This window comes from Anser anser (genome assembly GCF_964211835.1).
Source record: "Anser anser genome assembly, chromosome: 6".
NCBI classification, from domain to species: domain Eukaryota; kingdom Metazoa; phylum Chordata; class Aves; order Anseriformes; family Anatidae; genus Anser; species Anser anser.
In genome coordinates this window covers 9,119,624-9,407,981 of record NC_139726.1, presented here as the reverse complement: position 1 = coordinate 9,407,981, position 288,358 = coordinate 9,119,624, and the positions used below count along the sequence as shown (strand labels likewise).

Genomic DNA, 288,358 nt, shown 5'->3' with positions numbered 1-288,358 from the left:
TTGACCACGGAACAGAAAGGACCACAGACAAAAAAATAATGTAAAAGTTGGAATGAAAGTATATAGGACAGCTTTTGCATTTTCTGCTAAAGTGCTGTAAATCGTCCTTCGGCAATGTTAAAATAAGAGATGACATTATCTTCTCCACAACTTTAAATATACCTTCCATAAGGGTGTTTGAGAAAACTTGTGGATGTATAATTAATTCAACTAATGTGTGTAATGGCAAAAATGTTTCCTAACCATATAATGCACAGACATTCACAAAATCTGTGTCTTGATGATTACGCCATCTAGAAAGCTAAAGCAAAATGCCAATAGATTTTTCCTGAGTTTTTCTCTCTCCATTTCTTTTTACTGTTTTCAAGTATGGCAAGTAAATTATGCTTCTATTTTCTGCTACAGTCAGAGGCTGTCTCCTCACAGCTGGAGAGCCCATCTCCTCTCAGCTCGTGACCAAGCACTATCAAAATGGGGAAATTTTCAGGGAATTGGGAATGAACGGATAAGAAATTTGTCTCTTCTTTAATTTACTGCATTTGATATTTGATATAGCATTTACTTGTTTTTGCTTGTGTTGTCCTCCATTCTCCTTTCTCTCTGGCTTCGTTTTCTTCTATGCTTGGATATGGACTTCCTTTAAGATCGTGTTTTGAACTCCTTGCTCAGTTCTTCCAAGACGGAGAACTGGGGCACAGCGATTATTAGTTATTGCTGTTGGTTTGTATGGCTGGTTCCACCAAGCTGGTGCAAAGGAAAGTGTGCAGAATCCCCACCATAAAATGGCTGGTAAGTAGGTGTACAAAGCGAGATGAATAAAGTCACAAAAACAAGGGAGTAGAATGGGACATAAAGGATTGGAGAAGGTTTTCAGGGTGGAATTTGGCTAAATGTAATTGAGAACCTTGAGGAAAAAAGTGGATTTTGAGAAAAAACCTATAGAGTGAAGACTCTGTCCCTTTGGTGGCTCAGTCCCACAGACCTGAGTAGGCTTTTGATCTGGCTGGGGAGGAGCAGAAGTTTTTTGATGATGACAACTGAGAGAACTTGGGATAGCAGCAAGGAAACACAAATGGGTGGTTAATTGTGTGACCTACAGGGAGCACTGCAAGACATTAATGGGTATAAAGAGGCCATATTTCCATAAATGACCATTAGTCTTCTGCAAATGTTCCTTGAAATGTAAAGGAATGATTTTCTCTCTCCAATTAATCATCCTGGAAATTCTCCTTCGTGTAATCTTGAAAACACCGGAGAGGACTTAGTATCAGCAAATGTTGCCAGATGTACAAAATGGCAGAGTAATGTGTTGTATAAAATGATTTTGGGTGGCAGAAACTGGAGAGCAAGCCAAGAATATTGCACCAACATCTGAGCTTTTCTATGAGAGGCGTTGCCAGCCTCAGGAGGGAGCAATGGATAATTTATAGGTTAACATTTTCTTTTTATGTGAATAGCATTTTTTCTCATTTATAGTTAATTAGGTTAAGCATGCATGGGGAGCGAGGGAGGAAAGACTTTCAGAGAGAATCTAAACGATTAGTAATTTGAATGAAGTAAAAGAATCTGCTAAAAGATGTAGCTCTGGAATTAAATATGTTGCTATAACAAGTGTAAGTATCAGATAGGAATTTTAAAGGTTCTTAGATTAATTATAGCAGCAGCATAAAAAGAGGTAGAGCGTATTTACAGATTTGGCACGTGGATTCTTTTCACAAGCAGCTGCCGCTTTGTTTTACTAGAGGAGTAGAAGTTATTTGTCCCACCATTTCACAGATGTTTGCATCTTTTGCACACATTTCTTGCCTCAGAGATTTCGGCTCACCTATGGGATCAGTCAAGGTAAGCTACAAAGTAAAAGGAACATTGACTTAACCACTACATTTCTTTAAATCTTTTGCTCTGGATAAGATTCTCTTGATGCTTCCTGGTTAGCTGAACTTTTTTATTTATTTATTTATTTATTTATTTTGTCCATCTATTTACAGCGAGCAGCACAGTTTATGTTCCTCCTTGGCAGCACTGAACCATGGGCTCTGTCCTGTCCTGTGGCCTCATGTGCCAGGCACAGCATGTGATCCAGCCATCCCCTTCCAGCACATCCATGAGACAAAATTTTACAACACAAAGGATGTTTCTGAAAAATTAGCTAAAAATACATTTCCAGCTGGAATGCCTTCTACTGTACAATTTTTTGAAAGCTCTCAGAACAGTTTTTAACTAATTTTTACTTTCCTTTGCAGATTACCGTTAAGCACTGGGTGCAGTTTTCTGAAGTATGTAAGTTTAAATTTGCTTACTTTATCTGAGGGGTCTGTTGTACAAGGTCTCCCAGCTGAAGAGTGTGCAATGCTTCAGAAAATCAGGCAGAACTTGGAGTTAGATACTAAATATAGATTTAACAGTTTATCCCCTGACACCCAAATAATTCAAGAAGTGAACAATTTATGATCTCAAGAATTGAATGATTATTTATACTGGAAAACACTTCCATTTTTATTGCACATGAGCAGTTCCACATGGAGAGTTATTCAAAGTAGTCAAATGTTTGTGCTATGCCCATAGAAGTCAGTTTCTTTTTCTAGACATGGATCTTTAAAATAGCCTAAAGGAATTGAATGCTGAGCACCAGAGAAAGTCAGGCAGAGATATGCGCCTAATTCCCTTACTCGTTTCAGAAAATCCCAATGTTTATTGGCTTACCCCAGCTGCAAGTTAAGCCCAAGTGAGGCTGAGGGTTGTGCAACGGCGGCACAATCTGCAGCCATCTCTGCTGGGTGGCTCAAAGGAAGACTTCCCGGTTTGTTCAGATTTACTCTGTCCACATGCTTTTGTATTTTAAAAATAAAAGAAAATAGAGTGGGTGCAGATTGTGTGTGGCTGCTTGGATGTGGTCGGGGAGAGGCTGACCCCAACACAGGAGCAGAGCCAAGCTGAGCCCATTACCAAACCCAAGCCACAGGACCTGGATCCGGAGAGAGCAGAGCAAACGAGCGCAGCCCCAAATTGCACTGTGCTGACACAACAGCCTCGCAGGAGCTCTTCCAGGTTCCTCTGCCATGACACGTGTGGTGCAACAAGTTTAAATGCCTGGCCTAAGGTCATGCAGGAGCAGAGGCGGTGTGAGGGCAGAGGCATCTGACTCAGAGCCCAGCCGCCTTCTGAACCACAGCCCTGCTGCTAGGCCGAGGGGGTGCTTTCACACACGCAGGGAGACAAGTCAGAGAAAACAAGTTGATCCAAGCTCATATAGTGAGCTCAGATAAATATGTTTTTATCTGAGCCATGTTTATATATATGTTTTTATATGCAGCCAGAGTTGAGGACTGGAGCCCAGAACTTGGAACTGTTCACAGTGAACTGCACCCGTGCCTCTGGTGGCTCCTGCAAGGCCTTCTCGTCCCCAGCAGCCTGCAAAGCAGAAATGACCTACGGAATGACTGTCAAAATTAGCTAATTAACACTTGGCTGCCTTCAGTGGAACAGAAGCGAAGTCTGCTCTGTCCAGGGGCTATAGACTGCTCTTGCAGGGTAGGATTTAATTGTACAAGGCCTCGTCTCTTGTTGATGTGATCACTGGGGGAAATTTTGACCCACCCTATAGCACATGTATTTGCCTCAGCAGCCCCACTGAGCAAAGATTTGACTGGTGCAGCGAGAGGTGAGTTCAGGCATTTTGGGCATCATCCAGCTCCCACAGAGCAGCTCAAAGAAGAATCTATGCAGAGCTGTGCTGAAACACCAAGCGAGGTCATTGCTGCCTGCAGGGCAGCCATGGAAGACCTGGACGAGCAGCGTGAGCTTGGCTGTGGCTAATTGCTGCACCTCCAGAGCATGTCCACAGCTCTCCATGAAGTCATTCCAGCACAGGTAGGAAGCTGATATGACCTGTCCCTCTGAACACGTGCCGGTTCCCACACATGCATGGCAGGAAAGGCCACAGCAGGAGGATCCAGGCAGAGAGCCACGAGACTATTCATTTCCTAATATTCCTTTGGTTCAGGGAGCTGGGCTCGTTCACAGGGGGGCAGCTGTGGTCTCTGTTCCTTTCAAGACCAGAAACATGCCATTATCATGTGAAACACTTCCCCTTGGGCCAGCTGGTTTCCCCATCTCTGGGAAGGGCTCCTTCCTTTGCAGCACCTCCTCACCACCCCTGTAGGTGACTGTCAGCTGGTGGGAGGTGCTGGGCCACAGAGCCGTCCTGCCTGGAGAGCTGCGTAGCTCTGCACAGCTTCTGCTGTGTCCTGGTGGCATCAGTCCTGGAGTCTGTGCTAATGGAAGCACCAAGGCTTGGCTCATAGAAATGTTCCTCCAGAAACAGTGGTTTCTCTGGAAGAAAGTGATAATGTTTTAAAAATGTAAGAAGGACAGCATTTTTGATGCAAACACTTGCTGTCAAGATGGATAACGAGATATCTGCTGTTCATTTCCTTCTTTTTTGGGTGGGAGGCAAAGAAGGAGAATTGGACTTTATGCCGAACGGGTGGCTGTGGGCAGCGGGTGCTATTCAGTCATTTGCGAGCAGCTTGCAGACATTGGGAGTAAAGGTTCGTTACATCTCTAATTTTTTTCTTCCTTTGGGCAGGTGGCCTAACAGCCCAGCAGCTGATCCTACTTTTTAAATTTAATTTTAATTGAATGCACTGCTAGAGATGCCTTAAATTGACTCTTTTTGTTTAAATTTCCTAAGGGAGTTTGCCCCAAGACCTCTATCCTAGTGATAACTTATTCTGGCCAATGGACCAGTGTGTATTTATTGTATATCTCTCTGTCCCTTCTCTGGCTTCTGCTACCGTGAACACTGCAGTTGCTGATGACTAGAAAATTACTCAAGTGTGAACTGTTTCACTGTCTCTTTCCTCATTAGGCTAGTGAGAAAATGTATCTACGACTCTGTCACACACAGCCCTCATTAGGTGTGCAGCACATTGAGATCATTGCCTTTTTTAAAGATGGCTGCAGGAAAATGGCTGTGTAGTTTGATGCTACTCAGTAATAAGTGGAAGCAGCAAAACTAGGGCTCACTGCACTCTCCTCTGAAATAATTGCATTGTTTGCAGAGCCTGATCAATGGAATGAGCTGCTGCTGCTGGGGAAGTCAGCTGGCAGTACGCAATCCCATTTCTCACTAAGCAGAGGGGGCAGAAGATGCTCAGGGTTAGAGTAACTCACTGTGCAAAAGAGATTTAGGACAAGAACACTACCCATTTTTGGCATCCACTTTTCCTTTTACCTGTTAAACTGGCAAAGGCAGTGTATTTTCTTTTGTGTGTCAGTAACAGCAAATTCAGGTCTATAAGGCATAGCTGTAGCTGGTGGCAATGAGGGACCGGTGTGTTGTAAGCCTAGTTCCTACCTCGGAGCCATTAGCCAAAGGAGCACTAATCAATATGCACCTGTTTTAGCCATTGCCAGAAGGCTGACTTTAGACAGTATCACTGCCAAATGTTCATGCTGAGTTTCTGCTAGAAAAGATGCGCTAAATGGCTGCATGCCCTCTTACTAGTGCTTTCTTTTTAGCTTACTTTTCCTAAGCAAAGTGAATAGTGCCACAACCTTCCACTTTATCTCCCTTGAAATCAGTCCATTAACTCCTATATGCTCTAGAAAGATAGGTAACTCTTCACTCCAGGATTTCTTTATCTGAAAAGGAAAAAAAAAAAAAAAAGAGCAGCAGTAGCTACTGATGAACTGCAACATGCATCAACCACCAGAGTAGCTACATAATCCTATGTGCAATAGGGCTAAAGTGTTGGATGGGATCATTGTGTTGGCAGGAACTGCTGCTCGCCTCACATGGAAGTGTACTCCTGAAAATTAGAGTACAGCTGAACCATTTATAAATAGATTAAAAATACATTTATAATGTGTTTTTACTGTGATCCCGAAGACCTGAAAGGCAATTTGCACAAAACCTTCTATACTGAATCTTGGTAGCAATGTGTAGGGCAGTGTTTGGTTGCGACATGCACTCCCCAGGCTGATGATCCACCTCTGTCCTGCCATGTCAATGTTTGTTCATTAGCATTGACGTAGAGGACCAGTGACGTACTGGAGTTGATTAGGTTCATAGCAGGTGTACATCCCCCGAGGAAAGATGATGAAAAAAACATAGGCCCTTTTTGCTTATTTAAAGTTGATATCAAACTCCACATTAAATTGGATATCAAGTACTTGGCTTGCTCTGCATATATTCTCTTCAATTCCATATACATATGAGTCTTCTCATTATCTATGCTTACAAAGTCAAAGGCAATTAGCCCAGAAATTGCTAGACATGCAGAGAAAGTAATGTTTAAATTTTCATTTCTCATAAAGTTCCTATTTCCTATCTTCATTTAAGCGGAACTGTAATTTCTTTTGAAAAAGACAAATGTAAAAAGAAAGTCCCTCACGGGACTGGAGGCTGAGGAGGACCGTTATCATGAAACAGAGTATTTCCTTCCTAGGCTGGTGATTCAGACATTGTTTGAGAGGCTGAGTCCATACAGGCAGGTAGAAAGTGGGCCCTGACCTACAGGCCCTGGGTCGGGACTGCCAGGCTGGTGCGGCCTAGCTCAGGTATTTTTGTTCTTTCTTTTCCCTGGGCGGCTCAAGCTTGGGCTGTGGGCAGCACTGGGTATTTCTATGAGGGAGCCTGGCTTGTCTGCTCAATCATCAGCCTGCAATGTCTCTACAGAGCACTGACAAACCGTGCCCGGCCTGGCTCTGCAGCAGGCTAGCATGAAGTGGTGCTACAGACAGCAAGGTAGGTGTAGGAGCTAAAATTTTCCTCCAAGCCTAGCTTTGGAGCTACCTATCCATGAGCACCTGTGTTCAGCAAGGTGCTGAGTGGATGCTAAGGAACACGTGAGTTCAAGAAAAGGTTCCAACTTGTGTTTAAAATGTGATCCAGGTGTAGCCTATGTGAAATGAGCCATTCCAGTGCCAAAGGAATAGGTGTCCTCACACGAAGAGTTGGAAGACCAAGAAGGGTTGGCCCTCAACATCCAATGACCTAGCAGCCATAGGATAGGAGCCAATGTCTTTGTCCCTTTCTGTCGGATACGAACCTCTCTGGTCAATATGAGAGCTGGAGTTGTGACTGCAGTGACTGGTAAGGGGGAGAGCTCTGGGCACCTCTCTCCAGCTCTCATTTCCATCCCTGAAGACCAGACCTATACCCTACACCTCAAACCTGACAGTGCTCCACAGGGCTCGTCCCAGCTTACCAGTCTGAATAACAGGTTCCCACTCTGTGTTAACTTCATAATTGCCTTCAATTTTATGTTAGCAATTAGTTTGCCTTTCCACACATAACTCAGCTTCAGACACACCAACTTTTCAGGAAAAAAAAATCATTTACAGCAATATTACTTAGTTCATCCAGCTTGCTGGTTGTGTCTTATTAATGCCTAGGTACAAAAGACTGTTTTTTTCCTTCATTCTGACAGGGATTCTTGGAGTCTCAATGACCAATTAGTATAAAATAGCTGTCCTGGGGAGACAGAATTAATAAAATAAAAATCCAAGCCCAAACTTGTGAATCTTCAATGTCTGGAATTTTGCATATTTTTTTATTCATTAAAAGATGCATTAGTAACTAACAATCTTCCCCAAAATACATGTCAGCTATTAAATAAAAGACTAATAGCTTTTCCTTAAAGGTTTCACAAGTTAATTTAAATGATTTTTTCAAGTAGAAGAATAATGTCGTATTCCAGGAGATCAAAGACTATCCTGTTTCACATACGATGCTTCAATATTTGATTCTTCTCCTTTCTCCCAATCCCCCCCTTTTTTATTCATTCATTTATTTATTTATTTGTAGAACAGCATTTTCATAAAGAGGTACCATTTTTGAGAGCATAATTATCACTGGAGTTCCCATTTGGACCTTCAAAAGACTGTTGGCAGCATCATTTCATCTTCTTTTTGTTGGAGCTTGTGTAACGTGAAAAGTATGCAATACGTTCCGCAGTAGGAAAAAAAAATAAGAGAATGCATGAAGACATTACATGTAACGTGGCCCAAACTGGTATTTCACTAATGTGTGTATAACCTTCTTTATAGAACCATATCTTAACCAGGCTTAATTGTTATTGATTAGTTCTGCCCACTGTTCCAATATCAGTCGTTATTGAAATAATCTCCATATCCCTCATTAAACGTGCATCTGTTTCCATGGGAATGCATTTTTAAATAAGAAATGCTCTTTGAATATTATTGGTTTTACTGGTTGTTCAGGCACTTGGTACTGTGGTCGCCCAATCTGTCATAGTTAATCAACTCTCATCTCTTAACACTGGCTGCAGTTATCAATGAGTTGAGGATTAATATTCTGGGCGAAGCAGATGATAAATCATTTGTATATAATTAGTGTACAGCAAGGTTACAGCTGACATGAATTTTTATCTTAATTATGAGAGAAATTTGTTCCATTAATTTAATTTAGTTTGCATGAGTGGCTAGACACCTAACAAAGTTAATCTTACACCTGTCATTACAACATTAAGGAGAGTCTCATTTTCAAGCTGTAGACACAGATACTCTGGCATATAAGGATAATGTTGCTCATTCTGATGTGAAAATAGATGATCGTAGACAGAAGATATAGAGCCTACTCTTTTTAAAGTCTTCCCAGAGGATTTATGTGAGAATATTACAGAGATTCAAATCCTGTTGCCACTGTACTGAGTAGACTAATTTTTCTTCAGTCTCCCTTCTGTACTTCCTCATGAAAAAAGCTTGCAGTACTTACAAACAAAGGAAGACATTTTTGTCTTATTTTTATAGATATGTATTTTAATTACTTTGACTATGTACATACAGTTAACAGAAGGCATGTGACAATGCCATACACTTGTATGACATGATATCTGCATTAATAGCAATGGATGAGGAAATATGCGCTGCCTGCAATCCAGCCTTCATATTTATGTGAAAAAGAATTATTCATAACTTCATCTTCTACACAAATGGCAATTATGCAGGCATTTCTGAGGTTTCAGCACATTGAGTAAACCTAAATTCTGTGTTAATTATCCAAGCAATTATCAAGTCTGATAAATCATACATGATTGATAGATAAGGTGGGGCTGTTTGGGTAACAGGATATGGTGTTAGTTATTTTGCTGATAATTAACCAAGCACCTAAATGAAAGAAGACCATTTGTGGCATCCCTTATAAAAATGTTTATCTGTATAGATTTGTTGATTATAGTTATTTTATTCTGGTAGGATGACTTTGGAAAAAGAAAAGCCAATACCTGAGTCTTTTTACAGCTAATGAGATGAGACTGAATACAGTGGAGACAGGAATATAACTGAAAATTGCATTCTGTGCTAGCTCAAGTCCAAATACATATTTGTAATACAAGCCAGTCTCCTTCACATTTGCAGCATAAAAATAACCCTTGAACAGAAACATTAATTGAACAGTAACTCAGATTAATGTTTTGTAATATTAGTTCACAATTATTACTCCCAGCTAGGGTCAAGAAGTATATAGTTGGATATTCACAAAGAAATGACTGATTTAAAAACAAAGAGCTCTAATGGAATTCAATAGTGCTTTTCAGTCATTCCAGTTGGCATCTCTATTACCTGAAATGATTCACAGTCCATTATGGGAGCTTCCATGCTAATAGAATGTCTATCTTCTGTAATACAGACACATCAGGGCACTAACTGAGAATCTGTCACAATGAATTTCATCTAGATTTCACTTCATCTCTTCATGGACTGTAAAATTTGCTCTTGTACAATGCCTAAATTTACTGTGGGTAATTGAGAGAGATCTTATAGATGCAGCACATGGTAAAAAGAGGCTTTCCAAAGATCTATTGTAAATTGTGCAGATTTGGTTCAGTTGGGAAAAGATTATGAAGTGCTGAACATCAGTCTTTGCTAATTAAATGTTTTTGGTGAGCTGTGAAAATATTGTGAATGGATCACAGTGAATAGGAAAGTGGAAAAAGGCAGCCTGCTTAAAATGTCTCTCTTGTAGCTGGAACGGCAATGAAAAAGCTTTTGAAATATAAGAAACCCAAAAAAGAGGAAGGCAAATGAGTAAAAGTAGGCCCCATTACCCCTCGCAAGACTTATGGATCATATCAAGTAGACCTATGATATTTTTTATCTGCCTTGTGTTTACATAGTGTAAAGTGGGATATTACCCACTTAATCTGACTTCCTCTAGTCCTTTAGAAAATCATCCTTAAACAGTGCAGGTAACTCCATTTTATTTTTGTACCCGAGATTACTCATCCTAACTAAAAATGTTGCTGTTAAGTTCTATGCATGGACCGTTGATAAAAAATTAAAATAACGTTTAATGCGTGGATCATTTTTTTTCCCAGCTGAATACTTACTGCTCTGCTCATGAAATAGATATACCGGGCATTTTCAACCTTTTTTTTTTTTTTTATAATTTTACTTGTTCCTGTTAAAAGCTAAATGAAATTATTGGTCTCCTTACCAATCACAGACTTTAATATTTGTTGGCCAATTACAATTGTGATATATTCTATAGCTTTTTTCCTAAGCCACAAACTGAATAATAGCATCATGCTCCACTGCAACTGAAGTGATCTCAGCCTTTACATTAGGAGAAAATCAGAATGGTATGACTGCAGTTCATTACTGAAATAGGTAACTGATGAACTGAAAAGACAAAGGGCATTGTTAAATGAAATGTCATTATTAGAGCTGCTCATGTTTAACAAATGTACTGTAAGTTAATTCAGTGGTGTTTTCTCCAAAGTTCTCTAGAGGAGGTTCACTATTCATGTTTATGTTCTTTACACGTTCAACATATTTTTATTTTCCTCAAGGAAACAGTGCTAACTAAGCCTTAAATAAACACCAGTTAAACTGTTGGAAAAAAAAAAAAAGTTTCATCAACTTTTATCTCCATGAAGGTTTCCCTCCAGAGCTCACCAAGTGATATCTGAAAGACAAGACTTTTAAAATGTTTTTAAACGTTTATTGATATCTTGTTTGAATAAATGCCTTGTTTTCCTTGAAGGATATTGGAAGGTAAATTCTGAGTTTCATGAGAAAAAGGTTTAGCCTTTAGGCTCCAATTCAGCAAATGACTATGCAACAAAGCACTTTGGCACGTGTTTAATGTCAGGACCTGAAGTATCTGTTTTAATATGTTGCTGAATTGGGGCTTTAAAACAAAAGCAGAATCTTGGACCTCATATTTTAAGAGCTGTGTAAAAGTGGTGTTCTGATATTAAAGAAAAAACATATCATACTTTCAGCATCTGTGGGAAACTGTTTGCGTTGCCCCAGAGGTGATAAAAATAATTTATGGACCCCAGTATTTTTCACAACAAGGAAATGACCTCAGCTTTGGCAATCTGAGGTAGTTAGTGAAGCTTTTCTGCTACATTTATGGATATACTTGAGCTACATATTCTTTGACCTGTATTTTAGATTTATTGGCAGATACATAAGTCACAGTAAATAACCTAAAAAGCAATTGATGCTCTGTGCGTTTTGTGCATAGACTGATTGACAGATTAAGAGTGCTGCTGCTTCTCAAGTGATTGAAACTTGTGCCCTTGCTTGCTATAAATTTGTCTACTGGGGTGTTATGCACATTTTTTTTTAAACAAAAATTCTAATATAACTGGAAGATTAAAAGCATATTCAGACTATGGTATGTGTAAATATGAACTTGAAAAGAAAATATGTAGTTATGCATGCTACGATAAGGGCAATGAAACTCTGAGAGCAGCCCTGAAGCCCTCTCTTCTCCAAGCAGTCCCACTGGCTTGATTTCCTCTCTTAGGAACAGAGCTACGGAGTCCTGCTCTGTGTTGCAGAGCATTAATGGCCCGAAAGAGGGGCACAAGAAGGGATCCTCTCCTGCTACCACGGCATTTATGTACAGCTCATCACTGTCAATAGCTGAGGACTTCAGCCAAAACTTGTTAATGTCTCAAACAGGTTTTGAAACGAAGATCTGGGCCTTGACTTCCCTATCCTCCTTGAGCGTCTTGCATAACCGTACAGGGCTGTGTAATCCCCGTGGTGTGGGATGGAGGAAGCGTCGTGTTGGGTTTCCCTAGGTGGATCAAGCAATAAGCAGTAAGTAAGGGAGATAAATATTGCATATGATGGTCTAGCATCTTCTCGGAAAGCACAGACCCTGCTAGCATGATCTTTCATGATACTGCTATGGGCTAACACGTTAAAGACATTAAGTAGGCATCCCTAGTATCTGTCCAACCCTTTTTCACTTTAGGCAAGGAATTTAAAAGTTGCAGTCAAACATCTCTCCTGACATCTCCATCCTTTGCCTGCTGGAAGCTGGAAAACAAACATCCCCTTCTACCATCCTTCTGCCAGAAGTGAGATTAATTGAAAGTGTGAAGCAGGGCTGAAAAAGTTTTTATCTTAATCATTTTGTTGTTGGGGTTTTAAACCAAGTTATTATTAACCCTTTCATGCAGCTTTCGTGTGGTGAAAAAAATGGCATTATAAAAGTTGTAAAGCAACCCATGGTGATATATCCTCATTCCCTCAAATGTAGCACAAGATACTAAATAAATAATAAGAAAGAATAAAAGTTTACTCACTTGCAATTGAGCTTCATCCTCATCTGTGCAGATATACATAGATTTTAAATACAGATTTAAGGAAGTAAAGATAGCAGAGTCTGTATGTTCTACTGTTTTTCTGACCAAAACCATCACAAACATAATAAATATGACTTGGATTACGAACAGCAATGAATGAATTAATATTTTCTGCTACCCCGATGTACCTAAGCCATCCCACGGGTGATCTGTGCACTGGAAACGAACCTTGCAGGCTCTGACTAGGCACGGAGCTCTCATCTCTCTGCAGCAACACAAGCCTGCAGGAAAACCACAGGGGCTCGGTCACTGCCACCCATTTGTTGAACTTCGCTGCCATCTGCTGGTTCACTGGGTAACCTGTCCCAGGGCCGGGAAATGGCCGAGGTGGTGCCACATCACCTCCAAGGCTTCAGTGCCCTGCAAAGGACATGAGGGAAGTATTTGCCCATATGGTTTATGACCCATGGGACACCAAGCTACTGCTACCGCTCTCAGGAGGTCAGGAGATGCTGTGTGACCACCGAAGTGTTAAAATGGGCAGTGAAGATTAAATCAGAAACAATCCTGGTACAGACTAACTGCGTGATGCCATCCTCTGCACGCTCGTACCCCACCCAGGGCAGCTTTTCACCCCAGCCACGTCTCGTCAAGGCTCCAGCAACACCAAGCTAAGTAATGGCATCGCTCCCTCTGCTCATTTCCTCTTCTGCATCTTCCTCCCACAAGGGGAAGCCTTCCTCAGGGTCCTTTTCCATTGCCCTATCTGCCCTCAAATAGATCCTGAAAATCCCATCTTTTCCAACTAAAAAGAACCTAGAAGAAGAGCTTGAAAAGTAACCAGTAACTCTGATGTCTCATTGTGTGCAATGGAAACACGGCCAGTTTATCAGGCAGAGAGGACCAGCCCAGATGGATCATCAACTCATGTCATTCAGCGTGTCAAGTAGTTCCTTCCAGCCCAATTATCACCTGATGCTGGCATTTTCGCTGTATTTAACAAACAGAAGTATCCTCAGGGATAATTGGGTGCATTCAGAAATAAAATTAAAAAGAAAAAGAAAGAGGACTGCATGCAAAGACTATGAATTCATACAATAGAGTTGTATTACGGAAAACATGTGAAGAGTACAAAATATTTTATCACTGCTGAGTGCAGTTAGAGATAGTAGGAGGTCTGTAAATGCAAATGACAATTCTTTGGCTTGATTCAGTACAAAGCAACAGAAATCTTTACTTTGACCTCTGCAGGCTTTGCGTGAGACTGTCAGTAAAACTGCTGTGCAAGCTAAAGAGATTCTTGAAGATTAACCTAAATATTGTGTTTAGATAGTTAATCTGATGGCCTTGAAAGTTAAATGATGATATTACATTTACTACAAATAGCTTAGTTTTCCTCTGCAGTGTCAAGGATATGCTCTTGTCAGAAGCAGGTTACTCCTCTAGTATTAACTCTTTCCCCATGGCAACACCTCCAACTCCTTGCTTTTCTGATTTTTTTTTAATTACTATAAAGCTTGATAATCAATACAGCTGCAGAAAAAGCAAGATACAGTCTATCTCCCCTTATGCCTTAGCAATAAAATTGCAGTTCCATCCCGATCTCAGAATATCAGTTGCTATCAGAGCTAAGTTATGAACTACAAGGCATTCAAAAAATGTAGCTCGATTTTCAGATACTCTGTTAAGTGCAGAGCTGGCAGTTAGAGAAATCTTATTTTGCCTTATAAATGGGGTGAATTTGATAGGGAATTCAGTGAAAAAGCATCGGAAAGAACACCAGCACAACAGTTTCCAAGTGCAACAACAACCTTTGGGGCGACCAGACTTGCATGAGAGTTCTCCAACGCTGGGTTACCTCTAGCACCAGCGGGTGTTCTGGTGGACAGACTCAGGTCCCCAGCCCTTCTTAAAAAGCTCTGGATGAGGCATGGAACAAAATACTCATCTTCCACCTCTTAAATGAAAATTAAATGAAAAACTTTATAAAGAACGTGGTCTGGAGCTGAACAAAGTCACAGGCTAGAGATTCTTTCTTTCTTTCTTACTTCTCCATAAAGTGTTTGAAATAATAGTTCTGACTCCAACCCTTTCACAACTCATTTCTTCTTCTCTATGGCTTCTCCTACATGAAGAGCCAAGCTTTTGCACAGAGAACCAGCATATATGCAGGCAGCCTTTCCCTCTTCCAGAAGCTCTTCAGAACTGTCCTAACACTGGAAATTCTGCCTCTGCTGGCAAGTCCGTGGCTCATCACTGGCATTTCTGACACTGCACAGCATGACAGCCCCTGTTTGCCATCTTATTTTGGAACCCCATTTCACTTCTTACCAAAAGCAGAGTTGTTTGCTCTCTCTCTTACAGCTCAGCACAAACCTATTTTCTGTGAGCATCTCAACACTCTGACCCTCGCTAGGAACAGCTGCAACTTTTCTCCTCCTTGTGCTGACTTCACCTCTCGCTGCTCTACAGCATGCTGCCTCACTTCATATACACCTCCAGAAATAAAGGCAGGCGAGTCTTGATGCGATGTTCTGATACAGCATATGCAGCTCATTTCAGCCTATGCAAAGGGAGACTATAGCAGAAGGACTGACTACAAGGGAGAAAGCTATAGAAGAGATTGACAATAAAGAAAATGCATTGCCAGATTTTTCTTTAAATGTGCAGTAGAAAGGGAGCTGGGAGAGAACCTAGCCAGAAGAGATGAAGACAGCAGTGTCCTTAAGCTCAGTAGAACAATTTAACAAATTTAAAATTTTATCAATTTTTAACAAAATTTTAACTAAAGAACAAACTAAGACAGTCGCTTCTGCTCCATGCTGATCATGCTGAACTGCCAGCTTGCAGCAAGGCTCGGTGCTGCCTGCTCAGCTTCCCACCAGCCCCAGGCTTCCCACGGTGAAAGGAAATAATTCCTGCTGGATCCATCTGCAGGAACGGGTGGCTTCTTAGGATGGGATTCTACTTTACAGAAGGTCTGAAAAACAGCATCACTGTGTCTCTGCAGTTACAGTAGTACTGGCCAGGGGTACGGTGCAAAAGGAGCATGACTAAGCTCTACGAGCAGTTCCAAGAGACAGAAAGCTGGAAGAGGTGATTACATTCCCTACACAGAGGCTGATTTAGGAGATAAGAGGTAGTTGCACATCTACTTCTTATACTAAGCAAAAGTAGCACGGATCCTAAGTAAGAGGGCAGCAGTAACGGGAAGCAGAGCTTGCTGGAGGCAGCTTTTAATGCTTGCTTTGTGAATGAGCCATGTTTTGAATTGCCATTTGGAGCAGACTAGACTGGACAGCCTCCAACATAGCCCAACTGTTAGTGTGTCTGTAGGAATGTTTTTCCGAGTTGCGAAGTCACGGAAGTTACAAGGCATCCCCTTCCATCTGTTTCTAGTAGTCACTGATAAGAGGGCATGCTTTGGGGATGCACAGTATAACTCCAAACATATTACCTCCAGCTTTTCAAACTCACAAGAATATGAACTGCTGGAGACAGCAGAGAAATTGCTAGGAGAATTCTACAACAAAAAAGACCTCATTAACTTTGAACTACAAAAAAAAAAAAAAAAGAAAGAAAAAAGAAAAATCCAACACATTCACTGGAGTCAACCAAACTGCTGCTTATGAGTTGACTGATAAGAAAAACGCTAACAATCTTAGAGGTAAATCTTTGTCCTAAGTGGCCCTGCTTAAAAGATGTGAGGCTGTGTAATAAGGCATTGCCAGTTCTCCCTATTTTTGTTATGGGCTCTGCAATATTCAGTGTTTGTCTAAAGCCTGGAATCAAGAGATTAGGTGAACGCCTCTGTTTTAATTAAGAAACAAACAAGAAAGGTTTTCTTAATTTTGTCATTGCTGGAAAAAAAATGGGGGGGGGGGGAGAAAAAGAAGAAAGAAAAAAAAGCTCTCCAAGGGCTCAAAAGCCAAAAAGCAGGCAGAAAAACCCTCATATTGATATATAATTTAGATATATTAAATCACCTGATTAAAGTCAATTACGTTATTTATGAGATTGAATTTAAGTCAATTACATTATTTATGGAGATTGAATTTTTAACGTTCGTTGTTTAGTAACACTGACGATGCCATATCCATGAGGCATCAGGTTTCTTTATTAAAAAAAACCATCCTTTAATCAGCAGCAAAACAGCTTCAGAGAGATCCACGCTCAAGCCAGCTGATTCCTTTCTGATATCACTGGTGAAGGAAAAATAGCAGGTAGCACCGATAGCTGCTGCTACCCGTATGCCTGCGACTAAGCAGGAGAGAATAAGGAGCATGCATCCACGGCTGTTTCCAAATCGACCTGCCCCATGACTGCCATTAGATGCACAGCAGGATGGCAATGCCGCCTGTGGCATGTAGAAAAGGAAATAACCTTGTGTGGAAACTTGCAGAGCTGTTGAAGAGGGACCTTCCCCTTCTGGCATGTGACCGTTGGCGAGACTGAATCACAAATATCTGAGCTAAAAGGAAGAACTTCTGCCGAAGCTGACCCTCAGTTGCAAGCAGTGCGTGCCTTTCTGGCTGCAGTACGCACGTGGTCTTGCCATTAGGTGGGACTGTGAATGAGCATAGGCTGCTTACTCTCTCTGCACGAGACAGCTTCTTCCAAGCTTCAGAGACAGTTGAACGTAATGAACTTTCACGGTTAAGGGAACCCTACTAGGTGGGTTTTTAGCAACTGAGCTAGAACCTGGGTCTTCTGGGCTCGGCGCTCTCTTGCTTTCTATTTTTGAATTTTGTCCTCTAAGAAGTCTTAGAGCCCTTGTATGAATTGGCAGCTAAGGCTTTTGGAGCTGTAACGTTTTTCTTCCCCACCCTTTTGGAAACTGATGGACCTGATCTATAACTCATTTTTTAATAAAATGATTTATCTCCAACTCATCCACTGCTCCAATCTTCTTCAGTATTCCTCCCCGCACAAAACAGTAGGCTTACCAGTTGGGTGTCTCTGCCACAGCCTGATCAACACCGAAACAAGGCTGATATTTTTAGGAGTCATCACAGGCTGGAGATTCATCATCCCACTGATGTGAGGTGGTGGGAGGAAGCAAGGCGTATCACTTCTCTTTCAGGATAACCGCCATATGCTATACACAGACTTCCTCAGACACGCGGCACAGTTTTATGCCAGGTGACATTCTGATGATAATCTTTACACTTTGGAGTGGATAATGCTTTACCATCTTATTAAGTGAACAATTAGATTAATATTATGTGGATCAGGATTATGTGATAAATTAAAAAATAACTTGGTAATTATGTGAGCATGAATTTTTCATGAATTATATGCTTAGCACTCCTGCGTAACAGTTAAGAATTTCCATGGTTTCTACATTCTTGACTTTTATCTAATTTTTGGCAAGGTTCCCTAATCTTCAGGGGGTTTGTACAGCTTTTGAAGTATGAGAGAGTTAGGCTGCACAAACCAAAGCCTTATAAAACCAGTTCTTCGCAGGCTAAAATTCCAGAAGGTGTTTTCTAAGCTTAGCATAATTACTAATTGCTTTTATTGATTTCTAACTAAATTCACTTTAATTTGCCCCTGAACTTAAAGGAAATGGGGGTGATCATCACTGTGAAAAAGAATCTATTTAGAAAAAAAAAAAATGTATTTGTTAACTTTCAGGTTCAGTTTGTGCTGAAATTAGCTATGATTTGCAAATGATAGTCAGGTTACGATCCATGCTTTTTCCCTACCTCTGAATATCTAGAATGGCAAAAGTTAATTCATTTTTCATAATAATCACTTCTGTGGAAACAGAAAATCTTTGTAAAGACAGTTAAGCCAAGCTTCTTGAATACTGAAGGAAAAAAAAATGCTTGGATCACACACAGAAAATCCTTGAAATGTCTGGTGCAATAAAACTTGGTACCGCATTTCATGGGGCCTATAAAATCTGCTCCAAAGCCACCTAAAAAATGGCTCAGAACAACTCAGAGAACGCTTGATTTAAATTATGAGAACTTCTTGTGATTTAATGGACAGAAGAGATACGGTCACCATCAGCTTAGATTTTTTTAGCACGCTCAATCTTGTACTCCTTATGCGTAATTGAATAATGTACTAAAGCATATTAAAGCACCCCGAGACAGGGGTGCCCGAGGCTTTGGAAAGCCCGAGGCTTTCCAAAATACTGGCTCTAACCGAACACCACAAATATTTCCCAATAGCAGAAGAGCATGGTGTTGTGCCTGGTGTCACCAGATGGTGCTCTTCCACCATTTGTCAAAGTGTTTGCCTTCGCGTAAGCAAGTTTCGACTCTTAAAAATATGTTGTTCTAAAGTCAGTTTTGGATTGTGCCAGAATCTGCTTGGAAGTAGTTGGAAGACGGGGGCAATGGAGTCAAGGTAGCCAAGTCTGCTTTTCATTTAGGGCTTAGTTGCTGTCAGTATAAAATTCCTAAAAGATATTAAAAATGTCTTTTAGGCTAAAATTCCTAATGTTAGGAATTCCTAAATTTAGGAATAATTTAGGAATTCCTAAATTTAGGAATAAAATTCCTAAAAGACATTCAGGCTAAAATTCCTAAAAGACATTAGACTATTAGTGTCACAATGAGGTAATAGTATCAGAAGATGGAAGATTTGTTAACATTTTTGATCCATTTTTTTCACCAGAAAAGGTTGTTTTCAAAGTCAGTAAATTGAAATAATTCTCAATACAATGATTGTAGTTCACATCAAAGGAAAAGTCCTATTTACTTGAATAAAGCAGGAATCAGGTAAGAAGTGGGACTGTCTTTGTTTGGCACCTCACAAGCCTTTCTGCTCAGCCTTCAGCCTATTTTTGTTTTTGCTTAACTCTGTTCAAGGCTGCACTTCAAGTGCTTGCCTAGCATCTCTACTCTTCTGTCTTTTCTACTGCTACATCACTGATATTTTCTCTTGCTCCGCTTACTACTTCTCTCTTTTCAATTGTCTTTCACAAAAACTGACGTGGAAAAAGAAAAGCTGGAGAAACTCCTCCACCTTAGTCTTTCTCTTGGCAGAGATGTGCACCTGTGAGGTCTGTTACTGTTCCAGATTATCTGTCTGCACAGGGGAACTAAATTGCTCATTCTTATAACTATTTTAAGGGAAGGATGTGCCATACTATCATGACACATAGAAGGTAAAGTCTAAATCCATATATTTTGCCTAAAAAAAAGCAAAGGTGAAAATATACAACTCTCTGCCCCTTTGTAAAGATTTGTCCGAGACAGTCTGTGATCCAGCAACCTCTGTTCTTTTGTTTGAACAACAAATAAATCTTAAGGCTTGATTCTATTTGGAAAAGTTTTACCTGTTAAAAGCATAAGTTCTGCTTTTTCTTTTCCAACAATTCCAAATCAGATTTGCTCAGTCTAAATATAAAAATGAAACAAAACATTTCTCCCCAGTGCTAGCTTCACAGACACAGCTGTGATCTGACCGAAATTTAATATCCTGGCCCAAAACGAGGGCTGCGTGACGCAGTTACAGTGCAATTGTTCTCATTTGCTTTGTACTTTCTCAGGTAAGGACTCCATGACTCAGACTTAATTAGCTGTTCTGTGGATGATACACGAGTCAGAAAAAGCCCACTGCACTCTCCCATAGATGCATTTCTCCCAACAATAACAGCTACAGATGTCCTGAGACTTTCAAAAGAGAAGATGTGTAACAGCATTGTCCTGAACAGGCTTCACTATGGATAATTGCTCCGTGTTGGTCTGCACTGTGCATCTCCTTGCCTGGACTTTGCAATTTGTACCCATGTAGAAACAGAGCTGTCCCCGTGGTACCCATCCTCCCCATGAGCCAGAAAAGCCCCTGTGCCATCACAACTCTGGAGAGCAGGGCAGAGAGGAAGGTGAAAGGTTGAAACCAGATCATTTTCTGCTTTTCAGTGCAGCTTTTCTGCCTGTCTGCATGTGTTCTGGGCTTCTAGCAGGAAACTCCATAAATATCCATTGTTAACTCCAATTTCTTCTTGGCAGCTCCTACTCCACAGTCAAAAATGTCCCGGATGAGAACCACAATTGTTGTTTGAAGGATGTTGTATTGACAGTTTTTAGGTCTTTATTATAAATAATGCCAGCCTAATTAACGTCAGAGGAAAGAGATTATTAAGGCCAGAAGAGGCTTCTGAGTACGTTTCTCTCCCTTGTGCCACTATGAAAACTATGCCTCTATTTACCAGTTATGAAAACAAACTACTTTTGGTCTCCATGAAGATGTTGTCCATGGAAGGGGACTCCTTGGTAGCCTGATATTCAAAGTGAGCCCAGTAGGCACTCTCAAAATGAAGTTTCTTATCAAGTTTCTCCAAAATCGAAGAACCCAAAATGACCAATCATTCAAATATTCTGACCATAGCCTTTGAGTGGTGTGACCAAAATCATGTTACTGCAAAAGAGAAGTCTGGTAAAAACTTTCCTATTAATCAGGTCTTCATGCTATTATCTTATTCTCCAGCCAGAACACTATGAGAGAGGTTTCACAGATGAAACTGTAAAGAGCATCAGCCACCAATTTTGCCAACTGTAGCCTACATAGACCTTGAAGGAGCTGGTTTTTTGTTTTGTTGTTTTTGTTTTGTATTTGGTTTTTTTTTTTTTTCTTATCAGAACATCAAGATTTTCACCATTGGACTGTCTTGACCTCTACAAATTCCGCAGGCCATAGTTTTTCCTGTTCCACCTACTTAAAAACCAAACTGTTGCATGGCCCTTTGCTAACTACTGTCACCAAGAAGACGACAGTGAACAGGAGCTTCTTCCGTTTTCTCATCCATTACTTTCATCTTTTTTTTTTTGCTTATATTTGCCTTGGATTTGCTTGGGATAAACTAGCAGCTTAGTAAGTGAGATAAAAAATGTTCATGTTAATTTTGCCAATCTTAATGAAAGAGTATTAAAAATGACACTCATCATTTTCAAGAAAAAATTCTTGCTGTCTCCCTCTATGTTTTAAACTATTAAATGCTGGGAATAGGAATTATTCAGAGGAGAGACTGAACAGGATCTTGGTTAAACTGCACCTTCTAAATGTCACCAACGGATGCGATAGTAGGCATGTTTAAAACATCACTATTTAATGTCAACTGTGATTGCTGAAAGGGCACCATACTTTACAAAACATATCAGCTTGTCTGATGGGATGCAATGGTCTGCTGCAGCTTCTAACGCAATGGCTACTGTAACAGGTCTGTGACTTTTTCATTTCACAGTGCACAGCATCTCACTGCCACAGATGATAATTGGGAATTTGCAGTTGCCTACCGAATGGCCCCTCACGCCTATTACACTTAAGCAATAGATGAAGGGGGACTGAACAACTACAAGGAGTTGGGCTACAACCAAGACAACAAAGAAGAAAAAGACAGTAAATGCATATAGGGGAAGACACTGCTGCGGTGCCTGGCAGTCTTGCTAATTCCAGAAATCTAGATGAAAACCTTCATGGCAGGAATCATTTCATTGTGGATTGGGATGAGCTGCCAGGCACCAACATGGGCTCCAAACAGAGCTCACCCAAGAACAGAGCCACAGAAAACAGGGCAAAAATTGATACTGGCATCAGAAGGCTTGGGTTCAGTCCCCCACAGTTGCCTTCAGCTTCTCCTGAAATTAGGTACACAACTGAGAAGATGCAATCATGATATTATTGAGGTCCATAGTCCAGGGAAATGACTTGGATCCTTTCTATTTACTCCAAGATATGTCCATGACAGTTTATTTATGTCATATATAAAAGAACATATTACCCCATCCAAAGGACCCTATACCAAAGGACCATTATGCAGGGAGTTATACTTATTTTATCGTATTTATCTATCATGCAGAACTTACAAAAAAAAAAAAAAAGTCTTAGAGACCATTGGAAAATTACCTAAGCCTATCTGACTATTTATCTAACTTCACCTGCCTAAGGACGAGTGGAGCCCTTGCTGTCGCTGTCACTACTCCACCTCATCTTTTAATTCTTGCTATGACAAAAAGCAAATATGTGCTGAAAGATACAGTGAAACCTGATTGCTACATTCAGTGGTGACCAAGTCTGTTACTGTCAGAAGTCCAGGCTGAACAGCAAAATAAATTTTGTAGTTATAAAAAGTGAGGAAAATCTTTAGTTCAGCTTCATGGGGTCAAGATGAATGAAACTGAAAAATCAAGGCAGTATTGTTCAAAGCAGCTGCACCAAGAGCCAGAATGTGGCTGACCTTCACAGATCAAAATAGAGCAGGGAAGGGGAAAACTACGACTAAAACTGAACCTCCTACATATTTGCAAGTACAAAATCTAGAGATCTGAGGGAAGGGAGGTTTTCTTTTTTACATTGTATGCCTCTTGGGACTTTTTTAAGACCTAATTGGTATTTAGAAGATTGATTATCTGAATGTCATAGGGGACAATGACTCTGAATAATCAGGTGGATTTGCATCACAATTAGGTATCGGAAAGCAAAGCTGCTGTAGACTATTTTATTGAGTTTCAAGTAATCAAAGTTGAGTTGTAATGACAATGGAGATGCATTTTTGTATTTTCATGCCTAGCCATATATCAGGTGTAGGAAAATTTCAGCCTTCACTGCAAAGGTGAAAAATGTTTCCAGTCCTCATGATCACATAAACAAAGAGCAAATTAAAAGAAGTAAGTATATCATTTTAATCAGCTTTGTGATGTTGGGTATCAATGCATGAGTTTTAAAGTCTATAGGATTTAGTTAGCCATCTGCCTCCTTTTCTTTACTGTGCTTCAAAAAGCCAACAAAACAGTAAGTTTTCCAGAGTAGGTTTGATTCCTCCCTTGTCTGATACGCAGTTAGTACTTAAGCCTCTAGTTCATACTGTCTTCTGGTTTTTATTTATCCTTTCCCTTTAACGTGCTTCTTTGGAAAGGAATTTTGTGACAGTACCATGGCTCAGGAATCTTGTTTCTAAGTTGATGCTTCTTTTCAGTAGTTGTACTACAACCTGTGTAGGCCAATGCCTCCAAAGGTCCCGTCCACCCCAAACACTGCTTCTGTTCAACTCTTCTTGTCCCTCTGCTTTGTTTCAATCTTTCTCTCCATGACAAGCAAATTAGAACCTTACAGTTCTCTGTGAGTAGAAAGCAGACAAAAAGCAGAAAGCATGTATTGCTCTGGTGAGCATGTTAGCCTCTGGGGCTGCAAAACAGTTTTCTGCAACTCTAATTAAGACATGGCCTGTGGTTATACCAGGACGCAGACTGAGCCAGTCTGGCATATTTTCGCTTTTATTATTATTGTTTTGATCACTCTGTCACAGAAGCAGTCAGTATGGACTTGCTTGTGTATGCTCTGCTGCCCTCCAACGGATGGAAAAGATGCTCTCGCATGGCTTTTCTTGTTACTTCACCTCCCTGAGATGTCTCTAGTTGCAGCCTAATACAGGGTTTATTTCTGATGATGCTCTGTGTATGGCAAAGAGCCTAGAAACTGAACGCCTGGCGTAAATTTGAAGAGAGATCGCCATCAGGTATTTCTGAAGCCGTAGTCAACAAGAGAAGCTACGCTGCCTCCAAGCTGTGGATTAGTTTATTTCTGGGCTGTTATCACCCTGCAAATCCTTGTGTATCCACCTAACTTTACTCATGAGTCCAAAGTGCGGGCTGGGTGTTAGGAACTGGTGTCTGACGGCAGCTTTCCAGCCCCTGGCCTTGCCAATGCGCTCAGTGCCACCGCTGGGTGACAGGAGGCCTGCCTTGGGCAGATCTAGTGCTTGCAGATCCACTTGTGAGCTTGTGGTTTCCGTCCACTGGATCTGCCAGCGGAATATGACAGAGGAATATGTATTGCAGTGGAATATCCAGCTGCCTTCCTAGTGGTCCGAACCCACGCGCGGGCCCCAGATGAGCCCCATGCTCTTTGGACAGTCACTGCAGAGGCAGCACCAACCTAAGGGGGGTTCCTGAGGGGGAAGACCCATCCGCAGGCCAGAAAATATGTATTTATAACAGCCCGCCGCGGCTGTTACTTCACAGACCACTACCAGGCTACACATGAGGGGTGGAACCGCCTAGCAGGGCACGAGGCGTCTCTCGGATCACACCTCTCAGCAAGCTGCCAGACCGCCTCCTTTCAAAAATAAGAATTGAGGGGGAAAGACAAAATAAATAAATAAATAAAAAGAATAAATTCGATTCAAACAGCGGTGCCAGGGACGTGAGGGGATCACCTCAGCCCGCCGGGGGCACGGGGGCACCCAGGGGTGCCCCCAGGGGCGCTGCGGGCGGGGGCGGGGGCGGGGCGGCGCCGCGGCGGTTGCGCTCCGAGCGGTCACATGAGGCGCCGGGGAGCCGCGCAGCCCCCGCCCTCTTCCCCCCCCCCCCCCCCACATTCCCCCCCCTCGGCCGCGAATGGCACGGCCCGGATGCGCTTGCACGCAAGGAGGGTGCGGGCGAACCATTGAGCGGGGGCGGGGGGACCCGGCAGCTGCCGGCTGGGAACACCCCCTGCTCTCGGGTGTTTGAGGGGGGGGGTGGGGGGGGAGGAGAGAGGACGTGACAGGCGGAGCGGCCGGACACCGGAGGGCCATGGTCGGCCCCCGGGGACAGGAGAGCCAGGGCCCCCAGCAGGTACCGTAGCAGCACCCCTTCGGCCCTTGCCCCGCCGCTGTGGGGCCGGCACCGGCAGCGGGTGGGCCCGGCCCCGCGCCCTCCCTGCCCCTGACCCCATGAGGGGGTGCCGGGGAGGGGGTCTGGGCGTGCCGGGCTGCGCCCCGTGGGGGGCTTGGCAGGCTTTAACGGGCTCCGTGGGAAGGCGTAGCGGCCCCCTTGGGGTTATTTTTCCCCCTTTCGTTTCCCTCAGAGGGTAAATGGGAGGGGGGGGGGGGGGGGCTGTGAGGTGGGAGCCCCCCAGCACCGTTGGCTAGCGCTGGCCTTGGGCTGAGAGCTTGGGTGCGCTGCGCCTGTGGTAAGGCACGAATATTCTGGTAGCTGGGGGGATTCATCCTATATCGTGGTGAAAAACCACTTCACAAGAGTGTGCTGATAAAGCTTTAGGGCATTGGAACTATTCAGACTACCCGTCTGGAAAAAAAAATAAACTAGTTTAGTTTTTGTTACAGCCTTCCTTTGCGTTTGCTTAAAATTGCATTACTTGAAAGGTGGAAATCCGCAAAAAATTATCTACCTGTTTTTGTAAAAATATTACAGAAGTGCTAATGTGACTGTTCTGTTTTGTGAACCCTGAAATTGAAAGAGATGTGCAAAACAGAGAATAAATGAACTGTCTTATGGCCACAGGAGCAAAAACTATCAAGTGTGAGGCAAGCTGTGGACCCGGAGTTTGAACAGCAAAGGCAGATTAAAGTATTTAAATGTGTGGAGAAAAAAAAAAGTGATGTTTAATCCGTGCAGAAATGCATTACGTATTTAATGTTTTTCAGTTTAATGACGGAATTGTTAATGGAAGTCTAGGGTTTCCCTGATATGTCTCTGGTGTTAGGATAAAGCCTGGGAAACATTCACTGGAAGAATGGAAGAGAAATACTGAATTAGTGTTGTATTGTTCATTTGTCAGGTTGAAACAAGAGAAGATGAGGAACAAAACATCAAGTTGACTGAAATTTTGGAACTGTTGGTGGCTGCTGGGTATTTCCGAGCAAGAATCAAAGGGTTATCACCCTTTGACAAGGTAAGACCAATGCAGTACTTTTTAAAAATCTTTTTTTTTTTTTAAGTATATGTGGGTTACATTTTTTTCCAAGTTAGTTTAGCAATTCTAGTTGATTTTTTTTATTTTTATTTTTTTTTAAAGACACTTGCAATGCAAGAGGCTTTCCTATGTAAATGATTCTGCAAATGAGCCCCTTTGAGACAGGTCTCCTCTGTCTTGTAAAACATTTTTATGCAGCAAGGCCTGTTTTAAAAGAGACAATTGTAAGAGCAAGCAAATTGCTGATGTGCTTTTCTATGCATATTATGGCTTAAGTTAGAGTCGTATACAGGGAACTTTGCTCCTCTCTGAACTGCAGTTAAAATTGCTAGAAAATATTTGGAGATAGCAACAATGCTTTTTACAAAGAAGTATTCATTAATTAGAAATGAGGAAGGATTTGGCTCGAGAGGCTTTGTGAAAGAATGGAATAGCTCACTTAGTGAGGTTATTTTGGGGCTGTTTTTATGTGTCTTTAGAATGTCACGTATGTCAACCTTTCATTGTCCTAGACAGGAAGTATGTGATACCAACAGGGAGTGGAGTTCAGGCTGAAAAGAGATTTCTGAATTGTTCTAGTGCTGACTTGGTGAGAAATTCCTGAACCAAGGTTTGACCACGCAGAACTATGGCACAGTCTTTAAATGGACACTTCTGTTTTCTGCTGTTCCTTCCAAAGTAGCACAGCCCTGCTTTGCAGTACGGTTTTAGTTTCCACAACCTGCGTGGGTTTACTGACCTTGGCTGTTAAGGAGACTGTGCACACAGCCATAAAGTAGTTTCAAGGAGACTGCCTTAGGATGGGATGTTGTTGCACTTATGTCTAGAAGTGGAAGCATCAGGTTTATACTTGCCTAAATATAATTGCAAAGCTACCATTTCATGACAATGCTCAACCTTTACAAAATGAGTGTTGCTATTGAAAAGGAGCTGGCTGCTAATATAAAAAGGGTACTGATTAACTGTTTTAGACTGGAATGTGAGAGGTCTATAGGGTATTGCAAGGTTTTCTAATACCCAAATTTGGTGTGTGACATGAAGTTATTTCACATTTAATCCCTTCTTTATGCTCATTGTCTTTGCATATATTTAGGTTATCTTGCATATGTTTTTGTAAGGTTGTCATTAAATGTTCAAGTAGTTTATGTAAAGTTGATGAGATGGCTCAGGAGTTTAAATATGCTTAAGGATCTCTAGGAATAGGGTCTGAAACAGATTTCTATAGAGTTAGACATTTCCATTACAATGTTTACACTGTGCTTAGCAGTTGGTGTTGCAAACGTCAGCAAGCAAAGAATAACAGTAACAACAGTATTGTTAAATATATGAATGCAGAAATTAAGATCCTTTATAAAATTTTGGTGTGGAATTATTGTATTGTATTACGTGTGTACATAAATATTTATCCCATAACTATTTTAAAACTAATATCTAAGGCTAATAGAGTAATTTAGGGCATCATTAATTGTTCTGGCCTTTTTCCACGCCTTTTGTACATGGATATTGTAAGTAGAAGTTGATATATGCTTTCTATCCATATGAATTTCAGTCTGTATATAAGAGTAGTGAGGATGGAGAAATTACGAAGCTGTAGTTTCTAAAATAAATAAAGCCTTTAAGATATGTTTGTTTTTACCTCTTCAGATTGAAGTGGAACTAACCATGCTTTTGATCCTTTGGTAGGTTGTAGGTGGCATGACATGGTGTATCACTACTTGCAACTTTGATATCGACGTTGATTTATTGTTTCAGGAAAACTCTACTATTGGTCAAAAAATGTAAGTTGTTGAAATGACAAAAGTGGTATTTTTTTCTTCTTAGACAAGGAGAAGGGATGGGGGAGAATTACCTGATATTTACCTGTTTATAACAGAGTTTTTCCTGCTTCTCAAGATCATCCTTTTTCAAAACAGTCTGTGGGTTTCTGGATTGCTCAGACTGTAGTTCCATGAGCTGCAAAACCAGAAGGAAGCTTATTCCAAAAAAGGCAGTTACCCCCTCTGCGATGCCATGTCTGTGCATCCCTACTAAGCAGTGAAAGCATTTATGTGGCTGCACGACGAACTGGATTGGGAACTGATCCAGCTTAAAACCTACCAAAAAAAAAAGGAAAATAGTTGTAACATGAATCAGTTCCTGGCTCCAGTTCTCTGTGCAGCTGCACAGATGCTTGTGCTGGCACAAGAGGATGATGCAGAAGCCAAAACAAAGGGCAGAGAGAGACCACGCTGCTGGAAACTGGGGAATGCAACATTAGAAGACCTTCCTTGAGTTCTGTGTCTGCTGTGTTGCTGTGTAAATAACCTTTGGTTCTTCTTTCTGGTTCTGGGTTGGAATTGGAGGCATCAGCAAACGGAATCTAAATTGCTGCCAAAACAGTTACCTACTGTGATGATGACCTGATGAGACCATTTTGGTTTTATGTCATTTCTTATGCATGGAACTTAATTGTAAGCCAACCAATTCCTGTATTAGGGATCATTTATGCTGAGAAAGGGAATAATTCTAAACGCCGTAATTTTTTTTTGTGTTTCTGTGATGAGCCATAATTAAAGTTTGCAGGAAGTAAGAATAGCCTGTCAAATTACAGTTGCATGAAGAGACCTATTTGCTCAACATATTTGGAAAGAACATTTTCCTGTGCTGTTTTCTCAAAAGTCATTTAGCATTGGCAAGGCTTTAACACATTTTAAAATAACGATTTGTTGGTTTTCCGTTAAATTTAGAAATACTCAAATCATCATAGCTAACTACATAAAGCATTGGTAAAAACACAAAATTAAATTTAGACTGAATGAAGATGGTGGTAGTGTGGTTTTGGTTTTAACTGCCAAGAAAATGTTTCTTATCTTTAAGAACAGCTGAATAGGAAATAATTAAGTTGTTCTGAAAATGTTCTTTTATCTCTCTAGCTGACTGTATGTAAAACTGGTGAAACAAAAAACAGGCTCATCTCCCAGAACAGCAAAAATGATTTATTTATATTCAAAGTCACACGAGTATAGTCAATTGTGATGGTCTGTAATGTTTAAATGAATGGTGGGTCAGTGCTTCTGTGATCTCAAGATAAGGAAAACTTGTGTTTTCTCAGTATTGTTCTGAAAACATTTTGATAGTGTCTTACTAAATTGCTGTGTCAACTATTAGAAATGTTGAAATAAGCATGGAAACAAATTAGGAGATCTTGCATCTGTTGGATTAAGTAACTTTTTAAAACTACGTTTGCTGAGCATTTAATTACACCACTGAGAGACAGTGCTGTTTCTGTGTAGTAGAATAGTAGTGTGGCGCCATAGTGGAAACTGTCTTAGAACTGAGTTCTGTCAGATTCTCACGTCTCTTAAGTTTTCAGGCTCCATTCCCAGGCTCTGGTCTCTCTTATCCCTCTCACTGCCCATTTATTCTTTCAGAGTACCAGTTATCCACTGGGGCAGCGCAGAATATCACTGAGGTCAATACTGGACCACTTAATTATTTTCCTTCTTGGAAAAATAATTCTAATTTTTGCAAGTACAGTGTTCATACTCAGTGCTGACACCTGTTTTTAAAATGTGCTTGACAGTAGGCAACGAAAAAAAAGTCTTGCTCTAAAATAAGGGATTCTGTAGAAGGCGAATGGTGTTCTTGTAGATGAATGAGTAACCCTTTCATTTTATCAGCTCGTACCTGAACTGTAGGATGTGATGGTTGCTAGCAAATTTGGTTTTATTCACTTCAAACCAGAACCATATGAAGTATACTATGTGCTTAACTATTAGATGCAACACACATTTATACTCATAAAATTTCGGTAGTGGCATTGAGATATTTTGGCAGTTTTATTAAGCAGGCTTTTAAGCCCTTAAAAGTGCATATCTTAGTCTTTCTTTGAGCGCCTGTCTTAAAGTTAGTGTTTCATCATGCATGCATATATTATATCTACAAACACCTTTTCATTCCATCTGAGATGATGAGGGTTTTAATTAGCTCTTTATGGACTGATAATAAATAGCACAATGTAAAAGCTATTCTGTAAATGCATTTGATTGCTTTTCACAGCTGTGTACAATGGAAGCCACTAGAGGGAACCTTCTAACTGCTAATTGTGTTTGCAAAAATCATTTGAGATTTACAAAAGAAGAATGAAGCATAAATACATTTGTGGTTTTGTTTTGTTTTTATAATAGTGCCTTAACTGAAAAAATTGTGTCAGTATTGCCAAAAATGAAGTGTCCTCATCGTTTGGAACCACATCAGATCCAGGGACTGGATTTCATTCACATATTTCCTGTTGTACAGGTAATAGTCAATATTTTGCTGAGAAAGGCCCTAGCATTTGCATAAAGATATTAACAAAGATTTATGTTATTGTTTGTCTCTTTACTTAATTTTGGAGTAAATAATGACAGATGTACTTTAAATGAATGCTTTTGAAGAACTGAGTGGCACTGTAGATGATCCATGTTTAAGAAAAACACAAACTCTAAATTCTTTGAAATGGACTCATTCTGCCTCTTGCAGAACTTGTCTGCTTAAAGAAACTGAAATTTAAGCTTGTTTCAGAACCTGGTAATCTATTTTGTCAGACTGGGAAATAGAAGAAGTATCTTACAGCCTATCTTTTAAGTTTACTGAGTGAGTTATGCAGGTAGTGACACAAACAGCAGGATGTCAATAAGATGAAAGCCAGCTGGGGTTGTTTCTTTAAACATAATTAAGCATTTCTTTTCTTCCCCTGTTGGTATCTCTTGAAGACTGGGTAGAAAAATAAATTTCTGACATGTGATCCTATTACTGTGTATTTGTTGAGCAATACTAACCGACTGCATGCATGCTCACAGTTCTTCATTTTATTAAGGTTGAAGCTAACATGTGATATGTTGCGCTTATGTGGTATCTAAAGAATCCTTGGTATGCTGTTATCGTTCTTCAGATTTTGCTTTTCATCTGCACACAAGAATGTAGCCCTGATAAATAGGGAAGGTGAAGACAGGTCAGCAAGCTTTCTCATTAAGTATCTCTTTTCCTCTTTCCTGTGAAAGAGTGTAGCAAGGAAGAATTTAATCAAATTCTACTTTGTAAGAAGTGGGGAAAACTTCCTGTTGTCTCTTTCTTGTTATCTTGTAGTGGGAGGCTCTGGAGGAAAACCACACTTAGCTGTCTTTCCCACAAAAAAAAAAGTGTGGTGTATGCTACTGTAATAAAGCTTTCAAGCTGTGCTCATGCTGCCTAAAGTGGGAAGTTTGTGTATTGTCAACGTGAGTTTTTGCTTCTAAATTTGTAACTTTCTACCAAAAGAACCCTACCCTAGATTCATTTTTTGCCCTGGTTAGTTTAAAATAATAATAAATGGCTACATTTATCATATGTAAGACTTAACTCATAGGAAAAATAATTCCTGTCCTAAAGTGAAAACAAACTATTTCTCCTGTTGTAAAAACGTAGCTTCAGGAATTCTTTTCTCTGACCTGCTTTGTCAAAAATTCTGATTAGAGATACTACCTCTGAAAAGGAAAATACATGGTTTTGAAGCAGGAGGGAAGACAGCTTCTGGATTTCTGTGATAGCAGTGATTCTCAGTCTTCATAGCTGGCCAGTAGGCAGTATATCTAATCCATGCCTGGTGAAGAAGAGTTTCTTGATGACCTAAGTTGTTGTTTTTTTCATGTGTAGAGGATCTTTTTCAGGAAACATGGCTTTCCCTCAGGTTCCTGTATTCTAGAAGACTGTATAAGATCTATAATAGGCCTACTACACCATGGTGTGTAGGAATTCTGTGTTTGATAATGACATTTGACTCGATGCCATGTTAAATTCAAGATTCTGCTTACTGTCTAAATTGCAAGTCAGTCCCCAGATGATACAGAAGCTTTTTCCTTAGCTCAGCTCTGTGTCCCAAAAGGTCTTCCACTGCGCAAGTTAGTCCAGTGAACTTGATGACAGGAATTTAGCTGAATCCTTCTCTACAAGAGGAATTGAGGTTGAGCTGGCTCACTGCCACGGACTGTAGCTAAATAAACAAAAAATAGACTTTAAAAATGGGAACCCAGTGAGCAGGTATGGTGCTGTTCTTCCTGCTAACTTTTCTCTGCAGACATAAGCAAAGTTATGTACAAAATCTTGTGTTGGGATGTGTTTTGTAATTAATAGCCTGTGTTTTCAGCTCCCTCGTTTTCAGTGTAGTCCCCTGGCTTTCCAGGGATTCACGGTTGTAGCACAGAAAACTGTTGCTGGCTCAAACTTGGATCCCAAGCATGATCTGATCTCTGATATGACCTGCTGCACAGGCTGTCAACAGCCCACAAGATTTGTCTCCTCCAACATTATTTAAAGTGTACTTGAGTCTCCTGTGGCTTTTTGTGTGGTCTTATAAATGTCTGAAGAAATGTTTTTTCTTACACAGGCATGTGGTTCTTCTTGAATGCTTCATAGGCTTAAAGATGCATCTTTTCACGGTGTTGCTGTAGTTTGTGGAAAAAATATTAATATCTGTAACAGGGAAATTTGATAGAAATGAGCATAGCCTAGTTGTAATGGCTTCTGCCTGGGGTACAACCAATATTACTGGGATGAGGTCATGTCCTAAGTGGTGTCCTGTGCCATGGACTGATGATACACGACAGGTTCCGTGTTGGTTTCTGGCATGGGGAGCCGATAACATTTTCTGTTCAGCTTGCAATTGTGTCAAAATCCAGCCCGTCTGCCCCCATTCCAACTGTTAAAGATGAATGCTGTGAACAGTTGAAGCTTTCTTTGTAGGAGGATGCCCAAGGACTGCAAAAAGGCCATGTGGACTATTTAGCTGTTTGTTTGAAAGTATGCTCCCAAGGACGGCATCTTTGGAGTAAAGAGGGGTTTTCCTGCTTGCATGCAGAGTGTAATCATATTTTTGTATGCATGCTATAAATCTAATACTTTCTGGAATCAAGGGATATATTGCATTTTCAGTATGGCCTGTGCAGTACAAAGATAGTATTGATGGCTTGTGTAGCACAGCAGAGTTTTGAGTTTAAGTATAGAATTCTAGGCAGAAAAACTTAGAGCCTATAGCTGAGGCCTTGGTCTGGTGAGTTTTGAGGTGTGCTGGCTTTTCCGTGGTGTAGATAAAAACGAAAAGCCAGAAAACTAAAGTTTTGACATTTAAAGATGCAGGCTAAAAGAATAATGTTTGAAGTGGTCCATGTCCATTTGTGTTTCACAGTTGCTCATCATTTTCTTTTTTTATAATAAATCTAGTCGACATACAAATATTTGGATTGTAGAAATCCATATAGGCAAAATGCTAATGAGCTTTGCATGTAGTTGTAAAGATTTCATATGTTTTGTTTATGAATTGAGTACTATGAATTCCTACTAGCTGAAGTTTGCAATAATTTTTTTCCATACTTATTATAAGAAATATATTGGTATATCAAAGCAATTCAGTATAGGGGAAGTTGTAGTGCAGGCTAAATATAGGAGAAATCATGCAAGAGCATAACTAATTCTGTAATATACTACTTACAAATAGCTATTCAGAAAAGTTGTTTTTGGAGTACCAGGCCCTGTTCCAAAAAGTGTTTAAGGGAAGGCAGTTTTGATCTTTAGACTGTTGAATCCCACTGTAGTATGAACTCCATGGATTTTTGAGGTTTGCATGGTTCAATGTATTTCAGCAGGATGAAGAATGTTTGTTTTATAGACAAAATTCTGAATGTAAGGATAGCCTTGTGACTTCTTGGAATTTCTTACTAGGTATGTGATTTCTTCTTTTGTTATCTTTTTAGCCCATCAAAGAATAGCAAGCATGAAACTTATAGAAAGGCTAGTTCTGGATCGTTTTGTTAGGAGTAGGTCTATCAGTTACCATGCTTAAACATAAATGTTCGTTTGTGTGCTTAACATGTGCTTTTAGCTTTTATCATGTATTAAAAGCAATTATGAAGCAATTTGCTGGTCGCTGCTGTTGTTTTTCTTCCTCTTTCCACTGACTAAAAACTTCTTTTTCAGTGGCTGGTAAAACGTGCAATAGAAACAAGGGAGGAAATGGGAGACTATATCCGGTCTTACTCTATATCACAGTTTCAAAAAACACACAGACTTCCAGAGGTAAGGTCAAAGCTAGTTCTTTTTTCTATTACAGTGTGTCAAATGCATAGGTACAGTGTCAGCTTCACAGCTCTGAAAGCCAGCATGGATGTACCAGAGTTGTTTAGACTACGCTGATATACATCAGGCTGTGGGGTTTTGCCTTTGCTATCCCTTTGTTAATGGGTCCTAGAGGAATCCATGTACAGATTCAGCTGGGGAAAAAAAAATTAAAACTTCGTTGTGGCAGAAATTTATAGGTGTTAGTTAACTTTTGCTTAGTATTTGCCCTAATTTTTCAGCAATATTTGTTAATTCTCTGTCAATGTTGCTTGCCAGGTAGCTTGCTCCTGGAGTGCATATAGAGCCATGCAGTGTATCCAGGCTAACTGTATGACTAGAGCTACGCTGCCTGAAATACGTTCTGAAACACGTGGCATGCTGTAGAGAAGCTGATCTATCTAAACGAGTATTGTTATGTTGTGAATGCTGTGCATAGGTATAATGCCACTTATGACTTAGGTGGTATTTTAATGTGCTCAAAGTCAGCTCTTTGTCTCCATGGATCCAAAGAACAAATCTGTTCTTGAAAACTAGATGCCTGAAAAACTGAACTTGGGAAAGACAGAAGGGGCACTTTTGTGAAAAAAGTGGTACTTTTCTCTCTTCAAAATATGATTGCCAGAGGAGTCAGAGCTGCAGTTTTATCCAGAAGTGCAAAGAGGAACCTTTGAGGTGTTTGAGATATCTTGGTCAAATTTCTTCTGCTTGTGCCAACAGTCAAATGCTGCCAGCTTTGAAGTTACATGCTTAGAACAGTGATGTGATCCTTTCCTCTTCTGTTGAAACTCTTCCTGTTCTGCAGTACTGATACAGAGCTTTCTTGGGCCAGGGGGAGAGCTGGAGTGAGCTTGGATCTCTGCATATAGTGCAGAGCCATCAGTTCTGTTTGTGCATATCCTGAGGAAGTTCCATACTTAGAAACAAATCTTTTGGTTCTGGGTTTTAATTCTTTAATATCATTAAAGGTAGATATCCCTAGTGTTGGGAATGACAGCAGAGTTTTATTAGTTTGAGTGCTGTGGGTTTTTTGTTTTTTGTTTGATTGTTTTTTCTTGATTGTTATTAATGCTTGGGAACTAAAATGATAGGGGAAACTTCTTTCTTTCACACTAAGCTTGTCCCAGCTTTTTTTTTTTTTTTTTTTGTAGTGTGGTAATGGTTGGAGGTTCCAGTAGTGGGCTGGGATTGCATTTTTGTCAGGTACTATATAAACAAAGAACAGAAAGACTGCTGATCTGGATATGGTTTTAAAGACCTACTTACCTATCTGATGAGAGAAGCAAATACTTTTCTGTTGCAGGAAATCACTAGTGTTTCACCAAACTATTGGTCAGCTCAGTTAGAAAGCATTTGACAAATTTGCTAAACTCGTTGCAAAAGTTGAGAATTAGTCTCATTTTTTTGTATTTTTAATCACCTCTTACATTTTGCAGGATGATGAATTTATGCAAAGAAAAGAGAAGGCCGTCAAAACAGTTACTGATATCTTTGTAAGTATATTATTTTTTATGATCAAGAAGCAAGCAATTTTAGTAATGAAATCACTTTGCTGAGGAATAGAAGTGGTTTTAGGGCTCAGATTTATGTCCTAATAAGTTGTTTTTTAAAGTATATTCTATCCTGTTAATGTGTTTATTCAGGAGAAGCTGTCTGAAAAGGAGGAATGCAATCTATTAGCAGCACACAGTTACCTAGTAAATGTCAGCTCTGTTCAAGTGTCTTGTCCAAAGTCCCATGGTTCTTGGTAGGGTTTTCTTTACATGTCTACCAGCATGTTTTCTAAAATTGCTTTTCAGAGCTCAGAGAATGACACAGCAAAGGTGAAATAGGTTCAGGTATGCCAAATTGGGTGTTTCTTTGTTAACTGAAGAGAGTGAGTTCCCTTATCTGGTATGCTACGGCTGTTACTTTGAAATTCATAGATCGTGGCCCTGGAATCAGCTGTGTATGTGTCCACTTCTGCAGCCAGGGGAATAATTCCATAGTCAGGGTCCAAGAATGGGACAGATAATGGAAGTCAAGGATGACAAGGTACAGCCTGGTTTGATACTATTTTATACTGCTCAGCTGGCTTGTCTGAATCTCTCTGAATAGCTCTCCTGGCTTTGAGCATGCTGGCTGCTCTCCCCAGTTTGGATCTATCTGCAGAGTTGATGAAGATGTGTTCTGTCTTTTCCTCTGGATTACAGGTCTCTAGTATTTAGGTATATCTTCATGGTAGAAAAAATTTTGACATTTGTTCATCATTGCTCAGGGTATCAGACAAGCACCTTTTCACTAAATATATGCGCTCTGTCAGGATTATAGCCTCTACTGCTGGCACCTGATCTTCTTATCAGAAGATTAATTCATGAGATCTTTTAAGGTGTCAACACATGAGTGCAGTCTATAGGAAAATGCACAGGGAATTTTAAGGGGAGAAAGCATGCAAGCTTTCCTATCTGTCCATAGGAACTGGAAGAAAGGGTATAAGCTCAAGACTCTTTTGCAGGTCACCTTTAAATCACTGTGCATTGGAATTGGAAGAGAAATCAACTCTCCTAAAGGAGAGAACCAGCAAGAGTGAAAGATTAGTCTGTTGTATGAATTCATTATTAGACCTGGGGTCTAAGGACCTACCTTTTCTCAAGGGGACAATACAATGAGATTTATGGTCATAACCAGGTCTAAAGGTTAGAAAAGGGAATATTAAATGTCAGTAATGCTTACTGGGATAAGAAGTACTGCTACTGAAAGGTGAATATCTAGTAAACAGATTCTCTGGTTTTGCTCAAGTACTCAGTTATCTAATACCAAGACTAAAGTTCATGGTATGATGTCTATTCTTTATATAGCACAAGTATAGTATACAATACCACCATAAAAACTAGAATTATTTTTGTGATTTCTACTGCTTTTCTGTCGGTGTTGAAGTACGTGTTATGGGAGATTCTTAATCATAAAAAGCATGTTCATTGTGATGGGCAAAAATGTAACAAGATTTAATAACTAGAAACAAAGATGACTGAAATTCAGATTGGAAATGAGGTATAAATTGTAGAGAATAACTGGCAAAGTCCAGATAAACTTGTCAAGAAATACTATTTTCACTTGTTCAAAATCTCTACTTTGGGATTACATGTCTTGCTGAAACAGCTTTCAATCTTTTTTAAAGGTTATGGTTCAAGAATTGCTTGTTGAAAATCATAGTTCGTGTTGTGTAAGAAATCATATCAAGCAAAAAATGATCTTTCATTTTCCTTTACAGTCTTTGCAACTTTTTGCATTGAATCTTTTGTCTTGTGTGAATATAGTTAATAGTTTGAAGTTAAGCATATATAGGAAAAGCACAAGCTTTTCATTGATTTCAGCATTTGTTTTAGTAATGTATTTGTTTTAACCATTTTAAGCCTAGCCATCAAAGGACTTTAAGTTATTTCAATGTAAAACAAACCAAAGGGAGCGGACCATTCCTTTTTGCTGTTGGCTCTTTGGTGATGATGATGATGATGTGATGAGCTGATGTGAATTCCCTCTCAGGAAAAAAGGATGAGAGAAAATGTCAATCTAATTGATTTGGGATGTGAACTTTTTTTCTGGTGTTTTGACATCAAATGGAATCATAAAATTATCTCTGACGTCATAGGTTCTTGGTTAATGTCCCTCTCCACCCACCATGCCTTTGCTAGCAGGATGGTACTGAATACTACAGTTCGAGTAACTTAAAAATCTTTGGTCTGGCAACAGGAAAGATGCATTTCAGGTTCACTGCACCCTAATCTGTTGTAAAACAAAATTAATTCCAGTTAAAGTCAATGTTGTCTTAGTTCCAATTTTTAATTTTGGGAAAGCTAAGGATCCCCTGATTTATTTATTTATTTATTTAGTCCGTGCTTGGGCTGGAATATTTTTTCTATTGTTGGTAAAGAGGCTTTTAAACTGTATAATTGATCTATATGGAAAGAGGAAGAAAAAAGTTACTACTTCAATGTAGTAACATATTTCATATGCCATACTTACAGTGCTGTAACAGTTGTGTCCCTGTTAACAGTCTAACAGGATAATACCTCTGACCTTTTGTTTCCACTTTGTTTTTAAATTAAAAGTAGCTCTGTCAGCACAAAACAGTTTTCACAAATCCTTGTTTTGTTTGACGGGTTGTTGTCCAGCTATAGCATCACATTGGGATAATGTGAGACAGAAACACTTTAGTATCAGACTTAAGATATTTTTCTTCTTTAAATTGCAATGCGATTAAGGAGATAATAAACATGATTTTTTTAAACTATTAAATAACTGTTTATAGTTGTTTTTTAAACATGGAAAGACAGATCCTGTAACAAAGTCTTTAGAAATAAATTTAGTAAGATTTTATTGTGTATTTCCAAAAATGATGAAGTCAAGGATGTTTATTTTAGTAAATATATTGAGTTGGAAAGCAACCAGTGGTATATATCAGTCTAGATAGCAATGCCACACTTACTTAAAAATAAATTCTTTCTACAAGCTCTGAATTCATTTACTGTCTTACAGGAGGTTTACAAACCCCAGAGAAAATACAAGCGTCAGAAAGGAGCTGAAGAACTGCTAGATGAAGAATCAAAGGTTCATGCTACGCTTTTGGAATATGGCAGGTGAAAGATTTCATTTGATTGCCTGAGTGTTTTGTATTATGTCTCTTTAGAAGTATTCCATATAAAAATTGGTGTGGTGGTTTCTTTAATACTACTTGAGAATCATATTGTTTCAGATTTACTCTAGTTTGGTTTCAGACTTTGTTTACTCATCCTGTAAATTCCCTGGGAACTGGAGAGTCATCTTATATATGTGTACAATGCCTGATACAGTGGGAACCCACTTTCTGACTTTGTCCCTTTAGCAGGTTATGTTTATTGAACATACTTGTTCTTTGCTCCATAAAAATAGCTTATGCAATGATGGCAATACTACTGTTTTTACAACACAAAACAATACAACTCATGTCAAATTTTTAACCTCCAAAAAAAAAGTAGAAAAGTTTGAGTATATCTTTTAAGATTTGAATACTGTGCTTCAGAAAGACGTTGCAGGTTCATTTAAAAAAAAAAAAAGTGACTGGTTTTCTGGGCCATAGAGATTACACTAAGAATATCATAAGGCCTTTCCTGAGTTCATGAGCTAATAGCTCAGGATTAATTTCCAAATGGAAAGAGCATCACTTCTTCCTTCCAGTAACTTTACATGACAGTATTTTAGGCAAAGTCTAGATTTGCAGATCATAATGGAAGAGCAGATTGAGTTTGAAAATATTCTGCAAATACGCTGCACTACCTGCTTATTTAGTTTATTTGAAACATTCCAAAACTAACCTGAACCTGGCTTCATATATATATATATTTTTAATAATCCAGTTTTTAGTGCATTTTTATGTTAAAAACTGATGGAAATTTAATTTATTTGTGGAAGCTGGAAACAGTAATTCTTTCCTGTTGTTTTAGGAGATACGGATTTAGCAGGCAAGCAGGAAAAACAGAACAGGTAAAAAAAAAAAAATAGATCCAGTTGGGAGTGAGTGGGTGGGTAGGTGGGTGTCTGTGTGTTAATGGCATATCCTGTCTGCTACATGAGTGATGAGTATCTTTTAGCTAAGTGTTCCATGGTGTGGTAATTGAAGGAGGGGAGTGGTGGTGTTGTGTTGTACTTTTCTTTTGAAAGAATCACACTGCTCAGTAAAAACTTTTGCAGCCATTTATTGCATACAGGTCATTTAATGTGAAAGAGAAACGTAATACCATGCCGTAAATAAATAGTGGTGCCTTGTGAAAAGTAGGATCCTTTTCTATGCTTTTGATGACAATGGAATCATAAGCTATCTTAGTCAGAGTATTTGCAGTGTTATTATTTCAGTGTAGATACTACTTTAGGTACAAGTTTTTATTATAGACAGAGATGATGAAGAAATGCATCAATTATGTCATGGACTCAGCAGTAAATTGAGCATGTTAAGGTTGCCCTTATTCATTATCTCAACATTCCACATACAAATTTAGCATTTACAATTTATACATTGAGATGTTTCCAAATCTCAGCATACCTCTTTTTCCCTCAAAGTAACTGCCAGGCTGCAGTAATGTTTTATAGAGTTCATTTTGTTTGTTCATCAACTTGACTGTCTTTGAAATGTTATATATTGCAGCCATCATGTTTGTTGTGTGAATTGAGTCACCAGTAAGGCAGAACTAGAATATGAAATAGATTAGTGAGGCAATGGAGAGACCTAGAAATTGAGTTGGTCTGTCACCAATTCTTGTTATTTTAGTGGTATAAATTCCTGTGATTAAATTAGGCAATTCTATGCTTTTTTTTTAAGTTGCATGTTTATCATGCAAATGTTAAGTTATTAAAAATATATATTTTGGTCAAAAATTACAGCTTTACCCTCTATAGCAGACATTTTGGTTTAGACAATTGCCTTGTCGAATTGGTAGTTTCCAGAAGAATATGGAATAAGAGATCTTTGCCCTGGAAGTGTCTGTAGCAAGCCAGAGATGCTCTATCAAAGACCTTCTGAATGCTTTTGAAATCAGTGAGGGATGGCATGAAATGGAGTGTGGGGATGTTCTGGTAGCTGAAATATTTTTATAAAAGCAGATCAGTTATGTTCCATTTTTTCCTTCATGTCTGTATTAGTACTTTACATTACATGGACTGGATATAATAGTTTCTTAATTTCTCTTTAAAAGGCTGAAGATAAAAAAATTGTGGTACCTTCAGGGCTTGCAGCATCAGGAAAAGCTGAGCCTTGTGATGAAGATGACCTTCAAGCTGCTGAAGAGGTGTGCCATGTACTGAAGTAGGCATGGATGTAACTAGCTTGGGTGGAGGGCAACAGTTATCTGTGCCCCTCCTTCCTCTGTTGGGAGGAAAAATTAGGTGCTTAGCTGAAGGGAGAGTTGCTTTCCAGAAGAGTATGGAACTTGAAATCAATGTACAGGAGTTAAATATTTATCGATATTCGATACAAAAAAAAAAAAAAAACTTCAGTTTTGGAATTTGAGCATTTTTAGGAGGTCAGTTTTTGGCTTGATACTGGGTTCTGAATACCGTGAGTTAGACTGTACTTTTGTAAAGAATTTTCCTTTATTCGGTAACTTCATTGACCTCTGAATTAACGGGACAGTAAGTCTATGAAAGTTACGTTCATTAAAATGCATGTTACGCAATGTTAGTTGTATACATATGCCACTGTCACTAGGCAGAAATAAATAAGATATTTTTATGTATAATACCTCATATTTTGTCCTAGCTTCGCATTAAAACTCTGATGACTGGAATGGCTGCAATGGCAACAGAAGAGGTAAGCATCTAAAACTGATACAGCTTTGTTTAAATCGTTGTTAGTTATGTTTTAGTGGTCACTGTTCAGATTCATCATCATCAGTGTTTCCTACTTCATCAGGCTCTGTAGTACATTAATATGTGGTTATAGGGGCGATTTTTGTCCAATGTAAAAGTTTTCTATGTTCCTGTTAACATTAGAGTTTGAGGAAATTGCCATATAAAAAAAGCACAGGCAGTTCAAAAACTCCAAATGTTTTTTTTATTTCTTTTACTTTGATACCCTTGCAGGGCAAATTGACAGCAAGCACGGTAGGACAGATAGTTGGACTCCAATCAGATGAGATCAAGCAAATAGTGTCAGAATACGCTGAAAAGGTAAGTGTTATGTGGTTATGATTTACCAAATAGTGTTTGATAATTAATTTATTTAAGCTTCTAAATTAATTGCTATGATTCTCCTAAAACAACACTGTTCCATATATTGTGTGCATGACAGCACAGTCAGGATTCAGGGAAGTGTTTTAATTAGACTTAAATATGCACAAGCTTTTGGCATGAGAGTGCATATTCTGTTATTGCATATATGAGTAGTTTGGCTGTTAAGCACCTGCTTAAACTTGCTCATGAATAAAGAAAGGCCTGAGCTGATACCTATTGAAACCAGAGGCCTGAATGCATTTGAAAATGTTAAACGTTAAGTGCAGGAATAGGGTTCTGCGGGACTGCTCAGAGAAAAATCTATGCCTACTCCACTCAGATTGTTAGACACTGGAATCTTACTTGCACTGGGCACCGTTCATCAGTCATATACTAGGTCTCTCATTCTGAATCTGGTATTAACAAAAAACAAATCTTTGCTCTTATAAGTCAAGGCGATTAACCGTGTATATTAGCTCCATTCATTGTGTTCAGCAGTGATTGTTTTCTTTACAGTAATGTGAGGAAGAATTCTGGCTCTTAGAGCAATTAATACATATAATACATCACTGCCAGTTATGAGTTATAGGTCACTCTTATTTGTCCAATAGTCTTCTCATATTTCTTCCTTTTTGTTGACACTTATGAGGTATGGAGCTTTCCCATTTGGGAGATAAACCCTATAACTCAACAGAGTCTATAGCAAATTCTTGGCCTTTCTTTATTATAAAGGATTGGAAGAACAGAAGCCCAGGGGTCATATTTCAATGTTACATTTCTTCTGTTCTGAGAGAAGGCAGCAAGACCTTGACTATTACAGTAGAACAATGATTAATACTCTGGGAAGTAAGAACTGATTCAAGTCAAACCAAAAATATATCGCTTTTCAGATCTACTGGATATGATGGAAAAGAAATGTTGTGTATGTGTGTATGCATACACCAGGAAAAGAGAATTAAAGATGTTATCAAACAGCTTATTAAAGCATCAACAATGTTTGGATATGGTTCTAATAGTTTTAACCCCTTCTAAGTATTCCTAGTCTGAAGAGAAAGGTGGTTCTTATTTGTCAATCAGAATCTTAATAGGTTTCACAGGCCCATTTTCAGTGCAGAAAGCTGGCAAACAAAATTCTAGATCTGATTTTGCCATATGCAAGGACTGTGCTTACAAGATGGTGTTTTTGCTGAAGATCAATGTGTAGTTTTCTGCATTTCCCATCCTTTCTGCTGCTCTGTTAACTTGCTTGGTTAATTGTAAGGAAAGCTTCTAGTGTTGTTCCTCGTTTTCTAAAAAAAGAACGTCTTGGCAGAAAATTGTTAACATGGTTTTTATTTGCCTATCCATCACCAGCTTTTTAAGGACAGTCATTCAAAGTAGCTTGGATTTTTACTGTGCTAGAAGGATACTTGCAAATTCTCAGAGGAAGAATCCCCACACATAACAGAAGGTTTTGCTAGGAGTAGAATTGGATGAAGAGCTTGTTGCTTGCTAAAATGAGATGACTATAACTAGAGAAATGCTGTCTGAAAACTACACCTTTCAAAATGCTTGAAGAAGAAACTTTTTCAGAAGTGTTTTAAATGGTGTTTGCAAATTGCTCTCATATCATGAAGAGTTGACTTGGAATATTTCTGGACTTTTAGATTTGTATTTGACATTACTACACACCCTACACATTGGGTTGGTGTAGCATAAGATAAGCATTTCAACCATTTAGTGTGGTTAAAGTTAATTGTTCAAGGAAGATACTAAATGTGCTATTTATTAATTTCTTGGTTTGCAGAAACCCTGGAAGGTAGGGTGAGATTCTGTGATTTTTAATGTGGGTTCCTGAGACTCAGGAACGTGTCAAGGAAAAATGATGGCAAATTACATTGGAATGACTGCTAAGGATTTAAGTGGAACTTGACTGAAAACAGATTTGAACTGTTAAAAGAGTTGAAGATTGCTTTTGTTTTCCCAATGGGCTTCAGACAGTTTCAAATTGAGGCAACTATGGTGGAGTTCAGTCTCCTCTGAAGTGTATTTAGTGATAGGAGGTGGTTGAAAGTGAAGAGATAAAGTTTACTGCTACAACATTTATATCTTCATACAGAGACTCAATATTTTTTTCCTTTAAGAAGCAGGCTGTGACAGTCATTATTACTAGCCATTTATTTTGGCTGGCAGTTTATGAGCTGCAAATAGATTAGCAATACTGATGAATATAAAATAACGTAATTAATATTGAGTTTTAACATACAAAATTTTGTCTTGCAAAGTGAGTTTCTGAATAATATTTGACTTGTTTATTTTAATTCACTAATTCTTTTGGGGGCAGTTGGAAGGAACCTGGGAGGAGTGCAAAAGTGAACCTATACCTACCTGCCAGTGGGTGGGGATACCACACGTTGACTGAAAAGTTGGAGGATGTATCTGTTCAGTCCTTTTTGTCACATGCAATTGCAATTCTTTTGAGATACAGCAGCAAATTGATAATCTTGAACAGGCAGAGACACTAATGCTTTCTTAAGTAATGTCAGCTACTGGGACAGTCTAGTAAGAGGCCAGGTAACAACAAACAATGTCAAAAGCAAAGTAGTTTCTATAAGGTGTGCTTTCTTCCTTCTGTGCTGAAAGTTTTGTTTTCTCCCCTAGTTGCAAATCAGTTCCGCAGTAACTGCAATGCTGTAGTGTTGCTGCAGAGCAAATCCTTTTTAATTTTCATACCAGAAAGGTTTTTCTGCAGAAACCTCTGTATGTGGTGGTTATTTCCCGGTTTCAAAAAGCAAGCTTAGCAGCCCACTTCTTGAGGCATGGCCTTTTCTTAATAAATCATCAAGAATGGTGGTGTGGAAACACATTTTTCTTTTATGTTCCCAAGAGGTTACATATGAGGCAGAAAATACTTTTAACAATGTACTTAAAGCAGGCATGTTTTAATGATGTCATTTTAAAAGCGAAGGAAGGAGAAGAAAAGAAAAGGAAGGAGAATCTTGACACTACTGTAGGAACATTATGGGCGCATTGCGAATGTAGCTCCCATAGTAACCGATAAATTGCATCAGTAACACATGCTCTTTTGAGTTTTAAAGATCAAACCAGGGTTGATTGCCATATTTTTTCAAGAGCATGGAGCACAGGGCAAGAACAGAGGTAGAATTTGATGAGGAACTGGGCACTCTTTGTTTCTCACGTATTCAAGAGGAAAAAAAAAATGTTAGGACAATAAGAATGTGAATTGCCTGAAGAAGTAGAAGTTTGCAGAGACAGCAAAAACTGTTTTGACAGTGCTTCCTAAAAGAAAGGGAGCTTTAGGGTTTGGCTGTTCTTTGGGATTTATTAACAAAAATATAAAATGTTTTGTCTTTTTATATTCTTATATATTAGTTTTGTTTTATAAGGCCTACACCGAAATGCAAGAAGTTAGAAATACTTGAATAGATTGAACGTTATCAGCCTGAAACAAAAGATTAGAAGATTATGACTATGAAATAATTATAATATGCCCTACAGATTTTTTTTAAAAAGAGATAAAAAGAACAATTGTTTTTTGAACATCCCATCAGATCCAGTACTTCTACACACCTTTCCAAAATAAATGGACATGTTAAAACTCTGTCATGGAAGCAAGTCTAGCATTTGTCAGTTTCTGTACTGAAAAGCATTTTGCTACAGAAAAGCAATTTAGCATAAGCTAATGTTATGATAGGCATTCTGCTTCCTTCATTGTGTGCACATTTCAAAAAGGAGAAGTAGTAAATTTATAGGGTTCAGTGCAGGTTTAGAATATCATTTGCCACTACAGAGTGCCAGTTTTTAGCTTGTGATCTGTGAAGCCCCTGATACTTCATAGACTACTACAGATCTTTATGCAAGAAATTAAGCAAGCTAGTTTACCTTTTACAGTAAAATTAAATTTGTTATATAGAACTTTGCACTGTCACAGAAAAAATAGTGGTGTCTACAATCAAAAAAGTAAAAAAAAAAAAAAAAATCAATAATGAAGTAGAATGTTTTTTTCTGTTGTCTGAAGCCACTTGAAGACTAACATGGAAACCAACAGGAAAAGCAATACTAACTGTATTAGCAAAACGTGTAAGATACATGTTGTGGTTCACTTTTAGTGTTGTAACTGAGGAGTGTGGAGGAGTATTAAGGAAAGTGAAGTAGATCACTTCCTTCAGCAGTAGGTGTTTTTAATGTCAGTATTTAATCTTGCAATGTTTTACGTCATTCCTGCCTAGTAGGCACTAGCTGAGAAGGGTGCAGTGTTGGTGTCTACTCTGCCAAGTTAAGGACTTACCCTTTCTTCATGATTGGCCTGCTCCAAGACGGGCATCAAAGGAGATTTTAGTTTGTCTTCTGCCAATCATAACACAAGTAAATTTTTCACTTCAAGTTGAGAAGAAGATAACATTTATGCCAAGTGTATTATATTGCCTTCTGTGGATGAGGTGTTCTGTTGTTTTTTCTCTTGTCTTCAGAAGACCCCTCTGCCTTTCCTATACTTGTAATAGAAGCTTTGATGCTATGTCTTGAAGCCTCCACACGAGGCACCAGTATTTAGTCTCTCTGCTGCAGTTCGTGTTTGATGTATTGACTTTTACTGTGCACTGTTGTCAACAAGCTGTCATGAAAGCTTTGAGATCTTCAGCACAAGTTCATATGGATTAATATATTATTAATAATAACTATTTTACTATATTAATAATATATTAATTGCTCTTTAATCTACTGCAAATACACAATTTCTATTACAGATGTTATTCATGGTAAAGTATGTTTCTGGCAGCTTTCCCTTCAAAATTCAGAGAGAACAGGAGAGTGGATCCAGATTGTTGTCTTAATTATGTATTTGTGAGACACTTTCTTGGCAATGCAAGCACTTTTAAAGACTAGTGGCCATTGCACAGAAACACATAAAAATAAAAGCGTAGAGAGGTAAATGTAATTACCACGTTGCAATTATGTCAATCAGCATACTGCATGTAAACCAGTATTTCAGAATCTAAAGACACAAATGTTTAAGGCTTTTAAGAGTTATGGATTTACGTGTTGAGGTATGACATTGATATCTCCAATTGAAGAAGTTCAGTAAATATTACTTAAGCAATAAGATTGCTTCAGTTTAAAGGGGGGGGGGGTAGGCTGCTAGGCTGCTTTCTTTCTTTTTTTAAGAACCCTACTAGGTTTAACTGTATTGCTGACAAAACAATTAATTTGACGTGGTATGCTGTAGTATTTTCAATGAGTCTCATGGCACTTGACTATCTTACCTTACTGATACTTCTGGGATATAATTTATTTGTTTGGCTCATTTCTTATCTTGATGCAAGACAGATTGGTGAGTCGTTCTTTCTGTTGGGTAGTGGGACACAGCCCTTGATAAGGAAATATCACAAGTGTGTCCCAGTTTGGCGTTTCCTTAGCTACTGTAGAAGTAAAAAGTAATGGTTTGAGTTTCAACAGGCTTTACTACTCTTTATTTTAGCAGTCTGAGCTTTCTGCTGAGGAGCGTCCTGAAAGGCTTGGAGCTGCCCAACAGCACAGAAGGAAGGTAGCATCTCTGAATAAGCAGATCTTGCAGAAAACCAAACTCCTGGAAGAGGTAAGTATTATGTGTGTAACAAAGAAAACATTGATAAATGTGGTTGATCACCAAGTTTATGCCACCCAGAAAAGATTTGCAAGCTGTCTTCTCTACCAGCAATTTGTCATGTTCAACATCCATTTCAGCATCTCTGAACATCTTGCTTGCACATTTATTACTAAGACAATGTGCCTGGTTTCATATTAAAAAAATGAATAACCCTGTGAGGGAGAGGGGCTAGTTGATCAAAAGAAGTTTTTAGTTTTGTTTGGGTTTTGTATTGTTTTGTACACCTCTTTTGGAGATGCTCTGTGTGTTTTTTCTGCATTTGACTTGATAGCTATGATGTTGAAACTGAAAACAGTCCACTGAAGAAACAAGTTAGGAAACTGCTCTTAAATATGTTTCATGCTTCTTTAGGCTGATGGGTTTTTCACTCTGTATGCCCCATCTGTCAAAACCAGTATTTTTTTAATAGTAAATAGCACTAAAATTATTATTTGCACTATAAGTTGAACGTAGGTGATGTTTGTCACAATTCCTCTTCATTCTAGAGTGACAGGTTAGAAAGTATTATGCTATATTTATTGCGATATACTGAAATTTATTACGGGTTTTTTACTTGAATTTGTATTATTTCAACACAGTAATATGAATTTTCCATGTCTATTTCAAATACAACTTTGGTACCTGGTCAAAATGATGACTTAATGCTAGGTATTGTCAGTATTTTAATACTTAAATGCACGCTGAAGTGTCAACCTTTCAAAACTATAACATGGCCTTATGAACAGTTAAATTCTAGCTTAATTCCATTATAGGTCTATATAGGTTTATTTTTCTGTTTGTTTCTTTTTTTTCCTCACTGAAATAGGAACATAAATTACAGAGTGTGATCTTAAGGCATTTCAGAAGTGGGGAAAGTAGAAGGATATTCACTGTACCCTAAATCATTACCTTAGAGTGGAGGCAGATACAAGCACTTTGAGCTTGCCGGTTGCAGACCTGTTCCAAATTGAAAGCTGTGCTGTCATGACTGGCAACAGTTCGGTACTGCCCTGTGATAAAAGGGCATGTTCACTTGGGTTTAAGGATATTCCAGTACAGTTCTAGAGATTTGGAGTGGATGTTGGCTTGTGTCCATCAGCCCACATCCATCTGCAGTTTTTCTGCAGACAGCAGACGTACTTGAGGAATGCTCAGTTTGAATGTAGGATACTGGAACAGCGCACCACAGCTCTTGTCCTTTGCCCTTGCACTGTGAGAGCTGTTCGTGTTCTTGGAGACAATTAGCTCAAGGTGAATTTGGGGAAGGATCACCTAGGTATGTTCACATTGTAGCATTGGAGAACTGCAACAGCTAGCTCAGGTTTAAAAAACAAATTTTGATATTGCACTAGCACACTGACCTCCAGCCATGCTGTTTGTTTGATTTTTTTTTTATTATTTTTTTTTGCCTAGTTGAACAGTAGGAGAGGCTGGTATATGAGCTTAGCAGTTGTAATTGGCTTTTGCAGTGGGGTGAGATAGAAGAAGTTAAAATCAGTGACAGTCAAGACCTCCTTTTAAAAGGTATTTGTGAAATTCTGTCTTCAGTACTGCCAGTATTAAGTAATTTCTGGCAAGAGTTCTCATATCAAGTGGTTCTTTAATCTTTGTCTATTTTCATGAGATGTGGACTTCAGGTTTAAATTACTTTCTTTTTTAGCTAGTTAGAATTCAGTCTGTTGGTGATTTATTTGTGAAAAATACAGAAATACTAATGCAAAAAGTCTTATAAATTTGTCTGTGGAGAGGGATGATTAGAGTGAGTCACAGCTCCGTGTGGTGAATGGCAAACTCAGCCATCAGGAAAAGAGGAAAAGAAGAGGATCAGAAAGTGAAATGTGCATTTCTTTACTTGCAGTGCTTCTCTTCTCTAACCCCCGTCCTGTTTTTATTGTTAATATTTGCAGTGTTACCTTAAAATATATGGACTTTCGGGAGGGATATTTATGTAAAATTAACCTCTAAACTATTTGACAAGTGAAAGAGCCAGTGGCATTTTGGTAATAATATATATCAGGAAGGTCAGGTGGAAAGTATTTGCTGCTATTAATTAAATGTTCAGAGTTCTTGCAATAAGATATACTCACCTGATGAGAAAAGCCCCTGTTTGTGATGGCTTGCCTATCATTTAACAGACAACCATTATTAGCATCTCAAATATTGCTGTTCTCCATTACAGGTGTAATTAGCGTGAACATAGAATTTAACTCTCTTCTTTCTCTTTGTAATAGTTGCAAGCTAAATGTGCTGATCTGCAGACAAAATGTACTGAAGCAAAAAAGACATTAACCGAGGTAATCTCTTTGTTTGTCTGGGCGCTGATTCTAGCTGGATCATTTTTGAGATAATTCTTTTGAGACGTTATGTGTAGAGGGATGTATTAAATGCTGAAGATGACTGACAACTTTTCTATGTTAAGAAAGTTTTGAGGTTGTGAATAGGGTTATGATTTTTTTGTCTTATCGCCCAGTAGCTTTTCTGGTCCAAAAGAAAAACTCACACACTCTAGAATGGGAGGAAGTGGCTTTACTACGAAAAGAAAATAATGTTTATAGTGGCAACAGAGTGTATGAGTCAGTAAAAATGATTGCGTGAAGTGTAATGTTAATCTATTGGATTACTTCATGGAGTTATTTTTGGATTTAGTTATTTCTGCATGTGAAGACTGCTTTTTGACATTTTATTGCTTTTAATTCTTAGATTGTTGCTCTGCTTTTTTTTATGACGATGCTTCTACATAACTCTAGATCCGAAATATCGTGAATAATAGGATTTTTTTGGTTGGTTGGTTGTCTTTTTTCTTTCAGTGGGAAGGATTACAGACATAGTAAAGGGATTGAACTAAACATTATGGTCTGAAAGAGAAAGTTGTATCTGATTTTACTGTCTGATCTCGTATGTCAACTGTGGAACCCTCTTCCAGTTGTGAAATGTCATTATGACTGGATTTTGTTCTTCATAAGTCCCTGCAGTCCTGCTCAAATTCAGCGCTTAGATCTTTATGTTCTGTGCCTTGTATTACCAGCATTTTGGTTGTACTCATGGGTTGCTGGATGGCATGGTTACTGCCTTACCCCATGCTCCAACGGAATATAGAATAGTTAAGATGAGCATATTGAAGTCACTTGGCACAATGTAGGGGACAATCATGTTTTTTATTTTAAAAGTGTATCTTACAGAATTATTATTTATAACCCTTAGGTCAAGAGTTATAGTGAAAAGCTGGACAAGGAATTGGCGGCTTTAGAAACTATAGAATCCCAAGCAGATTCTAGGTAAGTGTTTTTCCTTCTTTTGTGGCATTTGAAGTTCTGAAAAATGATGGTTTTAAAACCAAGTAATTGAATATTTCTAGCTTTTTTCAGCCTAAACAAATAATTAGAATTTAAACAAGTACATTTTCCGGCTTCCTTCCAAAAACAGCAAAAGATTGTCTTATTATTAAGTCTGAGTGAAAAGTGTCAATACGTAGCTGAAAATAAACGTGGATGCTTAAATATAATACAAGCAAAAGAATACTATACACAATTGAAATGTATATGAGGCCTTCCTGTTCTTATTTTCTTTATATTTGAAGTCTTCATCTTGCATAAATTATGGTACTCTTTCAAAACTTCCACAACAATGAGGCGAGAGCATTGCAAAATCATCAAAATATTTAGGGTAACACCATGTTTTATTTTGACCATATCACAGAATCACAGAATCGTCTAGGTTGGAAGAGACCTTCAAGATCACCCAGTCCAACCTCTGACCTAACACTAACAAGTCATAGTAATATTTGGATTTATAATTTACATGGATTTTATTGGAAAAGTGTATAGAACTAAGCTTATTCCTGTATCTTTTAGTTCTCAATCTGTTTAATTTAAAAACTAAAAAACTAATGCAGTTTGCTGGATCTTCAAATTTAGCATATTACAGAATCTGCGAGCACTGGTGGCCATGAATGAGAACCTCAAAAGTCAGGAGCAAGAATTCAAAGCACATTGTAGGGTAAGTTTTGATTTTTTTATATAATGCTTCTTTACCAAGCTTTAAATGTATGCTTATACTTCTTCCTGCTTTGTCCTTTCTTCCCCTCCCTGCCATTTACTGCTTTTTACAGGTTCATATTAAATACTGCCACTAGTTTGATTTTTTGCAGAATTATGGACAGTTGCCCAATTCTGCAGTGTATCATATCTACAACGAGGCTGTCAACCAAGAAGGTTGGAACTGAACTAACCAGAAGGACTCGCTCCCTGCTATGAGGCAGGGAGCTACAAGGAAGGCAGGCAGGGCATCTGAAGTAGTGTGGCCTTCAATGTTTTGTTTTGCCAGGGGTCTTTGTTAAAAGGCAGTTTCTAGATAAAACGCCAGATCAGCCCTGTACTGTGGCTCTTCCTGTTCCCTTCCCTGTTCTGCCACATCTGGAGATGTGGCAACAGGGATTACAAATAGATAATAATATTACAATAAATCTAAGTTTGAGATCAGGCTGTACTAGATACCATCTGTGCTATTCACAGCCTGAAACACGTTCTGTCGTCTTGGACGAGCAGTGACCTGAGAAGCACAGTGCACAAGAGGAAGGCGTCTTGAAAGTCCCTAGCTTTGGAGCAAACCACCGGAAGAGACAGAGATTGAGATAAATCTATTACAGTTTTCAGAGTAGAGTTTCAGTTTTACTGCTTAATTACAGTGTTTTGCTGCCATGTTTACTGCTGTGTTTATGGGCTGCTTAGAAATATGATCAGAGAGAATTGTTTCCTTCTCTTCTGTTTAAACAGTGTTAGATCAAATTTAATGGAATGAAAAAAAGTAAAAAGACACACTGCCTGTGGCAGATACTGAGTATAGAAACCTCATTTTCCCCAAACATACCGTTTTGGAAAGCTGTAAAGGATCCTGATGGAAACGACCTTACAACTAACTTTGTTCATTCATTAGTGTGATTACCACGTGTTGTGGTTCTGTGTCATGCTATTGCTATTGTAATATTTCTTTACTTCCTTAGTTTCTCATTTTCTATGTCACTCATTAGTTGTTTCAGCTGGCTCTAGTATATTTGTAAGTCAGAAATAAATCTGTTCTTTTGTTTGATAAAAGCAGGCATTCAATTTTATGCAATGAGTAATAATGGGTGCCTTACCCCTGGGCAAGGAATGCTGTTTAATCTTACAAATTCTAAAATAAAATATGTTGTCAGTGCCAAATTTTTGTTACAGGTCTATGGCATCAAGCCTCCTGCCATCCCCTTTTAGGAGAGGTCTCAATTAAAAGCAACATAAGTTCCTCTCTTTTTTTTTTTATTTTGTAGGAAGAAATGGAGCGTCTTCAACAAAATATTGAGAATCTGAAAGCTGAGGCAGCGGAAAGTGGGGAGGAAGAGGTAAACATCAAATGTGTTAATGGTTTATTTTCAGTTTGTGTTTTAAAATGCTGGTTTAGGTCCTTCTGACTTTGGCACATTCTGGTAAGAAAATCTGTTGCAATCTCTGAAAAATTCTATTTTCTATCACTGGTAAAGCCAGTGTGGCTAATAAACAGAGAAGTGCAGTAGACTGAAAATCACTGTAGTATTCTTTATTCTTTTTGCTAGAACCCATGGGGCTAACTCATAGATGCTTTCATCCCCTTTCATTTCATCTTTGTAGCAGCAGGGAAGAATCTCAACATGTTAAGAGTTGTGCATATATTTGACAAAAACAAGTCTTCCTCAGAAAGCATGTTTGTTTTGGTTGTCTTTTTTTTCCTTAAAAGTGGATTTATTTGAGGGCTGGAGGCACAGGTTTTTAGTGGCTCAGTGCATTGTATGCAGTGAGCAGCTGTCTGAAGCTAGGTTTTAGTGCAAGGGCATCCAGACCGAAGGCAGTGAATAACAAATGAACAGAAAACGAAGAGTTTCACTCGCTTGTATTTTCAGTGAGTAAACGTTTGGTGTATTTGTGTGTCTAAAATGAGGTAGATTACAAGTTCCATGATGCTGCTGTCCTTCTGAACACAGTGTGTAAAAATGAAAACATAAACCTCAGTTGTAAGTTTCTAAAGAAGGAAAAAAAAGAATCTTTAAAACTGCAATCCAGAAAATGTAGGACACACATCTCAGAGGGTTTATGTTCTGTCCTGGGGCTTGTTTATCCTTAACCCTGCCAATGAATCAAAGTATAAACATTTGGACAAGTGCAAAGAATCTTTTGATAGGTGTCTTCATTTTGTGTGACTGTAGCAAAGCAGTGGGGAAACACTATCAACAAATCTTAAAAACTAAAATATCAGTATTAAAATTATCAAAACACACTTGTTTACAGTAAAAAGTCGTCATTTTTTTAAATGCAGATTATGAATCATCTTTAAAAAAAGCAAATGGTTGTGTTTTAGTGGGAGCCATTAAATGGAAGATACAAATATAGAAAACAAACCAATCTGCACATTTTTGTAATTGTGCTCTCATTTGTTGCTGTAATACACAGTTGTTTTGGGTTCTCAAATTCTAGGAGCCGAATAAGCTTATAGACCAGCAGTACAAAACTGAGAAAGATAAACTTCAAAAGATCCGGCTATTATTGGTAAGTCTTCATAAATTGGACAAAATTACTTGTGTTTTTCTTACCTTGTCACTTCTAATACCTCTCTTCTTGTTGTTTTAATTAAAAAAAAATCACAAATCAGTTACAAAATAATATTGAGCCTCAGCCAATACTTTTTTAAAAAACTGATTATTTAGTAACAAAGTATTGCTGGGGGGGCTTCATCCTTTTTAAGAAAAGAACGAGAAGAGGCTTTGTTTTCTCCCCTCCTAACTTTCTATTCAGGCACGAAGAAACAGAGAAATAGCGATTTTACAGCGCAAGATTGATGAAGTACCCAGCCGAGCTGAGCTAACACAATATCAGAAGAGATTTATTGAACTTTACAGTCAGGGTATGTATATCAAGCAGGAACATTCTGCTGAAAGCTAAAGCCCTGGAAGGAGGGTAATTGCATTTTAAGCTTATGGAGTGTAAAACAGCGCTTGCTAATTCTGAGGAGTTTAAGGGTCGTTTGATATTCACATTATACAACCTATTTTCAAGGTTTTATAAGCTGGCTATAAGAATTCTCCTGTGGGTGAAACTTGATACATGAGGTCTTGGGAGTAAATTCTGGCTGCAACAGGTTCAGTCGTATAGTTAAATGACCAATGATTTTAGAAATTCCTTAATCTATTTACAGACGAGGTTGCTATAAATTTAAGTCATGCTTCATTAATTGCTCTTAACATTAGATAGTTTGGTTCAGAATCAGATGTCAACAAAAATAATGCCAAGTAAAGACAAGAACTTCAAAGAAAACAAGGCATTGTTTATTTCATTTTTGATTTATAAATATTCTGCAATATCTTGTTAGGATCAGAGTACGAGTTATCTTCAACTTCTTTTAAGATAAGTTATAAAAAGTGGGCATTTGCTTGGTTGACTGTTTGGATAGCGATGTGTTTGCTGCGCATGGTATGGAGCATGCAAACTGAATAAAATTTTGAAGTTGTTCTATCAAACTGACAATGGACCGGCATACCTACTGGTGTGTATTTAGTGTAGCCTGTATAATGGCATAAGCTAAAACATATTTCTCTGTAGAAGAACTAGCTAGTATTTTAAAGATACTTTGCATTTATTATATACAGGTGCGAACCAAGCTCTTGAAGGTTGAGCAGTTCTAAAATTGTTATCTAACTTTGATTCATATCCATTGTTTTTAAGTCATCTCTAGTTGTATAGTCACATGCTATATTCCTGTGTGCATTATCTAGCTCAGTGCATGGAATAGGTGTGCTTCTTTAGTGAGTGCAAATCCAGTTCTTTTCTCCCCTTGCCCCCCATTTGCTTTTTATGTGCTATGCAGTTTATTTAATCAAGTCCAGCATCTACCTGCTCAGAAGATGGAGGCTTCGTTTATATATGAAGGACAGGAAGATTAAGGAGATTTGTGGAACCTTGGGTGCAGATTTAAGAGGCTTTGAATCTTACAGGACTGTTTTCTGTAGTGCAAAATATGTGCGGTAACTTAGGATAACACTGGGCTTGGTCTCCTGGCCAGGAACCTGTACTGCTCAGGCTAAGCTTCTGGAAATTTGAGCTGAAAATCTCTTGCAAGTCTTTCTGTGAACTGTGGCATAGTTTTTTAGAGTTCTTGCATTTGACCAGATTCAGGAGATCTTCAGAGTAGACAAAAACTGTTTTTTGGACTTCTGGGTCCAAGGCTTGGTGTGGACAAAACAATCTTCAGAGGTGCTTTCTGACTTCAGTGGTCCTGTACTGAAATGCTTTTAAGTTCCAATATTCCCTTTCTTAAACTGTATAAACCAGAGTGAAATCATCCTCATGTATATCTGACTTACTCATGAGCTCTGGAATAATTTTCATTAAATCATTTGATCTTTATAAACATGTACTTTTTTTCAGTTCAGGATTCTAGGCTGCTTAATATAATCATGGTAACTTTTGCCAGCTGTCCTTCTCAATTGAACTTTTTCCCTTGAGAATCAAAAGTGTTTTAGATTTCCTTAGTCACTGAAGAACTAAAGAATAGACTTCAGAGACTTGAGTATCAATCATCATCTTGTGGACCCAAAGGGGAAAGAGTGTCTGAGCCTTACCTTCTGCACTGAGCTGTGACCAGCATCTGCTATAATCTCCTAAAATAGATGGCATTATTGGAAAAGAAATGTTTTTTTTAATTCTATCAGCATGCATATGTTGTAAGAAGAGAAAGGAGGCTTTCAAACAGTAAAACCTTTCTTGTGCATTGTGTACTTTTGTACCTTGAAAGATACAGTTTAATGCACTCCTTTTTTCCATGCAATGCTGTCAGATTATCCATTCCCTTTCTGTGCCCCTGCACTCCCCCTGCCCACCAATGTGCCAGCTAGGCCAGGGCAACTGTTAGCAGCACAGCAGCCTCCGTGGTGTGAGGTTAAAGTTCACGAAGGAAGGGTGAACAGGTAGTGGTAAGGAAGCACAGCTGATAGTGCCAGTGTGCGTTCGTGAAACGGACTGTCAGCAGCTGGGCTGTAATTTAGACACTGAGCTGTGTTGTTCTGGAGCCCAGTTATCATAAAATCTGATAGCTGTGAATGCTGCTGAAGATTTACATGCAGAGGGAATATTCTTCCGGAATGTATTATAGACTGTGTTCCGTTATTGATAATTGTATATTATAAAAAGCCTACAAAGTATTTTTACAGGTTCCATTTCACCCCATTTATTATTCTACCCTTTTTTTTCTTTGCAGTCTCAGCAACTCACAAAGAAACAAAACAGTTCTTTACTCTTTATAATACACTGGATGATAAGAAAGTATATTTGGAAAAGGAGGTAAGAGAATGTTACTATTGTTTTCTAAATATTCAGTCTGTGGAGAAGATAGGGAAAGCTAAGTAAAAACTACTTACTCAGCCATGTCAGAGCAGGGCCAGCAGTCTTTGAGAGTAAAATTGAGACAATGAGTTCATAAGAACATTTCTAATGTTGAGGTGGAAGTGGTCTGTGTTGTAAAAAGTGCTGTTGTTAATACAGCATGTTTAATCTGCTTACTGTGCTCACAAAACACGAGTAACATTTGATTAGCAAATATCTTTGTCACAGGACCAAATTACCCTGTTTCTCTCTTCTTGGTTAACCTAACCAACCCATCTCCAGTAACTCTGGAAAGTAAATTCCACCTGCTGGCTTGCAGCATCGTTTGGTTCTCAGTGTCTCAGTGAAAGGTTTCTGCTCATATGGTTGTTGGTTTCAATCATAGTTTTTAAAATACTTCTTAAAAACATAGTTTTTAAATGTTTTTAAAATCATTTTTTTATTATGTCTTTGATTTTTGGGGTTTATCCACTAGCTTTACTGTTCTGCGTTGTAACACAAGTGTTACTGTGCAGTAGTTGTGCTGTGCTACCTCTTATTACTTGAATGTTTTGTGGTATAAACTGCGTAATTGCATTATTAAAAACAAACTTTCAAGGCAGGGATGTGGGTTTGGCAAGTGTTGATGAATCATGCAGTGATTTCTTTGAGTAACAGGCATTTTTAAGCTTCACAGCTTCTTTGGAATCTGCTCAGAATTTGTTTGAATTTTTCATAGTGAGGTCGTGAACAACTGTGGCTGCTGCCATGTATCACCTATTGCTCTCTCATTTATATCAAAGATCTTGGATTTAAGGGAAGTCAGTTTAGCTTTCTGTGGCAGTGGGGCAAATGCTTCTGTTTGCAATGCTTAGGTTTGTTTAGTAAAGAATGCTTAAAAGTACTCATCAAAAGGAGAAACTGCTCGGAAGGTTTAACCGCAGGAGACTTGTGAGAAGTACTGAAAGCCGAAGGGATCGCATTAATTGCTGCTGCTTTGTGAATTTTAGTGCCCTCAGCAATGTTTAGAAAGCAAGAAAAAAATGCATGGTTTAATCTGCACAGTGAGTTTATACCAAGAGCAACAAAATACTTCACTAATGTTACAAATTCTTATGTCTGTACTGTTTAAGTGCAATGTTAGTATCTTCGTAACAGTAGCTATGCAAGTGAAATGCTGTTCTCTACTTCTTAGAAGTTCATCTTTAAACAGACTGTGAAATATGTAGAGGTGAAGTGTGTAACGATGCATGGCTTTATGGAAGCCAGTAAAACTGACCAGCACAAAGAATACAGTGCAGAAATTTACCTGTTCTGCACTGCTTGGTTAGGCTGTGTGGTATTAGATGTGGCTGTGTGGTGAGCCTGACCGGCTCCAGTCTCTAAAGCAAAAGGTTTTCTATTAGTTTTTATTTTTTAAGACATTTAACCGAAACTGTTTTACTTTGACACTGCAACTAGGACTAAGTATGCTACTTTAATATAGCTATAACATATGCTTGTGCACCATCACAGTTGAACACTGGACAACTACCTGTAAGCTTCAACACATTTAAACAGCTCTTTTACTTCATTGCTTTAGTTTAGAAAGCTGTCCTGCACGAATATGTGATTCTGTAATATTCTCAGTGGTATAACTGGGCATCAGTAAAACTAAAAATCTCAATTTTGATCCAAGACTTGCTGCTGCCTTCTGTGGTTCCTCCACTAGGACAGATGTCACTTACAAAGACGGATTGTGGTTCCTTTTTCAAAAAGAACCTCAGGATTTCATACAGCTGACTGCTTGTCAGGGAAGCCTTGATACCAGTCCATTTTTAGATCTGAATTTCATGTTATTGTCTGTGAAAACTCAGAGTAACATCAGAAAGGACAAATGTATATTTTCTTTTTTTTTTTTAATTCACAGGTTAATTTACTAAATTCTATTCATGACAACTTTCATCAGTAAGTAATGATCGTTTTTCTCTTGATAGTTGCAGTGGGTGGTGTGGTTGTTTGGGAAAAATGGGAGGGGGCATGAGTTAGTGTAAAAATTTGTTAGAATATTTTATTAACTTAAACGGTTTAATAAAATAGTTTATTAATTCTGTTTAAGCCAATGTTTGGGGAATCACAGACTTGAAATTACTTAACTTTTATAGTCAACATATGTTTTTAATATCTGGCTGTTCAGTTGCAGTTGTGGAAAGAAATCATTCAGTCATAATTTTCCTGGCATTAATTGAAGTATTTTTCTTCATTTTGTGAGTTTGTGGTTATTACATTACGTACAAAACATTAGGCTCGAACATATTTCAGACATGTTTATTATACACTAACTCTGTATTTAAAGGTTTTGATGAAGTGTGAAGTCTTTAGGTAAAATCATGGTTCCCTTGGAAGTTTAAGGTCGAATATCAGTCTGTGATGCAGCCAGCATTTGTTCCTCTGTGTTTTGGTTTTTTTTTTTGACTTTGGGGGCGGGTGGGGGAACTCCATTGTGATTTTTTTTGTCACAACAGTACAGTGCAATAGAGTCATGGGGGAGGATATGGCCTCATAAGTTATAAACATTTTTTTCTGTTATATCTCTTTATAATTCTGTTGTGAAATTGTTGTGAAATTGTTTTTTTCTTATAGAGTAATTAATGATCTCTGTAATACTATACACCTGTGCCTTTTTGTGTTTGGTCAGAAGTTTTGAGCTTTGTGATGTTTTTTCCTATTATCCGAAATTCTAATTACAACTAAAACAACAACAAAAAATCCACACCAGCACAAAAAAATAAATAAATTAGGTGTTTCAAATGTTATCCTTTGCAGCTTTGCAGCAGGGATCATAGATCTGTTTTGCTCGGTGATAAGATTTTTGATATTCTGTCCAGTCATTAGAAACCAATTCTTTAATTGACAGCTGTGTTTTGGATTGTTTTTATTGATGGTTGGGTGTGGGGTGGCATTTTCTTTATTTTGTTTTCCTTAATCTGTTCAGAAGTGTTTTGGGGCCTGTAACATATCTTGGCCTCTTCCTGTTAGGGCATAAATTATTATCTTTTTTAGAATATTTACTGTTCTAGTCCTCTACTCACCTTCTTTATATTCTAATCAGCTGCCTTTATTATAAGTTTGTGCTCTTGGTTAGTTAATAGTAGTTCATTATTTATTACAACACATAAGAGAAAGGAACAGATGCAAGCTGTCAAGGAAGATGTTTGCGATGAGCTCTGTAGTCTGTTCCCATCTCTTTGATGGGTTATACCAGCTGAAGATCTGCACTGTACTTGAAATCATTGATTAAAAAGATGAGTTTTTTACAAAGGATATTAAGCAATGTGAGTACTTGGACATGGGTAAATACGCAAGGTAATTGTAGATGAGACGCATTGTCCCACATCCCTATCAGTTATTATCTTTTTTTCTTTCCAGAGCAATGGCATCTTCTGGTTCTCGTGAGCAGTTCTTACGGCAGATGGAACAGATTGTGGAAGGCATTAAACAGAATCGAATGAAGGTCAGAGACTCTTCTCACTTTCTCTTCTAGAACCTGGGAATTATTTCAGAAAAGCCTCTTGGTTAATAACTATGAATGCAGGAATTCACTGTATGAGGTGCAAATTAAGGAAGCAACTAACAAGTATTGTCTCTTTCACATCCATAACAAACTGTTCACCACTAAAATGGTAATGGACAGAGTAGAAGAGAGATAGGAATCTTGTACCCTTGAACTTTGTTACTGGCAGTGTAGTGACTTAGCTCTTTGAAACAGCTGGTTCAAATATCTCGCTGATATCCCTGAAGCTGATAAGAATTTTTTTCCATTTGGACTGCATAAGCCCAGCCAGGCCTATGTCAGACCCACTTTCTGGATTTAACCTGATTTAGAAAAGACTAGGTGTTGCTGCTGAATACACAGCCTCAGTGGAATTGTGCTAAGTGGGCTTGGGGCAATGCATGCACCCAAAGCAAGCATGAGGTTCAACAGCTACTCCAGCTGAAGCCGTCCATGGATTTATTTGCATACAATGGGGTAGTTTTAAGTACCTGGTAATAGCAGTTACTAATTTGTAATTATTGTGGTGTTCTACTTTCTATTCATATGGAAATAGATTTATATACCATTAAGGGGCTTTGAGACGGTTTATTCTGTAGAGCCAGGAGATTCTTGGTAGTGGATTATAGTTGTTCATTTGAGTTGAAATGGAAGTATGGTGCACTTCAAATCAACATATACTAGAGTGTGTACTGAAAAAGCGGTCTTTCCAGGTAAAAGGCTGTTTTATCCTAATAGCTAAGCAGAAACTTCAGATATAAAATGCAATAATTGTGTGTATATAGAAAAAAATAGGATGGAATGCAACTCAAGCTGTCATAAAGCCCTCTGCACTACCAAACTCGTAAAAACATTGACTATAGACTATCGTGTTGGAGAACATTGTTTTCAAAGAGGACAAAGGACAGCGGAATAGTGATGATGCTGTTGTATGTATGGGTCATCTTTCTGTTACGAAGGCTGACATAACGAGTGAGTCAAAGTCAAACTGAGATTATGAAAAGACTTCGGAACAGTCCAATTCCAACGAGTGTAGATGAGCTTGAAGATAATTACACTTTTTTTGGAAGAGTGACATTCTCTTAACTGCTGTAGCAAGCAACTGCAGGAAATTGAAACTGCCTAGGAGTTCACTGTTTTGAGGAGTTCATTGTTTTGTTTTCTGTCTTGACCTCCATTATGCAGACAGAAATGAATAACAGCACAATAGGTCAAAGGAGTGAAAGCAGACCAAGAGCTCTGTGTTGTTCTTCGGGTTCTTAAAAATGAACTCTTAAATCTTCGAAGTCCATTAAAATCAATTGTTTCTCACGCTTTATGTGCATATGTGTGCATTCCTTATACAGGAAGTGACCTTTTATCCTTCCTATATACTTACAGATGGAAAAGAAGAAGCAAGAAAACAAAATGCGAAGAGATCAGTTGAATGATGAATACTTGGAGCTTCTAGAGAAACAGAGGCTTTACTTTAAAACAGTGAAAGAATTTAAAGAGGTAAGAATGTTTTGGGTTTTTTTGCTAATGTAAGCTGATGAGTATTTGAACTGATAGAGTTGCTTAAGAAGTTCTGCTTAGATACACTGATTGTTTTCAAGTGTGTTATACACCTTGCTTACGTTTAGGAGCAAAGGAGCAAATTTCTAAATACATGGATTTGTCTAGAACTTTAAAAAACAAAAAAAAAAAAAAAAACAAAAAACAAAAAAAAACAAAACCTGCATTTCTCTACTTTACCTGAAGAGTTAAATCACAAAAAGTTAGTTGTCTGAGGAAGCTGCCAATCTCATTTTGAGGAGGAGCTTTGTAGTACTACCTAGAAATGAGCAGCATTCGTGTTGTGGGAATGGCTGAATAGCTCTCTCCTCATTAGCAGAACTGTGAACTTTCTCTTTTTTTGTAAGGCTCATGATGTAGTTCATTGCTGTATTTCTACTCGATGAGAATTTAGAAGGCAACAAATGGGTCTGCAACAGCAAATGCTTTCATTAGGTATTGGGGGCAGGCAGCACCTGACTTGCTGGTACATTAGAGACAGTTCTAGCAACTACCTGGAGACAAGGTGGGATTTCTGGTGGAACATCTGCCTGACTGACTGCTCTCACTGACATCAGTGGCAGCAGAGGCAAATCCAAGTTGTTTCATTTCTCAAGAGTGAATTTGAATAGCTAGTTTAATTAATCCACTAATAGTATTCCTAAAAGTAAGAATGGATTTAGGTTTATTAATGCCATGACAGCTAATAAGTGCTATTTTACTTTCTTAAACTTACAGTATATAACATGTATCTTTTGGATGAGGTTTTAGGCCTTTGAGGCACCACAATAATGGGAAGGAAGGAAGGCAAATTGGTGGAATTGAGTTTATGTCCCTCCTACTTAGGAGTAGACAGTGGAAGCAATTCAAATAGTTTATGCCATCTTGAAACAGACATGCAGGATTGCTCTTTGACACTTGTTGCTTAAAAATTCCATAAAACTGGGGTAAGACACAGAAGCCCAGTATTCAGGTAAGAAAACTGACTACATAGTAACTTAAGAGCTTTGTTAAAGCCTGTCAGCGGATGAAGGAGTGGGTTTGCATGTTTGTGTTGCTTCTGTTTTTCTGCACTTCATTTAAAAAAAAAAAAAGTCAATTCAAGATTTTAAGGCTTCTAAACATGTGTAGGCTTTAATGTCCAGTGACCCATTTTGGCTTGACTTAGGCATTTACTTGTGCACAAGTGTTCCTTACAATGCTTATTGCACCATGTTAACGATGTCTCTTGGTGTGATTCTTCATGTGATTCTTTAAGTTTTATTCTGAAAAATTCCTTTGTCACTGATCAGCAAGCACCACTCCATGTTACATGGGAAGTACTAGTTTGTTACTGAGTAAGCTGTATATTCAGGTCTCCAAGTGGAATCCTGGAGATCTCCAGGATCCTCCTCGAGATCTGTGAGCAGCAGCTAGGTATGTGTGAGTAAGGGAGGGAATCCAGAATCTTTGTAGTCCTAAATACTTTTAGGGACCAGCCTTGTTTTCTAACCCCTGTCAAAGGACTGATTAATACTTCATTGATTTAGCCTTGCCTGAGTTTATCATAATGTGCTTCTGTTAATCACTGTCTCCATGATAATAAATGAAAGTAGTGCTGCCAGGCGAAATTGTTATTGGCTTCAGGAGTTTGGGGGGAAAGAAGACTTTCTGGTTTATTTTGAGAACTCCTTCCTTATTTTGAGGCTCCTTCCTGTTCTGGATGGTACACTCTGGGAGATTGACAGACTGTTCAGCTACTTTTCTGACAGAATTTTGCATCCTCTTTGTAGAAGTTAGGTGGATTTTTTTTAAACAATAAATAAGCCATTTGGCTTCCTTGCCTTGTGAGACACCTTCAATCTTGCTATCCTTAAAAATAAATAGTGGTTGTGGTGTTGAAAACTGATGGTATGTACCTATGTAAATATATTTCTTGACTTGGAGTTATTCCGTAAAAACTGACTTTTTTTTGCAAACTGTCTTGTGAATTTTTAGATCACTTAAAAGTAATCTCAGTTTCAGATTTATTCAATTTATAAATAAATAGGTGGATATGCTTTAACTACTTGTAACCATTTTAGACCAATGGTCAAGCAGCATTCCTTTTGGTGTGTATGTTGTAAAGTTTAACGAATGTCCTATTGGAATACGTTTATGGATGAATCAGAATTATCTTCCTTACTCATTCCAGGCTACTCTGGATTTTGGAGATCTTTCAAAATTAGAGAGTTTGGTTTACTGATGTGAAGATCTAAGTAATAGAGTTGAGAGCTACTACCTAACTTGTTTCCTTTCTGTTAACAGGAATGTCGTAAGAATGAAATGCTGCTCTCCAAGCTGAAAGCTAGCTCCTCCTGAACGTCTCCAGCTGGTGAAGTTTTATACATGATTGTTCAGTCCATACATCAAATCTTTTTTGTGAAGTGACGGTTAAAAATGCAATTGTAGATATATATATATATATACATAAAAAAATATATATATACAAAAAATATATATATACAGACACAGCTGTAAAGTCTGGGTTTCTTTTCAGCATGTACTCTTTTACATTCCTTCATCAAACGGCCATGTTACTCATTATTGCCTCCACTACACAGTAAAGAGTTAATGCAGTACAGCAAAATAGAAATTATTTATTTGTTTGTTTTTCACAGAAAGAACAATTAAGATGGTTTTTATTTGGGTTTTAACACTGAAGTACATCAAAACTCTGGAATAAGTAGATATGGACTGTTTAATATGTCCGGTACCATAAGATGAGCACTGCAGGATGCAATAGCTTGTAAATTTTGGCCAAAAATAAGCATAAAAAATGGTTCTTGAAACTCTTCACCAGCTAATAACTCCATATTACTTTAATTTACACTCCTAGCTATAGATAAAATTCCAAAGGATAAAAATCAGTTTCTAATGGTTGACAAAAGAAAATGGAAACTTACCTTGGATAATTCCTCATGTAAAACTATAGATCTATATTTTTATAAAGTCTAGCTGTTGTATAAATTTCTTTGAAATTCCATTTTTATATTTAGAGTATGTGCTTGTTAAATTAATAGATCCAGGAAAAAAAAAACCCTAATCCCTAGGACCATCGCATTATCCCTAGCTGGGATGAAAATCAAAGTCTGTGTCAGCTGTAACATAGGAAGATAAAGATTCAGACTTTCTACTCAAATGAACTGATGTTCACCTTTGAAGACAACAACCTATCTACCCTGCTGAAGATTTGTCCTTGAAAGTTTAGAAACTTTGTGGAACACTTTCTGAAACACTTTTATATCTGTATATACAGTATTTTATAATTCAAGCAGTTGCTTTTTGTACTTAACATCGGGATTTTGGACTGACTTAATGTACATCACATATTTTGTTCAGGAAAAGGAAAACCACATTCTTCTTCCCCAATAACATTTACACTGCTGTTAGATTACTTTCTATGGCAGCACATACAAAATAAAAAGATGTTTAGAATCCACTGACCTTCTGCTATTGTTTTTGAGGTGGCACTTTAGGCCATGTTAAAGGGCAGCTTTAGAAGCCTTAATATGCTTTTGAATTACAAGTGCATTAAAAGATGAATTCTGTAAATGTAGTATTTTGATATTCAGTCTTAGAAATGCTTTCATGTGTCACATAGCATTCAGTAACACTTCTGTTTTCTCTTGCTGCTCTTGTTAAGCTTGATGTTTCAGTATTTGGGACAAACTGTCAAACCTGCTGTATGCCAAGGAGATCCGTGGAAGGGTTAGATGTGTCTTGCACAGGCATCTGTTCACTACACAGAATTCTCGGTGGAGATGGTACACGTTCATCACACTGCGCTACCTGATTCCATGCCTTTTGAGGACAGGGGAAGGTTTGATAGTTGTATGTGATCTCATGCAGAGTCTGTAGTGTTAAATGGAGAAATGTATGGATTTGTTAAGATCTGCGTAAGGAGATTGTTGACGTTCTGTCTGGGTAAAATGTGGTGAGCTACCCCAACCGTGGTAGGCTAGATTCAATGTGTTGTGCCTTCTCATAAAAGAGACTCTGTTTTTGTGACAACCAGAAACACTTTTCCTGTTCCTTCAGTACAAATAAAAAGAACCTTTGCACTGAGCCAGTTTGTACCTTACTCCCCCCCACTAGTTAGTGACTGAATACGTGCAGGCTGCTTCTCTTCATATGTATCTGAAAAATCTAGGCAAAATTAAATACCGGAGTACCTGAGGAAGGAAATCTGGATTGAGTGCTACTTGCAGACATTCTCTAGTTGGCTTTGATAGCAGTAGACATCATAAATGACGTCTACACACTTTGCCCTCTATAAAAACCTGTAATTATTCTTCTAATTTGTACATTGGAGGTAGCATTTCTTCTGATACTTGAGTAGAAATCAAGAAGTAGTATAAGAAAATGGGCACTTCTTCGAACAGCCAACTTGGTTCTTCCTCCTGTTCAATATGATGCCTGTCAGGCTAACTACTTGATCATTCTGTCCCCAGCCACTTTTACTGTAGAGGAACAAGTGTACATCATGCTATGACTACTCGTGGGAAGGTGATTTTTGGGAACAGTATCCACGATGCTCTAGCACTATAAATATGACAATCCTGCTAAACAGAACCAAACAAATTAATTTTGGATTCCACTGTAAATGACGACAGCTATTTTTCAAAGTGAAAGGCAGTATCAGGAGGTAACTCTTAAGTGGAATTTTCAAAGACAGGAGGACAGTTCTTAAGCAGTTATGTTTTCATTTAAAAATGTTCATTTTCTCATTTGCTGCTCATTTTCATCTTCCAAAGCTTTTGGATTTCTGTACAATCTGTGGATTGATGCCGAGAGCACAAAAAACCTGAGGCCTTAATTTATACAGCACTGCAGGATTCAGAGCCTTGCTGCAGGGTGCAGCAATGAACTTTCTGCTGAGCAATAGTCCCACTGAGTTCTAGGAACAGATTCAGCATCAGGAAATAAAATTAAAATTAGTAGTCCACTGTGTATGGGCAGAGATAACTGGTGTATTTCAAATGGGCAACTGGTATTTGGGGAAATGACCCAATGTTGAAGCACTGTCAAATGATTACTTCCTAGAATAGCTTTTTCTTTTCCTTTTTTTTCCCCCCTTCTCTCTATTTGCATGTTCACGATCCTGTATCATTTACCTTAATGCACGTGGGAGTTGTATCTTCTGTATATTCTTTGGTCTGTCTTGAAGCTAAGGGTAACAACACAGCGGTAATGTGAGCTCTGAACTCTAATGCTTGAACTGCCGGAAGGAGGAATGCCTCCATGCTTCATTCTACTTTCTTCTTTTTTCAATTAGAATAAAGTTCCAAGTTTTAGTAGTGAGAGTAATTAATCACGGAAATAAAGTACCAAGGGAGGTAGAAAATTACGCACTGTTCCAGCTTTTTTAATCAAGGTTGATGACTATCCAAGAGAGATGCTCCTACTGTACCAGGTTACTAGGTTTGGTACGTAAATCCGTGGGTGAAACCTGGTCCTTGCTGTGCGGGTGGTCAGGGGCTGGCAGTGCCTGCTCTGCTATCAAACAGGAGGCAGCAGGCTCAGCTCTGACGCTGTGCAACGTGGTTCTCCTCCTCCTGCCCCCCGAGCCCAGCTTCTGTGTGATTGAAATCCAGGATTTCACATCCTGAATATGTGTTGCTGCTCTTCTAAATATAGGCGTGCACAGAGCCAGTGTGGGAAGCTGATTTTTAAGAGCTTTCTAAAACTGCACTGTAGTGAAATGTTTCTCATCTCTGGATATGAAGCCAGGTTGCTTTCAGTGGCAGCATGTCACCGTGTAACAAGTCACTGCTGTCACAGATGCTTGGGTGGGCAGAGCACAAAACTAGCTATCCTGAGAACTCACAGTGAACCTATAAAGCCTAAAATTCACCTCTTAAGGAAGCTAAATTAATTTTTGACAAGGTGAAGAGTTCCAGTGCATGCTCCATCAGTAGCCCTGCTACTATCCGTTCTCAAGCAAGCTGAGACAGCCCTGCTGCATCTCCAGCCTTTGCAACAGCATCGGTGCAAGCAGACAAGAATTGCACAGTAGTCTTCTGGCCTCACGGTGCTGGCTCAAGTTCCAGATGCCAAGCCATGGTGAAGCCTCCAAACCTTAGTTTGAACACTAGCTATTCCTTTTGTAGGCTAATTGAGATTCACAAGGGAAAGGCTTATTTAAGTTGGCAATTATGAAGCTGAGCAAGTATCTAACTTGCTGCTGGGACTCTGTTGCAGTGAAGAGCTGCCATGCTAGAAACATTCAGAAACACTCAGCATCCTCCCTCAGGGAAGGGGAGGAAGTAAAACCCATTAGAGTGGCAAATGTGGAGAGACAGATTGAGTAGTATGCGTGGGTATCTGTTTCTCATCTTTTTGTTATTGTTGGGATGGGAAAATTAGATGTTGGGCAAACAATTTAAGGCTTGATTCTAAGTCGTTTAGGATTTTTTTGGAGTCACTCGAACCTGATGGCATCAATACCTATCTCACAGGAGGAGAAAGTTGATTAAAAATGGCAAATAGTGGAATTCTCTCAGTTAGGGTGATGAGTACAACACTTATGATGCCAGGACTCTGGACAGGGCAGCGCAGACATTCCTAGTTTGTCACCTACCTCTGAACAGCGTTACACTTGGCCCTAAACCTTCACGTAACCCTGGGGGACATAACTGACCTTTACTTCACCAGGACTTCCTGCTGAGAGCTGCTGCTTGCAAGAGAACACAGCCCTTCGGTTATGCTAGGGTGTGGTTTGGGGCTGCTTAGTCACCCCTCTTAATTTCACATAAATTAAGCGATGGGTGGAACGCAGGATGTTTATTCCCTCCTTTCCAAACAAATCTCAAGAACGAAGCCAGCATCCTGCCTGCATCTCAAACATTTCAGTGTTGCTCCCTTAGCAGCCCCCTTGGTGTCTTTGCTAAGCTGAGCAGGCTGCAGGACGGCACCTGTGTTTGCCTGGCTGGGATCACTCTGGTTGGCTTTGGCAGTCACGGTATTAGACACAAACAGCGCTTTGCTTGCAGACTTTAGCCCACATTGCTTCAAAGAAAAGAAGGGAGATGTTCACCACTTCTTTCTTTGCCAAACCCTGGGGCAGCATATATGTATTTCCAAAAGACAACTGCCAAGTGTCAGTAGGTTTCTATCCAACCATCTTCCAGCTTCTTCTTCACTGTTGCTAAATCCCCTTAAGTAGCTCTTGTGCTTGAAAACTGCATGTATCACAGGCACATCTCCTTCGAGAAATCTCTGCATTATGCAATAAAGGAATCATTTCCTCCTCCGTGTCCCCTTTTATCTCTGCTTTACAAAAAGGTTCTTGAAGGCATTGTTGTAATTTTTGTTAAATGCTGTATAAATGAGAGGATTAAAGAAAGAATTGGAGTAGCCAAGCCAAAGAAAGATGCTTTTCCAGACGGGTGGGATGTTGCAGGAACAGAGGGGACTTATTAATTCTGTGATGAAGAAAGGGATCCAGCACAGCACAAAAACGCCAATTAAGATGCCAACCATCAAAGCTGCCTTTTTCTCTTTCTGTTCCCTCCATGTTTCTCCATCTGTCTGGAAAGTGATAGCTGCATGACGAGCTGTAAACACCATCTGTGGTTCTTGCGAAGCTTCCTTCACCTCAAAACAAAAGCAAACACAGATTCTTACCAAGACGATTTGTTTGAGCGAAGTATTATTTTTAAATGACAGTACGACATCTGCGCACCTACCACAAAAGGCCGCAACTCATTCCTTCCGCGTTAAAAGAAAGAAAATGTCCCCGAATGCCAAAAGTACCAGATTTCTCATTATGTTGGAAAAGCTGCTGAGAGTGACTGACAAACCAAGGTCAGCAAGGAGTCACCGATGCCGCGTGTGTTGCAGACATCATTTTGCAGTTTATCTTACTGGATTCCTCGATACCTACCAGGAAATCAGGTTATTAGGGTTGCCTAACAAAGGGAGGTACCTCCTGCGCAGCCCTAAACTACGCTCTCCTGTGGTGTTACGTGATCTTTACGGTTTCTCAAGGCCTGAACAGTAAATGAATTACATTGCATGGCTTGTATCAACTGTAAGATAAACTTCTTTTCTTCAACCTAACTGCCTGGAGGCAGAGCTCAAAACCCCATCCCTGGGGGGTGCTGGAGCACGGCAACACCACTTACTTGTTCTTCAGAAGGCAGAACACACCCAAAAAAATCTCAGCTAAACCTGCAGGAAAAAATTCTATCAGAACCTTTTTAACAACAGAATGGGACTTCAGTTAAAGGCAAGTTATACGAAATGCATGCGATTTTTGGAAAATGCCAGCATTAATCACCCCCATCCACCCAATCATAAATACCTGAAATAAAAATGATTACTTTGGGAATATTCCAGTGGAAAGCAAACCCATCAGCCAGAGTCCCTTAAGGAGGGCAGAACTCAGGCACCTTCTCCTCCTCGACAGAGGCCCTCTCCCCACAGGCGCGTCCCCCTCCTGCCGAGGCACCGAGCCCTGCCCCACAGCAGCCGGGGCTGGTCGCAGTGCCCACACTGCGTCTGGCCAGGGGAACAAAGCACGCACCTGAAATGATGCAGCCTCAGGCACCGTGCCGCCGTTTTGAATTGGCATTTAAAATACTCCAGAAGTAATCGATGTATTCTGATTTAAAGAAGGAAAAAAAGCTTTGCTGGAGAAGCAGTATTTTCAGGTCCTCGCTTTTCCTCTTCTCTCACCTGCCCGTTTCACCCACATGGACTTGGTGTGCTCACAAAACGTCCGTCGCTGCCTGAAGAGCACCATTTCAATCGGCCTTCTGTCCGTGCTCCAGCTCCCACAGAAGTACGCATGAGAGGGGAAACCTCAGCTCCCCCTGGGTGCCTCCCGCCTCCTCCTCTCTCGGTGAGGGCCACACACCACCTGCGCAGCGAGCCCGGCACAGAGCTCCCAGGGGCGGTGAGACTGGCCACCAGCTTCTGACCACAGGTCACCAGCATGCAGGAGCCTGCCCAGAAAATGGAAGTGACGGTACACTGACCATCTGAGTGTCTGTGAGCTCAAAGCTCTTCTGAGCACTACAGTTTTAAGGACAGAGCAATACCACGAACGGTTCAAGGGTGCAACCTGAGGCCCCAGAAGTTGCCCACATGCCCATAACTCATGAGAACCACAAGAACTTGACCCGGCTCCAAAGGTGGCCCTGGGTTCAATCAGCCCCATATTCCACACGCACGGGCTGCCTCCGTGCAAGCTTTGTAAGGGCTGGAGGGCTGCTATTAGCATGGGCAGAGCGACTCGGAGGGGGAAGCGCTGGCGAGAGCTAGGCAATCACTCTTCAAGATGGATATCCCTGTCGTCGCCCTCCGACATGAGACGTGGCTGCAGAATGCAAGAGCGGCAGATTATGGGCGCAGGCAAATAATGGAGGGAAATGAAAATCACATCTGTCCTGACAATTAAAATGGGACACCCCTCACGTGGCAACGATCACATCGTTTGTCTGCAGAAGGACTTGCTCCGCACGTCCTTAATCACGCTCTGTAAAAAGGGATGGATGGATGACACCAGGGCAGATTTGTGACAAGCAGCCCTGAAAGATCACCTCTTAGCCCTGAGGAATAGCTGCAGAGCTACGCCGCTTGGGGAGAGCCACACAAAGGACCTTGTCGCTAGCACAGGGCACGGTTTGGTACCATATTTAACCTTCAACCCTTACTCAGAAGACAGAGTTCACAGCATCCCATCATCAAACCAGAGCCTTTTCTTTTCGATACTTCAGATTTTAGAAGGTTTGTGGCTGAACTGCGGAGTTTACTAGCAGAGGTTCTTCTATCCCTTAATTTCACTTGGGAGAAAATTGATTAATTTATTTTGACACATGATGCCACAGTCCTCAGATATTTTTCCTTCGAGCAGGCATTTACACCCTTATCCAGCTCCTACTGAAACAGAGGAATTTCTGCAAGCTCCTCTGCTTGTTAGATCAGATCTCTGAATACTAAACAGCAAGTGAAAACAGATCATGTTATTTTTTGTAAGTTACAGAACAGCAGTTTCCTTATATTTACATAATTTCAACTTTCTCTGTTTTCATAGGTACATTTTCAATTTTTTTTTTTATTAACTAGTTCTGCTTGGGACTTTGGAATAATGTTGTAATAGAGCAGTCTGTTGCCTTAGGAAAAATAATGGGCTCTCTCATAGAGCCTTCTGTTCAGTAAGTAAATTGGGTAAATATCCCTGGCAGGCTGGAGATATATTGCTTCAATTTTCCGTAAGAAATCCTTTGAAAGGATTTAATAACACAAAATGTTATTGAAAATGTAACTAGTATCCCTGCTCAGCAAGGCCCTTCAGCCAGTGCCTGCAACAGGAATTACAAACGTGTTTGAACCTTGGACGCTGCAGAAAGCTCACCTCTGCGTGCCCGGCGTACTGCAAAGCGGGGAAATCCCAGCCTTTCACAATCATTTCAAGTCGTTTGATTTTTATTGCTCTCTGTCTGATGTGCTGCAGACCTGACTCACCTTTCCGTCCCGGTTGGTGCAAGCTTCTCCTCGCTGCAAGTCCCAGTCCCCACAAGCGTGTTGTCAAAGCTGTTTGCTATACGCCAACCCACACGGAGTACATGGAAGGTAAAGCAGTCTGCTGTAGGCAAACGCTGCAGAGCTGGCAGGGGAACCACGCTAAAGGATCCCCCTCGTGCAGGCATGCGATAATCCATTGCGATTTAGCATTGCCCGAACAAGGGCACACCCAAAGAGATTATGTAGCTGCTTTCCAGCCTTGCCAGCTGTCCTTTCCTCAACAAAACACAGCTCTGACTACAGCAAAGCTGCGGTGTCCAGTGCCAATCCTGGAGGCTTTGCATGACTCCCAATTCCTAACGTAAGTCGCAATACTTGACCATTATCTCTGTGCCATATGGAACAAAGGAAAAGCCCACCATAACACCTTTCACCCCATTTTGGGCCTATTGATGATCAGTAGCCAACAGGCTGTGACAGGGGAACAGGTCGCCACAGAGTACACCACAAAGACACCTCAGTTCACACCAGGGATATGAGCACCTCTGCAGGGTGCTGAGCACCCCTCTCACTCAGCAGCTGGCAGCCCGCTATGCCTTGGGCACAGGTCTCCTCCCCTCCACCCAGACTCCTCTCCCACAGCTGCGAGTCAGGAAAAATAGCTGGCATGAAAGCACTGCTACTCTGAGGCCAGAATTAGCTCCTGAATTTGTGAAATCAGCTATTTCCAGGACAACAGGCTCTGAGAAGGGAAGAGAGGGCCACTCTCCAGTGAGAGTGCCATAAAGAGATTTCAAGGAAGGAAAAGAGCTCTCGTGTATGCATTCTCCTTCTACACTAAAGACACAAAGGAATCGCCGCCAAAAGGAGGTTGGTTTGGGTTTCAGAACTCATTCTGCACATTCATCAGCAGTTCCAGCTCGGTGCCGCTTCTGGTGTTTGTCCCCAGTACCTCACTGCTGCTGAATGGGCACACGCAGCTCTCTGCGGAAACACACAGTCAGTTCCTGTGTTCCCAGCAGTGTTATAAAGAACACGCCACCAAGGAGCTTCTGGAGAAATCTCTTGATTTAAGATGTTCCTTATAGCTTTAATGACTGTTATTACTGGTCCTTCATGGCAGGTATCGTGTATGTTTGTACTGCACCTTGAGGGTGTGCAAGAACTTCTGATTTAAACAACAGTAAAGAAACCTTTTGGAACTTCGGAACCACTGTGATAGTCCTGATATATACCAATCAAATCTAGCTTATTCCCACAAATTCAGAGTTTTGCCTTTTACGGTGTGGTTCAGCACAGAACAAGATCATTACTGCCTCAGTGCAACTTTGGTGTACTTCTTGCTCTTTCAACAAGAGCACGAGAAACTAAAATGCACAACAAAAGATCAAAACACAAGAACATCTACACTTTTTTGGATGTTCCACCAATATTATAAATAGCACATTTGATAGGGATAAGAATGCCTGCTTTCTCTCATGGGAATTTTTTTCTGCCATCAGCAGGAATAGCTTTGTGTCTCCCAGGAAAATCCCAGCTATTCCACTTTGCTTCCTGCCTCATCTTTTTCCTACCAGACATCTGCTGCCCCTCTTCTGCAAAGCTCCACTTGTTTTCTGTCCCTTCTCTTCTACAGCCAGAGGCAGAAATAAGAAATCGATGTCCTGTGACCCCTTCAGAGAAGAAGAACTTTCTCTCGCTCCTGTATCGTCCTGACCGTCTCCGTGGGCTGCAGAGGCTGGACTGGCCAAGGTGCAGAACAACGCTGCAGCTCCTCGAGCACTAGGACCTTGCTCACATCCCATCAAAGCAGTGGGAAGGACTCCTGCAAAACTGATTAGCTTTGGGAAGACAACAACGACACATCACCAGAACTTAATTTCTAACTCCTTACACTGAAATTTAATCCTGACCCTGTAATTTTTACGTTTAAGCAACCCTGGCTTGCAGATTCTGCCGTCCTTGTTTTTGCAAAACTGACGCTACAAGTGACTCAATTGATTTGAAAGGGCATTATCCATCAGCTTCTGCTGTCTTTCAAGTTGTCTCATTTATTTCAATTGGACTGTTTACAGGGAGAATTATTACCTACTGTCAACCAGGTAGGACAGAGTATAGCTGTCAGCGACAGCGTGTCACTGCTTTTTTCACACAAGGTTCATTCACATCAGTATTGACTGCAGAATTCACTTTTTAAGGAATTTCATAAGTAAACAAATAGTTATGAAAGCACCAGCCCACTTTAGGCTCCCAATTCTGCTTTATTTGTTTGTTTGTTTCAAGAGAAAGTAAGAAAAAAGTTCTCGTTTTCAAAGGGGGAAGAGAACAGCACTATACTGTATTATATTAAAACAAGAAGCACCTCAGCTACTTCATGTCCATCTCCCTCAATTTTTTCCAAATACTTTCTAAAGTGTTTTTTTAAAAACTCAGGTAAAATTTTAACCACAAAGTGACAAAGAATCATACCCTAGGTATGCCACCCCTCAGCTTGGAGAGGACTGTCCCCTCTCCACGTGCTTATGTCCACGTACAAACCACTTCAGCACCTGGCTCTGTTAGTGGAAAAGCAGTGTTTAAAAACGTCCCCATATCATCGTAATGATATTTTATTCAGAAAAAGAATGGTGAAAGACGGGAGAGAGAGCAGAGACATTAGAGGAGAAAGAAATGGAAAAATAAAGTGAGCTGTTGGGCAATATAGGAGAAGTGGAACAGAATTAGCCCCATCAGAGGGCAAGGGCTGATGCTGACAGCCAGATCACTCCCAGATACGGAGAGGGATAGCCAGATCCCCTCACTAGGTTTGCACTTCCCCTGGAAATGTTATCTTTTTTAGCACATTAAAAATTTATTTATTTATTTATTTAATTTTTCCAAAGGAACAGTAGTGAAGCATCTGAAGATTCTTCTCCAGAATTCCCTGGGGGACTGCTATTGTTCGGTGGGCATGACAGACCCTGCTCCTATGTGCTTAAATGGGATTGGGATAAAAATCAGTAAGTCTCAGCCTCTTAACTTAGGAAACCGAGAAGAAATGCATCCTGAATGCCAGCTCCCTCAATCCACAGGTTAATTTAATGAACATGTGCAGCAGGGCGTCAGAGTAAAGGTTTGCACGTGAATCACAAGTCTTTTTATTTAAGTCTGCAAACGAAGCTGATGGGACAATGGGGAAGGCTGGCAGTATACACCAACTGCAGATTCAAGAGGCACGCTTATAAAAGAACTTAATGTCAATCACTGCAAATATAAGATGAAGAATTGCTGGCTTGAGCACTTGCTGAGATTGTAATAATAGCTATACTGGCAAACGCCTCAAAAATGGGTATTCAGCTCCCACTGACAGGAGCTCTTTTGTCAGTACAGCTTCTACCAGCTCTCAGACACTACCTCAGCGAACAGCACTTACCTGCCAGCCGAGCTGGGCCATGCACGGGCCTTTGCTGACAGAGCTGTGACAATTAGGAGCCAGACTTTGCCGTCGTAAAACTGACTTGCCAACAAAGTGCCTACATACAGACTAAAACTTGAGCAATAATGCCTCAGCCCAATTAACTTTCCATACTTTTAGATTACCGTTAGTCCCGTATGAGCATGTGTGTATGTAAAACATAGAGCATATAAAAACCCTACAAATACTTAGTTAGATTTTGTGTTTTGAAAGACTGTAGATTAACTCCAAGCAATACGTTCATCACACTTAGAACAACTTGGAAAGAAATGTGGTGCAAACAAGAGGATGGAGGCTGTAGGAAAAGAAAGGATGCCACTAGAAGAGACATTCCATCTTTTCTAACACTTTTTCTGTGTTTGTATAGAAGACAGCTTCAAAAATCAATTTATATTATAAACATCTTCAAGACATCAGGACACAAATATGCAAGTATGACCACATATAACTGCCAGGGCTGTCATCTCTTGCTAGAAACCCCAGACTTTTATTTATGGCCATAATAACATGTTGCCTACCATGACTCAAAATCAAATTTAGAGGGATTTAGTGGATGAGTGAGGATTGGCCCCAGCTGCATAGAAAATGCTCCATGTCTCTTTATATAGATCTAACAGCCACATACTCATCTTTTGTTATTGAGAGAGAACTGGACTCAGTAAGCACAACATGCAAACACAAAAACATACCTTAACAAATCAGTTCCACTGTTTGGAGCAAGAGTATGGGTATGTGACAGTAAGTGGAGAGCTAGCAGTAAGCACTGCTGAGCACACTTGGCATGGGTGACAACATCATCACGCAAAGACCCTGACTTAATGGGACACAAGGGGCCTTCCTCAACCCTTCCTCAGGGATGCAGCTTTCCCTTCAGTTAGTCATATCCCTGAAACAAACGAGACCTCCCACAGGTCTAGGGCTTTGCAGGGTTACCAGGAATACCCTGCTCTGGTACTATGCAGCAAGCACTATGTTCCCACTATACAAGGTAAAACAGCCCAAGTACATAAATAAAGTGTTGAATATAATCTGCTTACTAAAATCCCTTCAGATACTGATAGACCCTACAGAGATCCTACATAAAGTCTGTATCGGCAGAAAAATGTGCATGCATTGATTCTGTATGTGACCTAAGGATTTGTTTATGTCTTTGTTTACCCTGACTACACTGTAAAAAGATAAAGAGAAAAACAAAACAATAAGGAATGGAAAATTCAAACTAAAGGGACATTTTTTAAATGGGTCTCAAGACTTGCAGTGAATGCACCTGTCACATATTCTCACAACACATGTAAGAAAAAAACAAGAATAAAACTCTTGGAGCAGAGTAGCACTTTTTGACTGGCTAATTACAGCTCAGGTCCAGACCATAACTGAGCTAAATCCATGAGAGCCCCGGGGCACGTCTCAGTCCTCTCGCTGTGCTGAAACCACCGACGGGTGCAGAGGTGAAGCAGGAGCACAGGCGGCAGGGGGAGGCAGTGCAGGGTCTCCTCCCCATCCCTCACCCTTACCTGGGCAGCCTCGGGCAGGGGCACCACGGCGTTCCTCCTGCGGCCCCCGATGCGGAACTTGGCCGCCTTGTAGATCTTCCAGTAGACGAAGAGGACCACGCAGAGGGGCAGGTAGAAAGCCCCGCCGGTGGAGACGATGGTGTAGGAGGGCTCCTGGCTGACCTGGCAGCGCTCCTGCTCGGGGCTGTAGCTCTCCCCCCAGCCAAAGAGGGGGGCGAGGGAGATGGCAGCTGAGAGCGCCCAGGTGAGAGCGATCATGACGTTGGAGATGCGGCGGCGAGTGAGCAGTGTGTACTCCAGGTGGCGGGTGATGGACCAGTAGCGGTCCAGGGCGATGGCGGTCACATTCCAGATGCTGGCCGTGCAGCACAGCACGTCAAAGCAGACCCACACGAGGCACAGCTCCCGGCCCAGCCGCCACCGCCGCCCGGCCGACAGCTCCTTCACCAAGCTCAGCGGCATCACCAGGGCCGCCACCAGCACGTCCGACACCGCCGTGGAGGCCACAAGGTTGTGGGGCACCCGGTGGAAAGCCTTCACCCGCAGGATGGTCGCCAGCACCAGCAGGTTCCAGAGGAAGGTGGCGATGGTCAGGAGCACCAGCAAGGACAGGATGAGGACGGTGAAGATGGAGAAGGGCTCCCTGCCCCTCCACGAGCTGCCACCCACCAGCGCGGAGGCAGCTGAGGAGGTGTTGGCGTCCATGTTGGACGACGAGGCGTTGGCGCCCATGTTGGCTTGACACTGGCCCCGGGGGGCGCAGGGACTCAGGGGCTCCGCCATACCCGGACTTTCAGCCCTTCCCTGCCCTCCTCTTCCCTCCCAGCACCTCTCTCCCCCTTCCCAGCGCCAGCTCTCCCCTCAACGGTCCCCCTTCGGGTGTTGTCGCCGCCCGCTCCCCCGAGACTGCGGCGGCGCCGGGCACCCGCGACCGCCCGCTCCCCGGGCTCCCCGCTCCCATAGCGGGCGGCTGCGGTTCGGCCGACGGGGCTCGGCGGGGCCGCTGCGAGGGGCAGGCACGGGGAGGCGGCACCACGGCTCCCGTCCCGCCCCAGAGGCCGCCCTGGGGCCCGGAGGCGCCGCCTTCGCCGGTTTTTGAGCGGAGCCGCCCGCCCGCTTCTCCCCGCAGCCCCCTCAGGCGGCCGGGCTCTCCTCGCGGCCCCGCCCGCCATGTTCTCTTCGGCGCCCCCGCCGGGAAGGCTGGTGTCGGTTTCGGTGCTGAACGTGTGCTATTTCTAGGCTGTGGCACCTAAACAAGATTTTTTTTTTGCAAAGGGACCGGGAACATCTCCCGTTTTTCTGCCTCGCAGCAAGTTCAGGGCACGAAGGGCGCGCACCAAGTCTCCGAAAACGCGCCCTTCTCCCGGCCGTTTCGAGGAACTACCCTCAAAATTGCTGTGTTTCAAAAATAATTTTAAGCCTGTCCTGCAACATCTTTTAAAGTCTGTAATGGACGTTAAGAGGGCAATATGCATCAAGGAGAGATGGCAAGGAGCTTCGCTGCTTCCTGAGCGATAAATGGTAACAACTGGTGTGACAGGATCATATACCAACTTGGGTATATTACATTTATGCTGTGATTGAGGCATTTTATTTATGGTCTTTGTGAGGTATGCTATATTCCAGCTTGCTTTCTCTCCTAGGGTCCTTTACAACCCATAACTGGCCTTACCACCCTGTTTCCCCATAGTTTGTGGCCAGGATGATTTCAGTGGGAGTTACTGGGTGAAACACAGCCTCTTTCCAGTCACTAAGTTACTCGGTGCTCTCAAGAGCTCTCCAAAGGTATCTGAAGTTTTTCACGGCCAAAACAAGCAAACGGGATGAGAGAGGGTCAGTGAAGTTTTGTTTCCTTGCACATAGGAGACACAGCTTTAATCATGGGCTGAAGCAGGACACTGGGACTGGGAGGACTGTTAGCTCCCATCTGAGGTAGAGAAGGAATATTTTCTGGGTCGGGGCTATGAATAGTCCTGTCTAAATGAACGCTGCTGAAATCAATGCTCTCCCCTTGCAGTCACTCTCACTGACGAAACAGGACTATCTGACAGAAGAGAAACCTCTCCCAGCACCACAAAGTTACCCACAGCAAGCAAGGTCTAGCTTGGCTTGCTCAGGATGCCCAGCCTTGAAAGTTGGCGCAACAATGAAAAATTACAGAAATGAAAGACAATGACTGTAATCAGAAAAAACAGGCTGTTTTGTTTGGTTAACTTCCAGGTCCACTTCATTTGCCAGATAAACAACAAAAAAAGCAAGCAAATCCTTCCCCAGGTTCTTCACATAAACATGAATTTAGTTGGTCTTTCCTTTAGTAATTCTAGCAAATGTTCTAATGTAAGCCGGCAGCAAAGAGAAAACTATCTGTATTATTTAACAGCTTTTATAATTAGGAGAAAAGGACTTCTGTGTGCTAAATACCTTATTTTGCTACCTGAATTTTCCCCTCTATCCAATAGGCAGAATCTGACAGAGCTTCTCAAAGAAAGCTGTTTACACTACTGCTGCAAGTAAAGCCTAGAGCAGCACCTGAAACAATTAAACGTTGGTGAAAATTTGTCAGGGCTGGCAGACAGCATGTGACTGCTTCACAGCTACCTTCCCATGCTTTATCTTTGTATTGTTCCTTTCTAATTTGTGTCTCTTTTTGTTAATTAATGCTGCTTTTAAAATGCCAGCTGAACAATTATCAGACAACATGTTATTCCTTTTAAAAAGACACTCAGACCTAAAAGCAATAAGGGAAACAAGCAGATAAAAAGGCCTTTTAAATTCTGAATTTTTCAACAATTGCCAGACCAATTCTGTGAACTTAATAAAGGAATTTATGAATCTTATCACAGTTTGAATGTCTCAGCTATTAAAGAAAGAGGGAAAACAAGCAAACCCAGGCTAACTGCAGTAGTTTAATGTTTGGGGGCCCAAACAGGACAAGATATGATTTCATGTTGGTTCCTGCTCCTGCAGGAAATGAAGTTCTCTTTTTCTTATGTTACTTAATGTGTGGTTTGTGGCCATCATTAAAGCAGACCAGATGATTTCAAAATCTTTCATAGAAGCCATTTCTCACCCTCCTCTACTCTTATTATGTGTGTAGGTCATGTGCCACAAATGGATAGTCACTTTCCAGTCCACACATCAAATGCATTGAAATCTCCCACTTTTTCTTTCAATTTGGCTGAAATAATCTAGTCCTATAATACGGGGGCTTGAAGAAAGTCTGAAAAGGATTTATTTTTTCTTGATAATTACCCCACTGCTGTCTTGTCCTGTGGATGCAAAGGCTTAGCATTCCTCAAAGATTGCTATGGCAACACATTGCAGTGTCTCAGGAACAGGGTATATTTTGAGAAAGAGAAGGGGGAATTTTAAAAAATGAAGAGACTGCAGGTATTCATGTATTGTAAATAAGAGAAAAGAAAGTAAATGTTACATAAAAGAGTAAGAATAAAAAAAAAATCAAGAAGGAAAAAAATCAAACTCTAAAACCGACAGTCTTCTACTGAAACAACAGGAGCATCTACTTTAGTTTTCTGTACAGTTACAGCATTACGAGTTGCTATCATGTCAAAGTGCAATGAAAACAATGAATATCCTTTGTTTCATTCACTGAAACTTTTCAGCGACTGATACTTTTCAGAAGCCACAACCTGCACCTTCATAGTTTCTTCTCTCAGCCAAGAGTGGTACTGTGTATGCTCAGAAGATATATTACCAGCTGTTTCATTGTTCTTGAATAAATAAACAAATAAATATGCAGCTAAAGACTTGGAGCTAGATAATGGAACTAAGAGTAAATACAAAATATCTTTCCATCTGAATGTTTGGAGCTTTGTAGGCTGAGAAGTTTAAGGGATACAAAACACAAAAGGGTGGAAAATGGTTTTTTGTTTATAGTAGAAGTACTTTACATCTTCCTTTGCAATGTTTCTCACCTTTCCCTGGTGTCCTGAGAATTGCTTAGAGAGCAAAGGACTTGTGGCTGAGGTGAGCAAAATAACAAGTTACAAAAATTTTCCCAGTCCTTATCACTTTACCAAATACCATCTGCAAAGTTCACACTTCTGACTGCTGACATTGAAATGAATCTTGTCTGATAAAATTTTGTCATAATTATTTTTTTCTGTCAGTTTGAGTGTTCTTCATATAGATTAATCCTCTCTGCACCCTCATAATTCCTGTCCAAGCTCCCTTTTGTACAGTTGTACTAAAGAAAACTGACTTCATTATAGAAAACTCTCTATTTTCTAGCACTTTTAAGGACACCGTGCTGCTTAAGAACAGATCTGGAGGATGATGATTCATCCAGATAACAGAATTTCAACTTATATGAGCTGATGAGCCAGTTTTCATATTCCCGTTTGCTGTATTTTTATAGCAAATATATGACTTAAATATAGTTTACATTTTTTTTCAGAAGTTTGCTTTTATCTTTTAGAAATAGAAGCAGATTATTTTTAGACTGTTTTAAAGGGATTACACTGAACTTTACTGTTTTGACTCATTTTCTTATTTAGATACAAGAGTCCTGTAAGAGCTTCTAGCAGATGCAGTTTTATTCTGGCCTGTGTTTTCTCTTGGTTCTTTAATAGAAAACAAGCCTCCTTCATAAAGCACTCTTCAGAAAACTCAGCTATAAAAATCCTACAATAATTTGATAAATATCTGCAAAAATTGGAAAAACAACTCCCTAATAGTCCTTTGATAGCTGGTTCCAAATTTGTATGATAGAAAACATGATAAAAGAGAATTTAAATGTCACACAAATGCTAGACAGTATTGATTTTCTTAGTAATAACGTCTAAGACATTAGACGTTATTTTCTTAGTAATAATGTCTTAAAATAATTTCCATTCAAATATCACTTTTATGAAACCTAAAAGGATGCAAGTCACTAAGCATGAGGTTTTTAAACACGAGGACTATTCTGCAGAGATCTGTATACCTGCATGAATGAAGTTTGCTACAGGGGATTTTGCACGTATATTCTTGTGACAGACCATGAATCCTATCACAGATAAAGCCAACACATGAATGTGAAGATTATATAGTAGCACATTAGCTGACATTACGCTTTCCACCTGTTATAACAACCACACTAAAAACAAACAAAACACCCCACCCCACCAAGCCAACAAAACTCAACTAGTAATCTATGATTAAGTCTAATTTGCTTGACCTTGACTGTTGGCTCCAGCAAGAATATTTTGCTATTATTTTGGCCATGTAGAAGACATGGACTTTCCATTTGTGGATTTTATGTTTTTAAGTGTCAGGTTTAAAGTTATTTCAGAGCCATCCATTGACTTCTATTTTAATTGGCATCTGATAAAGTCAAGGTGCCTTTTTGATTCTTATTCTGACAAACTCTAAACCTGCGTTGAAAATCTTTTCATATTTGCCTTTTTAATTATCCCTCATGGCAAAACAAAAGGGCCTTCAAATGGCGATGTAAGAAGTCCTGGGCTCCCTCCTCTTCAGCTTCTGAGTGCACTGAGAGCAGGAGCAGCCGTCACTGGTGGTGGGGGTGCGGAGCACACAGGCATTTGCCAGCAGGGACCCGTTAGTTAAGCTAGTCAGCCTGTTTTCTCTTCCCATACAGAAAGGTTTTTATTAATTAGAAATGACAATGTATCAAGAACACTTATCGAGGCTTATAAGGAAGACTCATTGGCTCCTACAAATGCACATGATCTGTTAACGCCTATGAGTGAACATATAGTTTTAGTTGTGCAGAGTAACACATTTAATATATTCTTGTGACTCAACGTTCAACGGCAATTGCAACCACTCTCAGAAGAGCTCAGAAAGCCCGGCACAGCTAAACTTCTTCAGATGACAGCAAAAATAAAGAAGAGCTGTTGCAAAAAAAAAAAAAAAAAAAAAAAACTATACACGATTGTGCAGGGACTACAATTTTCTTTTTTAATTCTGACCAAGGGGGAAAAATAGCAGACAATTACATTTTTCAGTGTTGTAGCTTACAAAAGTGTTTGGGAAGATGGACTGCTATCGTAGAGCAGGCTCAGATATTTTTTGAAGGGTGAATGCAGTTCTTAAGCTGGATGACACTGATATAACAAAGTGAGTGCGTGTCTAGACAGCACCCTGAATTTCCATTTGTCTTCCCTTTTCTTAATGACATCCATCCTCTAACTCTTCTCACAACTCCATATCAAAAGTTTATTATGGTGGCTAAGAGAAAAAAAAGGTAATCTCTTCTCCACGTGGCTGTGCAATAAAGAGATATGACACAAGCAACATTATAGTATTTATGACTTTGATGCAAGCCAGCAAATTTTTTAGAAGCAAAGAGCATTTTGGTTCAAGAGGTTGGATTGCTATTGTCACGGCTCAACATTTTCTATAAATCTAGAGCAAACAAAAGCTTTGGGAACAGTTGCATGAATTCTCCTGTCAAGATAAGAAGCTAAAATACTGGAGAAGCAAGCTAGTAGACAGAAGTCAAGAGTAGAGACAAATTTTATTCTGCATATCTAGCCAGTTGATTCTAGGCTTTTTTCAGCATTGTTATTTTAGTTTGGGGGGGAAAAAAAAAAGCAAACAAAAAACCTTCTAAGAACTAATAATATGCTATTTTCTAACATTCAAAAATATTATTTTTGAAACAGGTATGGTCTTAACTTTTCATCTTTCTCACGAGAGCTTGCTTCCCATAAGCCTTACATTACTAGCTTGAAAACCAATCATTGGGATATCTAAACCATTGGTAGCTCTGACACATGAAACAATAAGGCCAATTACTGCCAAGATGTAAACACATTTCTTATTTACAGCAAGTAGATACCCAGTTCATGTATTCTTGCTCTACACTGTCAATAAACATGTCCTCTACATACAACATTCACCCTGAAAAATTTGATGGCAACATGTTCAGTCTGGTTTTGTGCTTGTCTGTAAGTCGGCAGCATTATGGCATAGGAAACTTGTATTGTGACAAGATTTTTCATGATTATGAGCAGTAGCTTGGCAATGGAATTCTCCTTTATGGGTCTGTTCTGGGAACTGTCAAAAAAAAAATCTTCCACTTCAAGCAGGACAGTTTTGATCACCCCTTTAAGTGGTTTAAAGAGTCCAATTTCTTTGTCAAGGTTCTCAGAGAAAGAAGGCAATTTCTCAAGGCATACAATATTAGTCCCCAACCTATCAGTCATTGTTATGAGACAAGCCTTGAGAGTCTGATGGCTAAGGTCTATTAACTGCTCACAAGATTGATAACAGGCTAAGTTGCAAAGGAAACGGTAGATTTCCAATCAGTTTGACAATCTTTTAAACTTCTTGCAATACCATAGCGGAATAGATGTTGCCTGATACACAGATACTTCATCAGAAAGTGTTTTTCATTTATGATTCCTTAAACAAAGCAAAAGGCAACTGTGCATTTGCACAAGCCAGGAAGCTGAAGCTCTTCTCTTTCAATACTAACTAGGTCTCAGCTGAGGAATTTTTCACCTGCTTAATCGGAAAATTACAGTGTGAAACAGCCGACTATGTAGTTACTTCAGTCTGTGCAGCTATTACACATTGAAAATGCATAAATAATTTTTTTTTTTTTTAGGGTAAGCTACAGCAATACCATCTAGTATTTTCATCTCCCAGTTGAGATTATTTCAAAGATTTCTACAAAGCAAAAATACCTGGGAGGAGCTGGACAATGTTGTGCGAAACCTCTATTTTTAATGTCAGACTTCAGAAACTGACAGTGCCTCAACTCTTCCAAAGAAAAAGGTAGGTGGAGCTAGAAGTTGTCTAGCTGCCTGGAAAGCAGACAGCCTTCTGCTCCCGGATCGAGTAGGAATGACAGAAAAAAGCAGTTCTCTGCAAAGCAGATTTTTGCGTACATCGAGAAGCGGCAGGAATGCTGACGTGCTTTAAGCCCAGCCAGCTGTCTGTGCAAGCACTCGGTCAGACAGGCAGTCACTGCTCTGACACCCAACTCGCTGTGCCCATTATCCCAGCTTTTTTCTGTTCCAAACTGATACTCCGTACTTCTTCAACATTGAGTGCTTGTGCGCTGATCTTTACAGTGGTTTACTGCAGTTTTGCTTACAACTCTTCCCAGGTAATTAAGGTGGCAGTTCATCTAACGAGTCCTTTAATAACGAGTTATTTCATTGTAAGGCAAGTTAATTCCCAGACTGCAGCTGCACAGACTGCAGGTGCAGACAGAACCCTTTAACCGTATGATGCTGTACATCTCAGATAATGTGCTATTAAGAAATAGACATGAGAGCTATTTTGACATCTGTTAGTTATAAATGTGTAAGCAAACCCAGAATCAAAGATTAGATCTCAATGAGTCAGGCATCACACAACCAATTAGTATCGCTTATCCTACACAGCAGATTCTGCTTTTTCATTATAACCCTGGAAGCATGAAACATTCAAATCATATTAACAGGAATCTACTTCAATATTTTGACACAGTAGAAGTCCCTAGTATCCAACCAATATTAATTAAGAGCCTTGAAAAGCTGTCCAGTAGTGCTAAAAGTGAGCTGTTTCATAAAAAAGAAGAAAGGCAACGCTATGTTCTGGATGCTGTAAGCACCCACAACAGAAGGGTCACACTGTTTTTCTCCCCCAGATTATTGGGTTTCTCTAAGGGTAAAAAGAGAGACCACCAGTTTTTCTGCAATACTTCAATGCACACATTAGCTTATTTCAAATCTGACATACTGCCTCAAAAGACCTAAGGGTAACAGTTGTTTACATTGGAATAACTACAGTTGCTTTTATATTCTTAAGTAGTCGTGGTTTACGTTCTGGATGATACAGAATAAAAGAAAATAAAAGTTGTTTATAAATCACATGGGGCCCTGATTTCTGGATTCTATGACATCTTATTCCTTTCCTGCATTAATGGGTGTACATTCCTGAAATATTACCCCCCCTCCCCCCCAAATTATCTACTTCTACAGTGGTAGAGACCTGAAAATAACATATGTAATATAATTACTCTACTTTCCTGCACCTTGTGCTTTTTTTTTTCACTTATTGTCCATGCTTGTTCTGTTTGCAACATGTATTCGGTCCTCTTCCATTTCTCCCTCAAAACATCCTTTTAGGATATTTATACACCCTTTAAATTTTTTTACTTGGGCACAAGCAATTTTACTGTTCATCACCTAAATCCTGTGGAAGTATCTTTGCCTCATTGCATGAACTTTATGGAGCATTAAAAAAAAAAAAAAGACTGAAATTCCCACACCTTTATCTGGGATGAGTCCTTCTAATCAAGCAACCTGCTTTTCTTATTTTTCTTTGCCTATTCTTAAGAGAATACACTAAACATTACCAGACAGGTGAATTGAGATTTCAACAGACCATGAAGAAAAACCAAACATTTCACTAGAATGTTACCATTTAATCACAACATTAAGAGAAACACTTCTAAGCACGTCTCTGATGTAGTATATGATTTTTTTTTTTTTTAAAATATTGGACATTCGGTATGTTATACAGATACCATGACTTAAAATAGTTACAAGCTCAGTCATAATTTGATTCAAAGGACATGTTCTGTTCTGACGGAATCTTCCTATATTCTCCTGGATAGTTGATGGACAAAGAGTTCTGTACCACTAAAACTGCAGTGATTCTTGTGAACGAAAATCCTTTAATTTTTTTTTATACTGTAAAAGTTTTATCCAGAGACCTATGAACTCTTCTGCATTTCTGAGCATACTGAAGTCTCTTGTAACACAAGTCATCTCATGCTGCAATCTGTCCCGCATTCTATCTACTCCAACAATTTCCAGCTGTGCATGTAAAAAGGGTAAATATAAAGCAAATTTTTCTATAAAAAGCTGAAAATATATTTTTTAAATAAATCTGCAGTATTAACTTGAAATAATTACAAGCATGGCAAAATTAGCAGGCTACATGTCTTTATTCTCCTTTCCAAAGAGTCTTCCTGAAATGAAAGATGTTTTTATAAACAAATTTCCCTAAAAACTCCAACAGAGCAGTTTAAAATTGAAGTAACTGTCGGACAGTTTTGGTGAAGGCAGTCTATTCCAATGGAACAAGCCATTTTAATGAATGCAGGATTAACGAGAAAACTGCCGTTTGTCTGATTTCTTGTTAATATGCTTGAAGATTTTAGCTTTATGGACGTTCTTTGATTTCTGGTAACCAAATCCTCCACCTCCGCCTCTTTTCTGTAGCCTTCTGCCTTGGTTGCTGTTCACATCTGGAATTTTGTGGGTTAAAGAATTTAAAAAAAAATAATTTGAAATGTTACTTACTAAGGAGAGAAAAAAGTAACAGCATTATATAAAAAGTTGAGTTGCAGAACTACAGATGGAACTGAAGCTTTGTGCCTGTCATTCTAATGAATGCTTTTATTCCTTCAGCTGTACAATTAATTTGACCAGAGTACCACTGCTTCAACTTCCACCCACTGGCAGCTTTGACAAGAGGGCCCTTGCCCCTCTATTTCAGTATTACATGATTAAACTTAACTACACACCTTTCAATGAAAATGAGGGTGCATGAAGGACAACAGCACCCTGGAAGATGTATGCAACAGTCCAGCACCTGCTAACCTGCAGCAACTGAAGCACATACATGCACTAAAACAGATGTTTGTAAACACTCAGAAAAAATTGCCGTTTAGGATTTTCTTTGATAAACCATTTTTGAACATGATACATGCATGTGATTAACAGCAAAGCCAAAACAAAACAAAAACCAGAATTTGAAGTAGCATAGGTACTATAGCATAGCAGGAATTCAGCTTTGAAACACTGCAGTAAAAGGATACTGAGGTCAACGAATGGAGGGACTTTAAAACCAAACGAAAGGCTGACTTTGTTAAGATCCAGGTTATTGACATTATATATCTGCTTCAGAGAATGGGAGTCATAAGCTCTAATGTAGGCTTTGTATGCTTCCTGGGCTGACTTGTGAAGAAAGTAGTTCTTCTCAATCAGTTTCTCCAGCTGGTGAGGAGGAAAGAAAAACAGAAGGCATGAAATTATGGCTGTAACAACTGTATAAATTATGTGCAAGCAAATTATTTACTGCGCAAGCTGCAGTGACATTCACTACTCACTTCAGTAAGACTGCACTGTGATATGTGCGTGCACTCTGCTGTTACACTGCTTTTATAAACAGAACAACAAAAAAGTCTGAGGTTGAATTACACTATGAAGCCTGTCTCATTTGACTTCTAGCATACATTAATTTGGCATACTAATATTAAGTTACATTAGGTGTCATTATTTCCTAATTATTCTAACAACAATCCTCTTTCTGTAAGGCCTGTCGTCAATACTTCTTGTATTGCTATTTCAAGTTTAATTTATTACAAAGAAACTTTACAGAGCTCTTATGAAAAGAATGACTCACAGAACTAAACAATAATAAAAATTCTTATCTACGGAACTATCTATGCTATTCTCTTCAACTTTGTGCTCCATTGCTATTTTTGTAGCACTGCAGCACAAAACAGATTTGGCTGACGCTAGGCTTTATTACCATCAAGGAGGTTAAAAATATACTTGGAATATATACACTAGCATTTCTAGGTGTTGGTACTGGATTTCTTACATGCTGAAGGCTGAGCACATCATCTTAGAAGACATAAGATATTCCGAATTAATCTGAACATGCACAACCATTCAATGAAAGCCACTGAAACATCATGTTTAGTACATTGGACAAGAACATTCTATTCAAGAGCTGAAAGCATATTTAAATCATTATGATTTTGCAATATAACATGAAAAAACAATCCTTACAAGCACATTCACATGATGTAATGATAACAATTTAGTACTGGATATTAAAATCCATATTTGATTTCACAACATTTTCTATCTATAATATCATACAGGGACAATATGACAGGAGGATTTACTACAGAATACTCACCTACAGGAACTCTTCTGAACATGCACACAGATTTTTAAATTTTTGTTACGATAGACTATATCATTATCTGTATAAATTGTTATTATACTAATGTTCAGAGTACCTTTAGTAAGCCGTTTCATACCTGAGATTGGATATCTGAAATCTTTGACCAAGAAAATTCGAATTCACTGAGTGGTACCTTTAACAAACAAACAAGAAAAGTATCTACATTATGTATGTATTACTGTACAAACAATCAATGTGTTTAAGACCTAAAACAAACAGGATAAGACCTGTCAGATAACAGAAGACTTATGATTATCTATTAAGAGATATAGCTAAAGTATTAAAAAATAACTGTGAAGTTCAAGGACATCTTTGTGAGTGAAAAGATTACCTGCACATATTTTAGGTTTTTGACATTTTTTTTCAAAGCAATAATCACACTATTACTACCCCTTATCATAGATACATTCATAAAGTGCCTTTGCACCAATGTATCAGTATTATCACATCCTTTCAACTAACATAAAGACCCTCATCATGACACTTTTACCACTTTAGCTTTTGCTTTAGAAGCTACATCACTTTAATTACAAGTGGCAAAATTCTGGACTGTACACAACCCCCCATAGAAAGGGACTAAGAAACTAGGAGCAGTTCTACCATATTAAAAGGGTTACACTTGAAAGCCGGCTATCTTTATTTTGAAATTGAAAAATTGATTCTTTCAAAAGAAAAATAAAAACTGCACTGGCCAAGCTCCCAGTATCTTTCCATGATGGGTCATAAGAAGTTTATTAAATAACACAAGCTACCCAGTTGCAAAGCAACTATAAATATACTCAGTAGTTACCTTCGAGTCTAAGGTCAGCAGCACAAAGTCAGATGTTCAGTTAAATATTTTCTAAGCAACAGAACAGTTCTTGTTTAAAAGTTAAAATGTTTCATTAATCATTACAGTTTTTGCCTTTGAAATCTCGGTTGCACTATGAAATCATAAAAAAAAAAAAAACTCTACAGAAATTTACCCTGGCTTGTTTCAGGTAACGAAGAAAGCCCAGCTCTTCCGGTCGTAAAATGAGCAGAGCATGTCCTCTACCATTTATACCTCTGGCCGTTCTACCAACGCGATGAATATACTCCTTTTTTGCAGAGAATAAGGAAACAGTAAGTCCAATCAGTCTTTCAAGCATTTAATAACACAGTTTCACAGAAAAACACTTAACATTAATATACTGTAGCGCATCATCAATTATGTTTTAAGAACATACACTGACACATGGATAAGGCAAGCTAAGCGTTGATGATGCAAAGCACAATTAGGTTGAGACAGAAACCCCTGACTAGAGGTATCTTACCTTTTATTGAGGGAAAAAGAACTGTAGTGTCCTGTAACTGAAAATTTTACTTTGCTTTTGATATATTTGCTCTATATATTTGTCAAGACTTTCTAGATCTGAGTTGTTCTTGTTTGCACTGGACATTTATTCTAATGAGAATTCTAATTTTTAAATAAAAATCAATTTTCCATTGAAAAAGCTGTCGGGAGACTCAAGGACGCATATATATACCTCATACTCCTAACAGATGTTTTGCTTTTTAGCTGATTAGATTTTAAATTACATTAGTAGAATAAAGAGTAATGTTTTACAAAACTGCTCTTAAAAAGGTAACAAAGGTCTCAGCTAGGTGCAGCATCATCTCCTACGATCTGCTAGAGTAAGTGGAAGAAATCAGCTTCTAGATGCTAACATGGCTGAATCCTGACCTCTGTTGAGCAGAAGATTCAGGTTTCTCTGCTACATATGTAGCTAGGAATTGAAAGTTTTTTTTTTTATTTCCTTAACTTACTTTTGGATCATCTGGAGGGTCATACTGGACAATCCAGTCCACTTCAGGAATATCCAGTCCTCTGGCAGCTACGTCAGTGCACAACAGAATTCCAGATTCTGCATTACAGAACTGGAAAAATGTCGTAGTACGTTTTGTCTGTTTCTGCTTGCCCTAAACAACAACAACCAAAATATCATAATAAACCCACACACATTAGGGATGAAATGTCAACTATAAAAAGTTTACCAGCTTGAAAGCTTAAATGTCATTTCCCATATTGTATCACCAAAAAAAACCCAACCAAAAATGGCATCTTTCTATCTTACGGACTTACACAGACCAGGCAGGTTAAAAAGCAATGCTACCACAGCAAATAGCAGAGGTCTGCATGAAATAGATTCTCTCAGAGCTAATGTTTCTAAGGCATTAAAAACCCACTCGCATAAACATTACTTTCACAAGCACTGCATAAATGCCTGAAAATGTTCAGAAAAAGGGTATTTGCAAACCTAGGAGTATATTAGATTACAAGTTAAAACAAAACCAAACCCATACTTGTAATAGCTCTATTGAAGTACAGGAAAAAAAAATCCTCCCCCCCCCCCCCCCCCCGCCGAAAAAAAACAAAACAAGCAGCATAGTTGCAGTCAGTTACAATTATTTCATAAACTTTCACTCAATACTCTCACAATTTTGTTTTTTAGATAAAAACTGAAGATACTCATTTAAAGTGCTAGAATTGGTATGTTAAAGCCAAATATCACCCTGGCCTTATGGGAAAAAAAATAAAAACAGACATTCCAAAGATCTGAGTATTTGGATTCCTCTGATAATAGCTTTGCTCTAAAAATTGAGTTTTGGTTCTTGTGAAAGGCAGCGTCTCGGAGAGAAACAGAAAAGCAGTCTACATACAGAGGATAAATTAGTATCAGTATTCAAACCTCATTTAGAAAACAGTAAGATTGCAGTGCTCTTACTACACTGTTTTTACTTTATCTCATTCCTCTGCAAACTAATCGAGATCAGCACAGTTTGTTAGCAGAGTATGTTTATTATAAACTGAAATGAAATAAATAAGGTAAATGAAAGATCCGTAACAACTTACAGGTGTTATCAGATTAATTAAAAATGAAATCTATGTATAAAATACTTACATGAATGGCCATAACAGGCAGATCAATGTAGTTGAGTAATTCATAGTGGTACTTCACTGACATACATGAAGAAAAAAATACCATTAGTTTCTTCTTCCGGTTCTTCTTAAGGAATGTGAAGAGCAAAAGGAATCTTTTTTCAGACGGACATACCACATATCCCTGGAAATTATTTAAATATTGTCAAAGTTGTATGGAACACATTTTATCTTTACTAATAGAATTAAATCAGGGGACTGTTATCTTGCAAAACACATGTACCAAATAGTTAATTTTCCAGCTATACAGTTAGAAACCACTTGATTTATTTCCTGTCCCTCACCGTGTTATATGAAACTCCTAAAGTAGAGTTGATTGCAAGAAACTTACTCTGCTGATTTGAAATAATTCTCTAATGGAGAAGTATTTTTTAACTAGTTCTAAAGTGTAACTAACTGTATTATTATTCAATGAACTTTTTTTAATCATCTTTCCTGCAAACATTGACTAGACACACAAAACTTACAGCTAGCAGAGTGAATAAAGCCCTTTACGCAACTGATAGCTTTTGCCCAGTAAGATGTTAAACACTCTCTAAGACAGTATTTATACAATCCACTTAAAAACATATAGGGCGGTGTACGTTCACAGATGGGTGATACCCCTTTTAGTAAGGTGTGTTTTACCTGTTCAAGACCATCAACTGTTGCTGTCTCCTTGTTATCATCAACCCCAACATACAGTGGCTCTTTCTTCAGAGAGATCTTTGCCAAATCTTCAACCTTTCTGGTTTGTGTAGCGGAAAAAAGCATTGTCTGTCTGCGCTCTGAAAGTATTTTAAAAGAAAGCCTAATTTTTAAAAGGAGAACGCAAATAGCAAGGCCTTAAAGTCTTTAGCTACAAACTTCCCTGAGCAAGTCTTCTTTTTTTGCTTAACTTCTAAAGCAGGTTTTGTTGCATTATGCATTGTATATTTTATTTACTTAGTCTGTTACCATCTGCAAAACGAAATATTCTTTCTCTGGGAGCAATGTTAATTAGCAATTGCACTTGAATTTAGAGACAAAACAACAATTCAGATAGACACTTACCTTGTAATTCTAACTATAGATTGATTTCATTTTTATGGGTATTAAAATATTTTTGTTTTCCAAAACATGCTGCATACTCTTTATTTACTACTTCCATGCTTTTTACTGAATTTTGATAATTAAAGGGAGAACCTTGGTGACTCTGAGATTGTGTTTTATGTATCAATTGCAAGGAATAACTAAATCAAAGTAAAATAAAGCAAATTTTAAGGTAAATACTGAAATAAACTTCTACTGTTCTTGGAAATATGAATAAAAGATCCAACTGCAAGCCGGAAGACCTTTTTCCTTATATTTAAGTTTTATAAGGAAATAATAAATTGTAGGTAATAAAACAGGCGAAGAAAGATGAATGAGATCCTGTAGGTGTTGAACTAAAAGGATCTTATACGAACAGAATTATATTCCTGAAGTGCATAAGAAAACTCTGTCCTTTAGATAAATGATGCTAAATAAAATAACACGTACTAGCTATCAAGAAAAAAGACAGAGTAAGACAATCACTCTGAGGTACATCCACAGAACTATAAAAATTAATGACTTCTTTTACAATAATTGAGTCATAAAGACGACAAAATGTTAGCCAAGTAATTTCCAAGAAAGACTTTTTTTCTTACTTGGTAGAAGTTTTATGATCTGTTTCATTTCTTCTTCAAATCCAACCTCTAAGATACGATCCGCCTCATCAATTACCAAACACTGTAAGTTCTTGTACATGAAACCTGGAGTGTTCTAGAAGATTAACAAATTGAGAGTCAGACAGGGAGAAGTATTTTATTATGTTTTATTAAGTATTAGGCATCGGTATTTTACCTACCTGCATATGATCCAGAAGTCTTCCTGGCGTTGCTACAATGATGTTGATTCCATTCCCAAGTTTCTGTGCTTCTGCTGATCTGTTACTGCCCCCCATTATCAGACCATAGGTGTGAACGTGATGATTCATAAGTTCTTTAAGAACTCCATAGGTTTGCATCGCAAGCTCTCGAGTAGGTGAAAGAATAATAACACCTGTTCCTAAAACAGACATCAACCAAACAAGAATAAGTTAGGAAACTCGCCCAATCCCCCTTGCAGTCAAATCAACAAGTGGGATTCAACCATGAAACGAAGAAAAAGCTTACCATTTCTGGGCATGAATTTTAACTTGTAGATGAGCTCTACTGCAGGAATGAGAAATGCAAGTGTTTTGCCGCTGCCTGTTTTTGCTGCTGCTAAAATATCCCTGCATAAAACAAAAATCACAAAAAGAAGCGTTTAGTTAAACCTACAGAGAAAACAGCAATCCAATTCTGGATGATGTTGACAATGTAAAAACGTAACAGAGCTTAAAGGAAGCCAGTATAGTTCATACTAAGAAGTCTGTGGCAGATCTGGTCCACAGCAATTGGTCTCTGCCTCCAGAGACTGTGTGACACACTGTACCAAGAGGCCAATGAAAACAGACTTCCCTGCTTCCAAAGCCAAACGCAAAGCAAGTTCCATGAACTTACCTCAGTATCTGTTCACAGATAACAGATACACTTTGTTAACTTGTATTAACATTTACAAAGAAAATATTAAAAAAAATATGAGAATATATTTATAAAAAAATTTAGCTGTAAGAAGTCACATCTCAGGTACTTATCTTGCTAGCAAAATTTCCACATTTGTTGTCAACAGAGTTATTAAAAATACATTTCTTACCTGCCTTCCAGAAGAGGTTTAATACTTTTATGCTGAATTTCTGTCATGTGAGTAAAGCCCATGTCATTTATGCCCTTCAATGTATTCTCACTGACAAGACCATCAAGGGAAGTAAAAGAATTGTCTTCAAAGCCACCTGAATAGAAGGGAAAACAAATTTCAAACTTATTTCTTCAATTCTATCCATCCCAAGACTACCCAGTTAGAATTGATGTTAAAAGGATTATTTCTTATTCCTTCCTACCACAAAATCCTAAGACGTTGACAAAATACTCTGTATTAACAAGTCCCTAGGAATAATGCAGACAGCTGTTAATAGTATATACGAGTGCACTTCCTCTCATTCTGATTTATTAGCCATACACCTCCATTTCACTGACTTTTTCTTCCATAATGAAATGTGTGCGTGTATGTTATAAAACTGATTTTCACTAGTAATTTTAAGACCAACAGAAGTGTAGATATAATGCAAATTTCAAAGAACAGTAACTGAAAAAGAGCTCTACAGTGTTTAATATCACGCTACCTGTATTCAAACATATAACTTTTATTGCAAATCTGAAAACTGCAACTTGCTCTAGAAGAAAGCTTAAGAACTTGGGATTTTTGTACATCTATGAAAAATAAGGACACAAGATACCTGTTAAACCTAGTGGTAGACTAGGTACTTCATCCTCTTCCTCCTCCTCTTCCACTTTTCTCTCTCCAGAATCCTTCCCGTCTTCATCTTCTGCCTCCACAGACTTGTCTTCCTCAGTTTTTGCTTTTTTAGTTTCTGTACCTAGGGTGTTATTTTTACAGAAAACTCTTTAATTGCTGTTAGGAATATGAAAAACATTCACCATTAAAAGCTGAGCCACAGACTTACTTCCTTTAGCCTGTAAATCACTGCTATGAATGTCATGAGGGGTCATGAGAAGGGGTGGCAAAGTTTCTATGAAGCTTTCTGATGCAGATAGCAACACATTTCATTCAAGTTCCTTGCACACAATCCACTTTGCATTGTAAAACAAAGCAGCTTAGAGTATACCATATGATTTTTTTCTGGGGAAATGACATACCTTGAACAAGTTACAAAATTATTTTCTATTTTTAACTTAGACACCAAGTTTCCAACGTCATTTGTGCTCAGGTCATGTGAAACTTAACATCTCTGTTCCATTTTAGGTACTTGAATTCTCAGAGAACTGCATGAATACAGCACGTTATTTGTACAACCATGACAAGCGTCACAACGATCTAACAGATAAGGGATGAAGTTTCAAATATAAGTGTATATATACATATATATATATTCTAGCAATACTTACAGGATGCAATTTTTGGAGGTAGTTATTCAGTATATTTTAGTTTCATTCATAATACACAGATGTTGCCAAATGCCGGACAGAATGATAAAAAGGATGTACTGGCTGCACGTTCAAGCACAGAAATCGTCCATACGTCAAAGCTCTACTTTGAGAGCCTAACCAGTAAAATATCAAAACTTAACATTACAAAGCATAATCCTATGGAACAATTAAGTTGGTTGCTACCGGTTTAGTATATATTAGAGTTCAGATATTATAGTTAGAATAAATAATTAAATCACTTAGAGAATGTAAGCCTCAAAAGAGTATTTAGATATCAATGCAGTACATAAACAAAATGTAATACGGACCTGTTCTCTACTCTTATTCACTGTGTAACAGCTAGCTTCCCATTAAAAGTATTTTGATGCACATACAGAATTCTGTCTTTGCAAAAAGAAAAATCACAGGGTATCAGCTATTGCACTCTTTTGCTTGATGTTTACAGAGTAAAAATTTGGAAGGAAGATATTAATTTCAGATTAGGTTGTTAAAACCCTAAGATCCTTTTCCCAGTTATCCAATTGCTTTAGGATCATTTCTTGAAAAGCGTATAAAGAGTAGTCCTTCTACTCATTAGTGTACTTGTATCCCTAAAATATCATTATAATGCGAATACGTTTTCCAGAAATCACTAGAAACACTGAGTGATAACCACCTCTTTCACCAGCATGATCTCGAGAAACACAAATACTGGTAGGGCTGTTAGGTCTGTGCGTAGGGGAAATCGCCACCAGAAACACACGACCCAGCAGCATGTGCTCTTCTGTGCTGGCAGCGACCAGGGCAGGGCCCAGAGCTGCAGCAGCTGGGCACAGACAGTAACAGCTCCCAAGTATATGCAGAGACCCCCCAGATCTTCAGCTACTTTCTTCTACTTGAACAAATACACCACGGAAGACCTCCAGGGCTCTAAAACGTGCACCAGTCCAAACCAGGGCACTTCTCACAGCCAACATACCCTCTCTGAAGGGGCACAAAACCGAAAGGCGGCTTTTTTTTTGTTGTTGGGGAATGTCTCAGTGCTTCGGCCGGGCAAATGCATCCCAGCGTACCGGGGAAGACAACGTACCGTTCTCGGGAGCAGCCGCCGCCTTCCTCTTCTTCTTTTTCTTCCTCTTCGCCCCGGCACCCTCCGGGCACGGCGCCGCCGCCTCGGGGGCTTCTGCCTCGGGGGTCGCCGCCTCGGGAGCTTCCTCCGCCGCCTCCTCTTCCTCCTCCGGGGGGCTCAGCGAAGCCGCCGGAGGCTCTGAGAGGACAAAGGAAACAAGCTGTGAGCGGCGGAGCAAGGCCGGCGGCCGGAGAGATGCTCCACGGTCCCGTCCCGGTCCCGGTCCCCGCCGTACCTGCCCGCTCGGCCGCCCGTAGCTTGAGGTTGCGCTGCCGCAGCTTGAGGTTGCGCTTGTGGATCTTCTTGCGGAGCAGCCGCATGGGCAGGTTGCCCGCGGCCACCGACACCGACATGGCGGCCACACGTGGGGACGTCGGCCCGGCACGGCCCGGCCTCGCCTCGCCCGGCCCGGCCCCGCGCTGCCTGACGGGCGGCCCGCAGCGGCACCCAGCGCCTCGGCGGAGGCAGCGCCGCGCTCCCTGGGCCCGCCTCCTCCTCCTCTTCCTCCTCCTCTTCCTCCTCCTCTTCCTCCTCCTTTTCCTCGCCGGCCGTTACCCCTGAGAGGTTCCACACCTCCCTACCAGCCCCTCAAGTTCTAGTGCTGGGCAATTCGGCCTTCATCCCTTGTAGCGTCCCCCTCCTTCTGCCTCCCCATCCTCTCCCAAAGCGGGGTGAGCCCCTGACATCTGTGCTGTTGACAACACCCTTCGCATCTTTCGTGACCAGCAGATGGCACAAATAGCACAGGAATTTACAGCGGATTGCTTTGGTTTCTCAAGCCAGTGACGGCTACGGTCTTAGAAATCTGAACGGCTGCAAGCTGTGTAATGCTCAGCCTGCAATAACTTGCTGTAAAGCAGATTAAGCTGCAGAATTATTACTCTACTAATTTCGAAGTGTTTATTGCATATAACGTCTTCTTTTAAAGTTACTGCTGTTAGAGATGAAACAAAACTCACTCTTCATCATCTGTAATTGTTATCTTGATGTCTTCATATGGATGACCAGGATGACTATTACTATTATCATTATTGTGCCAGAACTTCACCAGTTGATACATAGCATTTTAAAAATTATTTTATTTATTAACAATGTACCTGCATTCAAATTACTAATAGTCACTAGATGTTCACAAGAGAAACATGACAGATGGCCACTTTTCTTCAGTGTGAACGCCTTGCTCCAGAAATATGAGCCATTATCTGAGAAATTTTAGAAAGGAAGGTGTTATAAAGGCATGAGGAAGACACAGACTTAGAGAAATTATAAGGCATTTGCAATTCAAAAAAATATTGTTTATGAAAAGCTTGTGAAAGGAGGAGGAAGTGTGACCAGGGAAGAAAAATTAATCTAAGCAGGCATTGCTGGAGCAAGAAAAGATGTCCCTGATTCTATGTGATGTCTAGCAACACTGAATGAAGACCAAGCCAAAATGAAATTGTAACACTTTTACATTTTATACTTGAAACTGGAACCTTGCAGGTGAATAAAAACCGAATAACAAAACCATGATTTATTTATTTATTTATTTATTTATTTATTAAGCAGAAGCTGAAAACAATATGTCCGCTTGGCTAATTCTTTCACTAGGTCACTTTTCTTCCCAGGTACAAAGATGAACAGCTTCAACAAGAGGAACTGAAGAGTAAACTGGACTTCAGTATACCCCATATTAAAATATTTTTACTGTTTTAATCCATATCTCATTTAATTTCCTTCTGAACTCTTGGTATTTCATACCTGCAAGTAGTTGCCATAGTTATAGGGCAGGATGCATCGCACCTCGCTTGCAGCAAATTTCACAGGTGTTCACTGTTGGGACATTCTGGACAGTTTGAAAAGTATGCTCTGTAGCTTGGTTTTTGAGATGTTGTACTTAAAGTTGTGGCACTGAAACTCTGAAGCAGGAAAGGTGACCATGTCCATACTTTAACGGACTGGATAACGGGTCTGGCTGCTGGCTTATTCGACTGACAGAATAACTCATCTCCCTCAGTTGTGTTTTGAAAATAATGGAACCATCCTCAGCAAGAAAGGCTTTTGATTCAAAACTCCAGGGGAAGTCAGTTCAAGGTTGAGTTTTAAGCAGGTAAAAATTTCTTGCTGAAAGTCATGTAATTTAAGTTCTGGATATATATTTCCATCTTTTCTCCCTGTCTACATAATATTTTATCTACAAAATATACTGTTAATTACCTACAGGCTTGTTCTTCCTAGTCTGTACTGATTTATAGTTTTGTGGTTAGATTTACTATTGGGATGCACTTTTAACCCAGGCAGTGTTCATTGCTGGAATATGCTTGTTGTGCAGATAGAGTGAATTAAAAACCTGGGCAGGAGAGAGCTGACACTAATACTTACACTGAGGGCAGAGAACATGATGTCCTTCAGGCATTGCATGGTCCACATGTTCATATCTCAACCAGTACTGCCAGGATCATCACCATTTAGCTTCCACCTGCACCATTGCACCTCCAGATCTGCCAAGAATTGGGACCTGAAAACCCTGGTATGGTAAAACCCTGCATAAAGAACTCACCTCAGTGAGTGTCCACGTTGGGTCCCAGCTGGCTTGGCAAGTCTTTGTGACTTAGTGTGGCACGAGGCCCAAGGTATGTTAGATCCCGCCGAGCTATTGACTTTGCACCAGTCATGTGACAACACGATTTTACTGCTTTTCAATAAAAGCATGGAGCACAAGGATAACTTCGATGCATTTGCAGAGAAACGATGATCTTTCATCTGTGTAAACAGATGTCAGTGCATTACGTATGGAAATTTGGAAATTAGGACCCATTAGGTTGCTAAGTATCATGTGCTCCAACATAGCTTTGTCTCAGCATCTTGTAAAAGATGTTGCTTAGAGTTTGCAAAGTGTACTTAGCTGGAGATTTCAAAACACGTTTTATGAGCTCCTTTTTGTTTTTGTTCTTTTTCTTCAAGCAGGAACTGCAGAAAGTCACAAAAAAGAGCGTCAGAAAGCAATAATGATAATTTATTCATGGCAGGTCCAGACAATATTTTAAACCACTAACTCATCTCAATATTTTTTCTCTGAAGTTTGGCATTTCTTAGATTTTATATGAATTTCCTGTGGCACATAAGTCTCATTTCTGTCCAATAGGTTCATTTGTAGTTGCTTGACTTGTTGGGCAATCGTTACTAACAATAGGATTTTCTCAAGTCATTATTGAGTTGCTGTCAAAATATCTCAAATTTTCTACACGTGATGTTGCAGGCAGATTTGTAGGGAATCATGTTTGGGTTAGCTAAGCTTTATGGAGCTGAAGAAGTCCATATTAGAAACTCTAGATTTTTCTCTGAAGATAAATGTCTTTAATACCCTAATGTGCTGCCGATGGCACTATTTTATCCCCCAGAATAAATTCATCATGAAAGCCAAAATCGAAATCTTTTCTCCCACTTACCATTAATTTATTTATGTTGATTAGCAATGCAGCATGAAAGTGATCATTGATTTCAGTTGCATAAGTTCAGATACATAGTGATAATTTATCAAAATCTCATACAGAAAAGATAATGAAACAAAAATGCATAGTCATTTTTGGATACTTCAAGTTGTGTTACATTGCTGAGTTAAGGCTGACAGGCTTGATTTTCAAAATGTAGAATTGCTGAAAAAAATTTTTTTTTTGTGTGTCTTAGGTTGGGTATGGAAAAAAAAACAACAAACCATCAACAATGTCATTGGTGAATGTCTGCACCGTTGAGTTATAAATGTTGAACTAAAAAAATAATACTTTTATTGCTTGTAGCCACAAACTAGAAGACCTTTCAGAACCATATTTTCATTTTTACAGATTATAGTGTTCCCCGTTTGATTAAATTTATTTGTCAGTCTAATACATTCTGGACAGGCATTGGGTTTAAAATCAAGTATCATATAGACAGGTACCTCTTTTTATTTTTTTAGCAAGTGTGTCTAAGTTATGCAAAAAAGATCTGTACATGTATGCAAGTGTGTTTGCAGAAATAATCAAATTTCCCACTTACTTGAGAGAGACAATTCTAATACCTGGACTTTGGAAGAGAAAGATTACCTACCTGAACTGATGTAAGTGGTGTAGATATAGATATATAAGGACATAGATATATAAAGACATATTGCATTGAGAATAGATGGCTTCATTTACAGAACATTGATGTCAACTTGACAATTGCTGGTTAGAAATTTCTGGTGCACACCGTATTTCCATATGGTATCGTTGAGTAGCATTGAATCTGTGAGGGAATTTAAAGTACGCCTTTGAGTTTAAGATAGAAAATTAGAGTATCTGTGTTTGTAAAATGCAGACTGGGCTATCATAATCACCATCTTTTTCTCGAAGGTTTTTAGTTTAATACTGCTTCCAAATAATGTCTCCCTCATGGGTCATATGGAGTTATTGTCTCAGTTTTAACTATCATCACCACACTTTGTCCAGCATATGGAAAACAACTAGATTCAAACCAAATCTGTGATTTTTTCAGAAAATTTCTCATTTTCCCCATATTTTACAACTTGAGCTATTCTGTGTACCAATTGTAATGCAGACTGACACGTCTCTGAATGCATTTCAAATCAAAACCAGTGCAGACCTGCAGCCGGAATGAAAAATGGAGAGGGGTTGAACTGTATTTTATAGAACGCCTTGTACATTTTACATAGTTCTTGTGGATTTTCTGGAACGTAAAACTGCTCAAGTGTTTCTGAGAAGCAGTTTAATATTTCAAAGTGTTAGACCATCACGATTGCTGTTATTAGTTCATTAAAAGGAAGACAATATTATAGAGTTGGAGTAACATGGATCATGCAAGGATAAGGAACTGAAATAATTTTAATTGTTCTAATGAATAACCCCTTCTTTTATTCACATAGAGGAACAATGTGTAATCTCACCCTTGCAGGCTTCAGCATGGCTGGCTATGAAATCCTGCTGTCTCACATGATCTGAATAGCAGGAGTCCAGGTTACTGCACTAGTCTGGGCTCTTCCTGAAGCAATACACCCAACAGATAACAATGACCATCTTCACATCCACCCACTTGACCATTCAGTGCTGGAAACCCACAAAATCAATTGTGAGTTGCAAGGAAAAAAGGGGTTCTCTGAGAAACTTGCTGCTCCACCTTCAAGTGGGCAGTCCTCTGTCCCAGATCTATCCCAGATCTTTGGTTTGACTATTTATGGTTAAAAAGAATTTCTAGTCAATAACAGTGGCTGAAAAAGTTCAGGATTAAGGCACTGTGACAAGACACATAACACTAGGAATATTTTGAAGGAACTTCAAACGTCAGGTCGCCACAGAATGCGTAATTCCTAAATAAGGCGTCTTCTGGGGAGGAAGTTCTATGGTGCACAACATATCCTAAGCCACAGTTGGGATCTCAAGCTGTCATCTCAGCTTGACTGGCTCATCAAGTTGGAAGTATGCAGAAAAATGTTAAACAATGCGTTCCACACTTTTTAGCCCTAATGTCTAATCTGTGGTGGTTTACAAAGGAGTTTTTGTGCTGGCAGGAATATGTTAAAGTGGCTTTGTGGCAAGGCAATGTATTTTTGGAAGTTGTCTTGCACTTTTATACATCTGCAACCTCCTCCCTTCATCGAGAGGAGACATTATGAAGTTTGAAGTTACAAATCTCTTCTGCAGAATATGAGCCCCACAAAGTAAAGGTAGTTGTTCATCTTGGAGGGGATACGTTTGAATCCAAAACTCATCTTTAGGACAGAAGCAAGACATTAAGCTCTTTATGTTAACAGGAGCATGAGTTTTTCTGCCTAGAAGACGATTCAACAGAGGTCCACCAACTTAAAGAGAATTTATCTTCCTCCCCACCTGCACAAACCAGTGTCTCAGCTATCAGGGGTAAGCGTCCTTCTGTGTCAGGAAGATGATGTAGTGGGTACACACCCCGTGCCACCCTGTGGTTTTACCTACATGACCATGGAGAGGACATGGGAACATGGGATGGAAAATCAACCTCGACACTAGAGGCACGGGTACGTGAGTTGCAAGGAAAAACTATTAGGAAAAAGGGGTTCTCTGAGAAACTTGCTGCTCCAACTTCCAGTGGACAGTCCAGGTCTGTCCCAGATCTGTCTCAAAATCAATTCCCTGTTCTTGCAACCACATTGTCAGCTGGTCTCAGGTGCTTTTTATTTACAGATAGTGCCCAGCTGTGTGTATTTGTTCCTATCTACAACTACATCGTTGACTCTGCTGCTGTCCAGGTGATCAGCTAATTGTGTGAGATCACCTTAATTAAACTGAAGTGAGCTAGACTATGTGATGTTTCTGGGTAAAAATTTTTCAGTGTTTAGCAAATGCTACTATGCATTAAATGTTGTAATTCTTCCTTGCGCTAACAGGGATTATACATTGGCTTCTCAGAAATTTAAGCTAATGTCAGTATTTTGGACCTCATCTCTGAAATACATCATCACTAGGGCCCAAATTCTCTAAAATATTGCTTACCTCTCTCTGAAATGAAGAAAACAGTTGGAATCATAGAATTCCAGAATGGCCAATATTGGAAGGCACCTCTGGCAATCGCCTTTTCCAACTCACCTGATCAAGCAGGGTCAGCTAGAGCAGATTGCTTTGGACTCCATCAAGTCAGGTTTCTAGTACCTCCAGTCAGGTTTCTAGTATCTTCAAAGACGGAGACTCCACAACCTGTCTGGACAACCTGTACTAGAGCTTGACCACTCTCTCAGTGAAGAAGCTTTTCTTCTTTGTTTACATGGAACTTGCTGTTTTTTGATTTGTGCCCTCTGCCTCTTGTTCTGTCACTGGGTACCACTGAGAAGAATCTGACTTCATCATCTTTACTCCCTCCCATCAGGAATTTACACACTCTGAATCTTTTATTTTCCAGCCGGAACAGCCCCAGCTTTCTCACTTTCTCAGATTCTCCTTGTATGCCAGATGCCCAAATCGCTTAATCCTCTTTGTGGCTGTTTGTTGAACTCGCTCTGCCATGTCCACGTCCTTCTTGTACCGGGAAGCCCTGATCTATACATGCTTCATATGTGACTCACCAGTGCTGAGTAGAGGGAAAGATCACCTGCCTTTTTGTTGTCACAGTGGGACTTTCTGTTATAACTGTATAATTCACTTTTTTGCTGAGAAAACTTTGCCATTTCCAAGATGAATATATAGTAATTTTATATTTAACACCTACACACTGTGAACCAAAAACCCAAACCAAAACACAATACTCTCAGAAAACAAGGTGATGTACACATTTTTACTCTCACAGACGCAAGGAGAGAGCAAATAGTACATAATAATGCAAGTGCAGTGCACAATTTGTTCTATGTTAATGGCAGCCAGGAGGATACCATGAAGATAACTGCAGTGTAAAAGCATGTGTGGTGTGCAGGTGAATAGTTTTAGATTCTATTTTATTCTGTCAATGTACAACAAGGTGTTTCTGACATTTATAATTCAAAATTACGCAGTGTATTTGGGGTACTCAGAACATACCTGCTTTTTTTTTTTTTTTTTTTTTTAACGGATGAAATAATCATAATAGAATCATAGAATAGTTTGGGTTGGAAGGGACCTTAAAGCTCATCCAGTTCCACACCCCTGCCATGGACCCCTTTAAGTCCCATTTAAAGCCCCCTTTAAATACTGGAAGGCTGCTCTAAGGACTTTCTGGAGCCTTCTCTTCTCTAGGCTAAGTAGCCCCAACTTTCTCAGCCTTTTTTTTTTTCACAGGAGAGGTGCTGCAGCCCTCTGATCATCCTTGTGGCCCTCTTCTGGATCCACTCCAACAAGTCCATGTCTTTCTTATGGTGGGGGCCCAGAGCTGAACACAGTACTCCAGGTGGGGTCCCCATCCCACCAAGTTTCCATGATGGCAATCTAATCAAAGTTTTCGAGCTGGGCAGTGGCTACAAGCTCCTCCTATTTGTTACTCATGCTGCGTGCATTTATACAGAGGCACTTAATTTGGGCCTTGAACTGTCTAACCTTTTTTGACAGAACATTTTTGGAGGGCTGGAAGGTGTTCCTCACTACTTGGGTAGGTGCAGTCTTCCAGCCTGTTGCTCAGAAGTGTGTGAGTGTTGTGAGTTAGGACCCTATAAGCTGGGCAAGTCTATAGATGTCTGTTTTAACCATTCTTCCATCCATGTTAAGTGTTGATAAGTAGCCTGTTTTGTGACAGTGCAAAATAATATTTGCATTTTTCTTTGCATAATTTTTTTGCATAATTTTGCATTTTTGTAAGTAACCACTTTTATTAAGATAGCATTTAGATTCGTGATAGTTCTTCTGTGTGAAGATCCATTTTTTAATATTTTCTGTTTTAGAAAAAAACTAATTGAAGGCTTTTCAAAATACTCCAAAGGCAACAAGCAAGGTCAAGTGATTTATTAACAAATTAATCAAACTCCAGTTCTAGCAGCTAGCTTATAACTTACGGTATGACAGGTTCATAATCTTTAAAATGATTATTTTCTCAGGTATTAAATACTTCCCTTTTACATTGTCCTTATTAATGTAAAGAACCCTAGCAAAAATATTACTGTCTCCTTTTTAGAAGGATTGTGCCTTGTATATTGCCTTTTCCTTTACAAGTCTTCATTTAAAATAATTCTATTCAAATAATACTAAGTCACAATTAAATTCAGAAAGAATGAGAGATCTGAGAAAATAAGTGAAATACTTATGGTCAGCTAAGATTTTTAGCAGCTACTTTGAAGATAAAATTTGAATGAGAGGGATGGAGGTTTGAACATTCTGGGTGCACGGCAGCTGGATGGAGGCAGGTCTGTGGCATTTTGTGGATGCAATGAACACAAGATGTCACCCTAGCTGTGAGATAGCTCCAACACAAAAATGACATTAGCTGAAGAGGAAAGGGAATGAAGCAGTGAAGTTATTATTTATTATTATTATTATTTTACAAGTTGACCATTGTGATTCTTCATTTAAAAAGATAGTAAGTTGGTAAAATCATTCAACTAATACAAAACACTGTTTCAGAACAAAAAAAAATTCTACAGATTGCTGAATATTTCTAATTCAATGCTATTATGCTACTTATGACTTTTTTTTTAGTTGTTGTCTTAAAGTAGGTTCTAGAAATTTGAAGACAGAAATGGCTTCATTGAATAGTAGCCCTACGTTTGTGGTACCTGTTAGTGAAAAAGATAATGGAGAACAGAGTGCAATATTTCTCTGAGTTATTTTCAGACTGATTCATGTTCATACATGTACCTAGAAGTCGAAAAGCTTGTAGAAGGATGCAATGGCAAGTCTTTAAAACCAATGTTAGCTACTTTTACTTATAAGACCCTTTCAGAATGCCATTTAAAGGAGTTCTAATGTTCCTGAGAATGAGAATAGTTAATTAATAGTCTATTATGTAGTATTGCACTTTTGGATTGAACCTCAGTGGTAGCTAGAACAGCCAGCACTCCATAAGAGAATGCTTGTATTATGGGACTCACAGCTTTTATGGTTCAAGCCTTTATAAACTGTGTCAAGCTGTGATAGTTATAATTATTGCACACGTTGGCTTAACCTATGTAGTGTAGTCATAATGCATTAGCCTTTCCAGCTTTCTCTTGCCTGCTCTTTATTACCTGTGACATTTTCCCTTAAAGGTTCAGAGCAAGCGTGACTTTATGATCAGCTGTAAGCTTTAACTAAACCAATTCATTTTTCTGGAGAAGACTGTTGTGGAAGAAACCAGGAGATGGCAGTCTTTCTTAACGGATCAGAGTTAAATGATACTGGTGATTACAGTTTCTGTCCTTGTGCCCCAGAGAAGGCAAAAATGTGAATTGAAATGAAGAGCCACACTTCTTGCCTTGCCAGCACAGCCAAGTCATTGCATGCTTGACCCCTCTGGAATCTTCCAGAGCCTTTCTTTTCAGGTGTCAGATTTTCAACAATCAAATAAATCTGGACACATTTATGGTCTTTCCAGTCTTTGGACTGGCCTTAGTGCAGTCAGGGGACCAAAATGGTTTTAACTGGCTGAAGGGCTTTTAGTCTTTGTGCCTGTAACCTGACTAGAACCAGCGCCACATCAACTGGGACATCCTGCACAGTGGGATGTCAACATATAGAGGTAGATGATTGTATAGTCTTACTAGAGGAGTAATCAGATTCTTTTGAGCTGCTGTCAGCAAATATAAACCAGTACTTCTTACCTTTCTGTTTTTCTGTAGAGTAAGCACCAGGGACTCTATGGCAGGGAAGCACAAAAGTGGCTTAAATCAACACTTTGTCCTCATTGTCTCAGTCCTTCTCAAAGCTTAGGAAAACATCATCTGCCTTCCGGTATTTACTGGATCTAAGCAGCAGTACTGAATTTAATTCTAGCAAACTATTAATTTTATATCTCCATAGTCATCATTGTTATTCAGCTCTGAGAGTGACTGTTGTCATATTTTCCCTCAAATTGCAGCAAGGTGCATGGAAATAACAAATGTATGGAGAGAAAGAGCACATTTTTCATGACAATATCAGGCTTAAAAATTGTTTGGACTGATATTGTCTGTCCTCTGTTGGAGCAAATTCTTGCTTTGTACCTTACAACCATTTCAAACTGTTTCACCACTCACTGATTAATAGCAATAGTAACAAGAATAAAAACTTTTATGCAATGCTGGATAAGGTATGGAGATGTGGAAGACAATGTTTTTAAATAATCCAGTTGCTATCTGAGTTTATCACAGGTCCAAGCAGAGGGGGAAAAGAATATATTGTTCCAAATGTCCAACCATATTCTTACTCTTCACATTTGTCAGTATTCTTATTTATTTATGATTTAGTGGTAACAGACCTCATTGTAATGCTTGTGTGCAGAGGTCCTCAACCTTTTTTCTACAGCTCACCATGTTCAGTCTGATGCATGTTACTCTGCCAGAAATGTTCAAAGGCATAATGTCTAAGGCATAATAAATAATAATTATTAAATCATGGAGTTGTGCAAAGAGAGGTGCTCTATCTTTATTTACTAATGGTACAGGTCATTTACTAAGCATGCAAAAGCACATCAGATACTGGAATTCTGTTGAATGGAATTAACAGGGCTTTATTAGAAGATATGTCTTAGTAAAGGAAGCAAGCACATGTTGATTGAAACAGTGCTCAGCCGTGGCCAACAGTCAAGTTTCTACATTCCCCCCTACTCCGACAGGTTAAAATATTCTTGAGTAAATTGGCAGGTATAAAGTAACAATATTAATAACATACTGCAAATTTTTGCAGAGGTTCAGTTATGGGACTGGAACTCAGAAAATAGGTGTAGAACTTATGCATGCTTATCTGTAGTAAAAACCAATCTTTGCCTCAGCTCTCTCAAAGAGCCTGTCCTACCTCAGCCCTCTCTACAGACACCAGGAAGGAATCCTGGTATTCATCTTGCTGTGTGACATTTTGGGGGTATATGTCTTCATTTCTTTCCTAGGGGATACAGAGTGGGGGAAAAAAAGTTTTTAAGGTAAGACTGGGTGAAATGGAAAGGCTTTTTATTTTGTTTTATTTTCAGAATGACATAGTTTCTATGTGATCCTCATTCTTTGGATTAATGGTGTGTTTCAGTCTTTCCCATCCATGTCCATCACGAATGAATATTAGCAAAGGAGGAAAAAAGGAGGCAGCAGATCTGTACAGGAAAGCTCCAAGCAGAGAGCAAATGTACTCACTCTATAGTGTTTAAAAGGGCAATTTAGGGCTTTAAATGAAGCCTGAAATACTTCTTTCCTGAATGACAGAAAACATTAATGTGTAATTATGTAATTTCACACAAGAAAGCAAGAAAAACAAGAGAGGCCTAACTGATTCAGGTGGCAAAGTGCCAAAAAAAAAAAAAAGGAAAAGAAAGGAAAAGAAAAGAAAAAAAAAAAAACTTGAGCTGGGATTTATACAATTCAAGAAAAGTAAAAAAAAAAAAAAAGATTCACATGCAGACCTTTATCATAAAACATACATATATTTTGCAGATCTTGATGAATGAAGCAGATCTCTTTGTGACTTCTTAGGCTTTAAAGCTTAACGCCACAGCTAGCATAAGCATTCAGAGAATGTTTTCTGCTTAGATAGCAAATGTGGAACACAATTTCTGTTGTATAAATTCTCTTTCAAGTGCAGCAGAAGGAAGTGTTTGATTAAAAAAAGTGATAGTTCACTTCAACAAGAAGATTTAGTTTTACTGCGCCACTAAGAGTCATCATGTCCTTCTAAAAGAGCGCGTTGCCTCACAGACCCTGACAGTACTGGGACAGTGCTTCGCTGATGCCAAAATGCCATGTCTCACATCCAAGCACGTGCCACATTTCAGTTACCACCTTGTACGTGTTCTGTATCCTCAAAGATAAACCTGTGTTTTCTCAAACATCCTGATTTGCAGCCTGAAATTAATGGCTCCTTGTCGATCATCTCACATCGAAGACAATAAACATCTCTGCTGGTGGATGGTGCTCATGAAGAACAGTGGAGACATCTATGGCATAAAGTCAACTGTATTCCCTGTGCATAGAGGCTGCCTCGTCCAAGCCCATATCTCACATGGGTTTGGGCAACGTAGTCTCTGAGATAAGCTGGGTGCCAGATCTCAGCTCCCTCAGTCCTTCTCTCTGAATTTCATGGGCGTGTTACAGGACTCTGGCGCAATAAAGTCAGGACAAACCATCTGGCAGAGTGCTTTGTTGGACTTTCTGTTGAGCCATGGGGTTGTGCCTCGTGCAGGTGAGGTGGTGAGGCTGTAAGTACTGGAAGGGATATTTCAGAAGCCCAGTAAGGATGGTGTAGGTGGAGCCGCGTGTCCGGCCATCGAGCAGAGCACACTGCGTAGCCAGGGCTGTCCAGAGCTGGGGCAGTAGGGCTGGGCAAACCCACACCAGAATGACTATAGGGTACGTCCTCTCAGACTAGCATAGATGTTGTCTCTGAATTCTTGATTATGGAGTCTTAAACCGTGCTCGACACAGAAAATCATTTTTCATGGATGAGTTTCACCGTGAGATTCATATTTTCATATTTCTTTTTCAGCTGAGCTACAACACTTTACTCAATCTGCAAATCTCTCCCTGAATATTTATATGTTTCCTCTGTAATTATGTCCTTAGGAACACAAGGAAACAACTGGAAAGAAAATGTGTCTCTTTAAAAAGGCTTTTAGCAACATGTAAATAAATATGGTAACTAAATTTAACCTGATTTTTGAAGACCACATACAAGACACTGTAAATTTCAATAGGTTCACTGAGGTCTCTTAACTGTTGATTTATTTTCTTCTTCAGCTATTTTAAGGATGGATTTTTCCTTACCTGCCACTTAGTTTCCTAGAAAAAAGACCCGATCACGGCTGTTCCTGTTTAAGGAGGAAAACTCAATATTTTGCAACTGAATATGTCTCTTGATCCTCCACTTATTTAAAATAAAACTTGCTATGCTGGCAGCTCAGATTTAGGATGTGCAGACTTTGGCCTCCTCAGAATACATATGCCCAGTGAAAGTAACATTTTTAGTTGTATTCTGCACTGATGGTCTAGTCATACTCTCACACTGGCTGATGCTGTAGAGCTTTTGGTCGCTGTGAGACTTTCTCTGGAGTTTGAGTGCTCTGGATAAGCAAAAGTAAGTTCTGTGACACAGAATTAGTGTTAGTAACATTTTTATTTTTTCTGACAGAAGAAGATAAAGCATTGAATAAGTCTGTCCCTGTAGGTGATGCTGGGAGACAATGAGAGATATAAAAAATCAAATTCCCCAGCCAGCCTGATATTAGTGTAGAATAGTTGCTTCCTCCAGGAAAGCCAAACCTCAGCTCCACCATGCATTTCTACACATGTACATCTTTCACACCTTTATAATTTCTAGGTAGCTGAATACCTTCCAGAAGGATAAATAAAGTAATTAAAAATATTTTAATTACATTTAATGATATATTTGGAATTACAGTTCCTATCATCATGTTATCTTTCCATTAAACAGCGCAGCATTAGCAGAGACACAGATCTGTGATGCAGCATCTGTGGATTTGTTAAGCTCTCTTTCATTAATAATTTCTTGTTTGCATTGGTTTCAAGACAGATTATTTGATTCTTCTCACGTTTTCAAAGCCATTTGTACACGATTTTAAGTGTGGATGATTTGAAAGCTCACAGTGTCCCTACCTGACTTCTGTGATTTTGCCTTTTTATATTGCAGTGATGGTCTTGAAGGAAGAACTGATCCTACTTAAAAAAAAAAAGCCTCTATCTTGTTATACTACTCTTCATGGGAAAATGTTTATAATTGCAACATATAATTTGCTACTATTCTCAGACAGCTTTAGTGGTATAAGCAGTATTCGGGGCATGTTTGAGAGAAACGCTGTTATTAATAAAGAACAGACTGGTGAGCTGCTATGAACTGTGTAAAGATTAAGATTTTCTTATACTGGTTGAGTGGAAATAGAATTCTTGGTAAAATATTTCAGGATACAAATCCAGTAATGGTACAATTAAAAAAAAAAAAAGTCCAATTACATGCATAAGTGCAGATATCTGACTTTTCCTCTCAAAGATTTGCCCCCAAAGTTATAAAATAAGAATAATTACTCCTAGCAAAATTTTCTGATCATTTATGCTACCTGGATTTTCTGAAGTACATTTTCAGCTCATGGATTATATGTGCGTATCTCATTATCACTAATGAGAATTTCAAAGCAGCATATAATTTTACTGTGCTATTTAGTCTGACTTGTATTACACCTGTCAGTCTGACTTCCACCTGCTATTTCATTAATATTTAAATGTTAATATTTAAAGGTCAAACTTAGCCTGCAGTGATATTAAAATATATTATTCATTGTCATCTGACTTGGGGAGAACTTCTTTGGGATAGCGTTCACTAGATAGGGAAAAAGGCAATCACTAATACTTCGTTGCCTTTTTTATGCATTTTTTTCTCCTCCCTCCAGTAGAAAATAGGCAGTTTCCATTTGAAAGACAGAAGAGAGAAACTTGTGAAGGAATGAAGTATAATTCATACTGTAGTCAGTGGGAGTGAGCTGTCACTCTTCTCTGCACCTGAGGAATCTTCCACTGAAGCAGTCACAGAACTGAAAGTGTTCACTGGAAAATAAAGCAAAACTGTCTTTCCACTAGAATTTCTCAATGCTAGATGTATCTATCAAGCTCAGTCCAGACCTAATACAGGTCAGTGAAAGGTGTAGTGTGATCACAGGATCCAGACTAAAACCCACTCGTGCAGTGCTGGGTTCTTGAAATAAACATGGAGCACATTTCAACAGTATGGCACTCTTGAATAAAAAGAGATGTTACATGTTAAGTACAGTGGTGTGGTAAAGAGAGTGCCCCAATTTAAATAGCTTTTGTAAAGGTTTATATTTTGTACCCACAAATATTTAGGTGTGTTAGTAGCTGAACTGGGTACTGTATAAGGGATTGTGCACTTCAAGCAAAACTGGATTATCCCAGAAACTGCTCATCTGTGTAAATATTTGTAACGCCAGAACTTAAGGTTAGAAGGTCAGGTTTGCAAATAATTATGAATACAGAATGTAAATTCCATCAACCAATGTTATTTCACTTGAGACCATGCTAGTGCTAACATTCTTCCATGACTAAATCATCCTGAAAATACCATGGAAATTATAAAGCTTTTGTTTACTTGCTATGCTGCAGAAGGTAGCCTGGTCCTGCAGAGAAAATGGAAGATGTCCTACAAAGAGTGAAGTGGATCTGCATAGATAATTTTCAGTAAGTCAAAGTTGTTTCTCTCGTGGATTTAAGAGAGTCTGCCATGCAAACACCTAAGAGGAAGATAAAATTAGAGCTGTGTATATGAAGTGTACGTAAATGTTGCCCATACCACACATTTGCTTGGAGTTCGTTCAATATTTGCCTATGTGCAAACAAAAGGATCCTAGGAAAGACCTAGTAGATGCTATGGCTTATTGACATCAGCTGTGTGACACTGCTGCAAGAGCAAACAGGATATGGGCAGCAGCCATGTTAAACGCAGCATATCTGTCCCATCCATGCTGTGTGTTTGGATGTATTTGAAGAATGCGGAGGATCCAGCCTTTCTTGTCTCAGTAAGATTCTTGTCTCACAAGATTGTCTTGTCTCAATATACATAAAGGGTTTATGCAGTCCTAAACCCAAATGTATCCACATAGTGTGGACACAGTCGTAGTTTGGACTGAGCAAAAGTTTGATCAAATGTTGATTTTATATACATACCTCTGGTGCTGGCAAGCAATGCAAATTGACATGTTTTATCCTAAAAGAATATTAAGCAACAGGGGAACTAGGCAAAGTGTCTAATCTCTATAATGGATGTGAAAAGAAGCATGTTTGTTGATGTCAGTTGGAATAAGATCAGTCTGCAGGTGCCTAACAGTTTAAATAATCCTGAGCTGATATTCCTAAATCTGTACTTATAGTTGTTCACCACTGTTTAATGCCAGGTTGTGTGCTTTTTTTTTTTTTTATCTACATATTGTACCATTTGAAAGTATATTGGTCTTTCATAGGCAACCTAGAGACCATAGTCTTTGAGTCTTTGAGGTTGACTGCTAATGTATGACTTTGAGGTGATAAATTAAAATAAATCTTATTCTTTTATCCAGGATTTTACCTAGCTCAAACATCTTAGAACAGAATTTTCCATATCTGTACCTTGAGTCAGTGATTCTAGCTTCTGCTATCAGACATAAAAATAGAAAAATGTAAATGCATATACTTTTCATAGGAGAGATTGTCATCTGCTATACAGCTGTTTATCTGAAACATAATCATTCTTATGAACCTAGAGCTACCTTCTTGTAAAGGTCTGATGTGAAGTTATTACTAATTTTGTGACTCTCCTCAGTTTAATGTCATTAATCAACATGATTTTCCCACCTCAGCTGGTGCTGTATAATAAATGCCCTTGCTGTATCTCTAAATGACTCTTAAAACACAGAACAACAGTAGGAAAATAGTTGCAGATACATTGAAAGAATTGTTTAAAGTGGGATGTGATATAAGTAGCTGATCTCTTATCACTTTTGGCATATCATAAAAGAAGAAAAAATATTTTTATTAGGGTAAGTGAATCTTCCTAAATTCAATAGTTGAACAGTTCCTCTGGGATGTGTGTATGGAAAACAACAAAAAAATGATTTTCTGCTGTCATAGAAACCACCCTGAATGAGGAGGTTGTAAATAAAAAGAGCACCCTCTGGCTTCATATTATGTTGAATATGTATTCCTTTTTAAATACAAAAAATGATGCTTAGTTTCTCAAACAGGTAGTTTGGTGATCCTATTTTGGATTTGGCTGTATTTTCATGAACAAGTTTAGGAAGTAATTTTTGACTAAGAATTGAAAAATGTGCAGAACCTAAAGAGGCTGCATAGGCAGCCATAGACTTTTACCTCATCACAGAGTGTGTTGGATAGAACATGCCTCTTGGCATGGTGGAGCCGGGAGATGCTCACCTCTTCCCTTGCTGTACTGTCACCCTCCGTACACCCCATCAGGTCTAGAGGGAAGAAACTGATACAGACATTTTTCTGTAGCTCAGATCTGACCAATAAAAAACCCACCCATGACTCATGCTTTCCAAAGCAAGGAGCTAGATGGTGCTTTGATTGATAAGTGTCCATCTGACAGCAACATTTGCCTAGAAAAGAAGTAAGTTTTATTAAAGCGTTACAGGATGAATGCTCCAAGATTAAGGCACATGCTATTGCTATCAGCATAGAAATTTTGGCACATATCAACTGACTGGTTTGGAAAAGATAGTATACTGGTATATTTTAGCAAATATCAAGTTCAAAATCACAGAAAATGTATTTCTGTTCACTTTATTGTTGAATCTCAGTGTGATCCTGCTCTAACTTTATTTCTAGAGGCAACTTTAAAAAATACTAGTTTTAGAGAGGAAACTGTATGCCAACCAGTCATACTTCTGTGAACTGGAATAACAGCTAGTGGCACTTTTGCACATCACGTGTGCCATTCATATATCTGCTTTTGGTGCAATATAAAATTGCACATTGCAGATTGGAACTACACTGACCTTTTTATCCTTGACACTGTGGTGATTCTTCCAGCGAGATAAGACTGGGCTGTTTTTCTACCACTGCCTGCTACTAGCTCTGCACTGATGTCCATCTAGTTGCTGTGACTCTCTAGAATAAGAAGCCAAAATGTTTATTTTACTATCTGTGAAAGGTAACTAAAAGACAAGACTGGGTCAATGCATTCTAGAGACCAGCAGGGATATTCCTATTGGTGTTTTCTTGTGACCCACAGGAGTCCAGCTACACCACTGTAACACAGAGACGATGGCAAAAACACTCTTAGGAAGGATCCTACACTGTCATTTTTCTGATGTCAATCGTACAGCACTGCCACAAGGACAAACAAGTACGTGAAAGCAGCCACTTCGCAGCCTAGTTAGGTCTATGTGTTTAACATACATAATGGAAAAGCAGTCAGTCACCCACAGACAGGGTAATGCTGGTGGCTGATTATCAGTAGGTACAGATACTGTGTCTTTTGCAAGAAATGTATTAGTATTTGCAGTCAAGTCAGGGCACGACTAGGAACATTCTGTGTGGAAGTCTGCTGTTCATTTCGGTAGGGTCTGGGTCAGCCCTCAAGGCTGTACAAAGGGCATGCTGAAGCTGGGTATCCATGCTGTAAAAGTAAGTATTTCATCATAGTCCTGTCTTTCTTGCCATTGCTAGTTTCATTCTAGTACATGCTGTATTTTCTTTCTTCTCCAACTGGTCCCTGTGTTCTTCCTTAAAAATATGTACCTCTACCTTAAATTGCATTTGTAGATCAAAAGGTACCCCTGTAAGGGTAGCCTCTTCCTTCTCAACAAGGCTGCTCTCAGAGAATAATACTCACCGACTGGTGTGACAAGAGACAGTTTTGAATGATTTTTTTTTTTTTACTGTATTAGCAGAGTGCCTGTGAGGTTTGCTCAGCCAGTACCACAAAGAAAAACACTTCTTTCCTTTTCTCTCTTCAGCATTAGACCCATTTGCTAAGTCACAGCTGTGCAAATACACTGACAGTGAAGGTGTTACACAGGTGAAACTGGGCACCTCTTCTGACCTAACAGCCTTCCCCCTTGATGATAATCTTGTACAAGAAATAAAGAACCAGTGTAAGGCTTAGATCTCACTGTCTTTCTAGATAGAAAGAATATTCTTTCACAGAAAGAAATGGTTTAGTTCAAATAAGAATTAAATGAAGTGTCTGGAACTTTTTCAGGTGCTAATGGCTGTGGTGTGGTGTAGGTTGTAGAAGCCAGGATAGGCAGGTGTTCCAGGGCGCCTTTCAGGCAAGACGCTATGGGATGATGGAAAGACATCACATGTGGGATTTGGGGTGAGAGAAAGAGGGGGTGGACAGGGACAGCACGGACAACATATCTTCTTGGTAGATGCTTGTTCGACCAAGGGGCTGAGAGTCCTTCAGGGCTCAGTACCTTCCAAATCCAGAAGTGGCTTAGGGCAAATGCAACCAGACCTGCATGGAAGGAGGCTGTATGATTAGCAGGTGTGTTCGCAGAACAACTGAAAAATTAACCCTGGAAATGTAAACTGTAGAGCCAGGTAAAACTTACATAAAGCTATGTCACTTATAGTTCTTCCCACTTCAAAGTAATGCTTGTCTAGATTAACAATCTTATTCAGAGCAATGCAGTTCATTAAGAAATTACTGAGATTGCTAAATTAGATATTTTGAGGCTGAAATATGCCAGATTTATGGTTGGTCATACAGTGTTAACTATATGCCTGGTGTTTTAAATATAATATCCTACATTAGTTCTCAACAGGGTTCTTGCCTTAGTGCACAGAAGGGACTTACAAAGGGAAGGGAATCATGGCAACTGATCTGGCTTTGACTAATTGCTGCATGCTTGCCTTCGTTCCTAATAGCTCCCATTTATCTTAGTTTCTATTGCATATAAAGGATACTTAACATCAATCCAGTGATAACAGTCTGTGCTTCCACCTGAAGATTTCAGGTCCTTTATAAATGGGACCTTACATTTGCAAGCCTTCAGAAAATTAAATACTTCATTTTACAGAGACATACACAAATATGATATGATTTTGGCAGATCCATAGGCATCGTAGGTTCAAGGCAGAGATATAACCTAGATATATGGGCTCCTGACCTTCAATTTTAATAACAAATCTCTTTCTCTTGTCTTATGCCTATTTTTTATTTTTAATTTCCAATACAAATGGGAATCAGAAATTTACGATCACTTTCGATAGATCTGCTGCAAACTGCTGGGATTCTATTTTATGACATTTTTAAAATTTCAGACTTGGTGTCTGGGGAAAAAAAAAGAAACAGGCATTTAGAGACAGCTATAGATCTGTCTACATATTGCTAAGTGATGAGGTTTGAAAGTGAAGTCTGTTGATACATCCAGCAATGTTACCAGAGAGGAGTTTTAGGTGGAATGGACTTTTCTTTTCATGGTAACACTATCTGAAACTGCAAGTGAAACTTTATCTAAACCTATATCTTAACCTGTAAATTCATTACAGTTTCTTCAGTTCTGCTTCCTACTTCATTGCATGCACTTGTCATAAATCCTAATGAAGAAATTGTTTTGTTACTTCCCCCTACCTTGCACAATTTTTGTGTGAGTCTGTGGAGATGAAACCAGAATTGTGAAAGCATTTTCCCCCAAGAGCCAGTGTAGGTAGTCAGTGTGAAACTCAGGATGATGAGAATTGTAGAAGGGCATGGGAAGATGGGGTGATTGTCCCTCCCGGGGACCATGCATTTACACAGTCCAAGCCCTATGCTTAGCAAGGTGGATTTTTGCTTGAAAATGCTAACCTGACAGTAAAGGCATAACTAAGAATTTGTTTGGCCCAAGTTGAAATAGCAAAAGTAGTGACTTTAGGGTGAAAAAAAACCAAACAAACACAGTCCTCTAACAAACTATAGGTTTGTGGAATTTGAAACAATTTTAATAACAAGCATACTAAACATTTTTTTTTTTTTAATGTGACGTGTACACCACTGTTGGAAGGTGTGATTGCAGCATGGGAAATCAAGTCTGTTTCCTGTAGCTGGAATGAATACCGATAGCAGCAGTGTTGTAGCAGCACAGGCTTCAGTGTGAGCTGCCTGTGTCTGTCACAAACTCCGGGTGGATCTTTGGTGGATCTTTGCAGATAAAGAATGTCAGCTGGTATGTGCTGGAGTTGGTCCAATGTTCCTCATGGTAATTAACACCAAAAAAAAAGATCTGGGCCTGAAGTGCTGTTAAGACCTCAGATACCCTATTCGTTCTTTATTTGGGTAAAATTGGTATTGTCTCAGGAACATAGAGAAAGAAGAAGAGAATAATAGTAGATGTTGTTCTGGCTGTAATGGAGGCCTGTTTACAGAGTGAATGATTTGTCTACTTGTCTGTGTGGAATGAGGCTGCCAAAATTCCTGCCAAAATATAACTAAAAATAAATATAATCATACTAATGTCCTTGCTACATACTACGCCAATTTCTTTGCATGAAGTCTGGCAGAGGGTATCCATTAGCATTGAAATCTACTGTGCAATTTAAGAAATAATATTTATCTTAATTCTTATTTCTTTTTATCTTATCTCCCTCCCCCATTCTGTCTCTTCCCTGCTGCAGTACGATGTAGTGCTAGTGAACACTGATGAGACCAAATAAAGTCTAATCCCAGACACTCATTACTGACCAATTAAGTTGACACCATAGCAGCATTTAACACTTCTGACTGGGAGAAAATCTGTGGAGAAGGCTGATCATGATATTGAATTCTCAAGGGAGAATATAGTTTTGTTCTTTAAAGTGTTTATTCAAGTCTAACTTGATTTTATTCTCTCTTCACCATGTTCATCTCACAAAAGCAGTCTTTCTGTGCTCAGTAATCTCAACCTGTTTTCTTAAGGTGAACATACACAGAGAAGCCAAGACCTTTTTTCAGTATGTAGGGAGATTTATTTTTCCTATTTCCTAATGTTTCTGTTACAGCAGTGTCTGTGAGCCTCAGATGAAATGCTCCTTACTGCAAAGAAGTATATAGCTGAGAAAATCAGATTCAGAAGGGAAATAAAGGCAGAGAAGTACCACAATGGGAGGTGGTGTTTTGAAATTCAGTGCTCATGCTATTTGAATTAACGTACTCTAGATTTAGGTAAGATTATTCATTACAGAATTACTGTTGAGATCCGTACTAAAGCTAAGGGTAAATAACAGAGGGTCAGTCATTGCTATGAAGCAGCAAATGACAGGCTATAAGCAAGTGCCTGTGCGTGAAACATCTCTTCTTCAATAAAAAATATAGAAGTATTAGAGGAGAAAAGAGGTGATCCTTGTCTCTGAGAAACAAGTCCTTGGACTTACAAGTTGTGAGTATAATCAATAATGTGTAAGTACTGATATCTTTGAATTATGAAAGGTTTAAAATATATAAAATATGAATTACAATTTCTTTGTGCATTACCAAAGAGGCTGGGCTCTTTCATAAATACATTACTTTGGTAATAGCAATGACAGCCATTTTTCCAGTTACTTCCATCTAATAATGGCACCTTGACAGCAGGAGCAGCCACAGTAATGCACTGCAATATAAAGTATACTTTAAAACCATTTCCCTCACTGCAGCTGCCAAACACAGCATCAGATATGTCCTGCTTAGTAGTATACATACATTATTTTAGATGACTTATTAGACATCTCACAATTTTGCTGAATTGCTGCACTGACATATTTTAGACAATTAACCAAAATGCTAAATTCACAGAATCCCTGAATAGTTGAGGTTGGAAGGGACTTCCAGAAATCATTTGTTTCACCCCCTCTTCTGAAGGCAGGGTCAGCTAGAGGAGGATGCTCAGGAACCTGTTCAGTCTGCTTCTGAATAGCTCCAAAGATGGAGATTCTACAACCTCTCTGGGAAACTTGTTCCAGAGTATGACACCCTTCTCAGTGAAAAATCTTTTACTTACGTTTACATGGAATTTGCCATTTTTCAATTTGTGCCCATTGACCCTTCTTCCTCCAGGCTTTCCCAATGATCTCATGGTTATGGGATTGCCGATGAAGATCAAGGTGGAGAAGTCATTGAGTTCCTCAGCCATTTCCATGTCCTTTGTTACAAGGGACATGTTTTTGCATTACAAGATCAAACTTGTAATGCAAAAATATTTTAATATGAGAAGTCATCACAGCACCACTATGGGAGACTGCACAGAGATGCTTCTGTATGTTTGATCTCTGCTTTCATACCTGTCTCTCACTGATAAATGTCTTTCATTTTCTGATACAACAGTTATTTGACACAAGTATACTCTGCCCAAAATCTCAAGTATTGCAATCCAGCCTGTCAAGATAATCCAAAATGTAATCGCCTGTTCTGGAAGTGCAAGAATGCATGTTGTAGTGCTCCCTATTTTTTTCTTCCTAGTAATTGTGGTGAGTTCCTCTGCAGTTGTAAGCACCTCTGAGTTTAGTAGCACATTTCATTATCAGAAATTCAGTCTTAGAATCAAAACCAAATCATTTATTATGGATAGTTACCATTAAAGAAGATATATGCATACTGCCTTGTGGTGTTGTGCTGCGTACATTCTAGTGAAAAGAATTTTGTTGAACCACTTATCAGAATGAGATGAACATATGCACTAAGTTTCATGATAACTTCTGTAGAGCTCCCCCAAATTAGGTGAATAGGCAAAATTTAAACAAAATTTCTACCTGTGTGCTCTGCTGGGAGGCAAACTTTATCAACCAGATGATCTGTATCTATGTTCTTATTTTTATGTTTTTATATTTTCCTTTTTATTTACTTTTAAAAGAAAGCTGAAATGGTATATTTGATACTATGGTGCAAAATGCTTCTGTTGCTCCTGAATCAAAGCTACATATAGCTCTGGCTGAGGCTTGTGATAAACAGCCTTTAACTTGATCTGTATGCTCTACTCACTCACCAGTTCTATGGCAGACAGCTGTTTTGCTTCACATCAGGTTTCTGACTAGTTCTGTAAGAAATCTATGGCAAATGATTTGCAGGGCTTTCTTTCTAGGTCAGCAGTTTGCAAACAGTCTTTCAAAACTCAATTAAAATGTCCCATTTTCTCATTGGCATGAGGATAATAAATGGAAGAATTTCAAGGCTTAATATGTCTCTCCTTCAGAAATACTTCAGATTACACAACTGTGAACAGAGGTGCTTTATCAGAGATTAATTTGCTCAGATCTCCTCCACAACTGAAAATTGTTAACAAGAAGTCGATTACTGTTGTGGGGAAGTAACCTAGGAAATAAAGGCTATTGCTGGCTTTTCGCTGAAGGAATCACTTAAAGTAATAGTATCAGTTAAAGGCAGTTGATGTTGTTTTAGGAGTTTCTACTAGTGTAACAACAATCTCTTCTGATGCAGCATCAGGTAAAAGTAGATCTGCAATATGTGCTGCTCTTGAAGTTGTTTCTGTGTCTTGTGCTATATCTTATGTGCGCTGTCGACAGCTGAGATCCAAAATGGGAGAGTGATGGTGTTTGTCTGCCTCTCACCAAAGCTTCTTAATGGTGAGGTGCTGTCTGGATGCACACAAGTGAGATACTGCTATCACTTCTGCCAGTCTTATTTTGCCCTGCTCAACAATTTACTCCTTTGGACATGACGTAAGGTGAGGTGCTTCCCCTCTCCTCCTCGTCCCGTAGCAGTTGCGGGCCATATTTCAGCTCATAGGAAGTGTGAGTCCCTGGTAGTCTGTACAGCTGAATTATGTGTTCTCACCTGCTCACAGCAGTTCTGCCAGTAGCCATGGCTTTATCCAGGTAGAATTATATCGAGGTAGAATTATATCACTATGTAGAGCTAATTCTGGCCCAAGCACTAAACGTGCGGGCATAGAAGTTTAGTCCAGAGCTTGATCTCAATTAGGCACCATGTCTTTTGGCACACAAACTGTGTTTTTGTTGAAGAAAAGTTAAGTTTGTTCCAAGCAGAAAAACAGTGTTGTTTAATGGATTCCCCCCTGCAAAATATGGGACTGCTTCCTGTTTATCCCAGCTCTTCTCACCCATATATCAGCAGTTTTCACATGGCCTTCCCTAGATTTGATCCATCTCACCTCAGGGTGGTTGTGCACAGTCTCCCACCAGTTTCCCCTGGCTTATTTCCTCCATCAGAGGAATTGTCATGCTCATCACTTCTTGCTGCTCCTTCTGAACTTTAATTAGCTCTGCCCTAGGGGCATATGAGCTCTACTTTGACAAAAGTGGGTTTGCTTGCTAGGCTAAGTGCAAATTTTGTGAGGCTTTCACAGGACCTATCTCGAATAGCTTATCTTTGCATTGAGCTCCCTCATCTATAATGAATACATTTCAGAGATGAATCTGTGCTATAAAATTTTCGTATGAGGTTGAGTTCTTCCATAAAAATATTTATCAAGTTCTGCTCACCTTGACCATAGCAGCTAATTCCTTTGTTCAATTATTCACAGTCCTGCAAAGGACAGTGCTCTAATCTATCTGGGCTAACAGAACTCAGGACTAATACCTCTTAAGTCTGGATCCAAAGTTCAAATAGCAACTTAATCACAAAATGGGCGGAATATGCCAGTGACTTAGTATTTGGAGTGTCTGTTCAGAGTAATTTGAAGCTTTTTTTTTTTTTTAATTTATGGATATACTTGGAGGCCTTACTTTGTTTACTTGAAGAAGAAAAAGAGGAGTCAATACTGCCTCAGAATTGCATTTAAATATATGAAACTTTGGTGAAGGTATATTAATGACTTGACTTTTTACTGTGTTCTCAGTCTCTGCAGCTTTTGTTAGCTTTAGAGAGACTTGCAATCACCTGGACTTCAAACCACAATTTGTTCAACTTACTTGACTCACCTGTGACAGAGCTGGGAGAATGAGTCCTAGTTTTCATTAATGCCTAGTGATTTTGAATACATCAAGGTTTTAATTGCCAGAAAACTCATAAGAACCCTTTTCTTTGACTCCCTTTCCTCCACACCCCTTGTCTTAAAAACATTGCCAAAGATCTTCCTTTGAAAAGTCAGGTTCCTTTATTTCCAGGTTTCAGATTAAAGCTGAAAATGCTAAGTTCTGAAAAGCACTTGCCACTCACAAAGGTCCTGGCAATAACTCCTTTCATCTGATTTCATCTCTAACATCTATCACAATTCACTCTGCCACTTCTGTGAATCTGATTCTAGTGTTTTCACCCCATCCTGTTAAATTGAGAAGAACATTTCTATTGATTCGGAAAACACAAGGATTAAGCTCTAGCATGTGCTTTGCTCCGTTGTGCCAGGGAGAGCCTTATAACCAATTTATAGCATGTGCAGCTTCAGCTTACTGAGAACAGTTCCAATATCTAACTGTCTGTTTACATCAAGGTTGACATCCTGAGGCAGGTAGTTATTTTAGATTTTTGTAAGTGATGTGATCTTTCTGGGAATTAAAATTTTTCTTTATTTGTTTCTGTTGAGTCTGAATTAGTAAAAAAACATTCAATTCAAAAGCATCTCTCTGGCTTACCTAGGCTGGGTTCAGCTGACAAAGATGCCTCCTTTTGCCACAGAGGTAGAAAAGAGACAAAAGGTCATCTAGCTGACCCTCTTCTTGGGCACTCTCTGTGCTTAGAGAGCTTGTGCTTACATTATTTGATGTTCCGTCCATTGAAACAGCGTGATGTTTAAAGAGATGCTGTCAAGCTGAAAGGATTAAAAGCAGTCGCTGCCATTGTGTTTGTTTATTAGACTGAGACTGCTTGCTGTGTTGTCTTTCAACCCCAAGTTTCTACAGGCCTGGTAATTAAATAGGCAAGACATTGGTTTTGTTCATTATGACTACGTTTGTTAGGCTGTGCTAAATGACTTTACCTGTTTGGTTATACTTAGCAATATGTACTTAATCCAAGCAAAAATTAAACAAAGATAATTCCTTGAGGTGAAGGTAAAACGAGGCTTTGGTGCCCATAGGCACCAAATCATATTGTTCTGTTTGCAAACATCTTGAAAAAAGAGATCTGAAATTGTGAACCACCAGCTGTCATTCTCTGACTTGGCCACAGGTTGTCCATTATTGATGCAGAGGACTCAGAAGGTGCTCTTCCACGCTTGTTCCTTATGGGGTCTAGACTCCCGAGTCCCATAGCAATAGGAACTGGAGCACCAGATAGCCCAGGCCATGTAGATGAGGTTTGGCAGTCAGCAGAAGCATGAGTGAAGCTGAGATCGAAAAGGACTAACCATGCAGGAGCCACATCTGGCCCTTGTCATAGAGCTTGTTCTCTTGGGCCCAAAAGCTGCTAGTTTTCCTTGTCTTTTCTTTGCTGTAAATTCAGTTTGGAAAAAAAGAGACTAATCTCAGTTTTGAAATCGCTTTAGTTCTTTGCTTCTTCTATACATTACGCGAGGAGAAGAAAATGGGAAAATGATCAGAAAAGTTGCCTGCATATATTTTAATAATAACTTTAACATAAAAAAAGAAAAATTAATAATTTTGTTCTAGCATTTCATCTCCATTCAGACAATACAGAGGTTACTGCAGAGCTCATGCCTTTGATTTCTTTACTTTGCCTTGTGTACCAACCAATTCTTGTTAAATATTTATGGACAAGATTAAAGACTTTATAAAACTTAGCAGCTGGCAGCTGTCCTCGCCTAAAGGATAATACAGAGTTTTCATTTTAATTGGATAACTATGTGACCGAAATATGCAAACCCCGAGGGAAATACAAGAATTGAAATGTGTAAAGTATTTTTTTAAAGAAAATATTCTTTTACATTCCATACTCTCTTTTTCCTTTAGTAGCTTTTATCTGAAGGTGAAATTGTCATTTCTTTTTCATTTCCCTCTTCTGAACTTTTATTTAAAGATTTTTTTTTCTTTTCGTTTGCTGGAGTTAAACTTTTCAGATGGGGTTTCTTCATGAATTCACATGCCTGCATTCTTCCTTCCTCCTCTCCCTACGTTATTTCAGGTTTTTGTGTTCTTAATTACTGCTATTTCTATGTGAGTGGGAATCTTCTTATTCTACTCTTTAAAGATTAGACTATGAACACAGTCTCATAGGTTAAGGTCTTCCTTATTAGCTGCCTATACACACATTTCTTCTTCTCCTACTGTATATCAATACTTTATATACATGTTACCATCCAGCTAACAGAGAGAACAGCTGAAGCTGAGCAAAAGCTCGGGATCATAGTTCAATCCTTTTTCTCTCTGAAACATTTGCTTCTGACTTTCTAGCACTGTTTTCCCCACCTTCTTAAACTATGTTGTGGCTACTGAAAACAACGAAGCTGTGGCTATCTTTCCATGAATGTCTGCATGAAGTGGGGTAAGAAAGCAACAAATGTTGCTTCCTTCACTCATTCAGCACCTCACATTATACGGACCCGTACAGTGAAATAATACCGTTGCTGACCCCTTATGTTTTCCCTGCAGGTGCTCATGTTTTCATTCTTAAACTTGTTAAGATTGAAGCAATTTTCTTTAATACTGTTCCTTCAGATATTTTCACGTGTGTATTAGCTGGACTATATAATCTAGTCGTCACGTGAATTGTCAAGGCAATCAAAACACTTCTAAGAATACTTTTAGGATCACATGTATTCATTTGTTTTGTCCGGACTAATGTTTGCCTGACTGGGCATGTAATATTATGCTCAGTGTAGCTCAGCTTTGCAGATGAGTTGCAGTGGCTTTAAAATTACTGCTAACCACTTATGATCTAAGTTAAAGCAGGCATCTACTGTCTTCATCAAAAAGCTTGGGGGAAGCTAGACATTTCCTAGCAGAGCTTAGCAGGTTAAGAGGAGAGATCACAGGGACACAATGTCTTTTTATTATTTTTTATTATTATTTTTTATTATTATTTTTTATTATTATTTTTATTATTATTTTTATTATTATTTTTATTATTATTTTTATTATTATTTTTATTATTATTTTTATTATTATTTTTATTATTATTTTTATTATTATTATTTTTATTATTATTTTTTATTATTATTTATTTATTATTATTATTTTTATTATTATTTTTATTATTATTTTTATTATTATTTTTATTATTATTTTTATTTTTTATTTTTTATTTTTTATTTTTTATTTTTTATTTTTTATTTTTTATTTTTTATTTCCCAAGCAGAAGAATGGTGGAGAAGGGCTATAGAAGGTGACAGAGGTCAATGGAGAGACATCTCCTTCTGTTTGAGGATCACAGCCTTGTTCCTGGAATAGCACTACAAAAGCTGAGTGGAGGTCCTTCAAAATCCATTTTACCTTCTGTTTAGCCAGTAGTTGTCTGGTTAGAAAGCTGAGCACCTCCAGTGACACCTCTGCTCTCTGAAGAGGCATGGTCTCCTAGCCTGTAAGATACTGGTAGAGCTAGGATTGGAGAAGGAGGTCACCAACAGCAGCAGGTGTAAGTTTACACTGAGTGGCAAAATTAAAGATTCAGAGAACCAGAAAGAAAAAGTGATGCTGATCTCTAGCTCAGTGTTGGTTCTTTTGAAGAAAGATAGGAAGCTAGATTCTAGTGGTTGTTCCTATGTAAAAAGTTTAGGAGTCTGTGAACTGGCAGTGACTGGTGATTCTGAGGACTGTAATTTGGATTTACATTGCTCAAAATGAAATTAGACAGAACTTTGGAATCAAAGTCTTTCTTCAGATAAGTTTTAAAATGATTTGCCAAAGATCACAGGTGAAGTACCTGTCAGAGGAGAAAACCCCAAACTGGCTTCATAAATTATAAATTGACATGTCCATATAGGCCCTGGTTTTTTTTTTTAACCTCCTGTGTTACTGATCCTTATATTAACCTCCATTTAATTTCTCTTATCCCTATTGGCACTTCAAAGCATTGACATTTTAGATATGACACATAAATGCATTGTTAAGATGACCTGCAAAAAGCTGGAGGCTATGGATTTACACAGGAACAGCTGGACCTAAGTGCATTTTTGTGTGCTTGTCACCTTCCAGGGACAAGCAAAGGGTAAGCTGGTTTTCTTTTTTTTGTTAAAGGATGTAATTACTTCCTAGGCCTACTTCATAAAACTACGTGGTTGTCTAGCCTTTGTTAAGAATTGAGTACTTATTGGAATATTATAATGAAGAAACATCTAATGAAAATGACCTTTTAAATTTTTTTCATCTCATTGTAGCAGATAAAGAAAATCAACAGGTGATAACATACTAATTATAATACATTTATTATATAATTTATTATAATGAATATCTCCCATAGTTTGATTTGCTTTAAATAGGCCCTTACCAGAAGACACAAAAGAAATCAACTGATCTTTTTGAAGTTATATAAAAATTTTTAAAATACTCTTACCCAGTCTTTCATTATTAATGTATCTTGTTTCCATTCTTAAGTCTTGGACTGTATTTTGGAATGCCAAAATTCTTAGTTAGAAATAGGGTCTTCAGTAGCTGTAAAAACAGCTAGGTCAGTGTTAATATATAGCAGAAAACACTGGTCAAAGTGCACCGGATAATTCTTATATGCCATACACATTTCAAAGATGAGTACTGACATAAAGGTTTATTGACATGCTGGGATTTTCTCTTTTCTTTCAATAGCAGAAATTTTAAATATTCAGAGAAGTACTTTCGTTCCTTTTCTGTCATTGCAGCATACAGGCCAATAATTTCCACTTCCACACGTGTTTGTTTTAACCCTCTGTGATTAACTTTCATTCTGGTAGAAAATACATGGAGATCCAGGCATAGAAACCTTTGGTTTAGCTCCTTCTTTAAGGATTTCACACCAGCCATTTTGCGTAGGGACAACTGGAACATACATAGAACGACATTGTCCAAAAGATTAGATGCATGAATTAGCTGCACTAATTCTTTTGCACTTTATATAGTTTCTGTGACAGAAACTCTAATATCTCAAATTACTTTAAAAGCATTTCATCTTACTGTTTCCTTACTTTGTGACTCAAATGCCACTGAGGAGCATACTTATCTTCTGTTTTTATTTTTATTTTTTTTTTTTGATGCAATTTCTGGAATTAAACAAACACATTGCAAGAAAAAAGAAGATATATTATCCCCACGCTATCTTAATCTCATAATCATGCTAGTGCTATGAGTAATGTCATCCAGCATGAGTCAGTACCATGTGTCTGGTACCATATTTACTCCTCTAATCTGCTTTCTGTGACAGACACATAGATAGGATAAGGGAATTCTTCCCATAGAAGTGAGTTTTCCATTAGCTCTTCTGGTTGGTGTTTGGGATGTATGATCATTTACGGTTTGAGTCCCATCTCTTTTCATGTGATGGAAAATGTTTATTGTATATAGCAGCTGAAACCTCTTAGAGGCTGGACATCTAATCTAGATGTGACAAAGTGATGAGAAAAGTCTGTTTATTAGAAATGAATCCAAATACCATCTTGCAGCAGTTATGACATCCCATTCTGCTTTTGTTCTGACTTTCAGAGCTTACTTCATGAGCTATGTGTCTATGTGTGAGATTGCAGGGGTCCAAGGCATTTAATCAGGCAAAACTCCTTCCTATATCATTTTGGGAGAATCCTTCACTGGACTGCATGGGTTAGAGGAGTGAGCTTCTCAAAGATATCTCAGGCATTAGTTGTGAAGATAAAAGTTGGCTCATGCTTGTAACTCTTGTTTTCCCCTTTATGTCAAGTAATGCTTTTAGAAGAATTTTAAACAGAAGAAGAGAGAAAATGCTGAAAAATATTATTAAAACTGAAGAGATTAAAGTATTAAGTTTTTTTTTTTGTATTTGTTCTTCAGCAAGCAGAATCTCTATATTAAACTCGTGTATTGCACGGTGGGCTGTAAGACATTAGTGGGCTGAAAATATCACTGTAGTTAAACTCTGCAGAAGAATATATATATATATATATATTTGCTAGAGTATGCTTGAGAAAGGTGTACTTTAAAAGGTTTCTGATGAACACAGCTGGTAATTCACAGAAGCTAAACAATCCAAAGGGATTCACATTTGTGGGTTGTTTAGGGAGGAAAAGCTGTTAAGTGATGCTGATTACCTGCAGTTCCTCTTGACTCGGCCTCTCTGAGAATAGATTCTTCATATCTCTGGTTCAGAAGGGCATCAGTCTTATCCTGAGGGATGTCTTAGTTCCCATCCTGTACTCATTACTAACTCAGCAGCTTGTAGGACTCAGTGCCAGTGCTGGCCTGTCAAAATCCAATAATAGGTAGTGCTCACCTTCTACACTGCCATTGCCTTTAAGCTGGCACCTGTATCTGCACATCTAGGTCTTGGTTGAACCCCACCTTTAGCAAATTGGACCATTAGTCTCAGAGATCTTTGACAATATTCAGAACTGAAAGAATTCACTGATAAATAGCTTTTTCACAAGTTCTTGGGCCAGGCTGAGTACAAACAGCTTTTCAGAGACTGGTTGCTAGACATGAATTGTCATCTCTGAGGATACCTCTTCACAGTTAGGCTGTACTTGAAAGTACATGAGGAAACCAGATTGAGGACTGTTGCAAACAACTCTGGGTTTAAGTTGAATGGTAGAGTGAACTTGAGAAGAAAAATGACAACACTGATTGGGGATGGGTTAAATGCAACAGCGAATGACAACCCCTCATCACAGGGAATTGAGAAAGATGTCCTTTGATGTGGCCAAAGGAAGAAGTAATGAAGTATATGGCACAGGAAGAGAAAGAAACTCTCTGGAAAAAAAAAGAGTTGCAGGAATGAGGCTGTCAGAGATAGCAGAAACGTAACAAAGTGTCGTAGTGTAAGGAGAAAAACTGTAAGGAAAAGCAGAACAGAGAGACAAAAAGGCATCAATGAGACTGCAAAACACCCACATCCTGGGGAACCCTCTTTTATCTTCTATAAAGTTCTCTGCTTGCAAGAAAGCTCCTCAGTGCTTACGGGAGTGGCATAGAAGTTTAATAGACAGTAAGAATGAAATTGATAATAAAGTGGTCAGAAGGGAAGAACAGAAGGAGCTTACCAAATTATTCTTTAGTCATCAAAATCCCTACAAATGTACTTTATTTTCCCATAACTTTCAACGTTTTTTTTTTTTTTCCCTATTTATATTTAGGATTTAAGTATTAGGCAAGCTTAGCATATTTATCTTTTCCTGTTCACTCTTTCAGATGAAAACGCAGGACTTTCGCTCCTTTCCAAGGCTTTGCCACTGAACCTCCTTTAGTGCTTAAGCAAACTTGGAAAAGGCCCACAGAAAGTAATTACTTTTCTATTCTCACTCTTCTTCCTTCCCCTACCCTGACATTTCAATAGGTTTTTATCACTGAATATTCAGATTGAAAATGAAAAAAAAGCAATTAGAAGAAATATAGCATGTTTACTTTGGTCACTGCAGCCCTACTTATCTGCAGGCTTTGGCCCAAGCGTTAGAAGCCCAATATCTGCCTTCTGACAGTTTCCAAAGTTCCTTTATGCACAATAGCACAGCATGGGAAAATTTCTGAAATAAGCAAGGAGCTATGACTAAAGACCCTCCTAAGGCATTAGTAGTGCCTTGAAAAGCAAGCTCAAGATGAAACATGCAGTTGCTCACAGCTGGAATAACAACACTTAAAGTGTATAGTAGGAATTTAATCAACACTTATTTTTTGGCAGAATACATGTTTGTAGGACAGCTCTATTTTTGTTGGTCACTGCTTCCTAAGCAATGTTTTATGATGATGATTATTTTTTTTTAATGTGCAGTAGAAAATGTTCTAGGTGCTTTTCAGTTTGAAAGGAAGATGCAGTGTTAGTATCAAAGGCAATACCAGTAAAAATAAACCTGAGCAGACAGAATGCCATATCCATTTTAGGCTTTGATCTTCTGGACAGGAGTTTTACCTCAGAAAGTTTTTATTCTGAAAGATAAAATTGGACAAAGAAGTAACAGGCAGGCTATTCATACCATGGGTGGTGAAAGGCAGAAGCAGAAAACCTTTTGATGGACAAGAATTAAGAGTTGCACGTGCCTTTAGCATCCCCAAAAGATCTGTGAGGAAGAATGTGGGATTTAAGGGACAATTTTATTTTCTATTATCTCTCATTTAGTGGTGGGGAATGTGCTGGGAGTCACATGCCCAGTTCATGAATATTACCATCTGTATTTCTCAGTTGTGCAATCCAGTGGGATAGCAGAGATTGAAAGTGCATTTCACCTTCTCCTCACTATCTTCCTCTGTTAGGATTAAGCAGAGGGCAGTGGGACTTGCTTTCCCCTCCTCATGTCTCCTGGGGAAGGAAGGATCTGAGGAAGGCCACAGCATAACATGGTTGTGGGGGCCTTATCCCCCATTTTACAATTTTGCATCCACCTAGAGTTAGACCATTATCTGGCATAAACTGAATAAGGCTCCAGCAGACCAGATGCAAGTTAGCTTCTTGAATTTAAACACACTGAATAACCCATTGGCTAGTAAGCAAGAAAGATAGCTTTTGCAAAGAAAATAGCTTTTTAAAGCAGTATCTTTGCCAGATGCTGGTTTCCTAGCAGGATTCATCCCTTTTTTTTCTACTTGTTTGTGGTAGACTGAAATTGTTGGCTAGGTATTGAGCAATCCATTGAGAGCTTTGAAGTTCACAAGGTGATATTCATACTTCTCCAGCATCCTTTCATCCTTTCCAGGGAAATATATATATGTATGTATATATATATATATATATTTCCCTCGGTAGTTTCTTAATGATGCTTTGCTTCCTCCTTGCTCTCTCCAGCAGTCCAGGCTGAGAGTCAATGGAAAGACCAATGATCTTGTGTCGTGGGTTTTCTGAGAAACAAGAACAAAATTTATTGCCAGGTGGGGGAAACAGAACAGGAGAAAGCCAAGGCAAATCATGAAATAACTTGTTGTGCTCTAAAATAATCCTAATCTGTGAGTTGGAAAGATAAAGAAGATAAATTACATTCTGAAAGGATTTAGTATTCCTGTAAATTTATAAAAGAGCCCAGCTGAATTCATATATTTTGTCAGGTTGTCTATTCACTTTCAACATATGCTTTTTCTTGCACACAGATGTAACCATCTTCCTAACTAATGATCACTGACTAGATGGCCTTGTACGGCCTTGCTGAAGATTCTGCTGCTAGACAAAATTGCTCTTGGCACCTGCACTGGCTATTCGTTTGGGTAGGTCTGTGCATGACATGTTCTAAGGTGTTGAGGCACTTTATATTTTACAAACATCCAGTGGGATGTTAATACTAGTCTGGACAAAGCACTGTTTGTGGGATCTGACGGGATTAACAGACCATCTCCCTCTCTATAAAGCTGGCAGAGCTGTGGCCTGCATACCATGCCATCACAGCTCCTCTTCCATCCCATCGGGATTGTCTGCCTGCAGGGCTTGGTCCCAGCCTGAAAGAGTTAGCAAGGTTGTTGAACTACTGTCAGTTATCACATCCCCAGGTAGTTAGGGGACAGGCAGGGATGTGGTTATAGATTTTGTTTGCTGGCTAGAGAGCTGGCAGCTTGGCAGGAGAGGAATTCAACATTGGGATCAGATAGCTGTAAACTGCCTGTCGGGAGGACAAAGTAGAAAGGGACTATGACTCTGATGAGGTGTGGATTATAACACTACCTGTTATTTGGGGTTGTGCTAAATAACAAGATGCAGCTGCATGAAGGCAAATGAGTAAATGTATTGCTCAAATTGTGTGTTAGATTATGTATCCTCACACAGTCTCTTTAAAATCATTGGCATAGGGGTGTCAGAAGACTTTGATTTAGCCCAGCAGCAAGACAAGGTTGCAGCTGAATGATATCTTTCCTTCCTGAGTATTTTTCTGTTCTTTTGCAGCAAATAAACCAGCAAAGTTAAGCAGGCTGGAGCTAATGAGAGGCCACTGGAAAGCAGTATGTGAATAATGTAAATGTCTTACTATGATAAGATGCTGTATTTTCATTAGGTTGGAACAGCATTGACAGGGCAGCTGAAGAGCCCTTTGGCAATATGAAGGCTAATTACTTGCCACGAAGAAACGAAAACTTGTCAAGCGGGAGCTCTGTCATTGCTCAGTTCAATAAATCAAGGCAATAAATCATATCCAACAGAGTCCCTCTGCCATTTTAGAGTATCTGTAACGTGGGGGAGTGGAGAAGCCAAACACTGGAAACAGTATCATCTTAGAGAAGGGCTGATTTTGTGTAGCTTATGAAAAATTATTTCCACATTTTTTTTTTTAAATAATGCAAATGTACTGAGTAAGGTAGAGAATGGTAAAGATGGTGCATCTGTAGATGAGTATAGAGGGAAAATTAACAGGCAATGGAACATGTTTGTTGTTTACTTAGGTGCTTGGGATAAGAACTTAAAATATGCTGTTTTGGATTCACAGATTCACAGATTCACAGATTTCTCTAGGTTGGAAGAGACCTCAAGATCATCGAGTCCAACCTCCGACCTAACACTAAGTACTCCACTAAACCATATCCCTAAGCTCTACATCTAAACGTCTTTTAAAGACCTCCAGGGATGGTGACTCCACCACCTCCCTGGGCAGCCCGTTCCAATGCTTAATAACCCTTTCGGTAAAGAAGTACTTCCTAACATCCAACCTAAAACTCCCCTGTCGCAACTTTAGCCCATTCCCCCTCGTCCTGTCACTAGGCACGTGGGAGAATAGACCAACCCCCACCTCTCTACAGCCTCCTTTCAGGTAACTGTAGAGAGCGATGAGGTCGCCCCTGAGCCTCCTCTTCTCCAGGCTGAACAAGCCCAGCTCCCTCAGCCGCTTCTCGTAAGACTTGTTCTCCAGACCCCTCACCAGCTTGGTCGCCCTTCTCTGGACTCGCTCGAGCACGTCCATGTCCTTCCTGTAGCGAGGGGCCCAAAACTGAACACAGTACTCGAGGTGCGGCCTCACCAGAGCCGAGTACAGGGGCACAATCACTTCCCTAGACCTGCTGGCCACACTGCTTCTTATACAGGCCAGGATGCCGTTGGCCTTCTTGGCCACCTGAGCACACTGCTGGCTCATATTCAGCCGACTATCCACCAATACTCCCAGGTCCTTCTCGGCCAGGCAGCTTTCCAGCCACTCATCTCCCAGCCTGTAGCTCTGCTTGGGGTTGTTGCAGCCCAGGTGCAGGACCCGGCACTTGGCCTTGTTGAACTTCATGCAGTTGACCTCAGCCCATCGCTCCAGCCTATCCAGATCCTCCTGCAGAGCCTTCCTGCCCTCGAGCAGATCGACACACGCACTTAGCTTGGTGTCATCTGCAAACTTACTGAGGGTGCACTGGACGCCCTCATCCAGATCATCAATAAAGATATTAAAGAGGACCGGCCCCAGTACCGAGCCCTGGGGGACTCCACTAGTGACCGGCCTCCAACCAGATTTGACTCCATTCACCACAACTCTCTGGGCCCGGCCATCCAGCCAGTTTCTAACCCAGCGAAGCGTACGCCAGTCCAAGCCCCGAGCAGCCAGTTTCTTGAGGAGAATGTTGTGGGGAACGGTGTCAAAAGCCTTACTGAGGTCAAGGTAGACCACGTCCACAGCCTTTCCCTCATCCACCAAGCGCGTCACTTGGTCATAGAAGGAGATCAGGTTCGTCAAGCAGGACCTGCCTTTCATAAACCCATGCTGACTGGGCCTGATCGCCTGCTTGCCCTGCAAGTGCCGCGTGATGACCCTCAAGATAATCTGCTCCATGAGCTTCCCCGGCACTGAGGTCAAACTGACAGGCCTATAGTTCCCCGGGTCTGCCCTCCGGCCCTTCTTATAGATGGGCGTCACATTGGCTAGCCGCCAGTCAACCGGGACCTCCCCCGATAGCCAGGACTGCCGATAAATGATGGAAAGCGGCTCGGCCAGCTCCTCCGCCAGTTCTCTCAGTACCCTTGGGTGGATCCCATCCGGCCCCATCGACTTGCGCACATCCAAGCTCCGTAGTAGGTCGCCAACCATTTCCTCATGGATAGCGAAGGCCACATCCTGCTCCCCATCCCCTTCCACCAGCTCAGGGCACTGGGTGTCCGGAGAACAATCGGTATTGCCGCTAAAGACTGAGGCAAAGGCGGCATTAAGCACCTCAGCCTTTTCCTCATCCTTAGTAACTAGATTTCCCCTCGCATCCAGTAAATGATGGAGATTCTCCCTAGTCCTCCGTTTCGCGTTGATGTATTTGTAAAAGGATTTTTTGTTGTCTTTAACGGCAGTAGCCAGATTGAGCTCCAGATGAGCTTTGGCCTTTCTAATTTTCTCCCTGCACAGCCTCGCTACATCCTTGTAGTCCTCCTCAGTGGCCCGCCCTTTTTTCCAAAGATTATAAACCCTCTTTTTTCTGCTAAGCTCCAGCCGCAACTCTCTGTTGAGCCAGGCCGGTCTTCTTCCACGCCGGCTCATCTTTGGGCACGTGGGGACGGACCGCTCCTGTGCCATCACGATTTCCTTCTTGAGGAGCGCCCAGCCTTCCTGGACTCCTCTGCCCTTCAGAACCGCCTCCCAAGGGACTCGGCCAACCAGCGTCCTGAGCAGCTCAAAGTCAGCCCTCCGGAAGTCCAAGACAGCAGTTTTACTGGTCCCCTTCCTGGCCTCGCCAAGAATAGAGAACTCTACCATTTCGTGGTCACTCTGCCCCAGACAGCTTCCGACCACCACATCTCCCACCAGTCCTTCTCTGTTTGTGAAGAGAAGGTCTAGCGGGGCACCACCCCTGGTAGGTTCACTGACCAGCTGCGTCAGGAAGCTATCTCCCACGCTCTCCAGAAACCTCCTAGACTGCTTTCTCTGTGCCGTGTTGTGTTTCCAGGATATGTCCGGGAAGTTGAAGTCCCCCACGAGGACAAGCGCCGACGATTTTGCAACTTCTGTCAGTTGCCTATAAAATTCCTCACTGCACAGCATCCAGATTAGCTGATTAAGGGTGTTTTCAGTAGTATAAATAGCTCCTCAGGCCAAACCAGTTCTCAAGGGGCAGTGGTGTCTCCTGATTGCCTTCTGGATTAGGGGACCATAGAATATTACACTCCACTGGACATTGTTCCAGCTCTGCTGCCAACCTTCCTGACCTTGGGTAACATTGCATCTCTCTGTGCTGTAGCCTTCTGTAAGAGGAAGCAAATAACACTTTGCTTATTTCTAAAATTCTTTGAAAATTACATATTAGAGTGCCTAGTAAAAATTAATAGTTAACCATCTTTCTTGTTGATTTTGGTGTAAGAGGACTTACTAATTCAAAATACCTAAAATAGCTTCAATACTGCTGATAGAACTGGGTTTTATTCTGACTGGAGGAGGCTACTGCTACTCCTTTTTTTTTCTTTTTTTTTTTCCTTTGATTTGATTTGCAATTGTAAATATTCTCTGAAGAGACATGAAGAAGTTGTTTCTGAACTATTTGAGGTGGTCAGCTTCTGCTGAGTCTGTTTGTCTATTTGTTTCTAATTAAAACCAGCAACCTATGAGCTCAAAGATAAATGTTAATCTTGTTTGTTCTTGGCTTTTACTTTTATATTTGTTCTGAACAAATACCGTGTCATATTGTTTTTCCCTGTCAGTGATCATAGCAATTCAATTTCCTCCCAAATTATGTGTGTAATTAGTATGTCATAGTTTTTATTTTATTTTATTTATTTTACTTTTGTGGTAGCATTTATTTATTTATTATTAAAAATTGCTACGGCAGGAGACAAGAGAATCTTGAATTAAAAGTATGTAGAGGCTGGAGATGTCTAAAAATAGCTTAGATTAAAGAAGAATTGCTTTCTTCTTCTCCCTTGATTTTTAAGTATAAAAGAAGATTACTTCTTCTTATTGCCACTGAGGTGAGTGTTGAGATTCTCATTGATTTGAAGCATAATTTGTCAGGTACCAAATAAGAATCACTTCTTATTGTGTCTCCTGCAGTTAGTGGGAATACCCACAGCAGTCCTTTCCCCTGTGCACCCATTGTCTTTCTTGGGGAGAGGGTGTGGAGAGAAGGAACTGGAGTCTTCTAGTAACAGCATTCAGGAATGCCAGTAACAGCAATTGGCATTCTGTGGGTGACATGGTAAGGAGACCTGCATGGTACAGAATAAATCCCTGAATAAAGTATCCAAAGGGGTTTGTACATGAGTAAATAGGTGACATATTGATAACAAGTTGAAGTCAACATCAGAAAATCTAGATCTAATGGGTATTTCTGAGATCAGAGTACCCTCAGTCCTTAGAATCTGTTTTGAACTATAGAGTTAGGAAGTACCATGGAGGGTGACAAGTGACACTGGTTGAAGATCCATCTATTTCTGAGATGCATAGGAGATGATATAACACATTGACTGTGTTGACATACTTCCTATGTTTCACTTCACTATAAGCTTGCTGGGGGGCAGCAGGAACTGTTAAATTACCATTAAATTGGCTTTAGCTATTCATTTCATATGGGCAGCCCTTCCTCTACTCCTAAACCTTGTTGCTTTCCTCATCTCTATTCAGCAAAGTGTAAGCACACGTTTAAGTCTCACTGACATAAATACATTTTAAACATTTTCTGGAAGTGAAGCCTGATGCACTTTTCTGAGAAGTTTTAAAAAGCTGAGTTTTTCATCTCCTTGTCCTCTGAGATACTACAGACATCAAAATCAGTGATACATGAAGGCCTGCTTAGCTTCTAATCACATTCTTAGCAGATAGTGACTTTTTTTTTTTAACAGATATTTTAGTGTCTCACCACAAGACAAACTTGAACGAGAAATAGTGCTAGGTCAAGATAAGCTCCATGTGAAACAGCTGGGCTAATTCTAGAGGGAAGGAGACATGTTGAAACTTTTTTTGTTCTGTTTTGTTTTGCTTTTTCCCTGAATGGTATTTTTGTAGAATATATTTCCTGTCTTACTCCTGATATTTCTGCATTTGCCAGATGCCTTCAGAGCGACACTCAGGGGGAGGAGGTGGAAGAGGGTGGATGGGGGGGAAGGCCTTTTTGGTTTCTTTCCTTTGTTTCTCGCTTCTCTAGCTTGTTAGTAATAAGCAATAAAACTTACTATCTCCCTATGCTGAGTCTGTTTTGCCTGTCATGATAATTACTGTGTGACCTCCCTGTCCTTATCTCAACCCTTGAGCACTTTGCATCGTATTTTTCTCCCCCTTCCCCTTTGAGGAGGGGGAATGAGAGAGCGGTTGTGGTGGAGCTCGGCTGCCCACCCGAGTAAAACCACCACAGGAGATAATTTTCTTTCTGTTTTTCTTGTTTCTCCCCTCATAATCGCGAGATCCTTGTCAGTCCATGTTAAGGAAAATTCCTTTCTGCACCCGAATCTGTATGATCATAATCCTGATAACAAGACATGTTGGCCAACCCATGGAAGAATGAGCATTCTTCATGCCGTCTCTGATCCATGCATGCTAGCGTGCTGAATCTGCCCAGGTCCATCCTCAGAGGAGAGCAAACTGACAAAATAAGCTGAGAATTTGGGATAGGAAGGTGAGAGGCAGGAAGAAGCCAATCCTTTTTGATTTCTGGGAAGAAAGGCTGAAGTATTGTAATTAATGCATAGTTAAGATGAAGTTGTGCTTTGTGTTGAAATTTTTCATGATGAAAAACAAACTGAAATGAGGTTGTTTGGCCAACACTAGCTAAATATTAAAGCTGGAAAATGCATCCGCTTGGTTGACTCAGTGTTAAGAGTAACAGGTATTGCTCTTTAGAAGAAAGAACAAAGGTGTTTTTGTAATTAATATTTAGAATTGCAACAAAAAGTACAAGGTCTAATTAAGCCCTACTGTAAGACCATTAAGAAAACCAGATACATTCGTAGAGATATATTTGGTCCATCATGATACACCAGTAGGTGTAAAAGAGAAAAGTAATAATCCTGCTGTAATTCTCTCATCTTCACTGGGTAGCTCATTAAAATCTCATTAGTAGAAGAGTTCAACTTTTGTCAAGTTCCTTGAGGCAATTTTATTTTATCAAGATAACACTTTTTTTTTGCTGGCAACTGAAAGGGGAATTACCCTCAGGTAATGCATTTAAGTGGAAATACCCTAAGATCTTTTCACGGTGAAAAAACTGTCTTAGTGGCCATGTTTCATTCTCCTCTGTGTGTGTGTTTTAATTAGATTGCAAGCAAGGACTTTTAAAAACATTAATGTATAACATATTACAAAGGGTCTATCAGCAATTCTATTATAAACTTCCATTTTTAGGTTGGGTTGTATAAAATCTCATTTTAGGATGATAGTCAGCAGTAAAAGAAGTTGGAAACCATGCTGCATAGGAACTGTGGCATATTTATCTCATATTTCAAAATCACTTCTCAGAAATTGAAATCTTGCATTTATGCCATCAGTAAAGTCTGAATGTAAGCCTTTTGTAACTAAAAATGGTAGTCCCTGGCCTAGGAAGTAAAACCTTGAGTGCTGAGCTACAGAAAGAGGACTTACAGGATGAAATTTTCAGAGGTATTTAAGCTCTTGACTTTTTAATTGAAAACAGTGGGAGGCATCCACTTAAATGCCCTTAGAGATCTGAGTCTCAGGTAAAGCTCTTTTTGAAACGTGTAACCTGGTGCCTGCAGGAGATGTGAGAATGCTGAGTTAAGCATGTGATGGAGGAAGTATAAAGAATAATTGTGCTGTTCAGAGAGCTTCTTAACTTTAGATCGACACTGACAAGTGGGGTGTCTCATCTTGGATTCAGACTTAAAAAAGGATCTGTGGGAAGGTTTCATGAGACTGCTAAGCTGACTTGGTGACCAGAGATGTCCCACTCCTTGCTTAGTCCAAAATGTATCCTCCCCTGCTTCCCTTCTGCCATCTGTGCTGATGTGTGGTCCCGTTAGTGAGAACATTTTGCTTACTAAGCCCACAGATATCCAATTCAGCAAAAAACAGACAACTTTCTCTCCTGCATATCATTCACATTCAATCAGATGCACCAACTCACTCAGGGATAAGTCAAGTGTTAGAGCCAGAGTATGTGAAGCATGTAGCCAAAATATGGGAGAAGACGAGGCTGGATTGCAGCCTTTTGAGGCAAGAAGCCTTAGTTCAGGTTGATTCACAGCAGCTAGCACAGCTGTTGCACTGCGCTGTGTTTAACACCCCCAATACCTTAGACCTTCTCTTAGTACATGACCTCACTTTCCAGGATGAAGAGGAGGGGGTATGAGTCCTCTGACGTCATGCACAGGTTGCATACATCAGGAAAGCTGGTTTAGCAAATTGCCCTTTGCATACAAAGAAAGGTTTTGAGTCTGTATCTCTGTTTTCCAGGAGGGCACTGTAACCACTGGATTCTGGAGGTACCCTTCCTCTCAGCCTTTCCTACTGAAGCCATGTCAGTGTGCAGTGGAGAATTTGGCAGTGCTGGCGTGGTGAGGAAGAATCATCCTGGGTAAGTCACTAAGAGCCCTCCAGCCTTGATGTGGGTGGGGAGAAGCAAAGGGCTTTCTGAGTCTAAGCCAATGCCATGAGCCAGCCTTTGGAAATCTCGCCCTGAAATGCTTTTGCTCACTCAGCCTTTCACTGCTCAGCTGGGACCACGAATGCTGTTTGAGATGAGAGGTCTTGAAATGTGGGCAAAACTGCTCACTAGGAAACTTTGGAACCTCCCATTTGTTTCAGATGGCCCACCAAACAGCTATAAAATAGTAATAAAGTAAAACCTGGATTGACTATCTAAAGAAAAAAGATCTATTATCTCTGAGACATTATTAATCCCATCTCATTCAGTCTAAATATATTTCAAGCTGATTAATATTCTGAGCTGTAGTTCTAGGGACATTCTGTACTCCTCTCAAGCTTTCCATTTATGAGCATGCTAAATTTGCATCTGCAGTATGCAGCTTAACGGCAGGTGATTTTCTAGTGCTAACAACAATTTTGTACCTAGTTTGCATGCACAGTGCTATATTAAGGCTGGCCAATCAATACTGACTATTAAGAAACAGGAAAAAAGAAAATCACAGTTAACATTTTAAGCCACTTTTAGAAATGTATCCTGAGGTCTTAAATTTATATAAAAAGCATTGCCTACCTTGCCTATGTGTTAACTGATTTTTTTTTTTATGTCGTGCTTTTGGAGACCTCTGATGTACAGGTATCTATCCATACACATGGTATTCCATCTGGCGTGTGTCCTGGGAAGCTTACAACATTGAGAGTGTCTCTGTTTTTCTGATCACTCTCAGTGGATGTAAATGAGTGATGGGAATGAGTGATGAGCTATGTATTTTATTTTATTATTTTTTCTATTGATTCATTTGTAGAGGGAAGGTTTTAGAAGTCAGTAACTTTTGAATCTTTGGGGTAAATAATTTTGATCAGGTAGTTAGAATCATAGAATATCCTGAGTTGGAAGGGACCCATAAGGATCATCGAGTCCAACTCCTAGTTGAGGAAGTGTTGGGAGAAGTAAAGCAGAGTGAGCTTTGGAAAATGTCTGGAGGGGAAGTTAGGATATGGGCCTTTCATTCTTTTAGGCAAGGTAGACTGGGGTGGAGGTAGTTGTCCTATGGACGTAGAAGTTTCTGCTCAGGACTCTAAGGTTTGGCTAAAACACATTTTATGATTTCCACCTCAATTTTGAGTTAACCCCATCAAAATTCTGGATGTAAGCTCTCCCAAAAGCAGCAGTGAAACTGAGAAATCTAGTCTTGTGACTAGACAATTGTAGATATGAGTTGGTAGGCCTGATATTTTTATTTATTTATTTAATTATTAATATCACTATCTTGAAGTAGAAAGCTTGTAGTTTTCAATATCGTGGTTTTGTGACAGAGAAACTAGATATATTAAATCCCAAGTACTGCCTTGACACTAAAATCTTTAATACACAATGGGATTCTTAAGTCTTCTGGTTCCTTGGGTGAACCATTATAAATGATTGCAAGTTGGGTATACTCCAAAGTTGAAAAGCCTGACCCAGGTTCTGAGAAGAAAAGCTTTAAGAAATTTTCAAAAACTGTGCCTTCGCCATAAAACATGCATTTTTTTAACTAATCATCATTTTCTAATAGAAATCTGCTTCATTGTAAGGTTTTGATGGCTTGTAGTCATAACACTGTGAGAGGTGACAGACAGTAGTGTGGGAAATTATTTCTTGTACAAGGAAAGAAATAGCAGATAAACTGAGCAGAAACCACTCTAGCTGCATGAATGAATGCCCAGAATCACTGAAAATAAGGCCATTTGGTTTTAGGTTCTTCAGTATCTTTCTAGCTGCAGTATTAGAAAAATGACCAGTAATTTCTAAAACACTGTGATTTTTATTCTAGCATGGTCAATTATGTTCCTTTTTTTTTTTTTGTCAACTCTATTTCTTTCTTCTTCTTTAATATTCAGGATAATTTATTTCTGTCTCACGTCCAAATCCAAAATTATTTTATTGCCTGGCATACTTCCAGAACACCATGGACTCACAAAACTCTGTGCTGCATGATGATACAAGGTAACTATCACATTCCTGTGCCTGCTGAAATACCAGATGGGTGACAAAACTGTAGTGTAGTAATTTGGTCTTTTGTTCATGTTTGGAATACATTACAAATAATTTTCAGTATAAATAACTTTTAAAAATGTATTGTGATCTAACATTCCTTACTCCAAATAAAGGTAAATGTCTCTAAGGTTCTCTCATTTGGCAGTGAAAAGTTCTTTCAGCTCAGGTACAATCAGGTGTTGCCTTCTGAAAGCTCCTTGGCAAAGTATGTGGCACACTGTGCAGGGGCACTTGAACTGCAAATGATTGTTAGAGAAGGCTGGAGCTCTGCTGAAATTCTAGGCAATGCTATAAAGCAAAGCAGTAAGGGGAAGTTACTGTACCTTAGAAAGCCTTGGGTCCTTATCCTAATTATGCTGTGTTCCCTCCAGAACTGAGTACCAAGGTGTTTAATGACCCCTTAATCCTCCTGTACTGAGCAGTCTGGGCTGTGCTGCCACACAGACTCTTACTCAAGACAACTATCACAAGAGCTAAAGGGAATTACAGAAAGGGAAGATAATGCGTTAGAGGCATCAGAAATTAGAGTTGTTCCATTTCAGATTGTCTTTCAAATAAATGTGAATCCTTGGGTTTGTTACCTTGTGGTAATGGAAGCAATACTGTACAGCTCCCTTCTCCGGATTCTACCAACAGCAACTGGTGAAGCACAGAGATAAGCAATTACACTAATTAAAAGTGGAGAAAGGCAGTCACCAACTCTGGACCTCAAAGACCAAAGTTTAATGCACCTGGCAGAAGGGTGACATTTGGAGTACAAGATATGCTAAACAAAGATAACATTTAAAGTTTCAGTCTTGGAAGACCAAAATGCAATAACCTGTGGTTAAATGAAGAGACAGGAATTTTAGAAATTAGTCAGCGATGGGAGAGGATGGAAAATATAATATAGAAGCAGATTGAAATAATTTATTTCCTGATATACACATGCAAACTAACAAATATACTGGCATTAAAATTAGTAATGCTGAAGATGTGTCTGACTTCACTAATGTTTTTCTTTTCATAATTGACAGATCAAGGGGTGTACTGATACCCAGTGATGATATGGCATTGTCTTGTTCTTGAAAGAAATTGAGAATGGCACTGTTCATGATGTCTGAACTGTTACAGCATCTCTGTAAATTGTAAGAATGGTTCAGTGAAATTGGAAGAAGATGTAACTGGAATGAGGTAGATATTTTAATGGTTCTATATATTAAAATACCAAAGGTATCTGATATTTGCCTTTTTTAGTGATTGCCAAGTGCTAAAACCTTGAAGTTGGAAGAAAAATTGCCCCCTGGAGAGGGCCATAAAAAGTACGCACAACTGAATCTTGGCGTGCCCTGTGTTGGCCCTGTAAACAAAGGGTAATTTCACTGAGTTTGCACAAAGACTGTATAAGCCAATAAAAAATAATCAGTGCTAAAGAGAGCAGTACTCTGCTTATTGATGTAGAAGAATTAGAAAATATTGGTTTATGGACACTGCAATCAGTAAATTTAATAAGTCTCTCCTGTAGTTAGTCAAAGTAATTAACACAAGGGCACATAGGGCAGCTTGAGCCAGCAGACACTGGCACTGGTATAGCTGACTGTAAGAGAGCCATTAGCTAATGATTAAGTAGTTTATCATCAGAAGTCAGCATCTGTAGTCAGAAGTACTTATTTATAACTATTTCTGACTGGTACTAAGGTTATGCTGGGGCATAACACAGTCAACTTCTTGAAGGGAAGAGGAATATACTTTCTTTTACATAGGAGATTTTTCTACTTTGCTTGTTTCAAGACATCATGTAGTTTTTCTGTTCCTGAAATGAAGAAATGGACACTGAAGAGAAGTATATCCACGAATACTTGGCTGTAAGAGTCTCCTGGGGATGGATCAGTGTGGTGCATCTGGAGAAGAGGATGGAGAGCAAAATCTTTCTGCAAAGATACGAGGTGGAATCAGTAAAGGTGGAATCCCTCCAGCAAAGAGGTCCATGGACCTGGGACTACAAAGGTATCAGGAAAAAAGTAGTGTGTTGCTAGCAAAAAGGAAAGAATGACCTCTGTTTGTTGATCAGAGTAGGAGGTCAGGCAACTTCACAGGCAGCATTTATCTCTAGGTTTTTAGGTGTAGAGCTGGTGTCAAGATGACAGAACAGAAGGCAGGAATGTGGTTGGCAGATAGGTGTCTGCAAAAAGCTACTGCATTTTCTGAGAAGAAATTATTTTGGAGAAACACATGTTTGTGCTTTTAAAAAATAGTTTGCTATTATTTAGAAGTACAGTTGTTATTTGACTAGGATATATGGTGTCTCCAGCGATGACGTGGGACATTAGAACCCTTTAAAATAGGTTAGAGAAGCCTGAATGCAGTCTCTTTGAGTGTAGGGTAACTGTCCTGTACCTCAGGAGCTGCAGTGAACTGTAATTCAGTAAGGAAGATCATACAATATTTTGCCAGATGAGCCTGTTAAGAAAAGAAGCAGGGTATATCATCAGAAGCTTCCTTTGTTAAAGTGTCCACCTGTAACTTTAAAGTTTTAAGTCAGGTTCTATTAATTCCACTGCAAAAACAACTACTGCATAGTCTCAGCTGAAATTTCAGTTTCTAATACAAATATATACGTATCACATATATTTCAATAACTTCTCTATTTCACTATAAAATACTGTGATTTTCATTGGTAGATGTGTGTGTATGCTGGAATGTAAGACAGGCAAATGGAGTTTAACTTGCACTATTTCTGAACTGTGTGTAACTTCCTTACTCTCCTCTGTTGTGATCCCTTGGACATGTATAACTCCCTTGTCAGTGCTGGTATAAACAGACCTTTCAGCCTTCTTCTCTTCATTTCTCCATGGAGTCTTAAGCAATAGAAAAGCAAGAAGCTGGGGAGTATGCCATCTGGCATGCTCCCTGAGTGCAAGGAGAGACAGTGCCTTGGTGCAAAGAGTGTGCCTGTCTGTTTCATGCTATGACTTCAAACACCATTTGGTGAAAATCTGCAGATCGGGGCAGCTATTATACAGAATTTGCCAAGCTTGGGTTACTGTTGCTTCTACTTTATTATTTTATTTTGTTTTTTTTTTTTTTTTTACACACGGAAGAAGAGAGAGAATCCTGAGAGCAGAGCTCAACTACAGAAACAGACCTGAGAATTTGTCCCATTTCTAGTGCCAATCTAGTGCTAAAACTGTGACGCATTTCTGCTGAAATGTAGTGCTATCTAACATTTCACTGCCAATCCAAACCTGATTACCAAAATGCAGCAACTGTCATACCTCGTAGACAAAAGATGGGAATATTTGCACACATCTAACTAGAAATTGCCAGAATGAAACAGAATGAAAAATGGGAAGGAGGGGAGGTGGTAGGTAGACCAAGCTGAACCTAAAGAAAAAGGGGTTGGGGAAAGCTGAAAATAGGAATAGAAGGTGAGTTAGGCAGTTACTTTTATTAAAAGCAAACTTTGTAAGAGACCACATGGGGGCAGGGCTAAATCAAAGATCAATATCTCTGTGAAAATTTCTGGTATTTATATTGAAATGCTCATTTCATGTGAATAGACCTCACTTGTACTGGCTCTGCTCGTGCAAAAAATGGGTAAGTAAATTCTGATGAAGACATAGAAAGATCACCAATGAAGGCTAAGATAAGTATCCGTGAGCTTCTTTTGACTGGAGAACCTCCCTGAAAATCCTCCAGATTTTCTTCAGTGCAGCATCTGCTGTAGTCATCAGTCTCTGTCTAGTGTAGCAGACAGCGTTAGCATGTCTTTGCCTGATTTTGGCTGCCCATAAAAATGGCTACCTGACATCATCAAATTGCCTTTCCATAGCCCAGCAGAAGTTGATGACGTACACGTCACCGAAACCTCTGCTTTGATACAGTATGAGAGCAGTAAGAAACTTATATAAATTGGTAGTGCATACATTAGGGAGTGTGGATTAGTGAAGTCCCAGAAATTGAGCCCTCAGTATTGAAACAAGAGATTCACTCCTGGGAGTTTTACAGTCTGATGTTTGAAGAGAAGTTGCCATCATTCAGGCTTGTAGGAAGTAAGGATTAAATCCGCAGGTTTATTGTTGGAGGCACGGTGTATGTTATCCCTTAATGAACTAACAAAGAATACATAACAGGAAACAGATGATACCGTGGGCTTTCTGTAACGCAACAGACAGATGAGATCCAGCCCCCCGAGGCTGTTTGGATTTGGGATTTAAAATTTTGGCCAAGCAGAGATACTCAATGTATGAGCATTTTCTTTTAATTGCAGGCAGTGTTTGTAGGGGTATTTGTGTGCTTAATGTACAACAACCTGTAATAACTAGGAATCAATTTATTTTATGTCTGAAACAATTTTAAAAAGTCTTCACTAAGAAGTCTAGTACATGGTTTCAATCACCAGCAGGAGGCAAGGGGTAGAGGCCAATTCCTTAATCAGTAACTCCTCCGTCAGTGTTACAGGTGATTATACAGCTTGTAGATACAGCACGTGCACAATGGAGAGTGCTGCTGTCTTAATCAGCTTCACGAATTGTATTCCTTAATTGAAAATGCTAATCACATAACTGTTATATTGTTAATAACCAGGAATCTGTATGCCATTAATCTGAAATTGCTATAATCGCTGCATGCACAAGTGTAGATTTTCACTAGTGAGGCTGAACAATTTATTTAATTTTGTAATAACAAGTGTATCATAATTGAGTATTGTACAAATAGTAGTTAAGTGCAAAAGTATATGTTCTTTTTGCTTTCAATTATATGTATTTATTTTTCAAAAATGCAAAATGCAAAACGCTTGAGAACTTTTTTTTTTTTAAATAATCTTTCTGAATTTGGGAGGAAAAAAAGTTTCTGTGCTTATTTCATCCCAGCCTGGGTCTTTCTTCTGGTTATCCTAGCTGCAGAGAGAAAAAAAGGAAACAAAAAAATCTACACTTCCCTACAAATGGAGCAAGACTGTCTGCTGAACCCAGTCAGCCACTTTTTTTATTACCAAATGCACCTAGGTTATAGAAATTTACACCTATTTCTTTCCTATATGGAGATTCAGTGTTCTTTTTAGGTAAAAATATTCTGACCATAGATTAGGACCAAATCCAAGTCTCTGTGGGTGTTTAATGCTTGTCCTTACTGCACTTCCTTCAGAAGTGTTAGTTATGGCTTTTCTGTATGGGAGAGTTAGAGCAGTCAGCTACACAAAGTATGGTTCTCTCTGCTGCATTCCCTGGGAGTGCAAGCAGGATGTTGGAGGTAGTTTTCTTCAATTCTGAAACCTTTGTGGAATCAATAAACCTTGTTGACATATGCAACAGTTCCTATTTTGGAGGGGGTAAGCAAGGCTTGGATTTATCATGCACTGATTCATCCATGAAGCAGTAGTGAAACATCACATTTTTTTACTAGCTGATTTTACAGTGCTTCAACATTAACTTTCAGAATGACCACCACTGACTCACACCACAGTCTCCCACCTCCTTCTTCTACTTATGCCCAATTTGTCCAAACTGAATCTGTGCTCTTTGCTTTGACAACCAAGGTAGGAGATATTACAAGAATTTCATGTGGGAGTGTGGAGAGGTCTCAGCAGTTTGAGGGCTCTTCTTTAGGTTTAAAACATTTTCTCTTCCTTTACCAAGGAAGACACCACTGCAGCATTGAGGTAGTGCAATGCTCAGTAGGCCCTGGAGACCAAGGAGCCCATGTTATATCCATTTTATAGAAGCAGAAGCGAGGCATACAAAGTACCAAGGATCAAACACATCTGCAACGCATTTTTAATTCTTGTGGAAAATCTATTTTTTTTCCTTAAAAAGATTATACTGTGTTCTGTAAGCTAATTGAATGTATACAGGAATGTGTCCATTAATACTGCATTGCACTGTAATTCCTGCTTCAAATTTCCTCAGAAAAACAGAACAAAATACACACGTGTAAATTCACTCTTGTTCATTGTTTGATCTCAAGCTGCAGTGGAGTAAACTTTCCATGCTGCATGTGAGAAATTAAGTGTACTGGCAGCTGTGAACATCTAATTCCCCCTGCTGGTTGCTGACAATGTATTCCAAAGTAATGTTTTTCACTAATTATATCCTGCACTGACCATGGAAACCTTCCACTACCCCATGGCAGAATTGTAAGATTCCTGTGGCTTTTTCATTTAATTGAATGTGAATATGAGGGACTGTTACTATTCTTCTTCAGGGATCCAGTGAGACTTCTACAAATAACAGAATTTTAGACTACAGGTAATGCTACATAAGATGCTTGCTTATCCTTTGTTTTCATTTGGAAAAAACAAACAAAAAAACCCCACCAACAAAACCAAAATATTCTTAAAATAAAAATCAAGAGACTGTTCAGTATCCACCCTTCTCCAGAGAGGTGTCATGCTGTCAGTTGCAAATTAGATGAAAAGGAGATGCTTTGCTATAGCTCAAACTTAAAATTCAGGAACAAGGAAAGAAAAAGGAGAAACAAATCACAAAACAAAAATGAGTTACTTCCTGGGAATTACACTTTTTTTTTTCAGCTTTGTAATACGGATTGTTGAAAAATTCTTTTGCATTCATCCAAGAGCGATTGTTTTACTGGGGATAGTACATTATTCAGTGAAAAAAAAATCTACTTTCATCTTTACTACATTATTGCTACTACTGAATTAGCCTTGAGAAAAATAGTATAAACTCTAATCTTGTAGTCCTCTTTAGACAAGAAAGGAGAAATCAAATGTTCTGCTTAAAACTATGGTACATAACTTTGTTTTATATTTTTCAATGCAAGCTATGTTGAGAGAAGAGACTGGAACACGTGGAGGGGTGGCAAGGTGCTCGAGCTGTTCCTCCTCCCAGTTTGTACCCCTATGAAAATGGAGCCTGAAACTTGCACTGCTCTGCATCTCCTTGTGCAAGTGCCAATTTTTGAATATACAGAAAAAAAAAGGTTACATCGAGGTTACATTAAATTGTAAACTTGTGGAGCTGAAGATGATGTTCATTTTTTTGTCTGTACTGAACCAAAAAGGTGTCTGCTAGAGAAGTCACTCAGTGATAGCAGCAAGGAGGCAAAGGTGAATTCCACTGACAATAATCCAAGTAAGAAGGATGAGGGGGGCTCCATCAAAAGATAAGATGAGCAAGAAATGGATCACTTAAGGAGAGAGCAGGATATTTTACCAGCAGAGACTAGATGATACTTGTTTGCAGTGGTTTTTTGAATATTTGAAATTTTGTTAGGTGAGATGGAGCGAGTTTTCTTTTTATTTCACAGCCACAGCTTTAGCCTGACTATTTATATTCACGGACGTGGGAGTTGCATTCAGTGCTGGTTTATGACCATGACTGGGATTTTCTGGAAGACTTTCAGACTTCTGCTTGTTTCATATTTGTCCCTGAAAACTGAAGAGGTAAACTACTTTGAGCATGTGATCCATGTGAGTATGTTTTCAGCTGAAACAAATTCTGGAATTTACAAAGAGTAGCTTAAATGAAAGAACATTTTAAAAATCTTGAAATAAATTCCTCCTGCATAGGAGGGATTTTTTTTAGAAGCACTAAGAATAGATAATTCTGACAAGAATGCTAAGGTTTTAATACACTAGTTTGTATGCTTGAAGCATTCAGTAATCAAATGCCCAAGTACCGTTTATACTGACATTTACAAATCACAAACAGATTTATATATTATGCTTCCAGAACTTTATCACAGCAAAATCATACTCTAGTGTTTAAAACTGATTACAGAAGAAGAATTAAAGATTTACAGTTATGAGAATGCAAGCAGCTGTCTAGTGTTTATGATATGGGACAGAAAGTAAGAGGAACACATTTTAAAAAGCTTAGAATAACCTTCTGAGTAAGGTACTAGATGGTTACTCAGAAAATTTATACTGGGCAAGACACCTTACCTCTCTGTTTCCTACCTGCCAAGGAACAATTGTTTCTTTCTACTATTTTACAGCATTCTTACCCATTTAGATTGTGAATTACATCGCATAGGATTTAGAGCTGCTTTAGATATTTTTCTTTTCAGTTATTAGATTTCTTGAAAAGCAACTCCTGCTTCTCCTCAAAACTTGTCTCACTTGTTAAAAGGGAAAAATTCTAGAAAATCCTGCCATAAATTCCTAAAAAAGCATTCTTAGGTCAGAAGGTTTCTAAGGTTGCCTCCTGGAGCAGTCATGATGTTCTGAGTTAAGTCTTTTAGTTGTGATAAATGGGAAAATGGTACAGCAGAAAAATCATCCTGGATTTCCTACAGCATAGGCAAACATTCTCAAGGAATCTGGTATTTGTTTTTCACAGCATGTCTGTGATGGATACGAATATTCAAGTGTGTGGTTCATGCCAATGCGCGCAAGAACCACAGTCAGAGCTTTCAAAGAATGTGCTGACTCTCCTTTTCAATTAATTAAAATGCTATTTAGTTAAGAATTCAATCTACTCTGAAATAATAAACATAATATAAGCTAATATAAAACTAATGATAATGGATAAGATGTTTTTAAGTGGTTCGGTGTTGAGCAGTTTGTGGAATATGAATGCACAGCCTGAGGAGACCAGTCAGCGTTGTCTTGGCTTCCTGGCTTGACCTCAGACTTGCTTTCTCCCTGCAGACTTGCCTGGTGATCATGGGACTAAGACTGGCTCTCACCCTGCCTCTGGGCCTGATCCTGCCCTACACCGTCTGCTCAGCATCCTGCCCCCTGCTCGGTGAGGTCCCTGAGCCCTCCTGCCCTGCTGTCACCTTGGCTCCTGCTCACCTTCCCTCATTGCAGCAGCCAGCCATTTGATGCTCCCTGGCACAAACACTAGTGTAAGAAAGAAAGTTTCCATTTTAACTTGTAAAAGCATTAGTTGTAATGTTTGAATTTACTTCTTACATGCCAGTATGATTTTTGGGAATTCAATGGAGGTAATGAAGTGAACATGTTAGTGAACAGTTTCACATTATAGAGTAAGACCATTCATCCAAATATTTTGGTTTTGGCTCTATTCATCTCATTCTTTCTCAAAACATTTTCAGTATCTTGTCAATGCCTCAATTCAGATTGTTATATAAAATTAACTTTGTTGTGTTTATGGACACAATTATGAAATGCACAGCATTTAAAATAGTACTAACATTTTCCTAGCAAAGAAAGATTTTATATGAGCAGTGCTTTTGTCATTTTCTCTTTTAATTCAGCAGATTTTTTCTACTAGTTCTTTCCCACAGTAATAGAAATTTTTCTTTCTATTTTTTTAAAAATGTTGGTGTGTTCTGAAAGATTCTACTCTCTTGAGATTTGCAAAACATTTATTTAAAATGAAAATAAAAATTGATCTGTACTCCTGACCGATTTTCCATCTTATACACCAATCAGCAGTCATCAAGAAAGAAATGACAATGGTAATCATTGTAATAATATAAGCACAAACACAAAAAAAATCATAAAAAAGATATAAAATATTATAATAGAATTCCTATCTAAAAAAATGTTTAAGATTTCTATGCAAGACTAGATACACAATACACTTCCTATTATTTAAACCAATAGAGAACAGATTTACAGGGCAGACAAAACTAAAGCATTTACTCAGTCAATGAATGAGCTTTACACGAAGTGCTACTGCACCTGAAGTTTTCTTCCCTTAGAATTCTCCAAAAAAGAGACAGAGAAAAATAAGAAATATGCAGTTTTGAGATAAAGCATCATGTAGATTCATTTTTTTCAGTCTTCCTCCTGAAACATTACATGTTTGTGGATTGCAAACTGGTCCTGCTGCTTATTGTCAGAGCACAGCCCACTTACACAGTGGACTACATGGTAAAATGGCACTTGAATAATTCTCTGCATCTGCTGCACTTTTTATCAGTAGCTAGAAAATCACTCCTGTAACAGAGCTGTGAGAAAGTCTGTCATAATACTATGCTTCTTCCCATACAGAACAGACTATTTTGTTTTTATAATTTGTTATAACTTGTGAAAAGCTTCCACATTTTCTACCTCATCCACATTTTTTATTTTGGGATTAGAAATATGCTGAACTACTATCCAATTAGAAATCAACTTCAGATCTGGTATATCCTTTTGGCACTACAATGTAGCCAACATTTGCAGATCCGAATAGTTAAGATTGCTTTCCCATTACTCAACTAAATCTGCAATTTTACCATCCTGTTTACTTACTTTTCTCTCCAAAATGAAATTAAAGGAGGGACTGTAAGTGTACTGTGGCTTATATTTTCAAAGGTATCTTGTAAAATAGTGTTAACTTCCTTTTTGGAGGCATAGATAGCATTTAGTCCATCTAAGCTTAAAGGTTAGCAGGAAATGTTCTGGTTCAACTGACATATTTGATTTGCAGCAATATATAGTGTCTGGTCCTGATAGTTATTCTCACACTGACTGGGCTAAATTCTTGTACTCAAGTAGATCTGGAGTCCTTGTCTTCTGTAGATGTTTCTGAAGAAAGATGGTTCTTTTTTCAAGCCACCTGACTGATGTCCCAGGTCCCAGCTCTCCAGCACATTTGCCTTTGCAAATCACTGATCAGTTCTGCTGTTCTCTGAAGAGGATCTCTCCAGACCTTTCACACCGTATTTCTTCATTGCTTTTATAAAGGGACCACTCACCTCATTTAAAAAATAACTGAGGGTTCCTCAAAATTTTTCTTGTTTATAAGCAAGTAAAAAATAGGCTAAAAGGGCACTTAAAAATATTTTGTTTTCCAAAAGTTCTTTGTTTGCCTTTTGAAAAGATGTACCCAGTCTCCTGTTATCTTGCAGACCACAGCTTGAGAGCACTTCCATAGCATACTTCAGCACAGTGGCTTGGATTCCTGCTTTGGGGTGGGCATGTAGGCTGCTCTCCACTATTGCTTCTTTGATGGCAGCACCTTCTTCTAATAGAAATATAAAAACAGCTTTCCAGAACAATTTCCCGGTCATTTCTAGGTAGTCAAAGGATAAAAGACAGACACTGAGTTTCATACACTGTCAGTAAAAGCCACTCCTCCCTAGTGCAAAGGCCAAGCAGAAGACAGCAGTAAACACATGGCTGTGTCACGAACTGGCTCTTGCCAGCAGATTGCCAAGTGAACCTCTACTTTCTGAGCAGACAGATTCGAAGAGTGAGAGAAAATATGCAGCACGCAAGTGAAGACTAGACGTTGAAGGACAGAGAGCATGTAATGTCTTCTATAATTTTGTTAGTTGCAGCAGCCCTTAACTGCATTTTTTTTTAATGTCAGATGTAATTGCAGTGTTGGGATTGTCCCATCTGTTGGTATAGGGGAATCAATAAGCCACTGAAATAGAGGCTTTAGTTGAAATTTCCTCTTTATTCATATACAGAAACATCTCTCATGCTTATTTCACTTCTCTGAATGTGTTGTTTGTGACAGACAGCCAGAAAGTGGCTGGAAGGTGAGAACTAACATTTTGTTGCTAAGAGAGGCTATTTAAACTTTAACAGAAAATACTGGCATTGTTAAAATGTAATTCAAGCCAAAGCAATGCTGAAACTTAGAATATCAATAAAAGTTGATTTATTTAGGAATATCAGAACAAACGACAAAGGTGTCTGTTAATCCAATGACGTCAGTCCTATCATTGTAAATTTGTTATTTAATTTTGATACCTTCACGTGAAAAAAAGCATGAACTTCATTCAGCATGCTGGGCATTGCTGCCGGCTACAGTGGTTGGAGTAAAATATCATGAATATAAATTTCATTGTCAGACTTTCACATAACCAAGAAAGGTGAGCATTAAGAGACTGACAATACAGTCCTTTGCCCATGGGGTAACAAAAAAATGGCATTAGTACCTACCCAGTGGCAGAGCAATGGAAGAACTAGTGTCTTCCTGGGGAGCAGCTGTGGTCATAATTTTCTATGGGACAGTTTCACTTCCAGTGGAATCAGTTTAGTTTAATTATCTTGCTAATCAACTCTTCAGTCCACCTTTTTCCCTCTTGGGGTCACATCTGTCAAGGATGCTTCCTTCTTTTTTACATGTTTTACATGTTTTACTTATTTTTAGGCACCTTACCTCTGTCCACTTCAAATTGAGGACTGGGTGTAAGTTGCAATAATGTGGAGGATGAGGTGCAGCTTATTTTGTTTCAGAAACCTTGGGATGGGCCTGAAATTGCTGCTCAAAATCTCTATGTGAATCATAGCGTCTCTGAAGCTCTCCCAGACTTCTCTGTCTGATTAAAAATGCTAGCACATTTCTAGTTATTTTAATCCCATGTTGTTTAAACAGCACGGTGTCAAAAGCTGCAGAGAAAGAGGAGACAGACAGGGCTGGCTCACAAATGTATGTGTGAGAAGGAGCTCATCACTGTCTGGAAATAGAGGTGTCTAGAGTATAAGAAATAATAAATAACAATATGGGGAAAGGTGGCTTACAGTGAAAGAAAACCAAGAAGATAAGGCTGAATAAAAGAAATGCAAGGGTGAAGATCAGAAAGCAATTCTTCAAGAGAAAGTCTTAGTGTTTGGTACAATGCCCACTGGGAATTAGTCCCCTGGTGAGACTCGGTCTGTAGGTACAGCACTGCACACAGAAACATGAACTGTGACAACGATGCTCAGGCCATTTTGTGCCCATTTCCCTTTGTTTACAGCATTCTTTGGTGACATTGGGTATGCCAGCTCATGCTTTGCTACAGACAAATGTCTCAGCCCAAATCCTGATTCAACAGTCACTGACATTATTTAGAAGCAAGCAAAATGTTAGCTCAAGTTTCTAATGTTAAAAAAAGAGCTTGAGTGCTGCTGGTGCTCAGAGGCCAAGCATTAGCCCATGTAACCTGGATGGCCCAACTTGGAGCACACAAGAATTCGTCAAACCACTGCAGCATGCGTTTTTTCGTCAACTACTAAATTAATTACTAAATCCATTAAAAATGAATGCACTGTGAGCTATAATCTACCAATGCCAATGTGGGTTGTACTCAGATAACTGCTTTTCAGCTCTCATCTTCCATTTTCTTTCATCCTTCCCTAAACTGGAGGGGGATACATGCAACTCCTGGGGAAAGGCAAACTGTCCAGCTGAGGACTGCAAGTGCCTGAACAACAGTTGATTTTGTTTCCCTGCATTGCCATCAATATAAATTACCGAATTGTTAATGAGATGGCCCTGAAGGATGGTTCTCCTGATCAGGCAGCAGCTGTTCTAGCATACCCTGGTACTTAAATGTACTTGTTGCCCTATGCATGACAGCCTTTGACGTTTGCAGCTGTATAAGCAGGGAAGGCAAACAACATAAAAGATCACTTTAATTCCACGGTTGTGCAATCAGCTTGAGTGCCTATTGCATGAGCTCTGCAAGACCCAGAGTTTGCTGTTGTCTCCTTTTGTTGGCAGAAGCCAGACTCCATGTGGGCCACGCTTGGGCTATGAGGTCATTGCTGGCTGTGACCAGTGCAGTTCTGATAACTGCTTTTTGCAGGGTGAGGGCTTTCTAGCTGTCTGCAGTTCCTTCTGTGTGTGCAGAACAGCTGCTAACTACCTGAGAGGGAAGAGGGCTGTGAATTAGCTTACGAGACAGAAAATAGGGTCTCAGGAACCCCAGCTGTCCTCCTGGGCAAGGCCAGCGCTGGTGTACCTGTAGTGTAATAGTGCTCAGGCTTGAACGTGAGCACTGGTTTTCTGTGAAGATACGAGCTTTCCATCTGTAACCTTCCCCCATTTTATACTGTGAACTTAATTTCTTTGTGTGCTATTTGTACTATGTTCAGCACACCCGTTTTCTCCAACCCCCCAGTTCAATACAGCCGCTAATGAGAGGTTGTGCACATGTTCTATGTTCTGGCCGCTGGGTATCTGCTTTGGTGGTCTATACTCCATCGAAAGTGAAGAATATCTCAAATCATACTTAACATCATATTTTTGAGTTTTTTAGAAGATGTGTCTTTCTGAGAAGAAAAAGGAACAGAAGAAATAATGTCTCAGTCTAGGAGACTAAGAAGGAAACAGTTGTGTTCACCAGATCTATTTGATACGCTCACCAGAAAGGTCCCAGTAAGTGATGTTTATTAGGCATTGCTTCCCATTTTATCACCTTTTGGCTGAGAAGCTCCATCTGTGAAGTACAACTGTTATCACGCTGGTATAATAGTCTAGCATATCTCTTCTCCCGGTGTCAGATGTAACCTCATACTATATAGCAGATCTGGACCAAGGCGATGAAAGAAAACTGTGTTCATTTTCTAAACCTGAAAACTCAGTCTCCAAAACGTCAGCTTTATTTTAGGCCTACAATGTTGTTGAATAGCTGTAATGCTGACAAAGAAATTCACATACATGCCTAGGACATGCAGTTGCCATGGACTGCAGGAGAAGGAAATCCCATGACCAAAGCCAAACCATGTGCACCCCACTTATTTTCTTTCTGGCAGTGTAGGAGGGGCAGTATTCATAAGGACACAAGTAGGTCCCACAAAAACAACAAAAGATCTCTCAAAGGAATTTATGAAGGTAACTTTTATAGTAAACATTTTTTTTCTTTAGCTCCAACTACAAAACAAATGAAAGCATGAAATCAAACATGACACCCTACCTGCAGGACTTGACTCTGCCAGATGGAGCTGTGTTTAAATAGCACCCTGTTGCCAGTTCCAATAAAGCAAAATACACAAAAGCTAAAATCTAATGGGAGAACTAAAAATGTTCAGTTCTTGGAAGTAGACCAGAAAAAGGTGAGAGCAGAGAGCATGCCAGAGAAAACTCCTGCACTGAGATCAAAAGGAAAAAGCTTGTCACCAAAGCAGGAACCCAAAAGACTACATATTTCAGAAGTGCTGAAACTTGATATTATGAAACGAAGCACAAGTATTTCAAGAGAAGTGGGGTCAAGGTGTACATGTATTTAGACCCTGCTTAATGGGCTTTTCCAAGATTCTTATTAGCTCTGAACAGAAGCTTTACTGAAGATAATTTTTTTTTTTTGGTGAACTTTGATATCGGCTTCTGGAGTCAATCAATGCACTTCCATTGTAGCCGCTGTATGAATTCCCAGTTACATTAAGCATAGGTATCAAGGTCTGCAGCGAGAACAACAAGCCTATGTGTAGCTTCAAGACACCTGTGTTAGCTGTGAATTTTGAATCATTAAGAACTTCTTAAAGTTTAGACATAAGCTTGTTTTGGGAGCTTGAGTTGCTCAAACTTCACAGTTTCTTCTGTCTTTGTTACAGCATTTAATGTTCTGCTTAAGGTCTCAGTTTTCAGTTCTTGGCAATTATATGGGAACTGCAGCTTCTGCTAAGCTCTTGAGATTGCGGAGAAGAAACTTGCAAATAGGCATTGACTGAACTATGAAGATGAAAATAAGAATCAGAAGGCAAAGAGTAAAAAATTGTATTTTTTAATTGAAAACTCATGGTTGTGAAGCTTCCAGCTTAGAATAGCTGAACCCTTTGGGCTGACACTACTGGCACACTGCTCAGGAGAGCTGACTAAGCAGTACTTGTTCAACAAGAATAGCCACAGCAGTGTCTTTAGGCATATTACAAGCTCTAAAACACAGACCATCTACAGATTATTAATTACATTTTTCCCCCCAAGTGCGTGAAATTAAGTGCTATCAATTCCAAGCACACAGAGGAAAACAGAGGGACTTCTGCCCTTCACCTGTTCTAAAAGTTGATTTTAAACTCCTGTTTTAAGTCCATCAGTAACTCTTTTTATCCTCCTGTGTAGCAGGCACAGAAACATTTTGTTGCATGGCAGTACTACCAAGTGCACAACCATGAGACAGAAAAACAACGAAGTTGTTGGCTCATTGTGGTTCACACTAATCAGCAGCTCTGAGATGTTCAATTAACCAGTGCGAAATGCAGCCCCATGGGCTCACCATGCCCAACGTATCGAACACATACGTAGTTTGCTCTCACTCACAGGAAACGTCTGTGGCATCTTGTAGCGAGTGACTGGTGCTTATACAAAGTTATTTTACATTTTATAAAGGATTTAGGCAGTCATTATTTTTTTTCTGCATGAAAAACTTCAGACCGTGGCTGTGTGTACCATTTTATCCAGTGGCTTCCACTATTCATCTTAAAACACATAAAACAGAAGTCCTGATAATTTAGTATTTATAGGCTGAGAGGGTTTCTTTTAGAATTGACCAAAACTAACAAAATTGTTCCAAAATACTACAGAATTTTGTGGAATCTGAGGTATTTACTGAGTTCTACTAAAAGTATTAAGTAATGCAGCTTATTCAATTTGTTTATGACTAGGACAGTTTCTGGGGAGATGCGTAATCTGTCAGATAACATATATGTGATGCTGTAGGAACACACAACACTCCTAGATAAATGTATAACTTATTACATGTATAATATAGCATAGGCAAATAAGAAGACTCTCAGGACCAGTTCTAGAGACATCTGGGACCTGTTTAGGTTAATTGTTGAGTGCTTTGGAAGATCTGGTGTCACCTGCATCTCGTGGAGGGTGGGCTGGAGCAGGTGGCCACCTGTTGAAGAAGGAGGGGTTTGGAGGAGTAGTGGTTTTGTGGGGGGAAGGAAGAAGCTGACCCAAACTGCTTTTTAAGATGTGTGCTTCTCCAACACTTCCCTTTGACAATAGGAGAGAAAATTTGATGAACTGCCTGCTAGAAGGTGAAGGATGTGTACTCGGCTGGATGTCGCAAGCTGATGCTGAGGTACCTTGTCTCTTTGTAAAATGTCCTTCTTGGCACTCGTTTGTGTTTTTGCATTTTAAAAGGGCATTAAAATAGGTTGTATATTTGTTAGTGATTTAATTGTAAGAGCATGCAGAGCCTATCTAAGGAGAGCCAAAAGCTGTCTTGCAGGGACAAATGAGAGACAAAGCTTAGCATACTAGAACTAAGTGCTTTATCAAGACTGCCAGAACAGCCCATGATTATATACTAAGCAAATAATGTGTGAATAAAAGTATTGAGCCAAGAGGCTCAGTAATGGGGAGCTCCTAGGCTGTGCGATGGGGGTCCAGATTCTATTAAGACAAGAAGAACAGAAAAATCCTATGGTCTTTGGACTTGATCTAAGTAAATAGAATTTGGGAATATTTGGGAATTGACAGGACCCACGGGAACGGGGTTAAGCTGAGGCAGGGTAAATTTAGGCTCGACATCAGGAGGGGGTTCTTCACAGAGAGGGTGGTTGCACACTGGAACAGGCTCCCCAGGGAAGTGGTCACTGCACCGAGCCTGTCTGAATTTAAGAAGAGATTGGACTGTGCACTTAGTCACATGGTCTGAACTTTTGGGTAGACCTGTGCGGTATCAAGAGTTGGACTTGATGATCCTTAAGGGTCCCTTCCAACTCAGGATATTCTATGATTCTATGATTCTAATATCTTTGTGGATTTCTGAGCTCTTTGTTTTTAGTTTAGAGAAATAGCTGCAGTACGTGCTATGCTCTGTCTTTTTCATGTGTCTCCTTATCTGGGCCCTGTTGTGCAGACAAGATGTCCAAGGTATAGTTTCTGCATCAAAGGATCAAAAGAGAACAAGGAAATGAGTGGAATAAGGGAGTTTAATTTGTGGTAGGGGACCTGGGAAGCTAACAATTAAACTCTTCTCTTGATTTGTGTGCGTCAGTAGCTTACTGACGTATTAAGTCCCATGTGAAAAATGGCTTCTTTGTGCAGGTAGCTCTTGCGTTGTCTTAATCTGCATTTCTCTTTTTGGATACTGTAAGGAAAAGTAGTTGAGGAACTGCTATTTCCCCTGTTATATTGCTACTTTTTAGCGCAGTTTGATAAGGAAAAATAGCCACTTCTATCTAAAGGTGGTATGCTAAAAAGATGAGGGGGAACAATGCAATTTCATTGTAACTACTTTACAGAAGCTGAAGAAGATGCAATGTATAATCTTGCCACCACATTTTGTCAAAAAATGACTTGAAACTATCATCTTGAAGGCTTTTTTTTGTATCTGTTCATACATTACATCTGCTTGTTATTAAACTTGACTTTTCTTTCAGAAATATTATGTAGAGACAAGAGGAAAGAAGCAGAAATGAATCAAAAAATCGTTCAATAGCCAAACTAATAAAAAGCTCTTCTTGGACCAAATAAGAGAGATTACACCTTTTAAATCACCTACTGCTTTCTGTCCTCCCACAGGATTTCTTTTTTCTTTTGATAGAAACTATAAATAATTGAGGCCAGAATTCTGTATTTTTTTTTTTAAAACAGTTATTTTATCTTTGCTTTAAGTTAGATAAAGACTTCTGTTGGGTTTTGCTAGATCTTCCAAGACTTTATTGCAATAGAAATTACTAATGATGAAAGCTTTCCCCTGCCCCTAAAATTGTCTAACGTTTCTTTGCCAAAAAGAAAGTCTTGTTGTTGCCAAAAATGTACTCTTCAACTTGCAGCACACTAAAACATCCCCCAACTTTCATAAAATTCACTACGCTTTCTTTTATTAGAGTTCTCTCTAAGGTGGTTTCACTTGAACCATCATCCAACCCTGAATAAATAAGAAATAACATGGGATTTAATATCTGGAATATCATTGGTAAGGAGTGAGGGAACAGCTATGCCCCATACTGTCTGAGTGAATAGGCTCTAGCTAAAGCAATGGCAAAGGATTTAGGGCTGGGCTCTCTGTGCAGCTGCCATGTTCATCCTGGGCACCTGTGTGCCGAGGGCCTTATAAGATGTACTAGGGACTCTGCTCTCAGAAACTCTCTTGCAACAAGTGCTTTGTTTCATCTCTTTGGAGAGATGCAAACAGAAAGGAAAAAGGCTGTGGAGTGCTCTCATGGGAGAGGTAGGCTGGCATTTATAACCCCGCAGACCTGAGTTGCTGTGCCTGTGCAGCTGGCGGTGTAAGCGTTAGCTGTTGGTGAGTAAATGCTGTAAACTAAATTGATTTGTGTGTGCAAATGTGTTTAAATCAAATCTGTGTTATTACTGTAAGCTGTCAGCACAGGAGCTAATTTGTGCTAAATATTAAGGTGCCAATGAAGAACTAACAATTCAGATTTGGACTTCTATGAATCTCCCTTGCAATTTCCCCACTGACTTGACTAAGTACCAATTACAGCAATTCAGCAGAACACTTGTAAAATGTGATAAACTGCATTGCTCACACCTGTCCTCCAGAACACTACTTATGGACCTTGGCTTACTCACCTCATTTTGAGGTGTGTGAGCCCTGGAAACAGTTTTTCCTTCTAGAACTAAGGTGTTCCCTGGCTGTAGGGTTTTGGAGAAAAGGGCACAAACCTGGGGGGGGGGGGGTGGCATAATCTGTAAACAATCAACCTGAAGTACTGCAGGGAATGTATGCAGCTGGACATCCCAGGGCTTGTTATTTGGATCCTTGTGTGTGTGCTTGAGTTGTAGAGAGCTATGGGGTGCAAAATGAATAAAATATTTTACATAGGTTTTATTACTTGCTGCAGTTGCTTACAAGAGGGACGAGCCTGGCACTGACCAGAGCCTATTGCATACAACCTTTCCCTTGACACTGCTTCCCTTTTTAAGCAGGGAATGTTCCCACTTTCCCCTTTTTTAAAGTGTCAGGAGATTAATTGAGCACAGGAGGACCAGTTGTTATCAGGTGTGGCTCATGGGAGATGCTCAGTTCTTGCAACTGAAGTTGAAGAACAAAGTTTTAATAGTGTGCAGGATACAAAGTATTTACTGCCCTCGGAAGCTTAGATAAAAATGACGGACCAATTTAGTACCAAAGACTATCATTAAGGATTATCTTTACTTCTGTAGATAGACTTTTTAAGAACTCTGAACTTAGTCATGCTGAGCGAATTAATTTGGGCAGAACAAGGGTCTAATATTTCAGCCTGTGAATGCTGTTACTGTACGTTGATATCTAGTGAACTTGTATTTCCTTTACATTAAATTTTTCCCTAACTTACTACGCTGTCATATTTCCTCTCAGTGTGCTTGGTTAAAGGCTATGCATATGCTTGTATGGCTGTCACATGTACAGTCTAGGTTCCTTGGGTTTGTTACTATTAGTAAACAAAAATGTTGTTAGATGAGTGTTTCTTTATTTCTTTTTCTCTAGGATGTAGAGAAAGCCCTTATTAATACTGCTTTTCCTAAGGGTTTGTCAACACTACAGTTACAAGCCCTGCCCTCAGGCTTCTTCCTTCAGCTCAAGCTGTGATTCACTGTTCTTTGTGGCTTAAATGCAGTGGATTTCTGTTGAAATCTGACTTAATCATTTTTATGTTTCAGGGAGCCTGCAGGTAGATCACTACATGTTTAGGTACCCGAATTGAACATCCAGCTGAGGGTAGCAGGCTGTGCTCAGTCAGGTGCCACCCCTGGATTTAGAAGCTCAATTTTTCAGACTGTTTTTAAAGATAAATGCAGTTTTTAAATCTCATATTTAACATTTCAAACAATATGGTTGAAGTGCTTCAGCTTTGCAAGGAGCTTATTTAAAGCCTGCAGACTCTATCTTTCACCTCAGTCCTGGCTGAAAACCTGATTGTGAACATCTGCATTTAAAGTCATGCTTTGGAGCTATGTGAATTTCTTTGAGCGGTTAATCACAATCTCCCCACAAACTGATGCTTGCTTTCCCTGGCACAACTACTTGGGAATGGCACCTTGAGCAGGATATTGATCTCCAGGACCCACTGATTGCTCAGGTGTGCTTTTGGCAGAGCTTTTGCTTCAGATTGCTACAGTTCTTATTTTTTACCATTCAGTAATGTTTAAAAAAAATAAAGAAAATAGATCTTGCAGAGGATTTTTATTAACAAAACAGTCTTTAGTCCTTGACAAACTGCAGATCTGGCCAGAGATCTGCTAAGGGGGTTTCATGCTGCAAGCTGTAGAAACCTCTCCAGCTTGTACCACTGCTTCCTCTCAGCTTGCTGATATCTACTGGTATCAAAGGGTTTCTGTTGCTCAGGGAATGCTTTCTTTCAGCCTTATTTGAATTTAAAATTTCTGCTTTATTAAAAGCTGATTCCAGCACATTGGTTGCTGTGCACCTTTCTCTACTGCTTCAGTCCATGTTCTCACAGGGAAGTCGAGCAGATGTGACTCCTTCCAGCTGATTTTCCCCTTGCTCTGGTTTGTGCACCTAGAAAGCAGGATTGCTCGGACCTGCCACCAGCTATTTCTGGCCTGGAAGTTAGAATGAATCTTACTTGATACAGCTGATTGACTGTGCATGGAAATAATCAGTGATGTAGGAAATAGCAAACTATTCAACTCATTATAAGCTTTAAATGGACAGATTTCCCAAACTGTTGAGACTTGTGTTTGTAAATTGCTTTTATGAATTGGAGTAAAACTCAAAAAGGAAAATCTGGTATGACTTTTTTTTGCCCTTCAGTTATGCAGGTTAAGTCAATACACTGGACAGTTCCTTTAGACCTAATAAAGATGAGTCTTGAGCTATTGTAGTGGATTACCTGAGTCATCTGATCTGAGCAAAGGAAATTATGCAATTGAGGTATTATATGACAAAACTCTAGCGTCTAGAATTAGTTCTTTAATCTGCATTAGTAAAATTGGAATTGTTTTGGATAAGTCATTACTGCTTTCTTCACAAGAGGATACAGAACACCTTCCTGACAAAATCCATTAGCTGTGGGTTGACCTTTTCCAGACCACATACTTAGGAAGGTGCCTATGAGCACTGTCTGCCAAGGAGAACCTTGGAGATCACTAAAAGTTTCCCTTAGGAAAATGAAAGCTCAGCTCCAAGCAAACAATGTTATCCATGAAAATTTCTACTAGAAGAAGAAAATTAAATTCTTTATCAGTTAAGGGCAGGATAGGTAAGTTTCTGTGGTTTCCTATTTTTTAATTAAATCTATAGTGGTTCTTCAACAGGCAAGTTGTGTTGGAGAAACTAAATCTGTATACTGTCAGTGAAATTAAACAAATCTCCAGAAGTCTAAGGTTATAAACCTGGTAGCTTCAGTCATGATGAATGCCTTTATCCATTGCATCTTGACTCAGACCACCACTGAAACTGTTCATGGCTTGAACAGTTATTCAGTATAAGGAACTAAAACCTATATGAGTGCTGAAATTGATATACAAGAGGTTAAACCTTGAATGAATAGCTGCTTCTATTGGAACTCTTTTAGGCTGAATTCTTCACCCAAGTACTAGGAATATATTTAAAAGCTGAAAAATCAGTTCTCCTTTTCCTCTTCTGTGTTTCGCCCAGGTTTGGTGCAGTACAAAGAACCCATTTGTGCCTAGGCTTGGGGCAGGAATCTTGTATCACTCCCGTGTTTAGCAGGTGGTGCTACATGCCTTTGTATCAATCCAGCTTTTCAGGGACTTCACAGCTTAGAGCAGACATATGTTATTGCTGCTCCTGATAGAAACTTTTCTTTTCTGAAGGTGTTTTGAAAGTCTGCAATGCTCTGTTTAATAGAAGTTCAGTCTGATGTGCAAGCAGACTGATTATACCGTGTGCCAATAAAAAAAAAAATTGGTCAATTTTGCAAAATGTCTTTGTTCTATCTGCCATATCCAGTATTGAGAAACATGCAATGTCTCCTGCAAGGAAATTATGAATCCAATTTGAAAGCAGTCAGAAGGCATAATTCTTATGCTGCCCAGAGGCTGATTGCTATGAGACTGCTCTGTGTTGAAGCAGGTGTGTTTGGGTGTTCATGAGCTGGCAGCTTTTTTCCCTCATCAAAAACAGAAGATTAAAACCAAATTTCTTTGGGTGGACTTCCTGATGGAAAAGATTTTAAGTGGAAAGTCACTGGCATGGACGTTGCCCTAGTTTCCACTAAATTGGGCGGATTTGGGGGAAAAGTTGGGTCAGCCCCTGAATCGCCCTTGTACTTGAACTGCAAGGCCTTGGTCCGGGTAAACTCTGGAATGAGCTGAATTGGCTGATTAAAGGAAAGTGATGTTTTTCATTAGTAGGAATTCTTCTGAACTGTTTTAATAGAAGTTTTTCATATAATACTGGGCAATACAGAGTGTAATTGTTCCTGTTTTATGCCATTTGAGGCAGTGAGCATCTGAGGGCACCTGATAGGCAGCCCAGGGCTGAGGTGGTAGCCTGGGGAGTCTTTTTGTTTCTGCTTCTGGTTATGCTGAGAAACATTGGTGTAATCAAAGCTATGTTGCTGGGCAAACTGAAAATTCGAAATAGCATAGTACAGTTACTGTTCTTGGGCAAAGGGGATCTTGGAGTTTAATTTGGTATTTGAGATAGTGTTTAAATAGCCCCTTCCCCACCGTGTTCCAGAAGTGTAAGAGATCCTTCCTTGGTAGGATACACAATTTCATGTTTCCTCTGCACCATCTTTCCCAGGCTCTAGGTGCTGCCTCCTTTCCAAAGCAATCACTTTTCTTAAGTGATAAAAGGCAAGTGTTACATATGTATTTTGAAGATTTATGACTTGCCTTCTAAGCTTATAAATAATCTGTTCCCCTGAGTTTCTCCCAGAAGAGGATGTAGGAGAGTGTGGGGTATTTTTTTCTCTACATGTCTTTTGTGATATTTTTTACTGACCAAATTAGTGTTTGGGTTAATTGGTTAATTTGCTCCCCACCTGTTGTATCCATTGCATTACAGACTTGTGAGTTTGCTAGCTTGAATCCGATCCCACCTTGTGTTTATCCTATTGTAGATGAGAAAACAGAAGAAAATATCTTCTGGAACTGTTTTATTCTGGGGCTTAGTTGTCTTCACTGGCTGTGGTTGATCTTTAAATTTGTGCCATTGCTGTTTGTGGCTTGGAGCTTGAGCTCTTGAACTGCTTTGGTGACTTTTATTTAAATGTTTTTCCCCTGCAGTGTGTAGAAAGAGAAATGCTGGGGTTTAGCAGTTAAATGACTAAATTCAAACACTTCAGCCTCCTTATATTTCTGCTTACTTCTGTGTGCCTCATTGCCAGAAATTTTCATGCGTGTTATTTCTAACAAAAAACTTAACCCCCTAAACATGGGCATGACTTTAAGCACTTACTTAAACCAGCAATTCTAGAAGATGATCTAGAATACCCCTCTTAAATAAGGGCATAGCTTTTGGGCTTCTCCTCCTGATTTCCATGAAGTAAAACCAAATGTTTGTTTACATCGTGTATAGGGTCTATTTTCTTCTGTTGTGAATCCTGAGACTTATCCATATTTTTTTCCTAGCTGTGCCTCCACTTCAGATTCTCCTGACAATCCTGGTAAGACACTGAGTTGTGCACCAACTTAAAGTGACAAATGTCATACTTGCTTTTAGCTTGGCAGTTCATTCATTATCAACCTGAAGTGGTGTGATAGGTACCATGGAGGTTTTACTGGAGTCCAGAGATGCTGTCATTATTTACCTCTTCTTTTTGGACAAGTTTTGTCCATCCTTGGAACAATTTAAAGCTTTTCCAGGTGGCATAACAGATCGACCCAGGCAAACCCAACAAGCCAGCAGAAGGAAGAACATTGCAGAACCAATATTGTTCCTTGACCCAGCTCTGTTGCACTTCAGACCTCTGGTACATTTCTGTGCAGTTTTTTATTCTGTTGTGCATATAGTGTCAAAACAGCACACAGCCTCCATCAGTTATAACCTGGTCTGTCTGGCTTCATTGTTAACTACTTTTTGTCAGGGTTTTCACAGTGGATTTTTATTAGTTTTTTTCTCTTGAGGTTCAAATGCAATCTGAATTCAATACCTTAATTTACAAATAGTTATATTTGATCTTCATTGTTGCAATTAATCTCCTGCTCTTCTAATACTTAACGTTTCTTCAGATTTGAGTATCACAAACTTTAAATGTGGCAGTGCGCAAAGACGAAGTGTTTCAGGAAGCTTTATCTGGCTGAAATAACTGAAGTCTGTTAAACCAGCACATCAGAAACAATTGCAATGTTCTGACTTCTTTCCTTCTCTTTTATTCAATGTGACACATTCTATAAGATGTCCAGTGAACTGAAATTTGAATTTCTGAAGTTGTCTTCTCTGTAGACTTTCCAGCTGCTCCATTTTCCCACACATTTCTTGTTTATTCTTTGGAATCAAGCCTGACTGCTGCAAACAAAGGATTGTGACATTTTTAAAAAATGTGAATAGCTGCCTATAATCTGTTATTTAGGTTAAGCCTGAGATAAACCAGATGAACATCTCCTCTGATTGCTGGGTAACAGATAAGACTTCTCACTCAGCCCTCCTCTGTGCTGAGGGCCTGAGCAGGCTTGTAAGATGGGGCTTTCCTTCCTAAAAAAAGGGGTGCTTTTTTCAGGTCACTCTCAGGACACCAGAGAGGCTCTGAAAGAGAACAGGATTTTGACAACAAAATTTAGAAATTGAAGCTTGCTTTACAATTTTTTTCTTAGACTTTTGTATAAGATCTTAGTCTGTGTCTTGTAGCCAGTTAAAGCAGTGGCTTTAGTGATGGCATTTCCAGTCAGGGCTGTGTTTCCATTTCAATATTTAAAGTAAAATTAACATAAGGGTTGTAAAGATATCCTGTTTTGTATTTCTTTCACCACATAACATTTCAGTTTCCCAAGACTCCTGCAAAGGCTCAGTTACTATGACCCTGATTACTTATTCTCTCTTCTTGGTCCCTCATTGGCCTCATTAAGACTGCAGATATTTACTATGTATTTTTTATATTTTTTTCATTATGTATCTGTAGAGGTACCATCCTTTGTAATGCAGTAAGCCAATGGAAATTTTTATCGTGTGTTTTCTTTCATAGTACCTTACTAGTTTTCCCCCCAAGTTTATAAGCAAACTGAACCAACCAGGGTCAAATCAGTCTCTTTAAGAGCTGCAGCTTTCCCAGGATCCTATCGCAGCTGCACCAGTGACTTTTGACTTGTTTTTTTCTCATGCCATTTGTGCAATAGTCTTGGTGTTTTTCTCAACACAGATGTACAAACCTGCCCTCCTTTTTGAGCATCGCTCATTGATACATTCAGCTCCATCTGTCCTCTCCTCCCTAAGTAAACCCACAAGCAAAATCATCTGTTTGCCCTTCCTCTAGAAACAATACTCTGCTACTGATTATGGGGACTGATCCTGCAAACTGTTGACACTTTTTTTTTGTGGTGATCATTTGTGTGATACCACTGAAGATTTGTTCCCTGCATGGCACTAGGAACTTCAAGTGTCTCAGTTATCACATTGTATGTGCAATGCTCATCAACATGAGAATTGAAACCCTCAGATGGTGGGTAACCGAAGGGTACACTTTAAAAAATTCAGAGAACAGTTATGATGGAGTATAATTTATAATAAAAATACCTGTTTTGCTGTAGGTGATCTGCTGTTATGCAGGTAGTTGCATTTCCCAATATCAAAATAATGCATTAATTGTATACTACATTCTTTCTCCTCCCCAATGATAAAAGCCCATCAGTGTCATCAGATCCATGCTGATTTTTCTCATGATCTCAGATCAGTACCGAAGTGATTACTCAGAGTGCTACTTCTGGCTAGCTTTCTTAATGCATTGTTTTATGTACTGCATGAATATCTGCAAAAATATTTTCTTCCTCAAATAAAGTTATTGATCTAATTCTGGGTTCTTGGAGATGATTTCTATGGCTTTCTGAATGCTTCTGTACCTGATCTCTTCTCTGGTGCTAACCCAGTCCCAGTGTAATATTTGCTCGAAAGCAACAATTCCAGCTTGTATTACCTGAGAAACTAGCCCATAGCGGGGTCTTACCTTCATGTTTCTGGGGGTGTTTCCAGTTTGTCAGTCTCTATAGAATTCATCTGAGAACTTGTCCTTGAAAATATTGAAAAAATAGAAAATGATGTTCTGTTTAGCATTATTTGTAGTGAATTGTATTTTAAATGAATGATGATCCATTGCAGAGATTAGTGATGGCACAGGGGCGTTCCGGGGAAATAATGAGCTGTCTAAATGGTCAGGGAGAAATTTACCTTCATCCTGTCATCTCAGATGTACAGGAGAGAAAAGGGAAATAATTTACAACAGGGCTGTGTACCTCTTAACACTGTAATATATTAAACCTGTGATGCTGTGACACTAATCACCAAAATTTCTAGGGCTGTGTCATAAATTAGATCGTACTGCATCTGATTGGGCTCTTTGTTCATTATTCACATCAAAAGACAATTACATTTTGTGTGGACTTAATCCTACCAGTTTAAAGGGGCATGTAAAATATGCCTTGTAATTTGTCCTTTATTAATACTGTATATATGAGTTTTCTGCAAATGGGATGCTGCTAATTATTTTGATTCTTAGATATTGGGGTTGCCCTTCCTGATATAACCTTTGCTTAAATTATCTAGATGTACATGCAGATGCATATACTTCTAAGGGCTGCATCACACTGTGTGTGACTTGCAGGAGTTACACTAACAGAGTCAGTGTAACTGTCTAAATGAACTTGGCAAGCCAGGGCTCAACAGAGTTTCTTGTACAAAACACTGATAAACATTGAAGTAACTGCACTTTCATAGTACATCTGTTTTCATTATTTTTCTTCCCTTGTATATGAAATAACCTTAGCACCAAAAGAAGTGAGTTTGGCCTAGTGAAAATTCCTGGCAGATCAAAAGTTAAAGGAACTATTAAAGATGATCTCATACAGAAGATACAAATGACCTTGAAGAACAGAGCAGTAGGAATGGGATCAAATTCAGCAATACCAAATGCAAAGCAGTGTGTACTGAAGACTGGAGAAAGACTTACTAATTTAAGTTAGGGTCTCTAATGCAAACAACTCTTGACACCAATGGATGGTGATAAATTCAACTGGATGATTAGGACAGGCATTTCTGTGCAAGTTGCAGAGGTGCTGGTGCCTGAGGAATGGTGATGCTGCCACAAAAACTTACACAGCACACGGTTTTGAGCACCCAGTGTTTCCAATGTATCCAAGTCAGGTTCTCAGGTGGTACATTTATACTTGGAGCGGACTAATTTTTTTTAATACCTAACTGCACACTTTCAGTGCTGCCTGTAGAACAGGAAACCAGTAAGGAAAAGCTGAAGACAAAAATGGCATATAGAAGATGGTGTCTGGGTTGGCAATGATTTCAGGGATGGACATAGGAAGTCTTATATTTGTACTTCTGTTGATCACTTATTCTCATGTACTGGTTGGAAAGTGTTAAGCCTTCTACCATGAAAAATTTTTGTCTACACAATAACAAAATGCACTTAAATACTATGTAGAGTACTTCCCAATGAACAAACGAACAATTTTTTCCTTTGGAAAGTGGATAAAACAAATTATTTCCCAACTTTAAGAAAACTTTTATTAAATATCAGAAGTTTAAAAGGAAAGCTTAAAATCTTTGACTTCGTTTCCTGGTAATCAGTATTTTTAACTATGGTTATTTTTAACAAAAATAAACAAAAAACAAATAATTGTTTTACTGATTTTAGTTTGCCAGTAGTATGAGTTTAGGTTAAACTTTTTTTTTGGAATCTGTATGTCACATCCTCTAATAAAACTGAGCTTGATGCTAATTGAATGTCATTCAGAATTTTTGTTCTAGTCCAGCCAGAACCCCCACACATTCTGCTAATTCTGTGCAGAGATAGTAGTAGTGATTAGTCATGTTATGTGTCAGATATAATTGGTGAAGAGGAAATAATGATTTGAATACATGCTGAAAATATAGTGCTGCTTTGTTCATTACTGTCTGAGGGACTGTTGCATGGAAACAGTTATTTCTTCAGTAGTTTCTTAGATGCTTCATTGCAAATTGTTCCACAAACAAAAGTTCCACATCCAGAGCATGAGTTGAGTTTTTTAATTTTTAAAATACTGGGCAGGATTTTGATCAAGAGTCTGAGGGTTGAGGAGGAGGGATGAATGGTTTGGGGCAGTTTAAGAATGGATATTGGAAACAGAAGTGAACTGGGAATTTCAGATCTTGTCTTAGTCTAGCCACCCTAATTTCAACTGAAAAACTGCATATGCCTAGACCACTAGTATTGTTTTTGGCTATTAATTTCTACAGGCAGGATAGTGACCATAACAACATCAGATGGAAAGCCTAGCCAAGAGGAATTGCATGGGTAGAAATGAGAAGAGCTCATGGTTTTTAGCAGTGATAAAAACATCATCCCTCCACTTGACTACTTCAATTGTGCTCCCCAGGAGTCAAAACTAAGAGAATGCTGGAATAATTGTATTTAACCTATGGAGTTGCTAAGGGGGGTGTAAGCTGGGATGTCAACAAAGGATTTTTTAAATAAAAATTGGCAAACTGAAAGTCTAGTGGTAATATTGTGAGGTATGAGTGGACAACAGGTGAACACAGGTTATAACTGCAAATTTGTTATTAACAACAGACTCCTGGAATAGATGAAGACTGATAGTATCTTCTGATGTTCTGCTGCTTGCTGTATGGTAACTATTTGTGGCTTAGAGCAGTGTAAACGTGATCTATGTACACAATGAGAAAAGACACAAGGATTGCCTTTGTCAAAGGCCTCTTAGCATAATTCTGCTCTAGTTGCCCCCCGGGAAGGAATGGGGATGGGAGAGGGCAAAAAGTTTCAGAAGTATAGAAAATTATAATCTTGAGATATCAAGCAATATGCTTAGCTAACTAATGTTAAGGTAGAATTTGTAACTAAAAAATATCGGAGGAATTCAGGTCAGGAACAACTGGATACCTTTGACCCATCTGCTTCTGGTGTCCATGTTATGAGTTAACACAAGGACTTGAGTTATGATGTGTTCAATGCCTACCCTCTGAATTGTATATATTCTCTAACAAGGCCTTGTTGGGACTCCTTTATGAAGTGGCTGGAGACATTTGGTTATCTTACATCCCTAGCTGAGCTCACCAGGCAGTTTCACTGATGCCAGCACAGCTGAGTTGGGCTTCAAGCTCAGTTCAATATATGCTAAAATCGGGTTGAATTCTACTTTGACAAAATCAATGGCAGAAATCATTTGGCGATGATCTTCACTACACTTAGGCCACTTTATGCTCTTCTGGCATTATAAAGGAGGAATGAATTAAGCCATGACTCATTCTAAAGCCTCTTTATGCTGCCAGGATGATAGTGTGGGTTTAGGGTAAATGAAATTTCAGACTAATTGGCTTTAGAGTAGATGAGCATCAGGGCCATCAGCTTGTTTGGAGTGAGTCAATAATGAGAGATGTATGTGAGTGAAACCCCCAGCCTGTTTTAGCCACTTTGTAGCTGGAATGGGATCCTCTATGGAGATGAGTGGTCATTTGCAGTGCTTTGTGTGGGCAAGGGAGCAACAGGGATGAGCCTTTCTGAAGGATGTAACCCAGCAGGCACACGGTCTAGTAGTGATAGGGTGAACGTCCTTTTCACTCCAACTGTGCTTTGTTGTAGTGCCTGAGGTGCAAAGTGGAAAGAAATACCGTTCCTTGGCAAAGAGTGGAAGGGAAAAAATTATAACAACCCACATATTTTAGCATTTTCCAGTTTGCACACTAATGGTTTGCTAAAGTGGTTCTGATTGTACTTTGGACTAATGGGAAATCAAGTTTTCTGCAGGCTTGTAGAGTGTGGGGTGTTGTAATCTTTCTCTTCACAAAATAACAGCACCAAAACCCCTCAGAAGTTTATAATTATAAGACTTTTTTTCCTTTTGTAGTCTGGACCTCTCTCATGGTAGCTCCCATGTGCAGTTTGTGAGGTATTTCAGAAGTAAGGCACTAAACCAAATCAACCATTTTATAGCTGTATTGCAGAGTTAAATTGCAGTGGATTGCTGCTACATAACAACACATTTTGTAAAACTAGCCAGAAATCTATTTCTGTTTAGTGGTTACAATTAAGGGCTTTTCATGAGACAGGTGGAAGAAAAGCTTTTCAATTACCTGGAGGGTTGCAGAAATGCCATTGAATCACTTAATCCTTTTAAGTACAGTCATTTTCTGATTTTTTTTAAACTTCAGACATTTCCCACCTTGCATGACACATCCAAGAATAAAAGGGAAAGGTTGGCTATAGCCTGCTTTGTGTTGCCTGTCAACCTGTTCCTGAGTAATACTGTTACAGATTTATGTAGTATGCATGTAGCTGTTTATTAAATATGTGCAATGTAATCTTAGGCTTTGTGATGCATGTTTTTGTCATGTAATTATACTGTTTGATTTGATGTGCCCCCATGTCACTTTTATTGTTTAGTAAGATATAGTCTGAGTAATGGTGTGTATCTAAGTGGTGAGAAGGTAATAAGCAACTAACTTGCAGGATATCTTAAGGAAATCTCCTTTTCCTTGTTTTTCTTCCATGGCTGTTTACAGTTCAGTTCTTAAGTCAACAGGCAGCTACAATGCTAGAAGCAAGGAGCTGGAGGAAAGGAATACCTTAACTTTTCAGCACTTCCGTAGGTTTTGCCAAGACAAGAGTTTCCATTAAATGTCATATCTCTTTCCTTCTCCCTCTTCACGTCTGGCTGTTTAACTGCTGCTGTTGGAAATTAGAATTGTGCCTGAAGTTGGTATGATCTTTGGAACTGATACCAGATACAGTTAATGAATAAGGCTGGTTGAAAATTAGGGTCATTTTATTGAAATGTTTGCCTTTGTTTTGCAGTGTTTTTAAACTTGCTCTAGTATGTCTTGCTATGTTTTAAATACTAGTGCTTATTAAATCTAGTTTTTAACTCAGATTCAACCTTGACAATGAATATCTCAACATAAGTCACTCCTTGAAGAGATTCTGCAAATTTTGTTTCATCTGACCTAAAGATGTGACTTAATGGGAATAAATTATCTGAAGCAGTTGTTCTTGGACAAATGTAATATAGACTCTTTCCCCTTGTTTATAGAGCTGCTGCTACAAACCAGAGAAACAAAGAGAAAAGACAAAATAACACACCTTTGTTAACAGAAACTTCAGGTGGTGTTTTCTGCGCTTTCTAAGCTATGGGCTAGTCAGCAATTCTAGAGAAAGTATTAACAAATAACTTCACTCTAACTACAGAAGTATAATTGATAATTCTAGAGAGCATATAGGATCCATTCCTAGCAAGAGAAGAACTGTGTTTTAGTCATTTGAGTAATATTCAGTAATGAGAAATTCCCTGGTTAGTCTTCAGTTTCTGTGAGTAGATAGTGTCTACTACAAACTAGAAATTAAACCAGGTGAGAAATCTTTTCAAGCTTTCTGAGCTTAAAGCTACAGGGAGGTGCTACTTGACTTCCTTCATAAAGGAAGCAGTAAATTCATTTTACTCATAGACTGGTGAAACAGAGCACACAAGTGGCCATGCCTGAAAATTGTGTACATCTAGAAATGAGATTTATATCTAAAGCTGTTTTGGCACTTTTACTGAAGCAATAGCTCCTGCTGTAGCTAATGATTTTTTTAAAACAGTGAGAAGTACATAAAAATAAACATCCTAACATGAATTGCTTGCAGAAAGAAAATAGGTTATCTTTCCCCTTACAAAATAGTAATTCATTTTTGTTCAACTATAGACTGTTACAGGAATGGCAAAGTTACAAAATGCTGTTCATTGGACTTTTCTGAAACAATAAAACAGAAAACAAAGCTGCCTGTTAAGGTACAGTAAACACTGAGCACTTAACTATTTTTCATATGTTAATATGCAGTTCATATCTGTTTAGCAAAACTGTCTTAACAGATGTTCTGGGACTTTGACTTATCTGCTTATATTGTCAGATGTTTTTGGGTTCAAGAAAGTCTAAAACTTGATTTTTTAGTTAAATTGGACTTTGAAAGTAAAATTTTAAAATGTGTTTATTTTGTGCTTTGTTTCATGTCTTTGCATGCCAAATTTTAGATCTACATGCATACATTTATGGAGGGAATGCTATTTTATTTACTGCCTGAAATGAAGATAAATGACAATTTATATTTTGTGAAAATATTATTGTGAAAGCAGGAAGGGTATGTATGAACAGTTTTTTTAAACAAAATGTATCTGGAGTTCTGCTCCTTTGTGTCTTTTGTTGGCCAATGCTTGCTGAATGACCCACTAATACTTGTATGGGTGTTTGGAGCATGAACAGAATACCTGTTTTCTATAGCTTAAATATATGATTAATACCAGTATTTTCTAAAGAACAGACAAAAAGGGTGACTTCACTTGTGAGTCCCAAGGAAATTTTTTTCTATATGTAATAGTAGCGTAGGACTCAAGAGGAAGATGTCCAACACCCTGCACACATCTACTAGGTTGTTTTTGTCACTGGAGCAGTGTCTGCATATTCTCTTGGTAACCTTTTAAAAATATAGTCAGTTCTCAGAAAGCTCAATCCAGGGTTTAGCTGTCAAACATCCATAATGTAGAGATATCTGGGCTGGTAGATTCTACTTTGTTGTCAAAGGAAAGAAAAAATAAACTTATCACCTTTCTGTGTTCTGCTTGCCATTAAACACTTTTGTACAGTTGTTCATCTGCTCAAAGGTGCTGCTTTAACTGATATTAAAAAATGTATCTTTTCTCCTCAGTGCCCTACAGTCTTGCAGGATTACATGGCATAATACTTTTTCATACATCCTCACTGCATTTCTAGGGAATTTGACTTTTTAGGAAATTTGGTTAGTATTGACTTGACTTCATTTACATGCACCACCACATACTTGTGTCACCTGTCCTGTATGTTATCCTCCAAAGCAAGCTTAGAAGTTCTCAGGGTGAATGACAAAGTGCATTATTGTTTTCTGAAAGTTGGCCTCCTTGAGGAAGTAAGGATGAGAGGGCTTTTGGGACTTGGTGTCCTGAAGAGACCAAGACCACCAGTGCTGTGTGGGACAGGTATGTTGTATTTCCCTCTTGAGTGCTTTATGTGTGCAATGATAGAGGAGGAGGAAAGCCAGAGCACATGATTATCAGAACATAAACCAGCTGTTTTTCCTTTTCTCTTTATATTTTTAAATCTGGTTTGTGTCATACCAATGTGACAGTTGTTGTTCCCTTTGTGCTTTGAAGTAGATCTATAGGTTTGTTGGGTCAAGACAAAGGACTTGACAGCCTAGAAAAAAAAAATTACTTCTATTTTTTCTCCTATTCAAGCTTCCACTGTCACAGAAGTTGTTAGCTGTAGAAGAAGAATTTTTTTTCTTTGTCATCAAGCTGTTTCGGTGTCAAAATATCTAGAAAGGATAAAATGCCTATTTATCTCTATCCTGTTCTGTACCATCTTTGGATTCATCTTGTCTTCACAGTAATATTTTGTATGTTACAGGGATGATGCTATCTTATCTAACAACTGACTCCTTCAGAAAGGACAACAGTTCATTTGGGAACAGCTATCATAATAACAGCAGTAATACTAATAAGCCCTTACTTCAACACCATAGCAGCCAGATGTGCTTTTATTGAAGCAGAATTCTTAATCTCTATAGTGGGGAAGATATTATCCATGTCTCCTTTATATGGAAGGCACGAGTGGAAAGAGATTACATCAGAAATCATCCATTTTGTCATGCTACTGACTTTCATTGTCCATTGGGTCTTTTTAAGATGTGTATTTTACAGTCCGTGTCAAAGACCATTTTAGGCCAAGACTTACTGCACACAGATGAACTATTAACAGACTTCTGAAAAGGGGCATTGGAGGCTTCTGTAAACATGCATTGTGTGAAGAGCACTTCTGAAAAGCCCATACCCTATGAGTTTTGTGGTCCCTAGTTTCATTTTACCTTCTGCTTTCCTTTCAAGTAGCTCTTTCAATGAATGCTTTGGAGCGTTGAGGTGCCACAGTATGCAAGTGCCATCACCACCTCACTCTCCTTCCCAAGCCACAATGGTGTTGAGGTTGCAGAGTATCAAATTTGAGCATTTGTCTTCAGTGTAACACAGTGGTCCAGTTCTTTCTGTACCAGCACTAACTTTGTATTCAGCTGATCTTCTGCATTCATCTTGCTTGCTCTGTTTCATACAGATAAAAGGCAAAAATTTTATTTGGATTTGATGGGATTTACTTTTAGGTAAAAAGAAAAAAAAGGAAACGAGCTACTGTCTCATAGTTGTATCATTTAATTTCACAGTTCCCCCTGGATTTAACTGTAGATTTTTTTCTGATATTTAGTGCTGTTTTGTAGAGGGTGTTTTCTGTAGTGTGATGGAAGAAAGCAAAACTCACTGGTGCGCTCCAGTGGTCAAAACTACTAAATGGGGAAGGTTTATGTTTGAGGGAAGCCTTGGGGAGGAGGAGGGTATTTGCTTCCCAGAACTGCAGTTTCCCTGAGATAAGGGGTGTGTGAGTGACAAAAACTGACTCCCAAATATGCGTTTGGTCCCTTAGTTTGACTTGCCAGATATTGTTTCTAATTTGAGGACAGTTCTGAAGATGAGCCCACAGTGTGAGTCTGAACTTGTTTGGGCTGTGAAGCCAACTTTTTTTCCTCTATTTGATCACTGCTCAAGTGAGCAGTAACCTTCCTTTCCTTCCAGCAAAGGGAAAGTGGTAGGCTGAGAGTACTTCTGTCTGGGAGTAATGATGTTTGTGAAACTGAATTTTGATTGGGGTATGTGTGTGGATTTTAACCAGACTTTTATTGGGATTCCATGAGGAGAAAATGGGGAATACAAGCCTTGTAATATTGCATTAATTTTCAAGACTAATAGCAGGTATTGCCATTACATATGATCGCTCATCATCCCAGCGTTCTACATGCTTTCATGTGACATGTATTGTCCCTTTCCTTCTCTAAAAGTTTGCTCCCTGTATCTAGGGTATTTAAATTCTAGGTTTCTGGGAATGTACTGAAGGGAACTACTCCTATTTATGTGGAATATAAATCACTGCCATTTATGACTTTCCTATAACTGTACAAGTATGAAAAAAAATTAAATATCCTCTTCTAAAAGGAGAGCTGTATTCCTTTAATTTCAGTGCTGCATTTTTTTGTCCTGGTATATCACACTCACTTCCCCTTACTCATCCTTTTATTTTATGGACCGTGAAAACTCTGAGGACCACAGTAACTGTTTGGTAGCTGTCAAGCAACACTCAGTGGTATTTCATATATAGTGAGGTGCATCAGTATCATGCTTGGAAGATCAACTTGATAAAGGGGACACCAAGTAGAAATGTTGCACAGATGTTCTGAGACTTCAATTTTTGAAATTCGTGGACCAGGAGTTTGATTATATTCTGAAATCAGTGAAGCAAAGAGTAAATATAAAGCTCTGTGACCAGAAGTCCCTGCAGCAGAGAGATGCTGTGTTAAATCTCACATTTAGAGTCATAGTGGTGCAGAAATTTGCTTCCAAAGCATGATCTGTAGAAGCTGCTGCTTGCTCTGGAGGGACCGTCTGTAACACCCCAATGCCTCGAGCAGGGTGAAGTTTTGCTGTTCAGTGTCTCTGCCATGGCTGGAGCAGGAGAGTCTTCCTATCTCCTTCCACGCATTGCGTGCACAGGATTTCTATGACTTAAGTGTATCTGTTCTCTCTGTATTTGAAACTGTTGTTCATTTAACCATGACTAATAAATAGTTTAAATCTCCGAAGAGACTATTCAAGTTCAGAGCACGTACAAACCTTATCTAAGCAGCCTACAGATATAGACACATCATCACCACCTGCAGTTGTATTATCCTAAAATGAATTATTGCAACTCTGACAAAAAGATTTTGGATCAATTTTGGATTAAATAAAAAATAACTCTGATCTGATACAAACTAGCAGAACCACAATGTCTGATTGAGGGCTGGATATCAAGTATATACTGCATCAGACGAGGTTAAAATTGAATTTTCATTTGGCCTTTTTATGCCAATAATCTTCATACCAAGTGCTGAAGTATTAAGGAAAAAATGTTGCTGAGAAACGTTAAGTGGAGTGAGATATGTGATGCTTGAAATAATGTGTTGTCTTAGGCTGGTAGAGTAAGTGCTACTACTTCCATGTGCTGTATTTGTCCAGTCTGCATATCTGCTTGGTATTCCTGTTTTACTGAATGAAACTATGTCAGACTAAATTCGTGCTGAAGTCTGTAAGGCTTAAAACCATTTCTGTTGTAAGGAAAATATGACACAACTTCTTACAGCTAGCGTTTAATCAATTTATTGGCTTTTCTCCTTCAAGCACTATCAAAGTTAGTGTAGCCAGCCACAAACACCTTGGTTTGTATTATTTCCTTAAGTAATGGTTAATGCACTTTGTAAGGGGCTTGAAAGGAAAATTCCCTTTTTTAAAATAATTAGGCAAAGTAGATTTTGTATACCTACATGTATTACTGTACATAGTGGTGGCATCAGGGGTATTGCGTTTCATCATCTTGGCATGTCAGTGGAGAACTCTCTGTTAAGCTGCTCCTTTTTAGTGTTCCCACAAACCAAAGGGGCAAGCAAGTGGTCAAGTGGTCCTTTGATCTTCTTGTGCATGTTCCTGTACTTACTTGTCATTGCTGGTCTGTATGGATACACTTTGTCTGGGAGGTCTTGAAGCTACTTGGAAGAATAGGGTAGGCTTTGCCCCTTGTGGCTGTGTAATAGGTGAAAATTTTCATGGAAGCAAGAGCTGTTGGTTTCTGTGACAATAAATAATGTAAAATGCTAATTTTACACATCCTGTGGAACCTTTCAGTCCTCAGAAGGATTTTTTAAAATATTGTCTACAGAGAATGCATTGATAACTTTCATCACTTGAATTCAGGGTAAACATTTTCTCAACATCAGTACTACTAATAGTAGGCAATGTGGTTCTTGTGCTCTACTTTCACTCTTTCTAGGGGTTTCATACAAACTTCTCCAACCCTTCATGCCCTACTTGTGTCTTTGGATTTAAAGGCATGGTCTATTAACGCTTAGGTTTTCTGTATGTGTGTTTCCTCCACGCTTCCTGCCCTCAACAGTTAATCACAGTCCAATGTGTGGTTTTGGTTGCTGCTTTCGAAATCTTGATAGCAAATGTTCCTTGCTTTAAGTGTCATCCCTGGAAGGCCATTGTTTGTGACTGAGTTAGCATTGGGCTGGTGTTGGCAACCAAATCCCTTCATGAAGGTGGCACCAACTTCTCACTTGATGTGTGAGAAACTGGCTGTCTTACAACTTGTTGACTCCAGTCAAAGTGGTGTTATTTGATGAAGAGTTTTAACAGAAGAGGGTTGTCAAATACCAGAACAGATCAAAAAATTCTCTGGCTTTGTTAGTAGGACCCTGTGCATCACAGCTGCAGACTGTTGGAAATGCCTTTCCGATCATTCAGAAAGGTGTCAGCAGTGACAGGTACTTCTGGAAGCCTAGTGAGGGTTGTATCAGTTTGAGTTCTGTAGCACCTAAGTCTGGCTTGGTTCATCTCACAAAGAAGCTATTATGTGCATCTTCATGGACAAGCTGTCCTTCCTCTACGTTGCTCCCAGCAGATCATAATGAAAATAGCACTGTATTTCCTATGACATTACAAATACTTAAATTCACCTTACATTAATGTTACTTTAGCTTTCCTGGAAACATAATGTTAACATAAAACAACAAGCACTGCAAATTAAATACCCATTAAGGTCACATTGTCAATTCAAAATTACCAAAGAACCAAAGTCCCATGCAATTGAATTGCACTTTCTAATTTTTTCTGGCTTTCATTTTGTTATTGGTGAAGAGGACTTGCAATTATTTTATTCTATCTGTTTTTTTTGCAAGGGAAGAACTCTGTGACACCTATCACTACATAATTTAGTGACATGAATACAAAGTGTGATAAAAGATTAATTGGATTAAATAAAAATAAAGTGCTAGTGTTCTTTGCTTTTTCCACCCTCTTTGAGTTAGACTCTTCTAAACTACATTTACAATTCTAGATATTGAGAACATTCTTAAACTGGCATGTTAATGTCTTTTTTTGTTGTGAGGAAGTTTTCTTAAAAAAAAAAGTATTTTTATATTGACTGAACAATAGCTCTGTAGCTAGTCTTGAACACTTGCTTGACTTGTGTGCAGCAAGGCAAGGGCTTGAAATATGTTGCCTATGTTAGTGCCCTAAAAAGACCATTCTAGTTTTAGTAATAAGGTTGGAGCTTAGGTGATGTTAATATATGGAAAATGTTTCAAATAAAGTTTACATATAAATATTTAAGTTCAGATAACTATAAATCATATACAACATAATTGAATGTAGTGATTGGTTGAGAGAGTTTGTATAAGAACACAGTCCTCTGACTTTATCTGTATGAGTAAAAAAAAAAAATATACTGGGTATGAACCCACATGAGAATTTTGGGGATGGAAGAAGAGGAGAGCCAAGGTTTGTGACTTTGATTTCTGTGGAAATTGAGAGGAAGAGACCTGGAACATCTGCTGGGACTGGTTGGATGGCTGAGGAGGGCTGCTGTCACAAGTGACTGATTTATCTAGCTGATGTTAGGGATGATCCAGAATTTGTGAATAATTTGGAGGGCTGTGACTGTGAAGTGAACAGATTAAAATAGAAGAAGGGTTGCGTAATTTGGAGATGAAAAAAGTTTGGCAGCTGTCATTGTGTATTAGGTGATTTGGTGTATGTGCATTGGTTGTGGAAAAGGAAGACTTTCAGAAGAAACTAATAGTTTTAGTCATGAATGATATTTTCAAACCACACAAAATAGAGATAAGGAAATTGGCAGCATGTGTACAACAAAAAAACACTTGTGCCTAACTTTCTACTTCTGACTAAATAGCACTGAAATGTCTGAGGTTAAACGTGCCTTAGTGCCTTTTCTGTCACTAAAATTAGTGCTTGAACATGACAGGCAAATTCTGGCCTGTGGGCATTTAAACTTTTACATTTAAATTAAGTAAAAATTATTCTTTTGCAAATACAGAATAATGCCTTCTTTTAATCTTTCTACTCTAGCTATCTTAAATTATTGCATTGCATGAAATTGCTGTGGTTTAGCAAATATTTACAGTAGGTTGGTTCATACAAATGCACAGCACTCTCATCCTTCTGGCTGCTTGGTGTTGCTTTTAATGCTTATTTTCTTTCTAAGGAAAAGAAAAAGTGGTTTTGAAGCTGTGGTGGGAATCATGAAATTAGAGCCGTGTAATGCCTTTAGTCTGCTGTCAATTAGTCTCTCTGATACAAAACCATGATGAATCCCATGGTGCCTTTTCCCTGTTGAGCAAAATAAGATTCATTTTCAGTTTGCAGGCCTGCAGATGCCCCTTCTGGTCTAAGGGAATAACAAAAGATGTCAACCCATGTGTCAAACTAAAATAGAAAGCAGAAAAAAAGCTGTAAAGGAAAAAAATCCACGAGACAGATATATTTCTGCTTGAATGTAACTGAGTTAAGAGGTAGGAAATATTTAATAAGACTGAAGTGTTTAGTACAAACCCATCATACCAGACTCTTTGTAATTCATCTATCTCACATTGAGGGGTTGCCTCTTATTGAGGAGAACAAGGAAACAACTTGACAAAGCTCAGAAAATACCGCTGGGCATAGAAAAAGAAAAATACCTTTTTAAAGATAGAAAAACCCAGGTGAATCCCAGAATGAAGTAAGCATGGGTGGTCTGAAGAAGCCTTTGAGGAGTCAGAGGGGTAGTGGGGTGGGAACTGAACTTGGGGATGATGCAGGGAAGGGAGGCATCCCAATGGAGGCACTAACCCTGTTTGTTTGAGAGGTCGATTGCTACTTGGTCATAGGGAATCCCTTCATGCATGCAGCAGTTTTAAGCAAGGAGGTAAACCAAACAGGATAAAGAGCAGTCAGCTCTGATAACAGTAAAAAGCGAGTGGTGTTTTATTTCTGAGTCAGCCTGACTGTTCTGATTACCGAATTAATTATTAATGCTTTCAGAAATGAAATTCTTTTAAAAAATGAGATTTCTGTGGGCAGCCCTTTTCTTTCACCTATGACAACATACAAGATGTCCTGGGATGTACTTGTCCACTGTTCTATTCCAGTTATTTTTAGGCTGAAGGAATGCGTGTATTCAACAATTCATTTGATGAAGTTAGGTGTTTCAGATATTCCCCTATACTAAAATCTTATTTAAAATTACAGAATTATATAGTTCCCTAAAGAATTTAATTTTGGAGTCAATTTCTAAGCAGGCTGGATTAAATGCAAAAAGTAGATATAATATATTCATGACAGAGCAAATGCTGGAGTAGGTGATCACATCCTCACTTACATGACATAGGAGTGTGGAGGTATACAGCTGTCTATGTATTAGTGAGAAAGGCTCTGATTGTTAGCAAGGGATTAATTGATGCTGCCAGTACCTTTGACTCTGTGACAGGGGTTGGTTAACAGGCAATATCCTAACCTCAGCTATCTGCTGTTTGAGAAGCTCAGGAGATATTGAAAGTCAGAAACAGGATGTGGGCATGGTTCATTTCCAAAATGAAGCATGGATTCTGTTTTGAAGAAAACATGTTTAATACTGGCTTGAATACTCCTTTATTTAGCCAGAAATCCTGTGTTTATTGAGGGTGAAATTCATCCATGTGCTGCGAACTATGAGCTCCAAATAAAGCTTCAGTGAGCTTTTAATGTGGGTTATCATATGCTGTCTTTCCTGTGTAAGGATGAGTTTCTCCTTGAAAAAAAAATGAAGGCTGAGAGCAGAGTAAAATAACGATGGATGAAATGAAACTGGGCTATCAGAAGAAATGGCACACAAATCCAATTTGGGTCAGTAAAACGTGGATATATATCTTCTATTATATGCTGTTTCACATAAAGTACAGTTACAACAGGAAATCAATGGAAAATAAAAATTGCATATAGGACAAACTGCTTTAAAAAGAAAAAGCTGTACTTTCCTGTTCAAATTGAAAGGTGAATGCAACAGAGGGATAATCTGTGGGTTTTATATCTTCAGACAGAGGAAAGGAGGAAGCAAACCTATTGCTGTTTAGGCACTATCTGTGACTCTATCCTTGGGTTTTTTTTGGCAGTGTGTGCCTGTCCTGATTATACAGTGAATGCAAAGGCAAGTTGTGCATTATGCTATTTCTGTCTTTACATTTTTATTTTAAGATTAGACCTAAGTTGTTTGTTTTTTGTGGCATCAATCTCTCACCAATACGTGGATGTATCTGATGCTTGCACAATATCTGCATGTAATCCTGTTCTGTTGCCGGTGTTTGTCTGTTTTGGTCCCATAGATGTGTGGGGCCAATTACATGGTGTTAATCCTAAAACAGCTCATGTCTGTTCTGACTAGATGTTAAACTCTTCAGATGTAGCCCTCATTTATAACCAACATGAAATAGCTGGTGGAAATAAGAGAGGTGCTTAGCATATGAGATGTTAGGTTCTTCTGCTCCTTTCTATTGTATATAAATGGTAAAGGTACTTCATGCTTTTTAATGCAAAGATTTTTTTAATATATCAGAAAGTTGAGGTTTATTTTACTTTATTGGTAGTTCCTGTGAGGAAACAATAGGATTCAAATGCCAGTGTTAAATGTCTAACTTTGTAGATAAAGATTTATGTTTGGTTACTTTTCTGCACCAAAGCAAAAGAAATCTAGAAAATGCAGCAGCCTTCTGAGAAGGTACTGCAGAAGGACTGCAGTTTGAAGATTTTCTTTCCCCTGTCTTATTAGAAAATATCTCCTCCTTTGCTCTGAGTGCTCTTGCCAACAACCTTCATGGTTTTCCCCACACTCCTTAGATATGCTACTTTATATTTCTGTTGCATTTACAGTATTAAAAAATAGAATAAAATCCCCCTCCTGCTCCTTTTTTTTTCATTGCTGTTTGAATCCCCAGTGGCTTATTACCTGTGGTTGAGTATCTCTCACTTGAGCTGCTGGTGCTATATGAGGAACTTCTGAAGTTACCTTTGATTTCTCCCTGGTTCCCAGTATTTCAGTTCAATGTCTCAGTCTGAGTGACTTGACTCTGGAGAAGATCATTCAAGCCAACTGGACAGGAAGTTCTACTGCATGTTGAACTAGTTCATGAATACTTTCCCACTTTCCCTTTTCTACCTTTCTATTTAAGGGGCTTTAAAAAAAAAAAATCCAAAACCCAGCCAGTGGAACTGCACTGCCTTTATTAAACAATTGAATTTTCAAGATTATGACTCTGGTGCTTAAGACGGCTCTGTGGTTTTGAGATGGTAATTATTCAGCAGAAACCTCTGTAGCTTTCAAGCGCGTGAAATTCTCCAAGCTATAAAATTGCAAGTTTTACATGAAATATAAAGTGGAGACTCTTCTTGGATAGTGACCCTTACCGTCTTCCCTCTTGGTTTATTTTGCTTGTATTAGGGAATGCTTAGACTTCAATATGCATATAAGAGTATTCATTAGTCAGAAAATTTTCTGAATACTGGAAAATCTTATTGATTAAGGAGTTCTTATTGAATCCTTTTCTGTAGTGGTATTTTTCAATTGGCTAGATGTCTCTGCCTATTCATGTTCAGTGGCATTTCTGTGGTTAACTGACATTGATTCAATTACATTGTCAGTTCTGCTCTAGTATTTCCAAGAGCTTTGGGCCTCTCCGGGGACGCTGTGTTATCAGCTCTGCTTGCTCAGCAAGTTGGACTTGAGTTTAAATGTTGCTGATTTTTTTTGGTGTGTGTGTACTTATGTGAATATATGAGCAGTAACAGATAAAACCTGGATCTAACCTGTGGGACCCAGAAGTGCTTCTCAGTTCCTGGTTTTGCCAGTAAGTGCCTTGGTGAAGTTTCAGCCTGACAGTGAGGTAAGACATAGATACAGCTCATCCAGGTGTTTTCAGAGGAATTGCAAGCAGATGGACAGAAGAGGACTGAGTGTGACTGGGGTATTGTGAAGTAAACAAGCTGAGGTGTAACTAGAGAGGTGTGCAAACAGGCCTTGAAACAAAAAACACTTTTAACAATAATTTTGAAAGGAAAAATAATGTTAAAGAAAGACCTGTCTTAGCATCCTTCTCAGGTGTAGAAGTTGTGAGCTTTTTGCTGTTTTGCCTGCCTGGTTCTTCAGTTTCTGTGTTTCTGTCCTATACATACATAACTGAATGTTAATGCTGTGCTCCAAGAAGGCTGCTGTTAGTGTATATTTTGTTGCACCCACTGCTGTAGAAGCTGGCTGTTGCGGCCTGTGCGTGACTAGACCATACCTTACTGTACTTTTTTCTTCTGTTACTTTATTTTAAAAGGCTTAAGTACACCTGCACTTCAAGCATTTCACAGCCACTTCAATCAATAGTGGTTCAGTATCAATTCACTGAATTTGGTGCAGAGAGGTGTTTTCCTCTGAGCACCCAGTGATATGATGCTCTTTTATCTGTCTTCCAAAGTGGTATTGGACTTTTGCTGCTTACTTTATGAGGATGAAGTGGACACAGGCACCATTAGCAGTTGTTTTCTTCTCCTTTCTCTCCAATTCAGAAGCTGTTTCATGTTACTTCAGCTATATCAGGCAGGATTTTCCTTATGACACGTTTTGTTTTATTCCTTTTGGAGGGGCTGTTAGCCCTTTCCAATGCTGGATGACTTACATATCAGTAACTTTTCTGTTCTTATCTTCCTTATGGAATTAATGAAGTCACAAAATGCGAGCAGTCATTACATAGCAATCCTAACCCAAGGATATCAGTCTTGGTCTGTGACTCACCCCCAGGCTGAGTCTGGAGGAGCAGGGGGCTGTACAGAGTTGCTTTGGTATTATGCAGTCAGAAGGGAATTTGTAAAGGTTTGACTAAAGGTTTCCTACACCTTGTGAGCAGCAGGGTTTTCTTCCGAACTTGTTGGCTGTATCTGCAGAAAACCCAATTTCCAGTGCAGGCTGCAGTGTGTGTTGGGGCAAGCTCATCAACAGGTCCTGACCTAGAAACACCTCAGATTTTGTCTGGTTTGGTGATTTTTTTCCCTTTGAATGGTGACCTATTTCCATTCTATTTGCTGAAAGAAAAAATATGCTTTCATGTTGAACATATCAGTACTTCTTATTGCTGGAAAAAGGGAGGAAAAATAAAAATAGATAACTGGTTTTAAGTACTTGCTTCTGGTTTTATTTATACTTTAACTTTTAATTCAATTTACTTTAACAACAGTATGCCTTTAGGCTGGATTCTATTTTGCTCACAGTGGCAGAGATTCTTGTGGGCAATTACTCAGGGCAGCAGTTAATTATGAATACTTACAGGCCTGAGTTACGGAAATCCAATAATAATTCAGGTCTCTTGTGTTTGCAGTTCTACAGAAATGTTACTAAGCAAAATACTTCATTCAGCAACTTTTTCCATGTACATCTGGGAGCTGAAACTGGTTTGTGTACTGTTAGAAGGGGATAAAGGCATGTTCCATGTCTCTAGCTAACAGCAGCAGCTGCAGCCTAAAGTAGAAAATGTGTTTGCATGGAAAATATGAAAAAAACATCATGGAATTCTTTTAAGTTCTTTCTGTAGTTGTCCTTCAGTGGCTCCAGCCTTGGAGAAGGTCTCACTTAGAGTGCTGAAGTATCATCTTCTCCATGCTTATGAAGAGATGCTTAGAGATGGGAATTAAGGTGAAGACTGATTTTCCTTTTTCCTCATCCTCCTTAAGACGTTTTCCTGAGACTGGCGAGAGACTGAAGGATTTCTTTGGATTGGAAATCAAGCTCTGCCGAGAGCACTTGTTGGGAGAGTAGAATTCAAGCTGAGAGATGAGTACTCCTGTCTATCATGCCCTTGCTATAAAAAGCTTGTAAAAGTTGCTTTTCTTAGCTATTTGCTCTGCTCAGACTAAGTTCTTTTTTATGCTAAGAAAGGTGTGATGAAATGCCTTAAATCCTCGTGAAAACTGTGCCTCCTGAGCTAGATAAATAACAGCACACTTGTGGCACATGCTTCTGTGAGACAACAACAGCCATAGAATCATGATAAATCTGTTCCTATTTACATTCTCTATAAGAGACTTATTGGAACAGGCTCACTTCATGTTGATCTTGCGGGTCACTAAGGCTATTATTAATGTAGGCATTAACTGTATCAGAGTGCCTGTGTCAACTGCACCTGGTGTATCCAAGGCAGGTACTTTCACTTCAATATCCCTTACTTTAAAGGGATTACAGTTTTATTCAGGTCTTCTCCCTGTGGAAGGACATATGGATTTTACTTAAATCCTCTTTCATTTTCCTGTCTATAACTCTTTGTCTATGGTGTACTTTTTTTCTTTGCCCATAACACCCATCACCTTTTACTTTCACTTAATTTTGTAAAAGTATCTCTGCTTCTTCATCATTGTATGGTGTTTTGGGGACACCATTTGAAGTCTCAGCCTTCATCCAGACTGGTGAGGAAGAGTGTGAGAACAGTCCTGCCAGCTCAGAGCACGGGTCGCTCCATCCCACTGTGTGGCCTCGGCAGCAGATGCCTGTGGAAAGAGTGAGGAAATAAGTCAAACTGGCAAACTCTGATGGGTTCTTCTACCTTCTGGCAATCTGCAGTTTAGGGGCTTTCTGAGCTGGACACTATATTGCATTTTTGTATTTAATAGTCCTTGATGGTTTTTTCTGCTGTGATACAACACCCTACTATAATTTTTGAGGAAACTAGAGTGGGGAGATGAATGTTGTGAACAGCTGAGGTATCTACAATGCATTTACAGTTGCAGATGGAAATCTGGATGTTCAGTCCCTCCCCTGCATTTTGCTGCATTTTATTGTGTAGTTATTAGGATAACTTTGCAAATATGAGGTTTAGCAGTGTTCCCCTGCATTACCAGTAATAATCAGGAATGGTTTTACTTGCTACTTCTACCACTTTCTTTCTTCTCCTAAACCTTTGGGAGTTGAGATCAGTTAAAATGTTGTGGGTTACAGTAACTTGTTTCTATCCTCTAGGTATGAGAAAATCTTTTCCATGTATTGCAGTCATCTGGCTTTTTTTAAGCATGAATTCTTTCATAACTCAGAGGGGAGCTGACGTGGCTGGGTCTGACACACAGCTGTGGGCAAATATGGGTATTTTCTTCATTGTTTGTATCTCATGACTGCTAGAAAGTATGAAAAAACACAGCTGTTAAGAATTAAAAAAGCTCTGCAAAAAGGCTCCTTACCATTTTTAATGTAGCTTGCTATGCTTGAAAATGCTTTATTTCACCATACCTGTGGGCTAGTGGTTAGTTTTATTCCCCCCTTGCCACCACAACTTTTCTATGTCTAAGACAGTTACTTTTCACCAGCTGCCAGGACTGTCACTCTATGGTGTTGGAGGGCGGCAGCATCTCCCATGGCATCATAGCAAGACATGCTGCCCTCCAGATTCTCAGCTCCTTGCTGCTGGTTTTGTGCTCTTCTTTGCTTTTTAGAGTAGGGAATATTCACCCAGTTTGGATTGCAAGTCAGACTGCAGCTCATCTACAGCAAACTGCAGCAGCAAATAACTTCACATCTGTGGCTTGAAACATACTTTTTGAAGAGATTGTTAGATGTACAATATTGCTCTTAATATGCGTCCTGGTTATTCTATTTTCCTGCAGGTCTTTACAGTTGTGTATCTGTGAAGTCACAGCATTTTCATTGTCCTCCATCTCTCTGATAATGGTGCCCTAAGGAACATCCTTGAAACATTAGAGACATGCATCTTATCAAAGGACAAGTGCAGGATGGCATTTACCAGAAACCATAAGGTCTTTCTGAGCTCTGATAGCATTGTGCGAATGCAGTGCCCGTTCCAAGAGCACAGAGCATTCACTTTATTTCGCCTCTGCAGGGTGGTGATAACTTCTGCAGCATGTAAGAAGAAATATAAATAACCTTTGTCATCTTTAGAAAAGGTACTTGCTGAGAAGTATTGTGTTCAGAGCCTTCCTGGGCAAATTGTGAATAATTTACCTGCTATGCCCCAGGGCTCTGCCTTGCTGGACTCTGCGCTGCTGAGATGAGCAGCTTGGCACAGGGGAGTGATTGTGGTGCTGGGAGAATGGAGATGAATGCAGCTCAGAGCAGTGGGCTTCAATCTGTTCCCATTTTGTTTCTAATAAATGTAAATGAAAAGCTCAGTACTCCTCCCTTCCCTGCCCCCCATAGTGTCCACGGTGTTTCTCATCAGAACAACTTGCGGGATGTGGCGACAGAAGTTTGGGGTTTGGGGATAGGACTCTGGTTACTTTAGTGGAGAAACTGCAGCTCTAATAGCCATTTATTTGATTTCCTCTAACTTCTATGCTGTCCAGCTGCTAACAGCTTGCTGTTAAGCAGCAGTGTGTGCTGTTTGCTCCTGTCAGAGTTCAGACAAATGCTTCCAGCTTAAAGCCAGATTTTCAGCTGACATTTATTGCTTTAATTCGTGGGCAAGGCAGCTGCTGTGAATTTGCTGTGTTGCAGAATCAGGAGGGTGCACAGAGTCAGCTGTCCCCCTCACAGCCTATCCTTTGTGCAAAAGGCCTGTGACCCTCAAGGACATTCAAGTTAAAATATTTTGTGTGGGGCTGTTTTCACTCCTGTTCTTGACAAGAAGAAAGGGCCACATCTGACTTGCTGTGCTGGACATTGCAGGGGGGCGGAGGGTGGTGTTAAAAAGGCTAATGGTGAGCTCTTGGGCAAATTGTAAATAACCTAGCTCCAGTGAATAGGTTGAGCCCTGGATTTTGGTGCTAACTTTAATCTAGGTAGAATTTCATTAAGCAGAGGTCAATAGAGGGCTAGACATCTTCCATGGACTGGTCTTGTCAAATATTGCTGACTGTGGATGCACAGAAGGGAGCCTGGGAGGCAGAAAGTCATTGCTATCCTCGGATGCAACTCAGGCACTTTGTGGTCTGTTGGTGGGGTTGTTCTGGATTCTGGTCAAACAGCTGAATGACTTCTTGGTTGGATATGTCAAAGGGACCTTGTCTTCAACAGGAAAGATGGGGATGTTTTTGTTGCAGGGCTGGAAACCATTTATGAAGTCTCTGTGGTTTCTTTCATTTGGGCCACTTTCTTAGTCTGAATCAAATTAAATAGGTGTTCTCTTTTTTCACCATCCTAATCTATAAATGGGAAAGCAATGTGTTCAAGGGAGCTTGGCTTTACTTTCTGAGGCAAACTGTTGTTCTGGCATCAGTTACTGTTGCTTCCATGTGTTAGGCTGTCAGTGACGGACTCATCAAGTGCCTGTTGCTTGGAAGAACTGCAATTGCTGTGGGTTATAAAGCATAAAGTGGGTGTCGTGGTAGCTTGCTTATTGGCTGTTTGATCTCTTCTGGATTTGCTTTAAATGAACTTAACTGGTGTATAAACTGTTTTAAATAGCTTTCTTGACACTCTGAGGCATGGTAAAAATACGATCCAGAAAGAGGAGAAAACTTACCCACTTGATTCTGTTATTAATTGGGGTACTGAAACTTCCAGAAAGGAGGACATAGAAGAGAAGGATGGATCTGAATTCATGAACTCTGACATTTCTGAAGATGCACCTACAGATTTATTAGATCTTTCCTATTAACTTATTTACTTATAGGGAAACTGAACACTTTTGTTAAATTCAAAGACTGAATTTCATTTATTCACACTGTTACCTTGTCTCAATTTTTTATTCTGGTGCTCAGAACTTCCGTTCTCCCAGTCGGTTACTGGGAATAAGTGCAGGATCTGGCTACTTGCTATGTCTGCTGCAGACCCTGGTCACAGTGAGACTTAAAATGTAGTATGAGGTCTGTGAAGACTACTTTTTAGCTGCTTGGCCTATGATGGGGTAAGAGGGCTAGGTCCATCACTGCATAGGAAATGTGTTTAAAAAGTGCATCACACGCAAATTACCTCTCAACAGATATATAAAAATATTCACTTTCTCAGTCTGCTGAAATGAAGCACAAATAATCAATCTGAAGGAACATCAGAAAGTTTGGGTTTAAGAAATGACAAAACCATGTTTCTCCTGAAATCTCATTTTAATGAAAGTTTAATTGCACTTTTAACTTTGTGTTCTAGCATTAAAAGAAAACTCATGGTGCAGTATCACAATTGTAAAATGCACTCAGATTCCTCCCACTTAACGAACTCCAGTTTGAGACTGCTGGTATGTCTTCAGTCTTCTGCCTCCACATCTATGGAACACTGATTAAAGCATCACCAGCGGATCTATTTCTATTCCTTCTGGTGTTCCTTCTTAAAACTTCTCTTACCTCAAATGCCTTTCTGCATACCTAAAGGAGCACATCTTTAGCTGAGACTCCTCAGCATGTAAGAATATATTACAGTGAAACTACTCGTTTCTAGATGCTTATAATAGTGAAAGCGTAATAGTGTGGTAGCTAAAATTTGGGAGGTAAGATGGGCCCACACAGCATGTGAGGTTAATGGGAATGTAAAGCCAATAAGCCCTAACCAAAGATGATTATTTCCTGACTTATTTTTTCCCTGGGGTGACCTGGTGCAGTGAGGAGTTAGATTGGTATGGCAGCTATGATTAGCCTGCCTCAACACTGGGTTGTTTTGTGCTTCCTGAATAGTTGACTGTGTAGTCTAGGAAACTGGGAATATTAACGGTTAAAGGATGTGTGTACATGTCTGCACTCCAGCTGTCCCAGAGAAGAGTGCTTGCCCAGGAGAAGAGAAAAGTGCAGGGGCTTTGTTTGGGTTGGACTAGCTGAAGCTGCAGCAGCTGCTGAATTGATGCTAGGTTGAATTGCTTGGGAGAATCTGACAGACCTTAGCTGTCTGCCATCTTCCTAAATAAAGCATTTCAAAACTGCTGACTTGAACTTGACGTAGCTATGTTTGATGGAGCTTCAAGTGAGTGTTTTGCTTCTGAACCTCCTAAAACTCCCATGAAATGCAATAGACCACAGCAATGAGCCTTGTATTGACATGAAAGATAGATTTATTGCACTTAGTCTTGCTTCCTTTCATCTTACAAGGTCTTCAGGAGCTGAGATCCAATAACTCCTTGTAAAAGGCTGCCTTTGTTTTTGAACAAAACTTCGTAAGATATATTAGTAGTGCTTCCTTGAAACAACTCAAAGGATATACTTGCACTTAGTGCTATGTGGGTTATTTGTGGCAAGAAACTAAAGAACTGTAAGGGAATTCAAATCTAGCAATATTATAGTTGGACGTAAGTGTTGCAAATTCTCTTTTCCCTAACAGGGGATTAAACTGTGGTTGGAGATGTAGATAAGTAATGGCACTGGTGGAACACGTTCTTTAATAACAGCTTTATTCCATTAATAGTAGGCAGAAAATGTTTTTCATATAAAATTGACTTGTATGTTCATACTTCGTTGTAGCAAAGCTCTCAGGGGCAAACCCTATTTGTTTGCTCAGACATCCATCATATTGATATATGCTTCAGTGTGTGGGGGGGTTGTCCCATAGCCTGCCCATACAGTGGCCACCAGTTCTCCTGGATGTTGAGACCTGTTGTTAACACTAGCGTGTGCTGGTAAGTTTGCTCAGGCTTGGCTGAGTTTTGGTGTCCTAAGTTTCAGTTCCCATGGATGTGAGATTGCTCCTGAGCTTGTCAATCCATGCAAGAATTTGATGTGCTGTCTCAATGCAGAGTTTTTTCCTCTTTGGTGTGCTGTTTTCCCATAAGTATTCCTCCTCCCATACCCACAGACATGTACTCTCACTCCAAGAGGAGTCTGTTATAGAGTGAACATGAGAAATTTTTCATCTATATTAAAAAATCCCTGGAATTTTCCCTTAAAATAAAAGTGACTTTGTATGAAACTTTGAGAATGGTTTTGGAAGCTAATTTGCTTTTATGCTGACATCTTCAGCATAAGACTTGAAGAGAACACAAACTTGGTTTAAACGTGGGCCCATTTGTCCTTCCACAGACACCTCACTAGCTTTTGTCAGTCTGTCACACAGAAATAAGCTTATAATGTTAACATTTATTAGGTCATACAGAAGCAGCTCATGCATTTTAGCTTGGCTGTTCCTGTACTTTTTTGCCACACTTCATTTTTTCCACATTCTCATAAATTTGGTGAATTTCCACTTTCTTTCAGTTCATTCTCTGAAGTGCAGTAATGACTTCCAACAGCAGGGTGTACTCATTTTTCCATCTTTCTCTTTCCTTTTTCCTTGAATCTACCTCCTTTTCTTCATCTCAGATTTTTTTCCAGAGTGAATTTTCAACTGGACCAGGAACTGCATGCATTTTTCCTTCTACTGCTAGTGCCATTTCCAATACCATCATTTTTTATATATTTGGAAGAGGGATGTATTCCTGAAGCTGAGTTGAGAATAAGAGGCAGACTCTTCTGAGGACCCATTTAAACCATCTTCACAGAATGGTTGAGGGTGAAAAGGATTTAGATCCTTTTCTGCAGAGCCGTTTTCCAGCTGGGCGGCCCCCAACATGTCCTGGTGCCTGGGTTTGTTCCTCCCCATGTGCAGGCCTCAGCCCCGCTGGTTGCTGGCAGCCAAGAGCACCTCCTGTAGCACCACAGATTACAGGTAACCTGATTCATACCACAAACTAAAGTCATGTAACAGATGCTGAAGGTATGGCTTTACCACAGTACAGGGTGAGTAAAAATCATCAGCACTGTCAGCAATGCATGAATTTGCTGCCATGAGGAATGAATAAGCTGAACGATACAGGAGAAGGCGGCAGCCCCTGATAAGGCTCAGCAGCCAGGCACTTGCTGTCCTGACCTGGTCTTTAGACTCCTGAGCCTGTTAGCGAAGCACGCCAGCCTGCCCTCTAATAAATGTTCAGGTGCATGGCCACTAGTGTACCTTGCCCTAGTCTGACTCCTTTTGCTCTTGATCATGTAATCTCAAAGCTTTTTATGAATTCAGAGGTTTCGATTCCAGGTTCCTTTTTTCCTCTTCAAATAACTTTTACTACTTTATATCAAAAATAAAAAGAAACATCACTGTTGCCTGTGTGTTCTCCTTTCATAAAACAGGAAAAACGAGGAAAGAAAACCCTGGCTACTTGCAAGGCAAGTTTAAAGGAAAAGTAAAATGCCCTTTTATTTTTCTTTAAATTAATTTTGCTTTCACAGGAAAGCCAAACCTATTCTATGTAGACAATGAAAGTAGATACATTTTCCACAGCAGAGAAAAATCTCTTATTTGCCTCTAGCCCCATCCATTTTTCATTACAATTGCCGTGTTTTCTTCTTAAAACGCAAACAAGTCAATGTAAGCATGGCTGGCAGGCTAAAATGATTATGGAATAATTTGTGGTTGCCAGACCAAACAAAATCAATCACTATTGTTTAGCGACCAAAAGCTTTAAATAGCTGAGACATTTCTGGAATTTCACACACACACACAAAAAATCCAGGAAAGATAAGGACTAGCAGACTGAGGAGTGTTTTGTAATTTTTAAATGCATGTGATGATATGAACAATAATTATGGGGGGAGTCACTTGTGTTGGTTTTGGATTTAAAAATGAAAATCAAACCTTACAAAATTGAAAGTTATTCCAGTGTGTAACATGTCCTTGTCAGGGAAGAATATGTAACACTTATTAATATATAAAGTAATGACAATATCTTATAGAAAGGAAATATCCAATTTCATTTAAATGTTCTTAATGTGTTTAATAGAGTACAGTATGATATCAGAAGCACAAGTATCCCACTGTACTCTATTAAATATTTTGGTCATTGCTCCTTGCCTCTCCTAAACCGTCTGTCTTGTTGCTCAGGACAGAGCTGTGGAAACACCTGAGATTTTTTTCACAGAAACTGTAGTCAATTACCTGGCATGCGTACTATGAAAACTTTGTAAATATAAAAGGAAGATCTACTGTTGGATTTGTCTTCTCTTTCCAGTTGAATCCAGTTGAAATTTGGTCTGCAGTCCTTAGAGCTGCTAGTTTGAGGGGTGTGGTGGTTTTACCCTGATGGGCAGCCAAATTCCACCACAATTGTGCTCTCACTCCCTCTCCTCAGAGGAAGAGGGGGAGAGGAAAATGTGCTAGAAAGAAAAAAAAAAAAGGCTCATGGGTTGAGATAAGGATAATTTAATTAAAGGGAAAAGGAAGAGGGAAGAAACAAGCAACTGCTGTGCAGAAACAGAAGTAAAAAAAAAAAAAAATCTACTTCCCATCAATGAGCAATACTCGGCCATGTCCCAGGAAGCACCCCCCCATTTAATTAAATGACTCTTTTTTCTCCTTACCGTAGTAGTCTGCTAACTGCAATACTGCGCTTTCCCAAAGTCAACTCTAGTGGTCTTTTCTACATGAGTAATGTGATTATTTCTGCAGATTAAATTCTGATTATATATATGAATGACTTAAAATGTCCTAAGTGGACTTCTTCCAATTCCAAAGAATAATGAATCAAGGTGAAAATTTAAAAATAAGAAAAGGAAACGTATACTTGAGAAAACGGTAGTACCAACAGATGTAATTTTTTTAATTAAAACTAACACTTTATTCACTAAAAAACATTTACTTCTGACCAGCTGGATAGCTGGGTTGGCAATGGATTCAGTCCTTTGAGAAATGTTAGTTTAGCATGTTAGGGCTTAAAGTCAAATGACAAATTCTTACCAGTAGAGCACAACAGTACAATGAGATTTCATACTTAGAAAAAAAGAAAAGAGGTTTTAAAAAGGTATTTGATCTTGTTTCATCAACTCCTAGAGTTCCTCAGGGTTCTTAAAATTTCAAGGGTAGCTGTGATTCAGATTGAATCTTCATTGCCTTGCTCACCAATGTTTTAGCCAAAACAGGACCTCTAACGTCTATGCTTCCTCTGCTCTTCTGTCACTTTCTAGTCCTGTTCCAGCTTTAACCTTTCAACTATTTTCTGTTCTGCCATTGGAAATTTGGTCTTACTTACTAAGATAGTAACTACTAAAAACTGTTTTAATCTTCTGTTGCTGCTTTCATACTTTCACTATAGGAAAGTGAATGTGTTAATGAAGGATTGCATTCTCCTTTCTCTTTTTTCATCTTCTGTGTCACCATTTTCTGTTCCATCAAAATATTTTCCTTTCTTCCTTTATCCTTGCCGTGGTTTTACATCACTTATCTTCTAGACTTACCTTCTAGCTGTCTATTCTGCCTTCTGCTGTAACATGCTGTAATGCAGGGCTCAAGAACAACGACAATGCATTTTTTGGGCGGGAGGGGAGGTTGGTGAAATAACACTGCTACTTTCTTTGGTGTCTTTAGGCTGAGCATAGCCCAAAGGCAAAATTCATATCTTTGCCTGCTACTGCCTCAGAGGTGTGCACATTTCTTAGGAAAGTTATAGAAGAACAACCAGAAAGATTAAGTGACTAAGGGATCTGATTTGTAAGGCAATATTAGGAGTGCAATATATTTAGACTGCATATGCAAATAGAGCAGAGGACATGATAACTATCTTGAAATACTTGCTCAGTAAAGACCAATGATGATGAAGAATTCCTATGGAGAGGAACAAAGGGGGTATAACTGAGAATAATGGGTTGAAATTAAGAAAAATAAAAATGTGGGATGAATGCCATGACAAAGCTTCATGACACCTAAATTCAGAGTGCAGAATAGAAAGAATGAGAAGTGTTGAAAGACCAATCTCTTAAGACAGCTTAAAATTAGATGTGAAAAAGAAGTAGAAAGTGTACTCTAGAGGACAATACTTCACTGGCATATGGATAGAGTGGATATTCCTTTCTCTCTGTAATTTCTGAAATTCAGCAGTGCTGTGATTAGGTGATAAGTTTTTCCTTTTGCAGACCCAAGATGCTAGTTAATATTTTAAGGGAGCTTTTAAAATTATCTGTAGTAGCACTGAGAGTTAGCTTTATCAAATAAATTGAAATAAAACATTATGAACCCTAGGTCCATCAGGGAACATTGAATGATTAAAAAAAAATGTGGCAAAGTACTTAGTGTGGCTTCTTCACAGGTGTTCTGAAGACTGACATCAGGTCTAAAGATATGGTCTAAGCTCTGTTGACATATCTTCCTTTGTGAGCACCAGTGAAGTTAACTGTCTGCCCTTCCTTCCATCACCAGAGGAGCAAAATGTCAAAAATATGTTAAATGGAAGCTTAAGCCTATTTGGTTGCTCTCTTGTGCACCATTCAAAAGGAGAAAAGAATAGATTGAAGGAGAAAGGAAGAAGGAAAGAAGGAAAGGAAGGAGGAAGGAGAAAAGGAAGAAGGAAAAGGAGAAAAGAATAGTTGAATAGATTTTAGAAATGGTTCTTTCTGACCTTTACAAAAGTACTGTATATAATCCCTTTGGCCCAAGAGATCCTGCTGGTGAAAAGGCTTAGGACAAGAAAAACATTTCTTGTATGTCAGAACTGGTCAAGTTCTTGTGACCTAGCAGTCTCAGTGTATTTGTTCAGTCTCCTTTCTTCAGAGGGTTTCCTGTTGTGATTCCCTTTAGACTGATGCTTGAAAATTGAAGGTCACTATTTTGTGTAAGCAGAGAACTTAAAAGGGCTGGTGACAAAAAAAAAAAGTTAGATCTCCCTCCCCTCCACTATCTGTTCCTATTTTATTTGCCTGAACTTGATCTGTGAGAATGTCTGGTAATGGATTTAGCAACATTTTTCCCAATTTCTTAAGAGATTACAAGCAAAAAGGATAATGATCTGTAGGTAATGGTGATGGGAATGCTTCTCTGGTTGGAACCCAACTGAGACAAGTGTTTTCACAAAGGAGTAGATGTCAGATGAAAACAAACTGGCTTTGACAGTAAGGATATATTGGTGCTACCAAACAGCAACACCATGCAGAGTGACTAATGTAGTTCAGTGCTTTGCTCAAATATCTCACTTTTGGTGAGGTTAATTAGTAGCTCTGAGGGGTAACGCTGCTATATTGCTTCTTGTTTCCAAATTCACTTATCAAAGCAGTCTCAGACACCTGTCACATGGACATACTCAAGGAGGACCTGTCACAGTGCTTAAGAATAGTTGATAGTCTTTAGCTCTTTTTATATATATTATTATTTTTTCTCAGTAGGGATCAAAAGTCTGGTATTGCTTTAGACTTGCTGTAAGTGAAACCCTGAGGATAGGGGCAAAAGGGTTAGGATGCAAACACGTTTTTGAGAGTACAACAAATGTTGGACCCAATGATCCTTGTGGGTTCTTTCCCACTCAGGATATTCCATGATTCTCCAAGGTGTTTGGGGACACTAGAAAGTCTAGGGATGCAGTGCTCACTAAGTGTGTCTGTGGGACAATTGAATTGTCTTGGCACTTCTGAAGTCTTCGAGGGTTTTGCCATTAATTTTACTTAGAGTCAAGTAGCTTGTGACAAATAACACATGTTCTTAAGTTATTTATTTCGTTGCTTAGCTATGTTGGATGATGCAGAGAAAAGTGAGGAAAAAAGAGGGAGGTATGAGGGTAAATGAGAAAACGGGAAAAATTAGTTATGTTTCTTTGCAAGTCTATAGCAGCTGTGGAGATAGGGCTATGATTTAATAACCCTACAATGCACCATGTGTTGCTTTGCTATTACCCACTGCTGTAATAATGCAATGGGAAGTTGAATTATTTGTAATGTCATATATTGTAAGAATGAGCTACTTGGAAGTAAACAGCCAAAAAATGCCTTGATAACAAATTGTGAGATTAACAAACAGGAAAAAAAGGCAAAAATAAATTGCAACTGTCATACTGTCTTTGGTAAGCTGATACAAGTTACTTTGAGCAACTACACTGCAAAATGTGACATCTCCACTAATGACAATGTGCAATGCAGTTGTGTCCTGTTATCTATAATGGCTTGCTCTGAATCATAACAATATTCTGTATTTTATAAAAATGAACAATAGTTTGTTACGTTCTGAGGTTGTTTAAAACAGGTTTGAAATGATTCCATTTAAATCTAAACGATTCTATTTTTGTTCTGCAAAGTAGCCATAATTTGCATATGGTTTTAACCTATTTTACATGCAATTCCAGTTATTAAAAAGCCCACATTTACCTTTATAAACCTTGTTTTCAATTGGATCATCATTAAATCTAGCCTGCTTATATCTACTTCATAGTGACAACTGCAACTGTACAGCCACCTGCCCTTCTGCGTGTTTAGATTTGTTTTCAAGGAGATAGCTCACAAATACATCTCTTTCATAGCCATTTATGAGGGAATTGTAGCTTTCTAGAATGAAAATTTTACAAGTGGCAGTTCCAGTCCTAGTCACTAAATGAGACAGTTTCTCACTTTTTTTGTCTTAAGTGGATTGTATTGTCCTATGTTTAAAATAGGAGTGAGAGGAAGAAACAAACAAGCAAACAACCATCACCAGCAAAACAAACAAAAAAATAACCCCAGACCATCAGCACATCAGTTTGAATTCACAGCAGTGTGAATTTACAATGTCTAGAGGGAAGAACATAAACTCTGTAATGGATAAATTTGCAGGCAGGAGTTCCTGAATGCAGTCTGTAGCTTGGGTTTTTATTGCCTTTGAGGTTCAAAGTGGTTTAAGAAGACAACTTATCAAGAGGTTAATCATCAGTTCCAAAGAGTGTAGGGGCTTAACTGCATAATGTTTTGTTTTAATGAAAATTAAAATAATTTCTGAGGATCAAGGAGGGTCTAATTCAGAGAGATGAAGCAGCTGCCCTTTGGTGCTTCAGTAAGCAGTAGTGGTGAGTCTTCCAAGCTGCTCTGGGATGTGTGTGGGTATGTGCAGAACCTCACACAATATTTCTAGGGTGAAAGCTGAGTGAGGTAATACAAGGCTGGGTATAAGTTCACGTCCAGCAGTAATGGAACTTAGGCTAATGTGCAGTAGAAGTGGGGCAATCTGTACTCTGTCTGAGAGGTGATGGATGTTTGAAGAAGAGTGTAGAAATGAGTGTCTGCAGGGTTCAGGCATGTTATATGAAGCAGCACGTGAAGAGAGATGCTTCTGGGTTTGTATGCTACCACTATTGTAGCTCTGTAGGTTCACATAACTTGAATAGCATGCCTATGTAACTTCTAATTTATGCTGTTGCTTTGGCTACTTGTTAGGAAGCAGACCAGCTCTTGCAGGAATGTTACCGAAATCTGAATACAACCCATGCAACCAAACTCAGAAATGTTAAAAAAAAAAAAATAAAAAAAAAACAAACAGATTTCTTTTGGTGCACCAGGCAGTGAATTAGGGCTGCTTCTAGCTTGCTTTCTGTACTTGCTCACTTGTTTCCTATGCTACTCTATACCCTTTATATATTTCTGGTCATAATGCATGTATTCAACATGTAAGTGCAGAAGGTACCTCTTAACTACTGACTGTGTATGGGTATGTGCAGGCTGGCTCATAGCTTTGCTAGCCTAGTTGGCTGGCCAACAAACATTTTGCTCATTTTCTAGATATATGGTAGCTATGGTCTCATATCTGTGCCCAAGCTCGTTTAACTGAGGATGATGGATTTGCAATTTCTTGTTCTTAAGAACAGCATTATTGAAACTGTTATTACAGCCACAGTATATCAATACATTGTTTTAAAAAAATAGTCTTTCATTGTGTTTAGATGCATTATTCTGTCTGATTATATTTGAGATGTGAAAAAAAAAAGTATTCTGTCTTGTACTTATTTGTCTGCTTCTTGCCTGGCTTCTGGCCTATTTTTCTTAATTTTTATCCTTTTCTTTTTTTCTAGTTTTAACTTTAATCTTCTAACCTAGTGAGTTTTCTTCAGTGCTTTCTTTTTAAAGATAAGATAACCAAAATCAGACACAATTTCAGGTGTACTCTATTTTGAACTATAGGTAAAAATCATATGTTTTCAAAGCTTTTTTCATTCTTTTAAATAGAACTTCACATACCTTGCCTTTTGTCTGTCACTGAATGTCAAACAGACATTTTTATGGGGTTGTGTGAAATAACCCCATTTTAATTGGGTTGTCTACAAGGGTGTATGGGTAATTTCCTTTACTATGCCTCTGTATGTTGAAAAACCTTTGTACTCTTTTTAGGGTCATTTAGAGAAATACTTAATAAAGACTGTACTTTTCTGGATCATGACTCTATTTGATGAAATTGACTGATGTGCGTCGCTATACACGTGAGACTACACCAGTCTCCAGAATCTGTTGTCAGAGAGGTTTGCCATCTTACTATATATCTCCTCAGTTCTATTGTCATATTTACTTAAATTATTTAATTCACTTCTCTAGCTTCTTAAACAAGATCCTCTATGGATCAGTCTGGTTATCCTATGTGAAAACCAGGCTGTGATTTGCAGTTCTTGTTTTCTCTGGAACCTATGAACCATTGATAGATTTTTAACTCTTACTATTAATTTGTCTCATTTTCTTGAATTATTCCACATAAAAGTCACTTTCTTTGTACATTTTATTAAGACAAAACAAATTATAGAGTTCTGTCAGTAATCAACACTATAAGCTTATGCACATAGATGTTATAGAAGCCTACAGCATCCATTATGAATTTTGCAATAAAGCAGGATGCAAATTAGGAATGCTCTAGATAGTACTGCTTGACTTTGTACAGAGACACTACTGAAATGTATTAGAAATAATTCAGCACAGGTCAGCCTGTTCCTGGTGGTGTCATCTGTCTCTCAGTGGAAGAGGATCGCAGCTCCAAAATACCTTAGAGCTTTATATTCTTTATTTTGCAACAGCTGAGAAATCAGTGACTGAAGACGATCTCACAAACTATATGTGGCTGTTGAAACATAATATTTGATCTTGGAGAGGAATGTATTCTGAAATAGGATGGTTTTCACATGCTCTTTACAGTTTGAGTTATAACATGTTATACTGTTAGGTGTGGAGCCCTTTTCAGGGTCATAAGAAGGGAGAAAATAGTGCAGCAAAGAGAGGATCTCTGAGAGTGAGGAGACACTGAACTATAATTTCATAAAAGACAACAAACAAGAAGACATTGACCCTGGATAACAGGTTAGAAAAGAGTGATTCAGACTTCTAAAGGAACGGATCTATCTGGCATGAAAAATGGAAGTCACCTTGCTGTTTTAATAGAATGATCAAAATTAGAACTGGCTAAAATGTTGTTGTAGAAGTGTTGGTGAATGGGGAAGAACATGAATTTTCAAACATTGGTGCTGATAAATGAGGAAAATGAACAGTCTAGATAGAAGATATGTAGAAATGACTGTAGGACCAGACTTTTGAGTTGTTTTACTGCTGTTATTTTCATGTTAGGATTTCAGTATGTCCACTTAAAACATTAGGGCTGAGATAAACCTTGAGAGCAGCAGCAGAAGGGTCATCTGTGCTTGGCCTCTAGGACTTCTGCAAAGCTCAGTAAAACACAGAAAGGACATAGTAACCAATGAGGAATACTTTGGTTAAATGCATTATTTTTGCATTTTTAACAAAACTCAAACACGCTCACCTTGTGCTGTTCTCATAAAAACAAACACAAAATACTTGTGTCTCATGGTGAAAACAGAATTCGTTCTTGGAACATGAGATAAGGATGTAATAATTCTCTGATACTGGATGAAACGTTGAAAACCTTTGAATGCTGTATAATGCTGGGAGCATGAGGTGGTAGCACTGTTTGCTGTGACAAAAGTACAACTCCTTGGCATTTCACTAGCATTTCTTGCCATTACTGGAAAACTTGGCAGTGGCCTAGAAATATGAGATGTAAGATTTGAAACTATATATTTGTACATAATTAGCTTGAGGCACTTTTGCATATATAGACTACAGCAGTCACAGGATATTGACATAGTATCAAACACTTCATTTTTTCTTTTCTGCAAAGTTGATTTCTTAATTCTTCCTGTTCTTCCACATATATATATATCTACATATGTGAAAGCTTGATTTTTTTTTAAAAAAGTGCTTATTGTTATGTCTTCCAGCAGGGGGATATCTTTATGTAATCTGTCTTTGAAAGTACAACATTGCTTCAATTTGCTCCAATTTTATTCACGGAATGGCTACAATTAGAGTTTTCATAAAGCTTTAAAAAGGTAACACAAAAGTTTAGATCTGCTTAGGGCTTAAGAATAAATTACCTCTGTGGCTGCATGACCCACTTGCTAGTACAGAAAAACAGTTTAATCTTTATTCTTTAAGACTGCCTGGAAACATCTCTTTTCCATGTATGATATGAATGTTTGTATTGAGAGTATTGTGTTTTTTCTTTCTTGTCCTTACTTTTAAGCTGTCCAGTTGTCCAAGAGCAATTTGAAACAAAAACAAAAAACTCTATATAACAACAACTAATGAATCACAAATTAGAATGGAAATTCTACTAACATTGTTACTAGATGAAGCTAAAAACCTGAGTTTCAGTAACACAGTGATGAAAAGCAATAGGATGCTAATAAAAACGTGTGGAGGAAGCAAATGTTCTCTGTAAAGAAAAAGGAGTGGAGGAGGTGAAATGACCCAATTGAATTAAAAATAAAGTGTGAAAGAAGTGTATGTACATGTCTTCCTAACTTTTTATGCTTTTTATTGATAAGAATAATCTGCATAGATTTTTCTTCTTGATCTTTAAGTTGTAATTTGTAAGTTTTCAGTGTAAATTTTGTGGCTTTGACAAAATCTTAAAGGTCCATAAAAATACTTTCCCAACAGCAAGCAGGCAAACTTGCAAGAAGAAAAGCTTTGTGAGGAAAAAGACCTTTTTCTTATAAAAAGGTGCCCCTGAGTATATTCTGCGCGTATTCCCGTTCCTCATTCAGAAACCAGCTATAACAGAAATGTTAATAAGAGAACAAGAATCTTTGCTACAGGTCTGAACTGAACATTATCCGTGTATAAATCCAAGCCCTTCAAAACTCTTTACTCTAAATGACTTTTACTTGGACAAAAACAGTCTTTAGAAGAAATAATGAGTTTTTTGATAAATGTAGTGTTAGCCTTGTAAGTAAGATAAAGTGGTAAAAATGAATTAGGGGAAGCATCTTTTTTTCTATGTTAAAGGCAATTTACTTGAATTGACAAAATTATAGAAGGAAGAAAGTTAAAATGATCTTAGCTGATGCAACTACAATATTGAGAGATCTGGAGAGGAAATTCAATAGAATTACAAACTTTTTTGAGGAATACATTGAGTCAGGAATTAGGCCCTACAATTTTTTAAAATGTCTTCTACGGAAAAATTATTAAAAGTTGAAATTAAGAGGTTATGTTGACTTTTCAAAATAAAGCTTAAGAATAAAGAAAAATTTTTCGAAGTAGAAGACTAGAATAAAACTCATAAAATACTTTAAGTTATATTAATGTGGAGGAGGGACAAACTTCACTAGGCATTCTTTGTCTCTCTCTTCTCTTAACTGTACATTCATCCAACAGAATCATGCCCCCACACCTCTCCATGGGTCCTTACTGTACTACATTCCCTTTCTATACATACAGATTTGATGCTTCAAATGAGTTGCAGCCTTTTCACATCAATTGATTAAATATTACGAGCACGTATAACAATTAATTGATGTCTGCCATAAATCAGTGGAACTTATGTGCATATAGTTCAGTCTTTCCAAGTAAATTATATGTGCTGTGGAATAATTTCAATGGTAATAAATAATGGACTGCGCTGGGAAGTTGTACCAAGGTTTAACTATATTACTGATGAAAAAGAAAATGAAAAACGTGAGTTTTCAGGACATCAAAGTCAGAGTTAAGTCCATATGCACTTTCTTATTTGGTTCAGAGATCCAAGTGCTATGTAACTTGCAAATTTACTATAAAAATAATTATGTATCTATTTCCACTATTTTTATGTTAGATATGGTGCTTTTGTGAAAAAGGTTAAGGAATTTGGCATGGCTGAAGGTTGGGTAATAGGCTTAATGAAAAAATGAGCTCATGCATTCAGGTCATGAGGGCCAGCTGGTCTCTCAAGTACCCAGACAGATTTCCCCTGTGAATATCTCTTTTTACAACATTTCAGGTGTTATACAATACCTGTTTTACATATGAAGATGTGTGCTCTTCTGGGAGTTTGGTAGCTCTCAGTTTGAGCAGGAACTGAAGTGGCCCCAGACTGTGCAGGTACATCCCCATACACAGTCCCGCACCATGTCATCTCTTCAAGATGATCAATTATTTGTTGAAAGAAAACCAAGGGATTAATGCTGCATTTTGGAGTGGAAGGTGAGCCCCAAAGCATACCTGCTTGTAGGTCTAGGTTTGCCTGACCAGAACTACCCCAGCATCCTTGGGTTAATGTCTACTATGCATTACCGAAGCCCTAAAACTATCTGGGAGGAAACTGTATGTGTGAGGAGTTTGCAGAAGTGAAGGTGGGTAGCTCAGGCTTGAGTACCAAAAAGTCATTAATGACAAAGTAATATGTCAAATGTCACATTGTGCCAAACTTCCCATCCCAGGAGGAGTTGCTTAGTAGTCTACTGGGGCCTATTCTAGTCCAAGATCAGATGTCAGGAACAGGGCCAGAGGGAAGAACTATCTATCTTTATAATGAGCTCCTTGAATATCCTTTGGTTATAAACCACTAGTCTGGCACTGTCCTCACCAAGAAAATTAAAAAGCTTTTATTGCCTTTCTTAGTAGATGACCAGTTCTCTGTCTCTGGAGCATGCTTGAGTGTTATTGAACTTGGTGTTGTTACAGAGCTAAAAGCTGACTTGAAAGAATAGTCACCGTGAGGAAATGGAAGAGCAATGCTAGATGTATTGTAGCATTGACAAAAAGCTCTGTCTTGGCTCACAGAATGCATTCTTCCCCGGGTTTGTTTTGGTGATGTTAATCTAACTCAGTGTAATCTCCAAACCGTATTTATTTATTTTCCCCAGATGCTTCAGAGCTGTATTTATGAAGAGGCACTGTGGTTTATGGTACAAGATATCTTAATGTCCTTCTAACTTAAATGCCTTTTTATGTGAATCTGTGAATGAAGTCTATTAGTCTCTCACTGCCATTTGTTATTGAGATTGCTTTTTCTTCTTACTTGAAACTTTTTTGGGGGGAGGCTATTTACCTTTCACTCTCTGGTCCTTTCAATTGGATCGCTTTTCCTTCTTGTTGCTGAACTTTCTATTCACCTTCTTATTACCATTAGGTATTCCATTTTCTGGATGCTTTTCTCATTTGTAGCCTATTGCTTCATTTTATTATTTTCTTTCAGCCTCTTGTTCATGTTGAGTAATGTGTTTTTTTCTCTATCTCTTTACAAAACAGAGAAATAAAAGGACAGGATGCATGAGCTTTTTTTTTCCATATATGTGGAAATGAAATCCTCAGTTCAACTGGCTCCATCTATCTCTGATTTCTTCTTCATTATCAAAGTGCACTGGCAAGTAATACCTCAACTATGATAGTCAGCCTCTGGAGACCAAGAGCATGGTGCAAGCCATGTTTCTTTTATTAATACCAGTCCCCTTAATCCCTTGCTTATATCAACCTTTTAAAGAAAATTAATTTCACATGATTATGCTAATATTTTCTTAATGAATTAGAAAAGAAACCTGTGCAGAACATTAATGAATCATTTTAACCATCCCTGCTGTGAGATTTCAAGATAATTCTTTCTGTAAAAGTACATGAATATTAATATGCACCCTGATAATTGGTACAAAGTTAATTACTGTAATTCTCCTATAGTTTTAAAAAAAATTCTGTGTAATATGTAGTAATAGCTAGTTTTTAATAGCTAGAAGGGAAATCTAAAGGTAAAACCTAAAGGTAAAACATCATTGATCCATACATATAAGGTGAAGAAAGACACATGCAGGAAATAATTCTGATGTAATAACTAGATGTTTTAAGGACATATAATTTGGCTATTAAGTTCATTCAATTCATATAAAGGAATATTTAAAATTTAGTTTTTTGTTTACTTCAGTGGGTTTTGCCTCAGATTTGCAATCAATAAGAGTAGGATTTATCCGTTCAAATGTCTAAGTGAATAATATGCAGGTGACAAACTGATGTAGAAATTAGAACAAGCAAATTACTTAACATTATAAACAGAAAAGTATAATACCAGTTAGTGACATTTGACACTTTATATGTTAATTTGCCTAGCCGCTTTTCTTGAAGCATTGAGTAGTTGTTCTAATGACACTTAAAGTAGCTCCTGTCTTAGCACTCACACAATAATATATCTATATAAAAGTGATTTTTGTGATTTCTAGAATGATGATGGCTTTGTGTCTTGGGAGCATAACAATGCAAATAGTCATATCTGCCTGCCATGTTGCAGAAATTCAGTCATCTCCCAGTATGGGAGGAGGAACTGAGAGTCTGTCTGGAATGTGATGTCCAAATTGTGTAGGAAGCTGCAAGGCAGAGCTATGAAACCTCTCCCAGGTGGCTGGATTCTGTACCCGCTTTTCATTCTTGTGTGTTTCATACACATCTTCACTTCCTATGTCCTTCAGGTTTTTTTCCATGTCACCATATTAAAAATAGTATTTCAAAGAATGTTTTTATGAGATGGAAAGAAACATGAAAATCTTGTATAACTGGTGTTAAAAGTTGCACAGTTGCTCAGATGTCTATTCTTAAAAAACATTATTACTTGACATAAACTTTGTGTGTATCTCACCAAAAAACTTTATCTTTACAGTGATATAACTAAACAGTCATTTCATTTTACTTGCAACTAAGAATTAGGAATATGCTTCTGGTGAAACAGGAGTAATATGCAGCAGTACATATGGTCTGAAATTTGTATCTATAAAATTGTTATCTAGGGTTGCAAGCTGTTTGTTATTTCCATTATATTGCTGTCAAACCTAATATTAGTGCAGATCTTCAGTGGAAATTTGTCTTGAGAATGTATTAAGAGGTAATTATTAACCAGTCCAAAATGAGTAAGATGTTTCCTTTTATCTGAAGACTAAATGTTGCAATAGTGGGAGTAGATAACATATAGCTTTCTTCTACTGCAGGCTTTTCAGTTGTGCCAAGCCTACAATTTTCACATTACCACATAGACAATAATTGAAAAGAAATAAGCCTTTATTAATTTTCTATTACAGAAAAATCAACACATAAGAATGTCAACACATGAGAATATGAATAGGAAAACAAAAGGTTTTTAAAACTGTATTCAGCATACTGAGCATAAATTGGAATTATACTCCCTAAGCAATCTAATTTGAATTGTCATGTATTAATAAAAAAAGTGGCTGAAGCGGTTTAAAAATGGCAGTAAGTGGAGATCTTTCTATATAGTTGGCACAGAAATTAAACATACAAATGCTATGTTCCCTCATATGAAGATAACTACTCAAGTGCTTGGAACTCATGGAAATGGCGTTTTCCTGCTTTATGTATGCTATATTCTTATAGTGCATGTACGTCTTCCTTGATTATTACTTTATCGAGGGGTTTTAGATCTGATTAATACGATATCAGGAGAAAATGTGATTTATTTAGTAAAGTGTAGTAAAGACACTTCTGTAAGTGTCTGTCAAATCAAAGGTCTGTCCTGGCTCTGAGCAGCCCATCAGGATAATGTCAAGAACTTACCACTGCCAGAATTCAGCAAGCAGCAGCATAGTGAGGTGGATAGCACACAGTCCAGCTGGTTTTGATTTCCTAGCTTAAATGGTCAGGTATCATTTTCATGTGTGTCATCTTGAAAGGGCAGACATTTGTTCAAACCCAGAGCTGACATTCAAATTCACACTTCTGTTTTCACAGAAATTACTTGACTGTGCCCTGTTCCTCTGCTTGGGAAGGAAGCAGCAGAGGGTCCTGTTAGATGTGAATGACTGGTGTATACCAGGGCCCAAAGCAATCTGCTATATTCAGTCATAATCCACTTCCACGCTATGCTTTGGTAGGGAATACATAGCCCCTGTTTAATAACATGATCAGATTATATCTGACGGGTCTGTGGTCTGGATGTCCCAAGCACTCTCCTCCTTGTGATCTTGAGCTCTGGAGAGAGCTGGTCTCATAGCTCTGAATTTCATCACAGAAGAGTTGTCACAGTCCTGTGAACTTGCTCCTATTTTTGCTTTCAGGGAGAATGTAATGCTTTCAGCATTTAATATTTACTTGAAATGATTTTTCTGGGGAAAAAATGCCTTTAAAAAATGAAGGTTTTGTTTTCTTCACCCACCCCCCTTCAGCATATGAATCTTTCCTGTGTGTTTTCTCCTCTACCCCTGCCCATCTTGCTCAACCATAGCAGTGATTTTTCAGGCAAGTTGTGCATCCTGCTGAGCTTCTCTTAAGGTGACTATCAATTAGAACCAAGCCTCAAATAAGTTCAATTTTCTATTCTATTTTTTTTCTGCCTTGTTATAGGGCTTCTGACTCTCCAAAATAAAACAAGACCATCTCACAATGGATACTACTCTTTGTTGCTAGAAGGGATGAAAAGTATTTTTCATGTGTGTCTATATCAACAGATTTATAAATGAATAAAGCGTACTTCAAAGACTGAAGGCCAAACCATGGTCATGTCATATTCATATAGCACATGATACCAAGTAATGATTATTACGTTAGTTCTTGCAACCTTGTTCCTGGATAAGAGATTACCTGTTTGAAAGTAATCCACAGACTATTTAAATATTTCAGAAAGCGGAGAACCTCCTGTATCTCCTGGAAACATTTTTCTATTATAACTCTTCCCACGGTTTAAAATCCACGTCTCATTTTCAATCTGAATTTCAGCTTCCATTCATCTTTTTATTATTTATTTTCTTCAGTGCTTTTTTTCTGGGTTGAGAAATAAACTGGAAACTTCCTTCTCTATCAGTTAATGGGGTCTAATGTGTTCACCATTTGAACTTCCTCTTTGGAACATTCTTGTTCTCCTCTTCTGAGTAAAACATTAAATTTTTCAGATTCTTAGGGGACTTGAACATGTAAACCCATTCCTTATTTATATGTTTGTCCATTTCCACATCCCAGTAAGCTGCTAGCTATGAAGTTTTTGGATAAGTTTTGCCACAACAAAGTGATCCAGATTTTGGCAGATTTCATCATCTTTTTGTCACCTTGCTCTGAAACTTCTGTCATCCTCCTGTACTTCTGACCCTTGTGTTGTTCAGTAGTGATGTTTGGAGTTTGGTACAATGTACCATAATATCGAGGTACTTTTTGTATGTTAATATCTAGCTTTTATTTTTATTTGATAGGATTTCTTAAGGAAATAAGCTGGTGGCGTCAGACTTCTGTCTGTTTTCTGACCGTACCATTGAACTCCAGGACATCTTTGATACAGTGTGAAGAGTCTCAAAGACAGGTAAATTCACACAAGTTTTTAAAACTCTGTGACCTTGTTCGAAATCAGCATTCCTTGGGCTTTGATGGTTGGTGTCCAGTTGTGCCCCTACACAGTGATGGTTCTTCTGTATGCCCCAGCCTTCTCTGTGCTTGCTCCATTGGCAAATGGGGCCTGTCAGCGGGATGAAGGGTGTTGTGTGGATAGGAGGGTTGTTAAGGGAGTATGTGGGCTGGGGAAGGGAAATAGTGGGATACATGCTGCCAGGGGGGTACATGCTTCTGTGGGGGAGAATGTGGGGTTTGATGGTGTTGGATTGTATAGCAGTAAGGAATATAAACGCATGAGAAGCTGTATTTCATTAGTTCTGCTGGTATCAGATGTTATCAATCATAATGTTGTGAGGGTATTGTTCTATGAAGGAACCTCATAGTATTGCTTATTAAGTCTAATTCTCTATCTTCATTGTCCTTGTACAATTTGTGAAAATTATTCATGACTAGCTTCTATTTTTATGGGCTCCCCAGACTGCCTGCAATCATGTGCAAGAAATGCTTCCAGACATATCAGTGGCTTTAAAAGTATTTATGTGGATGGAAAAATGGTTTCTCTCAACTGTTATATCTCCTCTGAACTGCAAAAAATTATCAGTGGACTAATTCTGAGTTAGGCCTAATTTTTTCCCTCTTACATTTCCTATCCCATCTCCTTTAAATAAAAAAGTCTGGCACGCAGCTGCTCTAACAGGTCAGGATCCTGCTAGTTCAGTCTCTCATTATAACTAAAGTGTTCAAGGGGAAAGATCTATAGCTGTCCTTTGACTATTCTCAAAATACATTGAGAATAGTTATCCATTGTCTATTCTCAAAATACATACTTTCAATGATATTTGAAATTCAGAAGAGGTATTGGTGGGGTGTTGATAAGGGTATTTGTACTCCTCTGGATGCCGAGGTGTGAGCTGGCCCTGACAGCGCAAGTGAAGAAGGCTTTTACAAAGCAAGTTGTGACTTTGGTAGAATTTAAAAATATGTAGGTAATTTATAAATTAATTAGTTCAAGAATTGTTGGTCTAACTAAACTATCAAAAGTTGAGCATAGCTAGGTTACTTTCTGCCTGAGATAACCTGTACTTGCGTGAAACTTAGTGTTGATTTTGCTGTCGTGAGTCTCTGGGTCTCTGAAGAAACCTCAATAAGATGGGAAGAGAACAAAGGGTAGCTTGAACCCACTGCAGTTTGCACCTCTTCATGACTGAAAGAAGCATTTTCTGTTGGACAAGGGAGAAGGATTTAACCCATAGTCACGGGATATAGCAGCTATATCCTATTCTCAGGTGCCTAATCTCTTCATTTCAGTTAGAATAGCTGTTTAGGTTCTCAGTATTTTAGCAGTTACTTTTACTTGAGTGTGGTGAAGATGCCTCCTGAAAAGCAAAGCTTTTATGAAGAGCTAATCACTAAAAACAACACGATTTTTACAATTATGAAGTTTTATTGAATTAAGGTGTGACAGACCTAAAATGTCCTGATTTCAGGAAATGTTTGACAGTTTTGGGATAGTTGAGAAAAATCAGATTGACTTGGCTGTTAGAGCTGAAACATGGATTAAAATTATGCTGAAGATTTTAAGAAGAAATGCGGTGTCTTTAGTCTATTCATTAATCACCCAGGAGGAAGGAAAACAGTTTAATAATACAGATTATGTATTAATCACCTACTTGGTTAGGCCTTAAAAACTAAGGTGAGAACTAGCACAACACTGAAATAGCAAATAGTCGCTTCAATTTTAAGATGACTTTCCAGTGGCCGCTGTCCTGCAACTTTGGGAGCTAGTTTCTGTGATAGCTGGTATGGAAATTTTACAAGTAGATTAGTAGAAATACAGTGTTAAGCACAAACATTACAATATTATTTGAAATGGTAAAATAATTCCAGTTCTGATCTGTGGATTTTAATTTTTACACTCAAGTACATAATTTAAAATTTACGTATCTAACTGTGAACATAGGTTTTTATGTCAAATGGTTTAAACTCATAACAGACCCAATAAAACAGTAAAAGCAGTATGATACAACTTTGAAAACTAACCAGCAGAGCAGAGAATGCACAACTTCAGTGAAATACTTGCAAGCAGCTTGCAAATCTGATTAATTACTCATGAGAAATTTTTAATACTTCAGAATAATAAATTCACTAGAGGTTTCTGTAACTTGTTCATGGGTAATCTGCAGACAAAAAGCTGAAATCATATTGGTACAGTTTTCATTGTGAATGGCTCATTCGGTCCTGGTGGGGACATATAATTTACAAAAGCTTCAGAAAAAGTTTTGAAATGCATGCAAGAAATGATGCAAAGATTCAGTGAAGGGAAACCTGTGCCAGGCTCCAGAACAAGGTGAACAACAGCTGAAATGAGGCCACGCAGAGCTCACCCCTGACTTCCAGCCAACATCAATTTTTCAGCTGGGCAAGTTCTCATTGACATGACAAGAAAGGTGATGCACTGAATTCAAAAGCCTTCCCAAATATTTCCTACCTTTTAAAAATTAAAGCCATGCTCTAAATGTAGCAGATGTTAACACACACTCTATCTGTGGATATATCTCTTTCCGAAGAAAATCAAAAATAGAAATCACAAAAGTATGCACAGAATTGTTTTGTGTGAACTCTGGTTTATCTTGAAAATGGATAGGTGAGTTTTGGCTGTTGTTGGAGTAATTCACCTACTAATTCAGCTTCTGTTTAAAGCTATTTGTTATAGCCAACATATCAAAGCCACATCTTGTTGCTTCTTCTATGAACCACATAGTGACTTTGCATTGTCACTGTGCATGGTTTGGATGTGTCTGCTCTCAGTCTTTGACAGTCTTATTAAAAAAAAAAAAAATCCCAGTGGTGAGTGTAAATCTTGGAGGAAAAAATTAATAAATCTTAACTCTCAAAAGTAATTAACTGAGACAAATATTGTCGCAGTCTGACAGCTCATACAGAGTTAGTTATGATTACTGTTTTGGATACTCCTGAGTATGGAGTAAAATCAGACATAAGATTATTTTCTGTCACAGACATATGCTTTTCTTATGTTGAATTGACTCTTTGGTTGAATAAGTACAAAATATTCCTATTTTTTTCAGGTACGCAAGACTCTCAGGAGTCCTGGTTTGGGTGGAACTAGATTTTTCTCAGTAGAATTTACTCTGAAAGACAGTAATATCTTCACCTTAGCTGGAAATTTAACAAAAAGGATCGCAAACCCCTTGTATAGTTTGTGAAGTCCTATGGATTGAAGCCTAATATAATTGTTAATATATGGTGGTGGATGGCATCTTGGAGTCCCTAGAGATCTCTTCATGCAAAAAGACTTCCTGGGGGGGAGTGGCTTTTTTTGCCAGAATTCATTTGAAAAATGAGGAAAACAAAATTAGAGGGAAGAAAGGTCAGTCTGACCCAGAGATACCCATCTATCTTGGTTAGTAGTTAGGGAATTAAAGAATCTTCTCTAATTTACTAACCACTTCTATGGTTCTATGGCCTTGGGAGTCCTAATAACCATGGAGAGATCTACCCTGACTTTCACCAGCATGTTGTATTGGAGATCTAGGATGCAACAAGCAGTAAAGAGGAAACTGGAAAATTAGTATCATACAGTGTAAAGGTGGGAGTGAAGAAATCTGAGTCAATGCTTGGCCCTGTATTACTCATGCAAATAATTTCTGGGCTCTACTACTTATTTTCTTTTATCTGTGAAATACTGGTAATAACACCTGTCTGTCTTACTGTCTTATGTCACTGGTGAGTGAAAGTACAAGTAGAGAAGGTAAGAGCCCGGTAATAATGGTTTTCCTGACTGTAATTCATGTTCAGTAGGTTGGTTTCTGTCTCAGGAAAAGGTTGAATTTCCTTTCAATAGCTTTGCATTTTGCTTTTGGTGGGACTTAAATAACAGCAAGGAAACATCTCTTTCATGTGATCTCATGGTATCAAACTGTTTATATTTCTACAATGTAGAAAACAAGCCTTAAAAAATGTAAGGGTAATAAGTACATTAATATTTTGTGGTGTTTTTATTTGTACTGGAAATAAAGCGTAAGAAAATGATCAGGAAGGTAGACTAAAACATGCCTTATGGTATCAATGTGTGTGTATATAAAATGTTTACCGATATGTATGAAACTCTAAAGCAAAGATGGAGCCTACAGTTTCTGTTTATTATGTATAATTCTGGAAACATCCTCTTTGATAGGCTGGCAACCAAAGATATTTATTCTTCTAAAACCTATTCTCTGGTTTTTGGATTATCTCAGAAGAGCTACAGTGGCAAATAAATGCAGTCTGTTGATATTTGTAATAAATGCAAATAAAGATCTTGGCCTGCAGTATTTCCCAGAAGAAAAGAGAATAGATATCATAAAACAGGATGGCAAACAGTAAATGAGGAATGCCCTTAGGAAACAGATTTGTCTGCCAAGGGAATACCTTAAAGATGTGTTTGGCTGAAGCTCTTCCTACTGGAGCCCCTAGAAACTTTAGCATGAAATTTAGAAGATAAGACTTGATACTGTGGATATTGGGGGGGGGGGGGGAAGGAAATATTCAGGGAGGAATCTGAGTCATGCTAACTCAAAGCTAAACATATCAAATAACTTTAGTGTGTATTACTTCTGGAAATGTTTGTAGGACTTCTGGGATGTTGTTGTAAATTTTCATGGTGTTCTTGTCTGTGTCCTCTCAGGCACTATCTGATGATCTGACTTTGTTTCTTTTCACTCGTATTAGTTATATTACTAAACATATCTTTTAGACCAGCTTAATTTTCTTTCATTTTTTTCCTTCCAAAATGAAAACATACAGCTCCTTTAAATACTTTTCACACTCTGATCTCCAAAGGCTGTAAAATTTTGATGTCATATGGTGCTAAGCCAGCAGTAGTGGTGTGGCCAGGATGCCACAGATCTGACAGCTGTGCTACTCTTCTGCTATTAAAATCAAAACAACATAATCAACAAAACTACAACAGTGTTTGACTACCAGTCATAACTATTTTCTCACAAGACCTTTCAGACTCTTTTTGATTAGTGCATAGGGTGATTGGTTGGTTGTTGCTGAATTAATTTGCACTGAACTGCATTCTCCTTCTGTTGAACCAATTACAGAGATGCTTGAAATCTGTTCAGGTCTTAGTATTTCATCTATTGTTCAGTTGTTGATGCAGATTTGGGAGGAGCTCTCCAGTAGTGAGAGCTTTTTTACCCCTTCTCCTTGTGACAACTTATTTGTTCCCTTGTTAACATCAGTCCAATTTATTGTTTAGAAGTATATTAAGGCAGCCACAGAGGTCTCAGTTAACTGCTGTGCCACATACACAAGTTTTTTCAAACCACATGGAGCCATAGTATTCTGTTCACACTGCTTAAATGTAGGCATTTCATTAACAGCCTGAATCAGAAAACTCATCTCTAGGCCTCTTGTAGTCATGAGAGACAGTCTTTGTGGAAAGTGCTTCGGAGTAAAAGCCTGTTTTTTTCTACTTGCCATACAGAGGGAGTGGGGAGAGCAGCCTTCTGATGTAAATGATGGAGGCCACTCTAAATCAGAGAAAATGAGGTTGGATGAAGGTCTTTCCTGTAACTTATTATTCCTCTTAGGTATTGAATGAAGAATTAGCCATTCTTAAGAAATTGCTGTGTAATGAATTCTTAGGTTTCCACTGATGATGAGACTTATCTTAAACTCTTGATTCTCATGTCCATTTGGACATTGTCAATTTTCTTGATGGTCTCCCTAAAATCTTTCCTTTCTGTGGCTTAAGCCTGCTGTTTCCACTTGATCAGTAGTGAAGGTGGAGAGTAGAAAGGCTGCATCCTCCTATGGTGTGTATATACTGTTTTCCGCTATAGCGTGGTGCTAGTGACTCCTGCTCACTTGTCATCACTAATTAATTCTTTCTAAAACACTGTGACCAATAAGCCTGTTCCCATTACCTCCATGTGGATGAGTATTTCTGATGTACTTTTACATTTTTTGAATTGTGTACTTTCAACTATTTCTGCAGTATGTCAGTTTTCTCTTTGCTTGTCTTCAGCCTTTTATCCTCACAGACCTCATGTGTTTGTGTCACCTGGAAATTTAATAAATGTGTTCTCTACTCTGCCATCAAGGTCATTAATGAAAGTAGCAGACAGATCCCAGAGGAAGCATCACAGAAACCCATTCAACATGTCTTTCACTGGCTCACCATGAGCCTGGATACTTAAAGCAGGATTTGTTAGCAATCCCACTCAGGTATTTCTTTCAGATGACAGCACTGGGTGAGACGAGTGGTTTGTGGCCACCCCAGGATGCGTTGTTACTCTCCCTTCTGTTTGGGTGGGAGGTAGCTGGGGCCACTCATTCCTGTTTGCTGTAGAAGAGGCAGCCAGCTCTGCTATGCTTGTGATAAAGATAAAGATAAAATAAAGACCTCATACTCCATAGCAGAAAAAAAATTACATTTAATACTTTTCTCTTGACAATTGATGTGGCCTGTTACGTATTTTTTCTTATTTTCTAAACATTTTCAAATGACTGTTGTGCTTTCCTGTGTCTTCTGAATTGTGAACATGTTATCTCTAGTTCTTGAGCCACTGCTTATCTAGTTGCAAGTCCTGATTAACCCCTTTGTTCCTAATTTGCTAATCAACCTTGAAGGTGAAATCTCATGAAATACCTTCTGAAAATCTGAATATGCTTAAGTATATTTCAGCTTAATTTCCCTTATGTAAAATGGCAGTATTAGAAAACTGACAGATTAGTCAGTTAAGTTTAACCTCCAGTGTTTTAAAGTGCTCTCAAACTCTGCATTTATCAAAACCCTCCAACAGATGGACTATAGTTATAGCATCAGCTTAGGACCCGGGAAATCTTAAATGACAATCTGGCTAAAATGCAGACTTTTCTCTCATCCTGAGTCATTTAATGTCCTTATTGCTTAAATTGTCTTTCTCTGATTTAAGAACACTTGTTTCTTGTTCGTTTGCTCTCCTCTATTCTGACTTCAAGGACAAGGATTTTTGTTTTCTAAAGTGTTTAAAAACGTGGAACAAACAAAATCTGTCTCAAGGAGATTGAGTGGTTTCTTCTCACTATAGATGTTCTTGTTTTCTTGAGTTATTTTTCTTATTTACTTCCTAAAATCACTTGTGTAAGAAATAGTTACTTATAGCCTTTTCAAGAAATCATTCTTTTATCTAGAACTTCCTTAAGCAAAATGTTACTGTCTTCCAAGGACAGCATTCCTGACCAGCTTAGGTGTTGTACAGATATAGCGACTTTACCAAATGTATGGCCAGAATACTAGCGTTTTTATCGAATAATGAAAGAACTTCAGCAATAGGATCACATTCTTCATAAGAACAAGAAAATGTTATTTATTACATCCAGGTTTCAACCCAGTGCTTGGATCTTAATTTAAAGGGCTGATGTTCTGCTTTGGATAGCGGTGGTAATAAGTGTTGTAGTGTTATTAGGGAGGACCCTAATAAAGCAGATGAAAGCATGGCAGTGGTAGAAGTGGTAGAGACACAGAAGGAACGGTGTGCCCCTCAAGATTCTGTCTGTTGTGGTTGTAAGACCAAAGAGACAGATCAAGCCTAGCTCTATGGTTCTGTAACTCAGTATGGTTTAATATTCCCAAATACGACTTCCAGCTCAGGCTGGAATTATCCTTATTATCACTATGTAACAAACAAATAGACTGACAAAGGATCAAAACATGTAGAACTGGATGCTTGTGCGTAAGTCAAATTCTAACAAAATTGATTTTTGCCTTCAGAGTACCTAATCATGGTTGCTGACATTGAAATGGTGTTTTCAGCTTCCTTTAAATGAATTTCAAAATAACCTTGGAGATAAACATTTTGGTTTGTGCTCAAGAGTTGTGCAGGTTTTTGCTGTAATATCTACTTAACAAAACCCTATGTTTTCAAGCAATGACCTTAACATTGTGGTTTCCAGTTAAGAGTCGTTCCTGTAACTCTGTTGCTCCTATTGAACAGAAGAGATCAATAACATGTTTTAGGGCGTATGCTGTACAGGCACAAAAATTTATGCAATGCTGTATGAGTTTTTGCTATGGGGATTATACTGAAGTAGACTGAAAACGTATCTTGTTTTTAGCAAGAAGATTTTATACAAGTTTGAATACGTTTTCCTGGTGAAGCCAGGACTTCCAGTGATGACGATAATGTAATCTAAAATGCAAAGAACAAGTGCTGTGTTGGGTGCTTAATGCATAGTAATGTTTAAATGATGAGTTCCCTTGAGTTGTTTAACATTGTAGGACAACATGAAAAAACTTACAGCTTTTCTTACCAGCAGCTGTTTTTGCTGATAAATTCTATATAGACTATGCAACCACAGAATACCTTTATTAAAACAAATTACTAGATAAATAAGGTTTCCAGTTAATGATACATGTATTTTCTTTTTTAATTTTAAAAACATCTGAAAGGCTAAAGGATACAAACTTTGCAGCTGTGTGAAAGCATTCTGTATAATTTTGACTTGCATTAACATCAGAAAATTTCTAACATGAACATATGAAACTAAACTATACAATGATATGGTAATAAACAGTGTTTTTTCTTAACTCAGGCCCCAAATCTGAGTTCTGCTTTTGCAATTAATCCCTGAGATGATCTGTTGGGCCATATGGCTAAAACTTGGAGTTTGTGCATTGTATCCACATGGTGCAGTGATATGAATGTCTGTAGTGAAAGTATGAATCTAGGAAGAGCACATTTGCTTTCTACAGGGACTATGTAGATGGGAAAGTACCATGTCATCTTTCTTGACCCAATGTGTCTGCTATATGGGTCTCAGATATGATGGTTGTTTTGGACCTTGCCTGTGGATCAAGTAGTAGGGAGGTTCCATATCCTTCCCTATTTGCTTAACTGTAACTCTAGAATTGCAAAATACTTTTTCTTCAACTTAGTTTTCTTTTTGATTTTCTTACAAGTGTGAAACCTCTGCTGTCTATGGATAGATATACATATTACAGTACAATGTTAGAATACTCTCTCCCCGTAACTGGGGATCTGAAGACGCTTTTTGTTCCTAAAGGTACAAACTTTAGAGTCCTGTTACTAGGCATGATTTTCACGTTTTAAATTCAAATTGATCAAACTTTTTTTAACCCCAAAGCCAAATGATCTCATATCTATGTTGTGAGATTCATGTTCAAAAAAATTCTCTGAACTTTGATATTTTTCATAGATGTAAGCCATGGTCAGAAAAGAAGAACTGTAGCATCATACACTCCATCTCACCCCAAGTTCATTACTTATGCTTAGAGACAGTATGTCTTGGAATCTTCTAGTTTTCTGAAATGGATATCCTCCAATCTTGAGATAATGTGGACAGAAATGAATCCACTGTTTTTCAGGATTGTCACTTTGAATAACTGTATTTCAGGCTGTTCTGAACTATTAACGTTTCACCATCTTTTTCTTTGCTTATATCAAGTACCATATTCTGTGATCACTTGTCCCCTAGTGTATTCAGGCTTTGGGGTCAAGATTAGGCATACTACATTTTTTATCAGAAAGAGGTGATACACAGAGTTAACTAATATTAACTTAGTTTAATATCAGTCCTCAAGCATAACTTGTACAAACTTTAAACTTCAGAGCATGTGAAACATTTGTCAGACATCTAAAATTGAAGCCCCCTGATAGAATAGAAATATTTTTTCCTGGACATTGTAGGTAGATGCTGAAGGAGAATCTCATCCAGTTCTCCAGCCCTGTTTGCTGTGCCAGTGCCTCTTCCGGGAGGTAGCTATTGAAAATGCTATGTATTCATTCCAGACACTCTGTGCCATGGTAATCAATAACCGTAAAACAAGTAATGATGTCTTTAATATATGCTTCTACCTCTATTGCCCATTCTGCCCTTAAGCAGGCTATAAAATAGGATTTTTAACATTTCAGTGATGCTGTGAACCATCCCATCTGGCTTCACTAATGCTAATTATATGAATTTTCTTCTCACCAGTGAGTTTCCAATTCTTTCTTTGGTTTACCGATTCCTGTCATTGACACAGTGGTAACTGAAATGTTTCTTGTCTTTCCTTTCTACTTTAGCTGAGCTTGTTCATGATATCTTGGACTTCACAGTACTTCATTTGTCTCATAAGCTTCATTTTATGCTGTTAGCTTAAAATCTCCCTTGTTGCTACAGCTTGTCCACAGCAAAGATTAACCTCTTTTCTGGTTGATAAAAGCTCCTGAGGTTTCTCTCCATTTTAACATTGGGCTGATATTCCCATAATATATAGCGCTTTGTCCTTTGCTGGATTCTGTGTCCTGTTTTCACAGTGCCAATGGTAGCACTTTATAATGGTTGTAAGAGGTCTCTGGGCCATTGTGTGCTCCTGCTTGACTCTGTTGTTGAGTTTGTCCCCAGAAGCTTTGTGCTTGCTTCCCCTCGTGAGAAGTGCTGCAGCACACTGGCTCCCTGTTCAGTAATTTTCCTTTGAATGTCAGTCTGATTCCTTTTCCCTCTCAGTCCCAAGTTGCACATGACTTGCCTCCTTTATTTCCAGTTTCTGCTCTTGCCAGGTCTGCTTCTGGTTTGGTTCACCAAGCAGTTGGCACTTCATGAACCCCCAGATCTATTCTGTTCTTTGGCAGTCAGAGAAAAAGAACGGTGTATTTTACAATGTCCACTGTGGTCCTGGTTGTACCCCTCGCAGACACCCCCTTACAGGTCCTATGTCAGTGGTAACCTGAGTGTTTTATCTCCCAGGCAAATATAAACTGCCATTAAGTGCTGCTCAAGCTCATTCAAACAAATATACAAGGCTGTGTATGAATATTGGACTGTATTGTATATACACAATTTAAAAATCATTTTTTTCCTATGAGTGTACTTTGTTACAGGTCATCAAGCCTGATTTCCCTTTATAGTTGTAATTTTAGTTGCTTACTCTTTTTATTAATGCTCTTTTTATTAAAGATGAACAGAATTCTTGGTGGCACAAGTTAGTTTCATAAATAACCAATAATGGAGAGAGCATCAGAAACACAAGAGAAAGAAAAAAACAGTAAGTTATGGGCAACAGTAAATAAGTAGCATGGCACTATAAATGTTGAATTTATAATATAAATCTACTCTGCAGACATAAATATGCAAGTCCTACTGAATGTATTTGGAGATGTATAGGTATATGCCAGAACGAGGGCTTATGTCAGACCTTCTGGAAAGATTTTGGAAAAGTTAGTGAACAATTTATGGACTGGCTACATGTAGGTTTTGAGTGACTTGATTAGAGAGAAGATGCAAATTGAAAATGTGCTTCATAAACCATGTCCTTAGATATTTATAGAGGTTTGAGTCAGCTGTCCTTAAACAGAAGCCATCTTATTCAAATGCTGGGACAAACCTGAGATGGCTCTGCTGATCTGGGTAACCAGTGCCTACAACCACCTGGTGTGACCCTGTAGCATCTATTTAATCATATGCTGGGAGGATAAAGAGGAGCTGGAATACCTCAGCCGTGTCCTGATAAATCTTTGCTTCGCATCAGGGATGATGCCTAGCCATGTCCAGTGTAACCTCAAGATTTTTTTTTTGCTGTATGCTGAGACAGTGGTGGGATTTTTTTAGTCTTTGCTGTATGCTTGCTGTACTGCAGTAAATAGGTTAAAGGAAAAAACAAAACAAAACAAACAACAACAACAAAAAACACAGTATCTCTTGCTGTTCTAGATCTTGGCTATCTGCTGGATGTCAAACCAACAGGGAAAGCAAGACAAGCTCGTCCTGAATAGTTAGAGCAAAAAAACATATTCTGAAAACATGGTTCTGAAAACCATATTTTCTAATAAAAGGTGTAAAGAAATAGAAGTTTAGCACTGTTTTTTAGTAATAAGAAAAGATATAAAGGTATGTGTTTTTATTATGAAAATTAAATTTTAATCTCATTTTATAGACTTGAGGCTTTACATTTTTCAAAGTAAAATGTATTTTTTATTTGGTTTGTTATGAAGTAGGATATTGTTTTCAAATACAAAGGCAATGAAAAAAGTGTCTGTCTGAAACAGACATGCTTTCCATACAAATTTACTGAAAATAGACAAAGCTTAAATGAAAAGAAAAAGGGGGAAAAACAAATTTAAAACAGCTAATGGGTAGTGGGGTAGTAATGAATGACCACCAACTCAAAGGTTAAATACTAAAGAGTGAAAACTTCTAATATATGTAAGAGGAATCTTGCTCACATGACCTGTCTCATTAAAGCTATTGAAGTGAAACTTCTAAGGGGAAGCTTATTCAAGTGTGTAATTGTTTGGAGGGCAAACTCCTAGTCTATAGCACACTGCATTTTGCTAGTGTACTGTAAAAATGCAGAGTGTTGTAAACATAATAATCCTGTAATTAGAATTACATCAGGCATAATGTTTTTTCATTAGAAAGAACATCAGCTGGTTATAGCAATGATTTCAAAGTGGATGTTTCTGTGTTCTCTCAAGCTAGCTAATGAATGTCTTCAAGTCTTGTACAAAAAAGGAAGCAAATTTTCAGTCTTATACATGACTTAGAAAACTGACGTCAATTTGTTACGCTAATTATATTTAATATCATTCTCACCTCTGAGTGTGCTCCTGGTTTAAATCAAAACCTAATTCTCACTGATGAACAAACAGATTATAGGTGATGCAATTCACATTAGAAATTTGGTAAGTATTCGCTGTGAATCAGACTAGTAAATGAACTTTGTCAATTTATAGCTATGAACCTTATCTAATGAAGAAAGCATGCACGTTCATAAGAAGGTGGTAAAGGTACAAGGAAGATCAATAGTATATCTTTGCATGCACATAAAGATATACATGGTCTTTACTCATATGTAGATATCTCCTAGATAAAGCAATGTTGAGGATGACTCTTGGGCACAAGCAGGACAGGTAAGAGGTCGTGGCTTGCTTGCTGACACTGGTGCTGCTCTAAAGACAGTCTGTTTTGTGATGGATTCAACTAGATGATCATAACTGATTTGGTGGTTTACAAATTCATCTTCCATTTTACTTCTCCCAAGAGAATCGCAGGAATGCTTGTGAAAGTCTGTAGTGTAAACTTCTTTGTCTATAAGCTCTAGGTCTGTAAATTTTTGTTAATGTTGTAGCTGTTAGGCTCCCAGAAAGCACTATAATTTTACATAGGACTAATGGCTGGAGTATGCAGGAAATATATTTAGAAGTAGTTTCCAATAAAGACTTGCCAAGAACACGTAGGACTGAAATGTTACAAAAATGTCACTAAAAGCGTCAAAAAGAATGAATAATGGAGGTGCTGGACAGATATTAACAACAGAGCAGAGAATAGAAAGTGGAAGATCCCTAGTTTCACCTATTACTTACAGGTATAGAATTACAAATATTCCACAAGCTGTCAAATTTTGCTGTTTAATCATCTAAGCAATACTGATTAATGGGTTACAGATGATATGGGTGTAACTGATGCAAATTTAAACTGTCTATATCTTTGTCTTAGTCCCAATTGGAAAACTAGATTCCTGCTTCAGAAAATTGATTTATTCCCCCATCAAAAAAATAAAATGTGGAAGAAAACAGTTGACTTATGACCAGAGTCATTTTTTCAGTGTTTAGCATTACCCTTCATGTTAGTTTCAAATAAAGCAAATGACTATCTGGAAGTGACAGGGAGGAGTATAGCTCCATAGAAACAAGAACAGAGCTATTGCTTTAGACTTAGCAGAGGAACTTTGATAGGGACATGGTTATAACAAGAGCAAGAAAGAGTTATTCATTTGACAACAGTAATCTGTCCCTTCATAGTCTACAGAATGAAATACTTAAACACTGTCTGCAAATACCTACTATTGCGTGTTGAATGTATGACGACACATTTTACATTGTATCTAGGTATAAAGTCTTAGTTCCTGCTTCAAAGGGTTTGTAAAATACATACTATAAATGCAATATTAATTACAGTGAATTGTGACCTGTGTCTTTCCCTGACACTTGACAAAGTTGTTATAAAGTTGTAATTGCTTAATGATGCTGGTAAATATTAGGTAATCAGTCTCATGGGTAATCAGATATTAAGAAGATGCTAATATTAACCAAAGAGTCTAAGGTCAGTGTACAGTTTATTCATTTGTCCAAGCAAATTTGTTGTATATGTTGACTTATGTCTTTGGCTGTTTGTAAAAGCTTGACAGTTTCTCATAGTGCTTCAACATTTCCAAATCTTGAGTGTAAGCATAGACTGAATAGGAAGCAACTAACATTATAATGTGTGCTTGACTTAGAAATTTAGAAAAAAAAGTTACTCATGCTATGATTCATAAAGTAAGTTAGAAAGATGCCAAATGTAAATTCAGCTGAGAAATCTGTAAATCTCTCAATATGTTTAAGTATTGCGTCTCCCCCTCAACCTCTCAAGAAAGTCAACTTTCCATTGATTGCACTGAAAATATAAGAAAGGATGTATAAATATCAGTGGGGCCACTGTAGTTGCCTTTTGTTTTAAAATTTCTGGAATTCTTTTTTATACTTAGCGAGAAACAAAGTTTTGTCACTTCTGTTAGAAAGAATGTGGCAATTGCATAAACCATGCTCAGTTTCCTCACTTCCTCTGCTGCTTGAATAACAGCAAGTAGAATTTCTAGGCATTGGTTGGATATCATAGTCTTTGGTTCCTTTTTTTTTTTCCAAATAACACTTGACAGAAACAAGATTGGTTGGTTATACCTAAAGCTTTAAATATCTAATTTCACTCTTGTTGCAAGTTCATTGACTTGAGGAGTCCTGAAATCAGAGATGAATTCTGTCTCAATTCTGTTCGCTGAAATGAATTTTCATCACTCAGAAGACATGGTCCAGATTTTTCCATGAGAATGCATATTGCTTATTAATATTTGTGTAAATATTTTGTTCTATGTTCTCATGGAGAGGTGCTAAGTGGTGTGGAATCAGTGTGAGCAGTCATAGACAAGCACATCACAGCATTCTGGCTACTGGAGAACATCGCCTGTTTTACAAAGTCAATACAGAAAGCCTGAAAGAGGCTGTGAAAGTGAGTTGTGACAGTTGTTTGCTTCAAGTGTTACATTGCTGATTTGTCTCTTGCTGAAATCTGAGTTCCTGTTCTATTTTGCCAATGACACTGCCGTAACTTGTTAATGGCATAGTGGATTCACAAGGGAACCACAATCTTGAACATGACCAAATTCAGAATAAAAGATTTTTTGTCTGCCTTTTTTCAGGTCATTTAAAAGCACTTGACTTTATTAGTCAGTCTGACTCTTCAAAGTACTTTTGTAGTTTAACGGGTGTTTGCTTAGCACTTGCATTCTTTCAGATGAAAAATCAGTAATTTTGTCTTAAATGACAGCTTAATTAGAAGCCGTATAACACCCTGTTGGATCTGACTTTGCCCTTCCTTACAACATACAAATATACAAAGTACACTGAAATGTAGTTCGGCTGTTTTATACTTCATCTTTGGTTGCTTTGTATTATTTTTATTTAAACACTGGACAGAAATAGTAGATGCTGAAAGCTTGTTTATGTAGGAATTGTATTGGGAATGCTGTCTTTAAATCCACAATTTTCAGCATCCTTAAATTAGGGATGAAAGTGGCCACAGACTTGGTCTAACTGGGCAGGGACACCCTCTGGGAACCAAGTCAAAGGTATGACCTTGCTGGGTCTCTCTTGCCTGATTCAGTCCTTGTAGGGTCTTATGGGCATTTAATGAAGAAATACCACTTAATGACTCAAGCAAGTGTAAGTTTTCATAGAGCTACTAGTACTTTAAATAAATTACTTACACAGCAGAGAAGAAGCATAGACTGTGTGTGTATATATGTACACAGACACAGGCAATGATTATTTATGGAGATAGGCAGCAAGCAGAAGTGACTTCTGAATATATAATTGTGAATTATTTGCTTAAACTGTGTTCATGACTAGTGCTTTTATTGGTGGGCAGTTCTGCGAAAAAGTATTGCAGAATGAGATTCTTTGATTCTTATTGCCACTGTAGGGATTTTAGTGTTCTCCTTGTGCATGACAGAAAAACAGGAAAATATATATCAGTGGTGGCTGGCCAACTGTTTCTCAGTCAGTATTATGCAGTGGTATTTTTAAAAGAGAAAATCATAATTAAACCTTTATGAGTATCCACCTTTATAGTCTATATCTATCTCAGTACATTAATTGCATGGAGTCCAGATTTGCCTCTTAAGGCAGTAATTATATCTGTTAAAAATCCACGCTTCTAATGGTATGATGCCTCAGACTGGGGACTAAAGAAATAAAATTACTCCATTTTAATTTCAGTAGCTAATGTATGTTTTTAATCCATCTTCACCCAACATTAAAAGCACTTTGTTTTTAATAAACTTGGTGGTGAATGAGAAATCATTTTGTTCCTGTGACTAATACGAAAATGGGTTTTTGTCCTTTGAAATGTATAGTCTATATACAAATGAAAATGAATGTTCAACTTGGAAACAGCTTTATTGATGCTTTAAAATGGCAAGAGAATGGCCAAGTTCCTTAAACGGAACCTGGAGAAACAGATGCAGTATTAGTTTTAATAAGTCATTTCATTGTCAGTGACCTCATAATTACTGTAAATTGTGTATGTAACAATAATCCCTGAGTGTTACTCATTATAAGCAGTTAGTCAATGATGTGATAAGCTAAAAGCCTAAGGTGATGAGGAAGGTGGCTAATTTCTGTAGTGACTGATTTCCTGTGAAGTATGTTATCATAATTTATGTGCTGTGCAGCAGTTAGAATGGCAACAATTTTGCAAGAGCTGCCTTCTATCCAGCGACTCTTTCACTAATGGAAAACTACAGGTATGGACAGTAGAAAGGCCTTTTCAAGACATTTTTGCATTATTTGAAATGTATACCTATTAATACATATTGAAGGCTTCAAAATTGAAGAAAAAACAAAAACACCCATGGTCAAGAGCACAGTGAAATGAAAGAGTATAACAGTACTGACTTTATATGATCAGAAAGACATAACTTCTCTGTCCATAAAATGTATAGTTAATTTCCTAATACAGTTAACACACACCAGCTAGACAAGACTTCAATAATATGCAAATGCAAACTTGAAACCAGTGTTTTCATTTGAATGGTTACAAGTCCATATGTGTCTGCTCCCTTTCAAATATCTGTCCTTGACTTTCATCAGTTTTTAGGATGCAGATGCTCCAGATATTCATATCTACTGTACTTCCAAGGGTGTGTAACAAGTCCCATGTATAATAAACTTTCTTTATAACTTTTTTTGATTATACTTTGTGGTAAATCAGTCACTGCTATTAACTGGCAGGATTTGTCTCACTTTGCTTATCTCACAGCTGTAGAGGCAGGAAAATATCCTGCATAGTTCTCCACTGTGGTGGGCCAGCTCTGTTACTGCCTATGCCAGACAATTGCAAGGCAAGAGCAGGACACCACTGAATCAGATCACCAAGGCCTTTTAAAATAAATGTATAAACATCTGAGATTAACAAATTGGTTCTCTTGGGTTTTCTTTAAAAAGTGTATGCTAGCACAGACAGCGATGTATGTGAGAAAACAGATATGGAGTCCAGGGCCCCAAGGTCTGTAGCCCAAGTCCTGTGGCTAGGTGATCACTTTGCATCTGCTTTGGCAGTATAGACCTTTGAGTTGTATCTTTTTGGCTTTGTACTACCAGAAATCTAATATTTTTAGAAGACAAATATGTCAAAGATTGAAGTGGCACTGCAGGATGGTATGCATCATTGATTTAGGGTTATTTTATGTCTATGTTAAGCCTTTGCTTAGTGACCAGAGTGTGACGTGGGCTGCAGGACAGAAGCTGCTTAGGAGCAGCTTTGGGTAAGTGGAGTTGTGCCTGGGAGTAGACTGTGGGTCTCACTGTGACCTGTCACTGCTGGTGATTACTTCCCTCCTGGGGAAAGGGTTTGGGCTAAGTACACTAAATGACACACATGAGAGCAGTTATTACAGTATCCCCTTCAAAATCCATCTTGTTCCCCAAAACCTGTGCAGGAAGACTAGGCAGATAGGATTAATGCCTGTTATCTCTCTTGGGCATTTGCTTAAAGATATCCGCCAGCTCCCAGCCTAGCGCAAACTTTCTCATTTAACAGTCTAACTAGGTGTAATTAAACTTAGTTTCATATATAGAAGCTACTGGCTCCTGTCTGAACTTTGTCTAAAGATTTATCATGATGATAATTGCATTTAGTTTGTCCTTTATTCAAAATGTTTTTGCTAATCAGAAAATTGTGCCAACTTGATAAATTACCTTCTACTTGTATTAAATGGTAAAAATTATGTAAACTGAAAGCACAGGGTAATAAGTGTAAAGAACATTCATTTCAATGTCTTTAACAGAGATGCCCAATTATTTAATAACCTCTTCATATGGAGAAGGACCCTTCTGCTAGGCATCTGTTAATGCCCTCTGATTTAAACTGCTTAAATTCTCAGTCTTTAAATTAGACATGGAAGATAAATGAATTATGACCAAATAATAATATGTATAGGTAAGATGGTGTATAATAACCTTCTGAAATGGAAAACTTTGAGACATGATGTTTAATTAAACTGGCCTTTGTCTTGGTGTTAATCCATAAATTTTGTTTAGTCAAGCAGGTGAAAACTCATTTGAAATATTTTTTTCAGAGAAAAATAGCTTTTTTTCAAAATGGAGAACTTGTTAGAATTTTGATTTCAACAGCGTTGTTTGATGAAAACACCAATCTCCTTCTATCGGGAGTAACATCAAGGGTAATATTTTCAAATGTGCCCAAGTGACTTAAAGAATTGAATTGAATTTCTGAGTTAACATAGGCATTTTAGATGTTTCCAGAGAAGTAGGCTTCTAAGGCACATAAGTAATTTTTCTTTTCAAAAAACACTGACAGGCTTATTTTTATAGTAAAAAGAAAAGCGTCGGGGGAAAAAATTGTCAGATCAAGTATTTAACCCAATATTATATTCATTGCAAGTCACAGAATTTAAATTTTTAAAGAATAAGCATTGAGATGAATGGCTTTTTGCATTTTTGTAAATTCAGGTTGAAATGCTAATTTAGAATAAGGATGTGATGAATCTGACAAGACCAGATATATGAATAAGTCTAGTATCATAAATAGTATTAACTCCTACAAGACCCTGGGAGATGAGGTGCTCTCTTCTCCCTTGTTCAGACCTCCTGATTTATCTGGCTATTCTTGGGTTATTAACACTACAGTGGACCCATGGTGTTTTTAGCTGCTAACTAACAGCATGATAAACCTACTGTATCATCCTTTAGAACACCAATAATGTTCTTATTCCTGACCAGGGTCTGCCCTGCCCACAGCTCCTGCTGTTGGCTCAGACCCTCACCAATGGGTTGAGTGCTCCTTGTACCAGTCTTGAATCCCTCTGGGCTACGGGATATCGTCCTCCCTATGGAAGGGTGTGTGGGTTTCTGTATTTTTTCCAAAAGTAAAAAGAATTAAATTGTATGGGCTTGTTTCAAGAATTCTATGATGTATAAATTTATACAAGATTTTCTCAAGGCATCCAGGATTTAAATAACCATGAGGCTGCAGTTGGAGCGGGAGCGGGGAGATAATTACTTAATATCTTCTCTCTGAATGAAAGTAGAAAGGAATAACACTCTTATCACCACTTTTTTTGGATATGTGACTTTTATGCAAAGAACAGTACTGACAATAGAAAAAAAACCAAATGTGTGTGCACACAAACATGTCTCCAAACATTTTACTTTCAGAAGAACTGCACAAATATTCTTCAAGAACCTCCTCAAAAAACTATTTTAGATATATTGAGTAGCTTCAGCTGCTTTTATTAACTGTAAAAGAAAAAAAGTATGTGTTGCATTTGGTAGTGATGCTGTACTTCCAGACTTGAACCAAAATTGAACCAAACCTTGTGCCTTCTGATATGCTGTCTGTGGCATTTTGCATTCAGAGATGGAACATGATGGATTAAGATCTGGTATGGAGTGAGTTTCCAGATAACATTATCAGAGGAAAATCTTGTGAGAGGAGGAGCAGAGGCAAAAGATATTGACGTTAGATCAGTCAAATGTTTAAATATGCCTATAGTAGGATGTTGGTGTAGTTTCAAGATAGGCAGAGGAAGACAGGAGATGGCAACAAGAAGCCAGAAACAACAGATAAGCTATCTAGATGTCAATAACATTTACTGCATGAAAGATCTATCAAAGAAATACGGTAGACTAATAACAAAAGGCAAGGATATTTTAGTGTGTTTTTCCCCTTAGCTTGCACAGTTGGTACTTGGTGACTTTCTCTATCTTTTCTCTTTGTGGTATGAATTTCATCCAAAAAAATAAACTTAGCTTAAAATTGCAGCTTCCATTTGTGAATCAGAGGGTCTCTGTAGAATAGGCAGCAGATGTGTTTAAAGTACAAAAATTAGATCAATTATTGAAGAGGAGTTGCTGAACTTTAGATCATAAATCTTATCACTAAAAAATGAAAAATTAAATTGTAGTGCCACCCACATGCACTGTCATGATGATTATTCCAATAAAATATATTACTGTTAATGCATAATATGATAGCGTTAGAATAATGATTAATATACCTCTTACTCCAATGTGTAACTAGAAGTTCATCAGCTCTGCATATGAAAGGGGTGAAGTAGTCACTGCTAGAGAACCACACTGCTCATTATTAGACTTACCTAGCAAGCAATAGCATCCCATAATGAATAGTTCAGGAAAACACATCATAATGGACCAGATCAGATCTTCAGCATGTTGTCCTCTTCCCTGCTCCAAGGATGGTGGAACCTCTCCCCAAGCCCAGGGATACTCTGCCAAAGGTCTATAAGGGCATGACGAAATAATGGAGTAAGCTCGGGGAAGTCATTCAGTTCACTCTGGAAGCTGATAGTCCAGCAGACCTGCCTAATGTGCATGTGTCCCTCTGGTAATTGGTACAATGGTATTTATGGTTGTGGGTGGTATTTTTTTTTTGGAAGTCAGTGAGAGCTTTTAGTGAGCTGCTTCACCAAATATGCTGCTATGTTCAGTACTAACTGATTATAGTTCAAGTTAAGTGGTTTCATACTTGTGTGTGCAATAGCCTACTAAAAGGCAAGTAGGCATATGCAAACTTGCTATGTTGAAAAGCGGAAAAGACTTAGCATATTGTCAGATTTAGATTTGGTTACCAAATCACTTTCTGCAGGCTGTGCTTATAGCTCTAGGAGTAACAAGAGTAGTGGTTAGGTTTATTTGGGAGTAAAAAAATAAAAAAATTGAAACAATATAAAATTCTTTAGAACAGAAAGCTTAGAGGTGAACATCAGTCAGAGCAGGCATTAATTTGGGCTATGCAGAGGAAAAGATCTAGAAGATGAAAAAAGATGATAGATAACTTATGGCATTGATTATAGGTACTTCAAAAAATAACTTCAAATGTTGTTCTAGAAAGTGATGGGCTGTCTTTGGTGACAAAAAAAATAAAAATAAAAATGGTGTGGTTAGGCACAGAAAAACTGCAGATCCCTGGCTTTGATTCCATGTGTTCCACCACACTTTATCACCTGAATCAGTTTTTTCCAGATCCATAAAAATATTTAAGACTCTCAGTTCCCATTAAAGCAGAGTTTATTTGACTTGAAGACATCTTAAAAATTAAACTTGCTTTAACTTTTCATCTGTGATGAAATATGAATAATAGTATGACATTATTCTACTTGAGCTGCTAAAAAGTGAAAAGTACGCGAGAGGTGCTTCAAATCGTGGAATTTCCAGAAACTGAAAGACAGATGTGAGAAAAGAATATAGCTTAAGTATGAATCATGCCTTTGAAGATGTTTCTGCTTGTCTAGTTTGCATAGAAATATGTACTTTAGAGTACTTTCATCTTGATTATGTATCTATTGAACAGCTGAATGGTTCTTAAGCTTTTATTGTTACACCAAAGAAAAAGTCATGGAAAGTAATTTCTCTAAACTGGAAGAAAAACATGGAAGAAAAACAAACCTTTCACCTTTCCTAATCGCAACAGTCTGACAATTCATTATAGTTCTAGATTCTTTGATTGCTATTGCAAAAATCCCTTCCCGCCTCTGCATGTTTTCATAGCGTCTTCTGCTTGTGCCCTTTCAGCTTTGATTAGATCTTTGGGAAAGTCACAAAAAAAAAAAAGTGAGGATTATTATACATTTGGGTTTTAGTCTTCTGTCCCAAAGGAAACATGTAAAGGACCTTGCTCCACGTGCTCCATGCTCATCTTTTCCTTTTCTTGTAGTAGTCATCTCAAAGGTGACTTTGAAATTACAATCACTTTAAACTTATAGCAACTTTTTTTTATGTTCATAGAAGATCCTAGATTAACAGCACCAGTGAATAAAATAATTAATGAAGCAGGCGGTTATCATATACATAGGGAACAATCTCAGAATTACTATACTCTTTACTTTGGGGATTTCTGTTAGTAGGGCTTGTGACTATGGCACAACTGGAAATTGTCTGAAAGTCTGATTCCTCCTATTTTTCCAAAACTGGAAAAAAAAAAAAAAAAGAGTATAAGAGACTTAAGGATGTATTGGTGACAATGTCAATCTCTTAGCTGCAAGAAGAGCACACAGTAGCTGCTGAAGTGGGAGGCCAGTAGGCTGGTGTCCTCAACCTGATATGGAGCAGCACTAGAGACTTTCTGCCTCAAGAAGGAGGAAAAAGCCTACGGAGTGCTGAAATTGTGGCTTATAATACTGGTGACACCAGGGAATCCTGAATGTGCTAAAACTTTCAAAACCTTCCCATGGCTGCACTTAGTTTCTTATTCTGCTGACAGCAAGGTGAAGGAGTGCTCTAAGATCACCTAACCTCTCTCTTCACCTTTGCAAGGGCATTTTTTTAAACACAATTATTCTTTCCTTGGCTGGTTAAGCTGTTAGAAGGAACAGATTAAAGCACAGCAGGCCATTGCACTGGCTGTACCTCACTAGAAAAAATGGCCCTGGGTGATCCAACCCTATGTCAAAGCCAGCCACCTTGATAGTAAGGGAGATGAGAGAAGAGCTTGTGTTTCTGTTCTACCTTCCTTGTCTTTGTTTTCACTGGAGCCGCTAATAAGAATTTATGACATTGTAAACGAAAATGATTTCTGGAAGTTCCAGTTTCTGGTGTGTCTGTCTGTAGCTTTTTTTAAATTTTTTTAATTCAAAGCCATTGGGACTTTTCTAACTTCAGTAACATTAGGCACAAGGTCAAACTAACTTCCCAGTAAATCAATGCATTGAATTGAAATATGCCTTTGCATAACGTGATGTGGTGTGGCTCATGCCTTTGTTTTTTTTGTATTAATCTGGAGAGAGAGTAAAATAAAAAATTAAATTATAACCTGAGCTGTTTTCCATCACACAGCCTGTGCTTGGCCTTCTTCAGTGTATGATTTTGCAGAAGTGTTTGTGCAGTGGTACATCAAGTGGCATATCTCTGCATTACCCACTTATGGTATGCAGCTTGAAACAGCCATCTGCTCAAATCTCCTTTCCTTTTCAGAGTAGTCTATGAGTCTAAAATATTAATAAACAATCTCTGTTGCTAAACTAAGCCGAAAAGAGTAAAAAGGGCAATAGATGTATGCAATATATTTCCCAGATATTCATACCATGTGTGTTCATGTTAGTATCAGAGATGGGAAAAATCTGACATGTAATCGTTGTTTTCAAGCGATATAAAAAAGATAAAAAATTTTTAGGTAGGCTAGTATAGAGATAACGAGAATATACTCCCAAACAACTCATCTATATCCACAGACAGCTTAGTCACTGTGTGTGTTGTAGTCACTTGCATAGCTGTAAGTAAAATGTCCTGCATTGTGTTTCACGTCTAAGTGTGCTGTTGGAGATTGTATTTCTATAGGTAAAGCAGAAGTTGTTTTGCTTATCTTTGTAGTCAAAGAATGACTACTTCTAAATATCTCCTATCCAATGCTCCCATGTTAAGAAGCCACCCTAGTTGTCAGTAGTGGAGAACGATAAAGAAAAAAGCCTTTGTTTTGCTTCTGCTCTTCATTAGCATCTCTCTAGTCTATCTAAAGAAAAGCTAGAGCTTTTTGAACTGTAATGACTTACAGAAGAGGTACTTTCCTGACAGTTACCTCCTGAGCTGATGTCAGGACCAAGTCAGTTGTCTCTACAGAAACTGGAAAAGCACAGCCAGCCCTTTTCCCCGTGCCAAGGGCCTGTCTGCCAGGTGAGGGGCACAAAGGGTCCATCCTCAATGGAGCAGACAAGCGCCACATCAGAGCAGGGTTTACAACGGCTAGCTCAGGTGCAGCAGGCAGCGGGCACTGCAGTGGGGTGCTGGGGGGAGTTAATGTGTATCCTCAAATCATATAGCCCCAAAGAGCTCTGTGAATATGTTGCTAGCAGTACCAAAGTTGGGTGTTATAAAGCTACTTGAAGGAGTTGCAGTTGTATCTTTTGTGTCTATGGTAGACGTATGCAGAGGCAACAGCTCCAATGTTGTCTATCTCACTGTTTTAAAGTAAGCATATGGTAGAAACAGTTCTTAGAGCTGGAACAATTTATCCAGCAAGTTAACAGCATTTGGTGGTTTCATGTGCAGTTCTCCAGGGTACGTGCACTGGGTTGGCTTTAGACACAGGCAGTTCAAGTGAGTGTTGGCTGCCATATGTTGAGGGGGGAAGGATCCTGGTGTCAACAAATAGCCCGAAGGGTGCTGTGTGCCTCTGAAATCCTTACATCTGTTGGTTTGTGTAAAGAAGAAGCTATCAGCTTGTCTGCTGAACTCTGTAATCTCTTGCTGTCTGTGAGCAAAGCTGGTGCCTGCTCTCTTGAGAGCTCATCAGTGCCTGAGACACCACAAAGGTCTTCTGAAGTTACAGTGTAAGAAAGGGATGTGAGGTGTGAGAAAAACAAGGCTTGGACAGGGCGAGAGCATTAATCTAAATCTTTAAAGGAAGCAGAAGGGACTCTATTTCAAAATATTTTTGAGAATCTGTACTTAAAGTATAATTGACATTTTTTTCCACGACACCTCTCTGACTCAACAAAATGATTTGGGAATTTTGCCACCTTACCTGTCCAGTCTAAGTTCACCATCCTGTAAAGATTTCCCCTTAAAATCCAGCAGCTGGCAGGATCCGTGGCGTCCAGAAACACCCCTTAGCGTGAATGAGATTCATGATAAGGCACGTCAGAAATGGAGAGAGGACTTTTTTTGCAGTTATTTTCTTGTGTATAGATGGGAGCACTGAAGGAATGTTAGAGGTACTCAAAATAAATGAAGAGATGAAGTGTTGGAGAGAGGAGTGCTGAGCAGAGCACCTGCCATCACAGCCACAGTAGTAAAAAAATTTGTGAGGCTGTTTTATCCCGTGCTTTTAAAAATTTCAGCTGCCTGGCACTCTTATGCTGTCAGTTTCAGGGCTCCCTGAGGCTACTCGCTGACCTTCCGATGCCTGCGCAGGCATGCTGCTGTGTCTCCCCAGTATAGCAGGCATCAGCAATGGCTGTCCCTAGATCATCTCCTCTTTGGTGTTAAATCAGTGGAAAATTTCTTTCCAGTGTCTGATTGTCTAAGCCAGCGGCCATAGTGTGTTGTGACCTTCAGTTACATCTCTTCCAGCTCCCTCCAGCTGCATCATTTCACTGTTTCTCTTCCCACACCTTCTCTACTCCTTGCATGTTTAGCTACTGATGTCTGATCTCCAGTGTACTGAGAGCACTGACTTTCAGGGAAGTTAATTAAACTTCCAATATTAATGCTACTTTAATACTTGTTGTGTTAATTTGATTTTTGTGTGTATAGCTGTTTCTGTTAACATGCTAGCATTTTCTGTAATTTAAACACAGTAGTGTCTGAAGCTTAGATTACAGAATGACTGCAACATCTTAGATACTACAACTTCACACAGTGACAGAAATGCTTTGGTCCTTGGTGCACGTAAATCATATTTCATATAACTAAGAAGCCGAGTAATCGCAATCTTTTGCCATAAATGAAGATGCATAGAAAATCCAAGAACAAATAAAATACATTTTTTGTCTGGTCATAAGCGGTACCCTTGTTTTGGACATATCAAAATACTGCTGTAAGATGGATGTTATACAGTAAATACTAATCTGAAATATTTGTGTTGTATAATGTTATGGAGACAGAAATCTGTATTTTGGTATCTTATTTGCAACGTAGTAGCGAACTGGGAACTCTATAAAATTTGTCCATAACATTTTTGCTTACTGCCTGCCTGTGGGTTTTGTCTTTTTTAATGCTGTTTCAGCATTTTTCTGGCTAATAAGGATGTGTTTTACATCATTTTAGCAAAGTGGAACCCTGAAATTATGACTGAAAATCTATATTACCATTTTTCATTTTCATTACTGCTCTTTCGTAATTAATAAATGTAAGCTATGCTGACCTGTATGATTACGACAAGGTTTCCTGCATACCACAAAGAATGAGAAAGTAGACAAACAGGTTCTAGCTACCCTTGGAAAAATATAAGATTAAGCTTTCACAAGCAAATTTCACTATGATACCAGCATACCTTGAACTTTTTCTGAGCTTTTCTACGTATTTTCTGAGCTTTTCTACATACTTTGGTTCAGCCCTTATTGCACCGCTGCTGGGGCTTTATTTAAGAGTTGATGTAGGCTGCACATTTTTCCATTAAGTGTAACTTTGGCTTGAAGGTGTTCTTGTGACTAACGATACCAAAGATAAGGAGCTTTGAGCTACTGTTTCTCACAAAGCTGAAAACTATTTATTAGCCAAACTTCTACAAAAATATCAAGTTCTTCCAAACCTGAAGCAAATGAGTGGTTGCACAGATGAGCAAGGCCAAACAAAGACCTGAGAGCAAGTTGAGAAGGTACCAATTGCTATTAATTTCAAAAGGAGGCAGCTTGTGAGGTTGTCAGCAGCTTTAAACCAGTGTGTCCTTTCTTCTGCTTGAACAAACGGGTCTGGGAAGCATTGGAAAGACACTGAAGTTGTGATCCTGCTGGAGAAAGGGGAAACAGCTGAATATGCCAAAAGTAGGAGCTAAGGTGAGGGGAGCATGCTTGTGTATTTGTGTGTGTGCAGATTCAGGGTGAAATTTTAGGGAAGAAAACCAAAAAGGTGGAAAGGATGAGAGCAGGACATAGATTGCACTGGGATTAGAGAGGTGAGGTTCCCAGAGTAATAAAAATGGGCATGTGATGGAAATCTATGACAGTGAGTCTGGTTTATTCTGCTCCTTGTGAATTAATTTGTTGGTTCAGTGAAAGCTGGTCCACCTGTACTGTGCCTTCAGATTCTGACACTTCACACTTTCACTAAGTATGATAAGCAGCTCCTGTGTGCCTGCACCCCATAGCAAGAGTAGTTTGGCCGTCATTTTAGGACAGCTGGTCTGTTATTGTCTTGATAATTTGTGTATGCCAAATGTGATCTTGGTACTGAAGTCCTGTTCTCATACTTTGTGTCTCCTTTCCCTTTTTTGGATGCTGCCTGTGTGTGTGTGTGTGTATATATATATGTTGCTTTCTTGTCCGATGTCATGGACTCATTTTGTTTTTTGCTGTTACCATAGTTTAGTTGCATCAACCTTTCTGGAACCGATGGCCTCAAGTATATAATTACTGTAGGTCAGGGATATCTTTGGGGCATGAGACAGAAAAAAACCTGATTGTCCTCAAGCCACATGTCTGTAAACTTCTCTGGTAAATTAGAGTTGAACATAATTCTTTGTCATTTTTGAAGGTAAACTGCCTCTGCTCACATTTCCAGCATGACTGTAATAAAGAGAAGTGATATGATTGAGTTCTGTTGACTGCATAAATCTTGTGAATATCTGAACACATTTTCTTTTTTTTTTTTCCTGAGGAAGAGAGAACAATATATATTCTTTTCCTTCTGCCTGTAGTTTCTTGAAAATTGGTAAAGTAGAAAGGACAAAAAACATGTGAGTAAGGAAATATCATGTCCTTACTCATTGTTTCTTCCACAGCAAAATAGAAAGTAAAGACGGTTACAAAAATAGTAATCTGAACTATGAAGTATCTCACCTTGTTGTTTAAGGGAGATTGTGTGAATCAGAGGGAGCCATAATTTTGTAAACAGGTGCAGCGATTTCTGTTACGTAGAGAACTAATGAGGAACGGTGAGTCTGGCTTGGTTAGAACAACAACACTGCCTTGCAACCCACTGTGCTGCATGCTCTAAAGATATAAAGCTGTGGTCTGCTATTGCAGGAGATTTTAGTCTCCTAGGTGATCTTTGGCAAATCATTTCACTTCTCGGTGCTTCTGTTTTGCCATCTGTAATGCAGGCAGGAGTGTGTGTATGTATATATATGTATATAAATATATATAATATATATAAAAGCACATTAAAATCTACTGATGAAAATTAGGTGGCATCATCATTTACCATGTTAAACATATGTTTTATGCAATGCAATAGCAAAGGTTAAGCCTTTGTTCATTATTAAGGATACAAATTGTTGTCAAAGCTGTGGAGGGACTTTGCTTCTCCTGCATAGATCCTCTGTGCCAGCCTTTTTTCTCATCATCATTAGAACTGAGACAAATCTTCCCATCAACCTTTATATAAAAGTCTGCTATCACGTTGCAGTTTTACAATCAGACTTCTATGCTTATTCTTACCTGCATGTTAGACTTGTTTATTTTTATTAGTGACATTATTTCCATGTTTCATAATAAAACAGCATATATCTGCAGATACGCAGTCTGTAAGGCAACTAAGGTTTGCTTTTAGCTGTGCTCAGAAGATGGAAGAATGTGGGGAAAAGAAATATTTGGTAAAGTGTTGGTAAAGCAGTCTCCTTTTAAAGCTTTTTACACACACCTTTCTTATCCGAAGTTCTAGCTGTAAGTTTTCTGTGTGTGTTTTTCTTGTGAGTAGGATTCAGAGTTGTCATTGAGAAAAAGTATTTCAGAAGATAACTTCCTTCAACTTAGTAGGTGACCCTTTTACTTCCAATCCAACCTACGTTTAGCTTTAAAGTTCACTTCCTACACTATAGAGGTCTGTGATCTTTCAACCTATCAAATTGTTTTATTGAAGCTTCTAAACTACACCAGCTGTTCTTCTGATAATCATGACAATTCTAATAAGTCTGATAGCAACTGAATTAACTGTTTTCTTGCCAATAACAAAGTTGGATTAAGTATTAATTTTGGAGCCCTATTATGGGACCTTTCCCACAGTTCTTTCCAGATGTGAAGAATTAGTAAAAATTATAAAAATGGTCTTGAAGTATCAGGGAATACAATAACTGTACAAAATTGTGTGATGGATTTTCTTATGGTGTGTCTTGGTCCATTGTATTCAGGGATGAAAAAAATCTTTTATTTTTGGTGGAAGTTACTTTGTGTTCCTAAGGGGCGTGTGTGGAAGGGTCTGTAACTATTAGATCTTATTTTTATCTTCTTCCATTCTCTATCTCTATCTCCATCTCTCTCAAAGAACAAAGTGTTTTCCATTCTAATTTCTTCTTTTGTTGGCTGATTGGCATTCCCTGGGGAAAAAGAGGAATTTCAGGCCTGCAGAGAATGTTATAAAGGCTGGTTTTCCCTAGAGACTCTATTTGCTATAAAACATAGTAGTGTGCTTATTAAGCAGTGTGTTGTGCAGAACATGATGTCTGCATCATAAAATCTCTGATTAATGGGATTTGAGGTCCTCAGTCTGGATTTTTAAAGGTGTTTTTTTGTTGCTCCACTAAACATTGCTGTACATGGAAAATTTAAATAGTAGCAGGGTAGCAGTTGTCCCAGGATGTTGTGACCTTCACAGAAATTCCATCCTCAACCCAGTTTACTGTTGGGAATATTGGAATCAGTATGTTCCCACAGAATATTTAGATATCAGGAAACACCATTTTCTGATGAAAAACATTTTAAATCAAAATGTTTGTGAGATACTGAAAACACCACAACATTTTTTGAGACTCTGCTGTTGCTGCTAAGATGACAGTATTTGTCAAAATACACGATTCATTTGTAGACAATTAAAATTAGAGAACCCATTGATCCCTGTGGTCATTTTTCTTTCTCCAAGATTTTACCATTGCTCTTAAAAATCTTCCTAGATGTGAATCTCCAACTCTTCCTCTTTGGATATGATAATTTCTAAGTCCCTTTTCTGATATGGGACTAAGTTATGGACAGCAGTGCCTTGTCTCTCAACATTGTGCTAGTAATTAATACATTATGTATATATTGAATCAGATATTACATTTTCAGACGTTTGAGATTTATATGCATTGTTGTTTATTCATTACTTTGTAACCTTTGGAAAAGTAACAGAAAAATATTCTTAGTGCTTAATTTGGAAAATAGAGACCACTACAAAACAGCAGAGCTTTAACTGCAATGACTAAATGTCAGGCAGCAATTGGAGATCCTCAGTCCCAGCCTTTCATATAGTGACTTTTTTTGCCTTGCTCAGATTGATGAGATAACAGCTTGAGATGATAGTTTCATCATTACAGTCCCTTTTAGATTTTTTGCTTTCTCCCTCTTACTTATTTAAAAGGTGGTCAAAACATCACACAGCATGTTGTCTTGTATGTGCAGAAATTATTTAAATTTGCATTTCAAGCATCCCACTGTTCCATTGCATAGTGGTTTTATTTTTTATTTTATTTTTTTAATATATTTATACTGTGTTGCAGATTTTGGGTTGAACATAGCTCAGTTCAAGCATAAGTTATTACTCAAGTTCATCAATATGGTTTATCTGCATTGTAAACATCCAAACTTGACCCTAGTGGCATCTGTGGAAACAGTTGAGTTTGCAGTATTGGTATGGCTCCACTGCCTTACTGGCTTTACTTCCCAGATCAACTGACACAACGTTTCCATGTCGCTGGTAGAATTTGTGGCTATAGCATTCAGTCAAAGAAATTCCAGATATCTTGCAAAATCATTGTGGAAATGGGTAGTTATGCAAAGTTATTTGAAAAGTATAGTTGGCACGCTGCTGAACAACATCAGTGCTTTCGGATAGCTAAGTTACAGGTTTGTTGGAAAATTTGAATAGAGTCTCTCTAGAGAGCTTTTTTTGGTGCTTTTATAATTTATGAATTATAAAATATCAGATGAGCGTGGGTGAAGCTGTGGATGAGGCAGTGCACCCACATAAATGCATGTGGTGAGGAAACAGATGGAATTCAGGTAAAAGCATCTTTAAGGACCCAAGAGGAAAGCAGGCAAAAGGGAGCTACCTTTAAATCATCCCCATGTATTTGCAGAAAGTTCCAAATAGAGCTTGTTCCATTCATCTGATACCAGTTATTAAGGAGGGAAGAGTATTGTTCTTTGTTATTCAGAGCTGAGTAACAAACAACTGTAGCATTTAAAACACATCTCATGCTAGACCTGTACCTTAAGTCTAATTCAGAGACAGCATAGGATGTGACTGTACCCTCTGACGTTGACCTCATAAGTGATTTCCTCCAAGCTTTTCTGCTTCTGAACCATTCTGGGAACTTAGACTTGCTCAGTTGGCTTTGAACAGAGAAAACCCACAAACAGCTCTCTCACTTTCTTCTTCCTGACTCATGGCCCTTCTGCTCTCTACTTTGTTGCTCTGAAGTCTGTGAAAAGACAGTGGTCTACACACTTTTATTCTAGGGTTTCATGTCAGTAGGCACAAAGAAATGTGCCTTACGACAGGGTCATCTCCATGTCATGCTGAGGAGCTGAGCATGTGCAGGTAGCTGAAGAGCAGGTTGTATGTTATAGCACAGAAATGGAAGAGAAGCTTGTGTGGTTTAGACTAGTTAAGAGCCAACCATCAGGTTGCCTTAAATATAAATGGACATTAATGATTTCACGTCACTGAAGTCTAAGCTGTTTATTTTTCCTACTCTTTCCTAGCCTTGCTCCTTAATTTGTTTATTCAATATTCTAAAATGTACTTCCTATACTTTTTTTTAATACACACTTCCTCAATTTTTGGGTCTGCAGTCTTTGTAAATACTGAACTATTATAATGAATGATCCTGTTTATGCAGCTGCTATTTTGAAAAACAAAAACTCACAAACAAAACAGAGCAGCTCTTCCATGTCTACTGAGGTCAGAACTGTAATCAGTGTTCCTCCCATGCTTTGAATATAACAAGCATAAAATGGCTTCCTCATGGATGTATTCTCCTACTCCCATGGCATAAAATATTTGTGAAGTACCATGGGGTATTTGTTGTTTCTCCATCTAACTCAGTTCTGAGTTCCCCTGATCACAGAAACTCTACAGTTCTTGCTGCTGTTTCAGCATGAAGTCAGGCTTGTTTAGAGAAAAATAAGGTTGGAAAATTTTCAATGAAATGTTTTATTCCTGTGAGAATTTGTCTATTTGTCAACACGCGTGTAAACCTGACTGATGTGTTGCCACTGCAGCGCAGGTCCTGCCCTTAGGTAACTTTTCTTTGGAAACATGATGAATTTCATCCTTTCTTTCTACCTCATAAATATCCCTTCAGTGTACCCTCTTGAGGGTGCCAATGCCTCATTTCAGGTTCTCAGTAGCATGCACACACCAGAGAGTATGATTTAACCCACCGAACTTTGAAGATTATCTAGGCTATGGACAGTGGGGAAAAAAAAATAATGAAGAAAAATTGACAGTACTGCCGACTTCACAGGGGAAAGATAAATCGCAATATAGAAGAATCTATTTCCGTCTGTTAAGTAAGAAGGAAATGCTTAATACAGCCATCTGCACTGCGATACCTGAATTGGATGAGGTGACTCTCACCTTCTCAAGGAACAGGTAAGCACTGCACCTCAGTCCTCTTGTCAGCTCTGATCCAACATCCAATAGCTCCCAGATGTGTAAATAGGTAATGTCTGGCTACAGTTTCTAAGTTTCCCCTGTGCTATCACATTTTGTTCCTTTTTTTGAGTTTTCCAGTGTTTTCAGTTAGAAGGTGCAGCATTGTCATGCGGATATTCCCCACGCACTAGGGAAGGAAGTAATGCATAAAGTAGGTTGAATAGTCTATTATTTGGGAAGAACTGGTGCTTTTTAATTCTCTGTTAGCATCTCCAGATCACAGGTTTTTCATGTGAATTTCTTATTTAATGGTCATATCAGGATAGTTCAATACATAAAAAGTTACTGGGAGCTTTGTCAGGAAGCTCAAGCCCCATCATAAAAGCTCATGCAAGTTCCTGAAGATCTGCATTTTTTTTTTTTTTCAGTAGCTCTAAAGAGTTTATTATAAGTGTAGGAACTGCAGGCCTGCAGAGGTTTATTTAGACCCTTGGAAAATATAGGGAAGGTGTGTTAAGGGTCTGGAGCTGTACAAAACCAAAACAAATCTAAAATTCTTCCCTTTCAATTTGTTGGTTAAGTCTTGCAACCACCATCTTTTGGGACTGCAGCATTGCGGAGTGACACACCATCACCGCTGCACTCTTTGAGTGCAGTCTTTCGTGTAGGAGGTGATTCATCTGGCAAAATTACATTACTTTGAAATTAGTGTGCTACTTAGCATTTAATATTCTTCTCTTTTGCTCTGCAATTAGCTTTTACTAATGTAACTTAATCTATTTGTAACATTTCTTGAAAATCATAGTAGACATGATTTGAAATGAAGTTAAATCTCTTGAACTTTTCCTTACGTTAATTTGAAATGCCAACAGGGCACCAACTGCTGTGAAAATTAATGAATGAGCTACACCAGACTGTCTTTCATTTCATTTGAATGACTTCACACTTAGAAAGCATATGTGACAAACAAACAATTTTCTAACAACACAGATGATGCTGAAGCAAGAAGAATTTTGCTGTTCATGGGGCTGCACGGGCAGGTTGTGGGTCCTGGTTTCTCCACAAGGATATTATGGGGTATAGCTCACAGGGGAGGCGACTCCCCTCAGAGTGGTGTTTTTTCTTTTGCAGAAACACTGAGCAGATTTTTTATTCCTGTTTTTAAGTGTGTGAAATATTAATATATTAAAATCGTATATGACTGCTGTAGGGCTTTTCTATACAGGCGCTTAGCTCCTCATTTTGAAAATCTCCAACGTGACGCTGTCAGCTTTCCTGAAAGAGAGGGCAGTTTGTCTGTTTTCATCTTAGACATTAAGCTGCAAAAACACTGTCTAATGCTACTGTGAATCTGAGCTGAGTGAACTTACACCAGGCACAATAATTATGTTCAGAAATGCAGATCATACTTTACCCTTGTCCTGAAGAGCTGGGGAGAGGGTCAGCCTTAATGGCAAAAGCAGATCTTGTGTAACAAAACACGATTCAAAAGAGAGTAAGATAAAATTTCTTGACTTAGAAATGTTCACCAGCCAAAAGAAACCAAACAGATGCAAATATTTTTCTTAGGCAGTGCCAATCACTTCATGTCTACTGAAGCCCTGTTGCAGAATCTGGACTATTTGTGCTCTGCGCTCAAAAATGTTGTGCTGCTTGCTCTGGTATGACTCTGCCATTTTTCTGTGATAAAATTCACTTGAGAATTCAGGAATTTGGCTTCTCTTTTCTCTCAAATACCATGGTACCATCTTTTTCTATCTGAGCTATGTAAGTTGGATGATTACATCCCTCCACGGTCCTGACAACTACGAGCGTGCTAAGCTTGCTGCTTGCTGGGAATGGTTTCTTGGCTCAGTTGAGAAGCTCATTTCTTCAGTTTTAACTGAAATGAGTAAATGTATTTTTTTGTTCCACTGTTAGGAGTATCTAATAACAGATGAAAATGAAATCAAATTTTGTTATCAAAAAAACTGACACAACGTTAATTCCTAGAGAAATGATCAAATATGTAATTTTACTTACACCTAGATTAAATAGCACTAAAACTAATAAGTTATTATATTTTATACTCTGAATTGAATTCATATAATGAAAGACTAATTTGGTTTGGACTTGGAAAAATGCCACTGCTGTGCTCTAAAAATTGCATGTGGAAGTGAAACATTGACTGAACTGTGAAATAAAATAAAAGTATGGGGCAGATGTATTCTGACTATCATAATGCAAAGGATTCACAATTTTTTGTCTTAGGCTTGATGTTTAATGGGCATAATGGCAATGTTGTGTGAATAGATACAAGCTGTGAACTCTGTTTAATGGAAACAAGATAATAGAATGTTCAGATATATCTTTTAAAAAGGGACAAGAAGTGGCTTGTAAACAGAGCCTGCAACAGTGTGGGAATTGGTGATGGACTCAGCTGGACACGGAGCTCAGCCGCCTTGGTCAATCCAGGGCAGATATTTTCACTTTGCTTCATGCAGGGCAGTCATCTCTCTGAGTGTGCCTGTGTTTCCTTCAAGGACAGGCAAGGTCTTCTTTCATGTCATTTTTCATCACTTTTCCAGATAAGTGGCATCCTTACTCTCTGCTTGTTGTCAGACACCAAAGCAGTTTCAGACATAATTTATGGGCATGATTTATACATCAAAACACCTGTCAAACTGAATGCTTAAAAAGTAAATTTTAGAAGTCTGGAGAGGGACATATAAGTGGCACACATTACAGTTTGATTTTGGGACTGTTTGTTCAGAGAGGTTTTAAACTGGCATCTGACTTGTGCCTCCTAGAAACAACAACTGGGTAGGTTGTTGCATAATGCAACCTTGGTACGCCAGAGTGCAGCTAGAGGGAAAGACATACATGCTTTTACACATCAAAAGTACACTGAAAATCCCTTTGACTGCTTAAAAGAGTTACTCTGTAGGGCATGTGGATTGCCAATTCCCACATTATGTATAGTTAATATTGCTGGATAAATTAATGGATAATTAAGTATCTTGCAAAATCTTTATGAATATCTTAAAAATTCTCATTCACAGTGGAAATTGTGAGGCCAGAACTGAGAAGGAATTTAAAAATTGGTTAGGCAATTCACAGTTTGGGGGTTTCTACTAAGCATCACAGTTTATTTCTATATCCTCTGGCTCAGGAAAGTGCTCAGTCTGTGATCACCAGACCCCGCATGTGAATGCTGTGGTCAGGTTCACTGACTTTCATGTTTGTTTTCTTAGGGTTTTTCTTAAATGTCTGCAACTTGCCACTAATCCTATGGGATGCTACAGAAATTCTAGTGTTTGGCCCTGATAACAAAAACCCTCCCTAAAGAGGAAGGGAAAAGAAGGGGGATATTACTGGGAAACCGACAACTGAGGAAGCATGAAGAAAAATAAGGTCATTTTTTCCCCCTGTTGTTAAAAAGCAACCAAGGTAATGTGTATAGAGCAGAAGCTCATAGCTGCTGGCAGGTTCATAGGCTGGAAGGATACCTGGTCCTGCAGGGCACAAGAAGGGCTGTCATCCTATTCAAAAGACAGCGGATCTGGACTTGATAGTGTTTCTGTAGTTGAATTTTAACAAATGGTTAGCTGGCCCAATAACAGGGATGTATTTTATTGCTATGATTTTTTTGAATGAATTGGTTTGGGTTGATACAAATATTATATATAATATATATATATTTCTCCACCAAAATGAAATAAACTTAAGCTCTGTTTTTAGTACTTTATTCTGAACAAAAATATATTTTTGGATACAAACTCAAGTATTTTATCTGACAGTGTCAAAATGAAATATTGAATACCTTGTTTCTGAAGATTTTTTTCAGCTTCATGCTTTAGACAGTTTCTCTAAGAATTCCGGAATAGTTTGCTTGATCCAAATCTGAATTTACAAACAATAAATCAGCAAATATCTGTCAAAAATACAAACTGTTCTATAACATTTATGAAGAATATAAACCAATAAATACTTCTAGTACACAAACAATATTTCCAAAGAGACGTTACTGAAATCTGTATTTTGCTACCCTGTGTGAAAAAAAAGAAAAAAGAGAATTGTCATCCCTTCAGCTGGTCAAGAAATGAGAGCTGTTGAGGCAAACGAGACATTTTGATTGATAATCTTAGCACTGCCATAGGTAGGGATCTGTCAACACTTCCTTTATTAACCTCAGTGTGCAGGCAGTCACAACGACCAGGTTGAAATTTCATCCTTAGCTGTGCTTGTTGTTTAAGTTCTTTGAGCTTTCAAAAATAGTTTAAGCTACTGTGTTTCCAAATTTAGAGCTGCAGGAGACAAAAGAACAACAATAGGAAATAATAGGTTGCTGGCTCCTACACACACTGCTTTGTGCTCCTACTCTGAATTTATCAACCAGCTAGCTTATATAATGCCATTTTCCGTCTGTTATGTCTAACACATGATATTTTGCATGAGAAAGGGGACTGTCGTATTGCTTTTTATTCTGAGTTTATCAGGGTGCTCAGAAATGCTGTTAACTGTTTCTCATATTGATTGATTTGTTAGGTCACATTCTCTGCCTTGTGTCCCACGAGACTCATGTGAACCTAAATATAAACAAAATAAACATCTCTTGTAAGAGAGGGACTGTCTCTTCATCTTAAATTATGAATCCATAAGACTGAAGCAAAGAATTATTTTGGTCTTGCATAGTATGAATAATGCATGTAGCACCATTATACACTTCCTGCACGTTGTGGAACGAGAATGTACCATTATTTTAATAAACATTCATAACATTCACCATAACTGTTGTGAATGCTTTATTGCCAAAAGAAATTGTGATCCCAAGGACAGTCGGAGATGTTGGTCTCATTAATACATCCAATTATTAAAACTTAAAACTTATAGCTGTATTATGCCCCCTCTCCATTTGACATGGGCAATTAGTCAAAATCTCTGAGTCTTGTAGGTTGCTTCTGTTAAGACATGTCTGTAAGGGAACTGGTTATTTTTTATATACAATCCTATTTAATTAAAAAAGGTAAAACCCCCTGTTTTTTTCTGAACATAAGAATTGAACAGAAGATGCATTAACTCCTTACAGTTCTCAGCTTCTTTCAAACCATATGTAACCCCAAATCATTCCCTGTCACATCATCAATATTTCTGCGGCTGTGGGAGCAGCTTCCAAGCTGCTTTCTGAATTTCCTTTCTTTCACTTTCTGCAGTTCCTGTTATTCACACCCAAAAATGTCTGCTTTCAACCTAGTAGTTTCAGGATATGTTAATATTCAGGAAAAGGCTATGAAGCCTCATAGGCTGACATGGACCCCCAGTCTCACCTTGTTCTCAGTGGTGCTCCTCTGGTTTTAGCCTGAGAGCACCTCTGAGGGTTGAAAAATGTTGATGGAAGCCGGCAGAGGAGCTCTGGAAGTACCATATAGAAATGACACAGGTAGCTTTGAGAAATAAGTGGAGGTTGAATTGCTGTTTTGCCTAAGGGGGATTAAGTTCAATGAACAGCTAATGTTCTATTTTGAGGGTCTGTGTGGATTTAAATGACTTAGAAGGCTCTGTCTCACCCCCTGCATGTGGATAAATTTGAGAGTGAGGAAAATTTGGATGAGTTTAAAATTAAAACTTAATGAAGATGAGAGACCAAGGGGGACTTTGCAGTCAACAGTCCCTTTGATAACAACAGTGACTGTGAAAACAAGATTTGTCCTTTAAATTGCTTAGATAATAATTAAAGTAAAAAGAATATACTACACTAGAAGTGATTGCAGGCTTTCTACCTAAAACAGGAAAGTTTTATATTGTAAAATAAACTGGTCAAATCATATGTAATCATTTACTCCAGAAAGGTCCACCTCTTTGTCAGTCTTTTTGTTTCCATTTCAAAGCTGTCTGCAAGTGCAGCAAGGTAGTCTAAAATGTTTGGAAGCGAACCTATTTGCTGCATTCACAGAGGGGTGGAAGTCTATGGGTGGAAGTGGGCTTTTCAAAGTGGAAACAGGTATTTTCCTTGCTGGGAATTATAAAAACTAAGTAACAACCCTGTTGTAATTACAACAACAACAACAAAAAGTTTTGTTTTAAATCATTAGTTTTGGGACGTTATTCATAAGAGTACAATTGTTATTTTATCAGGAAAGGAGTAGATGTTAAAGGAGCCACTTTTGTTGATTCAAAGCTTTAGAAGATAAATCTTTTTGCTTTGGTGCCTATAAGAAGAGGGAAAGGAGACTTTAACATTCATCAGTGTAGAAAATTTATACATTTCCATCTTCTCATTGCTTCAAAAATGATTCTTATTAGGGACCCATGGCTTTTAAAACTGGGACATTCAATCATTTACTCTGGCATTGTGTCATACAGATCATGGAATTTCGTCTTACATTAAACCTGTTTATGTTAAACCTGTATATCTTCTGAATAGGTCTCTAGTCTTGATCTGAAGCCGGCAAGACAAGATAAATTCATACTTTTTCTATGGTAGTATGCTCCAATAATCATTTATCCATATAAATACAAATATATCTTTCTTCTTAAACATGTTAATCCCCAAATTTTCACAGAATCATATAATTATTTAGGTTGGAAAAAATTCTAAGATTATCAAGTCCAACTATTAACCAGTCACTGCCAGGTCTACCACTAAACCATGTCCCTAAACACCACATTTACGCTTCTTTTAGATAACTCCAGGAATGGTGACTCAAACACTTCCTATGGCAACCTGTTCCAATGCTCCACAATCCTTTCAGTGAAGATTTTTTTTGTCCCCTAATATCTAATGTAAACCTCCCCTGGTGCAACTTGAGGCCATTTCCTCTTGTCCCATTACTTGGGAGAAGTGACTGACTCCCACCATGCTACAGCATCCTTTGATGTAGTTGTAGAGAGCAATGAGGTCTCCCTGGAGCCTCCTTTTCTCTAGGATAAATAGCCCCAGACCCTCAACTGCTTCTTATCAGACTTGTTCTCTAGACCCTTCACCAGCTTTTTTGCTCTTCTTTGGACATGTTTCAGCACCTCAATGTCTTTCTTGTAGTGAGGAGCCTAAAACTGAACACAGTATTTGAGGTGTGTATAGCCTCACCACAACTTTGATCCACAATTTCATTACAAAACTAGAGAGCTCTTTGCATTCTTCTCCTTCTATCCATTTTTGATGGCTCTGTTTTCTACCAGAACCAGAGAGTATTTGTGTGGGGAACTTTTGAGGTTGCATTATGTCACCACAACAGTGAGGGATAGCTAAAGGTTTAGCATTAATTTGTTTTATGGTTACATGTAATTGTTTACTGAATTGCTTGTTACTCTTGAAGGGCGAAGTCATTAACTTCAGCATAGGTACAAACCCTGGCCGAATTTTTGGCCAGAAATCTCATCTTTGTGTGACTTTAGGAACAGTGCTTTTAGGTAAAATAGAAATAACAAGGGAGTATCACATGAAAAAATCAACAACCAGTGATTTATTTTTCTTAATTTTGTTAGGCACGGTGTCCTGTGCTCTGTCCAGAGCTCTACCACAGCTGTCCAAGTTCTAGGAGAAACCTAAGGGTGTAACACTGATTTCCTCTTTATGTGCTGGCTCGTTTCTTTCATTTTTTAGATTACTTTTCTGCTTCTCTTTGTGATCCATGCATGGTTCTCAAAAGTGTGTCTGTACTAAGGATTTGTTACTTATAACTGTAGTGTCAAGCATGGCTGTTAATTATTTTTGCTTCTATCAGTGGTGACAGAAGCCTTTATCACCTTCCTTGAATTATGTTTTCCAAAAGAATAGTATAGTTTTTTTTTCCTATATGTACTTTTTTTTTCTTCTTTTTTCTTTTCCGAGTACCCTACTAAATTCTCTCTCCCTCTCCCCTCAATGAGATTTTATTCTGTTTTTGGGTCTTGTCAGACTATATAATTGAAGGGCTTTTGGGCTGTCATGTTTGCTGTTTTGATTTTTGCTGGGGTTTCAATAAGGAAAGCCACATTAGAAGTCATATTTATATTCAGATCAGTTATTGTTCATTCAGTCTGTAAGAGTAAATGTATTCCTGGCACAGGACTTGTTAAAGCTTTCACTTCTGGTGAGGTCTGTTTTTTTATTTGTTTGTTTTCAAGTGAAATAGTCTTTGGCAAAGGAGAGGTGTCTTTCTAATATCTAAAGTTTTTTCTACTTTCAGTCATTAAAGCCGAGAAACTGAAACTTGTACAACTCTGCCAAGAAACCATGTATAATTACAGCTTTGGTTACAGCCTATTGTGGCTGCCGGTGAGCGTTAAAGTAGACTTATACACCATCTCCACCATGATTTAATTTCCACATAACTGCATAAAATTGAAGAATAATGAAGTTCTAAATAGAAAGAAAATTAAATTTAATCCTCTATTATGTTTTTTTTCCTAATTGAGAAATTAATTGGCTCCTTCTCTCTTCAACTTTATTTCTGGTTCTTTCTTCATTTCCGCTTTTTGTGATTTATTATTATTTTTAATATATATTTCTTTCTATTTTACTAGCAATTCAGAGCCATTAATGATGAGCATGTTATAGTGGTTAGTCCTATTCCAGCTGGTGGTGTCAAAAGTCAGGTCATCAATTGGTTCACATGTCTACTTCCAGTGAAAGAGTGTTTACTGGTGCCACTATTGGTAAATTTAATATTTATAGGCAAGTAAAAGAAAAAGAAAACTGTGCATGTTTTTCCTTAATCCTGACCTGTATTTAGTTTTCTTTTACCCTGTGTACTATAATTCACTCTCTTTATCCCTAAGTTCCAGGAAACGGTTGTTGAAAGATAATGATGGGAGAAAAAGTAACTACTTTTTTAGTGCAGAATCAGAAACCTTTTGTCTTCTCGTCTCTACAGCCTTTCCTGGTTTAGGTGTAAAAATATAAAACTTTCAAAAAAAAAAAAAAAAAAGCAGGACAGATCACTGGTTTGCATTTTTCATTGTTTCCATCATGGAGCAGCTTTTCATGATGACTTCAAATGTTTCTACATTTTCAGTAACTTTACCTTCCAGTAAGCTTCCTAATGATATGCTATTTAAGAAAACAAAAGGAATGGGTGATGGTATAAGTAAAGTATTTAGATCTGCATTTACTACAGTCAGATGCAGTGCTAGCTCATGATGAAATTTAAGGTTTGCTTTTCAGTAAGAACTACTTCAGTAGGCTGTTTTTAAAGATTCTTGTAATTTTATGAAGGGGAAGTAGTCTTTTGCCACTTGTTCAAGTTATGCTGTTGCACAACTTTGAACAGAGACTGAAATGAAAAAGAGCTGCAAAAAGCTGCAAAAAGCATTAGAGTAGAACTTAAAAGATATGACGTCTTTGGACTTGTCTTCTGTGTAATGTTACCATCCTTGGCGCATAAGACAGCTGAGTTATTTTAGTCAATAAGCCAGTAGGGGCAACATCTTCATCTTAAAAGGTGCTGAAGACGTGTTAAATAATAAGGAAAACCTACTAGCAGACTTCTTTATAGGAGTCAAGGTATGATGTGTTCACTAATTAAAAAGGTCTCTGTTTTGTACTTCTTGGGCTTGGCCTTAGAGGTAGTTGAATTACAGTACAGCCAGAGATTTCCAAATTCTATCGGCACCTACACAAGAGGACGAGACACCATTTTTCTTGCTTATTCACTGAATTGAATGTCAACCTCCGGCCATTCTTCTGGTCCTCACTTTAAAAGAATGCTAATTACTTTCTAATTGCAGCAAGCTGGCATCAAATCAGTCTCTACTTAGAGGAAATTTTCATGCTTGTCAGACAATAAAAGACTTATGTGTTGATGAACTCCTTTGATTCTGCTTAAAATTTACACATTGAGATCTCCTTTAAATTATGATTTTCGTTAGAGGAAAAAATATATATATAGGAGTATGTTTTGTAAACCTATCTAATTATATTTTGGTAGCAGTTACTGGAAGATGCTTAATTCATCTTCTCATGAAATGAACAACTCTGGAAAATGTCTCCCTTCTTAATTTGATGCTTACCTAATGACCAAATACAGGAGGAGTTCTTAAAGGAGAATATTGGCAAGAAATCAAAATGGTACCCAAAGTAAGAGCAGGGTCCTGTTATGCATACCCTGTATAACCATGGAATGAAAAGTTTCTTTAAAAAAATATCTAAAGCACTGGCACCTTGGACAAGATGATCATTGCATGTGGGAGGAAGGAAAATGGAAATCAGACAGCTTTTACCTAAACTTTCTAAAACAAAACAAACAAACAAAAAAAGCTGTGAGATGAGGTGATATCTTGATGCAAAATACAGATCTGGACTTATGTCTTTGGTATTCTAGGCCTGGTATTTTAACAGGTCTAGTGTGGAGAAATTTACAAACCTGGATTTAGAATTCAAATACACAAACTCTACTGTGGGTCTTTGAATCCACAGATTTCTAATTTTCCCCCACTTTATGCTCCTGAATTAGTTCTTGAGCAGTCAGAGGTCTGTAGAGGGTCCCTGCCTCACCAGTGGAGATGCTGATTGTAAAGCTTTCTCTGCTCTTTGTTTATTCCAGGCTTTTTCAGTTGTTGCTAGTCCTTATATATCTTCCCTCCCAAAACTTCTTTACTTGTATTTTGCTGAATTTCTCTTTCTGTTAGCATAATATGTAAAATTTGGGGAAACTCATGAAAACGTCTTAATTCCTTGTGTCTTTTACAGAAGCTCTTAACTTTGTTTTCCTTGCACATTTCCAAAAAGAATTTTAAGGTGTAGAAGTCTGTCTGAAAAGTCTGCCCTTGTATCTTTGAGTAATTGGAATATTTAAAATCATGTACAATGCAGAGTCATGCAGTGTGGTCTAGTGCACAATTAACATCTGCTGAGTACTTTATTCCTCTGGCACATCTCCAATGCATGCTGAGGATGTGAGCTCAGCATAAGTCAAACAATTTGTCCAAGTTCTTCGACCAGGGAACAATGCCTTATGGAACACTTGAACAATTATATACATTTATGTAGTGGGCATTGATGATGACTAGTAAAATAAGCATTTTGTGACTACTGTGGAATACCTCTGTAAATACTTCCTAGTACGCTCATATATTGAAATTACTGGATACTGGCATGTTTACATTTGTCAAAGTGCCTAGTTCATTAGCAGAAAAGAAAAATCAATACATTGAGGGCAAAGGAAGAAGGAGAACCACATAATAATAACATAGATCTAACTGCTAATTTTAAAATGAGGGAGAATTTGCTGGGTTTAGATTTCATTATGTTAATAAAACTGTATCTCATTCATTTTGCTCATTTTTATGCTCATTCACCTTCACATAAAGCTCTTACATGAATTTTTATGTTCCACCCATGCTTGAAAAAATGCATGTTTTATTAGGTAATATGCGTAACAACTATTAAGCATTCTGTAAAGAAGTGGGAATTGTCCCAGTCACTGCAGTAATCTTATTGTGAGCAATAACATTTTTGACAGTGGTCATGGATTGAGCTTCTGCAGCAGTTTCTTTTTCGGGTTACTTCAAAGAGTTTGAAACTGAATGTTTCCAAATAGAGAGAAACAATAATTGTGCTGCTGAGCATCAATTCAGTTGTTAGAATTGCTGCATTATTTCAGTCCTTAAAAATATTTACTGCGCTAGGTGAAGTAATATCATGGAGATCAGGTGGAATGCTATGGAGGATTCCTGTAAAGTATGGTTAGATATTTTATATTTTTGCTTTTATTTATTTATTTATTTTTTTAATTTACGTTTAAGACTAAAGAGACATTCCTGACTATGATAAGGTAAAGGGATATTAACATAGCTGTATACTGCCACAATAATGTAACAAAAATCTCTTGTAAAATGATGTCCCAATGGTTAGAGGATTGGATATTCAAAAACTAATTCTTAATTGCTTCAATTTCCATTTTGTTTGGGTAGAACTCTTTATATATATATACATATATATATTGTTTTCTTTTTTTTTTTACACTGCTTTCGCTGTGTAAATCTATCACCAGCAATCTTGAAATAGCTATGTGACTGCTCCCAACTACTGGAGACGTCTGACTGCTGTGTATGTGATGCTTCAGCACAACAGCAATTCAAAGGCACGTGAAAATTCACGCCACTCCTGCAATGTAGCACTACTTGACATGCAGTGAGGTCATCAGAAAATTTATTCTTTGGTTTTCTCTATTTAATATGACCGGAAGCACCAATTTGGAGTTTTCTGAGCATGTGCAGGGGGAGGAGGGAAGGCTTCATTTTCTGCCCGCAGGTTCAGCAGCCAGGGGACTCCTTGGGACAAGCCATAGTCTGGTTCAATTCCAAGCTCTGGGCCCTGGGCACGCATGAGAGTGGGACACCATGTGCTGGTTTTGCTTTCCCTCCAAAAGGGTGATGCAATGACTGTAATTATAGACATCCTCAGGATGACCATAAAGGCCTAATCCAAAATTTACAGCTCTCAGTGACTTTGACTGGCTTTGAACTGGGTCCTTGGAGAGAGATTTTATATTTAGGCAGAAATAGAGACTTAGAAATTCACACTGGTAACTTTAAAGGATTTTAAATAGATAATTTTCCTGGCCTAATCCTTTGATCGTGATTCCCTGTTTGCAGATCTTCACTCGGTTTTTATCAAATTACACATCTTTTACTCTTTTTTTTTTTTTTTTTTTTGTCTTTTCTAGGCTACCTTCAGGATACCAATGATTTCTGACTTGGTGCTGTTTTTTTTTTTTTTTATCTTTAAGGAATTTATCAGTAGTGCTGCCAGCTGTCATAGTTGTTTTAATCTGATGAATATACTGATTGGTTTTGGTTTTAATTGTTGATAATAATATTTTATTTAAACTGTTAATTATACTCCCAATACCATCAGTTGTCTTCCTTTCCTTATTGCATGTCTGCATGCAGTATTGAGACTGCATCTCAGCGTTGTAGCTTCCAATTTCTCTCTGTAATCTCTAAACCAATTTGAAATCAAAATATGTTGGTACATATGTGCTTCATTACATAATGGACTTCCAGAATTTCATTAGCATCTGGTGTGTTGCCTAGTGTTGTCTTGAAAAGCTAATTAAATAATATGCTATTATGAATAGATATATTTTATTTTTTCTTACCAATAGAATAGGGTGCTACAGGAAAGAAATAAGTGAATGATCAAGGGCATCAATGTGTTTTTTATTTATCTCTTCTGTACTCTCTTTTAATAGTAACAATCGCCACAGTAGCCAGACATATAAATGCCTAATTTTGAGATGCAGTGAACTTAAAATAACTCCAGGAGAATTTAGTTGTATCTGCAGCTGCTCAACATTCTGAGTTGGACTATATCTAAAAGGACTATTTCCTAATGTTAAAATAAGCTAATGCATCAGCTGTTTATTTTATTTTTATTTTTTATTTTATTTTATTTTTATTTTATTATTTTTATTTTTTATTTTATTATTTTATTAAATATATGCCGTATAGCCTGATTACATTTTCTGTGCACATTGCCTACCAACAGCAGTGGTGTAAATCTTTGAGTTTGTTGAATGATAGAAGACTGCATGAGATGAGCCTGGATTAACTCATCCCAGTGACTACCATAGCAGGCTGTACTGACTTTAAAAGGATGGCGCTGGGATGTGTTCAGTTTCCACTGAGATCATCCTTAATGAGTTATGTCACGTAGATCTGGACTTAAATCACTCTGAAGGCCCAGAGGGACTTTCAGCTTATGTCAGTGAGCACCTCCAGAGGTCAGTAAATCCATCCTGTTTCCACAAAAGTAAAAACAACTTAATCTAAATCTTCCTAGGCCAAATGGTGTTTTAATCTCCCCTTGAAAGACTCTAGGATTTAGGCAGTCTCATCTAGTACTTCAACCTTCCTTAAATTTAGGGAACTCATATATATAATCAATATGCTTTTTCTAAACTTAAGCAAATGTAATTTTATTGACCTTTCCTCAAAAAGTTCTTGTGGACTGAAAAATCTGGACTTCTGTTTTTTTTCTTGTTGTTATTATGGGATAATCCCATGTGAAGGTCCCGAGTTCATCTATTTTATGCCTAATATACATCTTGTGTTTAATACCCACAAATGTTAAAAAAGGAGGCAATAACATTACCCTTACTATCAAGGTCTTCTGAGGATACATTCATAAAAGAGTATGCATCACTCTAATAATAAGAGGCTTTTAAGCACCTAAAATACTCAGAAAGACATGTATGTAATAACCATCATACCAAACAGTAGGCTTACTTTGCATTTTATGCACCCTTTATAAAGGAAGTTATGTACTTATCATTATGGTATTTGTTTACCTCTTTGATATAAAATTGTTTTACTGCTTTCTTGTGAGAGGTAAGAGTGAGGATCCCACAGCATTTGAGCAGTTATCACCAAGGACTGCAGTTGTCAGCAAGGACTGGAAGGGAAAAGGCAGGTTTTACTCCTGGCATGCTGCCGAAACTCCTTTCTGCAAGCAGAGACAAGGACTCCTGTCTCATGTCAGTTGTTTTCTCCCAAAATGAAGAGAGGCTTTCTTAGTGGTGGATTCAAGACCCCTGAGTAAGAAACGCTGCTGATTTGCTTGGGTGCCAGGTTCCCCAGTGCGTGGGTGCTTGGAGGAGTGAAAGCTGAGTGTAACAAAATGCAAATTCTACTTCAGTCCCTTGACACCTGTTGAAAAAATTTGCTCTGCAAAGGTATAGATCTAGTTTTAAGTCAAGGATAAATGCAGTGTTTATGAAAGGCAAGAAATATGCACAAAATGGAGAATGAGCCTGACCTACCTGAGGTTTTCCAGACATTCCCATCTTCTTCATTCATTGGCTTTTATCAGCTGCTATAATGCAGTGAAATACCACATTTTCTGGATTCACTTAGGAGAGTGGGGTACCTAGGTATTTTAGTAAATATTGCCTTCCTGGTGGGAGACACTGGACCTTTCTTCTGAAACTTGTCAAAACCTACAGTTGCTCACAGAAATCCTGGTGTGCTGGACCATGTCGTGCCTTAATGAAATGACAGACACAGACATCTACCATGCTATTGAGTGGTTGCTCTGAGGTAAGGATTTGTTCCAAGGTCACTGGGCAAAAAGCTTTTAGATCAGCCTGCTATGTTATGGGAGACCCTGTTTTGTGATTTCTGTTTTGCACTTCTATTTTGCAATCGGTGCTGCATAATCTGGCCGTTCTTCAATGATATCAAAGAACCAAAGAAGCAACAGATGAACTGGAACAAAGAATAATAATTTAAAAACTGCAGAAGTTCCTTGTTGACTGATTGAATGTCCTTTATGAAATGCCAACCTTGCTGGCATCTGAAGTCCAGTACCCTTTTGGCATTACAATAAAAGAGCAAGAACTAAACAAAAGGAAGAATAAGGCAATACAATTCTCTTTGTTCCTTAGCAATACCATGAGGTTATACCTTGGCTGAAAGACACAGAATTATCAATTGCAATGCAACAGTGTTTCTGGCTGAAAAATCCTGTGTTCCTTGGGTGTCAGAGGGCACACTGCAGTAGTTTGTAATACATCTCTCAGTAAACAACACTGATAGCGCACAATCCTTCCAGGCTCCCCGAGCAGCTTTGATGTCACTCTAATAGGACTGAGAAATTGTGCCAGGCAGTTACTGTGGTGAGAAAATGGACACGCTTCTTCAACCCTTCTGTTTGAGGAATCTCTTCTGAATATCTGAAGTCTCAGTGTAAACTGTTGAACCGTAAATGAGGTTTAACAGGTATTGCTAATTAGCCATATTAAATGTAACTTATCAACTATATGTAGGTTGTTTTATTTGTGTTCAGGAATATAAATACTTTCAGACCACTCTTTCAGGTGGAGTCAGAGGGATTATTATGGAAGCTAAATATGGAGGTATTTGATATTTTTTTGAAATGAAATTAAAAACGCTTTTAAGTTTGCCCTGAAATAACAAGAACCCATCTGACAGCTGGTAATTCATCACTAGAAGGCATATAGAACAGATGGGATTATATCCATTTGTTGTCAGCAAATGATACAAAACCAAATACATTACTGCAATGAAAACATGGAAGAATATTGTTTCTAGACTTTTAGACAAATTTGTCTCAGCAGCAGTTCCATGTCATCAGTTATCTTTCTAGTTAAGGATGCATTCTGTTCTATCAGATACTGGATACTTTTCATGAATAATTCTGAAAATTCAGAACAAAAAGTGTTAAAGAATGGAATTTTTCCACTTTTCTAATTCCAGTGATTTATTGCAGTTGAAGATACAGTTTTACTTGGTATAGATTGTTTTTCAAAAACTTTTTTTGATGTATTTCAACTGTTGTCAGTTTTCCTGCTTAGACTTCCTGAATATCCCAGTTGATCCACACTTCCTGACAAAGATCAGTTTTAAACTAACGATGCTTAGTTGATTGAAGCTATTGGAGTACCACTGGTGTCTAGAGTTATTTGTCACTAACAGGAAATTACTGTCCATCTCACAGAGCAACGTTTCTACCACATTTGCACTATTCCTGCAATTCCCCAAGCTTGCACTTTGCTAGCCCTCTTGGGTTATGAAGTGACCCCAGGGCTAGATCTGGCAGGCAGGGCCATTGCCAATGATTTTTCAGTATTTCTCTCAACACAGCTTCTTTTCCTTGCTGTACTCAGAAGCTAATGTCTGATTTCAGATACAAGTGCCATAAGAATATATAGTTTTCACATACTTTGAATAGTTCAAATCCAGCTTTGTGGGTCATATTTTCATACTTGCTATACAAACTATAGTCAATAATTTAGGCAAACAGAATTGAACTTAAACATGGCAGTCAGCTGTTTTGTCTGCTTACTGGCATTTACCAATAGGTATATCCCTAAAGGAACAAGAGGGATTTTTTTTGTGCTTGGGTCTCTAGACGCCAGACTGTCTGCGGTTGAGTGCAGATGGCATTATGATGTAGAAGTAAGTCACCTTGCTGGTTTTAGGAACTTACTGCTTGTGCATCTATTCTGCCAACTGGTCTCTGAGCCTTTTCTCTGACACTGGAAGGATATTGGCAGTGCAGCAGATTTCTGCAGTGCCCCCAACAGCCCACCACTAGCCCTGAGTTTAAAATGTCTTAAATTAGTGTCATAATTTAAATGTGCCTAACAGGAACTTTGGGTTATCTGGATATGCTGGAGCTTTCTGATGCCCTAGAAATAAAGGAAAATCAAGCTCTTAATTAGTCTCAACACATGTCTTAGTCGATTAGCCGCTGGTGGAGGTAACTCTACTCTACTAAAACTAATGTGTTTAGACACCTTCTGTAGTAACTGGGGAGAGATAGGAGACAAAACAACTACATTAGGCTCCTGATCTGAATTGCTCTCTAGAGAAACTTGTCTCTTTCCATTAAGCAAATAGGAAGTGTGGCATTACTAGACTCATTGGATGAAGTTGGCTTTTCTACATGCTGCCTGGCTTCTTCCCCATCTCCTTTCTGCCCAAGCTGGTGTTTCCCTCCCCAAGCAGAAACTGGGCATGGCCTGTTCAATGAATGAAGCCATGGGAATATGCTATGTTTTGCTCTGCAAAAGTGACACAGTAAATTTATCTTAATTTCATGAGTGTATATTTATTTCACTAATAACAAATGGAACCATTCTGTACTGTGCCAAGCAGATTTACTTTTGCAGAAGTTGATAGCCCAAAACTTGTCTTTTCAAGATACATAGTGATGCATGTTTGAAATATTATGATTATAAATGAAAATCCAAAGTAAAAATTAGCAAGCTAGTCTAATTTATTAAACCTGTATTTAGATTTTACACACACCTGCTGTTGGATCAATTACTACTGAGCTGTGTTCACTGTAGTATTGTAAATTCAGTGTACTGATTAATTCCACTCTGCCTAGAATGGGCCTAAAATGCAGGTGAACCAATTGTGATTTCTTGTTGGTTACTTTTTATCTAATATTACAATTTTACACATGGTTTAAGAACAAAATGTGGTTAGGTAGGAAGTCATCTTCATTTCCAAGTAATTCTGAGAAAAAAACAAGTCTTTCAATTACTTTGCACTGCCTGCAGAAGTTAATTATTTCCATTTTAGAATAACTGATATGTAATTAGTTTGTTTTGCATCTTCCTTTGCTTTCACTTTGTCACTGGACTAGACCAGACTTCTAAGAGAAATGTGTTCTGTAATTATATTTTGCCCCTTTTTCAAAAACACAGTCATTGATGTTACAGTTTCTGTACAGTAATTTTATTAGCCAGTGGTGCTTGCCAGTTGGGGATCGGATTCTAGATGAGTTTCTCTACGTACATTTTTCTCAGGAAAAAAAATATCAACAAACAAAACTTATAGTTCTTTGATTTCTTGAGTATATGTTTGATCTAAATCCAAATCTGATCCAAACCTAACTGCTTAAAATATATCCTAATGTGATACACTGGACCAATTTTTTTCTTCAAACTTAAAAAAAATAGGTCTTGTTAGAGGAGATTTTGAGTATTGTTTTTCTAGAGTGTTTCAATAAAAATCAATTCCAGATAGGTTGGATAGATCATGTCCAGTACACAGATTTCATCTTAAAACTGAAGGTAAACATTTGTACGCTTTTTGAAAAAAAGTTATGGCATGTTCTTGATGTGTAAGACTTTCCTAGGCTGTTGCAAATGATGTGCTTGATGGGTTGTGGAAAGAGATGTCGTACACTTAGTTAATATACTTTTATAAGACTCTTAAACAGAAAATAACAATGTAGAAATTCACAATGATATGGACTAACCTTCTTCTGAAGGCTCACAGAGTGACCAGAAGACTTCTTATCAGATTTGGTAGGCTCTAGAAAAGTTATTTTGTCACTATAACACTACGCAGAAACTAAGATCTGGCTTTTCTTGCCAAATCTCTTGAAGATGCCATGAGTGATCTTGTGGAAATCCTTTATCTGTCATGTATTAAATGGTATGGTTCTTTGTTTAGTTACATTGTTGACAATGGGAATAAAACATAGGCATTTTACAGACGTGTGAAGGTAATGTCTCTTTCTAGCAGCAGTTCTTTTCACTATGCATGTAGGCCTACCATTTCTTTTGATGTGGGCAGCTTGCTCGTTAGTATCCAAAACAAAAAAACAAACAAACAAAAAAAAACACAAACAAATAACAGTACTAGTAACGAGCAAATCTTAAATTTGGTGTAGCAGTTCTTAAGTTTAGTGTGAACTCAGTGTTACTGTAATTAGAAGTTCTCTAAACAATAAATCAATGAGTAGGTGTGGCATAAGATTCAATGCTATTTCTGTAAGGGAATACCTGCAATACAGTGTCTGTATATGATAGTATCCCAGAGCCTCTGAAGAAATCCATAATTTCAAAAGCAAAACAAATATGAGTTCTTTACTGGAATGGAAAATTCCAGCAAGGAGTTGAAGTGGTGTTAGCTTAGGAAATCATAAAATAGTCATTAAGTTGGCTTTAATCAGTTATAGTAAAAGAAAAGTAACTTCTTCCCAAAACTAATTTCAGCTACCCTGTTGATTCTATATGCATTCATTTCGTCATACCTTTTAGCTTCTCTATTTTTTGTGAGCATCTTCCAGCCTTTTATGATACGAAAACTAATGAAGGTAAATGAGAGGACTCCTGTGATGTTTGTGATGTTTTACAGTTGTGATGCCTTTCAATGAAGCAGTAATTACAGGATTTTTTTCCTAGGATACTGGGAGACTTTCAATAGAACTGACAAGTCTGAAAATTGGAAAGGTTTTCCTAAAGTGAGTAAACTATTTCAGAGTGAAATAACCATAATTGAAAATGTTCCGATTTCTAATTTTCCGTATGTTTGACTAAGCTTATTGCTTTCACTGCAGATATAGTCATAGTACTAGGAAGGCAACAAACATTTAAGAATTGTGCCTAGCCTTGAGAGACTCTGTTGTAAGGGATACACAGTTCCCACACCATCTGCTCCCCCCCCCTTTAACTACAGTAGTGGATGAGAGCTTCTGGTTGTTTCTCTGCAAATACATTTGATATATTTTCTGCATAAACACAGTGGAAACTTTTGTCCCTTGGAATAAAAACTGTGCATATGTTCTGTCTTGTCAAATATGGGATTTTCTGTAAAATTTTTCTTCTTGAGTTGTATTTCAAATATGTTCTTTTTTTTATGGTAATCTTTTTATTTATTTATTTTTTTCTTCTTCTCATTATTCTTATTCTTTCACAATTCTGCAAGGGTATTTACAGAATCTGTGCCAGTGTACAAATGAGTACTTTCAGGATTTGAGGAAGAGCATGTAAAAGAGGTTGCCTCTGTAGTGAAGTTCTTAAATCAGTTTTGTGGAGGTGAGACAGAGTATCAAAGGCTACGGAAATATGGCTCCTACTGGTTGTTTTTCCCTATTCTGGCCTAGTGAAACTTTTTATTTAACTTTTTTTTTTTAATTTTATTATTTAATTTTATTTATTTTTGATTGACAGGACAGAAGAAAAACAACTTCACCTATATAGTCTGCTAGTTTAAGAGGATCAGAGTTTAAGGGCTCCAGAGCAGAAGAGGGAATCAAATCCTGGTCTAGGATTCGACTCCTGCCCAAGGAGTACCCCAGTACCCCATGCTGCATTAAATCAGGCTACAGCAGCTTTTGGCTGTTGTCTGTTTAGTTCCTGCTTGGAACAGTTTCTCCTCCTCTCTGGGGTCTTCAATGACTCCATCTGGGTTCTGGACTGCAGCACTTAATATTTAAGCACCTAATTAGGTCTGTTTGTGAGTGAGATATTCAGGGTCACACACAGAGTCTGTGGCAGGGTTCCAGCGTGCTGATCTCACAGCACTCACACCAGTGAGAGGTAGTGGCATTTGATAGAGCTGGAAGCAGGTAAACTTGCTAAACAACTACTTTTGTTCATTTATAATTAATATAGCATACAAAAAAATTGATTTAAATTCTTTTATTTTGGCTGAAACGATCTTAACTGAATAGCAGTGTTTAACACCGGTGATCTCTGCAGATCTCTTCAAATGTGGGTAGTCACATTCACAGAGACATGTGTATCACAGAGCCACATACATTTCAATCCATCAATAACTTCACAGAAACCTAATAATTATTTTATTGTAAAACCTAATTTAATGGTAGAAGAGGGATGAAAGTATTAACCTCATGCAATAAAAAGGTACATTTTGCTTAAAATATTATTCTTTAACCAACAGAATATTAGCTTATAAACCCAATGTAAAATTCACATTGGTGATGTTGGAAATTGATGGCTCTGCAAGATTGGTGATAAGGTCCTATATTTGTACAGAAAAGGATTCTCAATTATTCTCTGCTGTTGTTACTATTAGACTTTTTGTGGTATTAACAAGAAATTTTTCTCTAGTAGAGTAGTGAATTCAAAAGGCCTTCCTGGCATTGTCTGCCATTTTTTTTCTTACCACTACTTAGTTTCATTTCTCTCTTAAATCTCCTCCATCATTAATCCTATGTCTCACACATTGGTATTAAGTGTCTTTGATGATATGCCTACAAAGGACAGTGTAGCACTGCTTGCTTACAGCACAAGCTACTCATAGCTTGAATGAGCTGGGCTAGCTCAAATGATGGGACACAGTATGACACTTACTGGGTGTCATCTATTGTATTCTGCCTCTCATTAGGACTTTTGTAGAACCAACTCTGCTAGTTTTCATTCATGCAGTACTGAGACAGGTAGAAATCCTCTTAATATTGTGTAAGAAAGATGCTGCTATTTTATAAATGCATAGAAAGACACGCTATTGAAAAAAGAAAAACACACATTTTTTCACATTTTAGAAGAATGTTATTTAACTAGAAAACATCAGAAGAAAGGAAAAGGACAAGGGTGCAAGAAATATGATGGAGTTTACAAAGTAGGCAAAGTTGTATTTAAGATTCTATTGAAATGCTGTCATGGACTTAGTATATCCAAATCATACTAAAGCTAGAAAAGATATTTAATGAGAAAAAGAGCATAGCTTAAAATAGATGTGAAAAGGATATAAATGTGAGGTAGTATGACATAAATTGGAGCAAGTTGAAATGAGTAACGGAGCAGAGCTGCTAACAGCAAATGAACGTTACTTGCTTTGGTCGCATGCTTGGGGGTGTCAGGATGAGGACAGAAGTAGGGAGAGGAAGAGGTGAAGAGATTCCATCAGTCTGGAAAACATGGATCGATCATGAAGATTTAAACTGGGATACATTTTGATAGAACAAGAGACCTTCTAGATTTCGGATAGATACTGCCATGTTGTGGTATTACCTAGTATGGTGTAATCCATGAGTCTGTCATGGATTTAGCTTTAGTCTGGCAGTCTGTCTAACCAGCACATGGCTTTTCTCACTCAACCTGGAGTAAAGGAAGGAAGGAGATGTTTGCTATTTGGCTTTACTATGTGAACCTTGATTGACTCTTGCACAGTTTCTAGCTGTGGGTAAATTTAGTTACACATCACTAGAGGAAAACACTCGATTAACTCCCAGTTTGTCCTTCATGATTCCTGCTGGTGGGGACCGGTATGGGAGTGCGGGCCCCCTCTCTCAGGCCATACAGTGTGCATTCCCTGTGTCAGCCCTTACTGAGTGACAGTCAGGTGAGTTGTTTGCTGCCTGATCTACATCTGAGGGTTGTTGCTCACTGGTTCCTTCTCATCTGCAGAAAACTCTGGGTGTTGGCTGCAGCCCTATCACAGGCACCAACTCCACTCTCAGTCCTCACGCATCTCATAAATGCCAGCATATTTTTGATGGCAAATATTTGTGCATTCCCTCCCTTGTCACAAAGTTTGTATTCTTTGTTCCGCGCAGCCACTTGGGTATGGATGGCGGAAAAAAGTAGGGCAATTCTTAACATCTCTTGTCCTGTTTGCAGAAGGTTACCTCCCACAACATTTCCTCACTCCTCTCCATTCTGATCACCGTACCTGATTTACCTGGTGAGACTAGTGTGGCTAACAGTGACATGGCAGACCATTTCTCCTATGAGCAGTGAAGGATCCTGATTTCTGCTCAGATGCTCCCAGTAGTATTCGTCTGAGTGAACAGGGCCAGCTCTGGCCAGCCACGCTCACCAGCTGATGCAGGAAAGCACTCTGTTTGTGATGGGATTGCTGTATCACTTGTCCTCCTTATTTCATCTAAGCATCAAGGCACAAAGTTATCATCGTCATTTAAATTGGATTACTACAGTCAGTGCATTTTATCATATCACTTCTAAGGCCCAGTGATGTGGAACACATTAATTGGCACTTGTTGGGATGCACAGAAGTTCTCAAGTGTACAAAAGATTTAAGCATCTTTCAAAAAGTAATGCCATGACCCAAAACCTCTTTCAAACTGCCAGAGAGCTTTAAAAGAGGCCATTCTATGAATAGAGTAATACTGGGAGATGAGGAGAAAAAGATGTATAAATAAATAAATAAAGTGAAATTGTTCTTCACTTTTGTTCATTGCAGTTACCAAAATCAATGTGTCTGCAAATGTAACTTGTCTCATAAATCATTAGGTCAGAAACCTGAACAATGTCAATGTGTTGTCACTATCCTATTAAATTAAATTGCTAACCAAGGTAATACTTAACAGCACATTTCACAGGGAACAATGTTTTAATGTATTGAGGATGCCTAATAAATATAGCAGCCGGCTAATACGATTTGAAGGCTTTAGACAGAAGAAATACTAGAGAGAGATAAAGGAGGATGAAAAGACATCTAGTCACTAGGGGTATAGTGTACTGAAATACTAGATTGGCATAATGAGAAATGTCCTACTAAATCCCTACCCAGTAATTGTCAAAGATGGGTTGATTGGATTAGATTTGGATCTGGCACCTTCAAACACAAGGGCGTAGGCAGACTTGCAGATAGCTGAGACTCTCACTTGAGCTACGAGAAAAGCTAAATGGCAAACTCTGAATCTTATTCTTACTGAATGTTCTCTGCAACAATATTTATAAAGGGTATGGACAGGCTGTCAGCTTCAGAAGAAAACAGGGCAATATGCTGATTTACACCAGCCAATAACCTAGTCCATCCCCAGATATTTTTAGATTAAACCATATTTCAGTTCTAAAGCTTGATGAAGTGCTCCACCTGAACAGTAATGTCCTTTGTGCTTTTATATTTGTCCAATATGGGAGTAGCTTTTTTTTTTTTTTGGCAAAAGACAAAATTTAAACACATTTCACACAGTCCTGATCCTCCTGTCCAGTGCTTTAAAGGGATGAGGTTTGAAGAACTCCTACTATTATGTGAGGAAGTAGAGAATAAATAAGCAGCAAGGTCAGGCTTCTACATGTACAGGTTGGTGTGTACCCAGTCCAAGTAGCAATCCAGGCCAGAGTAGTAGCATATAGCAGAAAACGTAAATTAATATATAATTTAGAATAAATTCTAAAAGTGTCTCACTATGAGATTCTCATTTCAATGATTAAACATACCTTTAGCCTTATTTTGGCTTTTTATTTTAATAAACAGTACATATTACGGCCCCTTCCTGCACTTTCCCTGTCTACAGCATTCCAGGTAGCATCCGTAACAGCAGAATGATAGCTCTCATTAAATGCTTAGATCTTAGGGCACTCGGGTGTTCATCCAGCATGTTAAAATGCCTAAAGATGGCACATGCACTCCAACATTACATTTGGCACAATAAAATGAAAACCTAGCACTGCTGGCCAAAATTCAGCCAAATGATGTTGTAAAAAGGTTTGTGCTAGGTACAACAGACATAACCATTGTCACATTTTTTTTGCCATTCTGCACAGAGGAACTTCTGTGGCTGTGTCTAACATTAACTATGCTACATGCAGTTCTTGGCTTCTGTGCTCTTCCCCAAGGAGAACATGCAAGTCAAATGGCAAAATTTGATCCCCCTCAAGCTGTAGGGAAAAAAGGAAGGCAGGATAAAAAGGCAATGAAGGAAAAGATTATTTTTAAGTAACAGGAGCTCATGGGCCCTTGCTTTCTGTTGTTTCACAAGAGGAAAGAGACAGTGAGAAAAAGGAGTTGGTGTGTGGTCATGGTCTGAGATCCTAGACAGAATCAGCTGAAACACAGAAGTGCAATCAGATTTAGTGTACTTTGCATATATGGATTTTACTTTATTATTATTATTTGATATAATTTATAATGCAAAATGTTGTCTAGCAATGGGATAGAAGTCCAACTGTAAGTTGAAGATAGTGTATTGTATGCACATTTTTGAAATATGTGGATATCTTCTGGTTTTAGAGGAAACTATAATCTTATTCTCTCATACTGTTATACTGTTATATAATGCTAATGACCGTGATTAGTTTTTGAATCTTATGGCTTGAGATAATCTTTATTTTCATTAGATATTTTATGGTAATTTTGAATTATGACATAAAACATTTGTTTTGCAAAGAAAAAAAGTGTCTATCTGAAACGCATGACAATTTATACTGAAGTTCAAAGCAATGTTTGTTAGGATACATTTTATGATTTGTTTTGCTAGGGGCAATGGTGGTGGTGCATTTTCTTCTAGCACTATCACCAGGCAAAAATATGTTCATGGCCTACCTGTTCTTCAGGTAGGGATGGGATAAGAATCATTAATAAGATGCACAAACAAGTTTTGATAAGTGTGGCTGTGTGGTCAGGTATCCTACCCTAGCGGGGTATATAAGAGTTTTATGGCTAACTTGAAATCCTGAAATACTGTTTCTTAGTGCAACACTTTCTCCACTAAAATCACATATTGACTAACCCTGGACTGCTTTCAGACATGAGAGCTGTCTCTATGTCTCCATGCATAGTGCAATACTTCTTACCTGTGATTTAAAATGGAGCTGTTTGCAGAGGTTTTTGCAGGCAGCACAGCACAAGACTCAACTTCCTCTGCTGTCATGCCAGTGACAATCACAGAGACAAGTGTACCCTGTCTATATTCACTCCTAAAAATGTCTACAGTTGCCTTTTAACAGTGGCAAGTCTAAAATAGTTGCTCAGTCGACAGAAAATGGTTTAACCTGGATATCAGACAAATGTTGTCATAAGATAATTTTATCGTTGTGCTTGTCCCTGTAGAAATTAAGAAGTTTCTGCTTTCCTTTTCATTTTTCATTCATTCCAGGCAAAGTTGCCTTGTTAGGTACTTCTGTTGGGGAGCCCTATTTCATGTTTCCTTTCATTTCCACTTTAAAGGTGATTGCATGTTTCCATATTTTTGTCCCTCTCTTTGCCAACTGCATTGATTTTCACGGTCGTGCCCTATTTCCCGCTTTCTAGCAGATTCTTGTCCACTGCTTCCATTTCTAAATCAATGTCTTTAATACTTCAAGAACTCATCAGTAAGAATGGCTATAAAATTTAGCCACTTCACTGACAGTTGTCTTTTGCTCATTGCTGAAAGCTACTTGTACTGACAATTTCCTTCAGATACTGTAAAGATTTTTTTTTTTGGTGTTGTCAGTATAAGGCAAACATTTTTTCACTTCTATAATTTCGTTGGAAATAAAATTCACAAATTCCACTTGTGAAACTTCTAACTAACCTTAAGGGCATTCAAAGACCCATTTGAAAATAATAAAACTTATCACAAGGTAAGAACCTTGTGTGACAGGACAGCATTCATCAGTCCTGTACATTACAGATGTCAATCAGATATTGACACTGAAAATAACAGCAACAACAAATCTCTTTCTATTTTTTTCACCAGGGCTCGTGGAAACAGATATTTGGACATCTTTAACCAGTTTCAAGCACAAACATACTGCCCAGAAAAGATAGGGGCAAATTGTACCATGGATGAGATCTGGTTTATTGGCTGCCAAATGAGTAACACTGGATTACAAGAAGAAATACTTTGTACCTACTGTATTCCAGTGGGATGACTCTCATCTCTTTCACTAAGGGTCATCTTTAGCTGAGTTACTTTCTGAACAATCTGGGTAGAGTCGTGACCACACTGAGGTCATTAGAAAAGTTAAATTAAATGTTCATGTTGTTGTACTGTATATTGTTCCATGTAGTACATGTATTATCAATAGTTATATATCAATTCATTCTGTGTTATTTATTTTTTTACTTTTAATGGGAGGAGAACAGAAAGAATTTTAGCATTAATAAGATAGCTGAATATTATATCAGTTTTCATTCACATGCAAAGTAAATATTCATTACCATCTCTGGCATGTGTAGCTCACTGTATAATGTTATAATATGCTTATATTATAATTACTCTCTTTTATAATTTAATATACTTACATTAAAGTGTAATTGCATATTCCAGTATGTAATTCATTTATTCTTGTTAAAATTATATTAGAATTATGTGCCCTAATCTATATATATTAGGGAAACTCTGAGACTGAAAAACTTGTCCTAATCATCAGCAGCTGTAGGAAAAGTAGCTGTCAATCTTTGCTTCTGACCAGGGAACAGGCTAATGAAGGAATCTAGTCTGTTGACCTGTGCAGTTGTCTTTTGAGATGGCAGGAAATCCCTCTTTTCTCTTCAATGGGGCAGAGCTGGGTAATTATATGCCTGCTTTTGACATATAGTGTGTGGAGACTCTGAACTATGGGCTGGTGGTTATTTCCAGAAGAGAGCCTCACGGTATAGGGAGAGCTGTGTTGGTCTGAATGGATGAGCTGTGCCTGTTAATGGAGCTGATTTGACCATCATTTGGAAGTTAACGTCTCTTTGTTTAGGACTTTGGAAGTGACCTCAGGAGCATTTTTTTTTGCCAAGTAAAATACATCCATTTTAATTGGAAGCCAAAAGGTCATCCCTGGCAACCATGGTTTTTTCACTGATATGAGTGACTGTCATAGATTGTTTTGACAGACTGTTATTAACAAAGGGGGTTGGAATGATTTCTAGGATATTATCACTCTCTGAAGTAGGGGATACATGCCAAGTCCAAGGGAGGAAGCAGTTTCTGCCTTACTGGTGAAAATGAACAAGACAAAGTGGCCACAGAAATCTCACTTTCACAAATGGAGATGACTGAGGCAACAAATCTTTCCACCTAGCCATAAAGGAAATCTGTGTCAGAGACTCAGAAAGCAGGTAGATGATGGTTTTAAAAATAAAAAGGAGCATAACGTTTTATGGTAAGATCATTTCAAGGGCTATTTATTCACCTAAACAAAAGCAGATTGCTTATGGTGCAACAGAATGGTGGTCCTCCTGCTCAGATATGAATGAAGCTTTCTTTCAGTATGAAGTTTAATCTTTTCCAGGAACCATCCTTTCTCATTGGCACGCTCCACTTATAGATAGTGTTACACTGGGTCTATGAACTAATCTTTGTTCTAGACTTTGTTTGCAGGTCATGGCTTTTATTCTATTTAAGTACTTCCCTTTGAAGCTCTAAATCAAGGGCAACTTCAAAAATGGGCAGCTTCTATTAAATGTAATTACTTCAATCTGAAAGATGTGCTAAAGGTGAGGATGCTAAACAAGAGTAGCCACTACATTAGAGTCGCAGCTGTTAAGAACACAAATCATAAAAGTACTTCTGTTGAATAAAGGGTAGTAACTAATCAAGGAAGGATTATAAATGAAGTGTGCAGGAATTGTTTTGGATTGTGTATTATGCCTTTCCTGAAAACATAAACCATCTCTTCATGTTTTTCCTCTTGTAATGACTAGTAAGATACCTAGCATGTGATTCCTTTTGCACCTACAGGTTTCTAATGCACCTACAGTATCCTAATGAAGTTTAATGTGAAACAATTACGTGTTCATATGCTCTCACTCATTTTTTATTCAGTACAAATTGCTTTTAAAAGAGAATGCTTGAAATTTTCAATGGCAGCTGTTGGATGCAGAAACACAAAGTTATGAAGTAACATTACCACTAATGAATACTAGAACCGGATATTTCTCTAACCATATTTTTGACACTTTCCATTTGTGGTCAGTCTCATATGTACATCTTCACAATATTCATAGAGCAGTTTATCATTCAAACCTTCCCAGTGACCTTTTCTTCTTTGATCTTATCTATCATGTTACATTTCCTACCCCAGTCTATGCTGTCACACTTTACCAGCACACAGATGATTTATTGGCTCTCTGTCCTTCCAAATGCTTCCAGAGGTTTATTTTACCTATTAATTTTCAATCCTTCTGTTCCTGATTGGGAAGAGGAATGGATGAAGTGCCGACTGGTTGCCTGCTATTGGATGACTGCAATTTCACCCAGTCTTGTTGTCAATATTCAGACAAAGCTCCCACCAGATTCCAGAAGTCAGCAGGGCATGTGGGAACTGAAGGCTCTGTTGCCATATCTAGTGCATCACTGAATGAACATTTATCTTACAGGAATGATAACTAAACTGTTTGTTTTAGTGGAATGCTCACATATTTGTTAGTAGGCATAACAGGAGGCTAAAATGTCTTCTTACTGGGATAAAATGCCATGAGCATATAGAAAATCCAACTCTTTTTCTATGTTGACAGTTAAAACTATCTTCCACTAAAAAAAAAAAAAAAAAAAGGTTGAAAAAGGCTGAGTTTTCTTTGTGTGGTTAAAGGAAGCAGATAAGAACAGTTTCATGCAGGGAACAGATCAGGTAAATAACATCTTTACAGCACTTATGCTTTTTGAGTAACTGGGGCAATTTTCCTTTCATTTTTTAGGGAATCATTCTCAGATCTAATAATGACTGAAAAATATTTCATTTTTCATGAAATAACCTGTGTGAAATATTTTTCAGCATTCAGAAGTCATCTAAAATTGCTTATTTTCTTCACTGTTGTTTCCCTCATCTCACACATCAGTTCCTCTCTGTCACAGCTTTCAAAGACAGTCTGTTGGCATGCAGACTGCAGTATCAGAGCTTTATTTCTACAACCATTGTGTGGGAGAGACTGAGCAAGAGAATGAGAGTTCTTCGGACTCATTCTTAATATTAGAGTTCATGTTGAGAATTTTGCACAGCTTGTCATAAACAATTTTTTGAGTGATTCTTTACTCTCTCATTTTCTTTATATCTAAAATACCCTGTACAATGCAAGCACAGTAAAAGCAAACAAAACCACTCCGAATAGGTACTTTTAAATTTAGATTAAAATACATTGACATAACCCATAGTGATGCTCACCTACAATATTAATGTCTAACACCTTGGAAGATGTAAGGGCTATAATCTCTACTTGTCAAGTTATAACCACACTGTTAACACCAAAGACAAGTATTAAAAACAGAATTAATGGTTTTAACTTTAATATAAAATTAACACTTTCAATTTTCCATGGTAGCAGGGAATCTATCTTTTAAATATATATATATGTATATATATATATATTTTTCTGGTTCATCTTTATCTTAAGGAAGGAGCAAAACCAGTAAGCTAACCAATTAATTATTTTCCTCTCTTATTCGGTAATTTTATGGTTTATTAACCCATTATTTGGGTTTTTAGATAAAACTAAACACCTTTACATGGTGTTGTACTTTCTGTACAATACTCAATTTTGCAAAGACTATTCAGAGGATGCTGTAAAGGCTAAAATCAGAAAATCATTCTTGCATGTCACTTCAGGGAAGCAAAATTTGCATAGTGTGCTAGAGCACACTTATTTGTTGACTAGTTTTTTTTCTTTCTTTGGCAGGAAGCTAATATCTAGTATTCCAGCAGTTTTCCTTTCCAAGATTTATGAATCTTCCCTGCTTTTCAAATGGTTTTGATTTGCATTAAGCAACAAAATAACCACTAAGCCATAAAAAACAATGACACAGAAATAACAGTAAGGATATGAAAGACACCGACAAAAGCTAGAGAATGTAGACATAAAGTTGAACTTGGCTTAGCAAATTTAGAGGTCAGGGAAACATCCAGAAAGGCACGATCTAGATGAAATTAGGAACCTTAATCTGTGAAGGTGGTCCAAAAAATCTTTGTTTCTGCAGCAGCAAAAACCTATTAGGAACTTGTAGTTTGGGTAAGGACAGTTCTTAGATGCTGATGTTTCAGTTGCTATGTGTGCTTACAGGCAGTCTGATCCAAGTCACTTGGAAACTTGCTGCCATCTAAGATCCATTTCAACTGGAGCAGAGCCTAAATGAATACCTACTGAGTGTGCATTTAATTTGAATTGTGAATAAGAATGGATTTATTTTAGACATGAGTTACAACCACTTAAGTTTTGATGTCTTCAGGTTTAGTGAAAACTTCTGAAGCAACACTTACACAACAGTGACAGTAGATAATAACTCTTTGAAACACTGATCACAAAAATTAGTACTTTTGTTGGATTTTTTTTTCTGTCTCTTTGCCATCTGTTACAGAGCCTATTTGATCATATAACCACAATTATATGCAGTATATGGACAGGTTTATGCAGCCATTACACTTCCAAAGTGCATGTGTAGATCTGGAGCCTGTGCCGCACACCTGCAGTTGCACCACACAGACACATTGCGGGTCTTGGTTGAAAGAAGCATTTGGTTGGAATATTGCTAACCTCATATATCTAACACATGGTCTGCTTGAACTGGCCTAAGAACTTGAACTGTCCTATAAGGTCTGAAGTACTGTTTTTAGGTTGTCTTGAGATTGGGTTCTTGAGTTCTTGACCACAACAAGAGAAGTAGGCAGCAAGAAAGTTCTCTTTATAATCTAGTGGTTTACAAGACAAACAGTTTAAATCTCATATTTCCAGTGAGGAAAAATTAGGTTATTGAGCAGTCAGCAGGGTAGGGTTAAGAATACTGTTAAATCATAAGACCCTTAACACCAGAAGAGGAGATGAAGCTCCCGTGGATGTCTGTGGAGTCTTATCTCCAGTTGCTAATGACTGATGGCCCTCTGTGTGACATGTCCACACCTGTGTTTGCACTCATATTTAAAACTTCATTTTGTTTTGAAACATGAGTCCACAAAAAATGGTGGGGAGGGCTTCTTTGTCTTTCAGCAGTTTTTCTGGTTTGTAGCAATAAAGAAGGTACTTCAAAGTGAACCTTCTGCAACCTCCTCTAAACACTTGTGGCATCTCTTTAATTCAAATGTTGCTAGCAGTTACATGACCCACACTGGAGGTGAATTGTGAAATGCACTTAAGACAGGTCTCGGGTAAAATTATAAATCCAAGGAAAGAGGATTGGGGCTGCATGCAAGCTTGCTTTCCTAGCTCTTCTGCTATTTTAACCATAATCAGAACAATTCTGACATTCAGAGATCTGAAGACCAGAGCCATTGATGTAATTTATTTGAAGCGATATTTTAATTTGAAACTACATGTCTTGGCCTTGTTCCTTTATGGGAGTACTCTACTGATGTCTCTTTGCCTTAGGTGCAGGGCTCCTTCTGAGCCTAGTTGCTCTACTGGGACAGCCCACACATGTGGTTTTGTCACTTAAATCCCAGTGAGAGGTTTTTTTTTTTTCTGTAAATGTGTAATGTTGGAGGATAGTTTCAGCACTGGAATGTGATGGAACATCAAGTTCAAAAACAGTACCAGGCTGCAGCACTTTTTGTGGAAGAAAATAAAATTATCCTGAAATGTGTAACAGGTTTTGTCCATTTACTCTTGTAATTCCTTACCCAAGAAAAGATAAAAAGGGACTCTGGATATTTTCCTGTGCTCTGTTTGATATTTATTAAGGACAAATATAATTAGTATTAAAAAAATAAAATGAATTCCCCAAGCTGCCCTCACCCACTGTTAATTTCATTCAAGTTCATTAGCTTAGCATCAACTAAGAAATCTTCTGTAGGAGGTTTTGCCTCCATTTAGTAAGGTAAGAGAAATGATAGTAAAACAACTAATGCTAAAAAGTCAAGGAGAAGGATACATCTAATAACTCACCAAAATAAATTGAAATATTCTTCTGGTTTGAATATAGGTCATCATAAAGGAGTGAGACTGGAAGATTTCCCTCTAAAGTCCTAATGCAAGGCCAGGTGATACCAGTGATGAAATTCCTGTTTAAAATGAGAATTGCATCCAACCTGAGATTCTGCTTCAGGATGTAAAGGAAGGATCCAGAAAGGCACTTTGACTCTGCAACACTCTGCATTGCAACACCCCAGCATTTGGAGGTGGCCGAACAAAGTGAGCCAGAGGCAATCATTTTATGCATCTCTAACAAAGTCTCTGTGGGTCTATTAGGCTCAAAGTAGCATATCTGAAGACATTAGGATGCCTTTAGGGTTGTCTGGGACCTCTGTAGTCTCCTGCTAACACTTAGGTAATTGAAAAATATGCAGGTACATTTGCAGAGTTTAAGCCTCCAGCCTTAACCTGCCAACTTTAATAGAACTAATATTTTACCAGCCACTAGAACAAGACACAGACTTACTGAGCAGCATGGGTTGTACTCTCCTGCTTGCTCACTGGGATGGAGCAATATTCACCAGTTCCCGTGATGTTAACTGCCATTGGAGCTTGCAATGATAAAACAACATATAGGTGGGACATTTCCATGGATATGGCTATAAAGGATATGACCTACCAATTGTCACTGCATATTTTAATAGCTATTTACTTCAAATTATGTTATTCCATCTTCTCCTTCATATCTGGAGATGTGTAGAACTTCCCTATCTGAGTTTCATTGAAATGTCTGTACTTATGAGAGGCTGGGAATACTTGTGATCCCTGGAATGATTCACATATCAATATTTTACATTGCTAATATTTTAAGGTAGGGATTTACTGTGTTTTTATTTCATGTATTTTGGGAGCACTGAATTTTTAAGCAAAAGTTGGGGGTTGATTGCTGAGATGGTTGCAAAAGAGACATCTTGTACTGAGTTCCAAAAGTGTTGTGGCTTGATTTAAAAAGCAAACCAAACTACATTCTAGGGTAATTCTCGTTGTGAGAAAGATGTCTCTTAGAAAGAAATGAGATCAGGAGAGTTCCTGGAAAAAATGTTTTAATTGCACAAATGTTTCCATTTCTGGAGTCTTACTGAATTACTGCTAGGACTTGTGTCTGCCTTGGAGGTGGTGGAGTCGCCGTCCCTGGGAATGTTTAAGGAAAGGTTGGGCATGGTGGGGGACATTGTTTAGTGGGTAACATTGGTGGTAGGGTGATGGTTGGACCAGATGACCTTGGAGGTCTTTTCCAACCTTAATGATTCTCTGATTCTATAGCACATCAGTGTCATCTAATAAGAGTTCTTTATTGTGAACCTCGTATAATTACTGAAACCTGCAAAAGCATGTCAAATGAAAGCTTCCAGATTAATCACTTAGTGCAAAGCAATGTCATAAAGTGATAGATTCTGAAGAATGCATTGTAGGTCTTCATATCCTGATAGAAATTCTCAGCTGAGGAGCACACAGGTGGAGGTTATGACCAGTGTCCTGGTTTCCATGTTGTGTCTGACTTGGACCTTCCATAACAGCAGCAGTTCTTGTGTTGAGTGTTCTGAAAGCTGGAGCCAGAGACCATTTTCTCGTGTAGCTTGTGAAACAGGTTAGTAGTGGAAGAGAAAAATGAACTTCTTTTTACAGCTATACCTTTTTTACTTCTCAGCAAAACAGCCGTTAAGGGTGAACATTAAGAAAAGTTAAACAAAAATTTTTTCTTACTTTCTTTTTTAAAGACCTTGGCTTCAAAAACAAGAGCTTAGTTGCAGAAGGTATGATTGCTTTAAATATCTTAGCTAAGAACTTTGCTTTAATGAGATTTTTCCTGAAGAAAATGACTGTTCGTTATGAGAAAGAGTGCTGAAATCTGGATTCCAATGAAAATTTCTTAAGCAGGGATCATCTCATGTCAGCATAATAGCATATAGAATATGGTTTTGAAAAACATTGAGGTTATTTGGGGTCGTTCTGCTTCAGTGGGAAGGGCATTCTTAATTCAGTAGAAGTTTCTAAAACGAAAAACAGTGACACTTTTAATTTTTCAACCTGCCTTTTGCTGAAAGAAAAAACAATCATAACTTAGAAACATAAAACATTATGTTGCTTTAAGTAAGTGAAAAAATTCACTGATAGGTTTTTGTTATGGACGTTTTATTTGCATCATTTCAGAATGTCTTTCTTATTGTCAAGTCTCTGTTGTTTTAATGTCAAAATTATAGAGATTAAATTTCTGTGTTTCTAATGATCAATTTAAGTAATTCAACATATCCAAAGTAAAGCTGTGTGGAAAAGGTCGTATTTTTCTCTACTCTTTATTTTCTACCGTTAGAAGTGATAGTCTATTAATCAATTCAGAATCATAAATAGAAGTGGTGTGAATACCTAGGAACACCATTTTCAATTTTTTTAATGTGTATTATTAAATATTTATTGTAATTATTTATTTAAAATTCTGTTTCACGATGCAAGAGAGGATCTGTAGTGCAGTTTTCCACAGGGTGTTTATGTGGGCAAAACACCCACTAAATTTCTCTTGTAATAAAAAGATCAGGCACGTATGGATGTATGGTGCAGTCTCATTGTTTGGCTGGCCAGATCCTCCACTCCTCTTTTCTTTTATTATTTTTTTTTCAGCATCTCTTTAGTTTTGTCATCTCTCAGTCATTGTGGGACTTGTGCACTCCTGACACAAAACACACCCAGACTTTGTAGGATTCATTGCAGTGAAGGGTTTTTAATGTTTTGCCAGTCAAATTAAAATGGTTGTGTGAGGCTTCATGTTGTTGGCTTCTTGTTTCTCTTCTGGGCACAGTTATATATTCCTCGATAAATAAGAAGCAATGTATTGTTAAAAAACTGTATGCATCTAATTTCTCTAGTGTTGTTTTGCTAAATCCCACTTGCTGAAAGAAACAGAACACCCTCCTCTTGGAAGGCTAAGCTTTATAAATGAGGGTATGTTGCTTAGTCTCATTATTTCTTACTGTAGCAAAACAAAGGCATAAATTGGGGTATTTGGGGAATAGTCAATTGATTTCTGATGATTTATCTTGTGCTTTTGTGTATCTTGTTTTTTGGCTGGTGGACAGAAATGGATTGAGCAGTGGACTCATTAAGAAAACAGGCTTTATTGAGGGAAAGGGCTGGGGTTCAGCTTTTTTTTTTAATGGTAGTTTTCTCTTACAGCAGAATTCCCAGTGCCCACCCATGGATGCTTTGTGATTATTCAGCACAGAGCTGTATTTGCTTGACTCGTTCCTTCATCTGATAGTTATTGGGAAGTGGCAAGCACCGGTCAGATGCATCACTACTCCTATTGCCTAATCTGCAGCGTGGCGAGCTTTGGATCATTGCACACAGAGCCCTATGGGAAATGTTATAGATTCTACCCAGCTCTGCACTGTTCTTTCTGGCAGTCTTGGCCACCCCAGCCCCATGAAGTGACCTAAATCTGTGTGCTGTACCCTTTCACCAAGCACTCACACCATGTCTTGTGGCCCCACCTGCTTTCTGGTTTCCTGAGTCAGCTCCTAAGCTCCCAGAGGTAGTGCTGCTCAGACAGCTCTGTCTGAGCAGCAGGACGTGAGTGTCTAAGAAATCCCCATCTGCAAAGCAGCCTCCACAGGGACTTTTAAGCCACTGTGTCCATCACCACCTATAGAAATTAGTCCACATGGTACCTGTTAGTGAGTAAGCATCTGCCTGCCTACCGGTCCGTGCTTCTGTATCTTGCTGCTGCTGAGAAGAAATGCTGAGGTTTAAAATAATAGCCTTCCGTCTAAGCAAAAATTACTCAGTATGGTAAATGATGTTTTTTGAAAGAGGCTACTGATATTCACCACTAAGAGTATGAACTCCAGATTGCTGTGAGACACTAATGGATATGAGAACATGGGCATACAAGGGAGGAAGCTTGCCTGTGTGTGTATTTGCACGTGCACGGGCAAACTGCTGCACCCCAGCTGTACATGCTGGCATGTGCGAGCGTGCTGCCCCAGTGTAGCACTGGGGTTTGCTACAAGCACAGGAGGATTGCTTGTCCCTGCAGGCTCCTGATAGTTCCCTCTGTATATATGTATATATATATTTATACCATAGGTTATCCCTGGGTATTTAGCACAGCACTGAACTAACTGGAAGGGGGAGCTGAGAGGGAGAGTGTGATGAACTCCTGTCCATGACTCACAGACTTATGGTTCCCTTCACGCTCTTCAGATTTGTTCTGAAATGTGAGACATTACTGTGGTTTTGCGTGAAACAGAATGAAAGGCCAGAAATCAAGACTAAAAGACCTGTTTAACTCTTGTTATTCTGAAATCTGCAGTTTCTTTATGAGAAGGATGTGTAGAAGAATGAAATAAAAGGCTAACATTTGATTTCTTCTCTGGCTATGCTACAAAGACTGAATTTTCTGGGAAAAAATGACTCCTTCCACCTACCTCCAGCTATGTAAAAAAAAAAAAAAAAAAAGGCAAACAAAAATCCTCCTTTTGAGCTACAGTAGTTTGGTAAAATAACTACTTTTCCAACTGGCTTTAAAATCATTTGAAAGCTGTATAAAATCTTAAGGCTAATGCTCCCATTTTGTTATGTTATTTGAATTTTGCAGCTTAGACACTAAAGCTGCACTTGCTTTGATTTTATGCTATCCCTTGGTGGCTGCTTATGTTGCCTGCAGTCTTGTGCTGGCTTTGCATAGTGCCAAGGGAACAAGCTATTTCAAGAAAATCTTTCTGTTGCCCAAATCCTGTTTGTTTTCTCTGTGTGCCTAAAGGCCAAAAGGCAAAGCAGTTGGTGCCATTCTGGCATGCAGGAGGAAAAGCTCTGGCTATGAAATCTGAATCCCTTATGCATCATGATGAAATGGAGTCCTCAACACATGGAATTAGGAAGGATATTGTTTCTAAAAAAAACCACAAACCCAACACCTCTGCATTCTAAGATCGTTTGCATGTTTCCAGGTTTTTCCTGGAATACGGCAAGCAAATCTCTAGCTGTTTAAGAACTACTTTAGCCCTACCAGTTTCCTAGCTTCAGACATTTGTGGGTATGAATGCGGCTACCCATGACAACTACCTGCACAGATGGGGCACAGATGAACATTTGGTCCCGGACTCTGCAGTGCCGTGGTACATGTAATGCTGAGGGAAGAGATGCTGTTGTAGGAGATTACCTATTTTAAGCAATGTGCTGTCCACCCTATTAACATGTTTGATACCAAATTTTACTTACCCAGGGTATAAAGAAAGCTTGTAGATTAACTGGATAGAGAAGCAGGCAGAAAGGAAGGAAGAAAGAAAGAAAAGAAGAAAGAAAGGCTGATAATTAGCAGAACTGTGGTGGTCACGTGAACACCCTTAGAGAGATGAGTATCCTTTACAAGAGATTTTACCATGAAATTCATTTTTAGCCTAGTGCAAGTTGCCCAAGCATGAGTACTCAGATGAGGATTATATGTGTGCTGCAAGGAAAGAAATGGATTTACTTTCACAGAGGGCAGCAGTCTTTCAGCAGGATCGTGATTTTGTCCTACTTTACTAAGATCACCTACATCATTCTCAAAAGTGATATGCCCTGTATAACTTCCATCTCTCTTTGGAAGTCCTTTTCCCCTTTGCATAATCAGAAACAAGCTGTCTGCCTTCTGAATCCATCTCTTCTTTTTGGACAGTCCTGTCTTCGTCAGTACATCATCAAGGACTCTCACTTGGATGATACATTGTGCTAATCTGTACCAAGATATAATTACTTCAGTGACATATTGCTAAGGAGCTACCGCCAACTGGCAGGGATGACTTTAGTGATTCTCACTAACCGTTACACCATTATTTAAGGGCAATGAATTATTTTTTTGAAAGCCTGAAAACTGATTCACAAAGGGAAAGTGTACCACTACCACATGCACATGAAAGCTGCAGAAAATGTACCCAGCCTATTATGTTTATAGTTCTAAATGAATGATGGGAACTTCCTGTCTTTATTTTTGCAAGGGAATGAGCATCTGCTACAACTGACTGCTGGTTAACAGGCTTTTTTCTCCGTATGAAGTGGATCCAATTATATGCTCTAGACCGTCCCAAGAGGAGCACAGAAGTATGTAGCTCAAAGCAAGGCTCTTTTATAAAGGAGGGGACACAGGACTGATGTGAGAACGCAATCCTTGCTCTACTTAAATAGGCTGTAGTGAAAGGGAGTTTGCTGTTCCCTTCTCTTCTGAAAATAACAGTTATAATGGTAGAGAGGAAGTATGTGGTGACTCTAATTTTAGGGCTGTTTGTTCCTTACTTTCCTTTCTCTTTTTTTCCTATCATTCTTGTTGAATTTTATTTATTCAATACTAAAATATGGACAGGGCATATTTTTGTTTTATCCAAAGCCCCATAAAAAAGTGGTATTCTTCTTGCTGACTTCAGTGACCTTTGGATCAAACTGTTAGTGCAGTTTCTGTGACAGTTTTGGCAACAAATTCAAAGATCCTTCTGACAAAACTAAGTTTTCTCGACATTTATAAAAAGTGACAAATTATCTCTAAAAATTTGTGGAGGAAAAGCTATGAAGGCATTTCTTGGTGTTCCAATTATCTTTATTATGTTTTGGGGCATTCTTTTGTCATTCTAGAGATCTGTGTTCCACGCCCAAATTCAATTTACAGTATTAAATAAAGTCATGTTCTTCAATAATTATTTCTCCCCCGATCCTTCTCTCCTCCGTCACTGTCAGCTATTCCACACTTTTCTAGCCACTGCATTTTTTCCAGCTCTGGGACAAAATATCTGCTGATGGTAACCAGGAAAAAGTAATGAAATAGTTGTTCATAACAGATTATAATTTGATCTCCTGTAATTTTTTTTAACTCCTTTCTCATTCATGGCTGAATTCTTCTTCCCTATCTTCCACACCATGTGCAAAGTTTGCCCTTTCCTTGTTAGCCTTATAATGAATATTTTTTGAATTAGCCAGCTTTTGGTCATATTCTGTAGCATTGTTCTTTCTAGCTTTATGGATTGCATCTTGTCTAACTTAAAACTTGTGAAGTAAATATTTTCTTATTCTTTACTACTTCAGCCACAACACCTCTTAATTGGCCTTTTCCTTTTGATCTTGTTTCTTCCTCTTCAGTGATCCACATGAAATCTTTTGCTCAGCACAGGCCAATGAACATTTCAGCAGGATAAACAGCATGAGTGACTTCTGTGGGTCAAAGATTCAACATTAAGCTCTTTTGTGGGCAGAGATCATACATGGCTGCCTACTAATTGGTAAAAAGAGAATGTACTGGGAATACTTATGTCAATAAACACTTGCAGGAGTATTCCTGCTGGAAGTATCAAAAACATTCTCTGTAATATAGCTAATGGTGGGTACCCACCTTTTTGTCAAAACCTGGCATGTTTTGCTTCTGTTTCTGGCTTTGGCATGTCAGTTTGCTTTTTAATGGGCTCTTCCAAATCTCATTTGTAAAATCCTGGTCACCCTCCACAACTGGTTGCATTAGTCAGATAGAACTGTTTCTTATGCCTAATTAGGGAGCTGTAGCTTCACATGGACGTGAACATGAGTTGTATATATATATATATAATATTTTTTTTCCCTAGCATGTAGATTCTGAATAAGTGTATTCACATGAGTATTTGTGGAAATTTAAAGCTTTGATACTTATAAGAATACATTTTCACATAGTGTTCCAACATTTCTTGAAAATCTGTAATGTATGTTTGGTCCCATTTTTCTTCACGGTTTCCTTTTCTGTCCCAAGTCACACAGATAAGAAAGTTATCTGATGAGCCTCTTCATTTTTTTCCTCATTTTTTCTTCTTTCCTTTTCTCTTCACTGAGGGAGCTTTTTACTTTTCATTCATGAAAATGATTCACTGTTCATTTATTCCAGTATGCTCTTGCTGAGACTCTGCAGGTCACTTTATAGCCTACTGTGCCAGCAGTTAACTGAGATTCTTTGGTCTCTTTTTCTGTCACTAAAGCAACTATTTCCTCCAAACTGATAGCTTAATCCAGTGTCCTTTAAAGCTGAGTTATTTCTTCCAATAGCACTTCATAGTTTACTGGGGAACTTCATGTGCTTGATAGCATTGCCACATGCTTTATGTTCATGAACCATCTTTTGACTTTCCTATTATGTGCTCTCCCTATATGGGGTGGGGTTGCTTAGATTTTATAATACAAGCAAGCCTTAACATTCATCTTAGTTTGCTGTGTGAAAGTAACAGAAACAGTGGGCACAAGCTCTTCAAAGCATTCTTCACTGGGGTTATATTTAGAAGTTCCTCCCAGTCCCATTAGAAAGTGATTAAATATCAATGTAGAAACAAGAAACAAGGATCAACAGGTGAAGAAGCTCCAGGGTACCTTTCTGGCAGATTGTCAAAAGGTCTTTCTAGGAGTTAAAATCCATTGTCTCAGTGGTGTTTTTTTTTTTTTTGTTAATTCTGTAGACTGGTATGCAGCCACTTCACCTCCTCTTTTCCTCACCATGGGCAACAAATGAAAAATTTTAAAGGCTGCAGAATAGTGTGCATTTTCACAGTAGGTTAGGTGGTTAGCACAGGTGTTTCTGAAATAGCATCATGTTGGTAAAGGGCACGGCACTCGATGGCTTTGCAATTTCCACTTCCATCTGTGTGAAGCAGGAGCCTTCCATATGTAACATAGGCTGCAATTTAAGTTTATAAAAATGATAGTTAGCACATGAGGAAGAAAGGGTGGGTTTTGGATCTTATTCACAAAGCAGTTTCAGCTGGCGAAGCTGTCAGAGATCTGGCAGACCCAATAAATCTGTGGTTGATTTCATCTGCTTAAAATTTACCCTGGTGAATTTAGCTCTTTTACACTCTGGAAATCAGTCACACTGAATTGTTCATTTCCCTTAATTCTATTAGTCAGTCATAAAGGTTTGTCAAATTATTTCAGTTGAAGATATGTTGACAAACTATTCTGCTCTATTCTCTATTTACTAAGCATGTCATTGTATCTATATGGAATTTTCTTGTACTTCTTTCTATTAAAATTATATATATATAAAAAACTTTTTAGAAGGGGAGAAAAAACTGTATTGTATAGCAGATACAGCAGTTTAGATACAAATGATTGCTTGTGCTAAAACTCATGAAAGCTGCAAGAGAAATGAACATTTTTACGTAGCTGTCAGGGAATTCACACAAGACTGCAATATAATTCAGTACAACATAGCAAACAATGAATAATACAGCTCCAGAAATAACAGTCATCAGAACTCAATGCTTTAATTTATGAATGTATTTGCATATTAATTTTGTATTTGTGTAGTCAGGGATAGATGCTTTGTTTTTCTTCCATGTCTCCTTTTCTATTGGCAATATTTTATTGTTATTATTATTATTATTAGTTTTTGTTATTTTTTGTTTTTTTTTTACATTATAGTAGAATTGCAGAGCCAAATAATAAACAAGTCTTTATTGTGTGAATTACTTTACTAATATATACAAAAGAGAGAGTAGATATCCTGAATGTGTTACGGGATAGAAAGAAATAACGGGAGAATGGAGTATGACGGGGAAAACACAGGGCTAAAATGCATATGTTTTGCATAATGGTTAGTGTGCCAGATAATACTGTGCATTTGTGCTTAGATTTTAAAAGAAAACAGTCATAAGTACAACCTCATTTTTGCTTGCCATTTATATGACAGATCAGGATTTTTGATGCTTCACCAGTAGTTCTAGTTGTAAAGGGATTCAGATACAGAGGGCCAGTCCCACATATGTCCTTGAACGTATTCCTAAATGTAAACGTATTGGTCTTTCCTTGAGGAGGGAGAGGTTGAAGATCTTGTGACTCTACAGTGCTGCCAGGGTACTCGGTAAATCCTTGATCAAGTGATTCAAAGGTAACTGTAAGGGCAGAAGAAGATGAAACAGGACAGGACGAAACATACATACAAGGCTTACCTAGCAAGTAGGTAATCATCTCTTAGGTAAAATTTAAGTGCCTTTTCTCCCACATTATCCTTAATTGTCCTCCTAGCAGAGCCTTGGACCCAGTACATCCATGAAATGGTTTGTCTGTATCCGTAGTAATCTGTTCAGGTGGGTGATGTATTTCTTTGGAGCACAGATCCTGCATGCATTTATACCACAGACATGAATTTCAAGTCCATTTGCTTGCTTTTGAGAGAGAATCTAACACTGAAGCAGCTGCTTTGGGGCTTTTTTTTTTGTTCCTTCTCTTTTCTTTTCCCATTCTACTTGCACAAGACTGAATATAAAAACGGTCTTTCTGCTTTCAAACTCCATAATCCCTAATACCACCTGTAGCCCTCTTTGAATGATTTCATACTTTCCTATACTCATTATATCCACTCCTAGCATTTGAGCCAAAACCTACTTTCTCATTGTGACACTGACACTCCATTGCCCTTGTGCCCATCTATCTCTTTTATGAAAAATAAGCAATAATGAAAGTCATATTCAGAAAGTGATCCTGATGTAGGGATCTTTTGTTGAATATTATCTCATATTTCAGCAGCTTTGTTGGCTCCAGGACTTGGAAACATTTACATTCTCCACTGGCTGGGGTGCATGCTTGCATGCTTTGTGCGTGTGTGTGTTTGTGTGTTCTTCTCTGCTTGTCCTTCAATATGTGCTTAACCAGTTTATTCATACTGACTTTCTCAGAATGAACTTGGCCGGTGAGTTACAGGGATCAGAACAACGTTGTTATGAGTGTGGATACATGCTTCTCAATTCTTTGTTTGACTAGCTATCTTGGGTTTCCCAAATGCAGTAAAGATATTGAAAGCTTAGTGGAACTTTTTGAGGAGAGCTGAGTGACTTTTATAGGAGAAAGTATACAGCATCTTTTCATAAAACTAAAAACTAAAAAAAAATAAATCTGTTTCTTTTCCTTTCTATCT

General features: G+C 38.5%; 3 protein-coding genes and 2 long non-coding RNA genes across 9 annotated transcripts; 3 read left to right on the top strand and 2 right to left on the bottom strand.

Moving 5' to 3' along the window:
* The first annotated feature begins 24,991 nt into the window (after positions 1–24,991).
* CCDC93 (CCC complex scaffolding subunit CCDC93) lies at positions 24,992–65,891 on the top strand. 2 transcript variants are annotated; one of them, XM_083840610.1, is made up of 24 exons: positions 24,992–25,147; positions 26,094–26,207; positions 27,912–28,006; positions 30,395–30,506; positions 34,197–34,295; positions 35,771–35,827; positions 38,850–38,950; positions 39,794–39,833; positions 41,039–41,131; positions 41,602–41,652; positions 41,925–42,011; positions 47,530–47,646; positions 49,908–49,970; positions 50,878–50,951; positions 51,591–51,672; positions 52,979–53,050; positions 54,156–54,227; positions 54,474–54,582; positions 56,932–57,014; positions 58,945–58,982; positions 60,444–60,528; positions 61,948–62,061; positions 64,387–64,453; positions 65,765–65,891. In XM_083840610.1, exons 1-23 carry the CDS (start codon positions 25,106–25,108, stop codon positions 64,438–64,440), a joined length of 1,854 nt encoding a protein of 617 aa, XP_083696736.1. In that variant the 5' UTR covers positions 24,992–25,105; the 3' UTR covers positions 64,441–64,453; positions 65,765–65,891. The 2 variants fall into 2 exon arrangements, with proteins under 2 accessions (XP_083696736.1, XP_083696735.1); XM_083840609.1 differs by lacking the exon at positions 65,765–65,891 and having other exon boundaries at positions 64,387–65,560.
* A 3,342-nt stretch (positions 65,892–69,233) lies between these two features.
* On the bottom strand, positions 69,234–78,487 carry LOC310901291 (5-hydroxytryptamine receptor 5A-like). The gene is made up of 2 exons (XM_083840611.1): positions 77,560–78,487; positions 69,234–69,717 (listed from the first exon to the last, which is right to left on the bottom strand). The coding sequence occupies exons 1-2, from the start codon at positions 78,340–78,342 to the stop codon at positions 69,385–69,387; spliced, it is 1,116 nt and encodes a 371-aa protein (XP_083696737.1). The 5' UTR covers positions 78,343–78,487; the 3' UTR covers positions 69,234–69,384.
* Positions 78,488–87,453: 8,966 nt separating this feature from the next.
* DDX18 (DEAD-box helicase 18) lies at positions 87,454–98,338 on the bottom strand. Its single transcript, XM_083840608.1, has 14 exons — positions 97,884–98,338; positions 97,610–97,786; positions 95,829–95,969; positions 95,189–95,324; positions 94,627–94,727; positions 94,320–94,519; positions 94,120–94,234; positions 93,098–93,237; positions 92,433–92,594; positions 91,297–91,449; positions 90,474–90,587; positions 89,585–89,641; positions 88,349–88,526; positions 87,454–87,775 (listed from the first exon to the last, which is right to left on the bottom strand). Exons 1-14 carry the CDS (start codon positions 97,999–98,001, stop codon positions 87,633–87,635), a joined length of 1,935 nt encoding a protein of 644 aa, XP_083696734.1. The 5' UTR covers positions 98,002–98,338; the 3' UTR covers positions 87,454–87,632.
* Positions 98,339–122,005: 23,667 nt separating this feature from the next.
* Positions 122,006–152,319, top strand: LOC310901582. 4 transcript variants are annotated; one of them, XR_014585916.1, is made up of 8 exons: positions 132,684–132,797; positions 133,468–133,536; positions 140,873–140,993; positions 142,943–143,048; positions 144,116–144,272; positions 144,870–145,085; positions 150,348–150,483; positions 151,693–152,319. It is a non-coding gene; the product is annotated as an uncharacterized lncRNA (long non-coding RNA). The 4 variants fall into 4 exon arrangements; XR_014585917.1 differs by having other exon boundaries at positions 150,348–150,510; XR_014585918.1 differs by lacking the exons at positions 132,684–132,797; positions 133,468–133,536; positions 150,348–150,483; positions 151,693–152,319 and adding exons at positions 122,006–122,085; positions 122,166–122,326 and having other exon boundaries at positions 144,870–147,943.
* Positions 152,320–159,578: 7,259 nt separating this feature from the next.
* Positions 159,579–271,911, top strand: LOC310901716. Its single transcript, XR_014586065.1, has 3 exons — positions 159,579–159,746; positions 211,792–211,898; positions 271,340–271,911. It is a non-coding gene; the product is annotated as an uncharacterized lncRNA (long non-coding RNA).
* Positions 271,912–288,358: the final 16,447 nt, after the last annotated feature.

Coding starts and splice junctions, on each gene's coding strand:
- DDX18 (XM_083840608.1), bottom strand. CDS start 98,001: ATGTCGGTGTCGGTGGCCGCGGGCAACCTGCCCATGCGGCTGCTCCGC. Junction 95,970..97,609: donor GGCGGCTGCTCCCGAGAACG/GTACGTTGTCTT, acceptor ATAACACCCTAG/GTACAGAAACTAAAAAAGCA. Junction 93,238..94,119: donor GATCATAAAACTTCTACCAA/GTAAGAAAAAAA, acceptor AAATACTTTCAG/AGCGCAGACAGACAATGCTT.
- LOC310901291 (XM_083840611.1), bottom strand. CDS start 78,342: ATGGCGGAGCCCCTGAGTCCCTGCGCCCCCCGGGGCCAGTGTCAAGCC. Junction 69,718..77,559: donor CCCTGCCCGAGGCTGCCCAG/GTAAGGGTGAGG, acceptor TTTTGTTTTGAG/GTGAAGGAAGCTTCGCAAGA.
- CCDC93 (XM_083840610.1), top strand. CDS start 25,106: ATGGTCGGCCCCCGGGGACAGGAGAGCCAGGGCCCCCAGCAG. Junction 58,983..60,443: donor ATTCATGACAACTTTCATCA/GTAAGTAATGAT, acceptor TTTTCTTTCCAG/AGCAATGGCATCTTCTGGTT. Junction 62,062..64,386: donor CAGTGAAAGAATTTAAAGAG/GTAAGAATGTTT, acceptor TTCTGTTAACAG/GAATGTCGTAAGAATGAAAT.